General features: G+C 42.7%; 21 protein-coding genes across 29 annotated transcripts; 8 read left to right on the top strand and 13 right to left on the bottom strand.

Annotated features, from left to right (window-relative positions):
- Window positions 1-91,696: 91,696 nt before the first annotated feature.
- On the bottom strand, window positions 91,697-94,415 carry bloc1s2 (biogenesis of lysosomal organelles complex-1, subunit 2). The gene is made up of 5 exons (XM_085773388.1): window positions 94,176-94,415; window positions 93,846-93,962; window positions 93,578-93,697; window positions 93,392-93,496; window positions 91,697-92,488 (listed from the first exon to the last, which is right to left on the bottom strand). The coding sequence occupies exons 1-5, from the start codon at window positions 94,339-94,341 to the stop codon at window positions 92,457-92,459; spliced, it is 540 nt and encodes a 179-aa protein (XP_085629514.1). The 5' UTR covers window positions 94,342-94,415; the 3' UTR covers window positions 91,697-92,456.
- A 940-nt stretch (window positions 94,416-95,355) lies between these two features.
- usp24 (ubiquitin specific peptidase 24) lies at window positions 95,356-128,259 on the top strand. 4 transcript variants are annotated; one of them, XM_085773390.1, is made up of 67 exons: window positions 95,444-95,918; window positions 99,020-99,188; window positions 100,201-100,268; window positions 100,372-100,515; window positions 100,844-100,969; window positions 101,365-101,400; window positions 101,497-101,562; window positions 102,599-102,664; window positions 102,953-103,027; window positions 104,148-104,306; window positions 104,424-104,538; window positions 104,637-104,740; window positions 104,847-104,954; window positions 105,399-105,494; window positions 105,583-105,744; window positions 107,136-107,228; window positions 108,228-108,335; window positions 108,441-108,590; window positions 108,748-108,879; window positions 109,330-109,441; window positions 109,526-109,602; window positions 109,724-109,864; window positions 110,119-110,172; window positions 110,266-110,381; window positions 110,529-110,595; window positions 110,997-111,107; window positions 111,193-111,291; window positions 111,623-111,796; window positions 111,895-111,980; window positions 112,868-112,976; window positions 113,103-113,258; window positions 113,698-113,795; window positions 113,946-114,041; window positions 114,128-114,350; window positions 114,476-114,638; window positions 114,883-115,044; window positions 115,242-115,312; window positions 115,809-115,969; window positions 116,050-116,111; window positions 116,252-116,443; window positions 116,676-116,790; window positions 116,910-117,054; window positions 117,144-117,263; window positions 117,363-117,488; window positions 118,099-118,197; window positions 118,310-118,392; window positions 118,478-118,619; window positions 118,697-118,816; window positions 118,939-119,153; window positions 120,780-120,904; window positions 121,043-121,184; window positions 121,363-121,513; window positions 121,638-121,733; window positions 122,043-122,146; window positions 122,887-123,000; window positions 124,040-124,247; window positions 124,515-124,604; window positions 125,171-125,273; window positions 125,358-125,476; window positions 125,619-125,732; window positions 125,848-125,913; window positions 126,011-126,077; window positions 126,331-126,409; window positions 126,523-126,598; window positions 127,165-127,251; window positions 127,370-127,480; window positions 127,908-128,259. In XM_085773390.1, exons 1-67 carry the CDS (start codon window positions 95,640-95,642, stop codon window positions 127,968-127,970), a joined length of 7,866 nt encoding a protein of 2,621 aa, XP_085629516.1. In that variant the 5' UTR covers window positions 95,444-95,639; the 3' UTR covers window positions 127,971-128,259. The 4 variants fall into 4 exon arrangements, with proteins under 4 accessions (XP_085629518.1, XP_085629516.1, XP_085629515.1 ...); XM_085773389.1 differs by having other exon boundaries at window positions 95,494-95,918; window positions 110,266-110,399; XM_085773392.1 differs by lacking the exon at window positions 107,136-107,228 and having other exon boundaries at window positions 95,356-95,918.
- A 4,234-nt stretch (window positions 128,260-132,493) lies between these two features.
- On the bottom strand, window positions 132,494-141,422 carry pcsk9 (proprotein convertase subtilisin/kexin type 9). The gene is made up of 12 exons (XM_085773387.1): window positions 141,175-141,422; window positions 140,544-140,735; window positions 139,180-139,312; window positions 138,956-139,089; window positions 138,717-138,858; window positions 137,624-137,820; window positions 137,327-137,510; window positions 135,318-135,488; window positions 135,087-135,235; window positions 134,367-134,532; window positions 132,961-133,127; window positions 132,494-132,841 (listed from the first exon to the last, which is right to left on the bottom strand). Exons 1-12 carry the CDS (start codon window positions 141,355-141,357, stop codon window positions 132,638-132,640), a joined length of 2,022 nt encoding a protein of 673 aa, XP_085629513.1. The 5' UTR covers window positions 141,358-141,422; the 3' UTR covers window positions 132,494-132,637.
- Window positions 141,423-143,020: 1,598 nt separating this feature from the next.
- Window positions 143,021-146,464, bottom strand: bsnd (barttin CLCNK type accessory subunit beta). The gene is made up of 3 exons (XM_085773385.1): window positions 145,291-146,464; window positions 143,834-143,910; window positions 143,021-143,217 (listed from the first exon to the last, which is right to left on the bottom strand). Exons 1-3 carry the CDS (start codon window positions 145,465-145,467, stop codon window positions 143,103-143,105), a joined length of 369 nt encoding a protein of 122 aa, XP_085629511.1. The 5' UTR covers window positions 145,468-146,464; the 3' UTR covers window positions 143,021-143,102.
- Window positions 146,465-146,488: 24 nt separating this feature from the next.
- LOC146988249 (uncharacterized) lies at window positions 146,489-151,313 on the bottom strand. The gene is made up of 3 exons (XM_085773384.1): window positions 151,101-151,313; window positions 149,861-150,167; window positions 146,489-146,685 (listed from the first exon to the last, which is right to left on the bottom strand). Exons 2-3 carry the CDS (start codon window positions 150,124-150,126, stop codon window positions 146,526-146,528), a joined length of 426 nt encoding a protein of 141 aa, XP_085629510.1. The 5' UTR covers window positions 150,127-150,167; window positions 151,101-151,313; the 3' UTR covers window positions 146,489-146,525.
- Window positions 151,314-156,153: 4,840 nt separating this feature from the next.
- On the bottom strand, window positions 156,154-158,954 carry LOC146988248 (uncharacterized). Its single transcript, XM_085775380.1, has 2 exons — window positions 158,041-158,954; window positions 156,154-156,814 (listed from the first exon to the last, which is right to left on the bottom strand). Exons 1-2 carry the CDS (start codon window positions 158,352-158,354, stop codon window positions 156,580-156,582), a joined length of 549 nt encoding a protein of 182 aa, XP_085631506.1. The 5' UTR covers window positions 158,355-158,954; the 3' UTR covers window positions 156,154-156,579.
- A 1,660-nt stretch (window positions 158,955-160,614) lies between these two features.
- On the top strand, window positions 160,615-169,674 carry dhcr24 (24-dehydrocholesterol reductase). Its single transcript, XM_085773380.1, has 9 exons — window positions 160,615-160,999; window positions 162,014-162,169; window positions 164,864-164,969; window positions 165,451-165,569; window positions 166,818-167,081; window positions 167,167-167,310; window positions 168,845-169,042; window positions 169,124-169,302; window positions 169,423-169,674. Exons 1-9 carry the CDS (start codon window positions 160,769-160,771, stop codon window positions 169,574-169,576), a joined length of 1,551 nt encoding a protein of 516 aa, XP_085629506.1. The 5' UTR covers window positions 160,615-160,768; the 3' UTR covers window positions 169,577-169,674.
- A 1,338-nt stretch (window positions 169,675-171,012) lies between these two features.
- Window positions 171,013-176,632, top strand: LOC146988246 (transmembrane protein 205). The gene is made up of 4 exons (XM_085773379.1): window positions 171,013-171,144; window positions 171,928-172,158; window positions 173,979-174,142; window positions 174,234-176,632. Exons 2-4 carry the CDS (start codon window positions 172,056-172,058, stop codon window positions 174,534-174,536), a joined length of 570 nt encoding a protein of 189 aa, XP_085629505.1. The 5' UTR covers window positions 171,013-171,144; window positions 171,928-172,055; the 3' UTR covers window positions 174,537-176,632.
- Window positions 176,633-177,388: 756 nt separating this feature from the next.
- Window positions 177,389-185,459, bottom strand: slc35d1a (solute carrier family 35 member D1a). The gene is made up of 12 exons (XM_085773378.1): window positions 185,283-185,459; window positions 184,940-184,973; window positions 184,752-184,838; window positions 184,441-184,508; window positions 184,277-184,348; window positions 184,015-184,083; window positions 183,725-183,827; window positions 182,976-183,068; window positions 182,201-182,268; window positions 181,864-181,942; window positions 181,690-181,772; window positions 177,389-178,755 (listed from the first exon to the last, which is right to left on the bottom strand). Exons 1-12 carry the CDS (start codon window positions 185,390-185,392, stop codon window positions 178,650-178,652), a joined length of 972 nt encoding a protein of 323 aa, XP_085629504.1. The 5' UTR covers window positions 185,393-185,459; the 3' UTR covers window positions 177,389-178,649.
- Window positions 185,460-186,915: 1,456 nt separating this feature from the next.
- On the top strand, window positions 186,916-188,666 carry aqp12 (aquaporin 12). Its single transcript, XM_085773376.1, has 3 exons — window positions 186,916-187,609; window positions 188,193-188,309; window positions 188,408-188,666. Exons 1-3 carry the CDS (start codon window positions 187,015-187,017, stop codon window positions 188,533-188,535), a joined length of 840 nt encoding a protein of 279 aa, XP_085629502.1. The 5' UTR covers window positions 186,916-187,014; the 3' UTR covers window positions 188,536-188,666.
- Window positions 188,667-188,715: 49 nt separating this feature from the next.
- Window positions 188,716-190,948, bottom strand: rpp21 (ribonuclease P subunit p21). The gene is made up of 5 exons (XM_085773377.1): window positions 190,777-190,948; window positions 190,545-190,645; window positions 189,633-189,715; window positions 189,319-189,453; window positions 188,716-189,112 (listed from the first exon to the last, which is right to left on the bottom strand). Exons 1-5 carry the CDS (start codon window positions 190,831-190,833, stop codon window positions 188,997-188,999), a joined length of 492 nt encoding a protein of 163 aa, XP_085629503.1. The 5' UTR covers window positions 190,834-190,948; the 3' UTR covers window positions 188,716-188,996.
- A 300-nt stretch (window positions 190,949-191,248) lies between these two features.
- Window positions 191,249-201,969, bottom strand: pak2b (p21 protein (Cdc42/Rac)-activated kinase 2b). Of its 2 annotated transcripts, none has more exons than XM_085773382.1 (15): window positions 201,721-201,969; window positions 199,921-200,300; window positions 199,734-199,840; window positions 199,447-199,597; window positions 197,208-197,239; window positions 197,006-197,119; window positions 196,048-196,180; window positions 195,873-195,936; window positions 195,025-195,073; window positions 194,222-194,334; window positions 193,980-194,097; window positions 193,781-193,880; window positions 193,485-193,681; window positions 192,485-192,622; window positions 191,249-192,363 (listed from the first exon to the last, which is right to left on the bottom strand). In XM_085773382.1, the coding sequence occupies exons 2-15, from the start codon at window positions 200,108-200,110 to the stop codon at window positions 192,277-192,279; spliced, it is 1,593 nt and encodes a 530-aa protein (XP_085629508.1). In that variant the 5' UTR covers window positions 200,111-200,300; window positions 201,721-201,969; the 3' UTR covers window positions 191,249-192,276. The 2 variants fall into 2 exon arrangements, with proteins under 2 accessions (XP_085629508.1, XP_085629509.1); XM_085773383.1 differs by lacking the exon at window positions 201,721-201,969 and adding an exon at window positions 201,402-201,456.
- Window positions 201,970-203,215: 1,246 nt separating this feature from the next.
- On the bottom strand, window positions 203,216-205,224 carry pigx (phosphatidylinositol glycan anchor biosynthesis, class X). The gene is made up of 6 exons (XM_085773381.1): window positions 205,045-205,224; window positions 204,618-204,708; window positions 204,390-204,525; window positions 204,056-204,269; window positions 203,606-203,706; window positions 203,216-203,499 (listed from the first exon to the last, which is right to left on the bottom strand). Exons 1-6 carry the CDS (start codon window positions 205,106-205,108, stop codon window positions 203,362-203,364), a joined length of 744 nt encoding a protein of 247 aa, XP_085629507.1. The 5' UTR covers window positions 205,109-205,224; the 3' UTR covers window positions 203,216-203,361.
- A 182-nt stretch (window positions 205,225-205,406) lies between these two features.
- Window positions 205,407-206,769, top strand: cep19 (centrosomal protein 19). Its single transcript, XM_085773374.1, has 2 exons — window positions 205,407-205,725; window positions 206,009-206,769. The coding sequence occupies exons 1-2, from the start codon at window positions 205,596-205,598 to the stop codon at window positions 206,353-206,355; spliced, it is 477 nt and encodes a 158-aa protein (XP_085629500.1). The 5' UTR covers window positions 205,407-205,595; the 3' UTR covers window positions 206,356-206,769.
- Window positions 206,770-207,193: 424 nt separating this feature from the next.
- On the bottom strand, window positions 207,194-216,989 carry ing5a (inhibitor of growth family, member 5a). Its single transcript, XM_085773372.1, has 8 exons — window positions 216,704-216,989; window positions 210,304-210,375; window positions 209,599-209,765; window positions 209,345-209,456; window positions 209,154-209,253; window positions 208,834-208,969; window positions 208,659-208,720; window positions 207,194-207,885 (listed from the first exon to the last, which is right to left on the bottom strand). Exons 1-8 carry the CDS (start codon window positions 216,738-216,740, stop codon window positions 207,846-207,848), a joined length of 726 nt encoding a protein of 241 aa, XP_085629498.1. The 5' UTR covers window positions 216,741-216,989; the 3' UTR covers window positions 207,194-207,845.
- A 553-nt stretch (window positions 216,990-217,542) lies between these two features.
- On the top strand, window positions 217,543-222,392 carry plekhb2 (pleckstrin homology domain containing B2). The gene is made up of 8 exons (XM_085773373.1): window positions 217,543-217,649; window positions 218,418-218,468; window positions 218,970-219,122; window positions 219,234-219,336; window positions 219,472-219,511; window positions 219,835-219,921; window positions 221,573-221,687; window positions 222,034-222,392. The coding sequence occupies exons 2-8, from the start codon at window positions 218,432-218,434 to the stop codon at window positions 222,168-222,170; spliced, it is 672 nt and encodes a 223-aa protein (XP_085629499.1). The 5' UTR covers window positions 217,543-217,649; window positions 218,418-218,431; the 3' UTR covers window positions 222,171-222,392.
- Window positions 222,393-224,605: 2,213 nt separating this feature from the next.
- Window positions 224,606-236,298, bottom strand: LOC146988237 (vacuolar protein sorting-associated protein 4B-like). Of its 3 annotated transcripts, none has more exons than XM_085773395.1 (11): window positions 236,126-236,298; window positions 234,724-234,835; window positions 234,392-234,542; window positions 234,089-234,144; window positions 227,720-227,827; window positions 227,396-227,552; window positions 226,586-226,719; window positions 226,415-226,496; window positions 226,095-226,314; window positions 224,859-224,999; window positions 224,606-224,774 (listed from the first exon to the last, which is right to left on the bottom strand). In XM_085773395.1, exons 1-11 carry the CDS (start codon window positions 236,144-236,146, stop codon window positions 224,673-224,675), a joined length of 1,284 nt encoding a protein of 427 aa, XP_085629521.1. In that variant the 5' UTR covers window positions 236,147-236,298; the 3' UTR covers window positions 224,606-224,672. The 3 variants fall into 3 exon arrangements, with proteins under 3 accessions (XP_085629521.1, XP_085629520.1, XP_085629519.1); XM_085773394.1 differs by lacking the exons at window positions 226,586-226,719; window positions 227,396-227,552; window positions 227,720-227,827 and adding exons at window positions 232,915-233,063; window positions 233,148-233,304; window positions 233,388-233,507 and having other exon boundaries at window positions 224,616-224,774; XM_085773393.1 differs by lacking the exons at window positions 224,606-224,774; window positions 224,859-224,999; window positions 226,095-226,314; ... (2 more) ...; window positions 227,396-227,552; window positions 227,720-227,827 and adding exons at window positions 230,062-230,350; window positions 230,437-230,577; window positions 231,089-231,308; ... (2 more) ...; window positions 233,148-233,304; window positions 233,388-233,507.
- Window positions 236,299-237,337: 1,039 nt separating this feature from the next.
- ankrd29 (ankyrin repeat domain 29) lies at window positions 237,338-243,102 on the bottom strand. 2 transcript variants are annotated; one of them, XM_085773370.1, is made up of 10 exons: window positions 242,877-243,102; window positions 242,185-242,295; window positions 241,815-241,913; window positions 240,870-240,968; window positions 240,595-240,693; window positions 240,226-240,324; window positions 239,967-240,065; window positions 238,808-238,903; window positions 237,854-237,952; window positions 237,338-237,766 (listed from the first exon to the last, which is right to left on the bottom strand). In XM_085773370.1, exons 1-10 carry the CDS (start codon window positions 242,886-242,888, stop codon window positions 237,683-237,685), a joined length of 897 nt encoding a protein of 298 aa, XP_085629496.1. In that variant the 5' UTR covers window positions 242,889-243,102; the 3' UTR covers window positions 237,338-237,682. The 2 variants fall into 2 exon arrangements, with proteins under 2 accessions (XP_085629496.1, XP_085629497.1); XM_085773371.1 differs by having other exon boundaries at window positions 242,125-242,295; window positions 242,877-243,049.
- A 2,131-nt stretch (window positions 243,103-245,233) lies between these two features.
- Window positions 245,234-248,360, top strand: cts12 (cathepsin 12). Its single transcript, XM_085775378.1, has 8 exons — window positions 245,234-245,294; window positions 245,770-245,915; window positions 246,005-246,124; window positions 246,320-246,484; window positions 246,577-246,798; window positions 246,920-247,088; window positions 247,529-247,634; window positions 248,056-248,360. Exons 1-8 carry the CDS (start codon window positions 245,264-245,266, stop codon window positions 248,153-248,155), a joined length of 1,059 nt encoding a protein of 352 aa, XP_085631504.1. The 5' UTR covers window positions 245,234-245,263; the 3' UTR covers window positions 248,156-248,360.
- Window positions 248,361-253,529: 5,169 nt separating this feature from the next.
- LOC146988234 (protein HEXIM1-like) lies at window positions 253,530-254,234 on the top strand. The gene has a single exon (XM_085775311.1). The coding sequence runs from the start codon at window positions 253,530-253,532 to the stop codon at window positions 254,232-254,234; it is 705 nt and encodes a 234-aa protein (XP_085631437.1).
- A 906-nt stretch (window positions 254,235-255,140) lies between these two features.
- trappc8 (trafficking protein particle complex subunit 8) lies at window positions 255,141-282,240 on the bottom strand. 2 transcript variants are annotated; one of them, XM_085773367.1, is made up of 30 exons: window positions 281,931-282,240; window positions 279,162-279,371; window positions 276,722-276,805; window positions 275,384-275,473; window positions 274,114-274,288; window positions 272,937-273,090; window positions 272,299-272,389; window positions 271,349-271,611; window positions 270,026-270,141; window positions 269,756-269,906; window positions 269,318-269,418; window positions 268,841-268,946; window positions 267,909-268,040; window positions 267,212-267,436; window positions 266,841-266,946; window positions 265,849-266,043; window positions 265,492-265,664; window positions 265,314-265,388; window positions 264,066-264,171; window positions 263,577-263,734; window positions 262,787-263,220; window positions 261,589-261,745; window positions 261,398-261,494; window positions 259,767-259,835; window positions 259,620-259,678; window positions 259,306-259,512; window positions 258,335-258,436; window positions 258,096-258,235; window positions 257,152-257,241; window positions 255,141-256,385 (listed from the first exon to the last, which is right to left on the bottom strand). In XM_085773367.1, the coding sequence occupies exons 1-30, from the start codon at window positions 282,085-282,087 to the stop codon at window positions 256,151-256,153; spliced, it is 4,458 nt and encodes a 1,485-aa protein (XP_085629493.1). In that variant the 5' UTR covers window positions 282,088-282,240; the 3' UTR covers window positions 255,141-256,150. The 2 variants fall into 2 exon arrangements, with proteins under 2 accessions (XP_085629493.1, XP_085629494.1); XM_085773368.1 differs by lacking the exon at window positions 276,722-276,805.
- Between the last annotated feature and the right edge of the window lie 517 nt (window positions 282,241-282,757).

The raw sequence follows: 282,757 nt of genomic DNA, 5'->3' as shown, positions 1-282,757 counted from the left end.
CTGAATTATAGTTGGTATGAGAGTAGCATGTTGCAAAATCATTGCAAATGATTAATAGAATTACAACTGATGCTAAATAAATCATTTCAGTGTGCAAATTAAATTCTTTTAACCACAGAATGTGTGTGTCATAAGTGTTTGGTTGTCTGGTGTGTGTATATGTATATGTTGCTTAGTGTCTGGTGGCGTTTTACATGTTGCTCAGTGTTGGTTGTATTCATGTGGCTCAGTGTGTTGTATGTTGATCAGTGACAGAGTGTGAAGATGAATTTCCCTATGGGACAATAAAGGCATTCTATTCTATTCTAGTCATTCTATTCTATTCTAATGGTCATGCAAGCATAGCATACATACATGTTTTCTACAGAAACACTTGTTTATTGCTCAAAATAAACTATATCAAAATGTATTAATCAATGTACAGCTTTACAGTACATGACTGTAAAGGTGTTATTTCCTGCCTCTGTGTAAATACATGTATTGCATGTGCATGTGATATTACACCAAGAAGAGCACCTGGTACCAGGTTAAGCTGCTAAATAAAAATTGTGCTCCATGGTGCCAGTGTCAGGCAAGGACAACACAAGCTAACGTGCAGAATGAGACTCTGTTAAGACTCTGATGTTCAGACAAAACAAGTAGGGTAATTCATATGTGCACAAACAAATTAAAAAAAAAAAAAAAAGATGATCACATCAGGATTAACAATGGTTCCTGTTGCCTGCGGCCTATCAGCCCACATCTGGCAGGTCACACCTGGCAAACCCAACATTACGATGATTTCATGAGCTCATTAGCTCCTTTCAGACTCCTCTCTCCTCTCTCCAGGCCCACTGGGTGAGGGATTATCTGCCCCCCACAGGCACAAATACTGCACCAATCTGCACAATTACATTAAAAAAATGACACACATGCAAAACACATCAACTAAAACGAACCAATAATGCAACAAAAAAGATGAGAATTAGTCCTGTTTGTACTTAATAGCGTGTCAAACCCGTTTTCATGCAGCAGATAGTGTTTTGACAATGAGCTCGTCACATGTGTGCCCATCTGTAACTGACACATGAAACCACTCTGCTGTAAGCATTTCGTACACTAAGTGTTTCCTGTCTGAATAGCGGCTTGCCGCAAAGCAGCCGGAGAATGTGCGGACAGAGACTGAGGTTTACTCTTAATTGGCTCTGGTAATCCCTCTGTTTACGGCCTTATTACAGTAGGAGGGGCCAGTCCGTTCGCATTCCTCTCAACTGTGTGAGGCTGTTGTATTAGAGACTGAGATGTTAAGATGCTGCCTTGGTGCATTCTTGTAATTAGTCCATTAAGAGGTTACTTGATGGTTTCTGCTGATATGTGCACTCAACGGCTTTTCTTATCTGCCACTCAGCAGGACATCACATCACTCAGGCTTCAGATGAAGCTACAGTCCCAGAGTCCAAACCCCATGAATTCACCACCCCAGTGACCAAAGCTATAGTCCAAATAGCATGTGAACCCCAGTCCTCTGCTGAATGTATTGCATGCCTGTGTGTATGACAGAGACCAGAACGTTTTTTCTTCTGGGACTTTGGAGCCTGGGAAAACCATGTTCGTGTTCACCCCACTGTGAAACCTTCACTTTACTGCACTGTCTTTTTGTGTTATGTGAAGTTTTCACTCTAATTTTCACACACTTGCCTCACTGCTCCCTCTGAGCAATGCGAAACTCGCTCAGTGGTAAATTAAAACTGGCACAAACGGGCTCTCCCAGCACTGAACCTTAACTCAGGTGGCCTTTTGCATAGTTACGAGGCAGAGAGAGAATAGAGGAGAGGGGAAACACAGAGACATGGTTCTCCAGTTTCAGAGACGTGTCTGTTGTTATTAATGACGAGGAGAAGATGAGCTCCTCCGAGAGCTGACGGAGGTCGGAGGGCAGAGAGGGGTCTCTGGTCGGGCTCCAACACACACAGTGTCACACAGATGTCAGCTATTCCCAGTTTACTTACAGCTCTCCTAGCTTTGTCTAGATCACAACAAAGTAATGAGCAGTACAGGCCAAAGTGAGTACATCCTAATGAGGACCAGACAAGACATAGGATACCCTGAAATGAACTCAGGACTGCAACAACAGCAGCTCTGTCCTGGGCATCCTGCAAACACGAGGTCAACATCAGGAGGTAAAATAAGGCCAGGGATGTTTAGCTGAGGTTAAAAACATGAACAGAAAAACATAAATCTCTTTTCTGGACTAAAGAGTTTGCCTGACTGATGAAGGTCGTCCAAGAAACAGAGGGATTGTAATTATCAGGCGTGTTTTCATCATCGACTGACATAATTCAGCCTTCTGCTCGCACTCAGGGTTTTCCAGCTAATGTCATCATGCTGACATGTTTTGCCCTGTACCGCGTTAGAGCAGTTCGTCATCACTCTGGGCTAGAAAAGAGGCAGATGTGAGGAGGAGTGCAGCGGACGGAGAGCAGGATTCCAGCTGCATGACTGGGAAATTTCAAGAAAGCCGTCACTTGCAGAGAAATGCCTGCTGATGTTTTTGTCCTCACTCATTCTGAAAGTGTATCAGCAGACCAGACCACTCTCTCTTTCAGTCTCTGTCTCCCACATCGGAATGTCATTGACAGAAAAGTATAGCTTAAATGAAAACAGAACTGTTCGGTGTCTGATTCACACATAACTGTTCTGTAGTTTTCATCCAGATGGACCACAGGTGGTGCAAAGTAACCACATTTATTAATGCAACAAGTGTACTTTAATGTCTGTAGTTTATACCCCCCTCCCTTTTTTAAATTTGAGCTGTTGATCCAGAAGGAGATACATTTTTTTGTATCAAAAACCATCTCAGTGTAGTTTCATATTGCCAATCTCAGGCTTCTCCCTAGAGCTGTAGTAACAACAAGTCAGTGTAAGCCAATCAGAAGAGAGGAGCCCCTGAGTCTTTTTTTCTGATAAAGTAAAAATCCAATTTAGACAGACTACATCAGATTTCAGGTAAATGTTCAAATCTAAATGCTGTGGGGTTGGTTGGTGCGTTCAGGTGGGTGGAGCTTGGGTCGTGGGCTGTGGCTGACATGAGTAGGCTACTTCTATGCAACTTTAGATTTCTATTTCGTTACACTTCTTTGTGTATAGTTCACTCCACTAGGTGCTTGTACTATTTATTGTAAAAGGTGAGGTGACCTCCTGCCACTCTCCATCCACCCACCAGATGTCCTCACTCTTTCCAACCTATCCAAATCACCTGTAGTAGTAACCCATTTCCTGCATCTCCATCCACCCTTCTGTAAACCTTCACCCCTTCCCTGCTCTTGGCTGCTCCCTACCTGTGCCGCTATACCACCAGCCTGACAAAGACTCATTTACAGATACTGTACCATCGGTAAGTTTTTCTCTGCTGATCAAACATGGTTTGGAGTGGGTTGAGATGATTGTCAAAGCCAAACAAAGTGTAGGACATGCACATCCAAGAAAAACTGGATCAAAAGTGAAATTCGAAGCAAAAGGATCAGCACGCCAAATGAAACTCCCAGTTATGTAACAAACACAACATTTCCTTCGTCAGGCATTAAAAGAAGCTCACATTGGATAAGTGCCCTTACAGGTGGTTGTAATCAACATGATTGAGGGTCACCCTGTTGCAAGTCAATCAGGCAAAAGCTACATGACTCAGCCTGAAATTCCTTACAGGGCACCAAGCCAGGAGCAATGATGGTGATTGTCAACCATTTTATTGTGTTACAAGACAAAATGTTATAATTTTCCCTGAGCATCTCTTCATCTTCAGGAGGCATTGGAGGCTACAATATGACAAAGTGAAGAGACAGACCAGGACTAGCTGGTTAGCATGATAACCTCAGTCTTTTCATTATAATGAAGGACTTGACCAGCACAAACATACAAATACAAGTTTTCGTCCAATCGTTCTCGTTCAAATGCAAAAACAGAACAACCCCTCAGCTACTGTAACATTACATTCAATAAGCCTCCTGTGTGTTTCACGCTGTGGTGAAAGAGCCATGCCCCTCTCCTGACCTTGTCCAGTATCAAACTACCAGGAAAACTCTGTGGAATCATTCAGAGTCCAGATTTGCTAAACTGCTATACCACAGTGTGTTAGAGTCATCTACGACGACTGAGAGCAGCACACGGCCAGTGTTTTATGACAGCGCGCTGTTAATGCCATCTGCAAAGTCAGTTTTTAAAGCTCCTGCCATCGTCCACCTGCATGTTTCCTGCCTTCACTGGAGACAGGAGGGTTTGAGGGCTAACAGTCCTGTACGGTTGTGACTGGTTATTTTCTGGATCAGTGGAGATGTTGAATTGCAATTAAATGGTTTTCCAATTAAAGGGATACTTCACTAATAATAATAATTCACTAATTTTCTACTCACTGTCACCCAAAACACACACTATGAAACATCCAGATACCTCCATACTGCTTGTCTGTACTGACCCAAGTGTCCTGAAGCCACAACATGAAAAAGTTGTTAGGAAAAAAATAATGTGATCTCTGTTTTTATCCTTGTTGTAGCAGTAGCTCCCAGTGGCTCTGTTGATGTTTGTGCGCATGCGCGAGATTTGCTGCGAGATGTTCGTTCGTCGTTGTAAACCAATGGATGTTTGATGTAAACACGGAAGAACATCTCACAGCAAATCTCGTGCATGCACACAAACCACTGGGAGCTACAGAACACTTGGCTCAGTACAGACGAGCAGTACGGAGGTATTTGGATGTTTCATAGTGTGTGTTTTGGACGATTCAAAAGTGAGCTCTATCCCCCACCATTATATGAAAGTCCGTTGCCAGCCGGACCCCCCCCCTGGAACTCCAAAAGCGTTTTGATAACTCTGAAAGTTCTCCAAAACCTTTCTTGGCATGACGATGAGTAGAAAATTGTTGAATTATCCATTTTGGGTGAAGTATCCCTTTAAGTTTAAATTTTAAAACCCAGAGTTGTGAATGATAATTCTGAGGTTTATGATCATAGGATGAGTTGTGGTCAGCTCACAGTTAAGGCTTGTTTTGTTTGCTCGGCCAGTCTTTATGATTTGTCTCTCTATCTGTGTGACCTTTCACCTCACTTGGGTCAAAGGTCACAACCAAAGGGTTAAAGGAGATCACATTAGTGTCCTCTTTCAACCTGAATAAGTTGTGTACATAAAATGCATCTCATGTGGTATTGTAGTTGCTGTAGGCCTATGTGTTTTTGCAGCAGGACCTGTATCTGTGTGTGTGTGTGAGAATGAAAGCAGGAAGTGGAGATACTGTATCTCGAAAAACAAACCCTGTCTACATCTCACAGAGGGAGAAAACCTAAAACGGCTCTGGAACTCCTGCTGGGACTTTATGAGCACAAACGCACACACATCAGACACCTTCACACACCATCTCACTCCTGTCCATGTACGGGTAAAATATGTGAGGTGTGTTTTGGAGGTGACTGATAATTTATCAGAAACACATGCTGCGCTCCTCTACCGCTTTGATGATTTTTGGTCTCATTTATTCTTTTGCCCCTCTTTCTTTCAATTTTTATTTGCCCTGCTGCCAAATTCAGCAGCTATTTCCCTTTCTTCCTCTGTCATCCCCCTCCTTTAGTTTCCCTCTCTCAGCCTGGGACTGCAAGGCCTGCACGGGAAGCCTACATCCACCTCCTGCCTCATGTCCATCTGTAAGATCCTAAAAAGATCAACTCACATTTTAAAGCATTCTTACAATCAGTAAACCAAACATCATTATGCACTCCTCCTTAGCATTCTCCTCCTCTTTATCTCACTCCAAATCTCTCTCTTCCTCAAACCCTGTTCCTAGTTATCTTCCTATAAATCAAAAGCACATAATTTCTCAATTTTAATTTGATTCTGGGGATGAAATACGTGCAATAGAACACATTCCCTGAGGTTACTGTGGCCTCTGGAGAGGTTATTCATGGCGAAAAAAAAAAAAATCCAGTGATCCTGTTACACGTCTCCTGCCAGATACGCACATGAGAATTTGATGGCATGGAGGTAGAGGGATGTAAAAGTAGGTTACGTGCGTGATGGTCGTTGGATCGGGGAGAGAGGTCATGCAGGATGTGTGCGTGGTGGTGGCAGCAGCGTTATTTTTTACCACCTCTCCCCTCCCTGGCCTGCTCTCCTAAGCACAGCAGGAATATTACACACCCCGTCTTCTGAGCCACATATCACACATTCCTGTGTGAATAAAGAGAGAGAGGGGTGGGATGGAACGGGGGAGCAAAGACAAGGAGAGAGAGGGGAAGAATGAGGGAGGCAGGAACGCACAATTCAGCAACACACACACAAAACACACACACATGATGTGGTCCAAGAGTCCAAATTCTGTTTGCATGTGTTCCCATATTTAGAGCTGTGCATGTGTGTGTGTCTGTATTACAGTTGGTGAAATGAATTCTGGACATGCAACCTCACAAATGAGTTCACTTGGACATAAGCTTGAATGTCTCGCACATCCTTAATCACAGACACACTCACGTTACACACTTCACAGGCCTGTTGATTACAGAACACGGCAATGCTCGGTCTTATTCTACCTCATCACCCCATTCATTTTTCATTTTTCATTTCTTGTTGCATGTTTATCCTGACCCTGTGATACGGTACAGAGGAGTGTACTGGCAGCAGGCGTAAGGGCCCTTCATCATCAATGTTACAATAATAAACACACAGTGTAGGTCACAGTTTAAGTTAATTCACTTGCTGTAAAGGTCAAGAGACAGTCCTGGATTAAAAACAACAATGACTTTTGGTTTCAAATGTGAAATGAACAGGAGTCACTCGTCCAACTACTGTAGGCGTAACAAAGCTCTTTAATTGGACATATTTTCCCAAACTCCTACAGTAGTTACTCTCTTATGGTGCAGCTGCACAACAGTGTAACAACAGTGAAAACAGATGCTCTGAAAGCTAACAATAAAGGGATATTCAAACTGGTGAGAGGCCATCAACTGCTCAAAATCTCATAAATTCATGAAACCCTATTATGTTGTCAGCACTCTCCATTTTTATCTTTTTTAATTAGCTGCCAAGATTCAAAGTGTAATGTCAAAGTTCACTCCCCTCCTTCAGTTTCTCACAAAAGACCACTGAGCAAGATGGAAAATTCCCATGAGTTATTATTTATGAAGAAATGACTTTTTGGTCATAGAGGAAAATTACCTCTGGTATTTCATATGTGCCTCCTGGAAATTACAGAGATGATGTGAGTGGGGGAGGTAAGATGAAGGTAGGTGAGTGATGAGAGGATATGAGGCAAGGAGAGATAAATTCAGAGAGAGTTGTTGTAGTAAGATCATCCACGCTGAGCAGAGCGTCCAGCGGAGATCAGAAGGGCATCAGCGGGAGGGAGAGGGAGAGTGCGTCCAATCTGTCGGTCTCCGGTCATTAAAAAAGTTTGGTTTGAGACATTGCAGCTTGACGTTATCAGAGGCAGACGCGAGAATAAATGAGAGGAATAGCTCAGTCTGACCTGTGACCTCACCTCTGGCTGAGTGCAGGGGCGCTGTCAGGAAAAGGAGCTCCCCGTGTGCGTCAGACCTTTTCATGAAAACCCACTCATCCCATCCACTCTGCTTATCAGCCCTGCTACCAACTGATCCCATTTCCACAGGAAAAGAAGGAGACAGAGCGAGAGAGATGTGGGGCGTGGTGACTCCCATGAACTCACAGAGCTTCAAACCTGTGAGCGTTGGTCCTTTTTTTTAAAAAAAATTCCACACCGGGGGAACTGTAATAGACGAGCGGAAGGAATTGGGAAGAGTGGAGGCGGGAGGCGGGGGGGGGGGGGTCAGTTTTGCTAAATGAGAAGATGAGTGGGATTTAAACAGATTATAGGAGTTTCATTTTCTCTACAGTACAGAACTGGGTGGATGCCAGTGTCGTGGAGCTGAGGATCATGAGGGTGTGTGGGTGGAGGTGAAATAATGAATTGATTACTCAAAACTAGTAATAATCTCATCCTGAGGGGAGGGGGCAGGGGGGGGCACACTCGACATTTCCTGTTTACCTTGTGAAATCAAAATTAAATCCCGGCAAAAGACACTGAAACGACAGGATTATGGAACAGATAGAGCACTGTGTTTGACTCCGGTTCACGGCATTTGGTTTTCAAGTCACAGCAAAGCCGGAGATAGACACACATATGAAAAGAAAACAAGAAACACACATAGTTTTTTTTTTGGACATGCTCACATCATCCAAACACTCATGGATTGGGCACTCCAAGTGGAATGAAGGCCATCACGCTCTCTTCCTGTCATGAACTTCCTGTTTCCTGTGCTCGAGGAAATGAAATGCACATGGGTTATATTTATCTATTAGAGAACATCTATTAGAGTTACAAATGGTTTGAAATTAATAATGCCCACGGCTAATAGCTGGACAAGTTTCAACTTTTTATTCATGAACAGTATGGTATCAGACAGGATATGAATCCATCAGTGACTCACTGATCAGTAAAAGTCTGTGGACTCCGTCAGTCTGAACGTGGTTATGACTAAGAACAACACTGTCCTTAGTGTGGATGCTTTCATTATGATATCTGCCTCACACATGTTGCAAACCGTCACGATTTCCTCTTCACTCCGGAGCGTGGCATGGTGTTGTATTAATAACAGGCCGTTAACGTTCACACATTCTCCCCGGCTGGTTTGGACTTTGATCATCTGATCGCACAAACACATATAAATAGATGTGGTCTGATGTTTCTAAACACGGATAGAGTTTCCACTGGCAGGTGGGTCTTAACGCTCTGGGACAAAATTGCATCAACTCCTGGTGTAGCAATAGACAAGTTTTGGTTTTGATATCCATAAACAGATGTTGATTGGACATTGAAAATAACTGCTGAATCTACAGCTAACAAAAGAAAAAAAAAAAAACATGGTGTCAGAGAACTCAAGTGAAGACAGTCCTTGGATAGTCATTCACTGAATGGAGATTTGGGATTCAAAACCAACATTCAGTGGGCGTTATCTGTTGGCTGTTTTATACCTGGCTGTTTATTAATACCACCAGGTTTTACTCTGCCTTTACAGCGCTGACATTTTGTGTTTCTTGCTCAGCTGGGATTCTTACAGCTGTTTCTTCAATTGGACAGGAAGCAGGCTGATAGTGATAGCCATGTTGCCAAGGCATATAAAATCATGACAAAAACAAGGCCATGGGTCATCTGCACAGCAGGTTATTATGACCCGTAGGTCCGTAGTGACTGTAGTGATTATGACAGGAGCAAAGGGAAAAGTGCAGTGAGGTAGTAGCCTACAAAGAGAGAGGTCAGTCCAGTCCACACCAGGAGGAGGATGTGGTGGATAGATGGGTCAACAAAACATACAGAAGACAGACTGCGGTGTTCAATTCCCATATGAAACCAGCAGTTTATGTTGCTTCTATCATCCATGACTGTTCAACAAGTTTAACCAATTTTCTTAAACCTATAGTCATGACTTTTACAATAGTGACCATGGTGATGAAGGTGGGTCCATCACTCTTGGTAAAAGCCACATTTATTACTATAACTAAACTATAACAACCAGGCCCTTTGCCTGCACTCCTGTCAGTAGTACTAGGCGGCTGACACACAGGGGCAGGTCTTCCATGGTGGCATAGGGGGGCACATGCCCCCCCCCCCCTACAATCTAATTGGCCACACTGTGTGCCCCCCCAATGGTCATTGACCTGTGGTAATGTGGATCACTGTGTAAAGCTCTTTAACACTGCTATATTTACTGTAGGGTTAATCAACTCTGTACAGCAAACATCCTATAGTGTTCTCTATAGTAAATATAGAAAATGGTGTAAGATTGTTATTGTTCTCAATTTGACCATTTGAGTGATGCTTGTTCTGGCTTTTTCTACATACACTGACCAACTGTTACACAAAAACACTGAGATGATGATTTTAATAATAAAAGGTCACAGGCATTTTCCTTACAAGGTGAAAGAATCAATGTGGCCAGTGGCAGCCTTCATTTTTGTAACTTTTGCCCCCCCCACCCAGATTCACTGTTGTTACCCCCTGTTCCCCCTACCAGAAAATACTCTGGACCCGCCCCTGCTGACACATAGTTCAAGTGGTGTTAATTCTTTCATTAATTGTGATCGTTTCATGTCCTACGATATTTTTACATGAACAGTGGACTCGTACCAGCAGAACAGACCCTGAGGCCAGAGTTATGTATTTTCTATCTTGTTGCAGAAGATGATACTCACTCCCCAAGTGGCCAAATAAAATAAAATAAAATAAAATAAAAAATCAATGAATGTGAGTTGGGGGAGTTCATAGCAGTATTTCAAAGCAGTGTAAAACATTTTGACACTTTCCTCATCTTGCCTCATTTGATGCAACTGTTCTCATGACATCATTAGATTCTGGGTACACCATGTTTTATGGCCCCAAACTGAGGCCCCAGAAGGGAGGAAACAGGGTTTTTGAGGGATGGACTCAAATTAAAGTCATCAGAGAAAACTGTGTTGGAGATGAGTTAGGATCTTCAGTTTAGTTGTGGTGGCCAAAAGCCTCATGACTCCAAGACTGTCAATATAAATACCACTGATTGATAGAGAAAATTGGAGCCACTGCACTGCCATAAACACAATAAACCCCGAGCCATGAGCTCGCTGTCACACACAAACACACACCATACTGTACTGTACATGCAGCCCTGGTGACGATAATGGAAAAGTCCTGCACATTGTACACAGTATACATACAGCCCTGCAATTAGGCACTGTGACTCACAAATATATACACACATCACACATGGTAAAGCCACCTAAATACACACACATACACATGCTGAGACTGTATAAACACAAGCATGCTTCCACTGTGTTCTCTGACAGTGGAACGTCTCATGGTTTTTTATTTGGCAGGATTCTGGTTCCCACAAGTCAGCCTCATCCCAGCCTCCATCCGCATACCGTGTGGAGTCAAGAGGAGACAGACTGAAGCTCTTAAGAGTGTTTAAGAACCTCTAAGGCCCCTGACTTTGGTTGGACCAGGGTCTCCATCTCCATACAAAACACAAACAACAACATAAGTAGATCTGAGTAAATCAGAGCAGGCATATGAAACAGGGTTCAATCACAGTTCCTCCGAGCGGAGACAGAAGGATGGAGTGGGAGGAGCCGAGTGGGGTGGGTGAGTGGAATTATAATAAATGTGGCAGTAATTTAGATTCCTCATAATGTTGTCGGATTCACCACAAAACACTTCCAGCTCCAGAGAAAATGCACTTTACAGCAGTCAGACAATGTCAGTGTGAGGGCAGGTCTCACTGCTTATACATTAGTGTCCCATCACTGCTAAAAGCTAAACTTCCAAACCCCCTATCATATAGTTAGTCCACCACCACTAAAACACTCCCATACAATCTGAGCACAGTGCACAGAGGCTGCAGGGCCACAACACCCCATCTAGTGGAGGTCAGTATAATTACATCAAGCAACAAGCCTTTGAGCTGCTGGCACTGTATGGATAAAGGAAACTAATTAGTGCAAAGAGAGACTCAGCGCTCAATAATATCTAGGAAACAGCCATTACATTCTTCCGGTCTACTCTTTCTAAAGAACCCTGAACAAACTTAATGGAGGACCTGTTTTTCCAGGCCTGCCATTAAGACAAATGGGAAAACAAAGCCTGCAAACTCAGCACCGCTCATTGAGAAACAACAAGCACAAGGATGTATACATCTGGCAATTGTGCAAGCAGAGAGAGACGGAGCTGTGTGTTGTAAAGCTGAAGAGGTTCCAGTAAGAGCTCTGTGTTATGACAGCTCTCATTTGTGCAATAAACAACTCAATGTAACATCATCCACCTGATCCCTGCTAGAAGCATCCTGTCAAGCAGACTGTGTCCCCCTGTCCCGTCCAGTCCCGCACTGCTTCCCAAACCCTCTGCATCACAAAAATACTGAGACACACTTCCAGGCTCCCACCTACAGGGCAGACACACTGTCGCTCCCACTGCACAAACACATAGCCAGTCAATGAGGTGAAAGTATGGTCTTCCCTTCGTAGCAGTGGGGGGGCATGGGAAGGTGCTTCCAGGAACAATAGACTCATAGACGAGGGTATTTATAGTGAAGGGGGATATGGCGAAGAGATGACCAGTACAGGCTATCACATAGTTCCTGGCACTGGGCTCAGGTTTGATGGCTGTGCCAGGTGACTGGCGGGGGTCACTGGAAACATCCTCTTCCTCTTCTCTCTCCCTTGATGGTTGACGGCTTCCTCCACACATCTCCTTGAGTTTTTTCCTGCCAAAGTGTTTAGTGAGTCATGCTTGTTGTGTGGTTTGGGTACATCTGTAGCTGCCACATAAATCACGTTGTTGTCTGGGATACATCTCTGTGCCTTCATGCCTCTGTCTGTTTGAGTGTGTGAATTTCCTATGGTTCTTTGCAGCGTACACTGTGTTCTGTAATCAGGGTTGGAATATCAGCAAAAGCTCCTGTCAAACCTCTGAAAGTGAACTTTTCAACTTAAGAGAGAGATGATAAATAAATAAAATCAACTTTCAGTCTCCTACCAACTGCACGTACAGTATACAGTGGATGGGTGTGTTTTTTCTGAGGAATGCAAAAAACAAAACTAAATACAAACAGACTTTCCGCTTAGCTTCAGTGTTAGTTTTCTTTTATTTTTTAAATTAATATTAATTTGGTAACACTTTATTTGATGCTTATCTCTATAACGCATTACTTATAATGAGTTATAATGCAGTTATAGCACTGTATAACTATAGTTATAAACACTCATAAATGATCATAAGACTTTATAACAATAAGCATAACACTTCATAGAGCATTTTATAATGGCTTATGAGGTCAAGTACTATAATAGAGTTATAATGCTCTATAATGTGTTATGCTAATTGTTATAAAGTCTTATGATAATTTATGAGTGTTTATTAGGGGTGTCAGGAGATCTCGTGCCACAACTCGGCGATATTTCTCGTCGTGTTAAAAATCTGTCTCGCAAGATTATTTTTTTTAATGTTAAAATTAAAGCAGGGTTTCCACTACCAGTTACCATTACTTTGCACCCCTTTCCACTACTAACATTTATAACGTATTATAAAACCTGACCTCACAAGTCATGAAAAAATGCTTTATGGTTTTGATAAAGCATTATGATCCTTTATGAGTGTTTATAACTATAGTTACACAGTGCTATAACTGCATTATAACTCATTATAAGTATGGTTATAGAGATAGGCGTCAAACATTAATTCCATGTGTTAATTTCAATACAACAGGTGAAGCTGCCTGGCCCAACAATAACAAAGGATTAACTGCAAAATAATGTCAGCAAACAGAAAACCTGAGGCCTTTACCTTTGAGTGAAACTATTCATCTCAGTTCATCAGTTAACAGTAAGACTGCTGAAACAATGACCCATAAAACGCCAAGTTATTGTGGAAAAAGGTTTCGTCTTGTAAAAGCTGCCAAGCCGCGAGAGCAAGAAAATCATCTGTTGGCCAGGCTGCCTCATTCTGGTTCAGCCTTCTTTGTCAAAACATGCCACCTAATTATCCAAGGTAAACTACCTCTGATTGATGATATGAGGGTGTGAGCTGACTTAGCTGACATCACTTAAGGCAGCTAATTACATTTTGCACAAACTATAAAGAAACCATGATCCTCCAGAGAGGTTGGACGCACATTGGGTCAGAACCTCCTGGGGCAAATCCAAGTCCACTCACAAGTAAATAATGTAAACAATGCAATAATAGAATTTGAATTAGTCCAATTCTGGCAGGAGAAGTTTTTATTTGTTCATGGTTCTGAGAGTTCACCCATTTAAACCTGGCTGCTTGGGCTGTGATGTCTCAAGTAATTTATGTCTTGCAGCATTCAAGTTCAAGTTCAGTCTCAAGACTCCAATTCAATTTTCTTCATACATTGCCAAATCATGACATATATTATCTCACTGCTCTAAGCAGAGTAAGGTCAAGCCCGTATAGTGTTATAAAGAGAAACCCTACAGTTTTCACACAGCCCAAGCACATGACATGCTACATAGCCAAGTGCAGTATGTTATATTATTGTCTCAAGTCCAAATTCTACAGCGCTGATATCAGCATAGACATAACAGAAAAGTAGGACGTGTGAGTTGAGGGTCAAATGTGGTTTTTGCTTAGGGTTCATACAGCAGGATATCGATCCTCCTCATCTTCCTCTAGCACCGTGCCACTCAGCCATACAGGTCATTGAATCGGTATCAAGACTCATCATATGACACTCGCAAAGTGAGAGTGGAAAGATCTTCATCAAGTTCAAAATAGTGAAGCTGGGAAACTTGAAATTTATCACCACTGAGTCAGGTGTCTTTGTGACCTGCCAGCACTCAAGACCAGACAGTTTCCATTTCTCACAGAGACACAGTCAGACAGAGAGCTTTATCATGTCTGTCGGAGGACCCAAAGGAGACAGTGTACTGGGTTACACCGTGGTCACCTGCTGTATTTCACTCAGTACTTCTGGCAGTCCGATATATACAGTAATACGGGGTGTATGCTCCAGGAACATGGAGGTCCGAGCAGGGACTGTCTGAGCTCGACCTGAGGTGTGAAAATCAGTCTGAGCTTGTCCATGCGGGTCACATTTGGTGTCCTGGCAGAGAGGACACAGCGGTGGGTGGTCCTGTGTGGGTGTGTGACACTCCCTCTGTTTACCACCAGGAACATAACTCTACTGAGGATAAACCACAGCGTCCCTCTGGCCCCGTCCACACTGACTCAGACCGGTCACACCACACTCCAGCTGATGTACTGCTGCTCGGTATCAGTGTGTCAGATATATACAATATTTATGCAAATGTCCGTGTGTGGGTGTGTGTGTGTATACTACGGAAGTGCATTATGTGCTTATCTTGATGTTGTTGACTTAGCTATTGTTTTGCAGGATTCCTCTACAGCCACAGACTTGCATCACTCCGCTCCCTCATTTTGTTTGTTGTAGTTTTCTTTGCAGATGTCTCAGATCATTGTCTCCTCGTTTTCTGTGCTGTAGTGGATTTGTCCCAGCGCAGATGCTGCTTTGTTTTCTCTGCTGCTCTGGCCTTGCTGGGTTCTCAATCGCGGAGGCCAGAGGCTCCTTGAGCATTTGGGTAATATTTCTGCACCCCAGAGCGGTGACCATTTGGACAACATCTGATATGGTCGTATCAGTCTTCAAGTCCTGCTCTTGCGCAAACCTGAAAAATGATGTTAGGTGATTGGACGGTATTGACATGCTTCACCATGTAGGGTTTGTGACTTGTTTGTCTTCCACTAAAATCATTTTACTGTAGAGCCAAATAAAAAAAAAGAAGAAAAACAAATCTTCAATCCTTCAAAAAATACTGGCTGCCACCTCAGAGCATAAACAATGTTTGTTCAGCCAAAACATCTCGAATCCTTAGGGAGCACTGGCATGCTGGAGCACATGTGTGTTGGTTATCTGTGTGTGTGTATGCGCCGTTCTGCTTTCTGTTTTTGCGGTGTCTGTTTGCTGGGTCCAGAGGGGTTTTCCTAGAAGTGCAGACCTCCCTAAAGGAGTCAAAGTTCGAGTCCTGGGAGAGAAGTAGAGAAGTGAAAGAGGGGCAGAGAGGGGCTCTGAGAGGAGGATGGAGATTGAATAAACAGAGGTGGTGATGGCTGCCTGTCATAACCACCCATCTAATCTCTCAGGTATATGTGGCGAGCACCATCACACACGAGTGATAGTGGGGAGTGCTAATGGAAGTGATGGTGTGTAAGTGAAGGAGAAGACTGGGAGGAAGAGGAGTGAGGCGTTTGGTTTGTGTGTGTGAGTGGTTGATTAAAGTTAATGATGCAGAGCGTAGCTGCTGATGATGTGCAGTCTGACGAAATGGCAGAGGACATGCATGCTGCATGACTTGTCTCTGAGAGGGCTCTCACCCCGCAAACATCTTGTAGAGATTACTCACACGGTGTCAGGCACAGATTATACAGACGCATGGTGATGAATGTGTTACACACAAGAGCTCCGCATACTTGTCCTCACAGCAGCGTGCTCTGTAAATCTGGATAGCCAATTTGATTAGTCAACGTGGACCTCTTGAAACAGCCACAGGGAGAGAGAGGGATGGGGGTGGGGGGAGCTTTTGCTTTTGTAATATTTCTTTTTCTACAGTCATGAACAGATAATGCACAGCTCAAACTAACCTCACCTCCGTTTTTAGGAACGTTTTTAGATCTGACGTTAACTTCATATTTAGATTGTGTGAAGATGAAAAAAAAAATTATATATATATATATATATATATATATTTATATATATTTCCATCTTCCATGTGAAGAGTCAGTGTCACATGAACACAGTCTTGGTCCAGCCTCTGCAGAGGTAAGAAAAAACTACAGCAATCCCAACAGCTGGGGCGGCTATAGTTACGCTACAGTGAGTCAACATGAGCAGAATGCATTTTTTCTGGATGAAACAACCAATGCTATAAAGAAAGGAATTTACTGTACAGCACGTATATAGTTGTGTTGGCTAACATTAGTTTTCCCACTGATAATTACACGCTGAGTTCTGCTGTAGCCTTCTGACTGTTTCTAATTCATTGTGTCTGCTGTTTCTATTAATAATGTGTGGAGCAAAAGCATAGCTGAAATCTGAGAGGGAGAAAAATGATTTTGTCAAGTTTATTGGAAGATGAAAAGTTAATACACAGATGTGAAGGCAGGAGCCTACTGCATAGCTGTGTGATATGTGAATGTTAAAGGGGCAGTTCAACATTTTGGCAAATTGGCCATTGCTATAAGCCCCTATAGATTTAGGAGTAGGTCTGTTATCTTTGATTTTTAGAACGGTGGAGCAGAGCGGTGAGCTGTTCAGAGCTACGCTATGGGAGGCTCATGGGATTTCTTGGTTTCCCTCATCATACTCATCTTGTTCCATTATTATCTCATAGCGTGGTGAATATGCAGGTCACAACTTGTCCACAAGAGCGTTCTGGAGTTGTTGGATTGTGTATTGTGAGCCTCCGTAGTATAGCTCTGAGCAACTCGCAGCTCTGCTCCAGTGTTCTAAAATCAGCTTGCACCAACAATTAATGGTAACCAACCTACTCCACTCTACTAAAACTATAGGGATTATGGCAACATTGGGCCAATTTGCCAAAATGTTGAACTATCCCTTTAATCAGCATGAAGAAATACTCACTAAGTCTTATATATCAGCTAGTCCAAATTTGGCCTCAGAGTTTAAGATAATCTGAATTTTCATTTCCATTTAATAACATTTGCTGCCTGTTCTTCCATTGGTAAAACTGAAGCTATAATAACAAACACATGACAACATTTGAACAAAAATGCATATGCATCGTGTGGTTTACATTAGATTTCACTTTATATTTAAATACACATTACAGATTAGATAACAAGTCATACCATCATGTTTTATTACACTCCTCAATGAAACTCTTTCTCTGACAAAAATCTTTCCTTTCATTGTTGCTGTTTCAAATCTGGGCTCATCACTCCCTCAGGTGGTGTAGTGACTTTTGTTTTGTGATTCTTTCACTCATGTCTTGTCCTGCCACTGTAATTTCTGCAAGTACTAAAACCAACCCCTTTATGTTTAACATATTTTCAGTCCTGAAAAGTTTCTTTTATCTCCCTTGTCAGTTCTTATTGTGTCCTCCATCTCCCAATACCCGCCATCAATTTGCTCTTTTATGTGGAAAAATCAAACTGACATGATGTGTCAGTGACCTCAAAGAAGAACAATAACTACTGAGCCATTTGGTGCTAATTTACCTCACAACTGTAGGACTGGAAACAGAAAAAGGTTGAGTCCACTCCACTGTAGATATAAATCTTTTGTTAAGTGAGGGGCTCCAGTATGTCTTTGTTCTGTTTGGGCACACTAACAAGAGGTAACTGTAATCAGCTGTACAGTGTAAGACTAATGTACCACGGCTGTACACATGTGTCCTGTTCAAAGGGACGTGTTACACACTTTTGGCTGGAAGCTATATATTGTTTCAATTGTGTCGGGAAGTCTTTAATTCAAACCAGGAACAAAACCAAAATGAGGCGCACACACACACACACACACACACACACACACACACACACACACACACACACACAGGCCGTAGTAGCACTCACACATTTCTCATTGACTCATCCTGTGTGTTAATGGACATGGAATCACTCAGACCGTGGGGAGCAGCTGAAACTTAAAGAACAGTGGTGTGCGTGCTTCTGATGCGGTTAACTCTCACTCTGCATGGGTTAAGGAAGGAGGGAGAATGGATGAGACGGGGGAAGAGGCCTCATGGGTAGTTTTGTACATGATCATAAACAAGACAGTATATTTCAAATTTGGTTGAATTTTATAGTCATATTGGACCAATCAATGACATTGTTGAGTCAGTCCAAATAAAAAACACATCTTTCTAGGGGCTCAATCAGGAAAATAAGGTTCAACCAAGTCAAGCACAGCGGAAATAATAATTTAAAAAAAATCATCCATCATCCCAATCCCAGTTGAGGGTGAGGGTGATACAACCTGGACAGGTCACCAGTCCACCACAGGGCTGACATACGGCACACTCACTGATATTTGTGAGTGTGTGCATTTTGGAGTCACCAGTCAAACTACTGTGCATGTCGTTGGACTGTCGGAGGAACCCAGAATCGAACCCAGAACGTTCTTGCTGTGAGACAACTGTGTTAACCACGCAAACCAGTATTGAACTTTCCATTGAACTTGTATGTCGTCTCATGACCTTTTATCAGCTGGACAGGAACCTGCTTCAGCTGCTCATGGCCCCGTGGCGGCAGACACAGACAGTGACCACCACATATGGGTATAAGCCCATAGCTGATGATTAAGCAGGATTTCTTTTCTATATTTTCTTTTTTCCGAAAATCCTAAGGACTCTACCTTTAATTGTAGATGTCACTGACTGACTGACTGAACCAAATGCCGCATGACTAAGTCGGAGTTTCTCGATTGGCCCTTGCGCTTCCAAAGTGAGTTGGCGTAAACAGGATCTCAAAGAGGGGAGGTGGGCCTTCACGGCCTGCTGTGTTGCCAACTTGGCTCATGTGTCAGTAGATTCAGAGACTTTTTTCCAAACAAGACTGGGTGTATATAGGTGCCAACCATGGGCCTAGCACTACGCCTCATGTTACAGGCACCAAGAAGCTCTGGGAACTGCAGAATCGTGGAGGAGTGTTAACACAGTGAGCCCAAACTCCATTATATATCATTACCTCTAAAGGAGACAGAGGAACAACTAAACACAAGAGACACTGAGAAAAGTGAGTGGGAGAGAGAGAGGCAGAGAAAGTCATCAGTTACTCCTGTGCTAAACAAAAATGAGTGAAGATGAATTTCTGTCTCTAACATGCTCTCTGAGAAATACTTTTACTTTAAAGGGATATTTAAACATTTTGGCAAATAGGCCCAATGCCATAATCCCTATACTTTTAGGAGTAGGTTTGTTACCTTTAATTGTCGGTGCAAGCTATTTTTAGAACGGCAGAGCAGAGTTGTTTTCGAGGTAAATTCGTGCAAAACCGCTGATGCGCGTTCCCGTCGGGGACAGTTTTTCAGCAAGTAGTCTCTGCATTTGCCTCAAAAACAACTCTGTCTCATAACGTTCTATTATTATCTCATAGCGTGGTGAATGTGCAGGTCACAACTTGTCCACCAGAGCGTTTTGGAGTTGTTGGATTGTGTATTTGATGAGTTTGATGAGGGAAACCAGGAAATTCCATAAGCCTCAATAGCGTAGCTCTGAGCAGCTCGTGGCTCTTCTCCACCATTCTAAAAATAGCTTGCACCGACAATTAAAGGTAACGAACCTACTCCTAAAACTATAGGGATTATAGCAATGGGCCAATTTGCCAAAATGTTGAACTATCCCTTTAAATCCAGCAGAAATCACAGCTCAGATGTGCTGTGTTTCAGTCACTATTTCAAATGTGCTGAGGAGAGAAACAAACAGATAAAGGACAGGAACCAGCTCACATGCTTAATGCAAATATATGCCATAGCCTACCATCAATTGTTTACAGCTAATCCACAAGAGTTTTCAACTACTATTGTATATGTGGTCCAGCCATTGTCTATATATACTGGTCAGCAGAGGATGTATATCTGTGTCCCACATAAGGAGTCTCTTACAGTCTGCTATCGTTTAGCAGCGTGTTTCACAGCCGCAGCTCCAGCATCTCCTGTCAGAGCTGTAGTAGTAACAAATCTATTTACTGTAACTCTAGCCTGTCATAGGATTGTTTTCTCTTTCTCACTGTCAGCAAAACCAGCATGTGCAATTAGCTTGATGGAAGGTCAACACTTGAAAATGAGAAACATTTGTGTGGCTCTCAGGTACAGAGGGAGGAAGACTTGGATCAGCGATGGGCTGTGGTTGGTGAACAATAGAGAGTGGGGGGGGGGGGGGGGGGGGTTGGGGGTTGAATGGATGAGGTGAGGAGACAGAAAGCAGAGACCCCCAGGCGATGCAGGCTTGGTGCCATGTTGATGTAAAGGTAAAGTACCGACTGGTGGGAGTTACCAAGGTTACTGAGCCCTGAGAGGCCTAGCATGTATAACAGCCAGAGATGCTGGAGCCAGACATGTTGTAGGATCCCTCGGTTAAACATATGGTGGCAATCTTTACAGAAAGTGAAGAGGGAAGGGGGGTTGGGGGGGGTGATGGAAGTGAAAGGACTGTGGATTTGGGAGAAGAAAGAGGTTCAGGGGGGGTAAAAGGATACCAGGGGGGGTTGGATGGAGGAGAAAATGGGGAAAAGGGCGTAGAAGATAATTCACTTCCAAGAAATCTGTTTTCTATCCAAATAGAAGTTTGTTTTGAATTTAACAGCAGCTTTAAGATGAGCCCTATAAAACATTTTTGTGGCATAAATCATGCATCTGAAAAATCCCCCATCTGAGCGTCACAACTCTTTATTGGGTTAGTTTACTCACGCTTTCTATTCTGTCCTCAAATGATGCACTGCCACACCGATCTCCACCATTAACGCCAATCGTGGGCTGCACGTCGCCGTATACGGTGACATGTTGCAGTGACGTGGACTCATGAGAGAGAGCCGTGCAGCGCTGGTCTGCCCACCACACCCAGCGCTGCTTGGCTCTCACACATGAAAACAGTCGTCAAGCTGTCACATCAGTGAACACACTGCATAGTTTAGCCCATATTAATTAGGTGATGTAATGTACTGCATAGGAACCTCGAGCCTTGAACCATTAAGCTGCACTTAAACCATTCAGACTATATAATTTGATGTAATTCATCTTCCTCCATTGGGCTCTGCTATTTGAGCAAAGGTCATATGGATCCTCTGTGTGAGTAAGGAGAAAAAAATCTACCTGTGTTGTTAACTGTTGATTTATGTCTCATGTTTAATCAATAAAACTGGATTAAAGCTAATAAAGATGATAAATATATACACTGATTTTACGAGAGAAAATAAAAGCAACATGATGTAGAGCTGTTACGTGAACTTATATGATGTGTTCTCACTTCACTGGAATTCATTTTGGTGTTGTACACTACATGTGTGAGTGAAATGCTCATATACTTTATAGCAGGATTATGCAGAGCTGCAGACTGATGTTGTAAGCTCTTGCAGGGTTGTAAAAACACGAAGCAGAGTGCTGCTCTGGGTTCTGTCTGCATGTATGTTCCCCGTGAGCTGCGACAACACGCACATCAAAGACCAACACTCCTGGGAGGATGAATGGTTGCTGTTCTGTGGTTTTGCTGTTTGGTTTGATGTTGGAGAGTCAGCTGCCAGGTAGCCAAAATGGGAGGGTGTGTGTGTGTGTGTGTGTGTGTGTGAGAGAGAGAGTGTGTGTGTAGTTGGAGAAGGAGAAAAATTTAGTCCAACAAACTTAAGATGACAAGAGTTCATAAGTTCACTTTAGGCTGAGAAATCACTGTTGACTTTTCAGATACTTCTTCAGATATGTGTCCAACGTTATGTTAATGCTGCTGGGTTCAGAACCAGGCTACACTGCTCCTGAGGACTTTAACACTCCAGAGACCAAAGTCAGAAATGTTCCATTCAAGCATAAAATTGTGTTTTGACCTTTAAATGTTGGTATTTATTATCTTAAAGAGTAGGCATGGTGTAAAGACATACAGCTACAGTGGCGTACAACATTTTGGCACCCCTGGTCAAAATTTCTATTAATGTGAACAGTTCAGCAAGTGGAAGATGAAATTATCTCCACAAGGCATCAAGTTAAACATGAAACACTCCTTATTCTAAGCAATACCAGTGTGTTGTTTTTCCCCCCTACAATTTTAGAGTGAAAAAGGGAAACAAAGCAGCAGCCTGCAAAAGAATGGGAAACCCAGGAGACTTGAGCTCTCAGATAACATTGACCAAAGTATCAGACAAGCTGCTATTTACACGCTGTGATAGGTACGAGGGTGCCCAAACCTTCGCTGTCGGCCCTTTTCCTTTTCTGTCATTTTGAAAATGTAAAAGATGACAGAAAAATATGTATATTGTTTAAAATGGAGATCATTTCATCTTCCACTTGCTTAACTGTTCATATTAACAGAAATTTAGACCAGGGGTGCCCAAACTTTTGTATACCACTGTATTTGTAAGTTGGGTTGCTGTTTACTTGCTGGTCTTGCCAAGCACTGTACCCACATTGTATTTGTAAGAGGCTATAATGAAATAAACAGTCTAAACAGTTTTTTAGTTTTTGGGCATGTATAGCCTATGTGTGGCAGGATGAAGGAGGGGCGCGGGCGGGGTTTGAACCCCAGTCTCCCGGGTAAGAGGCATGCGCGCTGACCATTCGACCAAAAGGTTATATCTGTGGCCAAGGAGCCAGGGCACATGATCAATTGAAGGTATAGTGACAGGACAGTCAACTGTCACTATGTATACTCAGTATCAGTCAATGGTTCACTCTAGCTCTGACTGGATTAAAGCAGCCTGCCCCCAGAGCGGATGTCTCCTTTCCAGGTTAGCTGGAAATGAAAACATCTACTATCACAACCAGCTGAAATTTTCATTATAAAGGCTTGAGGAGAGCAGTGTTGTGGTTTACCACATACACACACACACACACACACACACACACACATGGAACCGAGATCCAGCTCCTTCATCCACCTCTGAGCTCCTGTGTAATCAGGCCTCCCAGGCAGAGGCTTTGTGGACAGGAGGGAGACCAATGCTGGTTGGAGAACTGGAATCAGAAAGACGCTTCCAAGAGACGTCCTCAGGGTTCAGGCCTGGGGGTCCTCACTGGGGGTACGCACCTGTACATGTGTCAGAGGCAGACAGCTGCTGCTGCCCTGAGTGATAGAGTGATTTCTGTGAACCACAGGAGGAAATTGCCTCCAGGATCCAGCAGAGTTTCGAAGGAGGCTGCGTGGGGCTGCTTTTTGTGTGTGTGTACCATTATTTCAAGTGTTTCTCTGAAAGGCAGCCTCGCTCGGTTTCTCTTTCTCCTTCCCCCTCACACTCCTGATACTCTCAATAGTCCAGGCAGCAGGGTGTCCTCCAAAGCCCTGACTCTATCCAGGAGGAATGCATGCTGGACACTGACACACTCATAGACAAAAGTACATGAACAAATGCACTCAAGCAATCTTGAATAGATAAGGTCAAACAAACACACACACACACACACACACACACACACACACACACACACACACACACACACACACATAGACACATATGCACACAGCTGTCTCTGGAGGTGGATATCTGGCAGCAGCAGGTGGTTTCAGCACACTTACCGGAATCACAGTTGTTCCCACATCCACAGCGCTGACAAACTCAGGTCACTTATGTTTGTGAATATTAGATCACAGTATTAAGTTCTGAGAAAAGCAACTGCACACAGCCTGGTTTAACCTTTCGTCTCTAGCCTTGAGGGGGGGCCCTTCATTCACACCGACGGGAAATTTCAGCGCTCTTCCAGCTCATTGCACCCACATTTAAGAGGAAATCATAGTTCCTGGAGGAGACCCACGCAAACGCAGTGTGATTTCACAAGCACACTGCACACAGAGAGGCTGACTGGGTTCGTATGTGTGTTCATCCCTGTAACGTACCCTTTGCACCCAGTCTGCCACCTTATTCATGCTAGGATTGGCCGACCCTGAACAGCATAGGTGGGTATTAAATAAAGGACGGATGAATGGATGGGCCGGACTCAGATGAACAACACAGACACAGTGATATTCGTGATGACTGAACTGAAATCTATCCACATGCTGGATTCAGACCTGGACCCTTTCATGCCAGAGGAATTTAGGCATGACTTCGCTTGGCTTCAGGGAAGTAGTTGGCTTCTTTGTCCGTCCCCTCCTCATTGTGTAGAACTGGGTCATGGACTTCTCACCTTCGCGTGTTTTTAAAATAAAAATAATGGGGATAAAAATGAGCTTTTGCTCTCTCGCAGACTTTGGATTGTTTTACTGTAACTCTTCCTTTACCAGAAAGAAATGCAGATAAATAGCCTTCAGGGTGTCCAGGTATGTTCAACAAAATCACAAGGGCATTTTGGATACTGGAGAATATACTTGGAGCGTCTTGGCCAGGTCACTCTTGGAAAAGAGGTTTTAAATCTCACTGAGTTTTTTTTACCTGGTTAAATAAAGGATATTGATATTGATTGATTGAGCTCCAGTCTGACCGCAACGCTGACTGGCTTAAATAAGATATTACATGGCTGTGCATAATCTGTGTAATATATGTGTTCTTTTTCCTTGTTATGTTTTTTATGGCTATTTTTTACACTTTTATTCATTTTAAAGGTCCCATTTTCCTTTTTGTCAATCCCTAAACAAATATTTGTGGTTTTAAGAACATCTCAGAGTAGTTTTTCATCTCCTCTCTCAGGCCCTCTTCTGGATTTCCCACAGGATCAATAAAGTATCAATCACATGGTGTTAATAACCCCCTGGATATTGAGATACTGAGTGGGGAGGGGGGATCATGTCCTTATTGAAGAGGACTTCCTGCTTCACACCTATGGACCTTTGATGGATGTACAGAACTAACAACATTACTTTATTTCCACTCCTTGTGAGCAATTTAAAAAGAGGAGTTGTTCGAGGAACTATAAGGTGCCAGTCAGAGCCAGTCTGTTCATTACTATGTCTGACCCATGTTTAAAACACAAGAGGACTCGGAGTCTTTCTTGTGATTTTCCCTCTGAATTCACAGACAGAGGTGACTGCTTACTTGTGACATCACAAAGTCACATAAGTCAGTACGGTGATGGCAGTACGGTGGCACAGTGGTTAGCACTGTTGCCTCACAGCAAGAAGGTCCTGGGTTCGAATCCCGGGCCGCCCAGGGCCTTTCTGTGTGGAGTTTGCATGTTCTCCCCGTGTCTGCGTGGGTTTCCTCCGGGTGCTCCGGTTTCCCCCACCACTAAAAACATGTCAGCTAGGTTAATCCTCCAGTCAGTGCCCCTGACCAAAGGCACTGGCTCATAATCTGGAGTTGGTCCCCGGGCGCTGCACCGCGGCTGCCCACTGCTCCTCAGGGATGGGTTAAATGCAGAGAAAGAATTTCACTGTACTAGCTGTATATGTGACTAATAAAGTACCTTTACCTTTACCTTTACCTTTACCTTACCTTAAGTCTTGATTGGTGGTTTTAAGGCTCAGTTTCTGAATACATGTGCATGTCTCTGTAGACTGAGGCTTTGGTACTTTCACAGTGATACTGTAGAACCTAGAGTTGATTTATAATCAAACTACACAACATTTACCTTGGTACTGTCTGGGACCTTTAATCACACTGTACCTTTGTATGAATTAGTTTTGCATTTGAATTTGCCATGGGTTATTACTCAGTTTTATATCCAGTCACACACTATTTAATTTTGTTCCCTGATATCAATATGAAAATTCAAAATGTTCCTCAAATGATCCCTCCTGAAAGAAACACATACTGTAGGTAACTGCAAAAAATACAAATACAGTAAGGCGTAGAGGTAGAAGACATGCAGTACCTGTAGGCCTGCTGTCCTACATGCACCTATTATATTGCCCTCTGAAAATCCAAACCTCTCAGTTTTCATCCACACAACTTCAGTCTATCCCTCTGTAAAAATAGATCCTACCAAGTTTGGCCCTTTAGTGGTTAACCACACTGCTGCAGGCATTATCCTCTTTCAGTCAATGAGCAGAGAGACAGGTGTGTGGTGATACTGTACTGTAGTTGTACCTGCTAGCACTGGGGGGTTGGCAGGATTTTGAGAACTCGTCACCATCATTTATAGCAACCCGTACTTGAGCATCAAAGCATTGCCTGCGTGGTTGAACCTGGGCCCAGCGGTAAGTGGAGAAGGTGTGCATGCCTGGCACACGCAGCCAAACTATCCTGGAGCTGGAGTACTGTCTCTGCTGTCAGATTCAATCCACCTGGATACAATATCACACCAGCCACACCGGATCTAAAGTCAGCCTCTGAATACCAGCCACTGATCCTCTCATGTGTCGGGGAGGTGTGCAACACAGATGCTTGTAATGTATTCAGACAAAACTGTTTATTATTATTTATTTATTTTCACGGGCTGACTCAGAGAGAAGTGAAAACAGTCCTGTTCCTGTAGGCCTGATCCCCAAGTCCATCACCCCTCCACCCATTCAGGCACACATTGTTACCATTACACTCATGACACACAGGGAGCAGATGAGGGAAATGGGTGTGTCTGACGCTATTCACTACGCAAGCATGGACCCTGGATTCCCCTCAGTGACGGGGGGATTTGTGATTATTGATGACCCACTTCCACCCGGGTCAGAGTGGGGTTTGGTGGTTTATCTGACTAAAGACCCAGGGGAGAGCGATCCAAGAGTGACTTGGAGTCCTAGAATGCCTTCGCTGAGCCTGTTTGCCTGAAGACCATGTTGAGTGACATGCATCTGCTTTAGGGCCAGTCTGCAACAGCTGAGCGCTTGCTGCATCAGTCAAGCTAAGTGTGTAGTGTGTGTGCATGTGTGTGTGTGTGTGTGTGTGCACCTGTCACTGAGCACAGGAAGCAGCATTAGTGAAACGAGTCTGAGCGGCGTCTGCTTAAAACAAGTGCGGTTTGTGCTGCGTCCTCTTAAATACGTATTAGGCTTCTAAATATATGTATCAATAAGTTTCTTACATCAAACCAAAATGCATCTGGCACGGCTGCATCTGCAGATTGGAAGTTATTGTTTTAATGTTTAAATGATCCATGACTCCCTCAGCTTAAACTTTTCTCAACATTTTTTTCCCGATCTGCCATCTGGCGTCAATGAATTATATAGATTTAAGAGTAGTAACATATTTTAAGAAGGATTCTGGAGCCACATGAAAGGACTAGAGTCATAAATGTTTCACAAACACGAACAATTTACAGGCACATCTGAAACTTACTTAAACTCTGTTCCGATAATATTCTGTTTCTATATCTCTGGCATATGTTGAATATGGTTCATGTTTAATAAGACTGGTGCAGAGGAAAGCAATGTGTGCCCACATCTAAACAGGCATGCTTATTTATCTATGGTAAGTCACATTGATGCATTCTTTAGTTTTGAGGCCATTGTAAATGGGATGACTAATCCTAACACATGCATTCTCTCGGATACATGGATCACCCAGGGTCACCTCAAAAAGCCCCCCACTCGCCTCTGGACCCTGATGCAGAAATGTTGTGATCAAGTCGACACTAATTTGGCTCGATCAGTTTTTTTCCTGGTATTTCAAGGCTTTGGTGTCAAGACTATGTGCAGAATGTTTCACAATGACTCAATGACTTTTCCTGGAGGATCGTGCAGCAATTCCAGCCACTGGTCAAGAAATCCATCACTGTTGTTGCAAAACATCTCAGGACATTTGGCAACAGCAGCACAGCGAAAGGAGAATGTGCAATTAAACAACCTACACTGGAATGTCTCATTTGTGTCTTAAGACTTCCTCACTGAGGTTTTGTGTTATCCTTTTTTCCCAGTGACTCACGCTAAACAAAAACAAATATTCCCCTTGATTTCCCAACACAAAGAACACAGAGTATATAAACTGAATCAAAGCAGGGGAACTCATGCATGCTCACTGGATGTTCAGTTTGTATGTGATGATGGGACAGGGGTCTGCTCATCGTCAGCTCTACTCTGCTGCTGCCAAATGAGCTCTTAAGTGCAAGTTTCAGGTTCTGCAGCACTGCAACTGTGCAGTTTATTTTAACAAGAGCTGGGCCTGGTTGCGTCAATGCATTTAGCTCTGAAGAAGTTTAGCACACCAAGCCACTAATCCTGGATCGTAGGCTCCTTCAAAGTAAGATTTTAATTTGATAAACATACCTTAGACAAATTCTAGTTCTAGGAAATCACAGTGAGAAACATGAATATGCGCAGTTAGGAATCATGACCATGCCGAGCAGCTACAACTGCTCTGAATCTGCACCTTGACCTTGTTTCCTCCTGTGGGGAGAAAATGCTGACAAAGTAGGAGAGAAGCGCACATCTCTCCCTGTCGTGATGACAAGGGAATACTAGGCTACATATACACAAATGCACACACATGAACAAATGCACTCAACACTTGATTCTCAGTCTGTTTGTCAAGTAAGGACTCCAGGTTAAAAGCATAAACAGAATAGTCACTTTTCAGCAAATCCCCACAAACAATACACTGAAAGTCCCTTGCAAGTGAATTATGGATTTTATGGCAATGAGAAACAGATCATGAGCTCAGCGTTTTGTGAATAAATGCATTTCTGTCTCACTTCTTTGGGCTCTCTTCTGATCAAATTATAGTTCTGCACAGATGAACATAGTGTTGCTGTGGGGCTGCAATGAGAAAGATGAGTCACAGAGGACCCAGTGAACTACTGTACCATGTTTAAACAGAACAGTGTTTTAAAATGAAAACCATCTCTCCATCCAGATGACCATTTCAGCACCCCACTAGACAATCTCTCATCACCGTTTATGCACAATGAGCATGCACGCGCAGACCTGGAGATCAGTAGCACAAAATACAGCTAACAGGGAACAGGAAAGAGTAATGCAGAATCAGACTGGTAGCTGCTACCAAACACAACAAAACTGTACTTCATTATCCTTGCAGCCTCCAGCACTGGAACATGTAGCCTAAGACTTCTAAGCTTAAAATATATTATTATATTATATAAATAATAAATAATAGTATAGTATTTTGCTATAGAAAACATTTTTGCTGTGATAAAAATATCATGTTCATGGATAAAAATGTTGAAAATTGTTTTTTTTTTTAAAGAAAAAAGAAAAGAAAATGAAAAAGGTCAAATTGCAAAAGCATTGTTAAGTTGATGTGTATGCACACTTTTTTTTCCTCCTTCTATGAACTTTAATGTGTATGCGCCTCTACAGTCTATGCGCACACAGGCGGTTGTTGGGATAACTGAGTGACGTGTTCGGGAGGGGAGGGGGGAATGAGCAGAGCAGGTTAATGAGGCTAGCAGTGCTAACGACCTATGGTTAGCAGAGAAAGCGTCTTCATTTATATCGTGCACACAGAGTGTAGCTTATCTGGACTGGTACCTGTTGGATGACCACATGACCAGGACAAGGTACTAACTCCTCCCATGCTTGTTGTTTTATTGCTGGACATAGAGTGAATTGACAACTAAGTTGTACATCCCAACATTTATAACATCATATTTAGTATTTGATACAGTGTGACATCAAATAGGCCTAGTTATTTACTGTAGCCTACTGTTAAAGACAAATATTGAAGTTACAAATGCAGGCTCACTATCTACATAGATATAGATGGGGTATCATCATTTCCAGACTAAAACCTAACCCTTAATTTTTTTTAAATAAGAGATGTCCAGCAACAAGTCTCAGTGTGAGGTTCTGAATAACTCAGAGCAGTGAGGACAGCAGAGGTAAACTTAGCAAAGAGATCCTTTGTAAAAGGTTAAACATAGTACTGTGGACTTAGCCTAAGTCTTAACGATATGATGTTCAGGCCTATTTGCCAATATGATTGGTTGATCCGCCTCCTACCAGAAAGAACAAAAAAGAGAGATTAAGCAATGAATGTCTGTCCTTTTCACACACTCATGTGTTAACAGGAAGTCACTCAGCCTGGCAGCGTTTCCCACTGCATAGTTTGTGACCTCATCAACTTTCACCTCTGACCTAAAAGCCCTTTCAGCATCAGGATATGAAGTCGGCATGAGAGTGAAACACGTGAGCGAATGCATGGCATTATATACATTTACCACTTGGCACATAGTAAACAGGCGGAAACAGTGAGTAGGCTACATCATCATCACAGAATAAAGATAACAACGATTTAATTAGAGCAATGTCAGAGACTTTGTTGCCTGGCAACACTTCAATGCTGGCAAATTAAGGGACTCACTTTCAGACTTGGCAAGAAAAAAAAAGCCATGTCTGTTGTAGACACCCAAGAGAGTGGACCAGGCTGTGTCTTAGCTCAGGACGGCTCTGCTTTGGTTCATGTCCAGAACCATTTAGAGAGGGATGGTAGCAAAGACTGGAGTGATTTTTAATTGAACACAGCTTTTGTTTCATCTCACAAAGCCCCCACTGTGCCATCTCCATCCACGCTCTCGTTCTTGGAGCTCCCCTCTGGCCTATCACAGGTCCAAGCTGCCCACAAAGCCAGAGGTCAGTGGTTAATGGCTCAATAATGTGTGGATTGTTGTGGTGGTGGCGGTGGCGAGCGGCGGGGGAGGCATGGGGCCCCGAGCCAGTGGGAATGCAGTGATCACTCTCTGAAGAGTGATACAAACAGGATCTTTGTGAGGACAGAGAGAGGAGGAGAGGAGAAAATATTTTCTGAAGATCATACCTAGGATGGTTTTATGAGGCCTGGTCCGGCTCCATTGTTCCAGCGCTCGGCGGACTGGACGTTCTACACATGTCGGGTTACTGAGGGCCGTTATGCAAGAAGGAGAGTCTGTTTTGCTACTCTGCTCCCGAGGATTGTTATCTTTCCAATTATTCAGACTTGTGAATCTGTGTGTCTCAGTTTGGGTGTGTGTCCATGGGCGTGTGTGTGGGTAATATATACATAATAACAAGAGCAGGTCAGTCCGTGTCTAATGCTCCTTCCTGCACATCGCTCATAACACAGGGTCAGGATGAGAGTGTGGGACTGAAGCTGGGAAGACTGCTGAGTAAGTCGTTTCCCTTACACCCTGAAGCTATGTGTTTATCCTCCAATAGTTCTCACTCTGTTACACACACACACACACACACACACACACACACACACACACACACACACAATCTACTACGCATCTTTTGCCCATAGCCTTTGAAGAAATACCTCTGCAAACCCTGTGGAAAAAAGTCTCACATCTTCATCACCTTTAAAGGGATAGTTCAACATTTTGGCAAATTGGCCCATTGCCATATTCCCTATAGTCTTAGCAGTAGGTTCGTTACCTTTAATTGTCGGTGCAAGCTATTTTTAGAAGGAGGAGCAGAGCCGTGAGCTGCTCAGAGCTACGCTACGGAGGCTAATGGGATTTCTTGGTTTCCCTCATCAAACTCATCAAATACACAATCCAACAACTCCAAAACGCTCTGGTGGACAACTTGTGACCTGCACATTCACCACGCTATAAGATAATAACAGAACGTTACGAGACGGAGTTGTTTTCGAGGTAAATGCAGAGACTGCTTGCTGAAAAACTGTCCCTGATGGAAACGCACATCAGCGGTTTTTCATGAATTTACCTTGAAAACAACTCTGTCTCGTAACGCTCTGTTATTATCTCATAACGTGGTGAATGTGCAGGTTACAACTTGTCCACGAGAGCGTTTTGGAGTTTTTGGGTTGTGTATTTGATGAGTTTGATGAGGAAAGGCAAAAAAGTCTGAAGAAGAGCATGTGCGCTCGAAACGTTACTGTTTATTGTTGATGTGCTAATAAATCTGCACATAGGGAGCTGAAGTGTGCGGCCTCCTTTTTTGCCTTTCCTGTCTACATTTGTGTTTGAGGCCAGCACCTTTTTTAAAACTGGATGTGCGCGACCGTGTCTACTCTTTGTAATGAGTTTGATGAGGGAAACCAAGAAATCCCATGAGCCTCCATAGCGTAGCTCTGAGCAGTTCGCGGCTCTGCTCCGGCGTTCTAAAACAACTTGTACCGACAATTAAAGGTAACAAACCTAACCTAACCTAACAAACCAATTTGCCAAAATGTTGAACTATCTCTTTAAGGTGGAGGAGAGAGAGAGAGAGCTGATATTTCCTCGGTGGGCTTGACTTTACACAGTGACCATATGTGATGACTTCAATGCTTTGTCGGAAAAGATACACACACATGCACACATTCACACACGCACGCACACGCACACACACACACACACACACACACACACACACACACACACACACACAATAAACCAACCAGACTACTTAGTGCATGAAAACTTAGGTTTGATTCCTTTGAAAATATTTTGCCAAGCTGTAACTCAGAGCTGTGGATACTGGAAGAAAAAGAGAGGATGGAGGGAGGGGGCTGGGAGAGGGGGAACAAGTTGGACTTCCCCTAACTCCCGCTGAAAAGCAATGACACTCTGCTTCATGTGATTCTTCTACTTATAACCACACTTGACTCACTGCATAACACATTCATAGCACATTTTGGCACGTCCCATGATGCACATTAACCATTAACTCTAAATCACATTTCCTAAGGTATGTCTGAGCAGGAATATAACTGCTCCTCTGTGACTGTGTGACCGGGGTGGTCATGAGTTATGATTTTACTAAGCCCTCTCCTCTCCAGCGCTGGACATTAACTACGCTGCTTTCAAAACAGAGCCGGGTATTCTTGTCTAAATTGTTTGGAGTGACTGGACCAGACAGGTATTTATCCTTGGAGGACCCTGAGCTATTTTGTGCGTGTTCACGTGTGCGTTACATTTAGGGTCAGTCACAGTCGCTTAATTAAGGGTGTTATGTGGAGCAGTCATTGAGGCAGCGAATGTGGCGAATTAACACAGCTCCAGTACATATCGGTTAGAGGATGGCCCTAGCTCAGACCTCAGTTATCCAGAAATTGTAAATTCAAGCCAAGAGTGTTGTTTACTCTCCGCGCTCTGACATTATGTCCAAACACATTTCCTCCAAACCGGGAGAACAGGAGAGGAATTGAGGAGGGGAAAGTAACAGAAGATGCCATGTGTTGATTCAATCCACAGGGAAAATATAAAAATCCTCAGTGTAAACCTGCTATGAAGGAGTGTAAATGTGAGAGTTAGATGTGATTTCAAATATACTGTACACACAGGGAGACCTGTGGAAATAGAAGGAGACAGCGAAGCATTTTAGGGGTGGGTAGCAGTTTTTTGGAAAAGGTGGGCCAAAGAAATTCTTGGCCAAATCAATGAAGCAACCCAAGGAGAGAGATTTCAGAGGGGGCTTTAGTGCAGTTGGAGTGTTATTTATTGTGAGAGCACTGGTCAGTCATAAAAAAGACTCCTCCTCCAGGAGCACAATTTCTTGAAGGAAATGAGAAATATCAAAGCAATAACAGGACATTTTGGAAATCCCACGTTGGCAAGAAAACTAAAATGGCTCAAAAGTAAAGTTAAAATAAATTAACAAAATAAGGTTCAGTATAGTACAGTACAGGCAATATGTATGTGTCAGGGGAGGTCAAGTCATGTCAAGCCAGTTTTTATTCATCTGGTGCCAAATCACAACAGAAATTATCTCAAAGCACTTTTTCTAATAGAGCAAGTCTGTCCTTGATCTTTACGATAGCGATCACAAAGGCTCAACCATGAGCAAACACTTAGTGACGGAGGTGAGGAAAACTGGAAGCAGAACTGGACTCAAGGCGGGCAGCCATCTGCTTAAACAGGTTGGGTTCAGAGAGATAGTGCAGAGAGGAGGACCGCCATGAATTGATGATGATGATAAATAAAGCTTGTGGAGTCGAGGTGCTGGCAGGAGGCCGGATTAAGTAGATCCGCATAGTCAGAAACACAGGACACAAGTCAGTGTTTCCTCTACATTCATTTAGGGGTGGTGGGAAAAGGTAGACTTATTACCCTAAGATAAGATTTTTTTTAGATGTTAAAACAATGTAAAGCAGGGTTTCCACTACCGGTTATCAACCATTACTTCGCACCCCTTTCCACTACACAGTTACAGCTCCAAACTCACTCGTCTGCACCTTGTTAACTCAGATGAAAGAATAACAACAGTCTCAGATCAGTGGGCGCTGCTGCTATGTTTTTAAACTTAACGGGTTTGATTCTTGTCGGACGTCATGCTTGAGTGCAAGTGGAAAAGTAAAAAAGCAAAAGTAGAACCATGTCGAGCCGTGTTGCGCTAGTGGAAAAGGACCATAAATATTAACCCCCCTAAAGTGTCTCAATCCGCTCTGTTTATCAATAAACATATATAACGGGGAGGATTGCCACCAGCAATGGGGTGGACCTTACCGCCACTACTTCAAAAAATCCTAGTGGAAACACTGCGAGTACAATTTCCTGCACAGGCTGTGAGGCAACAGGCGCATTTCTGATGATGCAGCAGTAGAGAACATGCACCGTACAAGACAACATACCATTATGTGCCTGAGTCAAACTTGAGCTCCTCCAGCGGCTGTAATAGTATAAAATAATACAGCGAGTTCTGGTCATGTTTGGCAGGACGCTGAGCAGCCAAGTTTAACCAGCAGCAGGTGGCCTTCTCATTGAGACAACTCGGTGGTTTGATTACCAAACTGCTAAATCAGGATCTCAGCCGCATTGCACTCAGGCTGAGCAAGACAGCAGCACTTGCCACAGTAATTATGGGCATCCCAAGAATTTGCAGCTACAGTGTGCGTACTGTACGCCAGGCATGGAGTCAAGGAACCGCAGTGACATGGAGTCAACTGTTCGCCATCACAGTTATTTCTAAGTAGGTCAGGGTGCTTTTATCAGGCCATCCAGGAGACAGAGCTGGATCAGTCCGGAGCTGGAGTGGAAAATACCTGCAAGTCTCTCCACAACAAAAAGAAGCCAGTTCCCATTTTTGGACTGGTTTGAAACACTGTGTGTGTGTGTGTGTGTGTGTGTGTGTGTGTGTGTGTGTGTGTGTGTGTGTGTGTGTGTGTGTGTGTGCGTGTGTGTGTGTGTGTGTGTGTGTGTGTGTGTGTGGTGAGAGAGCACCTTATATCATGAAACACAAACACACATGCACTACCACTTAAAACACAAATGATGGATTTACCATGTCCCTGTAAGCTCCTCCAAACTCATCCCCCAGCACACATTTCTCTTACTTTATGTATGCATGTGTGCATGTGTGTGAGTTTGTGTGTATGCACCAAAGATGATGGAAAGAATGTGGCAAACTCTGGCCTAAATAACAATGAATACACACACACACACACACACACACACACACACATAGAAACACAGACCTTGGTCCCAGTGGTGCAGAGTGTGGAGCCAGAGCCCCATCTGACTGTGTGTGTGTGTGCATGGAGGGGGAACATGGCTCCTAGCACAGTCATATTGATGCAGGTATAATATACTGTAAGGCCCGGGGCTCCTCCTCCGAGGGGGACTGTGGATTAGTGGAGGACCTGGGACCAGAGGAACAGCTGGTGATTCAGCACCAGGTCTGAGGGGATGAAATTTTAATTGATTAAATGACTTGACTCATTTAATCAACTGATCTCAGTCTTCAGAGAGTTGATTGGTTAAACTGTGTGCTCTTGGTTAGTTGGAACAAAAACCAGCAGCCACACGGACACGGCCCTTTGAGGAATAATTTGGATATGCCTGGTTTAGGTGGTCTCACAGTGATAACAAGACAAGGCAGCACAATGCTTTTGATATGGATGAAACCTACAGGATCATTGATGAGCTGTAGCTCTGGCGCTGGCAGGTGGGTGGGGTCTCTCACCTTCAGACAGACCCAGTCTCCACGCTTGACTGAGCTCAATATGTAAATAAATATTGAAACTAAAGTGAGGTAAAAAAAATAAATAAATAAATAACCAAGTTTAGCATTGCAAAAGGACTGGGTCTGGATGTGTATGAAGGTAACAAAACACCTAGAGATGACTCCTTAGCTCACAAAGCAAAGAAAGTCACAGTCAATATATGGTCCCACACATATATACTAACCCAAATTTTGGTTGACAGGTGGATTTTGTCACCTTTGGACCAAGCTGTTCCCCCATGGGCCCAGTCTCTATCCTAGGCTAAGCTAGTATAATAAATATAAACTGAAGCCAGCAAATGTTTAGTTTATCTTAACTTTAAACTGGAAAGGCTGGCTGTGTTAGTGTCGGCAGGTGGATTTTGTCATCTCTGGACAGAGCCAAGCTAGCTGTTCTCATCTGTGTCCAGTGACAGTCTCTATGTTAGGCTAAGCTAACTGGTTGCCACCTGTAGGTTTATAGAAACTATAAGACTGGCATCAAGCATATCTTTAGCAGCATATAAGGCACTCTTCTCTGGTGTCTGAAGTACATTTGTGGATTTATGTAGAAAGGTGAGTGAACTAGAATAACATTAATATTTGTTGTGCTTTGCAGGCAATCAGTTTTGTTATCTGGTCCTTCCATTTACACATAAAATTTAATGCTGGAGGGTTTTAACATACCTTTTTTGTTACTACATTGTTTCTATGGAGTCACAACAACATTGTCGATGTGTGTAACTGTATGATGTCATCTAAACACACAGTTGGAACGTCAACCATGTGTGAGACTACGGGGAATATCAGGGAGCCAACAGTGAGTCCTGCCATGGGACAGCGTGGAAGCTGGTCATCATCATGAGCTGACGTTGATTTACCCTGAATCACCCCCACGGACCTGGAACAGTTAAGATGGCTTTGCAGTTTGCAGTGTGTGTGTGTGTGTGTGTGTGTGTTGAACCATAGCTTTCACGGAAAAGATCCAAATCAGAGCCAGGTTTTATTTTAGTTTTTCGGTTGCTTAAACATCCCAGTTTGACACAGCAGGGTCGGATTACGCTCCTTTCTAAAGCGGCCTGTCTACACCCAGAATGGCATCACCACCTACCACCACCACCCAACACACTCTGACAGCTCAGGACATACTGACACAATGTGCTCTGACAGTCTCTCACTCAGGTCAAGCTTACAACACACTGGCCGCAGCGGTTTAGGCTTAGTCGAATGTTAGATGATGATTTGGTAACTTTGGCCTATTCTCTTTTCTTTGTTTTTTTGGACGTCTCGTAACTTTTCTTCTCTTTTTGCAGCGCATTAAGTTTGTCAAATTGATTATATGTTTTTCTGAGTTTATTTGTGTCTTGGCATGTGTTTTCCAAAGTTGCGGTGTGTTGCGCTATCAGGGCCACCGTAGTTCTCTTCCTCCGTCCAAGACCAAGTTGCTGCGTAGATTGTTACACCCGAGGGACAGCACCTCCACACCGTGTCCCCTGGACTACCTTTTCTTTTGACTTCTTCACTTCTGTCACACTGCTGCTGTGATGACACACCATTGCCCTGAGCTGAACAAGCATAAAGAACACTAAATATAACTTAAAATACACACATGTGAACAGGTGACAATCTGAGACAAACACTTTAAACAAGTTGTCATTATTAACAAGACCAGACACCATCCTTCATTATAAAGCAGAAATGACCTCATCTGCTTTTTACTGCACAGTTTTTTTTTACCAAACCCAATCTTGGTTTTATTGATTCGGTTTAAATTCTGCTTTTTGTTTAAAAAAAAATAATAAATAAATTCCTAACTAAATATACAGTGGCCACTTCATAGATGCACCTGTGCAATCTAATACAAATCAATTAAATCGTTCTGTCATTAAGTTTGTCTTTATCATATTCTTTCTTTCCATACTGACTTATGTATGGGCTTTAGTGGGCCTGTTAAACTGGACTACATATTACATGGTCTCACTACATATACTACATGTACTGTATGGTAAGTCATAAGGTGTTATGTAAGAACAAAGTGGCTAATGGGAGACTGAGCCGCATGTTGTTAGACTGGTGCTGCGTTGCCTCTGGGCTTTAGCTGCTCTGTGAGTGTGCTGCCCACAGGAAGTTCCCACTGCTCTGGCTATCAGGGCGGAAAATGAGTGTTTGTCACCCACTTTAGTCACAACTCTCTCTCTCTCTCTGTCGCTCACACACGCTACACACACACACACTCACACACAGACCATGGATCACCGCCTCACATCCCTTTTCCCACATAGCAGCAGCAGCAGACTAAAAGGGATCTAACTGTTCAATTGAGCCTGAGTTGTTGTAGTTTTAGGAAGTGGGCTCCAACACACAAATTATTTCATGAGAAAGTTTGTCTTGTCATCAGTTTGACATCTGAGCCATTTGGTAGTTGACTTTAACCATAACTGTGTCAGATGGTGAAAACGGCTTTTGAATGAATGGGCCGTAAACACTGAGACTGTGTGTGGACAGGATGATTGTTCTCTATGCTCTCTGCACCTGCTGTGATACAGATGTACACATCTATGGCATTGTGTAAGTCAGAAATGTGTCTGGCTCTGTATACATTTATATATATAGGTGCACTGTTGCCCATAAAGTTGGAATCATTGTTTTTTTTATTCCAATTTAGACACACCAGCAATCACCTTTGATAAATAAATAAATGTGATCTACTCTTGATAGATAAAGTAAAAGTAAAAGGAAAGGGAAAAAAATATCATATTCCAACTTTATGGGCAACGCGACTGTGACTATATACATATATATATATACAGTATATATTTCATATGTGTGTGTGTGTGTTTACAAGTGTAGTTTTATTTCTCCTGTGGAACTTTCTTGGTTCTCACAGTGAAAAAAAGAAGACAGAGCTTATTTTGTTTGAGTATTTAAGTGTGTCAAGCCAGATTTGGTGGTGATGGTTGAATGTGTGTGTGTGTAGTGGGTTTTAGTTGCTAAAACTTTAGAGAAATGGTTCCGCTGAAGGTCCACCATGGGCCAAGATTGTGTGAACCATGGGAAAAACAACAAAGTTGAATCTGACTTTTTAATACCTGTTCTCATGAATCAGTGTGGACCTGGCAGCGTTAGCACACCCTCAGAGAGCTAGCGGGTCTGGATCCACTGGATGCAGGGTGGAGCTGATTTGAGATGACAGCATCTGAAGTAAGGAGGCAAAGATCTGCTTCAGTTTATGTAGAAATGAGCTGTGTCTCTGTGTGTGGGAACAGCATCACTTTGTTGTTAGTGCTCACTTTATTTTTCCCTAATCTGTTACAAATTTAAACTTAAGGTTTTCTTACTTATTCTCTTTCAATTGAAGTATGCTTTCTGTAAATTAGATTAGGAAACTATCTTAAAAACAATGCCACACACTTTGCAACATGACATTTTGAAAGAGCGTTATTAAGCTGCGCAAAGTATTTTACTGTACAAGGTACAAAAACGCACACAATGCCTGATGTGTCATTATCTTTTTTTGTCAGTTGTCAGTTTTGTCGTCGGTTTCTCAAATATTTACATTAGTGGGATCGTTGTCCCCTGCAGGTTCATGTGATTCATGGGAGACTGAGAACGGGACTCTTTCCAGTGTGATCACTGCGGACTGGGCTTTGATCAGACAGCAGGCGCACAGCCTGAAGCTACAAAAACTGCTGGCAGGACACAGCTGGCAAGAAGGAGGTAATGCTAACTCCACGCCCACTGTGGCACAACAAGAAACACAACAGTAAACACTGTGAGAATCAAACTGTTGATCTCTCTCCTAAAAATATCAGACTCTCAGATCATAGAACACAGTGAAAATACGTCTGTAGATATGTTCATGACGTCAAAGTGACAGAAAGTCATTTATCATTATGATTGAGTGGTGTGGCCAGGACACTTACTGTAATGACTTATAACAGTGGTTCTCAAACTTTTTACACCAAGTACCACCCCAGGAAATACTTGGCTGTCCAAGTGTGACCGATGTTGTTCTGTGGGCCTGCCCTGAGCGGGTTTCGAACCCCGGTCTCCCGCACCACCGTCGACGATGCTAATCATTTCGCCAAGAGCTCAATGACCACTTGGCAAGTTGGTTAGCACGTCTACCGATAACCGCCACACACTGTCACTTCTCCTTACTGGTACCTCGCGACTGTGACTATACCCGCAGACCTCCGCTACACAAGTACCACCATAATGACCATATTCCATTATTCATACAGAAGGGGTGGGGGTGGGGGGCATGTTTGTTCTGATGATACAAGTCAGCAGATGTGGGACATTGAATCATCCATGGACATGAGTGATACACATTAATTTCCTATCTCCTTTCATTTTCTTGCCATCGGTTGATCAGGTATTTATTCTAATATGTTTGATAGTATTTCATGTTTTAAATTTGGGATGCACCAAAATTAAAATTTTTGGTTGGAAATTGGCCGAAAAAGAATTTATTATGCCAATTTTAGCATTTATGGCTATATAAATAACACTTCTTTTAAAAACTTAAGTGCAGCCACGGTGTGTGTTTTCACACATACTGGCGGAATACAGTGATACGCTGTGTTTCCATGACGACTGACCGGAAAAGACGAGTGGTATGTCATGTTTACATATACAATAAAACTCTGAGAAGTAACGCTAAACGTTAACATCAGAGACACACGTAAACAGTACAAAAGTATGCAGGTTATTTGCAGCTGTTCATTTCTTTTTATAATCGGACTGCTCCAGTACGACTGTAGCCGAGCTAATGGAGTCAACAGGTAAACAGATACACGTGGTATAGATAGATAGATTTATTTGTCCTTTTCAGGAAAATTGTTTCCACCTTCCATACAGCCTCGAGAGTACAAACTTGTACTCATGTACTCAACATATGTAAATGTACATATGTGATACATAGGCTATTCTGATGGATGCCTAGCCTCCAGTACTTGCTGGTAGCGATGGTAGCATTTTCGCCAGGTTTTTGCTTGCGTCATCACAACATCCTGCAGATTTTCGTCCGAAAATATTCGGTGACAGAATTTTCGGTGCATCTCTGAAATGTAGCTATTTTATTTTATTCATATTTATTTCAATGATTCTTTTGTGTACCACTACAGGGAGCCCGCTCCGTGGCTCCGCAGTACCACAGTTTGAGAATCACTGACTTATAACATGGTTTGGCAGCAACCCATCAGAATCAGGGAAGTGCCTGTTCTACTCTCTAAACTTTGGATCCCATCAAACATTTGTTCCCCAAAACAATGGATGGGTTTTATTTATATTCCAGTTCTTTTTAAAAATGATCAATGGACAAAGGTGTCTGATGCTGTAGGGGTTTCAGGTGAGTCGGTGAAGAGCGACCTATTGTGATTTGCACAATAAGTACCACCATAGCATGCAAAACCATGTTTGTTGGCCCTTGAGGCCAACCACTTGGTGATGTTAACGTTTCTAATTTAAAAGTGGTTAAATGTGGCTCAGGTTTTTTTTTAGTGTCAGCTGGCACAAAGATACTGACTGACATGTCTGTTTCCTTTGTGGGGATTTAAATACAGCTCGTAAGACCGGACGAATAAATCATCAGTCATCATCTCATGTCACAGCGTCCACAAACTTGTGCACAGTGAGCTTCATGTTGCCTTTTATTAAGAGAAGCTTTATTATTCCCCAGATACTCTACCTCTGTCCTCCCTCGGTTTCTTTCCACTCTGTGTTTCTGGAGTTCTTGTGCATCCAGAGGGTTTGATGTCCCACAGCTGCAGTGTGTCATTGCCTCACTACCTCACCTCTCCACAGAATTATTTTTCACGACTGGGTTACGACCGCTCTGGACCTGAGGTACTTCAGCTCAGATACATCCACAGTTTCATCAGGAACTGGCTGCTTCAGGGGGTTTTAAAGGGGTTGTGAGCGATCACCGTCATTTTCAGGCAACTTGGGTTCCAAGGTTTGTCACCGACAAAACATCCTGTTCTGGATGGTTAAAGTCTGTCAGTTGTGTTTTTCTGTGTTGACGGGACTGAGAGGAAATAAATGCTCCAAATGTAGTTTTCGCAACATAAAAAATGCACTGTGGTGTCCCCACCCCCACAGCAAAGACCCTTCATCCAGACCCAAGCAAAGGCACTAAATTTGATTTAACTTTGAAAATTTACCAAACTGACAGATTAGAGTTCATACACACTGCTCATGTTTCATACTCAACCTCAAGGGCAAAATATGGTCCTTATTTTTGTGTTCCCTCTGGACTTGACTTCCCTTGTTGACTTATTTTATTAGGTTTTCCTATTTAGAGGGAATTTTAGAGGAGAGAGAGAAACCAAATTTCTTCCCATATAAAGTTTGCCCTCCCACAAAAAATAGCTTAAATATTAATGGAATAGAGTGTTTGAGTTGGGTCAACACAGAGTTCACCTGCACACGCTTTCACTATGACTGTGTTATTACTTTTACTTTAATTTCCAGGAAAGCCACACAATGTTAGTGAAATAGCACTTGAGGATAATTTGATTTGGCCTTACAAATGGGTGGGATACACATTGAATGACTAAATCACAAATTCCAGTGCATTTAAAGAGCCACTGGAATGTATTTAAGTTTCCAGTCAAATATATGTTACTGTGATTGACCACTGGCACCTGAGCAGAGCCGCTGCTGCCGCCGCCGAGCAATAAACCCCACTGATTTAGACCGGTAAAAGAGGGGGCCAAGAGGCATTGGGCAGTGTTACCGGAAAGCAGCTTTAGCCATGTCAGGAATGTGCAACATGTAGAGATCAGGGTTTGTGCGCCTCAGTCTGACAAAAAGAAAAAGGAAAAAAGAAACTCAGTTAAATACACAAATGCTCACAGTGAAGTGAGGCTCAGAAATCACATCCTGTTGGTGGAGGAGTGAGGAGTGTCAGAGCTGGTGGGGAGCATCAGGAACGTTGTTGTCCCGTTCAGATTGACTTCCCTGTCCACACAGCGTAGACACAGACAACAGGGACGACATGTGAAGAGTGGTGAACAAAACAATGAAGAGAATATGTGACGCAAGCAGAGAGATGAAGATCACTGATGAAACCAAGACCACGGGAAACTGTTTTTTATTTTAAGGTTCATAATACACCTGTCACCGATCAGACTAACATTCTGAGCAGTGACAGGTGAAGTGACAGTGAATAACACTTCATCATGGCACCTGTTAGTGGGTGGGATATATTAGGCAGCAGGTGAACATGTTGTCCTCAGAGTTGATGTGTTAGAATAATAATAATAATACATTTTATTTGTAAGTGCTTTTACAGATGCTCAAAGATACGAGTACGAGATACGGAGTATTAGGGTCACATTGACAAATAAAAAAATCACAAACTTCGAGAACAAAGTTGTACATTTACGACTTTATTCTAGTGATGTTATGACTTTTCTCGTAGGAAATGTACGACTATATTCTCTTAAATTTACGACTTTATTCTTGTAAATTTATGACTTTATTCTCGAGGTCTGTGTTTTGTTTGTTTTTCTCAACGTGGCCCTAATACTCCGTCGTACAAAGACACTTTACACTTAAAAATCATAAAATAGAGCGGTGAGGGGCGGAGACGGGCAATGTTTTTGAGGTGGAAGAAGGCGGTCCTGGTGATGTGGTTGATGTGGTGGTCAAACCTTACAGTAGCTTACTGTCAAAGATGATTCCAAGGCTGCGGGTGTGTGATGAGGGAGACAGAGTGCAGTTTTCAAGGCCGTTGCTAGGAATTCTGGGCCCCCTGAAAGAATACTAAAGTGGGCCCCTACCCCCTGACTTTTCCACTTTTTTTTCTTAGACTACGAATGTATTATCATTTTTATTTAGCCTACTTTGTTTTGATGCTAATGCAGCATTACTATGAGTATTAGTCAGGGTCTTATGCAGAATAATTCAGTCATACAAAGATTAGACTACTGGGGGTTTACTGGGCGCTGGGCCCCCTAGAATTATCATCACCTTTCTCCCCTTTACAACGGCCCTGCCAGTTATCGAAGGTGAGGCAGAAGTTGTGGGTGGCTTTGGTGCGGGATGTGGGGTCAATGATGTTTATGTCCGATTTGTCACTGTTCAGTTGAAGATAGTTTGTTTGCATCCATGATTTGATTTCAGTGAGACAGTTGCTGAGTGTGGAGTGGGTGGTGTTGGTGATGGTTTTGGTGGAGATGTATAGTTGGAAGCAGGAAAATGGGCAGAGTAAGGATCTGATCCAGTTTGATCCAGGACGACTGGGTCTCTCATGTGAAAAGCTGCAGCTCTTGTGGGCTGTTCCCGGTCTGCAGTGGTCAGAATCTATCAGAAGTTGGTCCAAGGAAGGAAGGAACAGTGGTGAAGTGGCCACAGGCTCATTGATACACGTGAGGAGAGAAGGCTGCATGGCCAGTGTGCTCCCATCCAACAGACCAGCTACTGTTGCTCGAACTGCTGAACAAGTTCATGCTGGTTGTGATACTGTAGAAAGGTGTCACAATACACAGTGCATTGCAGTTTGTTGTGTATTGGGTTGTATTTGTCATGATTCCCACTCTGATGCCTTTTTATATGATGTTCAGTCCATTTACAAAGCATCAGATTTAGCTTGAACCCAAAACAAACTAATTAGCAGAGGGCTGCTGAATACATCAACAACTGTTCATGTAATAATGTGTATTGTTTCATTATTGAACACATTACTGGTTTGGTTGCCTGCTGATTGGAACTTAAGCAGAGGATAATGCGACACAGGCAATGAAAATTAAATCCGAACGCGATGAAACAACTGAACAGAAACTGAATATGATGGATTGTATCTGATCTTGGAATCTGTGCACATGAATTAATGCCCAAATAATTTCCTCTGAAGGAAAAATATTTCTGTGACTGATTGTGTGCAGGCGCAGTGAAGATCACATGGCGGGAAGACATCCAGTACTATTCTTCCACTTCTCAGTAGGAAGTTAAAGAACATATCAAATTGCTTCATATCTGCACTAAATTTAAAATCTACCTAACTTCATCTACTACTGTTGTGTGACCAGAACGGGTTGTTTTGTGAAGATAAAAACAGCTGCTAATTCTCCAGTCAGTTCCATTATAAACACTGCAGAAGATGAGGGCGTAACCAATTTGACTCATTTTTTAGTTTAGTTCATTTTAGTCCAAATTATAAATGATGTTTTCTCTGGGTGCTCTGTGGGTGACTGGTTGAGTTTGGAGAGAAAGAAATTACAAGATGATGTAAATACTAAAAAGAGCATTCAAATCTCAAATGGAAAGAACATAGTAAAAAGTCACGTTTATTTCATTTGTTGATTTAACAAATGTCAGACAGATTTTCATCTCTTCATCATTTACTCACTAGGTCTGTTTACATTGGTCTCCTTTAAATTGCATTGATATACCAACTATTCCACCTCCGACAAGCGTGAAAACCTTTTACACAACATTTCCTGCATTTTCACTGCAAATTGAAAATGTGCATAAAACTGCTGGATGGAAACTATGTGAGTGTGATTTGTTGTTACAGACAGTAATATACAGTAAGCAAGTAAAGAGGCTTTATTGTCTTTGGAACATTTTTGTCACAGCCAAATTCTAGTGCAGTCCCGTAGTGGTGTGACATAAAAACAGCATGAACATGTGAACAAGACAAGATAAAAGATGATGGAGCATAAAAGTATTCACTATATTGCACTAATTAAAATCTATTGCACAGTTCTTTCAGTTCTTGTTCAGCTCCTTGATGCCACAAGGGATCAGAAGACTGGAAGTGTGGGCCCTCAAGCATCTGTACTGAGGTCAACAGGGTGAAGAGCATGAGTCTTTTATTATGTTGTTGGCGCGTTGTAAGCTTCAGGACCTGTAGATGTCTTCAAGGGGAGGGGTGTGTGTGTTGGTAAAGTCCTGTGCTGTGTATAGTGGGGAAAAAGAGCTCAGCACTTTTATTGTGTACAGTATGTGGTGCTATGCAATAGCTCTGCACAGATGTCCAAGTGTAGTCAATCAGAACTGAACACAGTTTGAGCGTGACAATGGATGATGAACGATGATAATGAATTCATATGCAGAACAGACACAGAGATATTACACTGGCAAAGTATCAGCATTAAGATGCAGCTTCAAGGCTTCAAAAACACTGCTTCTGTGTCAGCTACATTAGCATTCCAGCTACAGATGCTCTTTAGTAGCATTACAGCTAGGGATGCATCCGATCTGATATTAAGCTTGGGTAGGCCAAGATATTGCCTAAATAGCTACATAGGGTATCAGATAATGGGGCTGTGCCATGGCGCTGATCTATTTACTTCAATTCTATGTTTGTGAGGCGTGCTGCTACATCACGAGTCGGCAGCATGTGCAGCAACAGACACAGAGCACATATGTTTTACAAAGTTAGGAAAATAATGATAATGTTAGTCTGATTCCTTTCCTCTCTTCCACATGGCAAGGTTTACAGTTAATTGACTCAACAGTGGTATCAGAGCACAGGTATCGGTATCGGCATTTGGACTGAAAAAGCCGGATTGGTGCATCCAATCCGCAATCACAGAAATTATTTGACTGAGGGGTTGAATACTTTCCTAAAACCAGAACAAAAGTTAAACAACTAGATCAAAACTTAGTGGAGCGACAAAAAGGTGCAGCAGTGGAGCAGCTGCTGATCTCTAGCAGTCTCTCCAGTTCACATTTCATCAACACATACCAGTTCCCAATGGCAGGTGTCACTTGACAGTGGTCGGCCAGTGTAACAAAGCCAGTTCAAGTTCATGTCTTTTTTGAAAAGAAAAGCACTGGGTGAGCCACAGGCTCATCACTTTTTTTGTATATGTCACCTGGAAACACTTGGCATGTCTGTGACTTGCAGCACTTTTGTGCATGTGCTTGTGTTGTGAGTATTCGCAGCACATGTGTTGTCAGACTGATGAAGCCGTGTCTGAATGTGTTTTGTTTTTTGTCTATTTGCATGTGTTCTATTTGTAACTCAGTCCTTTAAGGAATAGTTCAACATTTGGCAAATTCTCCTATTCTCCTATTGCCATAATCCATATAGTCATAGGAGTAGGTTAATTACCTGTAATTATCATTGCATGTTGTTTAGAGATCCACGGAGCAGAGATGTGAATGGTACAGGTCCCCTGTCCCTTAAAACTCCGCAAATACACAATCCAACAACACTCTAGTGGAGAAGTTTGACCTGCACATTCACCACGCTATGAGATAATCATAAATGTATAATTATGTAACATTATGACACATAAAGCAAATACTCGTAACTACTTGCGCTTTTGAAATCACTTCGCCCAGCAGCCATGTCTGCCTGGGATGTAGTTCCAGCTGCATTTGCCTTGAAAACAACTCTGTCTGGTATGTTACAATATTATTACATACAGTAGCGTTGGGAATGTGCAGGTCACAGCTTGTCCACAAGAGCGTTTTGGAGTTGCTGGATTGTGTATTTGATGAGTTTGATGTAGGACAGAGGACCAGAACCTCCATTGTGTTCGCTGAACAACTTCTGTGTCTCTGCCCCGCTGATCTCAAAACAACATGCACCAATAACTAACCTACCCCTATGACTATAGGCCAGTTTGCCTACATTATGCCAGCCGTTTAATGGAACATTATTAAATTTAGTGCAACTTTCCATCTGCCCACAGGTTCATATACACGTACACACTGACATATGCAAACAAAGGGACAGTAGGGTTGTTGTTGTTTTTCAGTAGATATGACCAGTATCAAGAGACAGAATTTAGATGGTGAATCACACTGGTGGAAACCATTTCCCTGGGGTTTTACTGGTGCCTACCTGCTTCGTGTGTGATCACCATATAGAGGCCCAGCTCAAATTCATTTTATGGCTGAACCACTAAGTGGCTAAATTGAACACTCGTGCTTCAGCTAACTCATAAACACATTAGCATTCAGGACAAACAAAAACATGTTAACATTGAATCAGGGGAGACTTAACAGAGCATTTAGATGAATGTAATTAGGCCTGTTCAGAAATAGACGCTGCAGTGAAATGAGGAAGATAAAAGCTGTTTAAGGGAAGTCATGGTCCAGGTTTTATGTATGTATACTGCAGGGTGCTGTGTATGTTCTACAGATGTTTCATGTTATTCTACAGCACTTTGATATCTTGCTCAGCATTGTAATGAAAGCCACAGAATGGAAAACATTATTGGAAGATATTTGTCAGAGAAACAGGATCCACATGAAACCTGGATTCAATCAGAGTCAAACTGTTGTTTGTTTGTTCACCAAGAGAGAGAGAGAGAGCGAATCAAACCCCCATCTGATCGATTATTAATAGACTCAGTCATGTGTTCAGAGCGAGTGTGTGTGGGTGTGTGTGTGCAGTCTATATGGACATGTATGGGTTTATGTGAGTGCTATCCTTGTAGAGACAAAGATTTCACAAACATAAACAAATACTGGGGGGGGGGGGGCGGGGGGGACCACCCACACCATCACCATCACCATCACCAGAGCTGCACCCACTCGTCTCACTCTCATTTCAACTCTTGATGTAGTAATGAATGTTTCCCTAATTGAACACAGATTGAGCAATGTGACATACGTAACTTCGATTTTTTTTTTTTACACTAAGCGTGTGTGTGTGTGTGTGTGTGTGTGTGTGTGTGTGTGTGGATAATGTGGTCCGAGGGGTTGTTTGTCTGACTTCACTCTATCATGACTCTGACCCAAAATGTAATTTAATTCAAAACATTCAATCATTTCAGGACACAAATATGGCTCCAATGAAACCTAAATCTCTGGTCCCTACGGTAACGGTACAGCTGAGCCCAACTTTCGACACACACACACACACACACACACACACACACACACACACACACACACACACACACACACACACACACACACACACACACACACACACATACATACGTGTACATGGGTGTAGAAGATTACAGTGCAGACTTGCTGGAGCTTTTTCTGCTCGTCATGTAACTGTCAAAAAGCATCAGTCAGCAGGAACTTTAATGTAGTTGAACTGTGCTGTTGCACAATCATGGATCCTACTGTAGTTACGGGCAGAGTGCACGGTGGACTGCCAAGGCTAGTATCTCTGTTACTGCAGTAGTGACTCCACAGCAACATACTTCATCGTTGGTTGAGCAACTGTTTATTTCACTTAGCCATATCCCATGATCCAAAGCACACATGGCTACAGGATTTTTGTGACCAGACTGAGAGCACTTACCAAGAAGTGTTTGTGTGGTTGATACTTAATCATACTGATAAGGGGAAGTTCCACTGAATTGGACTTCACATTGCAAGTCTTAAGCAACAAGAAATTAAACAACTAGAATAGAATGTAGGAATGGTTACTGGAAAAACTCGGATACAACGATATGACAAGTTTGACAGATAACAGAGTCGTAGGAGCATCTGAAGGGCGGCTCAGGGAGTGGAGCATCTCATCCACAAATCAGAAGGCCAGTGGTTCTGTCCTTGACACCTTCAGTCCGTGGGCTCTACTTTCGTGGCACAGCCCGCGCATTGGTATTTTAATCCGGCACAACACCGTGCGCGGCGAATTTGACAATTTGGTAGACCGAGGTGCGCCGAGATGGGTGTGGCGGCGCGGCAGGGGGAGGTGTCGACAGATTCAGCTTGGCGCAGTGACAATTTTGTACCAAGAGGCTGCGCCGAAGGTGCGCTGAAAGCTCGCCAGCTCCAACCTGGTCTACTCTGGGCGCAAGGGGAAGCGCAGCCGGAGGTAATTTGGCTGACTGACACACCAAAACCTCACAGGCAGGTTTCCATCATGTCAGGCACATTTCAATGGTTCCATTCCGAAGGGCCGCCATTCTGAACGTTTACTCTCATGTTCCGGAATGCCGGCCCATTTTGAAAAACCTGAAAAAAGGTCTGCCGTTTCAAAAAGTTGTGCTGTCGCATAAAACACATGAATTGACTGCTGTGGTAGTACAGTGGGTAGAGCAGTTGCCTGTTACATAGGTGACCGGGGACTGAATCCTGGGAGGGGTGTGCTTTGGTATCCTTTTTGTCTTGTATATTAGCCCACTGTACATTATTAGCCGGCTGGGGGCACACCGGCCCTTCAAAATAAAACACCGCAATTGACACCTTCAGAATGGCAGCCCCTCGGAAATTCGGAATGACGGACCCCCCCCCCCCCCCATTTCAATGCAATAAATAATCACACCAACCACTATAATGTAACTAATGGAATCAACATGTGAATTTATATCTGTGTCGATTGTCCCGTCACATCTGACATCAAATCAAAGGCGTTTGTCACGTAATGGAACCACAACCTGACTGAATTAACACAGCTGAAACTGATGCGAACTAATGAAAAACTAAACACAAACAAACTATCATCTCTCTCAGCCAACCACAAACAGCTTCAGCATCAGTGAGTACAGTATATATTCGGCATCTCTCATCTCAGAAAATTCAAAAGAAAAGAGAAAAAGAGGCTCAGCAATGTGTCCTTTATGCTTCTGATTTCATCCCTGTTACGCATGGTATTTGTTTATGTTGTGATCTGTGCACACTACCTCTGATCTTTGTTAAATATTTAATATGCTGTATGTCTTTATTAGTGGAAAAGGGGCCGGGGTGTGTTTTTCTCACTGGGCAACGGTTTTCTTGGACCTCCCGGACCAAAACATCAGTTTCCTCATGGAAAATGTTTGGCAGTCTGGCATCGCCGTCTTCCAATTGCTGCAGTGCATTTAAAGGTGAGGAGAGGAGCTCATTTGATTGGTGAAGCTCTGACTCGGCTGTGTTAAACCCACTCACGCCTTCTCTCTTCCCTCTTTGCCACTTGCGCTGGTGGGAGGGACGGAGGCGGGACAGAGCAGTACTTGCGCCGTGCACAAAATTTGCAAAATGCGCCTGGACACACCCCGTTGGCGCGGCGCACATGTGCTGTGCCAACGGGGTGTGTCCAGGCACGCGTGGTCTACGAAATTAGAGCCCCATATGTCAAAGTGTCCTAAGCTAACACACTGAACCTAAAACTCGCCACCAATATATCATCAGTATGTGTGTGTATGTACATGATATGGAGGCATTATATATAGAGAGAAACCCCTATGCAGCATATAAGCAGCTATAAGTGTATATCAACCATATCACATCTGTAATCATGCTGGCTGCTCTTAGCAGTGTGTGGGGCTATATGTTGGTGCACATGTAGTACTTTTGTAGTAATAATAGATTGGTACCAGAAGTAGGCCTACAAAGTACAACAGAAGCAGATGAGAAGTACTTAAGCCTATGTCATACACTTGCATTGTTTAACTTGTTGATGGTGTTTGATGAAAAGTTACTATGTGATAAGAGAACTTGTGACTATGATTCATACAATGTTTGGCTTTTGTTTAATTCCTCCAAATTTCACCAAATTGTTCAGGATGATATTTTTTGAGACTTGATTCAATAGTTGATTATGAACCTGCTGTAGGAGGACAGACATCAAGAAATCAAAATATCATCAAAGTCACTGGGATCCATCCTGCTGGCACTGTCAATGTCTCGCATCTATTGCTGTGTATCAAATTCACTGCAAGCCTTTTGGGAATTAGTATGGATCTATTGTACCATGGCAATAAAAATGCTGGAGTAGAAAAAAGCTTCAATGCCAGGGTAATACCATGCATGCATAATGTCTGATATGGATCATTTCAGGAAATTAATGTCACCACATAACCAACTTTTTTCACATCCCATATGTGATGTGCATGCATGTGCCTCCACATGTGGGTTTGTGTTTAGATGTTTGTGCCTATGTGTGTTATGTTGGTTTGAAACAGGAAACTAAGGGGGGGAAAAAACCCTACTTTAGTGGATGGTGTGTGAGGAGGCCACTGACCACAGACCGACCACTGAGTGAGAGGAGCTGCACCACAGCCTGCACAGACAAACAGGAGAGGTCTGAGTTGACCGGGCACCCAGCGGCCACCAGCTTTGTAGCAAAAGATCTGTGGAGAAAAGATGGATAGGGCAGGGCATATACACACATACACACTCATCCATGCATGCATGCAGGCGCACGTCCACCGCTCTCATCTGGTTGGCATATGTCCTCTTGTTTGCACACAATCAATCACAGCAGCCTGCATGCTAAATGGATGCAAAGTCCATGTAAGTGCACATTTTACCCTGTTTTTCATTTGCTCCCATACAGATAAAACCAGGATTGAGATGCTACATAAGCCAATAAGCACCTCTGCTCTCCCAGAGAGCATACAACTCAGCGGAGGGGGCAATAATTCAGGGATTACCCAACTTTTTCTGTTCTATTAATCTCTAGCAATAAAACATGATGCACTGCCATGAGTCATGTATTACTTTATCAGCTCCAATCATCGGGGGCTTGCAGGGGAGAAAGGGAGGGTGACAGAAAAAATAATAGCGAGCAATCGTGAGGTGAGGGATAAGAGGGAAAGCACAGTTCCCAGGAAATGAAGCTACGGCCAGAAGAGGCCTGTGGAGAAAGAGAAAGAGGAGGATGATGGAGAAAGGGGATTGAATCTAAGGAGAAGGGAGGGGGGGCTAAATCAAAACCATATGCAGGCTGAATCTCCAGTATTGTTCCCAACTCAAACCAGCTGGCCGCTCTTGGCTTATCCATCAAAATAAACATTTTCTCGATGGCCACGAGCTACGCAGGCCTGTTAGTCATTAAAGTAGCTTTCTTACACCCTGCAGCCTCGCTGACTCGATCGCAGTGCACAGCAACAAACTCAGAGCTATATAAATATCATTTCACGTAGAAGGCACTCTGAGACTATTTTGTCAAATGCAGCCTCACATCTTGCAGTCAGGATCGTTTCTGTATGGCATGCTGTATGTCTGTTACCTTTGTTTGTTTGCTCCACAGAGACCTTGCCCATTTTACAGCCATTCAACCTGAGTTTTACTGGCTCAAGGACGAACCATTCTGAAACAATTACTTTAGAGCCCTTGAAGATGAATCACACATTTGTTTTTTGCTCTCTGCTGGCTTCACTGCTGCCATTAAGGTTTTCATCAATTCGCAAACCACAGTGAGCACTTCAAAGGCTTCCTTCAGCTGGATATGTCTGTGTTGAAGGTCTGCATCCACTCTGGATGCCAAGTAACCTGTAGCGAGTGAAGTCAGTGTGTTTCAAGGCTCAGTCAGGTACAGTAGCTTCTAATGTGCAGGATCTCTGTGGACAGATAAAGCAGAGGAAGTGAACTATTAATTGTGGAAGCCGCATTCGTGTCCTGTTGCATTTGTTTTAATCAGCTCACTAAACACTTGTTAACACACTCACACACAGTTTGACAGTTTAGAGCACCAGGTTGGAGCAGAAGCTGAAGCTAAAATAAGTACATATGTGCTCCTCATGGCCAAATGAACACATGAAAGACAGGTCATGTCATATTCATTCATTCATTCACCGCTCTTCACTTGTACGTTGCGCTCTGCGAGTCTGCAATGTGCTGTGATGCTGCCAGACGTTAACAAAACCAGGCACCGTTCAGACCATGATAGTTGATGTTAGCTCAAAAACAATTGCTAGCTTACCATATTTTTATTGTATTGTGTGATTTTTGTGTTTATTATAAGGTATATAAATAATTTATATAAAGAAAGCACAAAAATGCAGGTAACTGATTAGTTAAGCTTTTGGTGATTAATGAATTATCACTGAGGCTTAAACCAGAATTTAAGTCTGAGGTTCTTTAACCTGTTTGCATTGTGAGAAGTTTACACCCAGAGAATCTGCAAGGCAAGCTAAGCTAAAGGGCTGAGTGATGAATAGTACGGTCGACCTTATGTCAATATGACGACTCTGACCATCCCAAACACTGAGCCCATTTCAAATTTTAACTTGAACTTGTGGCCAGTCCAACAAGGTGCCATCTCTCAGCCTTGTGAGCTTAATGCCAGCTCTGTATTCAGACTGCAAAATATGAATTGATTTTTTGGAATTAAACAATCAGTAGTATTGTTTTTTCAAGGTTTCTTAAAAAGTAGCCTACCAGATGGTAAATTTGTTGTGCAGATCAGAACTCAGCAATCCCAATATAAAAAGATATCAGACATAATGACAGACAAATCACACAATAGAAGAACAATACAATCATCCCAAAAAATGAATATAGTCATAGAAAACTGCTTTAACATCTCTCTGGATCTAACTAAAGTTCAATATGAACAAGGTTACCTTGTGGCCTTACTATTCAGCATTGTAATTGCTGTGGGTATGAAGCTACTTCTGCACTGTTTTGTCCTAGCCTTGGGGACCACAAAACGACAGCAAGAACAAAGAAGCTGGAACTCACCATGCAACGGATGTGGGGAGTCATTAAGAATGAGTCATTTTTGTCACTTGAATATAGAAGAACATGCTTAAGGCACAACAGTGATGGCTGTCAAAGGCTGGCCCATTTACACCGCCGTACATTCTTAGCATCACTTGGAGTTTTGTCTCTGGTTGGGTCTCCACCAGCTGCTAGGGGAAAGCTTAATGCTCCACTATGTTCACCAGCCTAAATTTGGACATCATCACACATTCAGCACTTAAATTTCATTAGCCCATGTGTCAGTGTTACTTGAAAAATGGCAGTTACTGATTACACCAGCGGTTCCCATCCTGTGGGCTGGTATCCACCAGTCTACCGACAAATGATTTGTAAAATATTGTGGCTTTCAGTTTTGTGATTAACGTCCGCACATATTAAACAAGGTCTTGATGCTGAGACGTGAAACAATGGTTATGTCTCATTAACAAAAGCTTCTCAACACTCCATCTTGGGGTAAAAACCATAACACATTCTGTCTCAAATGCAAAAAATAGTCAAAGACATCATGTCTGGCTCACTTGGTAGACAGAGAGGCAGTGTAAGTCATCCTCCTGTAACAATGAATGTCTGTACCAAATTTTATTCCAACCCAACCAGAAAATGATGAGACAGAAAATGTAGAAGAAATGTTGACCTCCTGTTTGCACTGCAGCAAAACCAATTAAACCACTGAGAACCCCGAACGTCTTGTTTTGTGTAAATCCATCTAACAGCCATTGAGAAATATTAATCTGGACAGAGGTGGCTTAGAAACCCAGACAACGAAAACTCCTCTTATCCAGTAACAATGTCACCAATACTGTGGATAATCAGAGGCCGCAGACAACCCTCACTTTCAACAGTTTTCTTTGGCGGTGCTTTCAAAGAAGTGGTTCCTAAGAAAACTGTGGGGAGTGAGGTCTGTGGTTTATCCTCGGAGTGACTGGGACTTTCTATCTGGTTGTTGTTCTGTTGTTTCGTCCAAACGTTTCAATTATCTTGAGCAGCGAAAAGTGAAGAGGCTCTCTGGGTAACAGATGTTCTGAAAATGAAAAGGTAAAATTAAAGTGAAAATATCTGTTTGAACTGACCCCACAGGAAGGACTCACATTCCTGAAGTTTGAACACACAATCTGCTACATGGTGATACACAAACACTTCAATAAACACTACTCACAAAAGGTTAGGCATACTTGACGTTTATGGGAAATGCAAAAGGTTCATGCTACAGTGATATTCCTGAAAGAAGGGGCATTTAAGTAGAAGCATGGAATGGTCATTTCTTCATCTCCAACAAAGTATTGAAACAAAATCTAACAAGAGTGGTGGATATACCACAACAAAACTGTCTCAGTAAGTTGTCATGTGACAGAAGGACATCTACTTCTCTGTCTTTCTGTGACTCTTCCAGTCTCTCAATGTCTCTGTCCAACCTGCTGATGACACTCTGTGACACTATAAGCTCAGTGGACACTTCCCTCTGACAACATCCCATCATCTGAAGCCTCCACATGTCCAGGTGCTGTTGATGGACTGTTATACAGGTGTGGTCTTGGTCTCATGATGTCAGAGTGTGGACAGCAGGATGAAAAGGACTGTTTTAATACAAATTGTCATTGAAGCAGAACATTCAGTGGTTGATTCATGGATCAGACATTTAATGATTCACCTTCTTAGAGAACAGCATGTTGTGTTATACAGTAAGTACTGAAACATTGAACAGTTGGACAAGAAAGGGGTAGGTTGAGCCACCCAATTGAGCAGGTGACCAAATATTTAGGAGGAAGGCAACATGTCATGGAGCCTGTGAAGGTAGCCTAAGAATCACATGGGTAAAGTGGTTAGACATTTTTATCCCAAAAAACATTTTTCACTCTCAAAAATGAATTCAGTCAATCATATGTTTCATGAGAATTGTGTTCAGACCAAAAGAGGTAGATTGTTTAAAACATCACTTGTGGTATCTATGAGCTCCAACAAGAGGTAGTAAACCTTGCATGAAAGTGCACCATTTTAGGAGTGGGGACTAATAAAGTCGATATGGTAGCTGTGGGGTAAGTTGAGCCACCTGCCCATACACTTAATGAGTGTATTTTGGCTGTATGTCCTAATTATCAAATCAAGATTCTGAATTTCTATGATAACAGTAAGTAAGTTCATGAGAAGAGGTAGCCTACAGCTGTTTATGGTAAGCCAAGCATTACTTTAAAGGGGACGTATTATGGAAATATCACTTTTTGGGGGCTCTTTGTATATTTGGATGTTTGTCTTGCATTCCGGCCCCCAAAATGTGAGAATTGATAAAACAATCTGTAATTTTCAGGCTCCCTAGGTTGAAATCCATGTTGTTTCACGAGCTGTTCCCTCTGTCGTCTGGCAATGATGTGCATGTGAATATTGTCAACATGGTTATGTTTACGCTCATTCTGTTTGTTTGTAGGGATGCACAACATCCTGAAATATATGCAGATATATTAGTTAGCAACAAAACTATAATTGCCTTGATGTAGTGATTCTGAATATGAAAAGTGGCTCAACTTACCTGGTCTCCCCTGAAGGTTATATTGCATTTTAGGTGCATTCTGAAATTTCATCCAAAAACCCAACATCCCTAACTTGTTGTGACTAGTGTATATTAAGATCAAAAAATTCCAGTAAACACATCTCATTCCTCTATACTCCCCCTTCACCCAGAGTTACTGACCTGACAAATCTCCCAAAACACTCACAACACTATATATTTGAAGCATATCATAATAGATGAGTAAACTGTTGCTACATACCACAACACTGTGTACATCCTAATGCTGATAATATATGAAGCATTGCAACAGTATATCTGTATCAGAAGCTAATCCAACACATGTTGCCTGTAACGGCAGCGCAGCACATACGCACACACTGACATGCACACAGTTAACCAATGTCAACGGCAATAAATAAGTCTGACAGCGCTAATAACAGAAACACAAGACACACACATTCTGTGGTTTTCAGATGATCAGGGAGGAGAGGCTCTGACGCTCTCACACATCTGGCATCCATAGATAAACTCACACAACTTCAGTCAGAGATACACAGTGCCGTGCACAGCAGGCACAACGGAGGACCGAGGGGCTGCTAAAGAAAGTGAGCGAGTTCAGTTTATTTGTACAGCACCTTATACAGACATGAAGCCCAAATACAGATGAGCAAGTAGGTCAGTAAAAGGCAGTGGAGTGAAATGGAGCAGCGTTTTAGACAGGCCATCGGAGTAGCTTCAATACCAGTCACAGTTTTCACTCAGATTTTTACTTGAGTTGAAGTAGCCTACTAATGCTGCTTATCCACTACACAGTCACGGCACAACACGGTATGGCTCGGCACGGCTCGGTTTAGGTGCTTTTCCATCACAGCTGAGTTCTTCATAGTTCCTCCCCAGCGGGGGCGGGGTCATCATATCACGGCGGTCGCCATCGCATCATCTCACTCGATCCTTTCGTCAGCTCTAAACTCACTTGTCTGCACCTTGATTACGGACCACAGCGTGGTTTTCCACACAGCAGACATTTAACTCACAGAATAACAACAGTCTCAGCACAGATGGAGCTGTTGTTGGTGTGTTTTTAAAGTTTGCGGATTTGATTCTTGTGTCGGAAGTCGCACTCGCAACTCTTCCAGCAGTGACGATGCTCTTTCCGATCAGTGGATGGCGGTCGGCTGACGTCGCCTTTAGTCTAGCTTCGGAACCAGGGCTGAGGCGTTACCAAAAAAGTACCAGGTACCAGGTACTAGTGGAGAAGCAAAAAAAAGGAGTAGAGCTGTGCCGTGCTGCGCTAGAGGAAAAGCGCCATTAGATACCTGCTTTTAAAAATACTTTACTATTCTAAAATAATGAGGTCAACACATTGTTGTATTGTCCCACATTTACAGATTCTAATGACACTGAGACAATCTCCTGACTGAATGACAACAACTGAACTGTAGAATGAATAGACTCAAATTTACTGTAATACAAATGATCATGAAAACACAACTGAATCAGCAGAAGAAGCCACTGTCATTCTCTTATTTGGCTTTTTTTGGTAGGCAGTGATGAATTCTGGTCATGATGAAACACACCAAACATAAGGATCCCTTTTTTTTCCCCAAAAAATGTTTCAAACACTTCAGATCAGATCATGGTCTCTGGTGAGGAATACGTGCCTTATCTTTATTTCATGAAGTGCTGTTAGGACACTGACAGGTTCAAACATGACTGACGGTCGAGGGGTTCACTCAGGTTTTTCTCCTGTATGAACACAGTGTCTAAAAGCTACTTCAAAGTAACTAAGAATATTAAAATATGTTGTTTTGTAAATACGGTGAAAAAAGTTTTCTAAAAATCTAATATACAAGTACAGATGATACTCATACTTTTATACTTTTATTATACATTCACAGCGATGAAGTAACTGTGGCCGCACTGCCCACCGCTGGTTGCTGAGATTGCAAAACAGTCACCACAATTTTATGATGAACTAGAAAATTTCCTCTCGGGAAATTTTGAATGGGCCACGGGAGCTACTGTGGGTTGTGCCATCTCTGTCAACATGGGAATCAAACCCACGATCTTAAGGTCAAGACAGAGCTGATCAGACAGACACATGATCATCTTTCTATAAGCACTGATATGGAGGAGCTGTAACCACATTAGGTTAACTGTGTGTGTGTGTGTGTGTGTGTGTGTGTGTGTGTGTGTGTGTGTGTGTGTGTGTGTGTGTGTGTGTGTGTGTCTGTGTGTCTGTGTGTGTGTGTGTGACACCAACAAGGTTTAACTTTAAAACCAGATTAAATCATGGTTTAAGTTTAAATTCTGTTGCACGTTAACTGTGTTTTAATCACATGAAGGTGTGTGTGTGTGTGTGTGTGTGTGTGTGACTGTAATCACATGAAGCTGGCTCTAGAGTCTGTGTGTGTGTGTGTGTGTGTGTGTGTGTGTGTGTGTGACTGACTTGACACATAGTTAGTTAGTAGCTGCATCCTGTGTCAGTCTGATTTAGCTGTGTCTGTGTTTATAAACATTTAAACGAGCGCCAGGTGGATTGTTTATGAAGTTAACGAGCTCTGGCCTGAGGATCAAAGAGGTTACCACGGCGATAGGGGCCCCCGCAGGCTGAGACAGACAGAAACGTGGAGAAAAAGAGCCATTTTCTGCCTCTAAACCGGTCTCACAATTAGGCTTAGCATGACAAAACGGTAACTCCTATCAGAACAAAACACAGATCAACGTTGCTCTAAGGACTTACTGAAAATTTCGGTACGATTTGGTGTTTCTACAGTAAATATTTTGGCGACGCTGGCAGTTTTAAAACATCAGGCCGTTCTGCTCCTCTCAGAAAATATTTGTATTGGACTCAATGAGGAGCAGAGACAGACGTGGCCGCACTCAGAGGCTGATTCTGTAAGTTCTGTAAGTCTCTCTGATATTTTGAGCACATGACATGAGAGATAACAAGTTTGTCTTACAAATTCTGAAAAAATTATGTCTGTAGAGTGTAAATTGTGGCCGTGCTCACAGTTTATCCAGAAAAAATACAGAATGTTTCTTCACTCTCTCCCACTCTAACCGATGATGTCACGCACTCTGACACGAACATTCTATGCAATACACACCCATTATAAACTCATAATTTCTCCAAAAATGATCATGGTCATTGATCAGGGATTGATCAAAAACTATATGACCTATCAAAACGTGGAGTAATGCGACAATACACAAGACTTGTGTCTACTGTTTAAAGTTTAAATGGAGTCTCTAGGTGAAAGTATGCCTGAGCAGTAGACTTTTGTTAAACTCCAATGATTGGTCTTTTTCGGTCTTTTTTTTTCGCCCGTCCCATTGACTTACATGCAAAATTTTTGCGCAGTTTTTCGCGACTACGTCGCGAAAAATTCGTAGACTGTTGAGAAAAGTAATAGCACACCGATCCCGATCAAGCCGCACATTTTGATATATAATTTGTCCTGCAACTCTTCGAGTTGCAGGACTAGTAGCGCATCGAAAATCGGCCGGAAGTGGAAAAATAATAATAACTAGAAAAAGATAGCATTTCCTGCAGAAAATGCGTGTGAATGCTGAAAGCAGCTGAACGCTGTTGCTGAAGCAATGCTGAATGAGCTGAAGAAATTGTTGAATCAATGCTAAATTAGTTGACGAAACTGCTAAAGCAATGTTGAAAAGACTAATGCTAGAGTAGAGTAGAGTAGAGTAGAGTAGAGTAGAGTAGAGTAGAGTAGAGAGTAGAGGAATACTTTATTCATCCCTAGGAGGGAAAAAGCTGAAACATATAACTTGTAGTGTGAGATGAATGCCTTTTTAAAGGTAAAAAGCAGTAGAAATGCTAAAGGGAGAAGAAAACATTGAAATTCTGCATGTTTAAATGTAATGGTTAAATAGTTGAAATCTGTAGCTAACCTGACAGGAAGGACAACTGATGAACCAGCACTAACATAGCTGAAGCAATGGCTGAGAATATATTTAAAAGTAGAAGATGTGAGACTTTGTATGAAATGGCTGGAAATTACTTGAATTGTCAAAGAAGAGTTTGAAAAATTCCTGAATTAGGAAAAAAGTTAATGCCTACTGAAATACATTGTAAACTGACAGCAGAAGAACATTGTTGAAGAATATAGATGGAGCATTAGCTGAGGAGTAGAACATGTAAACAGCGGGTTTAATGGTGTGAAATGGTTGAGAAGAGCCTCAGTAGTTTAGGATACGTGTAAAACAATGTGTTCAACATGACCAAAATGGGGAAATGTGTATTTTCAGTTTAAATAGCTAAAGAACAAAATTAACAGCAACGAGTCCATTAACTACAACAGGAAGATAGAGAGGTACATACAAAACAGTCAGACAACTGTAGGAAAAGTGTGTGTGTGTGTGTGTGTGTGTGTGTGTGTGTGTGTGAGAGAGAGAGAGAGTGAGGAAGATATACAAAAGTGTGTGTGTGTGTGTGTGTGTGTGTGTGTGTGTGTGAGTGAGGAAGATATACAAAAAGTTCTGGCCTGACAACTGTATGAAATGTGTGTGTGTTGGACGTGTGTGTCTGTTTGTGTATGGTTAGTGTGTGTCCATTTGTGTGTGTGTTTGTTGTGTGTGCATGTGTGTCTGTTTGTGTGTAATTGTGTAAATTGTGTATGTGTTTGGTAAGTGGTTGTATGTTTGTTGGGTGTGTGCGTGTGTGTGTGTGTGTGTGTGTGTGTGTGTGTGTGGTAGTTAGTGTGTGTCCATTTGTGTGTGTGTGTGTGTGTGTGTGTGTGTTGGATGTGTGTGTATGGTGAGTGTGTGTGTGTGTGTGTGTGTGTGTTTGTGTGTGTGTGTGGTAGTTAGTGTGTGTCCATTTGTGTGTGTGTGTGTGTGTGTGTGTGTTGGATGTGTGTGTATGGTGAGTGTGTGTCCATTTGTGTGCGTGTGTGTTGGATGTGTGTGTATGGTGTGTGTGTGTGTGTGTGTGTGTGTGTAGTAGTTAGTGTGTGTCCATTTGTGTGTGTGTGTTGGATGTGTATGCATGGTGAGTGTGTGTCCATTTGTGTGTGTGTGTGTGTGTGTGTGTGTGTGTGTTGGATGTGTGTGTATGGTGAGTGTGTGTCCATTTGTGTGTGTGTGTGTGTGTGTGTGTGTGGTAGTTAGTGTGTGTCCATTTGTGTGTGTGTGTGTGTGTATGACCGACAGACAGTCAGACAGAGAGAATGTGTGCGTTGCCATGGTGACGTTGCCATGGTGAGGTTACCATGGTGAGGTTGCCATGGTGAGGTTACCATGTTGAGGTTACCATGTAACTGTTGGCTGGTGGCTTTAAGGTATGGTGGCAGCTTTAACCATAGGCTTTAACTGCTCTGTGACACCCTCAAACAGATCTAATGTACGACAAATCTGTACTTAGTACGAGCAAAAGGTTTACATTTTCCGAACCATAAGACCTTGCTGAACACGTCCATGTCACTTTGGTGTTTCTAGAGTAAAAATTGTTGATTGTGTCGCAGGTTGGAAACTTTGGGACGTTTAGAAAATCAGCGCCTACTTTTGAATGGGAGTCAATGGGAGGAGAGAGGGAACTGGCTGCACTCGGAGGCTCTTAGTTTAAATTGTGTTCGTCTCTCTGGTTTTCTGAGCACATGAAGAGATCAAGGATGAGCTTGTCTACAAGCATGCCCGAAATTATGTGTGTAGAGTGTAATCTGTGGCCGTGCTGGCAGGATAGAGAGAAAAATGTGAGAGGATTTTTAGACCCTCTGTCACTCTACCAACTGCCAACGTCCGAACATTCCGTCCCATTGACTTTCATGTTAAATCTGAATTTTGTCAGAAATTTTAATGATTTTAAAACTATACATATATCTGAAACTGTTGAAGATATCAATAAGCTGAGATATAGCTGAATAGTTGAAAGGTTTGTGAACAGTTTAAAAGTTGAATGAAGTCTGTAGCTGAAAGTATGCTGAAGCTATTAGAGGCTGAATGAAGCAGAAGATTTGAAGAGTTTGAAGACTGTTTCAATGTATTCCTATGGGAAAAAAATTGCACAAAAAGTTAAATATTTTAAAAAGTATAAATAGTATGAAAGAGAAAAATAATAGCATAAATGTCCTGAAAAAGCTGCACGTTTTGATATATGAATTGTTGAAATAGCACAAAGTATGAAGAAGGAGTTAAACGCAGAAAAAGGGAAGAAGACTCAGAATAATAATAATAATAAGTTTAAAGAAACAAAATGGCCGAACAGAATAACAATACTGTGAATGCTTCCAGCATTCACACTAATAAGAAAAAATCCACACAATAACAGTAGTGCCCGGGCTTCGCCCGGGCACTGGTCCCTGCAGCTATTTCATAGCTGTTGGGACCAGTGCCCGGTGCGATTGCCCGTGGCCCTAATTAGAGGAACAGCCAATTTCTGTCCTGCAGAGAGGTAGGAGGCACAAAGCAAAACATAAAAACTGGTGACTGGAGAAAGGAAGGTGCATAAAGTGTACAGAATATGTGAGATCAACAATAATGAATGAATGTTGAGAGTAAAAATACTGGTATAATATATAGGCTACATATAGGAGGAATGGGGAGTGTAACAAAAGAGGAAACTGAGAGGATTTTCTGCCTTTTTTTTCCTCATGCAAGCAGAAAGAGAAGATTTTGTTTGCCACTGTCTATTGTCCTACTGTCCATATGTTTCCTACCATCAAGCAGTTATCTGTCAGACAGAGCTGTGCTAATGGGACTGGGATTAACCTCCGCCAACAGACAAGGGCACATACAGTCCGCACAGTCTGGGTGGCCTTGTACAGTCGCTGCGCAGTATCCTTCCTCCTCGTACTCAACCCACACATTAGCCGCTGTGTCTCATTCTATTTCAGTGTCTCAGAGATGAAGATGGATTGAGAAGTGTGTGTGTGTGTGTGTGTCTCTGTGTGTTTGGTACTACTCTGTTTGACCACTGAGCTGCTGCAGATCCCCCAGCAGGCTTTGCTGTGTCCACTGCCAGGAAAAACAGCACAGGCTTTAGACCTGGAGAGGCCATATCCTGCTGCCTCATAGGCCCGGACGTGTGTGTCTGTTTGTGCGTGTGTGTGTTGAAGGCAGATGAGTGCATTCGAGTCTGTGCTGATGCACCTTTACGTGTATGTGTTTGTGATGAGACAAACAAAGAGAGGCAAAAAGAAAAGAGTGAGTCTGGATGCACATGTGCGCAACAGAGTCAGGGTAAAAGACATAGTGCACGTGTGTTAACGTTTTATGGAGCCGTTCCAGGCGACAGGCTGTTTCTTAACTGTACCGTACATTCCCAGGTTCAGGCCAGGATAACAGTGCAGCAGTAATGACCTCATCGTGCTCCTCTGGACAGACCCCCTGCTGCACATGACTAAGACCTAAGTTGTGAGTAGTGTCCAAGGCTGTTGGACTTTCACACATAAATCACATCACATGCACACACACGCGCACACACACACACACACACACACACACACACATAAACATCCGGCAGTATGAATGCATTTCTCTGGGTGTGAAAGTCAACCCCAGTGTAACCCCAAGAGCAATAACACAGCAGCTACTGTTTGGACCTGCCCATAGTATATAGCTCATTATGTAACCTTCAACAGAGACGGTGTATGTTCTACTGCTGGAGTTAATAGCTCCTTATGGAATGAAGCATTTAATACTGTATCATCTGCCTGACCTCATACTGCACCATTAGTTACAGCTATGGATTCATGTTATCACTCAACTCTGTTAATGTCACCGATTTTATTGCTCTGACATTTTTAGAATAGAAAATCCACAACACATTCATTTATCCCCCAGAACAAATTTGTCTTATTCAACCAGACACCAAAATAAAGTTGTTTTCTCCATCTTTTCATCTCAAGTGTGTCGATCGCTGCGATGTGAAGCTATAATGTGACGTGATAAGAGGACAGACCTTACCCAATGTGCTGCTGAGCATGAAACAACTGAGATTTAAAGGATAACTACAGTTTTTTTACATTCTGGACCTTATTTCTAGCATAAAATACAATCATTTACTCACCCAGATAACTTCGGTGTCATTACAAATCGTTCTGGCGAAATTAGATCCAGAGAGCCGCGTATATCCGTATAATGCGAGAACACGGGGCAGCGGAATGCAGCCTCTAAATAACACATTATCTGCAGAGAAACTCGTTCATTTCACCAATATTTTGTTATGATAGCTAGTGCTATTCCCCTCTGAGTCCGGGGTTAGCTGTCATCAACATCCGGGGTCTGTAGGTTGACCTACTGACCTCTGACCTGGATGACATCATCTCTGAACGCCGCGTGGTGCAGCTTTTTGCTACTGCTAATGCTACGGTTCGTTTCTGCGTGTTTCTGATTTGTCAGAACAAAATGAGCAGCTGGATGAAGTTCAGCTTCCCCAGGCTTCCCCTCCGCAGCCTGGACTCACTAAAGCTCCGGCTAGTTGCACTAAAAATGGACCAGAATGCCAAAGCAGAATGATTATTATCAGAATGAGCCGGGCAGCGGTCGGAGATGACATCATCCAGGTCAGAGGTCATAGGTCAACCTATAGACTCTGGATGTTGATAACAGCTAACTCCGGACTCAGAGGGGAATAGCACTAGCGTAGCATAACAAAATATTGGTGAAATGAACAAGTTTCTCTGCAGATAATGTGTTATTTAGAGGCTGCATTGCGCTGCCTGATAGACTCGCATTATGGATACGCGGCACTCGGCTGGATCTAATTTCGTCGGTACGACTTGTAATGACACCAAAGTTATCCAGGTGAGTAAATGATTTTGATTGATTGATCAGATTGTTATCCTTTAAGGGGAAAACTGTAAGAATTTGCATGTCATTCTGCAAATAGCAAAGTCCCCCGATGTTAAAGGTCTGTCAGCTTTTGCAGCAACAGGGGAGTGCACGTATCCTCTCCCTCTGAGGGGTACAGAGAGAGGGAGAGGAAAGGACTCGCCATTGATTCTCAACACAAACTGCTGACTGTTCTCTCTTGGTGGGTTAAACTCTCTCCCACTCTCATGTTGCCTTCCTGTTGTTAAAATACAAGATGTGACAGTTTTACTCAGGATGCAAAGTTCACTGGCAGGTCTCTCCTGCTGCCTCTTTTTACCCTTCAAAGTAAGTGAACTGCCATGTTGCAGCCTTTCAAACTCAAAGATCAGTCGACTGTCTCTATAGCGGGGACATTCCTCCATCAGTAGGAGCATTTCTCAATGGTAGAAACATTTCTGTGGATGAATTCAAAGGTCTCTTTTTCATTTTTTTAGGGTAGTAGTACAAATGTTTCATGTGAGTTTCCTGCTGTTCTTCAAAGTTTAACTTGTGGTTAAAGAAATATGTTCAGGTAAGAACTACAGCTGGAGAAGTGGACCTGTCCCCCCCCACACACCCTCGGTCCGCCTCCCTCTGTGTGGCAGAGACCAATGCAACCTCTTCATTCATCTTTATTTAGCGCCGTTTGCCAGACTGGAACATGAAACAAGCTCTTTGCAGCTGCAGATGTGAACACTGATGAAAACAGGTGAGGGCTTTCAAAAAGACTGGGCACTTTCAACTGAACTTTTTGGACTGAAAACATTTTGTCGAAGCAATAAAAATAAAGAAGGCCTTCCACCTCAGAGCAGTTCAACATTTTGTTAAAGATTAGTTTATGAGATGATTAATGAGACTTTCATGGCATTAAATAGCTTAGCATGAGTCTGAAAACAACAAACTAAAAAGGAAACAGCTGCTCTGCCTTAATCCACAGGTAACATGAAAAGTTCCTCTGAGTAATCTTATTACAGCCTAATTCATTCAGATTCATCTCTCAGACCCCAGTGGAGGCCACAGACCCCAGGTTGGAAACAATTTCAAAGTCAGCAGTATACCTGCATCAAAGGAACATGGTGGAGGAAGTGAGTTGATGTAATTACGGATGTTCAGAGGTTCATAAAAGTCATTTTTACCCAAACTACATCCATCTATCCATCCATCTTCTTTCGCTTATCCAGGGTCTAAGCAGGGACGCCCAGACTTCCCTCTCCCCGGACACTTCCTCCAGCTCTTCCAGGAGGATCCAGGCGTACCCAGGCCAGAAGAGTTAGTTAGTTAGTTAGTTTGTCTTTATTGTCTCCCTTGGGAGAAATTCGTACTGGACAGACCAGAGACTCCAGGCGCCATGAACACAATACATCTAAGACCATAAACAAACACATCATCATATCCCCCAGCTCCTTGCACGCCCCCCCACAATGTCCTGAAATCACCTATACATATAAAATAAAAAGACAATAGTAATAATAACATGATGCCCATCTGACCCCTTGCTACAGCAACATTATTGCACATTCCTCTTTGCATTCAGCAGCACACTCATTATTGCACATAACTCTATACATACAGCAGCACACTCATTATTGCACGTTACTCTTTACATACCACAACATGCTCATTGTCTCTCACCCCCCCATATCCCACCTCACCCTTTCCCACACACACACACACACACAACTCATTTCCTGTTATTAAGTAGCTTAATTGATAATGGAATAAATGAGAATTTGTATCTATTGAGCTTACAGCTTGGTAATCTGTACCTTCTGAAGGCATCAACTCATACTCCCTGTGGAGGATGTGATTTGGGTCTGAGGTGATTTTTTGACCTTGCTTCATAACTGTTTGTTCGAATATCTCCTGAAGAGATGATGGAGGCAGCATGCCAAGTATTTTTCCTGCCCTTTTGATCAGGTTTTGGAGTTGTTTTGGAGTTGACATAGACACTCCAGCGTGTCCTGGGTCTTCCTCCTGGTGGGGCATGTCTGGAACACCTCACCCCAACGGTGGCGTCCGATACAGATGGCTGAGCCACCTCAGCTGGCTCCTTTCGATGTGGAGGAGCAGCGGCTCTACTCCGAGCTCCTCCCGGGTGACAGAGCTCCTCACCCTGTCTCTAAGGGAGTGCCCCACCACCCTGCGGAGGAATCTCATTTCAGCCGCTTGTATCCGAGATCTAGCTCTTTCGGTCATGACCCAAAGTTCATGACCATAGGTGAGGGAAGGAACGTAGATTGACCGGTAAATCAAGAGCGTCGTCTTTTGGCTCAGCTCCTTTTGTGCCATGTCTAGTTCTGCCTACCCTATCAAGCTGCCGTCTCTCTCCCTCTGATGAGTCTTCACCTACATCCTCCTAGTAGGAGTGTGGCTTTTCCGCAAAAGCCACACTCCAGTCTGATGGCATTGTAGCTCTGGCGATGCTGGGTGTTGGGTGTCTTCACCTACATTGGAACCACCGTAGAACCACCTACGGAAAGGTAAGGGGGGGCTTCAGAGAGAAGTCTGAGGAAAGAGACTGGGACTTTTTACTTGACAAAATGTGGCCCATTTTTTCAGAATCTCCAACCCTACCTTTAAGCCCTCAACAACATAGCTCGGGTCATTCGGGTACCCAAACCCCTCCACCAAGATAAGGTGGTGGTTCAAGGAGAGGACCCAAACTACAGTGTTATCCTAACCTCAACAAAGTGTTTAGTTGAACCCCAGCTATGACCATTCCTAAAACCAACCTTAACCAGAGTGTTTCTACATAATAAAATATGTAGATTTCCTTCTTTAACAATGATTGGTTACTGTTTGGAAAAAGTTGTCCTGATAAAAGGTGCATCACATCAAATAGTGCTTCTGTTTGTTCTCCTGCAGACGTGTTCTCAGACTTTATCACATTAACGACCCCTAAAAAGTTAAACCGCAGACCACATAAAACCTTTTTCTTTAGAAATACCAAAATACTCACACATTCTGACTGCAATTGACTGCACCCCCCCCCCCCCCCCTTCAACGACCCCTGGGGGTCCCCAGACCCCACTTTGAGAACCACCGGTCCAGAGGAAGTAGCCAAATGACCTGGTTTGTTGTTTAATCCGTTGACGAGTTGGAGCAGTTTAAAGGGGAACGGTAATTAGAGTGTGGTACATTACTTTGTACGTGACTGGACCGGTGGTGCTGCCATCATGGGGCTGGCATGTTTACAAAATATGTGCATCACAACCATAATCAGATGTGGCCGTTCATAATGATGCCCTGGAATTTTTAACACCACCATGACACATGATGACAGGCCAGACACTTCAACACAAAACCACTATTGCACAAAATCACATTCAGATGTAAACACACAAACTCTCAGCCCTTATCTTCTCACACACTGAGGCTGTTAAAACTAATGGGCCTGTTTAACGTAAAGCAAACTGGACGTTACCTTTTTCTCAGCCTCCTCCCACAGAGCTGGTGCACTGAGTGATAAAACACTTGTCAGCCTGGGAGTAAGGATGAGCTCATGTGTTGTTCTATAGTCTTTTCTCCCTATCTCCAGGAGACACACACACATGCACGCACACACATACGCACACACAGGGCTTTAGCACTTTTTGATTTCTCAACAGCGAGGTCCCAGTGGAGGTGTCAGCCAGTCCCATGTTAACACTGTGAGTGATGTAAGGGCTTTGTTGGTCATATAGTTTGCCAAAGTGTGCTAATCACACAGATACACTGCTTTGTAATGTAAACACACCTGTGTCCTGTGCGAACGCTGAGCGCCGCTCCTCCTCAACCTCGTCTCCACTCAACATGCACCTCCTCCTGTCCTCCCCTGTTTTTATTTTTATTCATTTTTCCATTCCTAACATCCCTCCTCTGTGATTTTCTCCAGTTCTGATGGAATAAACTTCCCTGTCTCATCCATCTTGAACCTCCTTACCCTCTCCCCGCCTCCTCTGAAATGGGCCATGTACACACAAACACATATGATACACATTAAGCACTCACAGATGTATTGGCAAGTTTATGAATCATGAAAAATATATCTGTATTAAGTATAAGATTAGTGTGTGTGTGTGTATGTGCATGTGTGTGTGTGTGAGAGAGAGAGGGAGAGAGTCTGTAAAATCCCTGCTGTCATGCAAAGCTCACATCTGCCATTGATTTACCTTACACTCATCTTCCATGTACGCATCCATCCACTGTTCGTTCACACACACACACACGCACACACACACACACACACACACACACACACACACACACACACACAGACTATGATTTTTATTTTTTTATTTTATTTGTATATATTTTGATTCTGTTAAATGAATTTGTTTTGTTCCATTGATTTTTGATGCTTTGGCAACATAGTTCTCATTACATTCATGCCAATAAAGCAAATTTGAATTGAATTGAATTGAAAATTGATTTGAGAGAGAGAGAGAGAGGGAGAGGGAGAGATATTTGTTTTTATTGGTGGGTACTTAATGCTAACCCAAAAAGTATTAAAGTAGGGCATAACATGTCCATATACACACACACATGCACACAAATCATATGTGGTTCCTCCATTGTGGTCTTAGTAACATAACCCTGTCATGTAATAATGCCTGCAGGTGACTGATAAATGTAAAACGATGAGAACCTATAAACATAGATAAGCCCCTCCATCATGGGGAGGCCTGAGGTCAGAGTGGGGGCTCAGCAGAACCCCTGGATGAGGTTGGGATGAGGTCAGGATAATTTGGACCGGACATGGGATCCAGCTGGAGGTCAAAGGTTAGTGGGTCAGTGTGTCAGGACGGTTACATGTCTGTATGTTTTCATGTTTGATGTTTCTCATCTGCTGGACTTAACACTGGTCTCAGCGCTAGAAAAGTGTAGTCAGTAACCTGAGTAAGTCATTGCATCACTTTACAAGTTACCCAACAGCTAAAGTAATTAATTACATGTGTACTGCATGTAACATGTGTTATGTATTAGCTTATTTTCTGTTGCTCAGCATAAACTGAATTTTAAAAAAAAGTGTCTTCTAAAACAATAAATATAAAAAAAAATAATAAAAAAAAGTCTTCTACGGCTTCACAGCTACGGGAGCCGTGTCTGCATTTAATACAAGAATTAGACATTTATAAGAAAATGAAACATTTAACAAGAAGCTGAGTAGAATACTGGAAGACATAAAGCTACACAACATGAAGATAACACAACTTTTGAGTTAATACACCAAGCTCAGTTATGCCAAAGAGGGGCTAAACTGTGTAATGTGTTGACCACATTGACCACATTAGAAGTTAAGGGTGTTTATAATTGTTCTGAATGGCCGTGAGTAGATGTAATATCAATGGTGCACAGCTTTAAACTGTACACTGGGAAGTATTTACTTGTTTGGGCACATGAAAGGTGCTCCAAATAGTTATGCAAGGAATGAAAAAGAGACAAATAGTCACATCTGGCTAAGTCAGTGTTGGATAGTTGTTGTTTTTTTAAACTGTGAAATTGATAACAAAGAGCTCTTTCAGCCCCTGCCATCAAAGCAAACCAGACAACCTCAAAAATGTGAAAGCAATGGAGCAGTGATGAGATTAGGAAATGTATTTTCACTCTACAAGGTATTGTAAAAAGTGCAGTCTGAATGACACAGCTGCAACAAAAAGGAGTTCTAAACAACCTACGTTTACCTGGTGAATACCATGCTAATCCCTGGCGCATGGCGTCTGTCCAGCCTTCTCTTTCTCCGACCATACATTTCTATATTTTTGCGTCTATTAGTCCGACCTCCCATTTCTCTGACTTGGGTAACCATAACCATAATCATAACCCTCTAGAATAAGTCGGAGAAATGGGCGGTCGGACTGAAGTATTCTCCTCGCTAATCCCATGTAATAGCATTATTTGCTACTGTATTCAGTGCTTGTGGTTCTGAGACAGCTTCAGTGTCACAAACTGCTCAGTTGTGGCCAAACTACTTCGTTCAGCCCAGTCAGCATAGGAGGGAAGAACAACTGGGACACAACAAAGTAACCGCTACTATAACAGTATTCATTAATATCAGAACTGGAGTGTATTTCTATCCAAAAAGAAGAGAAAGAATGTCACTGAAGGGTTTTCTCAATGTGTTTACTCTCCTCTTGACTAGTTTCATAAGACTGATGGACCAGCTGTTGGCTCTGCTGGGAAAAGTTAGCCCATGGTGCATGTTGATGGACAAATGGGCCACACAATCACCTACCAAGTATATCTTGAAAGCACCTGCCCTTTTTCCATGTAGTCATCAAGAAAGCAACAACAGATGGTTCAACATCAGGTTACAAACCAGCCTTCCCGGGTCGTATGTTGTCAGTGCCTGAAATAACAGTTAACTTCATTGTCTTTAAAGGGACAACGAGGAGTTTTGGAAAGCGAAGTGTTTTCATACTACATTTACCATGAGCCTCCGTGCGCACGGTGAAATTCTTGGACCGGCGCAATACGGCCGTCTTGTCAAGAATGTTTTCATTCATCAAGAATTAAAGTCAGAGGTTCGAAGACGATCAGATACCGTCGTAGTTCCGACCATAAACAGCGATTCGGCGGCGTTATTCCCATGACCCACCGGGCAGCGTCCACGAAACCGAAAGTAAGGAAACGCTGGTCGGCACGCCCAGCACTTCCACCATTAATTAAAATAACAAAATAACGATAGAGACAAAACGATATATTTATTGAAAATGGAGCCATTAACAAGTGTGGGTAGCGGAGATTCATCCACATTAATATGAGACTTTTTTATAACCAAATACAAACTCCTCGTTGTCCCTTTAAGCAATATTCAAGTGGATTGGGTTTATTTATACAGTTGTTTACATGCAAAATGAAAGCACTCACACATCTGTGATGGAAGTAGTTTGGCCTCATCTGACTTCACAATTTCAAAACTGAACTTACTCTCAACCTACGACTGTCTTGCTAAGTGTGTGTGGCCCCTCGGGATTAAACACAAACAGACTTCTCATTAGCATTACAGTATCTTGAAAAATCTCCGTGCCCTAATGACAGGGCTCCAAGGGAGCCAAGTCAGTGATTGAGTTCAGCAGAGTTGTGTTGCTGTCATTGGGTTTTACACAAGACCTGATTAATTGAAGAGACCATGGGGATTGATCCCAAAACCCTGCTGACTGGAGTTGAATTACATTTTATAATACACAGACAAAAAAAGAAGAAGAATTACACGTGTGTGCCGGGAGAGGGAGAGGACTAAAACAATAGCAGTTACATAACCTTATACACAAAGAAATGTGAAATGGTGCTTTCTTTATGAGGTCACACTGACAAGAGCTAATCCGCCCGGCCTGAGCTGTGTAACCTGAAACATCCCTCAGTAATCGGGGGGATGGAAAAGGCCCAGCCAGACTTCTCTAAGACAGAAACGGAGCAGGCCGACGTCCTGCAGCCAGGACATTTTTCAACTGATGAAAAAAAAAAAAAAGAAAGAAAGAAAACCTTTAACAAGTAAAATACAACAAACTGGAACCAAAACACAAAGACATGAACGCCAACTCTTATTTTCTCTTCCACGTCATGTGTGATCACAATTGCCAGTACATGTTATAGTTTTGAACGCCAACAGGGAACAACTGATGCCCAGTCCAACAGGAAGAAGTCAAAGCCAACAGTTAAGTCACCAGGGAGGAGAAGTACGACACACTGTACTGCAATATTTCCACGAATAAGCGCTCTGCCCCCTCCCTCAGCTGGAGATCTCTTATCAGCTGATGATAGGAGAGGTTCAGTAATAAATACATGCTGAGACACAGCCAAATGAGTCCTGTCAATCAAAAGAGAGGCCTTAGAATAACTGCTGTGAGGTCCCGCGTGTGTGTGTTTTCTTTGAGGTATCAGCCCTGCACTATCTGCGCCTGCCTGCTGTATGACCTATGAAATGATCCATCTATGACTCACCTCCGACCCCGACAAAACTAAACCAGGTGTGTGTGGCGTGAGCGCACAAGGGAGGTGAGGCACGGACGTGTTTGTGTGCACGGAGAGCCCCTGCCTGCGCTGAGTGACAGCTCTGAACTGCTCCTGGTACCGCAGGGCTGACGTCGGGGTGCCGAGCCTGATGTTCTCGGTTCTCTCTCACATGCAGGTCCATGTGTTTGCATCCAGACCCCCAGACCTCACATTTAATTACGGGGACAGTGATATTAAGACAAGTGTTCTGGGCTTCAGCAGCACAGAGGCCGTTACAGTAGCACAGAGAGAAAGCTGTGTTTAGATTCATGACTAGGAGCTAGTACATCATCCAGTGGCTCCTCATCCTGGAGAGACAGAGGGGACAAACGCAGAGCAGGTGGCCCGGAGACGGGGTGATCGTTGCCAGGGGTCACGCTCTGGTCTCACCCCACTTGGAGGAGGGGGGGGGGGGCTGCCAGGTAAACAACCTGCTGAGAGGAAATCCTGTCTGTCAGAGACCAACAAGACAGTGACGTCAGACTCCTGACCTTAGAGTCAGCGGCTCCCCCCTCTCACCCCACCCATCACACAGAGTGACACATTCATGCACACACACACACACAGCGTGCAAACACACAAGCACATTTTCCTTTTATATCTTGGTCATTTATTGTGCGAACCCAAATCTAAAATTGAAGTGATTGAAGATGTTTTACTGCCTGGTTGTTTTCACCTTTGTATTTGGAAACAATGACAAATTTTAGTCGTCAAACATCTGGATCTTAAGTTATTAGATAGGAAAAAAACTGAGTTAATGTTAGGCTGTTCAGTGATCAGCCAGTGGCATCAGCCAATCACAGATTTTTAAAATTAAACTACTTTTTTTTTCTTTTCTTTTTTCTTTTTTTTTTTTTTTTTTTTTTACTTTACTTTGCTTTTAATCCCCTGGTGCAGAGAGTAGGACACCTCTAAATTGCCTTTAAACTTCTAAATGCCTGCCGAATGCCTAGATCACAAGTTATTAAAGGGATAGTTCAACATTTTGGCAAATTGTATTTGATGAGTTTGATAAGGGAAACCAAGAAATTACATTAGCCTCCTCCATAGCGTAGCTCTGAGCAGCTAGCGGCTCTGCTCCACTGTTCTTAAAATTGCTTGCACCGACAATTAAAGGTAACAAACCTACTCCTAAAACTATAGGGATTATGGCAATGGGCCAATTTGCCAAAATGTTGAACTATCCCTTTAAAGAAACAATCAGAACAGGCAATCTCAGCTCTCCACTCTCCATTCAGCATGTCTCGTGTCTGCTGATCGGTGTCGGTGACATCCAGCTCCAGGTAAAAAAAAAAAACTCTCGAACGACTGACACTGAAGAATTGAAACCAGAAGACCCCAGAGCCATCTTCTGTTATTGTTTTGTTTGAGAGACCCTTAGCAGCAGAAGTCAAGGGTTCACTGAAGTGATTTTAATGGATCCTGCGGGGCATATGAATGTTTGTACCAAATTTTATGGTCATCCATCAAACAGGCAAAGACTGTTCACAAAAACAAAAAATAAATAAATAAGCACAAATATCAGGAGGATAGCCACAACAAGAAGTGTCTCCGCGAAGATTTGTGTCAATCCATCAAGCTGCTGTTGATATACAGTATTGGAGGGAATAAGTGAATACGGTGTCCCACTGGTGATGCTGTAGTGAGGATCAGATGATCACCAAAGTCACTATTGCAAGTGGGGGACAAGTGGGTTGTGTGTCCCCCTCCTCCAAACAGCACAATGATCAGCAGAACCTGGAAAACAATATAAAAGAGTGAGAAAAAGTCTTTAACGCATGTTTCTGTTGTTAAGTCATTAGTCAGTCTTTTGTTGGCCAAGAATGATCAAAGCCCAGGGGCCCTGTGTATTTATGAGGGGTGGTGGTATGGTAGCCAGTTGTGAGCCTTGTGTGTATGTGTGTGCAAATGTGTGTGTGTGTGTGTGTGTGTGTGTGTGTCCTCCTTTTTTGTGTGTGTGTGTCGCTGGGTTCAGGCCCAGTGTTATCACACTGCTGTAGATGGATGGACTTGACTCAATGCTCCCACAGGATGCAGTTTTTTTTTCCCCAAAGGTTTGTGTTAGTGCTGCAGCGCTGATGTCCTCTGATCCACAGCCAGGCACACAAACAAGCAGAGCATGTGTGTGTGTGTATGACTGAATAGCATAATGGTGCATGTGCTTGCTTGTGCATATGTGTGTGCAGGGTCCTGCTTTTGAAATGTGTTTAGTTTGGACTTAAGGGTGAAGCAGCACATTGCCAAGGAATAAAACAGACCTATCTGGCTGGAGGAGGCCTAGCGGGGGTCTCAAGTAACTGATCTGAGTGCAGTGGGTGGTAGCATATGGTTTGATCAAGAAGTCCGTTTGCTGCTCGGGGCTCCTCAGGCCTCTAACTATTAGATTCGGCATTTTATTTAAATGCCAAGTGCAGCACGGCCTCGGCAATGCGTCAGATTGTCTTTCTAAACAGATCCTCAAACAACAAACACACACAGAATGAGACCGTTTCCTTTTTGGTGTTTCCCTTTATCTGTGCTCCAAACCCCCCTGAGGAGTCCCTTCAAAGCGGGCCTAAGACTTCTGATCGTCCACCTCACAAAGGCTCCACACAGCAAAAAGAGCTTTTCTCGCCGTTTAGCTCTCCTTTCACTTCCCTTCAGTTTCAACTTCCTCCTCCTCTTCCTCTCCCACTGTCTCTATCCCACCTCCTTCCTCTCATCCCCTACTTCTGAGCATATGGAAATCTCGTTCTGTGTGATAGTCATTTCGTGGGACCGTCCCTCGCCGTAGAGGTGGACATCCGTGTGAGAGCGCAGTCTGGTGCCTCCCTGACTGCTGGCACTCTCTTTGAAAGAACTATTTCAGAGCTGTGATACCGGAAAACACACTCACAGGCCTGTAAATAGAGCAATGCGCTGCGATGCCCTTTAAGAAGCCGCGAGGCGGGGATAGAGTTTCCACATGAGATCCAAGACAGGATCTCTAATTGAGTTTATGGAAATGGCTGGATGAAGAGGTAGAGGAAGCAGGAACCAGCGGACAGGAGATATCACAGTATCTTAAGAAATACTGCAGAGTCTGCATGTTCTATTTTTATTTTGATGTTTTTTATTATTGTCTCAAAGGCAGAAGATGTAGAATTGATTCAAATGCTTGAAACGATCCTAAATTCATTTTCCCCGACTAACAACCCTGACTGGACACGTGGTGTGGACAGACGCAGCGTGGCATTGTAGCAATGCAAAACTGTCTAGGAGGGGAGGCCTGTCTTCATGTGCCATTTGATGCTGGGATGGTCGAAGCATTAAAGTGAGCTGAAAGACTCTAAAATATGTCACTATGAGCAACATCTTTGTATAAAATATCTTATATATTCTGTTGTCATTAATTCATTGTTAAAAAAAACTGGACTAGATCAAAACCATCTGGACGACCAACGGTCAAACCCCAATTTTGACGGACAGGCTTTTATTAGAGGCAGGATTTTGTAAATGTAATATAATGGAATTACGTCTAATGTATTGTGGCAAGGTGAAGAGGGCCCGGGCGGGGATTGAACCCACACCTCCTGGGTAACAGTCATGCACGCTTGCCAGTCACCCAAAGGGACATCCCTTTGGCCAAGTAGCCAGGGCACATGATCAATTGGAGGCATAGTGACAGGACCACCACTGTCACAGTATGTTGATATATACTTGACCATCTGACCATTTAAGAATTATGTAAAAGCTACATTGTAGAGGTACTGTTACCTGGGCTTGTACTGCTATGCTGTAGTAAGCATAAAACAGATTATGATGGGGGTTATCATTATGTTTGCTATATAGACATCAGCATCAAGAGCTGTTTACTAAGCAATCAAAATTGTGGCCTGTATGTGACAAGAGGTCTTAGAGGAGGTATAAGAAAATATACACAGTTGCCTATAAAGTTGGAATAAAATATATTTTTTAACTCTTCTCATGAAATGATTGTGACCATGTGATTTATTCTTTATCGATAAAGTGTTTATCTCCTCAGAACTGGAAACTGGTACTCAGTATGTAATCATTGCACCTGGTCAAAGGAGATTACTGATGTGTATAAATAGGAATAAAAAGAGGAATGTGTCTGAAAACAAAATTATTCCAACTTTATAGGCAACATTGTATAAGAGGTAAAACAAGAGGGGGCATTTCTAACCCTGAGGACAGTTTCTTGGTGAGTAAAGCCTGATGCTAAACTCACACTTCCTCTTCAGCTGTAATGCTGTGCTGGTTATGTAACAATAGCAAAACTTAACTATAGCCCTCCTGTAATAAATGGATTATATGTACACACCTATATGCATACCCCAGACATGCAGCTACACACAAGGTACGCCGTCTGTTTTCATAATCATCACCGTGCTCTTCCCTTCATGGTTGCCGTCAGACGGGCAGTGGTAGGGCAGGGCTCGGCTTAGCTCGGCCCCGGGCTGGTGCTGGTGCTGGTCCCCTGAGGTCAGCTTATCAGCTCTCCCACCCGGTGCATCCTACACTTCGGCCTCTGAATAGCCACTACAGATTCTTATTGTTGTACCGCTGCGGCGGCGGGGAAAGCTTTGGAAGTGCTGGAAGTTTGGAAGTGACTTATTTACCTGGACAAAAGCCACTTTTCAATGAGGAGAAAAGCATGTGTGCTTCTCTTTGACTTCAAGTACAGTAAGCACGTGTGTGTGTGTGTGTGTGTGTGTGTGTGTGTGTGTGTGTGTGTGTGTGTGTGTTTGTGTTAACTTTCAGGATCTATGTGGGGCCAGTCTCCGGGTGTCAGTACACGCTGAACAGCCCTAAGCAATGAAATCCCATTGTCTTATAACTCTATTACACAGTGTTCTTTCTCCAGCACCTCAACACAGCCATGGTGACCCAAAGAGAACATTACATCATGCCTGTCAGAATATAATTGGCAGGTCTTAAAGAGCCTCAGGAGACAGTTTGTGTCCCAACAACACCGCTGTGGTCAGGACTGAGGTCACTCTGTGCAGGGGTGAATCCTACTGCATGGGAGGTACATTATGTTTGAGAGTGTGCATGTCACTTCAAATAAAGTGTGTGCTGACATGCAGGTCCCCACCATGTGCACCTCACCACATCCAGAGTGTGTTATGAAACAGGATCCTTGGCTGTATATAGGTACAGACGGGAGAGGAAAATACACACCCTTCAGCATCCTCATCTGCATCTCAACAGTTCCTGTTTTTTTGGGGACCAACTATATAGAGTATCGCTAATGTACAAATACACACAGACACACACAGCACACACACAGCACACACGGCACTGCCAAGCAAAGGAGGAAGGAGGGCTGTTGAGAAGCTTTAAACAAAAAGACATTTTTAGAAAGGTCCTCTTGAGCGGGGAAACAAAGGAGGGAAGTGACATGACGTCGCACAGGAGGGAATCTGAGGGTCACCGGTGGCATGACAGACACGCCTATGGAGCAGTCGCACACAGAGGCTGACACATTCTCATTTCACACACACACACAGAGTCAAGAAATAAACAGTCAAGGTCTGTTGCGCTGCTCTCAGAATAGCCGTTTCCTTGCCTCCGCATACTTATTTGCTGATATTAGAGTCATAAGGATGTTTTGTATCCACATTTTCTTTCCCTCATCACAATCTACAAGCAATCCACTGTGTTTCGCCAAGGGATGTTTTGATTATCTGCCCTGATCCACCTGTAAACCTGTAATAGACCATGATGTAACACGGAGGGAACATTATGTAAATTCCCTCCCAGCAGACGCAGCTCAGCAACGTGGCATGGCAGCTTTATCGCTGGCAGATATTAACCTGGAAATTGTTATAATGCTGCCTGGTTTCTCACATGAGCCGCACACTAATTACAACATGATTCACTCTGAATGGGATGCAGTCGTGTTTTCAGGAAGTGTTTAGTAAACAACCAGCCCACTTCCTTTGCATCTAAACATAGAGCTAGACAGCACTCGCGGCCACAAATAGAATAGAATAGAATGGAAATTGAATAAATGGTCTGAAATCATACCTGTCAAACTAGCTGGAAGGTAGAATGATATATATGCACATGCACATGCACGCACATGCACACCAATTAAAGGAACAGTCCAGTGTTATGGGAAACATGTTTATTTGCTTTCAAGTGTTACAGTAGAGGGTTAGGGTTAGTCACTCTCATATACGCTAAATAGCTAAATATGTCAGTTTAGCAGCATATTAGCTTAGCACGTTGGGATCAAATCCAAAATCCCAAAAAAGTGGGTAGCCTTTATTTCAGAGACAGGACTTTAGTTGAATGAATGAATGAATGAATGAATGAATGAATGAATGAATGAATGAATGAATGAATGAATGAATGAACAGAATGAAAGTTTATTTGAACACAGAATAAAAGAAGAAGAAAGATAAAAACAAACAAATAACAGTCACAACAGTAAATACAAGACAACAATGCAAAATAAAATAACAACAAAACATAACAATTATTTACGTTCAAAAGGAGTGAGAAGAAGCCGAAGCTTATTAAATCCTATCCCTTCTCCCTGATAATTCCCATATATACTATAATAAGTTATAAAAATGTAACAGTAGTATGATAATATATGTATGTGTATGTATACACATACATAAATACACATACACACATTATAGTCACAATCTGACATAAAAGAACAGAAAATTAGTCACGTAGAAGTCCCACAGTGACTTGACACTTGAGACTCATTCTCATGAGACTTGGGAGTCACCTCAGATTTATCATGGGAACAATCTTTACTCATTACTTCCACCAAGGAGGTTATGTCTTTATTTATGTATTTCAATTAATCAGCAGGATTATGCAATAAGCACTAAGATGAATGGCACTGAACTTGTTGGAAAGATGAGACCTCTGGAGAAGTTGCCCCGAGAACACTTGAGATTTAACATTGATGTGTAATATTTGCATCTTTGGGGGGGCATCCAGATCATTTACATCAACTATTTTCAATTACAGTAGGTTTAGTGTAAGTCAGGCAAGGAGTCACAAATCAGAAGAAATAGGGCGATTTGTGGTGGGGAGCTGGTTGTTGAGCTTGAGAAAGATGGCTCTGTGTGTGGAGCTGTGTCGAGGCCATCCTCCTTCTGTGAGGCTATTATCACATCTGCCTTACAGCAGCATGCCTTCCAGGTGTTCCTGTCCTTTCCCTGTCCCATCTCCTCCGTAGCTCCATTCACCCTGTTCTTGATTACTCCAATAAGATGGTCCTGACCCGGGAAGAAGAGGTTCATCAGAAAGGGAGAGGTTTTTGATTAATGCTGGTTTCCCTGCTTCTCAGCCTGCTCTTATTTTTTTTAAAAGGTGTGTTGGAGGTCTGATTTGGGTCACTGCAAAGTGTATTGAGCCCAACGGGGTGTGTTCGGTTCAGTTATACACAGCAACACACAGGAGCAGAGCAGCAGGGTGTGGGAAGTGAAAAATAAATTACAGTTTCATGTGCTATTTTATAAATTGTTCTGCAAATCATCATAATTAATTCATCCTCTGTTAACAACATAATTCTTTTTTACAGCCTGACACAAGCTGTAGCCAATGTGATGGTGTCTCCAGACAGGTTTTGGTGGGTTAGTCCAAGTCAAAACTCCCCAGGCCAATTTTTTATTCTCACTCCTTCTTTGGTGTTTTTTTGAAACTGAGCTTGGTGGAGTTTTTTTTTTTTTTTTAATGTTCTTGGAGCATGAACATGAAGGAGCTGAATATCATTTCCTGCCTTATTATCATACCTAACTTTCAAGGATAAAGGAGTGATGATAATGGCCTGCAACAGATGATTGAACCAAATTACAATTAGACTTGGACTTTCCCTACAAAGATGTAAGACTTGACATTGACTTGAAAAAAAAAATAGTGTGCATCCTTGATATTTTCCAAATGTACTGTCTTTTCAATCCAAAATTCCCTTTTCAGTAAACATATGGATACATGACTACAGGACTTAAAAAATGCAAGACTATACCTTAATGTTAGTGTGATGCTTGACCTATCAATGAGGACCTGGTTGTGGCAGCCCAGTCTTTCTCTTTCTCTGATATATGTACATACACATACACACACCTCACACATCTGGTGTAGGTTAGATCTGTTACAGAGTGTATGAATCTCAGAACCAGAGGGGGTAAAGCCATCAATCACGTCCCCCCCACCACCACCACCACCACTACCACCCCCCTTTAGTCTTTCCATCTCTTCATGGTGCTTGGGGCTACGAGGGGGGGATACATTATTTGTGTGTACTGTTACAGTAGAGGAAAAGCTGGTGTTTTTTCCTGTTTTAACTCAAAATAGAACAAACAGGGTCGCTACATGCTGGTTAGGTCTAAGACCGTCACCGTCAACAGGATAACCTGAGGTAATCAGGGTAAGATGGTTTCTAATCTGACGGGTAAATAAGGAGATTCAGTTACATATGATTTGCAAAGGGCAATAAAAACTGCTTCTGGGGAAAACGTGTAGCTGCTGCACTACCTCTCTCACACACACATACACGCACACACACACACATCAAGTGCCACAGAGCTAACAGCATTTTCTCATTGATCCAGTTCTACAGCCATACTCTTCCTAATTCAATATATGGACAGTTCCTCTATGTAATGGTAGACACAGCTTTGATGGGATAATAAGGACCTGGAGACAGGGGGAGGAGGAGGGGGGAGAGAGGGGTGTATATAAATATAACAAACAGCTACACACTGGAGAAACACAAGGATTCACACTTCTGACCGATCTGTGATGATGGAGAGAAGAACTCACCATCATCAACTCAGCAATGTCAAAGCCATGCCACTGTCATGTCCTTCCATTGTTGTTAGAGGCCTTTAATGACTGACAGAAGTCTCTCTGTTGTGACTGGCTATTTTCAAAAATAACATTACTACTCGCATCCACAATAATATCATCAGGTTGGGACTGATAAAGCAGGTTAAAAAAAAAATTCACATATCTATTGTGTAGACAGGTGGGCATGAACAGGATTGGTGGATTATGATACAGTGGGAGTTCACTACCCAGAATGTGAAATAATAATAATAAATGTGAAAATAATAAGAAATTATCTTCCATCTCCTATTGGTTTCTTATGTGAGTTGTAGGCTCAGTTTCCTGTTCTCAGCTGTAGCACTTCTTCTCGTGTTAAACCTCCATTGTAATGAGAGATTATTTGCGTTACTCTTGCCGCCTTTTTTCCTTTTCCATTCTCTGCAAACTCTAAAGGTGGTTGTGTGTTATGAGCAGTGTCTGAAATACTCAGACCAACAACCATGCCACATTTGAAGTCACTCAATTCACCTTTCTGTTATTTTCTGATGATCAGCCTTCTACATATCTACAGGCCTGAATGCAGTAAGTTGCTGCCATGCAATTGTCCTATATTAGTTTCAGTGATATTTTAGTTTTTTTCTGATTGTCAGAGCTGGAAAACATGTACAGCCTTGCCACTTGTTATGTTTGATATTGTTTAATGTTTGTGCTCCAAACCATGTATGTGGTCGTGAGTTAAATGAAAGTGAAGTTTAATTTATTTCGTTTATTAAGGGACAGTGTGCAATGACATAAATCATTTGCAGAAAATGAAGAGATGGTTGCACCAGATTTAGCTCACAGCTAATTTCCATCTGCAGTCCCAACATATAACATATAAAATACACAGAAAACACAGACCACAAACTACTATACAAGGGAAAGCACAGAGACAATACAAAAACACAGTTTCCACATCTTAAAAGACCCGGTCAAGTGCAATACATTTGAGAAAGGTGTACCCTATCCTATGGTCAATGGAAAGAATAGTTAAGTCATGATACAAAATACGATAAAACATTTTAAAATTCTAACTTTGGTTATCCAGTAGCCATTGTTTTAAATTATAAGAGAAATTTTAAAAGTTTATTCTGCTTTTCAGGCAGCTTGTTCCATTCTTTGATGGCTGTCCATGAAAAGGCAGATTGCACAAATGAGGAGTGTCGCATGGGAATAATGCAGTCACCCCTGGAAACCAATCATGAGACTCTTGTTGTCAACGCGGAACAGAAAGGGAAGTGAAAAAGTCAATACATTTGTGTTAACAAGCAGCTGAACAGGTGTACCTAATAAAATGGCCAGTGAAGGTATATGGCACATCACGCTGGGAAGCTGTATGAGAAGGTGACATATCATGACATATTAATACCTCACTTCTATAATGCTTACTCGGCTTTTACACATGTGTCTTTTGTGTATGTTGATGACACACATGACATTTGAACCTACATCTGAACACACCTCCATTCGATGACGAAACGACTTGAAAGCTGGTTCAAGCTGGTTAAAATGACAATGACTCACATCCAGGCAGATTCATATTCATTCATTTTATTTATTTTATTGTGGTCATGTTATCCCACCTCGACCACTGCTACGAGATGTTGACTCTTCAGTTTCAAAATCATTAAAAACACATTGAGAAAGCTGGTGTGGGAGACCACGAAGAGACAAAAGAATCACCTGATATCTTTGGCAGACCGAGAGCGACCTCGCCGTGACCTGAGCGCACAGTTACTGTAGCACCACCAGCTACAGACTAACACTCACAGCAGAACCGACCAGGTAGCCCAGCTGAGCCAGGTGCAGTTATGTTTATGTTCTGTGAGTAATTATGTCAAATATTATTGCAGCCTGCTGCCCTTGACTCTGCTCTGCTGGTGCACTTGGCCTGGACAACTGGCCGGAGCCTATTCACACAGAGTGGGACCAGTTGAGAAAGAGAAGGAGAGAGGGATCACATCAGTTCCAGATGATTTGGTCCAGATCATTCAAATGCACAATCAATTATGTTGTTATAAAGTATAAAACAAAACATTCAATGGACTTAGCTGCTCACTTGATTCAATTATTCAATCTATAATACATATATTTTAAAAGCCCCTCCTCAAAGCCTCTGTACCTCGTTTGTCCCTTGGCTTTCTCCAACCCTCTCTGGCCATGTTGCTCATACGCAGAGGGAAATAAAAGCATGTCTAATTCAATGTTCTGTTGAATTTCTCTCACACAGTGCTTGCATGCACTCACGGATAACGCAAAGCAGAACGTTTTCATGTCCTCAGTTGTTGTCTCAGTTTCAGTGTTACACAGAGACGGTTTTAAGCTGGTTCCATTCCCAATGAAAAGGTAAACATGATGTTTAAAAGTGTTGTTATAATGTGTTTAGAGAAGAAATTCTTCTCTCTTTTTTTTTTTCAAAAAATTTAGTGAAAATATGAGAGAAACAGATGCAGCCAGGATGAAGAAATGGGCACATACCAGCAAAATTATAATATTGGAATATTCAAATGAAAACAGGTCTGTGGCCAAAGTGCTAACATGGAGGAGCAGTAATAGCAAATCCTCCTTTGTTTTCAGTCTTGACCTTGGGAAAGTGAGCACTCGATGTGAAGACCTGAGGCTCTTCCCTGAGGTTAGTGAGGACGACATTGAATAACAATGTAATGTGTTTTCATTAATAATCATCTAAAAACATTTCTATGAGAGGGTAAGCTTTAGGTAGGATCGAGAAATGAGCCCTGGGGCTCAACATACATCAAAGGGGCAGAAGTGGAAAAACAATTCACAAGTCCAAAGGGACGTAGCCTACGTAGCATCTTGTTTCCAGAGCTCTGAGTCACTGCAAACATGTCAAAAGGTAACTTCCAAACTGTTCTATACACACAAATACATGCCTGGTATCCAGGAGAAGAAGAGTGAAGCAGTCACATGCATTTAGTAGGCCTAATAGGTATTTTATGACACTGACAAGTGCCTGTGGTGAGAGCTCTTTCAAGAGTCGATTGGAATAAATCAAAAATATTGTTTTACAGTCCAGAGGGATTTTTGGTTAGGGAATGGATGGTAGGTCTGTGAGGAGGAGAGGGATATAGGGCGAGTGTACCTATTAAGCCCACGTACCATATAAGCCCACTTGTGACTTCTGAGTCAAATTTTAAAAAAACTACATCACCATTTTTGCTGGTTCATGGTTCTTCCAATGAAGCAGCTTGTTACATAAATTATACTTTTTATTCTAAGCAAATCAGATTTGTCAATCTTGAGTTATCGAAGCATATGTGTGACATGTGCCTGCTGCTCCCGAAGAAGTTGCAAAAAAACTTCAGTGATTTTGATGCCCTGAAAAAACAATATTTATTCCATATTTCTACTCCGACTTTAGCTAAGAACTCATTTGTTACCAAAATTTAAGAGATTAGTGCTTTAAATAAAACATGTGTTAGAATTTTTCTAGAATTAGAAATAGTTTTTCTTTTGAATTCAAAATATGCATTTTAGCATGCTAGCAAACAGCCCACATGCTGCATCAATACAGCCACTGCATAGCATTGTTCATTGCCATGACATAAAGCATGATAAACATGGATAGTTTACATTTTTGTATGCAGAATATCCTATTTTATTGTTAAATTGATAATACATATGAATATTTATCTTTATTTATTTTTTAATTAACATTTTTACCAAGTGGGCTTAAAGGGGACAGTAGCAAAAAAATTTATTTATTCATTTATTTTATATTATATTACATTATTTTTTAATATATTAGGGTTGTTTGTAGAATAGTGTAGATAGGGGCAATCATTTTCATGTCAATAAGAAACTATAATAGGTGAAAATGGGTTCACTTGTGACAGTTTTGGGATGGATGGTTAAACTGGCCCAGAACAGTCACCATTTTCTGAATATTAGATTGTTATTATTATGGACTAACAAAAGCAATTTTGTGGTTTACCAGCCTATCAACTGTTTACCAAGCAGTGAGTTTAAAGAAATAATCAGCTGTGGTAATACAGGCAGAAAGCATGAACAACTTTTGGCCATCGAGGCTTGTCCTGCCTGCAGTCAGGATTCACTGAGACTAACACGATTCTGTGCTGTGGTGAGTTATTTTCTGGCTCTGAGTGTCTTGTCTCGTTCTGGGACATCCAGGGCCCCATACCGAGATGAGTCAACTCTGTCCTTTTATGGCTTCCGGACACTTATTACTCATTTTGGATGAGCTAATGCACACATGCTGAAAAGGAAAACACAAACACGCACACACACACACACTGACACATTCACACACACCAGGCATCGCTCAAAAGGCCTTTTTGAGAAAATTCTAAATTGTGAGCTGTGAACTACTGACATTTTATTCCTGATAAACAGGATGTGACTTGTTAAGAAAGCCACGGTCCACACCATAAATCCCCTTTATTACTCCAACATGGTGGTCCAAATGTCTCAGTCAATATGATGATGGACATGAAAAGGTTAAGTGTGTGTATGTTACACTGACATTATTTGACTTCTAGCAGTCCCCACTCAGTGAGATAGCATTGTTTCTACAAAAAGAAGATGGGTCACTTGGAAGCAGCCTTAATTTGTTTTCCCATCACTTAGGGGCTGTAGGACATGCTCTTCACACAACTTTGATTTATAACTTAAGAAACATGCTAACACACAAATCTAATTGAATACCAAGGAGACATTAGCATCCACTCTGATAAGCAGAGGACAAGTATACATAGATCCTGGTATTCACTTGGCTTTTAGCTCTGTTTTGGTCTCCACCAGCTCCTATATCTTTCACATCTAAATGCCCCGTTGTGTTATCTGTTATCTGATAGAACAGGAACAGTAAAGTTGCACATAAAACAAAAAAATGAACTGAAAGATGCTGATTATGCCTGTGCAACTTTTAAATACATTTCCTCGTATTTGTTGTAAGAATAAACAGAAGAAAAGTCTGCACATTTCAGCTCCCTTTTCAGTGCATTTATTTAGCACATCCAACAAGCTACGTTTCGAGCCACATGCTCTTCTTCAGGCTTAAGACATGCCTATGACAGACACTCTCTTTTTCTATCTGCCCCGAGGGGTCACATGATAGGTCACATAATTGGAGAAAGTTTTCTAATTATAAATATACAAATAACAACAAAATAATTCAGTGAACATCCATATAAAGTACCCATGATAATAATAATAATTTTAAAAAAGCAAATACTAGAACAGAAAAATCTTCTATACTAGACATTTGAAGAACATCAGGTTGTATGGCTGTCATACTTTCAATTAGATAGAGATGCCTCCATGAGGATTTTAGTCAGGTTTAGAAAGAAGACCAAGGTCATAATAGTTTTTGTATTAATTATTCACAGAGTTAAATATAAAGTATTTATTATAGTTAAAATTAAATAAGATTTTTTTTTTTTTTTTTTGCATTTCAACAGCTCATCTTCTCGAACCTCATCCCTAAGATATGTCTTTGAAATATCAAAATAAAAGTCCTCCTCTGTTCAAGTGTGGGATACAGTTATGACATTGTACACAATTGGTCGAGAGATTTGAAGTGTTTTGTGTATGAAATGTCCTCCCAGCTGCGGTCAGTGTCACTGTGTGTGTGCTGCACACAGATGAAAGGACACTGATGACTTTGGTGCCAAAGAGTCTGAGTGGGGTTGTAATGGGGGAGCAGAGGGTCTGAGAGATGATGAGTCCATTTAGACATGGTGCTAGACACACAGCACATGAAAGCAAGACTCTTCAGAGAAAGTCAAAATGGGAATACAAACAACAGCATCACACAGGGAGACCGGGACTAAACCAATATTACATTTGAAGCAGGATTGCACAGGACAGTTCTCAGGTGTCGCTGCTTATGACTTCCTGCAGAGAGAGTATCCTCAGTCCTTCATTCAACCCCAGGAGTAGAACTGGATCTGAGACTGGAGCCAGAGTCTGACACCGTGACTCTCCCACCTGCTGAGACCGACTGGGCTCTGTCTCACATCCAAAATAACTCTGCACCTACAGTTTGGTGTCACAAGCCCATCTGGTCTCATTTTACATTTGTAATAATGGAGTGACAGTGTGGACGTTTTTGCCATAATCAAAATGGATTGCATTCATCCAGCATTGCTCAAAAGTTTTCCAAGAACCACATACCTGATAGACGCAGGCTTTGGAGTTCAAGTTTCAAAGGGGGTCAGATGTGACTTGTAGGTTTTGTTCATGTCCTTGCGTTTTCACATGTGCGCACAGTGCATGATGAAGGTGTGAGAAGCAGAGTGAAGTGAAGGATTGTGGTGCCAAAAGTTGACCTCATGTGGCTTTCCATGCCCTGCTCGTAGAAGGCATTTGAAGTTTGACTCAGGCCTTCAGATCTCACATGTGGCTTATATTTGCACTGAAATACCTCCCAGATCTATTGGCTGCTTTGAAATGGATGTAAACATGAACCTCTTTGCCATTCATCCCAGTCCATTTGGCTGTCTTTATAGTGTCCGTGCTTTACTGGGGCAAAAGAGGGTATTAAAACGGCCCAGAGTGCAGTTATCCAGGGCTGTTTATCCCATCACGGCCTTTGTGTGAAAGTGAGTGAAACACAAAGAGTTGAAGAAAGATTTCACAATACTACTAAATTCGTTGACATTGCCAAATTAAGTGAAATGCCAACTTTGAGCAAGGCTGAGAAACACAGAACAAATGTGGTTAGAAAACGACTTCTTGAGTGTCCTTGTTCGCTCTCATTCATGAACACGGGCGAAATTTTCCCAAACTTTGTGCTTACTTGTCAGTTACACAACACTGTGGTGTGGCATGCTGCCTTGTTATTGTTAACTGGCCCAGTCTCCACTTTAGACCTATGGGGAAAACAGCTCTTTTACTGCACCCGATGATGGACATGTGTTTGATAGTTTCTCAGTCACAATTCTGGGAATCTCCTGAGGTCTGTCAGAGCAAATCAAATCGAGGCCGTATCATTTCAAAAGATCACAATTGAAACAATTCTTTTGTTGCATTAGGTCTCTTTGGTCCATTTTGCGTAATCGGTATTTTAAGTTGATTACATCTGTAAGTGGAAGCCACAGTGTATGTAATTCAATCAGAGTCATCCCCGTGTAACCGATATTTAACCTGGCATTGTATGTGACATATGTTAAGACATCTCTAATGCATTGTCTCAGCCTTCATGTATGTGTGAGTGTGTGCAAGTGTAGTAATGCATGCTGGAAAGGGGCTGAGGTTTGCAAGATCATTTTATATTTGCAGGGGACTCATTGTCTGTGCGAGTCCCCTGCTGTTTGTGGTGTATTGTGGTGTATTTAAACCCTGGGAACCAGCATGTACATTGTGGATAGGAATCAGAAAGACAAGTGGGAATGAAAAGAGAGACATATTCTAAGGAGCAAAGGGAAATGTTTTTTTTTTTTACATTACAGTAATGAGCTGAGAAAATGGCTACTTGATCAGTAAGCACAGTTAAGACAGGGTCAAACATGATTGTATAACATTACTGACAGCAGTCAAGTCAACTTGACTGCTGAGAAACACGACAAAGACTAAACTAATAATAAAACAGACAGTGGCTGGTTGTCTGGGGTTCTCACATCTCCTTTCTCCAGTTAAACCTAAAATAAAACAACAATAAACAAAATGTTTCACATAGATATCATGGACATAACACAGGAAAATAATCCTAATCACTGGACTTAACAGTTTAACAGTTCGTCCCACACTGAGTTGCAAGGTCCCATGTTTTCCTCTTCTTCTGTATTTTTATTTGAAATGTTGATCCATAAGAAGATATATTTGTGGGTTTGAGAACCAAAAACCATCTGTGTTGTTGTATATCTCCCCTTTCAGCTTCTCTCTGGAGCTCTAGTAACAACATGTCGGTGAGCCAATCAGAGAAGAGGAGGCTCTCTTCTGACTGGCCAAATGTTCTCTGAGTGATCCCTTAAAAAAGTGCAGATTTCAGGTAAAACACAAAGAGAAATCAAATCCTGCAAGGTTGGATGGTGGATCCAGGCGGGCGGGGCTTGGTGACTGCTTTGTTGTGACATCACAAAATTGTATACACCCTCATAACTGGTTTAAGGCCAGGTTTTTTTTTTAATACAGGCTGTGTGTATTTCTTTGCTTTTTTGCTTTGAATGTATTAATATAGAACCTAGACCTGGTTTATATAATCAAATTAAACATGTACATCTGTCTTTACAGAGTATGGGACCTTTAAATCTCCACACGGACACACATTTCCTCTTAGCTGAAAATGGAAGAAGAGGATAAATAATATGACGATCATTCTTACCTAATCCCATCTAATTGTAAATACATTAAACCCAACGAGCTACGTCATTTTGATGTATATGTCTTTTGTTTCGCTGCTTCCCTTTCTATATAGGCAACACCTTAGAATAACAGGCCTTTCTTTTAAAAAATATGAATCATTGGTGGTAGGGAGTGGAGAGGCTGTAGAATTGGGATGGCCAGTTTACATGGGTTTTCTTAATTTCTTTGCAGTATCAGTGGTGTTACAATTACAAATCCTGTCTTTACTTTCCATCCCACATTCAGAGCAAAATATAAAAGGTTTCCACAGCTACAGCATGGTCCTCCTGTTTTGTAATACTCCCCAAACTGAAAAATATGAGAACGCTTTACCTATGATTACTATGTTACCTTTTCCTCCATGCTTGACTGCCTCCTGGCACTCAAATTTAGCTTTACAAAAACAACCCAAAATCATTTAATAGGCCTGATTTTAGAGCCTTTGGGAGCGGAATTTATGCCCCAGGGCCCTGGAACAAGGCAGGGAAAGAGAGAGATGGAAGGATCACAGTGCAACAGTAAATAATGTTACAGTATGAATAATGAGCTCCCTCTGTGCCGGGGCCTCAACTGGACTAATGACAGAGACCTGTTTTAGATTAGCTTTTACACAAACACACATACATAGACAAGCGTGCATGTGGTTGAACTAACACAGAGTAACCCATGCACACACACTCAGGAGAGTAGTCCTATCAGTTTAGATAATCTATTGCTGATGGCAAGAAGAGCTCTGGATCAGCCAATATAGAGGAGGAAACAAAAGAGGCAGGGGGCAGCACATACACCACTGGCAATGCATTAACCTTTTGTTTTTAATTGCTATGTGTCTCAGCTTTTTCTCCCTCTTACTTTTTCCTTTCAGAGGGATGAAACAGAAATCTTTCAGTGGGTCAGAGACATACAATATAGACATCATCTTCTCCTTTATGATGGTGCAGGTCTGCCATCTGCTGTCAGTGGTGGGTTCATTTTAAGGAAACAGTCGTACCATGATGTGCAAATCAACATTTATTCTGAACAACCTCAAGTCGTCAGAGTCAATATCTAAAAATACATATCATCATCCATCCATATTTAACATTAATCTTTTAAAATTACAAACATAAAACTCACTATACAAAGCTAGTGTGACTTTGAGATGTGCTATAGCCTTTAACGTAACAAACTCATTAACTTTTAACAGAATGTGCTGCTGTTCACACTGCCCAGGAAAACAAATCTGTAGCAATAAAAAATACAGTTTCCCAAAGTAGATGTCATGCTACTATTATTAACTCAAATTCCAGCTTTCAGGAAGTTGGTTGCCTGTAATGCTCAGTGAGGGCTAGGACAGTAGTACAACAAATCTATGAGCATGCTTCATCATGTATATTATACCTACATAGTACTGGCACACTCTGATTCCACCATTCAGTTGGGATATGCAGGTCATTAGGCAGATTTATTTAATATAAAGTGTATCTGCAAAAGAACATGGATATACACTGCACACTTGGCTGCACGACTGCTGCCAAAAACTGTTAACCGGGGGTAAAACCTAAGCCAAGCACTGCAGTACTAATTCATGTGCCTTCAGCTGCTTCCTCCTTGGTCGATTCTAAGTGTCAATGTGGCTCGGACTGTTTGTTGTTTCAGTCTCAGTTCACATCCTGCCCGCAGCTCCTGGCTCCGCTGGCAAGGAGAGAGTAAGGCAAGGCAGGGTGAAAGAAGGGTAGAAGGCACCGTAACTCTCAGTCTGCCTTTCCATCCATCATCGCTTCTCGAGTTTTTTGAATCTGGCCTCTGTGAAGATGAAGAGAGTAAGGTTCTTAATCACTCTTTAATTGAAGTCCAAATGCAACACAAACAGGTCATGTTTAGCTGCCTTTGTAGCCTGAAATGTAAAGAATTATCTGTTGCACTGCAGCGCCATCTGCTGGCAGACTCTATAATGCTTTGCAATTAGATCTGATAAATGTGGCCGAACCATTATTGGATTGGAGCTCACATTCCAAAATCAATAGCCAGCACACAAATAATGAGACCATGATGTTTCCACTGTCAAGCACAAATTTTCTTCAGTGACAGAGAAACACGAGACGATACAGGAGACATACTGTGGAATTCCAGTTATACTAAAAGTAGATTCATAAGACATTTATTTAAAGGGACAACAAGGAGTTTTGGAAAGCGAAGTGTTCTCATACTACATTTACCATGAGCCTCCACGCGCACGGTGAAATTCTTGGACCGGCGCAAGACGGACATCTTGCCAAGAATGTTTTCATTCATCAACAATGAAAGTCGGAGGTTCGAAGACAATCACATACCGTCGTAGTTCCGACCATAAACGGCGATTCGGCGGCGTTATTCTCATGACCCGCCGGGCAGCGTCCGCGAAACCGAAAGTAAGGAAACACTGGTCGGCACGCCCAGCGTTACCGCCACTAATTAAAATAACAAAATAACGATAGAGACAAAACGATATATTTATCGAAAATGGAGCCATTAACAAGTGTGGGTAGCGTAGATTCATCCACATTAACGTGAGACTTTTTTATAACCAAATAGAAACTCCTCGTTGTCCCTTTAATGTAAATTTAAGCTTACTAATACCAGTGAATGCTGAACTTCAAAAGGGTCAGCCTCAGGAACGGTAGCCTTTGTTAGATCTCGCTCTGCACTTCTGTGTATTACATGTCTTACCCAGCTTCTTGGAGTATCCATCCAGTTTGTAAGCAGCTTGTTCCAGTGCAGACACTTGCTCCTCAATCTGATTTATCTGATCCAGGTAGGGCTGTAGGCTGGCATCTACAGCAACACACAGGAGTCAATGGCACAGTAATAGAAATAATATAGAATTTTTGTACAGACGCAAGATATCCTACTCACACTTGTTGTTGAGGTCCTGCAGGTTACGGCTAATGTTGATGCTGATGTCTTTCATTTCCATGTATTTCAGGCTGGTTAGCTTGTTCATGTTCTCCAACAGACGATAATCCTCGCATGTGGCTGAGATGCAAAGATGAAAAGAAACCAGAAGAAAAGAAAGGAAAAGGATGAGTTAACAAGCATCAGAAATGACTCATCTAGGAGATATTTCTGTGTGAGTGGGGGGGGAAAGAACAATAAAGAACAATAAACAAATGAGGCAAGAGACCTGTGAGTTCTCCTTGCAGGAATATGGCCATTTTTTCAAACATATCAGTGCACAACTCGTTGATGTCAGGCTCTGCAGGCTCCACAGCCTCCTCTGCTGTCTCCACTCCTCCATCACCTGAAGGAGGGTAAATACAACACAGGTCGCTGCTGGTTAACCCAGGTCAACACCTAATGCAACCACAACGCTAAAACCTACAAAGCCAAGTTTAAAAAAATATTTAAGGAAACTGTCGCACAATGTAATCCACGATTTGAGGTGATAATTGACTGGTTGTTGTGTGCTACTAGCATTAGCAGGCTACGGAAGCTGCATGGAAACACATCTCACTGCTGGTGTGGGGCTTCCTGGGGACGGCCGCGGGGCTGTCCGCTGCGTCCTCCGGGCCTTCGGGGAGACCGCTGCAGCTCGGGGCCGGGTTCGAGGCCGCTGCGGCGGTCGGAGGTGCCCTGGAGATGCTGTCCATTGCAGTGGCGTCGTCTCCAGTCGCAGCCATTTTGTTCCTGTTTCGGGTCTCCTCGGTCACATGAGCTGAGTGTTCACGTGACGCTCACCCGCCACCACCACAGACCAGCAGCCCTACTCGCGCGCATTGCCACGCCCTTATGTTGTCTGAGATTGTGGCCGTATAAAAACTTTATTAACAATGCCGGGTAAATTACATTCAATTATGACATTAACCGAGAAAAGTAAGAAAAGGGGGGAAATGGGTTGTAAAAAATAAATAAATAAGCAAAATTAAAACCAAAATCACCTGGAAATAGCCACATCAGCTTCACTGAGGTTACAATAAAAAACAAATCTGACATTTCTTTCTGCAATAGGGGGCACGAGCTTGTTTCAGTAAAATAGTGCAAAAAGTCTATAAAATAAATGTTTATAAACTGTTGTTTATATTTATATTTGTAACACACTGTAATAATTTATTGTATTTTTAACCAGTTATTGCTGAAAATAGAAATATTTAATACAAATGCTACAGGTAAACTGCAAGCTACGACCAGGTAGGAGGGGTGTTGTTAAATCATGGGGGGTGGGGTCCTTATTCCCAATTTTAGCCATAAATGTTGTTGTACCTGAACATCATTTATTTAAAAGGTGATTAATATTAGCTTTAAAAACGCAATTCGCCAAAGTTAGAACGTTACAGAATTTATAATTTACACATTTCACTGCAATACTGGCATTATTATCCTCATTCAACCCACCTCATCTAGTAGAGTTTTAACTCCACAAGTTAAAACTCTACTTTGGTTTGTCAGGTTGAAATGTCACACCTCCTAGCATAGGCTACAGACATCATGACTGCAGTGGTGCATTTTTTTTAACCATTTACAGCGTTTTCCAACAAGGGAAAAAGACTAAGGGATTGGCCATAATACAAATATTAAGATTAATGCTTCGCGGATCAACATTTTGAGATTAGGCTACATAATTTTGATTTAGTGTCTGCATAACTTCTCATTTGTTTTATCTTGTCCTTTGAAAAGAAAAGACCATTTATGCGTTGATATTTAATGATCAAGAAAAACAGGTGACACAGCTGTTAAACAGTGATTAACCTTTGAAATTAAACCACATCTGTAACTTTTCGCTGTGCGCGCTCCCGAAGTGAGCATCTGCTCATGGCAGCACAACTCGCCATAACACCTGTGTCGGCGCTGTGGAGGAGAAGCGGCGGCCAGATCGTGACAGGCTAGCAGCGGAGGACTGTAAACATGGCGGCGTGCACAGCTACAGGGCTGTGCCGAACACCCCGTTACTATTAGTCTGAGAGACGGAGACACCCCGAAAATGGAGACCGAAGAGGAGCAGCACATAACGACGCTCCTCTGCATGGGCTTCCCGGACCCCGACGTGATAAGGAAGGCGCTCCGGCTGGCGAAGAACGACATCAACGAGGCAGTGGCGCTCCTGACCAACGAAAGCCCCGGACTCGGTTATGGATACGAGCCGATGGAGAGCGGGCCTGCGCCCGGCTTGGGCTCCAGCGGAGAGGGGGAAAACAGCGGGCGGACCGGGACTGGGGGGTTTGACCCTCCGCCCGCATACCACGATGTGGTAGATAGCGAGGTAAGAGCCAGCATCGAGCAGGGGAGCGAGGGAGGTGAACAAGGCTGATGGTAACTTAGTGAAAGAGAGTGGGCTCGCCCATTTAACTAGCTTAACTTAGCAGCCTCAGCGCTGCCTGCAGCGAGCACAACGTGAGCTGTCAGAGCAGCCGCAGAAATACCCCCAGTCCCCACGGAACAGGGCATGTCACCGGCTCACGGTGGCTGGAGGACTGTCCGCTAACGTGAGGCTCAGCTGCTCAAATAACGGGGATAGATAAATTGCATTTCTAAACTTAAAGGCTAACCTAGCTAGCTGCTAGCTTGGTTAGCTAGCGTAAGTTGGGAGTTGAACCCGCCAGTGACCGGGGCAGGAGGAGCAGCGCCGGGGCATCACTCTGCAGGCTGCAGTCGCAGGTTTATCTGGGTGAGCTGTGATAGCGGGGAGATCGGTTCGCCTGCAGACAGCCGGCTGGCTCGGTTAGCCCACGTTAGCTGGCAGCATCACCGTGCTCAGAGCCGAGGCTGCAGTCGGCTCGGACCTGACTCAGAGGTGGTTTCGCAATTTCCTCACTGTACCGGGGCACTCTGGTTTTTCTCCTGGCCACAGTCTCTCGGCTGTCTAAAAGTCTCTGTGTCTGACTGATTGTCGGTATTAGGTACCTGTAGGCCAGTCGCCGGTCCCTCGACAGTCATTTGACAGATGTCAGGGTGTGCAGGTCCTATCTCTTCGTCCCTAGTTTACTGTGTTCATGTGTTGTTTTTACACCAAACTCCATGGCCAGTCACAAACACCGCTACAGACAGGACATGGCCGGATTGTTTTGACCGACAGCACTCCAGCAACATGACCTCAAACCTGTTGCTCTCCCACATCCCATGAATCCTGCAGGTGCTATCAACAGTGACTTCCTGGAGAGCCACAAGTCATTTGTGTGACTGCTGATCATAAAATTCAGACTTTTCAGCCACATGCTGCAGCGCTTGTTCAGCTCAGCAGGTTCACACAAACCACCATGGCCTTGATGCCTGTTGGCCACTTCCTTTTAACCCTTTTACCAGCCTGTAATTGTGCATGTAGAGTGACCACCATTGACATTTTCTGTATAAAAACAGAAAATGGCACACACTTGCAGCTTATTACAGCCAATACGCCCATTTTTGATGATATCCTAATAATGGTGTTGTTATAGGCTAATCAAGCTCAAAGCAACTCACTCTCAGTCCATTGAGTGTGGTTAAAATACAATATACCATATTTTCTCCTATATGTTCAAATGCTACAGATGTTTAATTTGAACCTGTTTTTTTTTTATCTAAACCTGCCTGTCAAATGAATAGCAAGTATTTTAGTGTAATGACTTTATCCTCTCATGCATGTTTTTTAAACATTTGCAGAGATCATATTAAAAAGTTTCACTCTCACAAAGCAGTGTAAGTTCTGAAACATACAGTATATGGAATACGTTTGGATGAAAGTGTTTTAATTCCTCCTTTTTCCACCTCTGTCTGTTGTATTTGTCCTTAAGAGGCATGTCACAGGCCTTTGGCCTCATGTTATGCTCCTAAATATAGCGCCAGTAGTCTCTCTGACACACACAAACACATTGCAGTTTTTGCAGGGGGTTCCAGTGGGGTTGCAGGGTGCATGGTAACAGAGTGGCGCTGAGTTACCTCATGGTCCTGCGCAACCACACACGTGCATACTGAGCATTTTTAGACTTATACGTTTCCCCTAAAGGCTTTGGATCTAGAGACACGTAGAGCTTCGCTGCTTATCTGCATGTTTGATGGTGATTTGTGAAATATTCAGTTGGTGCTCAATTAAGAGTGAACTGTCTCAGCAATGTCATGTTTCTTAATCCTTTTTTCCAAGACCTCTGTTAGATCAGATTCTTTCTCTCTCTTGCTCCTTCTCTCTTTCTTCCACTCTCTCTCTCTCTCTCGCTCTCTCTCTCTCTCTCTCTCTCTCTCTCTCTCTCTCCTTCTCTCATCCATCTAGCTGTCATTTCTGATTTTCTTAGAAAGGGAAAGAATGAAATATGATGCTTCTCTGTTGCTTCCTCCCCCTCTTCCTTCCCTCCTGTTCTTAATGTCCAGTCCATCAATTTATATTGTATCAGTATGCGCTGCAGTGAAACATGCACTAAACACACTGACCATTATGTATGCTAATGTGTGTAGATGTATTCAAAATGGTAAGACTTGACCTAACTACACTTTGCTATATTAATATTTATTCTGCATTGTGGCTGCCGGCAAAATGGTCAAATGAATTGTAATAGTTTTGATGATTTATGATCAGCTCTCAGCCATAGTTAAAGATGTTTCTTTATGTAAGACAGCATGTCAGCCCTCCATTGACTATTATGTATAGTATCATAAGTAGCATTATTATGGTACCCTTACAGTCCTCAGTATGTTGCAAGGACATGTTTTTGTGTGCTGAGCCGTTTCACTGGGCAGCGTTATTTCAGAGGGAGGTTCTGTTGTTTGGTCATGAATATTCAGACGACTTCATGAATATGTGCACAACTTTATGATGTAAATAATTCAAAAATCCTTTGTCTGCTGTTGCTCTCACCACACATAGTCACAGACATTAGTGCCACTGGCCATTTTGTTTTCACAGCAGCAGCAGAATGCCAAACCCCAGCGAAGTATGTTGGATCATAAATGTAAAAGATATCAAAGCTCAGACTGAGTTGAATTTTAACCTGTTCACATATAACAGCAGAAAAAAAGTCCTACACCGTCAGTCAGGTCATATAGCTGGGTGTTCGTCACACTTGACTTTGGCTCTTTTGATGCAATCGCACAGTAATGTACTCGAAAAACAAGCACCTGTCTGGATCTGAAAGCTGCTTGAGAGGGGATAGAGAAGGGACGCAGGGATGAAGGGCAGATCGGAGAGGAGAGGGCACAGTTTCCAAATGATGGCTATCACTCCCCTCCCAGAGGGAGGAAACAAATCAAGCATCACCCTGTCTGACTTCATCAACGCCGGAGGCCGTTTTAGATTATCCCAGAATGACAGAGCGGACATTTGCGGTGTCATTGTAAAACAGCGAGACCAGCTGTGCTCAATAAAGTCACTCACTATTTGTAATTTTTGTGTTGCAGAGGAGCAACGACGAGAATGGGAACTGCTCTGGGGGAAGCATGGAGTTTCCCACCACCAACCTGTACGAGCTGGAGAGCCGCGTCTTCACCGATCACTGGTCGATACCCTACAAGAGAGAGGAGTCCCTGGGCAAGTGCCTCATCGCGTCCACCTGCCTAGCCCGGCACGGTAAGTTAAAGTATACTTTATTGTCCCATGAAGGGAAACTCGTCTTGGGCGGCAGGCCACTGCATTGCACATAGGGTTGGAAACTTTCCATGGGAATTAACGGGAATATACTGTATGGGAATAAATCCGAAATTTACAAAATTGAAGGTTGGCCCTGAACAGGGAACTTAAATATAGTTGGGGAAAATATATTGTAGCATAATCTTGGCTAAAACAACCAGATTTAATGCAAGAACACTATACAATATCTATGCTATTCCTCAATCACATGCACACTTGATAAAGTTCTACTCACAAATAAATCTGTTGAAATGTTATGTTTTTTTAATTGTATTGTTTTGCATGGATGTCTGCTTATGACAAAACAAAATATTTACATTTATGTTTGTATGTGATACAGTTTGTTTAAATTACCTCCAATTTCCAGTTTATTCCCATAAATTCCCAAATATTCCCATAATTCCCATGGAAAGTTTCTAAAACTTTACTGGAAGTTTTCCGCCCCTTTGCAACCCTAATTGCACACGTCCATCGCAGTTAGAATACAGTTAAAAACCATCGTAGCGAGTAGGTAGAGAAACTCATGGCGAGGGAATCATAAATTGCTATTGCTTTTGTTTCTGTTCAATAACTTAATGGAGATGGGAATAAATGAGTTTTTGTACTGATTTAATTTGCGTCTAGGTGTTCTGAGCCGTCGGCCTGAGGGCAGGCTCTCAGACTCTGGGGTCAGAATGTGTGTGGGATCATCCAGAATCTTCGGGGCCTCCCTGAGGAAGACGATCTGTGTGTGTGTGTGAGAGAGTGTGTGATTGGTGTCTCAGGTCCGCATTAAGCTAAATGCTCCATCTGTGTTACCGTGTGGGTGGCAGGTTGCAGGTTTTGTTTGGAGCGTTGGGTGTTTTTTTCACATGTTGTTATTTTGAACGCTCGTGTTACTTGGCTCAGTCTGTACCTGCTTTAATCAACGCTACCCCCCCCTTCAAGTTTATGCAAATCTTAACGTCACCAGGCCTCGCCGACGCCGATGAGAACTGCAAGCGCTTCATGGATCGCTGCATGCCGGAGGCCTTTAAGAAGGTGAGCGACAAACAAACGCAGCTCTAAGCGACTGCGTACTAGCACCTGATTAATTGACGTGTGTATTTTCACCGACTCCGTCCCATCTGTTCACCGCCTACAGCTGCTGACGAGCAGCGCCGTGCACAAGTGGGGCACAGAGATCCACGAGGGGATCTACAACATGCTCATGTTGCTGGTGGAGCTGGTTGCAGAGAGGGTGAAGCAAGACCCCGTACCTGTCAACCTGATGGGAGTCCTCACTATGGTGTGTCCTCACTCACTCTGTCTGTTTGTCCTTTTTTAATCCCCTTCCATTTGTCAATATTTTTAACTTCTCATCAAGTTAATTGTCATTGAAAACAATAGAACACTTAGGAAACAAATATCTATCAAACCCTCTAATGATTTAATAAGTTATTTATGGTGGATGATCACAACAAAAAATTAATCTCTTGCCTCTCTGTGCATGAAAATTCATGTCGGTGTGCAAAAGGTTTAAACAAATACTGTTTGTTTTCTCTCACATGGAAATAACATATGTGACATTATGTATAACTGTGTATTTATGCTGTGTGTGTGTCTGTCGTGTCCAGGCCTTCAACCCTGATAACGAGTACCATTTTAAGAATCGGATGAAGGCTTGTCAGAGGAACTGGGCCGAAGTGTTTGGAGAAGAGGCCAACATGTTCGCTGTCTCTCCCAGCAACACCTATCAGAAAGTACGGGACTCTTCTCCTCCTTCTCCTCCTCCTTTTGCTTTATTTCTGTGAAGTGTCTTTGGAGTGTGCGGGCGCCAGTTTATTAAGATACACACTTGGCCATCCTGGTATTTATACACACATTTCCTTATTAGCTTTTGTTTACGGTTCCTAGTCATGTTGGAGGGCCGTTGTGTAACTGAGCCACAGGCGCTCGGCAGAACATGTGTGACTGACACACAACAGCTGTCAAAAAACTTGGTGTGTGTGTGCATGCTTTTGTGTGGCTATGTTTTTTTTGTTTTTTTTATCAATGAGTGTTTCACACAACAATAGTGAAATGTCTGTGAGTAATTTTGCAGTTTAAATACACTGCTGTGTCTAAACCCACTGAAAACATGATTATGTGTTTTTAGGAGCCTCATGGCTGGCTGGTTGATTTGGTGAATCGAGTGAGTAACAAGTTATTATCCACGCATGGTCTCCATATACATATAATCCCAGTTGTTTAAGTTGAATCTAATGTTTCCTTTGCTTATTTTTTAAAGTTTGGAGAGCTGGGAGGATTCACCGCCATCCAGACTAAGCTCAACACCGAGGAAATCGAGATCGCTGTAAGACTAATCTTCCTCACATTTAGCTTTTGGTCCTCTTGACAAATGGCCCAGAGGATCTGAAGAGTGGTGAAATCGTTCCCACCCCGGTGATGCATTGAGAGACAGTCTATACAGGCAAAAGGTCACCATGTTTACCCCCATGGCTCTCAGCTGCAGGGTGCTGAATGCCTCTCCCTCAGTAATACGCACTTACACAGAAACACACTCTCATCCTCCCGCTGTGTGATGCTTGAAATGCTCTGTTGTGTTACGTGTTCTGAGGCATCCTTGTACTGATGCCTCCTTCTGGGAACCTGGCCGGAAACCACGGCAGTACATAGCCATTGATTCAGCATGTGCGCGCACACACACACACATGCCTCCCCTTTAACCATTAGCATATTAATAGGGTGGGGGGGGGCGTTGCTACACTGCTGTTGTGCTCGTCGGTGGCAGGGAGAGCTCGGCGGAGTGTGTAAGATGTCAGATAACCGGCGCACTCCAAGCACAGGAGAGAGGGAATGTGAAAGTGAAAGAACAAAAGATAATGGGAGGAGTGCTTCCCTCCTCTGCTGACTCCCAGGGGCGAGCCGTTCATTAGGCTGCCTGGAGCAGGAAGTGGAGTGCAAAGGGAGGGTTTTCTGAGTTAATAAAGGAGGAAGGTGAAGGAGCTGCTCTCAGAAGCAGAGATGGAAGATAGAAAAAAACACGGCAGGAACATGAGAAGTATTCAACAAGCCGCTGCGGTGCTGCACTGAATGACAAACGACAGCTGGGCGCCGGTGTTGGAAAATTCACCCACACATCTGATTACATGTCCCTATCTTTTGCTCACATGCAGCAGTGAAAACACAGTATCGGTTTAAACACAATTTGTTCCCTGGTGGAAACATTTTCATGTGAGAGCAGTGGTAGTTTGTTGGTTTGTTGTTGTGTATGTTTTCTATAATGAGCCATACAGACTGTGCTACTATAGATCCATATTTATTAGAGTTTAGTTTGTGTCATGTCATCATACCTGAGTTGCTCTGTTTCCCTTCATCTGTCTGCACAGTGTGTATCAGCTCTGGTCCAGCCTCTTGGAGTTTGTGCAGAATACCTAAACTCCAGCCTCGTCCAGGTGAGCTCACACACACACACACACTGAGTGGTACCATCCTGAGCCTCATTTGATTTCATGTCCTTCCTTTGTTCCCCCTGTATTTGTCGGCCTCTCAGTGTGAAGTCCTTCTTCTCTGACCCGCTCCGGTGTTGAAATGATCGGTTCTGTTTGTTTACGCGACCCCTGTGCTCCATTCTTATTTATACTCTATTTTTATTCACCGTATCCTCTTATTGTTTCGCCGCTGCAGTTGCCAACTTTTCCCCCACAGGTCTCAACAAAGTTTCATGTTGTTTTTCTCCTCAGCCCATGCTTGATCCGGTCATCCACAAGATGATCACATATGTGCAGAACCTGGAGGAGAAGGATCTTAAAGACAAGGTAGGTTTTGCACATTAGTTTCCCTGCTGTTAGAGTTTTTTTTTAAAGTCACCTGAGCGACATATTTATGGTTGTGGATTGACAGTCGGTGATGTTTTGTGTCAGAAGCCAGAGAGGGAATTTGTTCACATTGCTGTTTGGTCAGTTTCACTTGAGGTGTGGGATAGAACCAAGCTTTCTTTGAGAAGCGTAACACAGGGGCACAGGTAGTTACAATAGCAGTTTGAATCACGTCCCTTAGATCTGCTTCTGATATCAACAGTATGCACAGTTGGACTGTCAATCCCCCCCCCAAATCAGATTCAATTTCAAATGCTTCTTATGTTAAATATTCAAATTATATTCAAATTTTTAATATGTGTTTTTTTTTAGCTCATTATATGCACCTACCAGCTTATTATTACGTCCCGTGTCCATTAAAGGGCATTCCAACCAAATCTGTTATGTGACACACTTAAGTTTTACTAACTCAATATAAAACTTAAAGAAGGGAAATCATAATATTATAAGTAGTGGTGCAACGGATCAAAGTTGATCTGTGATCGGCACATAAGTGGTCTGCGGATCGATTGATAAAAAGAAAAACACATAGACCACCGCCCCAGCTGAATAAACAGGCAATTAAAAAAAACTCTGCTCGTTAATTTGAAGCTGCAGCTCTACGTTGTGCACAACAACTAAATTGTTTGTTTTATCAACATGTTTACTACCCCGAACATTGCAACGCACTATGTTAATTTGCGTCGTTGTGGAAGGCACATGTTCGAACGTCAGTTTTCACCTTCAAATGTTCTCATTTTGAAAATAGTTCAAACTCTGTTCGAAAAGCGAAGTTTGATCTGACAGCCTTAATGCACAGTAATTCTTCATCTATGAGATAAAGTATGTCATGATGCTATGTAATTTAAACTGAATGTACAGTGTGTTATAGAGCTGTAGGAAGTTATGACACTGTAGAAAACACTGCACCTAACTTACCCACGCAGATAGGTTAGGAAGATGAGGATGCGCTGGGCATATAGGAAGGTATTTAAACACTTAACGCAGGATTAAGAAGAGCTTGTGTTTGTTGACTGCGAAGTTATCGCTTAGTCACTCTTTGTTTGCCTCGTAACCCTAGCGTCTGGTAAGCATCCCGGACCTGCTGTCGGCCATCAAGCTGTTGTGCATGAGGTTCCAGAGGGAGCTGGTTGCCGTGGTGGACGATCTGCGGCTAGACACATTGCTGCGGATGCTCAAGACCCCCCACTTCTCCACCAAGATGAACTCTCTCAAAGAGGTCTGCTTGTCATTGCGTCAGATCACGTTTTTTTCTTTTTTCTTTTCAAATCTTTCCAGTGTTTCAACCTGTGTTTGATCTAATTTCCCACTGTTTTCACATGTATTTCTCTCTCAGGTGACAAAGTTGATAGAAGAGAGCACGGTGTCGAAGACGGTGAAAAACGCCATCGACACAGATAAGCTGCTGGACTGGTTGGTAGAGAATTCAGTCCTATCAATAGCACTGGAGGGTAAGAGAAGACACCGAGTGTTTACAAAGCACCAGGACAAACAATTCACATACTTTGATTGGAATAATAAAATTGCATTAAATGTGTCCCTGCATCAGGAAACATCGATCAAGCTCAGTACTGTGAGAGGATTAAGGGAATCATCGAGCTGCTGGGGAGTAAACTGTCTCTGGACGAGCTCTCTAAGATCTGGAGAATACAGGTCAGCACCAGTGTCTGTTGTGATGCTTCTGTGATATTTATAATTTTCATCGAGCTCATGAAACAGGTTTAATTGTGGTAACTGTTTGATGTGTGGGCATTTCCAGGCGGGACAGTCGTCAACTGTGATAGAAAACATTCACACGATCATCGCCGCTGCTGCTGTGAAGTTCAGCTTTGATCAGCTCACCCACCTCTTCGTGCTCATACAGAAGGTCAGTGCTGCGGAGAATATAGAACAATGACCATTATTGAGCATGTGTTAAAGGGATAGTTCAACATTTTGTCAAATTGGCCCATTGCCATAATCCCTATAGTTTTAGCAGTAGGTTTGTTACCTTTAATTGTCGATGCAAGCTATTTTTAGAACGGCGGAGCAGAGCTGCGAGCTGTGCAGGTCACAACTTGTCCACAAGAGCATTTTGGAGTTGTTGGATTGTGTATTTGATGAGTTTGATGAGGGAAACCAAGAAATCCTGTTACCCTCCCTAGCGTAGCTCTGAGCAGCTCGCGGCTCTGCTCTGCCGTTCTAAAAATAGCTTGCACCGACAATTAAAGGCAACAAACCTACTGCTAAAACTATAAGGATTATGGCAGAGGCCAATTTGCCAAAATGTTGAACTATACCTTTAATGATAATGTGTCTACATGGGATTTAGAGCTGGGAGATCGAGAGCGACCGTGTGAGGCAGAAGCTGCTCAGTCTGATCGGACGCATCGGCAGGGAGGCTCGCTCTGAGACTACAACTGGAAAGGTGCGTTGGTTTATCTCAAAGCAGGAGCGGAGATCTACAGCATCACTCTGCACAGCCTCGAGTCTGTAGCTTCTTTGTGTCTGTTCAGGTGCTGGAGGTGCTGTGGGAGCTGGCTCATCTCCCCACCCTGCCCACCAGTCTAGTTCAGCAGGCGTTGGAGGAGCACCTGGGGATCCTGAGCGATGCCTATGCTGTCAAGGAGACGGTGAAACGCGGTTACATCATTAAATGTATCGAGGACATTAAGAAGGTGAGGCAGACACGCACCAGACACTGGGATGGAATAAATTGTAGTCAGTGCTTCATTGGCCAACAGCTCTGCATATTTATTTTCTGAGAACACAGAAGCGTGGGGACTGTTTTGTGCAGCTCAACAAGTTTAAAGCAGGCACTGCATTAGGCCCCAACATTTTTCTGTGTGCTCTGACAGTTTTGGTCTAAAGTTAGCGTGTCCTTGTCAGTGCTGCATATTAACCTCCAGCTTCAGCTTGTTTACCTCTGTCACCTGACTCCAGCATCCTTAAAGCAGCAGTGGGGTTGTGGGTTCTTGGCTGTCCTCCGGCTCCATTGTCTGTCAGGAGTTAATCGTGTATTGTTTTTATTTTTTTTGAAAGACAAGAAAAAGTCATAATTTCCTCTCCTGGCTCGTTCAGTCCCTCAGGCCAGAGACTTGTTCTCTCTCCTTCTTCCGTCTTCCTGTTCCACAGTTCTGCCTCAGTCGTTACTTGAGTCAGCCAAACTCACTTATCAAGATGTGCTGAAACGTACTTTCCATAATCCCTTCATATTCATATTTGCACAAAGATAGGATGAATCAAATCAGGATGAAATATACCAGAACAAACATATTGATAATGGGGTTTATTTAAGCAATATATCACGACAGGCCGTGGTATATGCTCATTATACCACGGCTAAGGGGCGTTGTTCGGCCCGACGCGAAGCAGAGGGACGACAACCCCGCGGAACTGACGCGGAGTGATAGCTTACGCTGTGATAAGGCTTTAGAATAGTAGCCGTGGTATATGCTCAATATACCACGGTTAACAACCAATCAGATCGCCGGATTTCACCTTTCCGTTTTATAAAACTAATTAGAATATAGTTGTAAGCAGGTTCAGGTGTTAATTAATGTGTTTGTTAACAACTCCATTTCTTCTTTTCAGTATAACATAAGTAACATCATAAATCAGTAGTAGTGATATATAGGATATAAGATATGTCTGTTACAGCTGACAAATATTTAAATGTGCCCTCTTATCTTCTTATATTACATATTAAATATTTAATACACACTATTTATAAATGATAAACAGGCGGACTTGATGTGCTACCACTAATCTTGATTGATTTACGGATACTGAAATTATTAAAAGGTCTATGAAGGATATTAATGTTGAGGTAAAAGTTTGAAATCAATTTATCTCAGGGGCAGCTCTCTGCTGTGACCAACTGGCACAACTAAATACCACAGAGCTGTCAGAAATCTGAACAATCTTATTTGCTGAGTGTTTCCTGCTTCATCCAAATATCCGCCATGAAAACTGCTGTTGTGTTTTTGCCTGTAGCAACACGTGCTGAACTGACTTTCCTTCCCAGCCTCACAGTCTGTCCCACCTCACATAAAACATATGTCTCTAGACTCACGCTCAGGAGGACAGTAAAGGCAGCGACACTCAAAGCTCATTTCTGTCTGGCACTTGGGGCAAGAAGAAAGCTAACTCTATGGTCAAAGTAAGACAAGAAGCTCAGACGATCTGTTTTCTCCACTGACCAACCAATCTGTGTCCAATCTCGCTGCTTCACGCCTGCCAACCAATTGTGGAGGAGGGCTTCGCCCACAAAGGGGGGTGTCATTTGGTCAGAGGTTGATAATCACACTTGATTCTAACACAAGGTAGTTTAACCAGGTGCAAGTTAATCTTCTGCTTTGGCACTGATGGATGATTCACACAGTGGTGTTGATCCTGTCCTGGGTGAGAGCTGGCTGAATTCAACCAGTGATTTTAAGCTGCTGGATGAGGGCTCGGTTCTGGTGGAAGTGCTCGTACGACTACTTAAAGGGATACTTCAACATTTCGGCAAGTTGGCCCATTGCCACAATCCCCATAGTCTTAGGAGTAGGTTTGTTACCTTTAATTGTCGGTGCTCCGTCTCGTAACGTTCCGTTATTATCTCATAGCGTGGTGAATGTGCAGGTCACAACTTGTCCACGAGAGCTTTTTGGAGTTGTTGGATTGTGTATTTGTTGAGTTTGATGAGGGAAACCAAAAAATCCCATTAGCCTAGCGTAGCTCTGAGCAGCTCACAGCTCTGCTCCGCCGTTCTAAAAATAGCTTGCACTGACAATTAAAGGTAACAAACCTACTCCTAAAACTGTAGGGATTATAGCAATGGGCCAATTTGTCAAAATGTTTAACTATCCCTTTAAGCAAAGAGGAATCTAATCAGAGCCAGGGATATCCAGAGCTTTACAGAGGAAGTAGATGTTTGATAGTAGATTCACACAGTTGTGCAAACAGATTAAGTCTAAAGTTAAGCGAACACATCCCTGTCTCTGATTTTATTCTAATATTTTCCTAAAGCTTTTACTACAAAAATGGTGCATCTGTGATGACAAAATATTGACAATGAAATCTGATCAGTAATGACCATCGCAGACCTCTGTTTTTGTAGCATGTACATCTGCGCTGGTTCTGCTTTAATGGATATTGTGTGTGTGTGTCACAACAGGCCTCTCAGCAGAGCAGTCCTCAGGCTGTCTGGGTCGTCCCTGCTCTCCGTCAGCTGCACGAGATCACCCGCTCCTTCATCAAGCAGACGTATCAAAAACAAGACAAGGTAATGCAAACACGCCAGCAGTCGGCAATCTGTTCTCTGATCAGTGGAGTTTTGTTATTGTAACCCCCCCCCCTCCTCCTCTTCCCCTCCCGTGCCCCCTCACAGAGCATCATCCAGGACCTGAAGAAGAACTTTGAGATCGTCAAACTCATCACAGGATCCCTCGTGTGCTGCCACAGACTCGCCATCACTGCCGCCGGAAATAATGGACTCTCAGGCTCGACCATGGTGGACGGACGGTACACCTACCAGGAGGTTTGTTTTTCTTACTTTCATTGATTATCTTTTCTGCTCAGTGGAGCTGCAAGACAGCTCATAGAAATGATTTACAGCACAGGTTAGAATTTAACATCAATATGAGCAATTCTGTCTGAGCTGCACAGATGACGGTGTGTGTTCTCTATTTGTTTAGTATCTGGACAGCCACCTGCGCTTCCTGGCCTTCTTCCTCCAAGAGGCCAGCCTCTACCTGGTCTGGAACCGAGCCAAGGAACTGTGGGAGTGCCTGGTGTCGGGGCCGGACGTCTGTGAACTTGACCGTGAGGTATGGAGACGGTTCTGCAAACACAACCTATGCTCTTGGTCATTTGTTTGTCATTGTGGTTGGCTGTCTCTGGGTGACCGCACTAGAGGAACATAAGCAGAAAGACAGAGGAAACATAAAACACTTGTTTAATTGTCTTCCTCTTTTTAGGAAAAGCAAACAAAACAAAAATATGTGTGATAACATGCCTTCATGTGGTAAGATTATGACGCATTTTAGAGAAGCGTGTACAGGTTTTTAGGTTTGGCTCACTGTTTTGAGAAAAACACACAGATGGTGTGTAATTTTGTGTCACTCTTGATGTGATAATTAGAATTGTTACACTGACTCTGAGCACATCCAAAACTGCTCTTTGTTAACCAAAGGAACATGGACAGACCCCCTAACGCTAACTCAGTTCAAACCATACTGCATCCACATTTACATTCATTGTTGTGTTTCAATGTGCAGATGTGTTTCGAGTGGTTCACCAAAGGACAACATGACCTCGAGAGCGACGTTCAGCAGCAGCTCTTCAAGGAGAAGATTTTAAAACTTGAGCCCTATGAGATCACTATGAATGGTGAGAGTCTTTGCAACACTATTGACCAACAAACACTCTGTTTACAAACAATTATCTGACATTTATGTTTTATGTGTCTTTCAGGTTTTAATCTGTTTAAGACTTTCTTTGAGAATGTTAATCTGTGTGACCATCGACTGAAACGCCAAGGAACTCAGCTGGTCAGTCCTGACTCCTGTTCATCCACATGTCGTTTTTTAACAAAGTTAAAGTTTTGTTCATTAGCAGCTTCGATACTTGGAGTCTTCGTGTAGCGTGAATCATCATATTGTCTGATTTTAGTGTGTGGAGCGCCTCGACCTGGCAGGGATGGATTTTATCTGGCGCATTGCGATGGAAACCCCTGATGAAGAGATAGCCAATGAAGCAATCCAGCTCATTATTACTTACAGCTACACCAACCTCAATCCCAAGATGAAGAAGGTGTGTGTCTATGTGTGTTTGTGTGTATGTGAGCGTGCTTTTGTTTCTCACTGTCTGAGAACAACAGTGTCACTGAAAAAAAACAAAGTTACAGACAGGTTGTTTGATAAAGAGTATATTGTATATTGTGTATATAGTATATTGTGAAGCTTGAAAACAGGAAGTACATACAGTATTATCATATCAGTGAATCAGTCTCTTTTGAAACTTGACATAAACAACATTAACTTACATTAACTCTTGACCCTCTGCAGGATTCTGTGACTTTACACAAGAAGTTCATTGCTGATTGTTACAAGAGACTAGAGGTGAGTTATTGAATCTGTTTCTGTCAAAAGTCATCGTGCTGTTTCATTGCACTCAGTACTTGAGAGCACATCCCCGTTCACTTTCATTTTCAGGCGGCGAGTTCTGCCCTGGGCGGTCCTACTTTGACACATGCCGTTACTAGGGCAACCAAAATGCTGACGGCCACCGCCATGCCGACTGTGGCCACATCTGTACAATCACCATCCAGGTACAGAGGGGGGTTTGGGTAAGAACATGGTTACTAAACCTATTGAACCGTGTGTGTGGAGTCATTTTTTTTACTGTTTTGTGTATGAAACCTTTTTTTTTCTTTTGAGTCTTATTAAATTCCTGTTCGTTTTCTGACCATCTCCAGATCCACTAAGCTTGTAATAATCGAAAGACTGCTGCTACTGGCTGAACGCTACGTGATCACTATAGAGGTAGGATATACTGTATGATCTTAACCCTCTGTGAATATGACATTAGGTTTGTATGGGAAACATTAATTGTCATATAGATTAAATTGTGCAACAAATAATGAGATATTTTCAGCATTAATCTGAGGTTTCACATCATGTAAAACTTAGTATTTACTATAATATTCACATGTTTGTAACATCTAGCTTGAAAGGAAAAGTATGACCTGCACAGTGCTTTTGCTCAGCATCACAGTTTATCAATCATCCTAACATTTCACTCTCTTTAGACCTTTGTCACAAGTATTTTTAACACTTCTTACAGCAATGTTCTTGGATAGACTTAGAGTTACCTTTGTGCAAATGTCTACATTTGAAAAAAAAATGCATGTTTGTTGCTGAATGTTTTGTGTGTTTCTCTGTAGGACATGTACTCAGTTCCTCGCACTATTCTACCTCACGGGGCCTCGTTCAATGGACACCCTGTCACTCTTCATATCACCTACGAGTCAACCAAAGACACTTTCACCTTAGAGGTATTTTAAGACTTCTCTGAGAAATCTTTAGCACATTAACTATGTAGAGATTCTCACTCTGTGTGTGTGTGTGTGTGGCCTGCAGACCCACAGTAATGAAACAGTAGGAAGTATCCGGTGGAAGATATCCGAGCACTTGAGCTGTCCCGTGGACAATGTCCAGATCTTTGCCAACGACAGTGTGGTAAGTGTTTCTGACTCTGTAAGTGACCTGGGCTCAGTTTAACTATTATTTTATAAATTCTACTTAATCTGTCATTCCCTCATCAAAGTATTTTACTCCTCCCCCAATAATGTGTTTCCCCTGAAGCCAGTACACACCACAAATTACAAATCAGTGTGCACTTAATTCTTCTAGGCAGGGTGCCACCTCCTCTCTGTCGGCTGGTGGTTTGGCTCACTGCACTCTATTGTGTGGCAGGGGAAACACAACCTTCAACAACCTTCTTCCCTTTTTTTTTTCCTCTCGCCCCCTCCCTCCACTGCCCCTCCACCATTCCCTCATCGTCCTTTAGTTGACCATGAATCGCGACCAGAAGCTGCTGTCCCAGCTCGGCTTCAACGACGAGCAGAGCCTGACTGTGAAGAGCTCAGGCACCGGCACTCCCTCCGGCAGCTCCGAGTCCTCAGCGTCGGCATCGAGCAGCTCCAGCTCCGCCGTTTTCAACTCTGCCTACGCCCTGGAGCAGGTACCATCCTAGATGTGACTTAAGGCTGAAGAAAAGTGGACACCGTGGGATGTTTACATTGGTTCTCATGTTCTGTGCCCATGTTTTCCCATCTGCAGGAGAAGTCCCTGCCCGGCGTGGTGATGGCTTTGGTGTGTAATGTGTTTGAGATGCTTTACCAGCTGGCTAACCTTGATGAGTCCAGGTGAGGCGTTATTTCCACAGGAACTACGACAATGGTCTTCATGCTCTGATTAGATTCCTCTTTGCTTAAAGGGATAGTTCAACATTTTAGCACATTAGCCCATTGCCATAATCCCTATAGTTTCAGGAGTAGGTTTGTTACCTTTAATTGTCGGTGCAAGCTGTTTTTAGAACGGCGGAGCAGAGCCGCGAGCTGCTCAGAGCTACAGTGCGGAGGCTCATGGGATTTCTTGGTTTCCCTCATCAAACTCATCAAATACACAATCCAACAACTCCAAAACGCTCTCGTGGACAAGTTGTGACCTGCACATTCACCACGCTGTGAGATAATGACGGAACGTTACGAGACAGAGTTGTTTTCGAGGCAAATGCAGAGACTGCTTGCTTAAAAACCGCCCCCAACGGGAATGTGCATCAGCGGTTTTGCATGAATTTACCTCGAAAACAACTCTCGTCTCGTACCACTCTGTTATTACCTCATAGCGTGGTGAATGTGCAGGTCATAACTTGTCCACAAGAGTTTTTGGAGTTGTTGGATTGTGTGTTTGATGAGTTTGATGAGGGAAACCAAGAAATTCCATTAGCCTCCGTAGCGTAGCTCTGAGCAGCTCACGGTTCTGGGTTCTGCTCCGCTGTTCTAAAAATATCTTGCACCGAGCCACCGACAATTAATGGTAACGAACATACTCCTAATACTATAGGGATTATGGCAATGGGCCAATTTGCCAAACTGTTGAACTATCCCTTTAAGGCTGTAACTGTGTTTAGTAGGATTCAAGTTACCAAGCTGTGATTTAAAAAATATTTTGACAGCTATATTCATGTATTAGCCAATGTCCATAGTAAAGACAGGTTGGTTCATGCTGTCTGTGTTTTTGCTCCCCTCAGGATCACCATTCGTGTGAGGAAGCTGCTGCTGCTGATCCCGACCGACCCTGAAGTACAGGACGCTCTCGACAACTTTGTCCCCAAAGAATCCAGCGTCTGGAGCCACCAGGTACAAACTCGCAAGCTAGCAGCCGCAGTGGCAGATCCCGTTGCATTACAACCTTTTTTTGTTCTTTCATGACGCCTTTCTGTCTCTGCTCTTCCCTTTCTTCCCTCATCTGCCTCCTCTCTGTAGAAGACGCTGTTCACCCTCGGTCAGGGCAGCGGCTCTCGCTCTCCTTCTTTGGCCTCCAAGCAGCAACACCAGCCCAGTGCCGCTTCCATCCTGGAGTCTCTGTTCAGATCCTCAGCTCCGGGCATGTCCACCTTCAGAGTGCTGTACAACCTAGAGGTAGGTGTAGATGTGAACACACACCCCATTAAAGGGATAATTCAACATTTTGGCAAAACAGAGTTGTTTTCAAGGTAAATGCAAAGACTGCTTGCCAAAAAACTGCCCCCGACGGGAACGCACATCAGCGGTTTTGTATGAATTTACCTAAAACAACTAAAACAACAGTCTCGTAACGTTCCGTTATTATCTCATAGCGTGGTGAATGTGCAGCTCGTGGCTCTGCTCCGCCGTTCTAAAAATAGCCTGCACCGACAATTAAATGTAATGAACCTACTCCTAAGACTATAGGGATTATGGCAATTGGCCAATTTGCCAAAATGTTGAACTATCCCTTTAAGAACAGAACAGAACATCAATGTGTGGCACCTATTTTCAGATTTTGAATACACATCTGTGACTTTGACACCAATGTCTCTCATTCCCATCTGTGTGCCAGGTGTTGAGTTCAAAGCTCATGCCCACATCTGATGATGAGATGGCCAAGACCAGCAGCAAGTCCTTCTGTGAGAACTTCCTCAAAGCTGGAGGTCTCAGGTAAATCCACAAAACACAGCCTTTTTTTAAAGAAAAGTGTCATCGCCATCACACATTTGCCACTGTGCAGATGCTTTTATCTAAAATGCCCCACAGTTTGTTTTCATTCTGATGTCGTGACAGTTAAGTTTCTCTGTGTGTCCTCTGCAGTCTGGTGGTGAATGTTATGCAGAGAGATTCCATCCCATCAGAGGTGGACTACGAGACCCGACAAGGAGTCTACTCCATCTGTCTCCAGTTGGCCAGGTGAAAAACACACACACACACACAGAGGTGAATATTCTGGACCATGTGCCAAATCAGACCTGATGCTCAATTGGCTACATTTGCAGGTTCCTTCTGGTTGGTCAGAGCATGCCCGCATCATTGGATGACGATGTCATCAGAGATGGTGACGCCCTGTCGTCCCGTCCGTTCCGTAACGCGGGACGGGCGGGACGGCAGCTGTCTCTGTGTGGAACCCCAGAGAAGTCTTCCTACAGACAGATGTCTCTGTCAGAGCGCTCGTCCATAAGAGTGGAGGAGATCATCCCTGCTGCTCGTGTCGCTATTCAGGTACTGGACTAACACAGACACACACTGTCACTCACAAGGTCAACTTGTTTCCATGGTAACTCCTCTGAAGTCTTGTCTTGTAAGTACAGAATATATTCATACCGTGTTTGTTCTCTCCTCTCTAGACCATGGAGGTGGGCGACTTCACCTCCACTGTGGCCTGTTTCATGCGCCTGACCTGGGCGGCTGCCGCAGGCCGATTGGATCTGGTCGGCAGCCCACAGCCAATCAGAGAGACCCACAGTTCACTTCTGCCGCAGGGAGTCCGCACCAGAGTCAGCAGCACAGGTGAGACAGAAAACTGGAGGCTTTTCATTTTGATGCCAGCTCTTTACATTCTCCATGACATTCCTACACGTCAGCTGAAAACATGTTGTGGCATCTCCTCCATGATAATCATCATGTACGACTTCATTCCTCAAGCGTTTGTTTAAAGTTTTGTCACAAGCAGCTTGTGCTTAAGGAATTCTCAGTGTTGTGTACACAAGCTAAAGAAATGAAAGTAAAACAAATGTTGTGTATGTGTTTACAGGAAGTAACTGCAGCTCCAGCAGTGAGGGCGAGAGCATACCAACGGCGTTGCATGCAGGGATATGTGTCAGACAGCTGAGCGTCTCCATCAAAGACGCCATTATAGCCCGAGAGGCCCTGTCACTGTTGGTTACCTGCCTCCAGCTCCGCTGTCAGCAGCTATGTAAGACCCCACAGGAGAACTAACACTGCAAGGATACACTCACTGCTCTGTGTCACATTTTATGAGATAATTACTGTACCCTAGACATTAGTGCTGTTTGTAATGTCATAATACCAATAGTACATTTTCTGTAGTACACAGCTCTTTTGTCAGACCTCTAGAGTGACACTAAATCTCCTGCTTTGTTTCTCTCTCAGGTTCTTTTTATAACCTTCCATCCGTCAACGATTTCATCATTGATATTCTGCTAGGATCTCCCAGTGGAGAGGTAAACAACAGCCTTTTCTTTGCTCAATAGACTGCACAGAAGAAATACACCATATCCCTAAAGTGCCTTTTACACCGGTCAAAAGGCCCGCTGCAAACATCGAGCTTTTGTTGCAAATGGAAAAAAATATAATTGGCATTTTCTCTTGGGTCAAATGATTCTGCTGTATTTACCAGCCAGAAACACCACGGCTGCACCACAGGGTGAGCTGCTGCCCAGAAATAAGTTTTTAAAAAACACAATCACTGACCAAAGTGTTTAAAATGCTAACAGGAGCACCGGCCCAGGGTTGAGATGTTACAGATCTGTTTGCACAGTGGCTAAGGGCTCACTCTTTCTCTGTGTGTGTGTGTGTCTTAGAAATGCTAGAATGCCTGCAGTGTAAAATGAGTCAGTTGCTTTACTAAGGGATGTTTCTATGTGCTAATACTGATGTAACAAGGTATAACATTGCAGTGTGTGCTCATTCACACTTTCTCTGTCACTTCTCGCTCAGATCCGCCGTGTGGCTTGTGATCAGCTCTACACGCTCAGCCAGTCGGACACCTCAGCCTTCCCCGATGTCCAGAAACCCAACCTGTTCCTCCTCTCTGTCATTCTCACCGCTCAGCTGCCGCTATGGAGCCCCACATCTGTCATGAGAGGAGTCAACCAGAGGTATTCAAGCAGGAAGCATGAGATGTACATCACTGAAACTTTTACAGGCCCTTTGTGCTCACAGAGACTTTTCTCCTCAGGTTACTGTCCCAGTGCACCGAGTACTTCGACTTGAGATGTCAACTCCTCGATGACCTAACCAGTAAGCTCATACATATTTTTTTCAGTCACTCCTATCACAACCTAGATGTGAAGAATTGTTATAACACAGGGCCTATAACTAAACATTGTCTTTCTCCTGCTTTCTTTTTTCTCTTTGCTCACCCGCCCGACCTGCTGCAGCGTCAGAGATGGAGGTGTTAAAAGTGAGTGCAGCCACCATGCTAGAGGACGAGATCTCCTGGCTGGACAACTTTGAGCCCAGCTGGAGCTCAGAGATGGAGACCAGCGAGGCCGACAACATCCTCCTGGCCGGACACCTCCGACTCATCAAAACCCTGCTGTCGCTCTGTGGTAATGAGAAGGAGCACCTCGGTGAGCAAACACACAGATACATGCATGTGTAGATTATCACAACATATACTACTTCTAGCACACGTGTTTTTAATGTAACTCAGTATTTAGTGTGATTTGATGTTGCAGATTGAGAATTTCTTTTTACAGCACGACTGTTTTCTGTTTTTACGACAATATCAGATTTTTTTTTTTTTGCAAGTTGAGAGCTGAGATGCATAATGTGACAATGTGTAAATTTTCTTTCTTCCAGGTGCATCTCTGATCCAGCAGATGTTGGATGACTTCCTGTTTCGAGCCTCACGCATCATCATTAACAGCTCCAATCCCACACCCTCCCCCACTCCTAGCCACGACTTCCATCCCAAGTATGTCACATTAATCCTCTCTATGAGCGACATTTTAGTTTTGTTGTGAAATTTGCTGTTGTTTTCTTTGGATATAACACCAGTGTGATAATCGTGTGTGTGTGTGTGTGTTTGTTCAGATGCAGCACAGCCAGCAGCAGACTGGCAGCCTATGAGGTGCTAGTGATGCTGGCAGACAGCTCTCTGTCAAACCTCCGACTCATCACCAAAGAGTTACTGTCCATGCACCACCAGTCTGATCCCTCCCTCTGCAAGGAGTTTGATGTAAGACACTGATGGAAATGCATTCCTTACCATAATATTTGTTGTTCAGTATTATGTGTGAAACTAACCTCTAACTCCCTCTCTGTCAGTATCTGCCCCCGGTGGAGAGCAGATCAGTCTCAGGTTTTGTTGGACTGAAGAACGGAGGAGCCACATGTTACATGAACGCTGTCTTCCAGCAGCTCTACATGCAGCCAGGCCTGCCAGAGGTGCACATCTGCTGTTCTGCACTCGCCATACAGCATCTGGTCCACACCCAGTTTCACACAGTGAATCTAATATCAGCGGCTGTGTGTTTTTGATTTCAGGCTTTCCTGTCCATCGAGGATGACACAGACCAACCAGAGGAGAGTGTCTTCTACCAGGTCCAGTCTTTGTTTGGACATCTGATGGAGAGCAAGCTGCAGTACTACGTACCGGAGAACTTCTGGAAGGTAACAGACCATTCAGTTTTTCTGGTGACAAGAGATGGAGGTCACCAGTGTGCCATGATTTTACAGACTGACTGATGAGCATAGGTTTGATGATTACATACAACATAATGATGTTATGTTGTCTGTTCACATTATTATTAAGTCCTCACTGCAAATTCATAAAACTTCCTGGCTCTAGCTTTTCCTTTTCTCTCTTAAGTGATTGAATAATAACACAAACATCACCCATATTTTACACTAATCCTGTGTGTATTGATCTATAGTCATCAGTCTTTTTTCTGATTGGCTGACTGTTTTCTGAGTGATCCGATAAAAAAAGAAAAAAAAAACTGATTTCAGCCAGGTGGGTGTGGGTGGGCATGGCTTAGGGCATGGTTAAAACTGCTTTGTTGTGACATCACAGAGTCACAGAAATCCTAACGGCTGGTTTTGAGGCTGAGTTTCTGAAAACAGGCTGTGTGCATATTTCTGTAAACTGAGGCTTTGATACTTTCACACTATTAATATAGAACCTAAACCTGATCGATAATCAAACAACACACAGAATTCTACCTTTACACTATCTAGGACCTTTATTTGATCACCCTCTTGTAATTTTTTTCTGTTGCAGATCTTCAAGATGTGGAACAAGGAGTTGTATGTGCGAGAACAGCAGGACGCTTATGAGTTCTTCACAAGCCTGGTGGACCAGCTCGATGAACATCTCAAGGTAGAAGTCACAGACAACATGCCACAAAAATTCATTACCTGCCTCAGCTGAGCAGTTTTATTGTGAAATTGTTTACGATGGTTTGATTGTTGATATAATCTCTCTCCGCCAGAAAATGGGCCGAGAACAGATCTTCAAAAACACATTTCAGGGAATCTTCTCTGACCAGAAGATTTGTAAAGACTGTCCCCACAGGTCAGCAAGTCACCATTATTACCTCACACTTACTGTTTCTTTATGGGACACATCCCAGATGATCACATGACCTCTCATTTTGCAGGTATGAGCGAGAGGAAACGTTCATGGCGTTGAACCTGGGAGTGACCTCCTGTCAGAGCTTGGAGATCTCATTAGACCAGTTTGTTAGAGGGGAGGTCCTGGAGGGCAGCAATGCCTACTACTGTGAGAAATGCAAGGAGAAGGTGTGTACGCTGCTCTACATGGTTTTTATTCTGCTACGCTGATGTCGCGTGTGTTTAACAAGTGTGTTTCTGCGCAGAGAACCACTGTGAAAAGGACATGCATCAAATCCCTGCCTAGCGTTCTCTGTATCCACCTCATGCGCTTCGGCTTCGACTGGGAAAGTGGACGCTCCATCAAATATGACGAACAGATCAGGGTACAGAGGATTTCATATACTTCTACGACTACTTTTACTGAAATATATTTCCTGCTTTTGTTGCGCCAGCCCCAAACCCAGCATCGGAAAATAAGTGTGTGTGATTTGTTGTTGGCGCGCAGTTCCCCTGGGTGTTGAACATGGAGCCGTACACAGTCTCTGGAATGGCTCGTCAGGACTGCAGCGGAGAGGCCGGTGAGGGGCGGGGCGACGGGACGTCCGGAGGCTCCCCCAGGAAGAAGGTCACCATTTCTGAGAACTATGAACTGGTGGGCGTTGTGGTCCACAGCGGCCAGGCTCACGCCGGACACTACTACTCCTTCATTAAAGATCGCCGGTAAGAGACGCCGTCTTCAGAAGCTCCTTAGTTAAAGAGTTAAAGTCCTCTGAAAATCACAAACTTTTCTCATGTGTTTGATGGAGCTTCTCCTCAGACTGTATTTTCCAGCTCCTGCTTTACGCAAGAAGCACATTACCAGTGATTAGTGGAACACATTAATCTGTAGCTCTAGTTTTCCAGGCTTTAGGGGGGATTCCTCGGGGCACATAAGCGCAACATCAGACTCTGTGTGGGCTCCTGATTCAGTGTGTAAGCATCTCCAGATGTCTGGCTCTGGAAGGCCTGGATGCTCAGTGGAGAAGTGGAATGTAGAGGCCACAGGAGCTGATATTTGGCACCCAGCTCTCACTCACTGGTTCGCTCCTATTCCCACTTTAGATCATAGCTAAGAAAGTTTGTTCTTGGGGAATTAGACACATTTTCGAGATGGTTACATCTATGTAGGTTGAGAGCAGAGGAGTCAAACGTGTTACACTCAGAGAAACTTTGACAACGGAAACGTGGCTGAGATCTGTGTCTTTTATGACTGGTCACATTTATTCACATGTCGTATGAACACGGTAACACTTTATAATATGTACACACTATTAAGCATTAATAAATACTGAATTCTTCATTTATAACGCATGAATACTCATTAGTATGTAGTTGATAAATACAGTTAGTGCTTATCATGACGAGTAAAACATGTTTAAGTGTGTTTATAAACTACATACTAATGAGTATTCATGTGTTATAAATGACGAATTCAGTATTTAATGCTTAACTAATGCTAATTAGTGTGTACTTATTATAAAGTGTTAGCAAAAACACTTGAACTGATCTGCAGAACAAATCAAATGAATACAAAAATTAAGAGAAAGAAGAAGCTCTACATAATAAACTGTAACTTCAAACATAATTCAGTTCACTTCATTTTAAAAACACAGGCCTAAGCCCACAGTTTAACTCTCTTTATCTATGGCAACATATTTCCTGATTGTCGGCAAAGTTGAGTTTATTTCTGTTCTGTTATCAGAAGAGTTTACGTCACTGTCGCCTGATGTAACCAAACCTGACCGTCTCATTTGACTAATACTGACAGATAGTGATTCAGGATGGGGGTGTATTTCCTTTAATTGCATTTGGAGTGCATTTACTGAGTAAAGGTGTGTTGCTTTGTTTGTTCAATGCATCCATGGTTTGTATAGACTCTATTCTCTGAAGCTTTGTCCAGGCCACTCGAAACCAAGAGGAGAGCTACTGGTTGACCCTGGTTTAGACATTCAAACAAGACAACCTGCACTGCAGTATTTTTTTTATCAGGTGTACAGTCTGCTGTAACCCAGTATGGTGCTGTACCATCTAATCTGTCATATTCCACTGCAAACTGCTAAGCAAAGCAGAAATGTCTAAACCTTGTGAGAGAAAGGACTCAAATCTTTCTGTCTGCAACAAAGTCAGGACATATAAATGGTTTTGTAGTTTTTATTTTTGGTTACTGTATGTGCTGAGCTTCCACTTCAGAGGAACCACAAACAGTGATGGAATTGAATCTAAACCGGATGTTCTCCTTTTCTCTCTCTGACCTCCCTCTTCGCCCTCCTCTCCTCCTCCTCCTCCTCCTCCTCCTCCTCCTCCTAGCGGTAGCGCCAGGGGACGTTGGTACAAGTTCAACGACAACGTGGTGGAGGAGTTCGACATGAACGATGAAACTCTGGAGTACGAGTGCTTTGGAGGAGAGTACCGCCCCAAAGTCTACGACCAGTGTGAGTAACCTGCAGAAAACTGTGTAACAGTGTTTGTTCCATCGCTAAGATAAAGATGTGTTAAACTAGACACAGGCACACAAGCTGCATTCCCATGAGGCATAAACAGATGAAGTAAGTAAGTGTGTGTGTGTGCAGCCAACCCTTACCCTGATGTGCGAAGGAGATACTGGAACGCCTACATGTTGTTCTATCAGAAGATCAGCGACCAGAACTCGCCCGTCCTGCCCAAGAAAAGCAGAGTCAGCATCATGAGGCAGGAAGCTGAAGACCTGACACTGTGAGTCACAATCTCCACCTCATGACATCGTCAGAGCGTCATAGATTGTTTATCATTCTCCAATGTGCATCAGTCAGCAAACTAACAGAGCTGTTGATCACCAGCCTGTCGCTGCCTGGAGAAACACCGCTCCTGCTATTATCGTTATATAGTATGTGTTGGTTTTTATGTTTCCCAGGTCTGCCCCATCCTCTCCTGATGTTTCCCCACAATCCTCTCCTCGCCCCCCAAGGGCCAACAACGACCGCCTCACCCTCCTCACGCGTCTGGTTCGCAAGGGAGAGAAGAAGGGCCTGTTTGTGGAGAAGATGCCTGCCAGCATCTATCAGGTAAAGAAGCCTCTGTCTATACACACAACCCCTCAACATCTGTCCTGCTGCGCGAGAGAGACGTGATCATCTCATGTCAGACATTCCCTCATCATGTGACCTCTCCTCTCGTCTTCTTCTGCAGATGGTGCGAGACGAGAATCTGAAGTTCATGAGGAACAGGGACGTCTACAACAGCGACTACTTCAACTTCACCCTCTCTCTGGCCTCTGTCAATGCGGTACGTGTCTGCGTGTTTGTCTGTGTCGAAATAGAAAGACATAGTTATCACATAGTCTCATTAATAAGGAGCCATCAATGTTCACCTTTGTAATGTTTCACACCTAAACTACCAGGTATTTCTGTTTACAATGAAACAACAAATGTCAATCATTAAAATTAATGAAATTAATTTAAATGAAAACTCAAGAAAGAGACTCCTTACAGTGTGAGAGCAATATTAAACTATGTAATAATAGCAGCTGTAAATCAGACACAGTAGCAGTTATCAGTTTGACTGATGAAGATGTCTTTAAAAACTGTGTTCCAGACAAAACTGAAGCATCCAGACTACCAGCCTATGGCCAAAGAGAGTCTCGAGCTGGCCGTTCACTTTCTCTTCCATACCTACCTGCACACCAAAAAGAAACTGCGGTACGTACACACAAGCATTGATCTACACCAGGGATTCCCAAACTGTGATGCACAAGCTGCCGCTAGGAGCTAGGTGCTGAATTTTACTATTTACATTGTGAAAACGTTATTTAAAATGTATGTATTTATTCATTTATTAGTAAAGTAATTTGTAAACTTTAATTTCAAAATTTTAATATATCATTTTAGTAAAAGAATAAAAATATGAATCCAAAATGCACTTGACTTCCTGCCAGCTGCAGCCTAACTACTGGGCGCAAACTGCAAGTAGATTGTCAGGACAGCTTGCACGCAAATATGCCAAAATACAGAACTGGTTAAAAACAGGGGAACTGTCATTATCATTTGATCTTTGTGTGGTGGAGCATTTTGTTGCAATTTGATTAAAATGACTGGTGTGATATTTTCCTTTAATAGTAACTTCTGCTCGATGATCGGTATCCTGTAGGCTGATTCGTTGTGGGCTCGTTTATATATTGTCTGTTATTCTCCCCACTTTTTCGAATGTGAGGGCTCAATAGGCCTGTTATTGCACATTTTGTTATCTGTTCTTATTATTTGATGCCTTAAATGTAGCTATAGACAATGCCTCTTTTTTTTAATGTGTCGGGCGTTGGGGGACGGGAAGTAGAAGGGGGTTCAAGGCCTTAAAAGTTTGGGAACCACTGATCTACACAATCTGGTATCAAACCCTCAGAAGCAGCAGAGTTATATCTGCAGTGCACGTGTCTCTCCTGCAGGGTGGACACTGAGGAGTGGATGACCACAGTGGAGGTGCTGCTGACTAAGAGCAGCGAGGCATGCCAGTGGATGGTGCAGTACCTGGTCGGACCAGAGGGACGAGAAATCACCAGGTCAGTGCTTCATGATTCTTACATGCGACCGTATGAACGAGATATGCTGCAGGTAAGCTGAAATGTTCAAAAGCACCCGTTGAGCTACAGAAAGGGGTTCTGTCAAAAAAAAAAAAAAAACCCAAGGAACAATGGCGTGTTTCTCTGACCTGCTTTTTGCTGCTGCTCACACAGCAGGAGCATCGGAGCACAATCACTTCAGCTTCATGCAAGCTCCTGAAAAGTCGAGCGCAGTGTGAACCGTGTGTTTGGAGAGTTATTTTTGTTTAATGGGCCTTGGCCTGCTGTAATCACTGCAGCATTTTTGTAGCTGTCCTAGTGAAATGTGAAACCACAGTCTTGGCATCACTCTTTCATTCTAATCAATACTCATTGAACTCTCTGGCCTGTTGATGCTGCTGCAGCCACGGAGGCTTCACTCTCACACACACGCGCGTACTTACATTTCTGAGCTTAACCTCAGAATGTTACAGTGTCTTTTTCTGCTAGCTCTCTGCCACACACACACACACACCATGTGGGCCTCTGGGCTGCTCTTGACAACTGTACGTGCACTGACAGCAGTGGTAGTAAAAACACCTGTGTGCATGTTGCTCTCTGGATGCTAATTGGCTGAAAAAGCAGCAAAAGCAGGTCAGCCTGTGGAATGTAAGCATGTAGAGTCAGAGGAGAGTTTCCCAAAGTGTGTGCGTGTGTGTTGGTGAGGAAGGTGTTGTCCCACATGCCTCTCTGCTCAGGCATGGCGTGATCATATGGTCCCAAGACACGATTGGTTGTCAAACATCAGACGTTTTGGGCAGCAGCCCCCCCCCCCTCCACATACCACACCATCCTTCCCACAGGAATCAGATACACACTGTGTCACACACTCAGTGCTGTGTCTCAAGGCCAAAGCCACAAGTGTTTTTCTCCACATTATCTCCTGCTCTCTGAAAAAACATTTCCACTCATTAGTATCACACGCCGATGTTTCCGTCACCCTCCTCCTCCTCCTCCTCATCATCCACTCATAACAATGTCCTCTATCCACCATCCGTAGGGTCTGTCTGCTGGAGTGCAGTGTGAGGGAGGTGAGGGTGGTGGTCGCATCCATCCTCGAAAAAACCCTGGAGAGCGCGCTCCACTTCGGGGACCCGGGACTGGACGGTCTGATGGACGCCCTGCTCTCCTTATTGGACAAAGATGTCCCTGAGAATGTGAAAAACTGCGCGCAGTACTTCAGCCTCTTCAGTAACTTCTCTCAGAGGGTAATACATGAAAATCTAATAATAATAATGTTTAAATACCTGGGTTTCTGGCATTAGTCTCAGAACTGAAGAAGCCTCTTGGATGAGGGGTGAAACGTCTTCAAGCAAGAAAAGAAGTCCAGTTGCTTTTTACTACAACTCCACAAGAATAATAATAATGACAAAAAACAGATTTAACCTTTTTCCACTTGTTCCTGTTCCAGATATATAAGTGTGAGATGAAATCACAGTTTCTGACTCTGTGTTTTGTCTCTCTCACTCTCTCAGGGTTGTGGTCCTTGTCAGTTGTTGTTAAAACACTCAGCTTATCGCCGGATGCTCATCTTCCTGTTGGGACCCAACAGGCAGAATAACCAGGTAGAGCTGCATCATCTATAATAATAATAATAATAATAATAATATCTGACACACACACTATAGTTTTTCACTTCTTCTTCTTCTTAACCTTAAAGAGGAACTATGCAAGTCTGGTCACTTTTCCGCTGTTTTGCTAACCCTCCACCTGACCATGTGCATTTGTTTACAACAAAGCCGTTGAAAAATCAATACATGGAGCAACGATATGTAACGTATACGATGTTACGACGTGCATATTTGAGTAGTCTTAACTGTCATAGACAAAACGAGAGCTGGGACACCGGGGCAGCGACCGAGTAACTACACTGATGTTGCATGGTTGGTTTTCAGCCGTGAGACATCAGGTGGAAGACAGAGAGCCTCCGTTCTCACTCGTAACAAGTTACAAGTCACAAGTCATGTAGTTAACTATCACAATTGCTCCAGAGCTTTTTAATTAAGAAAAAAATGTAGCATAGCCACGGGAAAATCCTGCTTAGTTCCTCTTTAAATACCTTTCGATTGTGTGTCACTTAAATGTTACTGACGTTACCTAAATGAAACTTTGTGTCTGTGTGTTTGTACAGAACCGGCGGTGGAGTCCGGCCCAGGCCCGGGAGTTCCTCCACCTCCACAGCACCCTGGCCCTCATCACCCTGCACTCTGACATCGGCCCACAGCGGACACACGGTGAGACACTCAAACATTATTTGGCACGGTTGGTGATTTTTCTGCCGCCCGGCTCTGAGTCTGACTCACTGTCGTCCTCTGTAGCTCCAGGAGGGTTTAAGCTGCGCGCCAACAACGTCCCGTCCTCCACCCCGCTCCTCCCCCTCCACACGGACATCATGACCTCACTCTTCACTCCAGAGGGACAGCCTTACCTTCTCGAGGTAACACGGAAACCAACTACAAAAAATGTCTATAGATTTCCTTCCACTAAAGGAAGAAAGAATCTGTTAAACAGAACTGTCAGTCAATCAAACATCAGAAGACTCAGACTCTGACTGACTCTCTCTGTGTCTTTCCCACCAGGTGATGTTTGCCATGCGTGAGCTGTCAGGCCCTATGGCTCTGCTGATAGAGATGGTGACCTACTGCTCGTACTGTAATGAGCCCTTCTCCCTGGGTTTGCTGCAGTTACTCAAGGTGAAAATCAAAAGATTTGAGAACCTCGGAGAAGCAGCCAATAGACGTGGAGAACATTTAGTCAATAACGACCGTTCCGTGTCTTTAAATCTCGTGTGTCCTCTCTGTCCTCTAGACCCAGCTGGAGACGGCTCCACCTCATGAGCTGAAGAACATTTTCCTGATGCTGCAGGAGATACTGGTGAGTGGCAGACACCAGTCAGCCCTTCACCTGTTGGTCTTTTGACGTCTGTGTGATCAGCGTCGCTAACCCGAGCCACTCCTCCTTCTTCCTTCAGGTCATGGAGGATCCTCTGCAGTCCCAGAGACTCAAGTATGCCTTTGAGTCAGACAAAGGCCTGTTAGGTAGGTCACTGTCGTCGCCTACAGCTGGCACAGCCGGAGCTGAGGCACACGGCAAACTGTCCTGAATCCTCTTCACAGTCATCAACACAATGTTTTTCCTATTAACACTGCTGGTCCACTGCCACGTCACTTGGCAACGTCCTCAGTTTTCATGTGTATTAAAAGGATTTAATGAAAATATGACTGAACACCCTCTCCCTCCCTCCCTTCCTCCCTCCCTCTCTCTCTCTCTCTCTCTCTCTCTCCCTCTCAGCCTTGATGCACCAGAGCAACAACATGGACAGCAGACGGTGTTACCAATGTGTGAAGTTCCTGGTCACATTAGCCCAGAAGTGAGTACACCCGGGGGTCAGAGGTCGGGGCTGTCCAGGAATAAGAGCTCTCATGTCTCTGACAGTTTGACTGGCCAACATAACTCTGAGCCTCCTTTTCATTTCCTCACCAGGTGTACTCCAGCCAAGGATTACTTCAAGGACTTGTCTGGTCACTGGAGCTGGGCCGTGCAGTGGCTACAGAAAAAGGCAAGCAGCAAATACACTGTCGCTGCATATTATCATTGTGTGTGTGCGCTGTTTGATTCATCTTTGTGTAGATGCACTGAAACCCACACCAGTGATTCTCACTGAATGATTTTGAATCTTACAGATCAGCTACAGTTCACAGCGTTGTAAAATAACAGCGTTGTAAATATCATTGTAAAATAACATCATTGTAAGATAACAAAGTTGTAAACATCATTGTAAAATAACATAATTACTAACAGCACTACTTTTTCCAGTAATGAGTAATCAAAAAAGTTACTGTTTCCCCCCTATAATAATGCTGTTACCGTTACTGACAATAAAATGCACCGTTACTTGACTCAAGAAGTCCCATCACAAAATAATAATACACCCGTTAAAGTGTATGTTGACATATTTGAGCATTTTATTTTTGCAAAGTAACGCAATAGTAACTTTTCCTGGTAATTAGATACTTTTGTAATGTAGTAATTCAGTTACTAACTCAGTTACTTTTTGGGGAAAGTAAACGGTAACTATAACTAATTACTTTTTAAAAGTAACGTGTCCAACTGCTTCTCCCTCAGATGACAGAACACTACTGGACTCCACAGAGCAACGTGTCCAATGAGACATCCACCAACAAAACCTTCCAGCGCACAATCTCTGCACAGGTACACACACATCACACACACTCAGAATTACATAAGTAATACTGTGAATCTGACCCTTTAAACCCAGCTGTCAGACACAACTCACTCTGTCTGTCTGTGTGTGTCTCTCTCTCTGCAGGACACGCTGGCCTACGCCACAGCACTGTTAAATGAGAAGGAGCAGTCTGGCAGCAGTAACGGCTCTGATGGCAGTCCGGCCAACGAAAACGCTGACCGCAGCCTCCGACAGGTAGGCCCCCTCGCCCCGCTCGCCACTGCTCGCTCGACAGAGTGGCTTTCTCCCATGAATCAGTGCGTTACGGCAGCGCAGGCTCGATCCACGCAGTCTAAACAGAGAAGAATGGAACAAAAATGGGACACGTCTCTTGTCACTGTCAAGAGCCGTGAAGGTTTGTTACCTCCCACGGCTGCTCCATTCTTCTCTGCCTCCTGCTGCGCCTGTCAGGAAGCCCACGCCGCACAACATTGTCAGAGTTGTTCTGGCGCCGGCTCCAACGCTGCAGATAATGAGCGTGTTGTATTGAAAATGTAATCAGCCGTCAGCGCCCGGGCTCACAGATGTGTCACCTTTTTTTGTTCCTTTGTCTCACAAAGACAGGGGCAAACATCCTCTCAATCCTCCCGCTGAACGTTGCAACTTGTTGTCTCTTTCCCAGGGGTCAGAATCTCCCATGATGCTCGGCGACTCCAAGAGCGATCTAGAAGACGTTGACCCCTAGCTCCTCCCAACCAGCAGGACCGCTCCGAAGGAGAGGCGGCACAGCTTCGGGCAGCCAGGCGGAGAGAAGAAAAAAAGAAAAAAAAAAAGGGCTGCACTTTGCCTCTGATTGGTCGGGACATTTTGGACTCCACAACAAGCCAATCAGAACACTTATTCTCTCGGTTGCTACGGCAACAAAGGAGCTATGAATAAATCATAAATTACTTCCTTTCAGAGCAGCCAAGGCGATGATGGAGATGCATTATCATTAAGGGCAGCAGAGTTGATCACGGTGGGAAGTGCAAAAACCTAACTCAATCACGGATGACTTCAGTTTATCCTTTTATTCATTCATTCACTCAGAATGACAGCAAGGTGGAGGATGGGTTTGGGTTGTGTTTTAACAATTTTCTGCTCATATTTGCCAATGTATCTACATAGACATATTCATATTGTAAAGATTTGTTCCATAGATGTAATTTCCAGTGTAAGATAATATTTTAAAGTCTCCTGTGCTCTTCTTCACAGCCATGCGAATAGCAAGAGGTCACGTTAGCCGCTCTAGAGGAACTTGCAGACACACACACACACACAAACACACGTGCACTTGTACAGGAACACCTCCACACAGGAGCACTACGGAGCGGGTGGAGTTCAGCATGCACTTTATAGTCCAGCCCAGGCTATTGTGACGTAGAGCAGCGCTGGTCAGTTCCTCTAGAGCCTCCTCACGCTCATGTCCACCTCTTCTTTTTTGCTTTTAACAACTTCTGTTTTCAGTGCCACTGAAAAAAAAAAAGAAAACACAAACACGCAGAAGCCCTGATAGCAAAGCCACTCTGCCTGTGACTTAACTTTTTGACCCCTGGTAACCACGGTGTAGCCACGGGGACGCATTTAACAGGGACAGATACAGGCCCCTCAGCAAAATCTGAAACTAGCAGTGCCACGGTCAGCACTGTCCCCTCGACCGACGGGCAGCCCCGCGCTGGATTTTATTCTCCTCATTGCTGTGTTTTATTTCTCTTTGCCACTTTACTTTGACTCTGGATGAATTGAATAACAGAGAGGATGTTTAGGGACTCAAGCCTTATGCAAGAAGAGCTGACCTGGAAGGGCACAGATCAGCCGTGGTGGGCCATCAGTGCCAACTTGAGGGGGAGCTCAGGAGCGTGTTTTATTTTTAGGTGCCAAGGTTACACACACACACAGAGACATACATAAAGATTAATACACCGTGATAGAACTTTGTGTCAGTCATTCACTTTGCTCAGAAACACAAGGAACAGGTCCTCCTCGCCTCACTGTTACCTCTGCTTTATCAGGTTTCATTTGTTTTGCTTTGCCTTTTTTTTTTTTTTTTCGCTTTTGTCTTCCTTTGGAAACACACACACAGAGGAGCTGAACCCAAATGTAGCTCTAGTTTCACTCAAACCACAACCTGCGTATCCATCCTCCCCGCACCAGTCATCGGGAGACTTTAAGTGCCTTAACCTCCCGATTTCTCTCTCTCTTTCTCTCTCTCTGTCTCTGTCTCTCTCCCCCCCCCTCCTGTCCCACACTTATCTCTGCTCCACCCGTCCTCACCTTGACACCAAATAGTCTGGCTGTAGGAGTGCAACAGGGCTTCTCCATCCCCATTAGACCCCAAAATAATACAGGGACGATTTTCCTCTGTGTGTTGTGACAAAGGTTCGTAGGAATGTATCTGTTGGTTGTTGATTCTGTGTGTGTATGGGTGGGGGGGTGGGGGGTGGGGGGTTGGCCCTTAATAAACAGGGTTTAGGTGACAGGACAGAGTTTTGGTGACGGTCAAATGCTGCTTCTTTTTCACTCCGCGCTCAGGCGGAGACACTTTGTAGATAACTGATTTACGCTTAGGTAGTTTTCAAGGAAGCCACACTTTGACTGAAGACATGAGCCGACACTATGTTCGCAGATTAGCTCTCAGCTTTAACAGGTCAATGTTTACAGTGTGAGGACCTATGAAGTTTTTTGTTTTTCTGTTTTTGTTTTCTGCTGGGAGTCTATGTGATCACACTGAGGCTCCTCTAAGTCCTCAGAGCCTGAGGTGAGGGAAGACACTGTTTTAGCCCTTCCGCACACATACACACACACACACACACACATTTACACACGCCACCCCCCCCCCCCCCCCCCCCCCCCCAACTTCCCATTTTCCCATTTTCCCTCTATCTCACTAGATGTGAATGTCACGTCGTGCTCTGCGGCACGTTTGCATGTGTGGCAGTAAGTGGTGGTGAAGTCTGTCTTTTCTGTGTGACGGAGAAAGATTAAAGAGAAAAAAGAAAAAAAAACAGCCCCTGCCCCCTCCAAACCCCCCCCCCCCTCCCCACCACCACCACCACCCTCATCCTCCTGTGTTGTTTGCTGTGTAATTTGGTCATGAGCACTTCCTGTCACCAACACACCCTTTCTCTGTGGCTGGTTCTGTGCTGTCTGAGGGAGCTGCATGCAGTCTGTGCCAAGTGATACATGGCCCACATGAGTCGCATTCAGCTGAGAGTCTCTCCTATGCCCCGCCCCCTCCACCCCCACCATCCCCCTCCCCCCTCACACAGCTGCTCCATCACCACAACAACTTAGAAAAAGAGAAAAAAAAAAAACTTCAAAACAATCGTTTGTTTTAATCCTGGGGTGCAGGGAGGGACGGGTCAGTGCGTGGGTAGGGATTGGCATCTATACGGGTTTTTACTGTCATTCAACTTTGAAAATTCACTTCTGCCATCGCAGGATTCTGTAATGCATGTTAAAACTCAGTTTTAATTTGTACATCAGAGTTTGATTAAGGGGAAATTTGATATAAAATAAACTGGAATGCACAACCTTTTGTAAACATTGTTTTTATGTATGTTTACAGACTGTCACATTATTCACTGCTTTACTTCATACCACCTCCAATGTAAGCGTGCACATTCATTTTCCATATGTCGACTGCTCTTAGATTTTCCCTCATACATTTTTTTAGATTTAGCTTCATCCCACGTCATGGTGCAGTCAGTGAAGGGAGCAGAGAGAAGACGCAGCCAGCTCCACCTGATGTCATCATCAACCTGTTCAGTGATATCAGGTTTCCTGTTGCAGTCACCCGGGCACCACAGCAGCGTTGGATGATGGATACTCCCCACACTCCAGTCATCCATCTGCAGCGCAGCATGCACACTTGGTTCTTCTGACCAGGAACCAAGCAACACGTCAATGCAGCTCACGTCTCAGGACAGAAACACGCTTTATTCCAGCAGGAAGTTTCAGCTTTTTAACGTGTAACTCACATAAACAGTGTCCCAATTCTTCAAAACTATTTTAACAGCTCTTTAAAGAAATATAGGTTTTATAGGTACATAGGTACATTTATCTATTCAGACTAAGAAACAGATGGTTAAATCAAATAAATCAGGGGTGTCAAACCTATGGCCCACAGCCCCAGTAAAAGAACAGTTAATTAACTGTTAAGATCTTAATACTGTAATGTAGGCCAGTGGGGGCTGGGGTTGCTAGGGGGTCCTCAGCAAATTGGAGTGAAGATGAGAAAAAATGCAAATAACAAAATAAACTCAAGTGGGTAACACTTTATTTTAAGGGGTCCTTGTTCCTGTGTATCTACCTAATTAATTACAGTGTAATTACCTATGTAACTGTATGTAATAACATGTACTTACATTGTAAATACATAGTGTATTTTGGTGTACTCACAGGTCCTTGTTACACTTGTAATAAGAAATGCTTGTGCAGAGAGAGAGGCCACTTTGGCATTTCTTATTACAAGTGTAACAAGGACCTGTAAGTACACGAAAATACACTATGTATTTACAATGTAAGTACATGTTATTACATACGGTTACATAGGTAATTAATTAGGTAGATACACAGGAACAAGGACCCCTTAAAATAAAGTGTTACCCTCAAGGGATTATATTGTGAGAATTATTATGAAATATAATTTATGGTAATGACATATTGAAACCTTATTTGCCATCATGCTCATCTGCCAGTCAAAATACCATTCATGACATCATAAACTGTGTTGACCTGGCAGTTTGTGCCTGACATCAACCTCAATCTGGGTGGGTTTGCAGAAGGGGTCCCAGGGCCAGAAGCTGATGCTGTTTGGGGGGCCTTGGCATGGAAAAGTTTGAGAAGCCCTGATGTAGGCTACTGACTACTTGTACTTCTTTGCACTAAAGCAAAGGGAAGAATTTTGAGTTCTCATTCATAGATTATATCGAAATTATTTTACTTGTCTGGTCCATTTGAGATTGCACTGTATGTGGCCCCTGAACTAAAATGAGTTTGACCCCCCTGAAATAAATGCAACTGGACATTATTAAAAAGAAAAAAAAAAACATCTTCTGATCAGGAAAGCTCTTTATTATTCTTGGCCTATAAAAAGATACTAGAAAAATATTTGGTTACATTTAACACGGTGTGTGTGTGTGATGCATGGTTTCAAAGTTACAAGTTACACTGGACGAGGCGACATTTGTGAGACATTTATGCAACATGTGCACTGCAGCTTACTTTGAGCTAATCCACAGCTTCACAGACGGGCTCTCACATTAACACCGTGGTGTGTTCAGGGGCCTGCGGGACGTCAGAGCTGAAGACACAAACACACCAACACTACAGGAGAAAATATGGACGGTGTTTCCAGAGTGCGGGAGCGGATCACTGAGGAGGCGCGGCGTGCTGCTGCTGCTGCTCTGGTGGCCTGGTGCGACAGCAGACGCCGATGCCTGCCACCCCATCAGCTGAAGTGGCACCGTGGACATGGCAACTGTTACCCTTAGCAACAGACCACAAAGGAGCAGAACCCAGAGAGACGGCGTTACAGTCTGTCAGAGTCCAGCCGGAGGGACAAGACACCTTGACCTGTGAGGGAGCAGCGGCCGTCTTTCAATCAGATGTGATCATACAAGTCTTTCATGTCTCTGCTGAATGAATGAATGAATGAATGAATGAATGAATGAATGAATGAATGTATGTCTCACCTGGTCTCCATCTACTGACGTGTTCTCCAACAGGTGGCACTCCAGAGATGGAGCATGGCAGCACACGGCATGCGACGTGACCCCGTCCCTCACCACACAACCCCTCCGGTCGCCCAGGTGTGGACGGGAGCCGGACCAGACCTCGGCCATCGACCAGGACGTGCAACCTACAGAGAAAGGTGCATGATTACAACTACAGGACATACTGTTGACTAGAGCAGTGGTTCCCAACCTTTCTTCCTTGAAGCCCCCCCTCCACAACCCCTGCCTGCACAGACGTATCAAAAGAATAAGGTGATAGAAACTTTCATTTACAAAAATAAACAGCTGATAAAAAATGGTGCCCTGCCATGGGTATGGTGTTACAATGAGGAGCCCCATAAACATTTTGAATCCATTCTGAATTATTAATCTGATTCTTTTTATTCTATTTATTTATTTTTTTTAATAAAATTACTTTCTGTCCATTTTTCTTTGTTTTATTTGTTAGGATCCCCATTAGCTGTGCTCTAGAGCACCACTAGTCTTCCTGGGGTCCACATTTAAAACCAGTACATTTACAATCGCAACACGAAAAAGACAGGACAAGTCAACAAAAATGTACATTAAATCTGTACAATCAGATTGTCATCTACATCAAAGAACGTATGTAAGATAATCCAATGCACAGTGGTTATGAAATAAAATAAAGGGGTAAAACAAATCAAAAGGACAACAACAAGAAAACCTAGGTGGTTTTTGTTCCTATTGTCTTTGTTTATACATGACTTTGATTATCCAATCGGGTGTGTTAATGGGATTTAAAATTTTCAATATGCACAAATATAATTTTGATAAACTCACAACCTCAGAACAGACAAAGCATGTGGACCCCCTGAGGGGGGCCCGGACCCCAGGTTGGGAACCAATGGACTAGAGAGTCAAGGCACTGATCCTGCCTCCGCACACAGGAGCCAAGTGATGATGAACGTAATGCAAAACAGCAACCATGAAAGTTCACTGTATGAACCTGATCTTTGCTCTATATGTAGCTGGTATTTATACTGGTAGGGAGTACATTGCCCTCTCACGGTGATTGCCATGGTAACTGGTATAATTTGCCATGATGTTCTAAATGGAACTTGTACATTGTTTTCAAAAAGCAGTTGAGATATAAATGTGGATCACTTCAACTCTGCATTACAACATGAAAGATGACTCTTTCATTAAATGTGAAGCTGAAGGCGGTCTGAGACAGTCTGAGACAGTTAGGGGCCTGAACAGCCGGTCAGGCTCTGTCCAAAGGAAAGAAAAGGTCTATAACAACAAATGTGACTCTTCCCCTCTGAGGCTGCACAGCGGTCACTCAGACAGATGTGACCAAAGTCCTTCTAGGCTCATATTAGAACGTCTCTGATGTGACTCACCGGTCAGCTGGTGCTGTGGACCCACACACTCAGCGCCTCGTCCCGGCTCAGGACTGGCGTGGGCCTGACACCGCAGGCCGCTGATCACACAGCAGCGAGCCACAGCGTACACACCTTTACCCCCAGCACCGTTATGTGCAACACACTCCATCTGTCCACCGTTCATCTGAAACACAGAGTGAGAGAGTTTCTTTCTTTCTTTTATTTATTTTTTGGGGGGGGGGGTGGTTATTGATTTTTGATTACTTGAATAGACAACAAACTAACAAACTCAGTAACACAATATTCCCTCCCTTTCACAAACAACATTATTGGCAGGCAAAGAATAAAAATAAATAAAATACAAAATTATAATAATGATAATAATATTAATTAATAGATAAATAGAAATACATTAAATAATGAATTATCATTATTAGTTTGCACAAATACAAACTTATACACAGAGAAATGATATGTGTACGTAGGCCTATATATAACCGACACATACACATCATCTTCTTTCCTCTCTTTTCCACCATAGCGCTCCTGCTGTGATACAAATTACAAGCCATTTTGGGCTGATCCTGGTACAGGCTCCCGTCTCTATCTAATTCTAATCCCTGGCATTTATATTCAGGTTGTTCATGAAATGAAAGAAAAAAAGCGTCCACATCTCTTAACAACCTGTAGCGTTTGCAGACTTTAGAGCAGTTGTGTGGCGATAACAGCAGGACTCACAGTGATGGTCTCTCCCACGTGGACACCGTCATGGGCGTAGCTGCTGCAGCCCATCATCTCCTCCCCATGACGACAGCGACTGGCGGCCCTGTCGGCGCTGGCGACCCCTGACCTCTCTGACCACACGGAGCGACACAGAAGATCCCCATCTGGGCACACATTCGAGAAATGAAATAAGTACGGAAGTGTTTTTGTGCGTCTCTTCTGTGCGTTTGCTTGTGAGTCACTGACATGTGCTGTTGGCAGGAGGCATGGCTGCTACCAGGCTGGGAGTGGCGAGATGATGTGGCTCAGACAGAGAGAGGAGGTTGATGGTGTCGCTGGTGGAGAAGTGCAGCAACGTCTGCAGGAGCTGCACTGGTGACATGCTCTGCTCCGACGACAGGATCACAGCTGCTACACCTGCACAGGTACCAACCAAAACACAAGGCTCATCATCCAGATACCCAGAGCTGTCGCTTTGTTTGTTCTTAGATCAGGAGTGGTTAGGAACAAAGTATATTGACTTGAGTAATGTACTTAAAGATATTAAAGGGATAGTTCAACATTTTGGCAAATTGGCCCATTGCCATTAGCTGCTCAGAGCTACGCTACGGAGGCTAATGGGATTTCTTGGTTTCCCTCATCAAACTCATCAAATAAACAATCCAACAACTCCAAAACGCTCTGGTGGACAAGTTGTGACCTGCACATTCACCACGCTATGAGATAATAACGGCACGTTATGAGACAGAGTTGTTTTCGAGGTAAATTCGTGCAAAACTGCTGATGCACGTTCCTGTCGAGGACAGTTTTTCAGCAAGCAGTCTCTGCATTTGCCTCAGAAACAACTCAGTCTGGTAACGTTCTGTTATTATCTCATAGTGTGGTGAATGTGCAGGTCACAACCACCACCAGAGCGTTTTGGAGTTGTTGGATTGTGTATTTGATGGGTTTGATGAGGGAAACCAAGAAATTCCATCAGCTTCCGTAGCGTAGCTCTGAGCAGCTTGCGGCCCTGCTCCGTCATTCTAAAAACAGCTTGCACCAACAATTAAAGGTAACAAATCTACTCCTAATACTATAGGGATTATGGCAATGGGCCAATTTGCCAAAATGTTGAACTATCCCTTTAATACTTATGACTTTTACTCAGCTGCGCTTATTTAGACAAATATTTTCTTTTGTTCTGAAAAAGTGTGATCATACTGTCAAACTCATTTTAGTTCAGGGGCGACATATAGCATAATTGGATCTCAAGTGGGCCGGACCAGTAAAATTATAGCATTATAACCTATGAATAACGAGAACTCAAAATTTTTCCCTTTGTTTTAGTGCAAAGACGTACAGGTACATTATTCAGATGTTTGTATTTATCCTTTTACAAAACATTATGAACAACCTGAAATTTCTCAAGAAAAATATATGCAATTTCAATAATATTATCTACTGTATGTAATTTTAACACTTGGCAAATGTGGGCTGGAGTGGACTCTCTGGCAGGTTGGTTTTGGCCTGCAGGCCATATGTTTGACACACCTGGTTTAAAGGGTTATAAAGAGAGAATTTCATCACTGCCTTTGTAGTATATTGTGCAGGAGACAATAATCAGGCCAGGGATGCACTTCAGAATGTGTCTTTACTTGGCAACTTAAAGGGATACTTCACCCAAAATCAAGTTACTACTACAAAAAGGCTAAAAACAGAGATCAAGTTAATTTTTTCCAAACAACTTTTTCATGTGGCGGCTTCAGGACACTTGGGTCAGTACAGACGAGCTGTATGGAGGTATTTGGATTTTTCAATGTGTGTGTTTTGGAAGATTCAAAAGTGAACTCTATCCACCGCCATTGAAAATCTGTTGCCGGCCGGACCCCCACCCCCCCAGAACTCCAAAAGCGTTTTGATGACTCCGAAAGTTCTCCAGTCCCTTCCTTGGCATGACGGTGAGTAGAAAATTGGTGAAGTATCCCTTTAAGGAAACAAAGTAACGCACCAGGTGACAGGTCCAACTGCAAAAAACATAACTCTATTACAGCCTTAAAAAACAAGTTTGGAAACGACCGTGACTCCTTTTGACAAGTCCTTGAGCTCTAGACAAATCTGACTGCGCAACTTTCACTTGTATTGGAGTCATATTTGCCCAGGAGGCTCAATACTCCGACTCCAGTGATGAAGTTTGTACTTTGTCCACCTCTGCTTGTAGTGTGTGTGTGTGTGTGTGTGTGTGTGTGTGTGTGTGTGTGTGTGTGTGTGTGTACCTGCAACATGAGCAGCAGCTTGTGAGGTTCCACTTCTGGTGGTGAAACAGGTGCTGCAGTCACTGCTGGCACTAACGATGTCATCACCTGGAGCAAACAGATCAACACAGCGGCCGACGTTGGTGCCACCTGCTCCCTGGGACATGAGCTGGTCCTCTGCATTAACAGCCCCGACCGTGATGACCTGCGCACACACACACACACACACACACACACACACACACACACAAGGTTAAAAGGTTAGGATGTTATCTGTCGGTAGATTTCACCACTGGGTTCTTTGAAGTGTTCTGTAACCTCAGGCTCCGAAGCAGGCGAGTAGAGGCAGGCGTCGTCTCTGTAGTTCCCCGCTGCGGCGATGACCACAGCTCCGTTAGCCACCATGTCCCTGCAGGCTGCGTTCAATGACCGGCTGAAGCCACCGACGAAAGGCAGCAGAACCACCACTGCTTCTGCCTGACGGGCCTGTAAAGTGGCCTGGATGTACTCCATACCTGAGCGGGACAGGAGAGGGGTGCTGAGTGACCGCCCCGCCCTGTACAACAGCAGCTCCACTTTCACACCAGCTTTTCATGTTAAATGACCCCTGTGAATTGGTTAAAGGTACATTGTGTAGGAATTACTCCCATCTAGCGTTGCGGTTGTATATCGCAAGCAACTCAATCGTATTTTTCATGCTGCATTCACGTGAAATTGGGCAGGCGGCAGACGGACGACAGCCGCTGCAGTAACGGCATAAACAAGCCTCTATGTAAACAAGTGGTCCGTCAGCACGAGGCAAAACAATACATGTGACAATATGTTGTCATGGCGATGTCGTATTGTTTACTTGACCCACGTTTTACCGGCTTTCTCTGGACTTCTGTGACTAAAATGACATCTGGTTTGTTACCGACGGCCGTCTGCCCGACGGCAGGTGAATGCAGCATCAGTGTAACGCTCCATTCCTCCTCACTGCGTTACCGCGGTGACTTTTCACAGACGCCACCTCGACCTGAGCCGACAGCTCCGGTGTCTCCGCTGAGTTTCCGTGGTTTCCTACCGTCACGCTGCCACTGAACGTAAAAACATGGCGACACCACATGGCAGCCAGCACCGAGCTTACCCGCTCCATGAAGATATGAATGATATGAACGGCTAATTCAGAGCTGAAAGGAACACTTCAGTTTGTTGATGGGGGGGATTACTGATTAATAAAAACATACTTTTGAACCAAATAATCGATTTTCGTGAATAGATAACAGGAGAAGTTACACAATGTCCCTTTAACTCATGAATTCAGAACAGCAGCTGGGCCGGCTGTAGGCATGAATAACAGATCAGATCAGATGTGCCAGGAGTCACAGCAGGTCATGATGTGTGTGATACATGAGTTCAGAGGGAGTTCTACCTGCCAGAGCTGCTGAAACAGTTCCTTTCCCCTGACAGTTGAGCACACGGACCAGGTTAACACCCGCACCACGAGCAACACCCGAGTCCGACCCGCTCACAACCCCAGCAATGTGTGTGCCGTGACTGTCACACTGACTGGCCTGTGGAGGAGAGAGGGATGGACAGTGAGCAGATCTACGTGTGTGAAGTGTGAGTGGTCCCTTGGTGTGTGTGTGTGTGTGTGTGTGTGTGTGTAACCTGTCTATGAACTCTGACTCCGTCCTCCTCTGGGATGTTGTTGAAGTCCGTGATGAGCACTCGGCCTTCAACCTCTCTGTGAGAACTCTGAACGCTGCCATCCATCAGATACACCTCTGCCATCCCTCCATCATCTGCAGACGACAGAGCATGCACATAATGTGTGTGTGTTATAATTACTTCAGGTGTGTGTCAGAGTCAGGCGGATGTGGAGATGAACTCACTGGGAGGTTGATATGTTCCGTTTTCTGAGGCGCCACCATGAGGCTGCAGTAACCTCTGGAGGTTCCAGGGGGCGCTTTGAGCAAAGATGGAGGAGTCCTCCTCTATGTAGTGGACATGAGGGAGCTTCACCGCCTGCACAGAAAACTCATCATTTAACATGTACCTGTCCATGCAGCTTTTGTAACCCCATGAATGCATCACATTTAAAGGGATAGTTCAACATTTTGGCAAATTGGCCCATCGCCATAATCCCTATAGTCTTGGGAGTAGGTTTCGTTACCTTTAATTGTTAGTGCAAGCTATTTTTAGAACTGCAGAGCAGAGCCATGAGCTGCTCAGATCTACACTACGGAGGCTCATGGGATTTATTGGTTTCTCTCATCAAACTCATCTAATACACAATCCAACAACTCCAAAACGCTCTGGTGGACAAGTTGTGACCTGCACATTCACCACGCTATGAGATAATAACAGAACGTTATGAGACAGAGTTGTTTTAGACGCAAATGCAGAGACTGCTTGCTGAAAAACTGCCGCCGACAGAAACGCGCATCAGCGGTTTTGCATGAATTTACCTCGAAAACAACTCTGTCTCATAACGTTCTGTTATTATCTCATAGCGTGGTGAATGTGCAGGTCACAACTTGTCCACCAGAGCATTTTGGAGTTGTTGGATGAGTTTTTTAAGAGGGAGGGAAACCAAGAAAGCCCATTAGCCTCCGTAGCGTAGCTCTGAGCAGCTTGTGGCTCTGCTCTGCCGTTCTAAAAATAGCTTGCACTGACAATTAAAAGTGACAAACCTATAGGGATTATTTACATTATGGCAATGTGCCAATTTGCCAAAATGTTGAACTATCCCTTTAATTTCAGCTCCAACCACACTGGATGTAATCAGGGTGACGAGTGAATGCACTGACTGGTGTAACAGGTTGGTATCACTCTCTCTCCATGTGGGATTCCCCAGGGATCCATCTTAGCTCCTCTGTTATTCAACATTGACATGCTACCACTATATGTCTAGCTTTTACAAACTCATTCAAATTATGTATTTAAATCCTTACAGTTGAATGACACCTAATGGCAGCTCCTCATAATTACACCTAATTGTAGTTCAGTAGCTAGCACATCTAAGTGTTAGACCTCAAGCTTTCAGCTTTTAGCTGTCATGTTATTCTCAGTTGACTTAAATTCTGCCGTTTTTTTCCACCACAGAAACATCTGCTGCCCTATAGAAAAGGTCATCCATGTCTTTATCTCCTCTAAACGTGATAGATTTTATTTTTATCTCAGCAGATAAAGTATCCACAGACTCCAGACCAGCACCAGCACACTGCCAACTACATCACTGAGGTGAAGCAGTTACCAGCTGAAGGACGTCACTGCTCATCTTGACCAGGAAGCCGCGCAGAGCTCCAGAGTAGGTCTGCAGGATCTCCAGCAGGTAGCCTCTCCTGGCCGCCTTGGCCCTCAGCCTCCTGATGCTCCTCTGGACGTGAGACTCGTGCGTCCCTGGCCGCAGTATGACCAGGTACTGACCGGGCACGCGCCATGCTGGCTGAAGCACAGAGAACAGACAATAGGCTACAGGTGCTCAGTCAGTGCCAGCGCGTGATCAGGAGAAATGAGGCGCTCATAAGGTTAGAGACCTCAACATGCCGTTAACCAGCCTGATGATAATATATATAATATATATACTAAGGATGATTAATACACAACAATACATTTGTCACATTTAAATATAGCTTCATGTCAAACACATAACTTTTTCTGCAGAGTATTAGTTCAACCAACGGCTGGAAAAGCATCAAGACAATAAGCCATCTTCATAATTACACACTCAGTGATCATTAGAGGAAGATGGCCGTTTAATAATAAGAGTGAAATTTGTACAATACACAGATGAAGACTTGTCTGTTGCTCAAACTCAGCTGGAACAGGCGCAAACAGGCTGCTGGCGCTCCGGAGAAAGATGCGCCTCGGTGCGTCTTCCTTACCTTGTTGCACCTGAGGAACTCTGCAGCGGGCTCGGCTCCGGGCTCAGGCACGGTGGTCCTGTCCTCGCGGATCAGATCCAGTATTGAGTCGTCGTCGCCCTCGGGGTAATCCTGCGCGCTCGCGGACAAAGATGCGCACAAGCCCAGCAGCGCCCAGCCAATCCAGGCTGAGGTGCGACGCATTCTTCACACCTCTTGGACCGTCTCCAGTGAAATGATCAGGATCAGTGTGAAGTGACACTGATTCACTGATTGGAGTTTTTTATTATTATTATTATTATTATTATGTCAGTCTGAGTTGTCCAGATGTTTTTAATGTGTCCGGCAGCTGCGCGTCCTTGTGCGTCTGGCAGCCAAATGATCCTCCAAACATCTGGTTTTGGGGGAGAGAAAAAAATCGAACAATTGATTCTTATAATTCGAGGCGGGGACTGGTGACGTCTCCCGGGCTCACGCCACCGCTTTTGTATCGAATGATTGTCCTCCGTTAAAAACACCTCTTAACACACTGTGGAGGAGTCATGTTTCACGCTCCCCCCAAACCTCCTTGTAATTATTGCATGTCAATGGGAGAAAACACTTCCTTCGCTTCAAGTTGATGCGTTGATGCTGTTTTAAGTCGCACTTCATGAGAACAGGGAGAATTATGTAAGTTCAAGTCGGCTGCTTCTTAATCGCTGTGCCGCGAGCTTGTGCGCAGATGGCTGACCACATTGTATCTGGCTTATCAATAATCAATATTTAATTGAAAATCTTCTATGTGGGTGTTGAGGTGCGCTCAGAGGAGCAGAGGGCGCCCAAAGACCCCTGAATACCAAACTCTGATACACGCACATTTCTCTCTCTCTGTGCGTGTGTGCGCGCGTGCGTCCTTAATTAGGCTAATTTCAAACTACTGTGCGCGTGCTTCATGTAGTTAGGTTTCAACTTAGGAGCGATGAAGACGCGCAATGAGACTTTAAGGGGCTCTCCCCCTGTCATTCAGGTCACTGGTCCTCGGGTGTCTCATCCTGAGACATCAGGGGCATCATGTCCTCGTGACCGGGTCGGTCAGGTCAGAGAAAATAACCCGGATGACGTCATCAGGGTTAGATTGGGCTCTAGAGAGTGGGGAATGTGCACTATGGATACACACACACTACTGCTGAGTTGCATTATGGGAATTGTAGGAATTAGGTATTTCTGAAGCTTGACTCTCACAGCCTATGACATTGTGAAGATGTGTGCAGGTTTATCTCTGTGTGTGTGTGTGTGTGTGTGTGTGTGTGTGTGTGTGTGTGTGTGTGTGTGTGTGTGTGTGTGTGTGTGTGTGTGTGTGTGTGTGTGTCCCTCTTTCATATAATAAATAGTGCCATCTTCTGGAAATACCATGCCACTTTGTTTACAACCCCCTCTGCTGAAAAATGTGTTCTGCTTCTTGTTACTGGACTGGTGCTGCTTCATGTGCAGGATGATGGATGTGAATAGTTTCACATTCATCTGCTGGATTGTCTGAGTTTTATTAAAATATGACTTCTTCTAAGACATCTTCATCTGAGCAGAGACTATAGTTTGGAGCCAATCATAGAGTGTAACCGTGCAATGTGGGAATCTAAAACCTCCAGCACACACACACACACACACACATAAACACACAGTACATGTTTTGTGTGAGAAGGTTCAACTTTGAAAATAAAAAACATTTTCAAAGTCATAGATTCAGAATGTTTAGGTGAGGACGAAGGAGCAGAATTTTAATCGTATAAAACTTCTTTTCTGAAATACAAGACGGTTAAAGAAAAGGCCTGAGGGGAACCATTAAGCACTCTGTGACACAAAGTTGTGTAAAACTGCTGATTTAGAATCCGTGATGTTGTTGTTCAGGAACAGGTTGTTTAGAGGAGGAGCTCTGTCTCTGTCCTGAGCGCAGCCTGGTGTCCTGCAGAGCCTCAGACCAGGTGCAGCGTGGGACAGCTGTGGCGCCGGCTCCCCGGGGCCTCAGGGAGAAGTCTGCTGCTGCTTCTCGACTTTTGGCCACAGAAACCTGGCAGAGCCTCGGGGTGCCTAAAATTAAATCAGAGGAATCGCAGTGGGGAGTGAGACGGAAATAGAAGTCTAGTTCCAGCATTTTGTCCTCATTTTCTTACTTTTTTAATTTTTTTTTTTTTTTTAATCTGGGGCGGAGTTTTGCTGAGTGTGCTCGTCTTTATCTGGCTGCTCAACACTCGTGTAATTACAAACACTCACACGCAGGAGCTGCGTCGACCAAACCTCCTGTTCCAACCACCGGCCGCTGCACTGACTGAGGCTTAAGTGCTTTAATCAAAGGAACATTAATGGTCCTTGTTGAGGCAGGAGGGGCTGGAGGGGTGGGGGGGGGGGGGGGCTTTACTTACTCACTGTCTCTGCTCTTACTTTTCTACCGCTCTCAGCTACATTTCTGTAGACACTTCCCTTCCTCATCACTCTCATTTATCTCCTTCCTCTGCCGCCATTACATCATCATCCATTTTCCTGTAAAGATAATAAAATCAGTATCTACAGTGTATTAGCACAGAGCCCCTCCAGCTCCACTGAGAGATACACCACACACAGACCACAGGGGATAATTAAGGCTTTAATGACCACTCGTTTGTCTGTGGGCCATTAGGACAATGTGTGTGTGTTTCAGTGACAGTACCGTTGCTCTTTTCCACCAGCTGATGTGCAGACCAGATCCTCTTCACTCTTCTCCTGAATCTGAGCCGTCAAAGTGACCTGGAAAAACACACACACACACACACACACATACACACACTCCATCAGCAAATCCATTCTCACACGACAGCAGTTGCACTAATTATTTCCTGTCCTTTCTTCTTCACACACACACACACACACACACGTTTGTATGGCTATATTTGTGAGGACACCAAGGGGGGAGTTGTGGGTTCTACAAGTGAAAAGCTGCAGTTCTCCGGTGGCCTCTGGGGGCTGGGACCAGAAGTGAGCAACTCTCCATTGACCTCCATGTTAAAATACTCACTTTACAGCTTAAAAAAACATATTTACAGCCTGGTACATTTTATTTTTTTGGTCTCTACCGATAGTTTCCACCTCCGTGAACACTGTGGTGGGTGGGTGGGTGGGTGGGGGGGGGGGGAGATTTTTTTGTACCACAACCGTTTTAGTGTTGTTTGGCTTCATAAATGGGGGCGTGGTTATGTTGAATGACAGGTTTGCAGACAGTTACCGGCCGTTAATTGGTTGCTCCGAGTTCAGTGGGCGGGTTCTCGGCCGGCAAACCGCCGCACCTTTCCAAATATGGAAAGTAGACTCCCACTAAAATCCAAGATGGCGCAGTTCAAATGCCCGTAGTAGGATCACAAAACAAACAGACTCCCCCACACCAATGGGTGACGTCCAAGGGGACAGTTGTCGGTCTGAGAAGTGAAGCTCACCCCGCGTTCAAAAACTGTAATCCCCTCGGCTGTCGCTGGGGGCTGGTGCCAGAAGGGAGCAACTCTCCATAGACCCCCATGTTAAAATCGCCGATTTTACATCCTCAATAAACATGTTAAAAGCCTGGTACCATTACGTTTTTGGTCGCAACCGATAGTTTCTACCCCCGCACACACTCTGAGGGGGGTGAATTTTTTCTCTCTACCGTTTTACTATTATTAGGTTTAAAATTCTGGCCAATTAGGGCACGGAAACGTTGAGTGACAGGTCCGGAGACCGCTGCTACGAGGCCAGTGGCGGGTCCTCGGCCGGTAAATCCAACATGGCGCTGTTCAGGCCGCCATATTTGAGTCACAAAAACGACTCCCCAAAACCAATGGGTGACGTCACGGATGCTGCGTCCATATTTTTTACAGGCTATGGAGGACACTCATTGACATAATGTATCCCCTAATCTCTTACCCTAACCTTAACCATCCAAAACAAATGCCTAACCTTAACCTAACATAAACCTAATTATAATGACCTAGTTATTATAAAGTCTTAATCCTTGGAAGGGGTCTGAGAAAGTGAGGACCGGCCAAAATGTCCTCACATTCCCAAAAGGTCCTCACTCTGATGGTTTAAATTCAAACTGGTCCTCACATGTATAGCTGTAAAAGTACACACACACACACACACACACACTGTATCTACCTTAGGATAGCACTGGCACAGGCTCCACACAGTCCCAACACACACCATGCTGACGCCCAGAACGCACATGGTTGCGTAAATGTGCGGTCGCTCCTGAGTCATGATGAAGAGGCCGAGCGCTGCCACACACAGGCCGGCTGCTATCAGCCCGTACCGATACGGCTTCCCCTCCACCATGGCTACAACCGCTGCTGGCTGACCGAGCTCTTATTTGTGTAAAAACAAAAAAAAAAAGATTTGGGTGGGTTGTTCATGTGTCAGGGTTTGAAGGTGAGGGTGGAGAAAACTCAGTCAGGGTTCCACTCTGCTGCTTATTACAGCCTGCAGACAGCCTGGTTAGGTCAGGTATAAAATTGCAGGTGTGTGTGTTCCTGGTAGGTCACCTTGCCTTGAGCTGCTGGCAAAAAACAAAGGAGACTGGCAACTCAGCTTCTGAACAGCGCTGAGTTGAGAGTGTTTATGTTTGCTCGGTTTGGACTTGATTTTAAAGAGTCAGGCATTTCCCTTCCCCGCCTTTCTGGGGCTTCCCTCTTTTAAATAAACAATCTATTATTTCTAAGAGCATTAACTCCCACAGAGAGCTCTGTAGCTGTTTATTTACTCAAGTTTATAGGAACATCACAACACAGAACCAACAGTGGACATTCTGCAAACACTGGGATACAAAGCTGAAAGAGGAATAATAACACTGTGCTGTCGACATTCTGCCGTCATTGGTTAAGGCACTTTGCGTTTGGAGTCAGCTGTCAATGATTGTTGTGCAAAGTTATGGGGAAAGTGTGCAGATGCAAGGAGGAGCCTGGGAGAAAGTTCTTATGGCGTCTGGAGGAGAGCGCTGTGCAGCCACAGTAGTAGGTCACATTCATTCAAGCAGGCCAATAAAATATCCTCATTCAGTGTCGACAGGAGGCTCGCAGCCAATCTGTCGACGGGATTGTCTTAAGTTTGTTACCGCTGAGCTCCAGAAAAGGCCATTAGTGTAGAGAACAGGAGCCGTCCGTTTCCTTTTCAAAAATCAGTCACAACCGGGGCTCAGTCTGCGAGTCCATCACCGGCTGCAGCCTCTTCCTGCTCCTTGGGTTTTGTGTTGGGGATCAGGGCGACTGAGCGGCCCCCCCCCACCCCACCCCACCCACATCCCCCTGCTCGCCGATAGCACCGACCGTCTGTTGAGGGGTCCTCTGTGAGAAACAAGGCACCGACACAAAGTAGTGAAGAAGACGTCCGCCCGGAGACTACAGCTGCTCACTGTGCTCCTGGCTTTTCATCACCGTGTCATAGGATGGAGGCGGCTCCATGGTCCAGGGCGGCGGGGTGGACGGGAGGGAGGGTTCGGGCTCCGGCCTCTGGCTGACCGAGTCTGCCGACATCTCCCGACGGATTCGGTCCAGCCTCCTGCAGAGAGAGACCAAGAGGAGTGTGTAGTTGAGTTTAGTTCACACCTGTCAACACTTCAACACCCTTCAAGGATGTATTTGATCCCCTGCTGAGTTTTGCCCTTATTTCACTTGATCAAATGAAAATTAATTTATAACCTTTTTATGATTATATTATTTCTGGATTTTTTTTGTAGGGCCCACAAAACCCCCCCAGGAGACTGATTTTTTTTTTGTAACTAAATTCCTCTAATACACAGTCAATCAAAAAAGTGGCAATGAAAAGTCAGGGGGTGGGGGCCCATTTCAGTATTTTTTTAGGGGGCCCAGAATTCCTAGCAACGGCCCTGGCAGTAATATTCTGTCTCTCTCTGTTAAAATAAACTTACTATAAAAACTATAGACCGTCCATTTCTTTGTGAGGGAGCAAACTTACAAAATCAGTAGGGGATCAAATACTTATTTTCCTCCTCTGTATAATTCAACATATTTCAATGATAACACTTACACTTCAACATCTTTTAGAGATAACACACTCACACTTCAACACCTCTCAGTAATGACACCTACACATCAACACTTCAGATAACAATCATTTTTGCTCTCTGACTTTTTTTCAAACACACTGCGACTGTTTTTTATGTTTGAACCTTTTAGTGATAACACTTTAACGTACACATCAACTCCTTTTAGTTCTAATGGCGGGTCTCCTTTCAGGAATTTTTGCCCAGACAGTTTCTTTCAGTGATTTTAATTCAGTTAACACACTAATAGTTTCATTCTTGCCCCTGAATCGATAATTACCTTTTAGAGATGACACTTTATGTTACACCTCAGCTTCTTTCAGCAATACTTCAACTGATTATCAGTCTCTCCGTGACTAAAACACCAGTTCCTTTCAGTGCCTACTCGACTGCACTGTATCTTACACTTGAACTCCTTTCAGTAAACATCAGCTGATTGTTAACTCCTACAGTATATACAGTTTAATTACACCTCAGCTTCTTTTAATGCTTACTTCTGCATGCTTACTAATGCTTTAAATCTGGGTGGGGGTTACAGAGGGGGAGGGTTAGCTACACCCTGGAACGGTCATCAATCTATTTCAGGGCGGTCATGATTTCAGTTAAAGCAGAAGTAAGCGATCCGGTCGTTTTGGCTAATGCTGCGTTCGAGGCAGGCTTTTGAAACCGTAAATTACAGCTTCAAGTCACAACTTACGACTTTGTAGCGTTCCAGGCAACCCACTCGTGTTTTTCCGACCTGTTTTACCGGTGAAAGTCACTATAACGGCCACTCGTAACTTCCGACCCGTGAACTCGTACCAGATCGAACTGGGGTATGACTTCACAGGTCGGAAAAACACGAGTTACGAGTTGCCTTGAACGCACCATAACAGTCCTCGTCCCTACGTCGCCACATTCACTGCGTTCCTTGGCTGCACACACAGCCCTGCATGCCGTTCTCTCTCCTCATTGGATAAAAACTGTAGGATACGATAAATGTTTTCTCCTCGGCTCAGAGCAGAGCAGAGTGACTGACAGACCCGTGTTTCGGTCCAAACACTCTATGTAAGTGATTGCTGTCGGAAGATATAACTATTTAAGACTTATATGAACACAAATATATCACTTACTTCTGCTTTAAATGATTTAAAAAAAAAAAAACAGAGCAATAGAGTCCAGTGACAAGTGTAATAAATGTAGTGGCACTTGTTGCTGGGCACTACACGTGTCCTGTTTATTGTCAGTGAACCAAGAAAAATAGTAGGCCTAATATAAAAATGATGATACATGTTTATGAGACATAATAGTCCAAATACAGAAATAATAACTATATTTCTTTGATCTATCTGAAACAAAACTTCATCTTACTTCAGAGCTTTCTCATTTTTCTTCTATCCCTCCTGTATTTCTAAAGTCCTCACTCCTTCACCGTCAGAGAATGTGTTCTCCCGTTTGCAAAATGTATTCCCCTGGTGATGATTTTTCTCATCGCTCTGATTCCCAAAACAAACACTGAAGCTGTCTGAGTCTCAGATTGAACAGATCAGGTTTGGTAGTGAGATCAGGTTGAGAAATACTGATCGTTCTTTGTGCGCTCAGTGTGTGGAGGTAGGAAAAGCCTTGATGATGGAAACAGTGCTGCTGGCATCTCCAGCACGGGGCTGGACAATGAGCAGAGCACGTCTTGTTTAAATTCACATGCAGGCTATCGTAGATTACCTCAGACAATGCCGGGGGGTGGGGGGGTGTCAGCCACATGCATGTGTGTCAGCTTTTCTCTCCATGACCTACTTCTGTAATCAATCCATAATCAGAAAATCTGTTATTCTCCCTTTTCGAGTGTCACTGCGTTTTTTTCAAGCTGCTCAGACGCACTCCGCCGCTCTGAGCCAAACTTTGCACCAGAACTAATAAATGATGATGTGTCCAAGACATCGGTTCAACAACAGCAGGTCATCTCTCTGGATGGCGTGCTCTGGCATTTGTCTGTATTCATGTTTATTTAACTTGAACAACAGAAGGGAAGCCTGAACACTTATTGGTTTTGAATGTTTAAAAGGAGGCAGGGTTGTTTTCCCAACTATAACAAGGGGGTTTTCTGAGTCTATGGTCCTCTGTGCCGGGGTTTTCCAACCTTTTTTCATGCCTCTATTGTATATCTTGTTCTGTCATCAGATCAAAACTTGATTTTTTTCAAACACCTGTAACCCCTAATGTCATTACAACTGATTGTACATTAGTTGTGCACTGTTTAGTACCAATAACCAGCGAATGTGTTAGCATGCTGACACACAAAACAAAGTTAAGCGTTAGGTTAAGTTACACAAGCAATCAGCATCTTCTAATGTTTGTTTGTCATTGTAGGCACGCTTAGAATTTAGCTCAAAGCAAGCATAGCTCTGGACTCCTCAGGGAATTACGTTTCCACATGTTGTTGATTTGAAAACTTACTTGCAATGTGAAAGTCTGAAGTCTTTCATAAGACTGGTGTCAAAAAGTTAAAATGTCGATAAAATAGTGCAGCAGAAGAATAACTTTGACATCCTGTTATTTCTGCCTCACTTATCCTGTGACATCACCCCAGAACCACTGCTCCAACACTTCTCAGTGAACACTAGTATTACTAACTACTGAACAACTGTAACATTGTCTATCTTTGTCATGTTAAACAGTGCAGGTGTTCCTGACCTTTGTATGGCCAGGGCCTGCTGGGGGCTGAAGCGTGTGCCCGTGCGGGGGTGCAGCAGGAAGTGTCCGGGCACCGCCACCTGGAGATTCTTCATGGCCATGCAGAGTCCGATGACCAGCAGGGCTATGCCAGCCAGACCCAGGAACACCCCCAGCACAACCAGCGGGGAAGACTGAGAGGGGAACCCCAGGCACATGACCATGACCACCCCGACGGTCACCAGCAGAATGCCCAGGCAGAGCAGCAGCCCTTTGGGGGGCGGCATCCTCCAGCTACAGCTGCACCTCCACCTCAGCAACAGTCAGTCTGCAGGAGAGAGACAACACATACAGTATCCATGGGTGCAGAATAAAAATACCCCAAATTATTCAAAATTGAACAAATGTATTTTCAGACTTAACATTCTTCACATTTTAGATTCACATCTAAAAAGAAATGATTGAAATGGTGGAACATAAGGTTTGACAAATGTATTTTTGACTCCACATCCCATCTCTGGTCTCCTCTTCTACGATGCAAATGAACGGGTAGTTTCTTACACAGATGCTGATGACATCAGCAGGCTGTAAAAAACAACTCCCTCAATCTTAGGGCTTCATCTTTTGATATTCATCCATATCAATTAATCATGTATAAAGTAGTTCCATACACTGGAAGAAAAGGAAGATGGTGAGAAGAATTGGGGATCTGGGAGGGTCGGTGGGAGGCGAAAGATAAGAACATGAGTAGTAGATATTACATACCCGAGACCCTTAAAATTATGATTTACTAATATAATAGCAGTGATATACGCACTGTTGGCTGTTTAGGACAGATAAACAAGAAAGGTAAGCACAATAAATGATTCCCCGTGCATATGGCGAGCCTCTACCAAGTTGTGATTTATGGTGGCATGGTATGAGTTGCATACAGGCAAAAAAATAATAAAAATCACTTTGTGCCCCCCCCCCCAGTCCTGACATCGGATCAGCACCCTGACTGCATCCAACACTTCTAGTGTGTGTGTGTGTGTGTGTGTGTGTGTGTGTGTGTGTGTGTGTGTGTGTGTGGGTGGGTGTGTGGGTGTGTGGGTAAGCAGGCGATAGAAAGAGGAAGAGTACAGGCCACAAGCAGAATGTAAAGTGACTTCTGAGGAAACAACATGCAAACGCTACATGCAAATCTGTTTGTTTGTGCGCGCGCGTGCGTGTGTGTGTGCGTCTCTGTGCGCGACACCAATAAATATCGATCCTCTCATACCTGATAGGAAGTGGCGGTGAGGAGCTGCTCCGCGGATGAGTGTGCTGAAAGCTTTAACCATCTCTGCTCTCCTTCTCCTTCTCATCAACTTCTCTCTCTCTCCTCATGATGCCCGTGTGTCTCAGCCAGCGGAGCTCCTTTTAGGAAAACTCCGGGAAACACAAGTCTCCGCTTCGGCTCCGCGTATCCTGCGACTCCGCCGCGCCTCTCTCATGATCCGCGGCTCTCCCTCCCCGAGGGAAGAGCATATCCGGTTATTTTGGAGTGACCGTGGTACCAAAAAAAAAAAAAAAAAAAAAAAATCAGCAGGAGAGGAGTTGATGTCGCATGTGGGCCGGGCACTGTTGGGTTTTCATGTGGCCACAGCGGGAGCAGCGGTGGTGGATCTGTGCGATGTGAGGAAGTGTTGTTTTTCTTTTCTTTTCTTTTTTTTTTCATGGGGAAGGTTTTCAGTGACGAGGAATGGAGGGCAGGGCGGGCGCACGGTCTGAGCACTGTCACTTAGCCTCTGTTTGGCCAAGATGTTTGGACAAGAGCAGATTCATAGTCCCGCTCACACACGGACCGATAAGCTCTGAAAAAGCTGCAGTTTGCCTGAGGCTGAGCCCTGCTGGGGGTGGAGCGCTCCTCACTGGCCTACATTCTGGGGAGGAGGGGGCTGCGAGAGGAAATGACTGAATATTACTCTATTGATTATAAAGTGGAGAGGCGGATCTACAGAGTCTTCATAAATATGTTATCTTAATTGGGCAGCTAATGATCTCTCCATTTCTGATATGCATTCAGTCTGACTATAACTTGTTGCCTTCACTGATGAATTCATCCCTTGAATATGCTCCAAAAGGTTTCCTGTGTGCCCTTTTATTATAAATCAGGTATAAAAAATATTATAGCCTAAATCAGATATTCAGATAGGCTATCAAATATTATAAATCAGGTATAAGTTCTATATTGATACTGTAAAAGTATTCTAACCTCAGTTCACAGAGAAATGCCTAAGACCAGTTTCTGTGACTATGTGATGTCACAACTAAGCAGTTTTTGCCATACTCTTAGCCCCACCCACTGGCACACATGTTGTAGATTTGGGCCTTGTCCACACGGAAACTGCATGAGCTTCTTCTTGTTCATTTTGAAAAAAATAACTGTAAACGCAGCATTGTTCCATGAAATATCTGCGTACACTTCATCTTATTTCAGTGTGTGTGGAGCATGTGTGGCCTATAACGCTGCCACATGTACATATGTATGTACCACCCTATGTCATCGTTGCTACGTTACATCTAGTGATGTGGCTGAGATTACAGGTTAGAGCAGTGGGGGGTATGACATGATCGTTTCACAAAAGATCTGTTTTGGGTGTCTACACAAAAACGCTGGGGCAGCATTTTCTGATTTTCCCACTCTGAGACCCGTTTCCAAAAAATACCGTTTCAACCTCCCAGAACGCTGTTTCTGTTTGGACGAAATGCTGAAACGATAAAAAAAAAAAAAAAAAAAAACTCATCGGTGTGGATGGGCTCTTGGTTTTCTCTGAGTGTTTTACCTGAAATCTGCAGTTGTTTTACTTGATTATCTGAAAAGCAGTCAGCCAATCACAAGAGAGTCTCAGAGCCTCCTCTCTTCTGATTGGCTGACACCAACCTGTGGTTATTAGAGTTTCTGAGAAAAACCCAAGAGAGGAGATGGAAAACTACCCTCAGATGGGGTTTTTTTTTTATTCTTCAAACCACAAATAGGCCTTTATCCTCTAATGGAACAATATGGACACAATTGAACAATTCTCCGAGTCACACAGAGAGCATGTGCCATCCTTGCTTTTAGTTTAATAGTTTTTTTTGGGGGGGCTTTTTTACTAAAATATATCGATCATGGCTCAATCTTCAATTTTGGGTTTCTCATCCTCTGTGTGTGTGAAACAGATTCATGTGTTTCTGCCCCCAAGGTTCAAGGTTTTATTTGTGTCCCCGAAACACAACATTATAGCCACTTCTGCTTTCATTCATCAGAAACGTAATCAAACATTATGACATGGAAACACTGGAATATGTAGGAATGAGAGTGTGAGGATCAACAAGCAAATATGTAAGGGGATCATGATTTAGAGAGAAAATCTTTCTACACAGTTAAATTGTGTTAGTGTGTGAGCTGCAAAGTGTGGTCTCATTGGAAACAGAAGTTGTGAAAACAAGCTCATATTTTCCGTCTGTTCTGGAGCTTTTAATCATATCACATGATTTTCATCAGCAATAGGATTCAGAAAAAAAAGATAGAATACATTTCCATGATAACTGGGCATACTTCAGGTGCTGATGAATATCATGTGACATGCTCAAAAGCACCAGAACAGGTTCTAAAGTGATCTCAGTCTGAGCGGCCTACTGAAACCAAGACACAGTTTATGGCTGTAGCTACTATTCTCTCAGATGGAAATATTCAAAAATGATTTATGCACCATTTTTATCAACTTTTTCCAAAAAATCTGTTCATTTCAGTAAATCTTGGCAGCTTTTCTAATACACCAATAGATTTAAGGATTGAATCACATACGCATGCAGCCGAAGGTGGTATGAACCTAGTGCAGATTTGCAACAATCCTTTGCCAATTAATGAGACAACAAAGTGCCTGATGGTGTGTCCTTCATCACTGTTTTATTAAATAAAGGTAAATATACATATACTCACAGAGATCGCAAATGAGTTGCCTTTGTCAAGAAGAAAGTGTATCAGTCATAGGAGCATGCATATTTAGACGTATCAAGGTGAATTGTTGGGGATTATGATTCCTATCAGCTCCTCTGTGTGTGTTTGTGTGTGCGCACAGCTCCATCTCAGGCATGGCAGTCGTCCTTGTGCTGTCAAACATCACAACCATGTATTTGTGGTCATCAGTTCAGCATAGTGCAGCATCTTATTTTAGACATCATGAAGGCTACACATTCAATAACAGGATCTCTGCAGGTTGATTTATATATTGCATTGACATGTATGGACGCCATCAGGCATTTGCAAGGGAAGAAACCTCTAATAATAGGAAAAATACAGATGTGAGCCTTTAAACCAGAACAGAGAGAATCTATGATTACAATAGGTCAAGTTGTAATTCTCAGTGGTCTAGCAAGCAGTGGAAAAACATATGGTGAGATGAGTCATCGTTCCCCTGCTTTCAACAAGCTGATGAGTACATGTGTGCCACACAAACTAAAAGACCACGAAGGGCCTGGGTGCCAGTTTCCCAACATGAATTATCACATCCATCCTGTGGTGGAGCGTGTTAATCCTGATGGGGAAAACATTTTTTCAGAGTGACGCTTTTTTGCTTTCCTTTAAAAAACAGAAAATGATCCTCACCAGGGGAGGAGGATCATCCACTTACCCAAATGGACTGCACTTATATAGCGCTTTTCTAGTCTCATTGACCTTTCAAAGTGCTTTACAATGAATGTCACATTCACACACACCTACGCATATAATGCTTTTCTACCACAAATGTGGCAATGACACATCAATTCTGTGTAATATGCTCCAGAAAACATCAAAATGTGGGCTGAGCGGCTGAGAATTGGACCACCAATGTGCTGATCAGTAGAAAATACATTCTGAATCACTGAAATTTAAGGAAATCCTGGATTTCCTGTGTGCTTCTTTTGCCATGGCAGCTGAACTATCCTGTATACATCCCATTAACATGTGGCTTCATATTTAGCATACAGACATAGAAGTACAGTATCAATCTTTTTTTTTTTAATGTGTGAAACTGAAGATGTTGTTCAAAACCATTGTAGAATTGATATAACCATGTCACCATTGCATCATATTTACATTCTATTTTAAAGGTCCTATATAGTGTAGAAGTAGATGTCCCTGTGTTCTTTCATTTTAAATCATGTCCAGGTTCAAAGGAATGAAAGCCTCAGTCTATCAATGAGTATCAAAGCCTCAATCCACAGATAAAAACCCAAAGCCTGTATTCAGAAACTGAATCTCAAAACCAGCCGTCTGGACTTCTGTAACTTTGTGATGTCACAACAAGCCATGCCCAACTAACCTCTCAGTCGTCAAATGCAGTACACAACACCTACTTTAACTCCCTAATCTTCACCCTGTAACATCTTTTAGACACAGACTTTTGATCACACCTGTCACCTCTGCAGCAGGGTGCAGTTAAACCAGAAACTCTGTGGCTACACTGCACACAAGGATGAAATTACTTTTAAAACCCAACAGCTACTCAGAGGCTCCAACACGTCTTCAGGAGCCACAACCAGGGATAAGATGTGACAGATCCCTTTTACCATTTTGCATGGTGGCTAGCAGCTCTCTCTCTCCACCATGTGTGTGCTCTGCTCCTTGCAGGTGTGTGTCCTGAATCTGAAAAGATGCCTCGGCTGACAGTGGAAAAGGGGTCACCTGGCTTTTATTAGCAGGTTTACCCATATTTAAGAAAGCTGCTTATACCTGCTAATTTTGTTGAAAAAAGGGCATGGGAGTTGAGATGAAAAACTAGATGTTATTATAATGCATCAACACTTGAATTAAGACAACAAAAATGTTTAAAACATGGAACCTTTAGTCATGTACATTTTACTCTTCTGTATTCAGGCAACAGAACAAGTTTGAAGTAATGAGTGAAAATGGTCCATTTAGACTACATTATCATTAACTCCTGAGCCAAAATGTCCAAGCTGCTGATTAAGTACTGATTTTATGATGTATTCAAAATATCCTTACTCATAAAGTAATCGATAAAATAAATCCCTGAAGCACTCTGTTTTACTCATATTGTCTCTCACAATGTAGGCTACAGCCTCTTAGCTAGTCTAGTCTAGCTAGATTAGTCCAGCTTTTTTAATCCTTACCCCTAACCCTATTTTAACCCTTTTAGGTCTCTAAACATAGGGACTGTGCAGCAGTCCATAGAGGAACTCCAAAGTCAGCTGACCAATGGTGCAATGTGTTCCCTTTAACTCTATCACTCACTCACTCATTCAGTCAGTCACAGACGTTTTTAGATTAAAGGGCCCTGCAGTTGCAGTCCAGCCAAAATTGGCTATTTCTCAACAATCACAAACTAACTTCCTGTCTGGAATAAAAGCTTGATCTTGACCAAACTTAATATTTGTGCATGATAGAGGACTTTTGTCCCCTCAAGAGAGTTTAGAACATCAAAACACAGTGAAATGGTGGCTTGTAGTGGCCACACGCTTCATAAATACAAAGTATTTAGGTGCTTCATTTTGGTCTGATAAGGCTACATTTGGCTTGTTTCATTGTTGATACTGTATAGTTGAGTATGTGCTAACACCTCCATTGTAATGACAAAAACCATGCTAGGACTCAAGAAAGGAGCATGCTTCAAGTGTTTTTTTGTAGTTTGTTGCTGCCAAAAGACGGCTACTGTCTGAGTGAGCCCCAGTCTTCAGTGTTTAAATCTGGTGGTCTGATGTAGAGAGGCGGGGGGCGTCCACATCAGCCAGGGTCACACCTCAAAGCTAATCTCTCTGGACTGTCCAAACAGGGGCTCTGACGCCAGGTGCGTGTCTGAGTATGCACGCCGCAGATGTGTGGAGCTGCACGTGGTCTTGATGGCAACCTCGTAAGGAGGCGGTGGTCCCAGCCAGGGGGGCGGGTGAGGTGTTGGGCTGAAACCACCAGAGTCCATGGGAGGGTAGTCAAAATCCTCCGCACGAGCGCCTTGCCTGTGGCGTTCCATCCTGCACTCGAGAAAACAGGGGCAGTAAAACATCAGGTGACAACAAACATAAACATAAAAACTGATATGTCTGGTGCAGCGGTGAGGTGACAGCAGAGATCAGATACTGAGCAGCAGGTGTAGTCGTGTTCTGCTGGCAGTGGAGTTTCCTGCCAAACACAGTAATTAGGTTTCACAAAGGTACAATGGACATCCTGGCTGTCAGGCATGATAAGAGTTTTCAAATTACAGCTGTAGTTTGAGTGAGCCATGTGGTGTCTTTCCAGATACAGCCTATTAGTTTACTGTATTTCACTAATTAGCAGACAATCCAACAGGAGCAAAATTAGCTGGCCGATCAGCTGATTGGTTTGTTGAAAGTGTCTTTGGATCACATGGTGTGGCTGGAAAATGACCTTTTTTGTCAAGAATGTTCGATTATCATTATCATGCCTGTGCAAAAATTAGTAAATGTGTAAATATGAACAGCAGCTGTGTGCTTCTTAGCCTAGCCAGGAAAAAAAGGCAAAACAGGTGGCCTTGCTCTGTCCAAAAGTAATGAAACCTGCTGCTAAAAACATGTACTTTTCTCTTTTTAGTCTTTTGTTTTCTTGCTGATGGGCTGAGATGCTTTTCATCAACATTAAAAGAGCTGCAGATGGAACTAGGCTAGCTCTGTTTCTGGTCTTAATTCTGAGATTAACTCCTTTTCGGGCTGTGCCCATCCAGTGCTCAGGAGTTTAAAGGGACATGCGCATATTTGGCAAAATGAATATGACATATATGAAAATATATGAGAATATGAAAATATTTTAACGGAAGAAAAAATATATACATCTGTACAAAATGTTTAAGTTGTTGTGGTCTGTGTGCAACACCCTGGTGCAGTTATTGTGTGGATGCAGCTCTATCCCAGAGAGACCCTGAAAACTGTTATATGAACCCTTGATGTGATCCAATATTGAGCAACAACAGGAAGAATGAATTGGATAACATAGGAGAGTAGACAGCATCTTTGATTTGCATCCAAACTACGTTATGTTTCAGGATCTTAGATAGATCCCTTATCTTAACTGGTTTATTTTCTAATATTATAAACATAGCTATATGTTATTCTCAAACATACGTAGGCTATATCATTTTCCTGACTCAGGATAAAATTCAATTTTCATACAAATAGCCTACAGCTTGAATTCTACAAAACAGCAATACACACAATCTGAAATGTTTATTTTTTCCTTGACCCACCTGGGCAGAAACACAGACTGGGACTCTGGGAAGCGGTTCCCGGGGGGTGTGAAGATGGCATGGCTGCCGAAGTTGGGGTAGTCATACGGATAATGTGGGCACTCTGGGTCGAACTCTCTGTGGTTGTAGTTTGCGGCACTTTTGCTGTTCATTGCCCAAAAAAGCCCCAGGATGAGCATGACCACCCCCAGCACCACACAGCAGAGGGAGAAAGCCTGCAGGCGGCTCTGGTACGAGGCCAGGAAGGCTGTGGACCCCCCGGTCACGATGAGGAAGGCTCCGACGAAGATAGCTCCGTGGTGCAGGGAAGGCATCCTCCTCCAGGACCGTAAACTGTCTCTGAGGTTACTGTGCAGGCTGTGAGCAGCTGGATAGTGTCACTCACTCACCAATAATCCCACAGAGTGTGCTCCCCATGCGTTCTGGCACTGATCGGACATCCAAATGATTTTTTTTTTTCCAACAGTTACAGAAATCCTGTCATCACAAGTAAAAGCTGACTTACTTATTTGTTCTTCTCAGTTCCATTTCCCATACTGATCAAAACTGATGATCACTTGGTCCATGTGCCAGTCCTTACTCTGTAAATATCCAGCTCCAGTGGAAAATTGTTAAAATTGATGGTATTTCGGAAAGTAGTGGAAAATAAAACAGTGAAGGCTTTGATGCGCATCAGGCTAATGTGGAGAAGCTGTGTGTTTATCATCGGGGCAGATGGACGAAAGGACGGCAGAGCCCATTAAGAAATCTTTACTGGTGCCCCACCCTCCCTCTGTCTAATGTGTCTGAAGGGTACCACTTTAGCCCTGTGTCTCTCTGTGTGTGTGTGTGTGTGTGTGTGTGTGTGTGTGTGTGTGTGTGTGTGTGTGTGTGTGTGTGTGTGTGTGTGTGTGTGTGTGTGTGTGTGTGTGTGTGTGTCATCTGTAACAGATCAGGACCTTGCAGTTTCCTTAAACATAAAATGTCATATTGAACAAGAGATGGAGTGAAATTTAAGCCTGCATACTTTCATATAAGACTGTTCTGTAATTGTGTTAGGTTACTGAATTCAAATGAAGAGCTGAGTATTCAGCTTTTTTGCCTTAAAGGCCACATTATGAAAGAACCTGCTCCGCAACCTCAGAGCCTTGATAAGATCAAGTGACTTGAAGAAGTCTTGGCTGTCAACAGTTACATGATCCTTACACTGTTATTCAATACAGTTTGTTCCTTTAATGCTGATTCATTATTGTCTGATGAATGACTGATAGACTTTATTAAAGGGTTCATTAGTATTTCATTAACTGTTAACTGTTTTTAGTGTTGAAGGTCTGACACTACTGGGCCCTTTGACATGCCCTTGGCAACTATTATAGCCTAAGCAGGATCACTGGACACTGACTGAAGTCCTCCGTAGTTATTAAGTATAGGCTACCGGTAGGTAGATGTTGACTTTGTAGTTTTAGAAACGTTTTTGTCACTTTTATTTTAAAGGGATAGTTCAACATTTTGGCAAATTGGCCCATTGCCATAATCCCTATAGTTTTAGGAGTAGGTTACCTTTAATTGTCGATGCAAGCTATTTTTAGAACGGCAGAACAGAGCTGCGAGCTACTCAGAGCTACACTACGGAGGCTAACCTGCACATTCACCACGCTATGAGATAATAACGGAACATTATGAGACAGAGTTGTTTTCTAAGTAAATTCATGCAATACCGCTGATGCACGTTCCTGACGGGGGCAGTTTTTCGGCATGCATCGAAAACAACTGTTTCGTAACGTTCCGTTCTTATCTCATAGCGTGGTGAATGTGCAGGTCACAACTTGTCCACCAGAGCGTTTTGGAGTTGTTGGATTGTGTATTTGATGAGTTTGATGAGGGAAACCAAGAAATCCCATGAGCCTCCGTAGCGTAGCTCTGAGCAGCTCACAGCTCGGTTCCACCGCTCTAAAAATAGCTTGCGCCAACAATTAAAGGTAATGAACCTACTCCTAAAACTACAGGGATTATGGCAATGGGCCATTTTGCCAAAATGTTGAACTATCCCAGCTGAGATGTGTTATTCTTACCATGCTTACCACTGGAGTTGCTAAATGCCATTAAACACCAGAAGGGCTACACTTGAGGGTGGTGGATGGTGGACTGCAGGTACTGGGGCATCAACTGTTAAATGAATTTAACATTCACCTTTAATGTGAGTCAGGGGGGTTGTGATGTGTTAGATGTAGTCCATCCAAATCCAAAAGACATCCAACCACAGAGCTAGGCTGTGTGTGTCACTCATGATGCACAGCTGCTTCAGAGGACACAGTTAAAGTTATCAGGGCTCCCTCTCTCCTCTACTCTTTCTCAATGGCTGATACGGACACAGTGTTATAACAGAGTGAGCAAGAGAGCACATGGTGTGACAGCCTCTCTGCTGTCTGATTGGTCAACATCCGAGAGGCTAGTCCTCGAGGACTCCCGGCAGTCACAAGCTTACCCTATCAGCATGAGTCTTCGCACCCTGATCCCGCCCCTTTGGCAATTGTGACCAATCAGCGCGGAGCAGGGCAGAGGCCGACTGATTACCTAGCGCCGCTCACCTATCGCAGTCAAGGGGTGATCGGGTTTTGGGGGTTGGGATAATCAATGTGCGGTTGACCCACGGGGCAGAAACCAGAAGGAGGTTCAACTAAACAAAAAGTGAAGCAGGTTCTTTTAGTTTAGAGTCGGAGCACATTGAGAGCGGGGCTGCACAGACACGATGGGTCCGCTGCTGTATCTGGGAGGTCTGCTCGTCCTGTTCCTGCTGTGGATCAGAGTCAAAGGTCTAGATTACGTGATCGTTCACCAGAGGTGGATATTTGTCTGCTTGTTCCTGCTGCCGCTCTCCGTCATATTCGATGTGTATTACTCTGTGAGAGCATGGCTCATATTCAAGATGTGCTCTGCGCCCAAACTGCACGACCAGCGCGTGCGAGACATCCAGCGACAGGTGAGCGCACCATCCTCTGACAGTGTGTGTCTGCGCGCGTACAGGTGTGTGTGCAGTGCGTGGCAGTCAGCACACTGATCTTCAGCAGCTGTGCTACAGCTAACATGTAATGAATGGGGTAATTTTTATATCATAGCCTTTATTATATCTTATCTAGGCCTATCAGTTCTATGACAGTCAGGATAGGTTACATAATTACTCTTATCATGGGGTAAAATGAGAACACAGATTTTAGCAAAAGTTACATATAAATTTGGCTAATAAAAGATTAGTGTGTTATGTAATTTACTAAATTATTATAGTAATTGCACCCTCTAAGTTATGTCATTATTCACCTCAACTTGTTGTCTTGTCAGTGGTACAGTTCCCTCTGAAGGAAGTTGTCTCAATGAAAACTTTAAATTCCAATCCCAGAAAGATATGTCTCATGCCATCTGAGCTCCCAGTCTGAGTTCCTGACTTTCTCTGAAACAAAATCAAAGTAAGGCTTTAGCTTGCTGACAGTTTGGCTTGTAGCTCTGTCTCTGTTTGGTGAAGAGCTACTGTCATTTTTCTGTATGATAATATATCTGTGTAAGAAAAAGGCCTATTTGCAGTGGTGGGAGATACCTCTGCAGGAGAGCATCCTGAGTCAGACACCTGATACATTTGCTCCTAAAAGAAATTGGTCAGGAGGCATGTGACATGAATTAGAGGTGAATACATCTAAGTACAGGCCTGAGAGAACTTTAGGTCTTCAGATTTCATTACGTGGAGTATAAGGGTATACTGAAGTAAAAACGCAGACCATCCACAGTGGGATGAATGAAAAGTTTACTAGCTTTCTAGTCTATGAACAGTTCAAATTAGATGTTGAGGCTTTGACTTGAGTCTTCTACACCAGGAAGGTTTTGTCAGCTCCCTTTACAGCTGGCTGAGCAGAACAGGTGAAGAGTCAGGTATGCCATCTATTGTCTGTCCTTTAATAAATAAATAATATGCTTTTCCCTGTATCATGTGTCTGACACATTTCAGGTGCGTGAGTGGAGGAAGGAGGGGGCTAAGACTCACATGTGCACTGGACGACCCGGCTGGCTCACTGTGTCTCTCCGAGTGGGCAAATACAAGAAAACTCACAAAAACATCATGATCAATATGATGGATATTCTGGAGGTGGACACAGACAGGCAGGTAGGAGGACCAGTTGTCTTACCAGAACATTTGCTCACTTGTGCAGTGCATTTTCCCAATAGTGCAAATATTTATCAGTCTGTAGATTTAACGAAAAGGTCATCCTTTCCATATTTTGGATATTGGTCACAATATTGATCCAGTCTCAGTCTGCTGGAGGTGTGGTCTGCAGCCAGCTTCGAGTTACGATTTTCTTAGCTGCTAATAATATTTTTAAAAGATATTTGTCTCGCCCCAATATATGAGGTGCAATATTACCCAGGTAGATTGTAGAAAAAGAGCTATTAATTTCATCACCAAACATGTTTTGTACTACTTGTGTAATATTTTGCCAATATGGCTGAATAGCTGGGGTAGCCAGATTGATTAATAACACTGGTGCATTATCTGCTGTAACAAGTTGTAGAAAGTTGTACTTCAACAAAATGAGCTTCATATCATTAAAAGACTGATTTTGATTTAATACAGTGATCTTATTTTTATGCTGGCTACAAGTGCAGGATTCAGAAAATCTGATTTTATGCTTTTGTGTGTGTGTGTGTGTGTGTGTGTGTGTGTGTGTGTGTGTGTGTGTGTGTGTGTGTGTGTGTGTGTGTGTGTGTGTGTGTGTGTGTGTGTGTGTGTGTGTGTGTGTGTGTGTGTGTGTGTGTGTGTGTGTGTGTGTGTGTGTGTGTGTGTGTGTGTGTGTGTGTGTGTGTGTGTGTGTGTGTGTGTGTGTGTGTTCTTGCTCAAGCCATGGAGGTTTTTCTGGGCAGACACCCACAGTCACGGTGCCATCTGACTGACAAGCCAAACTAATGTCAGGAAAAATATGACCTGGCATCATTACAACACAGACAAATACATTTCAATATATATTAAATACATTTTTATTTTGGACCATTCTTTTAATTTATGAATTGATTTTTAATCTGTAGACATAAAATTGTGATTATGATGAGAATCAGTGTTTTTGCACAGCTGTAAAGCTAGTGGTAAAAATCTATGGATGGCACGGCAGCATGATTTGGTCCACACTGAAATATCTCAACAACCATCAGGTGGATTGCCATCAAACTGTGCAGACAGTCATGGTCCCCATAGAAGGAATTCCCTGAACTTTGGCTTTTCTCTCTATAAAATAAATTGGAACAAATATACATGGTTAACAGAGGATGTATTTTTAAAAGGGCTTCGTGAGCTATGGGACTTACACTATTTCTACCTAGCCAATATTAGCATTAGCTCTGTTTACTTACCACTGAGGAAATATTATGAGTTAAACATCAAACTTAATTCCCTGCACCTGCAGCACCCATACTCACCAAGAGATGTTAGCAGACATGGAAACTAATCCTCTTATTTGCTTAGTTCTATCACTTCTTTCCCCTACTAAAGTCAGCATGCTAACCAGCCTAGCTCCAGGCAGGCCATACTTTTGAATAACGATTTGAACTGTAAAAACTGATGGCTGAAGCTCCTGGCAAGACTGGTCAGTAATGCTACTTCTTAGTTATGTAGTAGTTGCAAAAGTTACAAACAGCTCCTTTAATGACTCAGGTGATACCTTGACTTTTCAAATTTTCCTCTTTAAAGCAGAAGTAAGTGATATATTTGTGTTAATATAAGTCTTAAATAGTTATATCTTCCGACAGCAATCACTTACATAGAGTGTTTGGACCGAAACACGGGTCTGTCAGTCACTCTGCTCTGCTCTGAGCCCAGGAGAAAACATTTATCGTATCCTACAGTTTTTATCCAATGAGGAGAGAGAACGGCATGCAGGGCTGTGTGTGCAGCCAAGGGACGCCGTGAATGTGGCGACGTAGGGACGAGGACTGTTATGGTGCGTTCAAGGAAACTCGTATTTTTCCGACCGTGAAGTGGTACCAGTTCGATCTGGTACGAGTTCACCGGTCGGAAGTTACGAGTGGCCGTTATAGTGACTTTCACCGGTAAAACAGGTCAGAAAAACACGAGTGGGTTGCCTGAAACGCTACAAAGTCGTAAGTTGTGACTTGAAGCTGTAATTTACGATTTCAAAAGCCTGCCTGGAACGCAGCATTAGCGAAAACGACCGGACCACTTACTTCTGCTTTAATAAGCCCGATAACTTCGATCTGTGACCGAAAACATGCAAAACAAATCACATTCTCATCACCAGCAGCTGGTCTCTGTGTTCAGTCCGATGTTGGCAAGGCATTCTAAAATAAGGCTTGATACATTTAATTACTTTTAATTACTAAACATGGTTGTGGTAACCTTGTCTTATAAGTGCATAATTACCATGCTGATGGTAGTATTTAGCTTAAATAATTGCTGTGGCTGCAGCCTTGCAGAGCTGCTAGCATGGATGGAGGCTTGTTGTAGTTAAGTTGATTATTTAGGCTACTTTCCTCATGATAACGATATTCATCAATATAACTACAGACATGTGGAAACGCAGGGACACTGCTTCAACAGGACAATAGAGACAAAGAGACAGAGGATGAGAGAGACAGTATGTCAACAAGTCAATAGTCTAAACCAGTTTTTTATTTGATGAGGCACTTTGATCAATAATTAAATCATTCATTTATTGCTTCATGGATAAACCAGGGGGGTTATTTACTTTCTATGTGAGCAGCTGACTGCCTGTGTTTCTGCCCAGATCGACCGTCTTTTTAGAGAAGCTGCTGTGTTCTGAGTTCTCAGCTTTTAACCTTTGTATTTTAGGTGGTGAGAGTTGAGCCGCTGGCAAACATGGGTCAGGTGACAGCTCTCCTCAACTCCATTGGCTGGACACTGCCGGTGCTGCCTGAGCTGGATGATCTCACTGTGGGTACGTTGTCCGTATAACAATCAATGTGGGAAATTATCCTAGAGCGGTATCGTCTGGTTTCTAGAAATAGAGAGGTGCGCTGATGATTTCCACAGCTCGTTGTTCAGTGATGTAGATCCTGCATTCGCTCCATGAATCACTGCATCCTGTTTAGAGTCTCAGCGACTTCTCTAATTGTGTTAGAAGATTGATGTTGCAGCTCCAAAGATGAAACTGGGAGGAAATGGCTGCAGTGTTGGAAGCACCCCTGGATCGGGTTTCATAATGGATTTCCTGATGTCATAAACTGCGCATCAACAATCTAATGTTTTCCCATCAGGCCCTGGTACATTCATTTATTCTGACGTCCATGCAGGCACAGATACACACACTCCCAGCAGGCAAACACTCCTTTCTGCTCATCTGTTTGTGCTTTGTTGGTCTCACATGGAAAGAAATTGAATTACTAAGAACAGATCTTTTATTCTCACTCCTCTCCCAGGTGGTTTGGTGATGGGTACAGGCATCGAGTCGTCCTCTCATATTTATGGCCTGTTCCAGCATATCTGTGTCGCATATGAGCTGGTCCTAGCTGATGGCAGTTTAGTTCGCTGCACCGAGGTAAGAAGTGAGTGTGTGTTTGCACACATTTATAACGAAGTGAGATTAATTTGTTTCCAGCTATCTGCTTCTTACTATGTGCTTTCAGTGCACTTCTTTACCTGAACTCCTTGTATTTATTGAACAGATGTAGTAGTTATTATTCACACCAAGGTCTCCTACTACACTGAAGCATTAGTGATGTCCTTCAAGGTCCCTTTGGATAAAAGTATCTAACAAATGCATATGACAGAACACATTTTTGCAGACCATGCTGCTTGAAAAAGAAGCATGTTTTTTTTTCTGACTACGCCCCTTTCACTGTCCCCACCAGTAATTTTTTTTAAACAAGCTTAAAGGGATAGTTCAACATTTTTGGCAAATTGGCCCATTGCTATAATCCCTATAGTTTCAGGAGTAGGTTTGTAGGAGTAGGTTTTTAGAATGGTGGAGCAGAGCTGCTCAGAGCTATGCTACTGAGGCTAATGGGATTTCTTGGTTTCCCTCATCAAACTCATCAAATACACAATCCAACAACTCCAAAACACTCTGGTGGACAAGTTGTGACCTGCACATTCACCACGCTATGAGATAATAACGGAACGTTACAAGACAGAGTTGTTTTGCTGAAAAACTGCTTCCAACGGGAACGTGCATCAGTGGTTTTGCATGAATTTACCTCTAAAACAACTCTGTCTCATAACGTTCTGTTACTATCTCATAGCGTGGTGAATGTGCAGGTCACAACTTGTCCACCACAGCGTTTTGGAGTTGTTGCATTGTGTATTTGATGAGTTTGATGAGGGAAACCAAGAAATCCCATTAGCCTCCGTAGTGTAGCTCTGAGCAGCTCGTGGCTCTGCTCCACCGTTCTAAAAACAGCTTGTACCAACAATTAAAGGTAACAAATCTACTCATAAAACTATACTATTGGGATTATGAAAATGTTCCAATTTGCCAAAATGTTGAACTATCCCTTTAACAAGCTTAACTCCTTATACAGGCCTCTGAGCTGCAGAGGCTGCAGGTTTGCAGCAGCAACATCCGGTTGTCTCACCAAATGCAATAACAGGAGTGGCTTTCTTGTGAGAAGACAAAGTGATTGATGCCATGGGATGATTTAATGGTTCAGTTAAGAAGCCAACATGCAGGAGAGACTACAGCTTAACATCAGACATCCCTAAAGACTCAGCACATTCATCACCACCAGGGCTCTGCAGACCTGTTTGCTCTTGTACAAACAACAGACACATGTTCTCTGTCACATAGGAGGAAAACTCAGACCTGTTCCACGCCGTCCCGTGGTCCTGTGGCACTCTGGGATTCCTGGTCGCAGCTGAGATTAAAATAGTCCCCGCCAAGCAGTGGGTGAAGCTGCGCTACGAGCCGGTCAGAGGGCTGGAGAAGATCTGCAAACGCTTCACTGAAGCATCGGAGAACAAGCAGAACACATTTGTCGAGGGCATCCAGTACACTCTCGACACCGCTGTCATCATGACGGGAACCATGACTGACCACGCAGAGCCTGATAAGGTATGGTGTGTGTGATTTGGTTTCATGTGTTTTAAATGTTGAAAGGTTTACATAACAATTTCAACTTTTTCCTCCCTGACATCAGATCAACAGAATCGGCCTGCACTTCAAACCCTGGTTCTTTAAACATGTGGAGGGCTACCTGAAAGGAGATCACACTGGAGTGGAGTACATCCCACTGAGACAGTACTACCACAGACACACACGCAGCATCTTCTGGGAGCTTCAGGTACTTATGAAACACAAACACACTCTTAGACAGGCTGTTTCCACGAGCTTTAGGCTCACATTAAAGGAAGGCGTCTATCTGCCAGATTCTCGCTCGTCATCATCTTACCAACTGCTTGCTCACTGCTCTTTATTACACTCTAATGCCCGTACTCTCTCTCTCTCTCTTACACACATACACACACCACTAGCCATTAGTAAGAGGGGCATGGCATCCTTTATTTTCCGTTACAGTAAATGGTGTAATGAATTATGCATAGTATTGGTTTGACAGATACGTAAAGAAGCTCAGAGCTTTTTGGTGTTCTCTTTGCGTTTTCAAAGGATTTTCTATTTGTGGAAAGTGCAGAAAGAAGTTGGGCTGACTGATGTGTAATTAAATTGTTCATCAACAACTTGTCATTGACATCACTGGTGTGTTGCTGATGGTGCCATTGGCACTGATGGATGAGTTGTGACTGCCCTCTGGTGGAATTTAAAATGAGTGATAGTGAATTGGTTTCTCTTATACAATAAGCTCAAAGATAAAATCACAAATTCTATCTTCTGTTATCATTAATGTAACTGTAACATTTAATGTAACTAAGTTACATTTTTAAATGATTTCATCAGATTGCCTGTTTATTAAAGTGCCAGTGTGGCTGACAAAAGAGAGATTAAAAAATGTGGTTTCCTTTTCTTTAGGTATCAAATGAAAAAAGTTCATGAAATTCATTCTCTCAAATTTTGATCATAACATTCAGACCAAAGTTTAGTTCAGGATTAAAATTTCAAACTTAATCAAACTTAAACATTACAACTGTCACATGATTCAAGATCAGAGGATCAGCTTGAAAACCCCTCCTATTCCTATTTCTATTTATTTGTAAACACATTTTTGAAATCCCACCATGTGAAAGTGTCTTATTGAAAATCTGAATTAAAGCCACATAAATCCTAAAGTAACTACACTGTTGCCAATAAAGTTGGAATAAAATATTCTTTTTACCTCTTCTCAAGAAATGAGTGTGACAATGTGATTCATTTTGATAGATAAAGTGTATATCTTCTCAGAGTTGGTAACTGGGACTCAGTATGTAATCATAGCACCTGGTCAAGGGTGATTACTGATCTCCAATTTACTGATAAAAATTGGAATAAAAAGAGGAATGAGTCTGAAAATATTTTAGTCCAACTTTATGGGCATGTATTATGACTGTGATAGGCTTTTGTACACACATTTTTTATCTGTTTCAGCTAACAGGTCTGCCATTATATTTTATTAAAAAATTTAAGGGAAATTGACAATATGTCAATCACAGGTTCATAGAGACCTATGTGACATATCAACATGACTCCTGTTCTCCAAATCCTAATTATATTAGATTTTCAATTATGGAAAAAACAGAAAAGAAGCAGCTTCCCTCATTTCAGATGCTGAAAGTAATTACCAGTACTATAATTTTTCCACTAACTGATCATTTGTTTAAGCCACTTGAGGATCCTCTTTTACATGTCTGTGTAACTGACTGTGTCTATCTGTGTCTTTTCTTCAGGACATCATCCCATTCGGCAACAACCCTGTGTTCCGCTGGCTTTTTGGATGGATGGTTCCTCCTAAGATCTCTCTGCTGAAGCTCACACAGGGAGAGACCATCAGACGGCTTTACGAACAGCACCACGTGGTCCAGGACATGCTGGTCCCCATGAAGCAGCTGCACGCTGCAATAACACGCTTTCACCAGGACATTGATGTAAGACTTTGTGTGACTTAGTACTCACTGTTTACAGCACAAAGTGATTGTTGATTCTTCAACTGTCATTTATTTTTTCAGGTTTACCCTCTGTGGCTCTGTCCATTCCTGTTGCCACCGGGCAGAGGAATGGTTCATCCCAAAGGCCAAGAGGAGGAGCTGTACGTGGACATCGGGGCGTACGGAGAGCCCAGAGTCAAACACTTTGAAGCTAAAGCATCAACACGTCAGCTGGAGAAGTTCGTCAGAGACGTGCACGGGTAAGTCTCAAATGTTTTAGCACCTTAACTAACCTGTCTGCCTCTGACAACCACTGTGCATCCTCCCTTTCTGTATGTACACCCTGTACCATTGACACAGCTACTCTCCGTTATCCACAGCTTCCAGATGCTGTATGCAGATGTGTACATGGACCGAGAGGAATTCTGGGAGATGTTTGATGGACAGCTGTATCACAGACTGAGAAAGGAACTGGGCTGCAAAGAGGCCTTCCCTGAGGTTTATGACAAAATTTGCAAATCTGCTCGACACTGACCCCATCACTGGTACCTGACCTCAGCCCGGCCTGGGTCACAGATACACAGCAATGCACGTCTGGTGACTGATTACTAGTTTTGGGATGTTTTAAACAAACAAACAAACAAAGTTTCACACAAAGATTCATCTCAGAATTTTCTATTAAGTAATAAAACGCTGCGCACACTTAAATAAGCTAAACAAAAGCAACCAGACAGTGTCTTAAGACAACCTTCCAGCAGCAAATGTTCTTGTTCAGTTTGACCTTATGTATGTAACATGTGCCTGTTAAAAGATGATTGTTGTTGTTTTTTAAACGTGTTAAGCAACTTTTCCCTCTTTAACTACCTAACTACCAAAGTGCCATACACTTTGGACATGATCTCCAAATTAGGATCACATTTTAAAATACTTTTGAAAGAAAAAAAAATCATACAAAACATAAAAACATGCTGATATTATTTTGATATTCAAATTAGAAAATATCACTGGCATTGTGTAAGGATTGGATGGCTCTACGAAACACTCTATTAAAAACTGTTTTACAATAAATATCGGCTTCTTGTTTTTTTTTTAATACTATTTAGTTGGTGGGAGATTAAACACCATGCTGCACACACAGGTCAATGTGAATGTACTGTGTTTGTTCAATCCAGATTTATTTGGCTATGAATATACGCACAATGCAAACCTAATATTGTTTCTTTTGTTTCTTTCTTTGTCAAATATGTGCTCAAAGCAAACTGGTTTGCTCTGAACACATACCATCACAGTATTTGAAGGACTCCACAGTGTTAACCTATGTTTGGCCCTGTCCGACTAAGACAGCTGAATGTTACATAAAACCTGTAATTGTCTGTAATCAGATTTACTTCTACTCCACTTCATTTTGGAGGAAAATATTGTCCATTTATTTCACAGCTTTAGTTATGAATTACCTGGTATAGTTGGGTTAAGAACAGAAAGGTCAAATAAGAGCATTGTTGGATTAAGCACAGTACATGAGTTAAAATCCACCTTTATCAGCTGCAACACCAGTCACTAATTCAATTATATTATAAACAGTATTATACTTAAATGGCTAACTTCTGTCACATGCACGACTATATTGTTGTGATACTTTAAGTACAGTTTTGAATGCAGGACTTCTACTTACAGAGTATTCCCACGGTGTGATATATTGTTACTTTTGCTTACAGTGTGAAAACACACTTGGCCTGCATGTTGACCTCCCGCAGCACTAACGTTACACCTCCCCCACAAACACACACACACACACACACACACACACACACACACACACACACACACACACACACACACACACACACACACCCCGGGCTGTCTCTCTCCTTACACACAGGCCGGAGGGGAGGGTTCACCTGAGAGTCGTCGGGGGGAACCAGTCGTGTGCGGGGGAAATGTTTCCAGGACACATCCTGACACTGGCTGTTCCGCCTTCTTCTCTCTTGACTTGTAAACCGAGCTAACCGCGCAGCTGCTGCACGGCCACACACCTGGAACTAACGTAACTTACCTGGCCGGACCTTTAGCCACCACGGGCTCAGTACTCCGGGCCGTCTCAGGTAAAGTCATTTTGTTAGGTGTGTGGTGTGGCTGTGGCTTTTACCGGAGACCGCTGCTGCTGCTGACCCAGAGGGCAGTCAGGAGAAAGCCCATGCAGGGACACTTTTCTTAGTGCAGCTAACTTTACGCTAAGTTAACTTTAGCTCTGTCTGTGTACACAACTACACACAGACACACAAGTTACTACAGGCAGGCTACGTTAAGTTAACAGCCGGTGACTGACGCCCTGCCTGCCTGTCAGTCGGTAGTTAGCTGCTGTCAGTGTTGTCGGAGTGAAGTCATTGAGTTTTTCTGCTGTGTGTCATTAGCCTGCTCACAGAGGGTTAGCTCCACTGGTTAGCTCACAGACAGCAGCCGTTTGACAGACCATAGTGGGTCCGTGGGGTGTGAGGTCGTGGTGCACGTTAACCTCTTCCTGTGGGCTGACACATAGATATATATATACTGTTACTGACTGACAGAGGTCCACTCGTGTGTCTGTTTACGGTCCACTCCTCTGGTCCACTCCCTCGGGTCAGGTCCGGACAGCAGCCCGGTCTCCTTGACAACAGGACGGAAGTTTCTGGGAGTATTCTATTCTGCGTACATTGTGTCCCGCACTGATTTTAACGCAGACTCAAATAGCAGCCTTTAGGTTGTTTTATTGGGAAAAGTGTCAGAAATCTGCAAAGTTGAATAACAGCTGAAAAATAGATGTACAACAACTTCAGCTTTTAGGTAGCCTATCATGTGTTGCATATTGTGATCATATCCTTATTATGGTGTTTTGATTATGTTTACAGAAGCTGTCAAGTGAAGAAGCATCAAGTGCCCTCCAGGCAAAAAAAAAAAAAAGGAGGAAGACTTTTCCAGATTACTGGCATTCCCAGACGATCCTGACTGAGCAGAGCGGAGAGGCTGCAGAGGAAACATGCCCACTGACCAGGAGGACCCCACCTTCACAGTGAAGCTGCTGCAGTTGTTGCTGCTCTCCACTTACTGGGGAATGCAAATCTGGGTCACCTTCATATCAAGTTGGTAACATGCACACACTATAAAAGAATGCAGAAAAGTTGGTTGGGTTGACAAGACAGAGAAGGGGAGGCAGGGAACTTATTTAACACACACACACAGGGCATGTAGGAGGTTTGTTGTGCAGTACATTCCCCAGCTACCACTTAAAGGTCCAGTGTGTGAAATGAGGGGAAAACAGTGACATCTAGCATTCTGATTCTATTATTTATCTATTAAATAATTCTATTGTTTATGAACGTGAAACTCTTGAAACGCGCTCTCTGGTTGGCTGGATTTTCCATTCCGTACAAACATGGCGGCGCAAGATGGCAACACTCTCTAAGCAAGACCCTTGCTATATGTATATATAAAAGAAGAATTATAAGGCTATGAAAACCAAAGAGATTTTATTTTATAGCAATTATACACTTGTACAAATATATTCATTGGTAGTATATCAGATTTTGCAGATGAACCTCCACAAATATTACACACTGGACCTTTAATGTGTTTTAAGTTATTATCTCACAGTGTGAGGTAGTGTGTAGTGTGAGTGTCCTTGTACTCAAAACTGTATTTAGAATTGCCATCTTATGATTACATGCACCGTTGTGTCATCGCAGATTACTTTCTTCATGGCCACCTCTACTCCTACATCCAGACTTGTATTTGCTTTTGTTGTAACTCAGTGACTGTGCTCCTGCAGAATCCAAGGTGTGCCTTAAGGAGCTGTGTCATTCACACTATTGTCCGCATGCTGTGCAGCAGTTATAAAATTAGCAGCCAGTATTCAACCACAACCCTGTCATGCTGGCACTGTGGTATACCACTGTGTTGTACTGATGCAAACACATTTATATAAATCAGTCTCTGTGCAGCCGTAGAGGGGAAAGGCAATGTACTGTATAACTTGCCTTGCACCGAGCTGTTTTTATTATATGCCTCTCAAATGTTTGAGGAAATGGTAATCATATTGTGATTAATATGCATACTGAGTAAGGTTTGAGTACTTGTTGGAATGTACTAGAGTATGCAGGTGTGATGTAATTCAGCTGGCAGCCGTCAGAAATTGGCAACTTAATCTTGGTCTTTTCAGAATATTGTTGGTTATACAAATGTAGTGACTGTTAGACCTTGAATGGATAGTTCAACATTTTGGCAAATCCGCCTATTGCCATAATCCCTATAGTCATAGGAGTAGGTTCATTACCTTTAATCGGTGCATGTTGTTTTGAGATACACAGGGCAGAGACACGAGCTGCTCAGCGAACACAATGGAGGTGAACGGTGCAGGTCCTCTGTCCCTCAAAACTCATCAAATACACAATCCAACAACTCCAAAACGCTCTTGTGGACAAGTTGTGACCTGCACATTCGCCACACTATGAAATAATCATGTATAATTATCTAACATTACGACACATGAAGCAAATACTCAAAACTACTTGAGTTAACGGGAGTAGCTGCTCTAAATGTGCACTTGTGAAATCACTCCGCCCAGTAGCCATGTGTGGAATGTAGTTCCGGCTATGCATTTGCTTCGAAAACAACTCAATGTTACATTATTATTTCATAGTGTGGTGAATGTGCCGGTCACAACTTGTCCACATGAGCGTTTTGGAGTTGTTGGATTGTGTTTTTGATGAGTTTAATGAACCTGAACCATTCACCTCCATTGTGTTCGCTAAGCAGCTCACATCTCCGCCCCGCTGATCTCAAAACAACATGGAAGGAAGTATGGCAATAGGCAATTTTGCCAAAATGCTGAACTATCCCTTTAATGAATTAGTGTTTCTGTGAGAAAAGATTGTGCTATTAGGTTGTTTCTCTCTCTGCACAGGCTTTGTGATGGACAGCCACCTGAACAGACACACATATGGGTTTATTCAGAGTCGTCTTGTCCCGTTCTACCTCCACCTGGGCTCAGCCTGTGCCTTCTTTAACCTCACCATCTACGCTGTGTATCATCCCAGTGACATGCTGGATGACAGAGAAGCCTTCCAGGTGTGTTGTTACTCCCACATCATCACATTGTAATAAAAACCTGTTATGGATTATTACCTTAATCTCTGCCTCTGCTTCTCCCCCCCACCAGATCTTCATCTTCTTTGTGTCGGTGACGGTCGCGGCCGTCAATGCGCAGTGGTTCGGCCAAATGACATCGGAGATCATGGCAGACATGCACCTCATCGAGCAGGCGTGCGGACTGGGTCAGGATATCGGCCTGTCGTCTAACCGTGAGGCTTACGCCAAACTGTGTGAGACAGATGTCAAATACAGACACCTGAGCAGTCGCCTGTGGCTGTACAGACTGCTGTCCTCTCTCAGTAACCTCTGCTGCATAGGCTGCAATTTCTACAGCCTCTGTTACATGGCTGAGAACCTCGTAGCGCTGTGAAAGTAACACGAAGCAGCTGGACTGTAAAAAATCTTTCAACATAGTCAGTCCTTTATAAATCATCATCAATTTTTTAATATCAAATCAGTAAGTTATATATTTAATGTGTCTTTCTTTCTGCAGTTGCCTTCAGTAGAAATTAGGTCAGATGGTGCTCTTTTGGGGGGAATAATGATAGGACATGTATATTCTTTCCAGCCCCTGGTTCGCGGGCAGTAAAGCTGAGTATCTCTTTGAAATGTTCCAAGGAGACAAATCAGTTCCTGCACTGTGAGTAATGCCTCACCTTTCACCCAGTGTGGCCGAGGCCGGCAGCTGCCTCACGTTGGTGCCTTGATACTTCCCTTTACTGTTACCTTTACTCACGGTACTTCACAGGGCTCTAAAACATATACAATGTTTTTTTTAAATCATGCACTGCAGTTGTTGTTTTTAAGCGACAGGTGGAACTTTTAGTAACTGTTTTCCTTGCCGCTCAGTCCTGTTCGTTCTGTTTGGGTGGAGCTTGTTGACAGTGTGGTGCCACAGGTTTGTCTGGCTTTACTTATGTTACCTTAAAGGCACCTGTAGGGCTGTGCTCCACTTCCTGTCAGTAAAGAGTAAAAGGTTGTGCTATCATTGTTGTTTTTTTTCCTGGCTGCTGCTGGTGTGGAAACAAATCAGTTTCTGCTTTTAGTCCAATTAAAACACAGCTGCACTACTGTCATTGTTGCTGTTCCAGTGTGCTGACATGTAAATGAGTTGACATGAGATTTGTTGTTAGACAGCAGGTTGCTGGGTCTTCTAATAGATGGACCTTTGCTTCAGGAGACACAGTTACTTATGTGGAGATGAGGCTGAACCTGTGCTGGTGACAGGGGTCAGAGGAACTGATTCTGCTCATTGCCTATTGTTGTTGTAATATTGAAGTGGATGGTGTAATAGTCCAAAGTGCTTTCCAGACTTACTGAGTTAATGTGGGTCTATTTTAACTAAATGTCAGAGCCCCAGAAAATGTTCTTCCTAACTTCCTAACTTCTACATTATAGGCAACAATTCACGGTCTTTCACCGTACATGGACAGTAGCCTGGATTGGAGTTATGGACTAGCTCTATGTGAACATCAACCACTCTTCACATCTCCTTATACAGTATATTAACATTAGCAACATGAAGCATCATTAAGCCACAGTTGTTTCACCCCTGCACTTCTATCAGATATGACATGTCTACATGGGTAGCTTCATACTAACCATAACAACCAAAAGTATACATTAAAAAAAACCTCCTCCTCTCTATCTGAAGACTTGAATGACACCTCTACACTTGACATCCCACAATGATCTCCATATACACTGCGTTATGTGCTATGCAGGAGAATCACATCAGATCTTGTATATATTGTAGAGGGATTTTAAAAAGCCATCAGGTCTGTAGCTTGAATTCCTCAAGCATTGTGTACTTTATTTTATAAAACCTCCACATCAGTCCGGATGTGTTTGGACATGATGATCAGGCTGTGTAGGGAAAATAAAACATGGCCGTGATTAGAATTGAAGCAGAAATATATTTTTGTTTTGAACTTCTTTTGGTCGTAATACGTTGTTGAATCTGTGGTTTGTAATATGTTCTGTTGTCTTTTTGCTTGTTTAAATCTCTGTTAATTCACCACTCCATGCTTTCTGTGTATTTGTCAACAGCATGTTTCAGAGCAGTAGCAGCTGTTCTGAATCTGACCTTTCCTCTCTGTAATTATTTGTTCTCTAACTGGATTGATGAAGGTGTTTTATCTTGAGCCTCCTACTGGCAAAAACAATGCAATATTACTTGGTGGTTGATTTCTCTATGATATTGCCTGTTAGCTCGACCAATGAAGTTCTGTAAAATTTGAATGCAAACCATGTGACAGTTTTATAATTAACATAAAAGCTGTATTTGGATATGGAAGTTTAGCAGGCATTTTTACATTGATTTGTTTCTCTATGATATGATTATAATCATAACATTAAGAACAAGAAGATCAGAGGTCATGAGCTGTTTATGGTAGTGGGTTTGTATCAAAGATATTTTGATGTGTGGTCTATTTTTTGTATTAAAACATGTCTTGTCAATTTCTACTCGATTTCCAGCCTGTTTAATTTCATTTTGATCACCATGCAGTTGTTATTTCATGACGGGTACATTTTTACAGTGCAGTCTGTCCCCTGTTGTTTTGGCTTTGTAAATTTAACAGGACAACAGGCTTTTAGCTTCAGCTACAGTGTAAAGTCAATATACTATAGGCCAATCCTTTACTCAAAGTGCCTATGTTTGCTTGTATAGAGAGTCAGGAACATACATAAGAAGACAATCCTGAATGAAAAAGGTGTGATCTGTTCACTCTCCCTGATGAAGAAAATGTTTGATTTTAATGACTCCTAGTGGTGGAAATAGGAAAAATGAATGAACTGAAAGGCAACCAATTTTCCCTTGTTACGTTCGAGTACTTACTTGGATGTTTCAAAAATCTGTCAGAGCAGCGGAGAACCGGTTGAACAGTGTCTATCCAAGTGTGCATATAATCTCAGAAGCCAAAAATGTAATTCAACCCTGTGGTTCCTGTGGGATGTCACATTATACCAGGGATGACTGAAGCAGAACCACTGACCTACTGTAGTTAAAGATCAGGGGCCAGATTCACAAAACCTTATTAAGAAAATATTGAGGAATTGTACTTAAGAACTTTCTTATGAACTTATTAATTTTAGATCTTAAGACATTTCTTTAAATCTTTCTTAAGAACATATTGGTGAATCCGGACCCAGCTCTGTTACAGAATAAACATAATAAAAACACTCATCATAACACCTCATCAACAAATCCCAAGGGATCCATCATGTCAACAGACTTTAATGTAAAAATACATCATTGAGTTTCAGCTACAAATCCTGACTGCTCCAGATGAGATCAGCATCAACAACGTACCACCCACTCCATCTACAAAACCAACATTAGTCTAGAAAAGTAATAAATATAAAACGATGTAGATAAAAATGTAAAAAAAAAGAAAAAAGAAAAAGAAAGAAGAACAAAAAGTCAACACACGTACCTGACTAATAAAGTTTAGGTAACCAGGTTTCTCTTGTAATACTTGCAAAACCTCAAATTTATGTTTCAGGAAGGTACAAATAATCTCATTCAACACATGAATGTAACAGGAGGTGAGGCAATTTCAGTTTCACCTTTTTGCAGTTCCTGCCTCGGTTAAAAGTGCGATTACATTGTGTGAAAACAAATGGGTCCCCTTGTTTGTTAATCCTGCATAGAGAGAACCAGCTACAGCCTTGGAGTGTCCACAACCCACATTCTGTAATACTGTGAGCTAAATGTAAACTGTTAACTTTAAATTATCTCCCAAAAGGAGGCAGCGACATCATTTAAAGCCACAATCCTCTCTGGGGATCGACAGCCCACTGCCCGTCCACTTTGGTTGTTTAAAGGATGAGGTTAGATCACTGTCATTACCGTCCGTCTGTAACAAGCTTATAACAGTGTCTGCGCAAAAAAACAAAACGATATGTACTGAAGAGTGAAACAGATAATGACAGTGTCAGTGCATCTCACTGTGCTTAGAAGGCATCTAAAGTTACATTCCTTGTAAACAGCAAAACAGAAAAGGCATTAAAAAGTAAGGATTGTGCCTTTAAAACGACCATGACGTAGTATTCCCATGATTCATCAGTACACGCACGACCGTTAAAACAACTGATCATCCCGGCCTTTCGCTCCTGTGTCCAGGAAACATGACGCCATCCCAACATTAAACACTCAGTTTGTCTACGTACCAGGAAATGTTGTAATATAAATAACACTGCTTCCATGTTTCCCTTCGCAATACTCACATGTACAGTATCAAAATACAAATATTTTAAAAAACACACCATCTAAAAGGTCAACCCACAATCCCAGTGGGGAAGGGGGGTTTCGTAACCATGGCAGCAAAAGAAGAGTCGCGGTGCAGGCGTGGTTTTCACCACAACGCCACTCCCCACAATTCCTTGCCTTTGCCTAAAATACTCCATAAATAAAAAGTTGTACTAAAAATAGAGTTTTTCCTGTTCATCAGCATAAAAATACTTAAATCCAGTGTCTCTGTCATACGACCACCTTGCCCTTGATGTCCAGCTTGTTGTTGTCATTTGTTTTGATGCACTGCTCCTCTGTGAAAGTGATGTAGGAGTAGATCAGGCTGCCGGCAATACTGCAACACACAGAGACAAAAAAACTATCAGCAAGACGGACCGAGCAAAATGTAAATAAACAGTAGTATTTTATCATATAACCATCTGATAGAATGGCAGGATAATAAAGCTTTGCCCCGATAGTATCGCCTTTGCTTCTTTATTAGCACGTAGAAGAATTTTATTGGAATGGAAGTCACCAGTTGCCCCAAAGCTTCCCTGTGGCTTAAGGACCTCATGCTGTACTTAGACCTGGAAAAAATTAAATACAATCTGAGGGGCACACCTGGAAAATTTGATTCGGTTTGGGGCTGCATGATTAGTTACATAGCTAAATTAAAGACACTACAGGACAAATGAAATGTTCACTTCAGACAATTGACTTTTGACTATATTTCTTTTTCATCCCTGCCTCATCTTAATCCATTGAAAATACTACTTTTCTGTTTTGTTTTGTTGTGTCTTTTTTTTTCTTCTTCTTTCTCTTTTAATTTCCTGTGTATATGCTTGTCTGTTTATGGTAAGAAGGAAGGATGTGTGTTATTACTGATCTGTAACAAAATGATGTAGGACTGGGAGGGGTTGGGGGTGGGAGGGAATAAGTGGTTGTTGTTTTTGAAAAAGGAAAAAGGCCTTATTTCTCGTTGTACTTGTGCCTGTCAAATGAATAATAAAAACATTAATTAAAAAAATAAAATAGAGCTTTGCCCCCTTAAAACACTGAACGATATGAGATGGAGCTATATTATAGAAACCTCATTCCTGAAACCATGGTAATTATGGTTGACGCCTCATATAGGAAACTTCATCATCATTTTGACTTTTATTGTCCCCGAGGCGAAAAAAAAAAAAAAAAGCAAAGCAAAAAAACATTTCCGATCCACCCTCACACATAAAACTCAGCGGGGTGTGTTGTTGAGTGATGTAATGGCTGAGGGGGTCAGACCCTCCTGCACCTCAGAGCCCTGAGGGTGATGGGGCTAAGTCTTCATTGAGTGGGTGTGTTTCTATTGAAAGTGTGATGTGATGACCCTGTTATTGAGGTCAACAAGGTTGGGTGTGGGAAGACCTATTCTATTCTGCAGCAGTGTTGGCCACCTTTGTGAGTTTGGTCCAATTAAATCATCTGAATGATGCTTTGATACATTAGCAGTAGTAGACTGGGAGCAACATGAAGCCCACTTAATGCTACTGTGGCTGACTTGTTTCTTCAGTGTAGTTTGATTGCTTTAACACAACCAGCGAACAATGGTGGACCCTAATGACATGTTAATGACAAAACACTTACTAGTATGGCCACACCAGACCATGATCCCACAGTTAACTAAGCAGCTATGACTCTTTTTTTTTTTTTTTGCTAAAGTGTCTATTTTTTCTTTGTCTCAACCAGAATCTCATTGATGATAAAGTTTCCTCAGGGAGAGGGGATGACAAAAATAGCATCAGTTCTAAGAGGTAGCAGGGCCAAGTAAGAAAAGGCAGAATTCCAAAAATTCGCTAAGACCTGCCTCCGTGATATCAAATTGCTAAGTGACATCCTATACATTTCCTAACTTAACTCAAGGCTTAAGATGAGGAATTTCTTTAGCACAAACCCTTGCTTTCAAAATCTGGTGTTGAGTTAATGATGGGAAGAAAACTTGTTTGCCTGTTAAAGGCAAAGTAAGAATTGAAAAGCATGTTGTCATTTGTCAAATCAGTGTGGGAGGAACATGTTGCAGCACATGACTGATCATAAGAGCGCCAATTTCCCAAGCCATCCAGTTTCAACACGTAGATCTGGATTCCTGTGGTTGTGTGACACATTAATGTCAGATCTACAGTATCTGTGTCAGCATCGATCTTTTCCTTTCTCACCAGTAACAAATATTAGCAGATATGAGTGCATCTGCAGATGCGATTAGTTTGCAAAACTGATTGGTTTCACAGGGATTAGGTCGCAAACCAAGGTGCAGGACAAATTAAATCAATGTCATGAGCGTCACTAGAGGAAGAGTCGGGGGATCAGACTGGTCCTCTGGGAAACATCCACATCTGTCCCTGAAGGAATCCAATAGCTGAGATAACCTAGCCGTACCCAAGTCACATTACTATAATATAGAGAAACAGCACTGTATAATACTGTATATTATACTTTCCCTTAAAGGGTTACTTCACCAATTTTTTTACTCACCACCATGTCAAGGAAGGGTTTGGAGAACTTTCAGAGTTATCAAAACGCTTTTGTAGTTCCAGGGGGGGTCCGGCTGGCAACGGATTTTCATATAATGGTGGTGGATAGAGTTCACTTTTGAATCGTCCAAAACACACACTATGAAACATCCAAATACCTCCATACTGCTCGTCTGTACTGAGCCAAGTGTCCTGAAGCCGCCACATGAAAAAGTTGTTCGGAAAAAATTAATTTGATTAATTAATTCGTTTTTAGCCTCGTTGTAGTACCAGCTCTGTTGAACATCATACATCCAATGGTTTTACAACGACGAACGAACATTGCGCACCCAATCTTGCGCATGTGCACAAACATCAACAGAGCCAATGGGAGCTACTGCTGCAACAAGGCTAAAAACAGACAAGCAGTATGGAGGTATTTGGATGTTTCATAGTGTGTGTTTTGGACGATTCAAAAGTGAACTCTATCCGCCGACATTATATGAAAATCTGTTGCGAGCCGGACCCCCCCTGGAACTACAAAAGAGTTTTGATAACCCCAAAAGTTCTCTGAACCCTTCCTTGGCATGACGGCGAGTAGAAAATTGGTGAATTATCGAAGTATCCCTTTAAGTTTGTTTTTTTAAGTGACTCTTGTGCAACACCAAAACACTAAAATGTAGATGTTGGAAAGCCAGATGAATGAGGAGCTCTGTTGGGGAAATTTCTGCTTAGGGCCAAAAAACAAAACAAAACAAAAAAAAAAACCTACATTTGAATACACATTAGAAAATAAACTTTACCTGATATTCAAACCTATGAAGTTAGTCCAAGAGAAAATGTAGTCTCCACTGAACACCATCCCAATGTATGTTACCAGGACATTCTACAAAATGGAAATGGAAAAAATATCAATTAGTCTCTTGTGCTTCAGTGTGTTTAATTATAACTTCACTTCACACACGTGCGCCGCTCACCTTGATGCAGCCCACGATGGTAGTTGTTAAAGCAGAGTTGTACTGCGTACACAGCACGGTGGAATACATCAGAACAAACCTGCACAACGGAGCCTCACATTACCAATAACTCGAAACTTGTTCAAACATGAAATCAGGTTTCACAACGTTAATGCAACAAAAAGGAGCCTTTCAGTCGAGCGCTGGCACCGAGTGGAGATCTCAGCGGCTGATGTCATAGCTGTGCCCCTGGACCTTAGTATAATCCAGATGTTTTAACTCTGGCACAAAATACAATCCTGTTTACTTTAAGACGAGCATGCACGTCACACATATATGTCATGAGCTTCTGTCTTACCCCATGATACATGAGAGGATGAACTGGCTGAGGAAAATCATGTCAGACCATCCCTCATATTCCACCGCCTGGACAGAGACGTGAGAACAACAAAAAGCAGCCAATGAAAACAAGCGCACATCAAGCACAGAGAGAAAAAACAAACAAACAAACAGATTATAAATTCAAATTAGTGGTCGTGTCTGTTCCTCCTTTCAGTGGAGGAAAGAAATTCAGTATCGCCTGAGCTATGACGAGTTGATCACATTTTAAGCATCTGACAATAACAGTATGGTTCATGGGGGAAGACTTTTGAGCCACATTTACTACACGTTACAAATTACAACTTAAAAATACCAACTTCCAATAGCCTTTTAAAAAGGTCCTAGTCTGTATCTGTACTGTGGTTAATCCACGGAGGGGAGTTGTAGACGCTGCTGTAATAACTCCACTAGGTGCATAATAGCAGCTTTGTGCCTCTCCGGTTGCTGGGCCCCAGCTGGGCCAACCAGAAGGTCTCTGCCAACACTGACCAACAAACAGACTGCTCATATTTACAGCATACGCCCATGGCTTCACATATGTGCAGTCCCTTCAAATTAGGGTTCAATCCTGCAATAACTGACCACTACTTTAGTCATTATCTCACTATAATGACTTCATTTCAGCCACTGTTCAACTTTTTTTTTTTAAATGACACCTATAAATTATGACTTTTTTTAATGAAGCTAATTAGGAATAGCTATTACAGAGGGGACAGACCTAAGGAGCAGAGGAGTAAAATAAAATGCCTTACCTTCTGCATGTCTCCAGTCATATGAGCCAACACCAGCGTGGGAATGATCATAAATAATGCATTATAATACAATAATCCATATTTCCCCAGCTCCTGCGAGAGAGAGAGAGCACAGGAACAGATGGGCAGGGAGCAACAGCAACACATAAAATAAGCAGAGCCAGAACAGAGAGGGTTATTCACAAGTCCTTCAGCGCATTCCTCACTAACTAGCATACAGATGTCATGCATGGCCAGCCCACTGCACTGCACAGCCGAGAACCGCTTGTCGGCGGCGATCCCACTCCGTTTGACATGTCTCCATCTTTTCATTCCCTCACAATATGAGTCCGACACAGCGCACGTGGTTTCTCTGCAGACATCGGACTAAATCTGGCCCCCGTTCTGCCTCAGCTGTAATGTGAGAGCTGAGCTGTCTGCTCGTGGTGGGACGTAATAAAAACTGACTACAAGCCATTACTGGCTGGACAGGCAAACGGTTATTAACCAGACTGGCTGCTTGGGAAATAATTAAAGGAAGTGTTTGGAATGAGTAAGACACAGCAGCACACAACTGTAGAGATGGTTTAACCAGCTATAAACAAATCCACTCGGTGGGGAGTGAAAGGAAACGACTCAACGTGTTTTCCTTTTGAGCCAGACGCTGAAGGACAGTTTGGGTTCTTTAAAATCCACCGGCATCAGCTCAAGGCCAAAAACAGCTCCTACCCAACAATGGCAACTATTCATCCGGTGGAGCGGGCACATACCTTTGCATCTAATTTTTGTTTAACATAGGCTCCGTTGGCTGCAGTCAACACGTCGTTGAAGAGAATGAACACGTAGCCTTCTAGGTCAAAAGACAAGTCAGCGCTGCGAAAAGAGACAAAATGAAACCGCTCTGTCACTCTTTCAACTAAAGATATACAACATGTGTCTAATGACCCTGATGGCTGTATCAGTTAAGTGGACACATATTTCAGGACCACACCAGCCTTTGTAGTGAAGGTAATTCTGCTGTTGTTAACAGCGGGGGACACCTGGATGCAGCAGGACTCACCTTGCAGCTATGAACGCCCCAAGGATCATTGTAAATACTGTCAGTTGGACCGGCCTGGAGAACTTCTTCCTGCCAAAGGTCAAAGAATAGCAGGGCAATGAAATTCAATCCGAGTGCTGGGAGCTGCAAATGAAAGCCGCCGATATAGTACAAAGAGAAAAGGCTCAGGTTTTCTCCTATTGGAGCCGTTCCCTACCGAGTTCAAAGACCAATCAATCGGCAGGAAAAGTGGGTTATCCATCATGTGTGTGTGTGATCTTACTTGAGCAGAAGTCCCTCAGCCAGCATGGTGAATAAAATGGAGAACCTCCTGAGGACAGTGAACATGGGCAGACTGGGAGGGAGAGGACAGAAAGTGAAATGAGTTCATGATGACACTGAATGAACTTCCCTTTTAACGATCAGGATCATTCAGTCTGGACTTACTTGAGCCTTTTGGTTCCAAACAGACCAGTGATTTGATTTCCCACATACAGGAGAGGTAGAGGAAACGTCTACAACACAAGGCAAAACAAATGTAGGCATTGTTATAAAAATCACAGATGAAGATTAAAAAGCACAGACAGAAAACTGATCTGAGAAATCACGTTAAAATATCTTTTAAAACAGTTCTGTTGCTCATGTGTTTATATAAAATGACAGTTAAACTGAATCTTCTGAATCTCCTCCAGCAAAGCAAGACTGACTGTGTCCATTCTTCATTCAGTAACCAGGACTTATTAGTTAGATGGTCTCACCTTGCGAGGTATGGTCTCATCGAAGTCCGGGAAGCTGATCACCCTCGCAGCCTTGCCCACCCACAGCACAAGCACAGTGGCCAACATCTGCACACGCACACACACACACGCACACATACACAATCAGTTGAAGATGCCTGCCTGCTCTCGGGGTGGTGTTAGAAAACATCAGTGTTGATCCAACTTACTTGTCCGATGCCGACACATATTGAAGAGGGGAACCTGAAAGAGCAGAGTGGCGCCGTTAGTCCAGGTGAAGGGAACAGGCTGAGCATTTAGCCCTGGCCGGCTAAATATAACACAGTTGCTACATGCTAACGTGAAGTGAAGCTCCTCTCTCTGTGGACACGAGCTGTCCGTGCTAACCCCGTACTGTGTCGTTAGTTATAGCCTGCTGTGGCTCCTCGGTGCTCTCCTCTCCTCCTCCTCCTCTGCTCCTCTGCCCCGGCCAACACAACTTCGCAGCGGCTACGGCGGCTAACACGTTAGCTGCTCCGCTCGAGCACAAACCGTTACCTGTTACTTAGTTACCTGTAGTTGGTGAGGACGCTCTTGTTCACCACGACGATGAGAAACGAGCTCACACCGTAAAACCCGGCGGCGAACAGCTTCACAAACACCGTCAGAGGTTTGTCCGCCATCCCCGACAACTTCTCACTCCTCTCTGAGCGCTGGTGTCGGCTCGAGCCCAGCCATCGCTGCTCCGCTGCTCTCCCTCCCTCCCCCTCTCGCTTCCTCCCTCCCACTCACTCACTCACACACACACAGCCGCCGCCACAGGACATCACTGAGCATTCAACATGTTTTTTTGTCTGGATTGTCTCTGACTCTCTAAACCACATCCATGCTATAAACACACGTATTTGTTTTATATTTATTTTTTTCTTTCCATAACAGAAACACGAGGTCATAGCCCACATTCAGTCACATTGAATGATACACAGAAAAGTCACAGGATGAGGATGTATAGGCTACATTTCCTTTCATTTATCATGTTTTGGAAATTTGATGCTGATGGACCTGTTGATCTTTTCTTTAGTTTCAGCTCACATGTTCATCCAAGTCATTTTGCCAACGTCATAACTACTGACTGTGTTTGATCTATAGCCTATGTGAGTCCAAGAGACCAATTAATAATAAGCTGTTTTAGACTTTTAACCCTTCATTTGAGAACTAATTTGGGTAAATGCAACTTAAGCCTTTAGAAATGTTGTGTTCATTAATTCATCATATTGAAAAATAAAGCAGTTCTATATTGTTACATTATGTTCAACTGCAAGATGGTGACAAAACACTTGATTAAGGATGGCACCACTGTCAATTTTTGTTGTTGTATATATGTATATAGACACAGTATTGGGGTCTTTGAAGTGAAGATGATCCCTCAGGCTTGGAAAGAAGTCAGTTTGTGCCTTAGTGGCTGTTTTCACATTTTAATAAGATATGCTCATGTTTTAAGTCTCATTGTAAAAGTATTTGCATACACAGCAACATTCACCTTCTGTTGCTTATTTATTGCACCTTCATTGTATTGTAGCTTTTACTTTCAGTGGCCAGGCTGGTGTCATTTTGGGCAACCAACCAAACAGACCACATGACAAGTGAAAACGTGTTTTCAGATTTTTTTTTCTTTTTGAAAATGTAGAACCTCCTTCTGCAGCAGTTCCAACTCTGAGCCTCTGTGGTAAATCTCCACCTGCTGGCAGTTAACCCCAGTCACCACCTCACCACTGTAAAGGCCATGTGCAATGTTGTGTTTATTAGTTTAAATAAGTATTAACAACATTGTTATATGCTTGCCATTTATAGTTTATAGTTTTTATAGTTATATGAGATTTAACATGAGTATACAATAGTAATAAGGCCAGCACTATTTATTATTAAAAAAACATGCTTACACCTCCTTACACTATGAAGGTTCAACATGCATTTTTCTTCTTTTTTTTTACCATTAACTGAACTATCAACCCCTCATTTATGAATCAAATAGGGGCATAGTCATTTGCAGTGGCAGGTAGGGTTGGGTTGGGCTTTGATCTAATTATAAATGATCAGTCAGTGAAGGCCAGCTTCCTGACCTGACCTTGCAGAGACCCATGTGTATTTTGGCAGGTGGCTGTGGGATAACAACCTGACGTGTCTCTGATAAGAAATGTGTCCCTGCATGTGCCACGTTGTCAAACAGAAAGTGCAGATGTTGAATCAAATTCGCATTTGTTTCTTTTTGGAACAGCGAACGGCAGGGGACCACCTGATCTGAGCCATGTCTGGACTCAACGCATCCCTTGGTTACTTTGTGGCTGCTGTGATTTTTGCAGCCTTAGTTCGAACGCTTGTTAAAAAATGGTCTCGTCTTAGCTTCATTTTGGAGTTTGCCTCCTCTTTCATGCTGGTGGCATGTTGGCTGGAGGTGCAGACCATTGTGGAGGTGGGTGAGTGGGCCGGGGGCCTGGGCCCCGATGTGACCCTGACCATGCTGTTTGTGGTGCTGCTGACCCACGGTGTGGTCTGTGGCGCTGCGTCAGGGAATCCCAACCTGGCCGTGCAGAGGTTCCTGCAGCTGGAGGCCAACACCTGGCCCACTCTGCTCGCTGTTGTGGCCCAGTTTGCCGGGGCCCACCTGGCCCTGCTGGCCGCCGTGTTCTACTGGGGCCTGGAGCTGACAGACATGCACATGATCAAGAATCTGATGGCTCGAGAATGCAGCACATCTCTGCAGGTCTCTTTGCTCCAGGGTTTTTTCACAGAGTGCGTTTGTGCGCTCATCTTTCACCTGGTCCATTTGAGCCTGCGACGTAGGTCTGCTCTGATCCGGGTTCCTCTCATCGCCGTCCTCCTCACATTCCTGTCCCACACAGGTAAGTCTGAGTTGAACCTTAACCCATTTTTTTCATCACTGCTTCAAAATTTCCTCTAGCAACAAAACTTTCTAAGTATATGGAAATGAGGGCAGGAAAAATACCAAAAGAACTGAATGTTTGAAAAGTTTGAAATGCAACAAAATATGATGAAAACACAGGGACCAACTGGGAAATCACTGTAACAAACACACACTGGCTCAGTGTATTATTTATTCACCCACAATATTACACAGAGAATTCAAACATTTTAAACCAAACCAGTTATTGTCTGTTTACACAACAACCTTAATCAGCTATTTTCACTCTCTAGTTCAGAAACCAATCCTGAGTCAAGCCAGATCTGGGCTGGCTCCCAGTTTATGTAATATACACCTCTGTTTATAAACCAAGTTTCTTGAGCTCCATCTTAATACAAGTCATGCATATAATCATCTGCTTCCTGTTGGACCCCATATTTACATGCAACCGAAGTTATTTGTCATACAGAGATTTTCTCTTAGTTCAGTTTTTATTGTAAATGTTTCACAGGACAACACAGTGGCATTTAAGACATTTTTGTATCTGCTGTTCTATTCTCCAGCCAGGAGCTACACCTCAGCTTACATGAATCCATCTCTGGCCTACGGCCTCACCTTCCACTGCCCTGGATTCACCACCACAGAGTATGCAATGGTCTACTGGCTGGGCTCTTTCACTGGTAAACTATTAAATAAATTCAATGTACATGCATTAGCTATTGGCTCTTTGAAAAGGAGAACACACTATTCAAAGTGACTGTCTGTTTTTTTTTTCCAGGCATGACTCTGGCTCTTCTCTTGTATATGGGCCACATCCCAAGGATTTTTGCCAAGAACCTGTTTTATTTCCAGAAGACACGTTTCAGAGTGCCAAAAGGAGACAAAGCAGAAAAGAAGAAACAGTAAAGGAAATTACTACAGTCTTCCCTTTAACAAAGAACTTGACAGCAAAGGCTCTGGAGATGCATACTTCAACTGAAGAACAAGCCTGGGTGCACAAACTAAAATATTTCACTAAAATAAAATAACTAACTGGACTTCTTTCAGCCTTGTCTGCTGTTTTCAATTAAGACTGTGTGTCAATAAAGTTTTTCCCTTTGTAACAAGCCCAGTTTTGCTGATGTGAGGGTCATCTGCTGGTGTCTCTAAGAATGACACCAGGACAGACAGCAGAAAAAATCTATTAGATAAACAAAATGAAATTAATGAAATACAGGAGTGAAGCATTTAGCCATGATCCTCCCACTCTGTCTGATTGTGCAAGTATCTGTCACAGTACAGCAGCACATATTAAAAACAAAAAATTAAATATTATAAAGAGAAACACATGTCATGAATATTCAGAAGTCAACAGACATGAGCTGCTGCTACGTGCCGGTGCTGCTACTCTGGGCAGCGCTGGGGTTAGAAGACTGGGAGCCCCCTGGCTCTGGCTTGTTTTGCTTCTTCTGTGTAGGCTGGTTTTTAGCGGCCTCCTCTGGGTCTGTGGACAAGAATGAATAAAAATAATAAATATTAATTTGAAGTAAAAGTGTTGGCACTTAATTCTAATTTAACAACAACTTTACACAATCGTATTGCTATTTAAAATTAAGTGTTTTAATGCTACATTTATATTAGAGAGATTGTAGCAGTTTCACACCACATACTTCTGTCTCTGCAGTGTAATGTTAATGTGAGGTTTGTCACCTGGTTTCTTTTGAGGCTTCTGCTGTGCCTCAGGGCGATCTGCCCATAAGCAATAATCTGGATTATTCAGCAGTGACTTGCTCTGCCCACAGCTGAGACACTTCATCACAGTGAAGCGGGTCTTCCTCTTTTTTCCTGAGAGGGAAAATCCAACACAAAGAAGGCTGATGATTAGTGATTCAAACTGGGACAATGCTTATCCATCATACTTAAATTAACTTTATATCCCTGTAGAATACCTGATGACATCAGCATGCAATGCAAGGTAATATAGGAAATGTAAACAGCAGTGTCCCTCTCAATCACACACTTACGCCGTTGTCTTGTTGCAGCAGTCACACCAGGGATGAGCAATGTGCAGCACTTCTTGCATAATGTTCTCTTCACTGATGGGTCTCTGCAATAAAATTAACCATTAACTGATATTAAAGACCACATTTATACCTGGAGAAGTGTGATTTCACTCAAGGATAAGGCTAACAACGTCCTAAATTCATCTCGCAGTAAATAATTCCCCTGAAAAGACCAAAACCTGTCATCCTGAAGTATCCATTGGTTCCTACTTAAGATGGGAATCATTTAAAATTAGTCAGAAATACATAGTTTTAGTCCAATGGGAGATGTGGTATGTTTAATAGAAGCTGGACAGTTTTAAGAAAAGTTACACCAGCACAAATGAATATTTATTTGGAACTATTTTCAAGAGTGGATTTATACATAATTGGTGCTCCAAATGTGTAAACAGCAGAGGATGGTGTATGTAAGACTGACACAAATAGGCCTACATACAGCTTTGGAAAAAATTAAGAGACCACTTCAAAATGGTTAGTTTCTGATCAGTAAATGAACATGTTTGTTTAATTCAGTTTAATTAAGAGTTCAGAAATCAACACTGGTGAAATAACCCAAATGGTTTTTATACTCTTCCTCGTTAAATATGATTTGGTTCAGGTGATGATGATGGACCTAATCAGTGCCTCATTCAGTGGAATGATGTGTGCTTCTGTTGAAATTCAATAGATACTGGGGTGATTGGCTGTCAAACATGTAGATATGCTGATCTAAGAATATATTTGGAGTGGCCCCTTAATTTTTTTTGTTTATATAAAAATAAACTGTTATTTAATGAAAAAATGTGATGAATGTAAGGACTTTGGTGTGAAGCAAATGACCTAACCTGGCTCTTCAAAGTAAAGCTGCAAACAGCCATCACCACCTATACTTACTGTCTGAGGACTAAACGTCTCGCAACAGTCTTCTGTGTGGAACAGTAGAAACGAGCCAGCTCCACATTTTCCGGGTTTTCGGATAAAACACAATGCGCAGCCTGTGGAGGAATAAAACCAGGGAGGTCAACAAGTTACTTCATCAACTCTGCTGCTGAGAGGCGGCTGCTCGCTAGCTGCATGTCGGCCACGTGACTCGCTGTTAGCATTAAGAGAACTGTCCACTGCCTACCTGGTATAAAAAGTTGAGTCTCTGATAAGCTTCCTTGTCTTTCAGTAGGTGCGTCATTACACGGCGAGGTCGGGACAAACGGACTCTCCGCTTCGTCCCGTCGGTGGGTGAGCTAAACTTTGAGCTACAGCAGGCTGGGCTCCGCCGGTATCAACATCCGGGTCACTTCCGGGATGTTCCTCCACAATAAAAGCACACATCAAACTCTCCGACTTAAAAAAAAAAGAAAAGAAAAAAGAATGCTTTTGATACACGATTACAAAATAAAGATACTTGACCCGTCATACACACTCAATATAGATAATGCAGTTTTCTTATATAGAACTAACACTGAAAATGAATAAAGGCTGATACCGGTAGGTAACATACCAGTATGCAGGCTCTCAACTGCACTGCACTACTGATGCTCAACCACTAGTTGTAATGGTTTCCCTGGTGATATCACTGCACATGAATCACTTTCACACCCAAATCACAAAAGCAAGAACAGTTGCATTTATTTCGAGTGCACAGACAAGGTTGTTAGTCATCCAGAAAAGAACAAGAAACAGTCAACAAATTGTCTTTACCAGCCTTCGACAGCTAACCAGTATGATATGGCCACTTCTTTTTTTGTCACACTAATTATTAAGTACATAATATACACATGGGAAAAGCGCATTTGTTTAGTCCAGAAGAACACAAAGGACAGATTTTCAACATACAATACTCATTTTTAATAACAATAGAGAAGAAAGTATAAACCCTGTCAATCTAACAACTTAATTTGCCTGTAAGGTGCACCTCTGGTAACCGGAGTCTAATGAAACAGGGGAAGAACTGGTACAGTAGGTCTGTCATGCATGGTAACTACAAAATCACAGCACATGTTCATGATGACAAATGCAATGAAATGTTTCCTATAAAAATCAGTGAGAGAAAACGTCCATAAAACACAGAGTCGATGTGGAAATAGCAAAGAGTGTTCACTGAATGAGACCCATTACATAACAAGAAGGGGAACAAATATGAAATTCAAGTATCAAAATAACTAAGACACTGACGAGCTGAAAAGGTAAATTACAAAGGTAGTAAAAATCATGGGAAAGGAGACATTGACACAATCAACAATACATTAGGCAACATTTTGCATTTGTTTAAGGCAGTTGATTAAAAAACACTAAACAGAACTAGGCATCTTCTTCATTCCAAGTTAAATACAAGCCTAGCCCTAACTTGTCACCAGGAGATCTGTTGTACAAAACAACTACGACTGACTCTGAAACTAAGCACTTTAGTTTGACTTGTCTTCTGACGTCTGAGTGAGAGTAGAGTTCATGGACAGCGGTGGGGTTGTGCTCTATATTTTTGGTCTTCTTCACAGTGAGGTTTGTCAGGGCTTATAAGGCTGGTGCATTAAGAGTGGCAAGTCACTCTCAGCCTATTGTCTGGCACGAAATCTAAATCATTGGCACATATCTGTGCACAGCATGGGAAGGCATGGGTAGCGAGTTTCATCGGCTAACGATTGCCCTTCATGGCCTCCTTGGCTGCCAGGATGAGAGGTGTGAGGCTGGAGAGCGGCTTCGCCAGCTTCAGGAACGGATGCTGCACAACAGGATTAAAAAAATCAACAAAGAGAAGAAGAGTTAAAGTGTGTCAGGTTAATTCAAATCAGTTAACAGTTCAATGAAGAAAAAATAATATAAGAACAGGAAAATAAATTAACCTGCAGCAGCTCTTTGCCTCCACCTCTTTTCTCTACATCCATTTCCAGACAACGGTTCAGGAAATCTCTGAAAACTGGAGACAGCTTCTCAGGATTCTGAAGCTCAGGTGTGCCGTTGGTGGCAATCAGGTATAATGCCTACCACAGAGGACGACATGAGAGAGAGAGAAACACAATGGCATGAGAACAAGGTAGTCATCACAGAGTTCATCAGGTTCATCTGATTCAATACACGTTTACATTTCTTCTAACCCATCATTCACACACATCCTTAGGCCTTTTCCTATTCTACAGAGCTCAATACCAGCCAAGTCTTCTGACTTCACAAAAGCCAATAACGTACTCTAACAGGTTTCTATACAGGATTTAACAGCCTCCAGGACATGTGCGTCACTGTTACATCACTGCCTTCTATTTTATTTGCATGTGTGTATGTACACATGTATAAGAAAGACTAAGTAAATCAAATGTAAGAACTTGAAAAGTTCTAAGGGCATTTTGGTGAAAACTGAATTCAGTGCTTTTACAGGCATGAGACACACACACACACACACACACACACACACACATGAAACTGAATATTTGTGTCTGGGCAAATTCAGACTGGTTAACTCTTTAGTGACTGGCTCATTCCATGGATCAGGACAAACTCTTTAGACACAGGAGTGATTGTCCCACTTATGTGATGACTCATGAAGAGTGTAATGGCCGCAGTTGTTCAGCAACTATTCTGAAGTCAGACACAAACAAATCATTGATCAGAGAGTCGCTTATTATTTTTGCTTCTTGACATTAAATCACACTCCAAAACAATTGTATTGTTAGACTTCTGCTTCAGCTTCTGGACCTTTGAACCTCATTTCAGACCAGATGATTTAACTGTGAGAGGCTCAGTCAAATTAGGTGACAAACAACCACATAACTAGACTGAAATGTCTACAACACATCCTGGCAGCTACATCCTTCTTCACTGAGAAGACTGAACATGCTTTTTACTCACTCGTAGTGGGTTCTCGTTCAGGTACGGAGGCTCTCCTTCAACCATCTCAATGGCCATGATACCCAGTGACCAAATGTCTACTTTGGGCCCGTAAGCCTTCCTGGTCACCACTTCAGGAGCCATCCAGTAAGGCGTGCCCACCATGGTGCTACGTTTGCTCTGCTCTGGGGTGATCTGGGCACAGAAGCCAAAATCGGCTGTAGAGAACATGGAGAAGAGTAAATACATGATAACAACAAAACACCGCAGTCATCTACATTTATCGGGCAGCTGATAGCCGCCACACAGGGACTTACTCAGCTTAACGGAGCCATCCATCCCGAGTAACACGTTGTCACTTTTGATGTCTCTGTGGATGACTTGGTTCGCATGCAGGAATTCCAATGCTTGTAAACACTGTGGAGATAAATGGGAAGAAAAAAGGGAAAAGTTGATGAGTATTTTTTTAGGTTATTATTTCTTTTACATGACCTGTGATGCGAGTGTGGAGTTCACCTCTCGGCAGACAGCAGCTATCTGGGCCTCATCCATACAGGTCTCTGTAACCACATCTGTCAGCGAGCCACCGGCCAGGTACTCCATCACCACAAACAGCTCCTCCCCCATCAGGAAACTGACACGTGCAATGTGTAATACACGGGATGGTTACAGAAGAGGACACTCCACATCAAATCCCAGCAGGATTTTGTGATTATTTATTATATGCTGTCAGACTGCAGGTCTACTTTCACTCCTACCTGTCTAAAAAGTTGACAATGTTGGGGTTCTTTAACTCCTTCATCACTAGGATCTCGTTGATGATCAACTCCTTCTTCGGCTGCTTTTGTAGGTTGATCTGTTTAATGGCAACCTGTAGAAAGGCAGCAAGAAACCACATATTCACAATTACTGCAATTCTTAAACATTACCATAATTCATTTTTAATCTGCTTTCTGTGATTCTTCCTCAACTGTGTGGTAAATTAAAGGTCCAGTTTGTAAAATGACAGAAAAACTGTGACATCTAGCATTCAGATTCTGCGATGAGATGAAGATCTAAACCATATTACGATACAGACGCCTACAGACGCCTTCTTCTTCGTTGGTTTATTTATGCAAACCATAAATATACCGACTAAACCTGAACTGCTGGATTTTCCCTTCGGGCTGCCGTACAAACATGGCGGCGCAAGACGGCGACACTATCTAAAGCAAAACCCTTGCTATATGTATACATAAGAGAATAATTGTAAGGCTACGAAAACCAAATGAATTTTATTCTATAGTAGTTATACACAAATATATTCATGGGTAGTATATTTAGATTTTGCCAATAAACCTTGCCAAATATTACACACTGGACCTTTAAGTTTATTACATGCAGATTGTTTTTGAGTTCATAATAAAGCTTGTATGATTTATTTTGTCCCAAATTAAACTGTCCTTCAGATACAAATATTAGACGCTGCAGTATTTCAGTGTGAATTACAATATGTCTGCAACTCCACCGTGTCACTGCTTTGTGTTACAGTCTCCACATCCCCTTCTCACCCCTCACTCACCTCTTGTCCTGTGGCGACATCGATGGCTGTGAACACGGTTCCTGATGCCCTGTCCAGACAATAAGACCAGTTTACTTTAATGCACATTTAAACTGACAGTCCAGACAAAGTAGAGACCATGTTGCAAAGGCATTACACCAGCCGTGATGTTCAAACTCTTAAATGCTCAGTACTCATTATCATGGGTTGGATGACAGCCGTGCTCAGACTTAGTCTTCATTTTGATCTCAACTTCACACCTATTAAGTTTCACGGCTGTTCTTGGGGGATGTGTCGCCATCATGGTGACAAGATCTGTCCACATACAGACATATAAAGACTGACAAGGCACTCAAAGCCTCCTCTGTGGTAGTTCCTGTTACAGCAGCTGTCATCCAGTGGAGGTGTGACATAACACTGTTTCTGTGCAGTAAACCAAAACACCAAATGCAACTGTGGATAACATCATATGATTGAGCCTAACAATGCCTGCTGAAAAGCACCTTGACGCTACACAACACTACGAAAAATGTTGTGTGCACTGATGAACTCAAGGCTTACTGTTTGCACAACAACATGATATCATGTTCACCTGCTTCAGCAGAAGCTGGGTGATATGGACCAAAACTTCAACATAAATCTACAGTCAAACTTGTTTCCCAGTCAGAGCCCAGAGCCAATCCAAGTACTGAAGAACATGTCTGAGCTGAAGCGGCTCTAAAGGAAAGAACAGTTCAAACAATGAGCAGCTCTGATCAGCAGCTACTGAAGCTGGTTTCAGGTTAGAGGAGGTTCAACCAGCTATTAAATCAAAGGGTCCGCTTACTGTTTCCACTCAGTCTACAGACAAATGATGGATCTTCACTCACCCCTGACCAATTTTTTCATATCGAGTGTACTTCTTCTTGGGATCTCCAATGCTGACGATGGTTCCTGTAAGCCACAAACCACCACGAGGAGTATGAGGAAATACCAAATGTAAGAGGCAGAAGTCATATAATGAGCTGAGATCTATAAGATTAATGAACGTGATGAATTATTTACTCAGTTTGTCCATGATCTCCTCATCAGACATCTTGCCCTTCTTTTTCTGTCTGTCTGCAGCCTTGGAGGCAGTATCTCCGTCAGGACACGTGCTTGGAGCGGGGATGGGGTCGATGACAGAGCGAGTATACACCTGTGCATCGTGTCAAAACAATAACCAAAGACATGTTAAAACAAAATCAATATAAGATAATAGGGTTGTGCCGATTGGCGATCCAATCGTCTATCGGCGATTGGAAGGACGATCGGCGATGTTTTGTTTTCTTGCCGATTTTACACACACACACAAACGCTACTTTTTTATTGATCTAATGCGCAATCTGTTTGTTTTGTTTTAATGAAGCCGCTTCTCTGGCTGCTTCCAACAGATACTCTGTCACATGACAGTGTTTCACCAATCAAATGCAGCTACTGGCGACGTCCAATCAGACGGAGCCAGGTAGTCATATGACCGCACACAAAATCTCTGTGGTTAACAGGGTGGCCACTCCGCCTCACATTTGAGGAAACACGTTTAGCTGGTGGTGTGGCTGTGACTAGGCTGCCGACGCCAGCCCTGTAACTGTATGTCACAGCCCGACGAGGTGTTCACTAATGCCACAAATAAATTACGTCCGCCATGAATAGATTTTTTGGCTTTCGGCAACGCAATAGCGTTCCGTTCATTGATCATAGTGCTCTTTCTCCGTTATTAGCCCTCACACACACAGAGAGAGAGAAGCGCGCATGCATGACAGCAGGGCACGGTAAAAGCGCTACTCATACAAACGAACACGTGGAACCCCCCCCCCCGGACCCCGGCGATAGATAGGTCTATCGGCGATCTCCAGGGAGGGCGATTGGGACGATCTGAGAATGTCAAAATCGCCCAACACTATAAGATAATCACACAGGAAGTGGAATCTCAACATTTTACAAACATAATTATGATGATGTCGACTTGTAGTGGGTCTCTTACACTCTTTGTGTGTTCTGGTCGTGGTGCCACAATAGGAGGAGGGGCTTCATCATCGTCGTCATCATCAATGTCTTTGATATTTGGAGATGAGGGTTCGGTGCCTTTTTTGGCAGGCTAATTCATAAGGAAAAAAACAGTTACTACGGTACAAGCAGTTTGTTAGGCAATTGAAATGTTTCTCTTAAGTCTGAAAAGTACTTACAGACTGAGGCCCTGGAGTGAATGCATCTTTTTCTGAGAATGAAAAAACAAAAGAGGAATAGTTTATTTAAAAAAACACAGTCACTAGTCATGGGCCAGTGTGAGATTGTGACGGTATGATAACATATATGTATTGCGATGCTGGATTTATCGCTCTGTACTACTACTATCAATAATAATTTTTTAAAATGCTGTTATATTACTGATCCTGATATTCAAATGTTGATGGACAAAGTAGAGAGAGTGCAAGTGAGTCCCACACACAAAGAAAAAATGTAATTGTAACAATTAGCTGACACACACACAGAGCGAGGGCAGGGATTCCACAGACTATACGCAGAGTTAGGGGAAAATACATAATTTTTAATATTGAGGAGCAGAGATCTTCTCTCAACACAAACTGATTAACTCTCTAACTCTGACCCCTTTGTGTTAAAAATTTGTTTCGCTGACAGACACAATACATCACACAACTATGAAATCCTTGAACCAGCCAGTGACTACTGGTCACAGATTAAAGCAAGTATTCTCAAAGGGGTTAATTTGAGGGCTAACACATGAGGTAATAATTAACCTACATCTATAATAATGGTGAAGTTCTTTATTTTCACTTTTTCTGACACAACCTATCAAATTAAATTTTTTATACGCACATCAGGCTGTCTTGAGATGATTATAGATAGATTGAGAAGATTATATACACAGTTTTTATTCTTTCTCTCATGATGATGATTTTTTTTTTACTACAAATGGGTTCCCACTGATCATATATGTGATTGTGTGTTAACCCTTAGCCCAATTGTCGAATGATAGTGTATGGTGTTGTTTTCTATATTTGAAAACATTTTCTACATTTAAGAATTGTTGAACTTTTCCACTGGTTAACACAGTGAGACGATCAACAGACCTGTGACCCATGTGGTCCTTGTTCCTCCTCTATATATAGATGTGAGCGTTTTTTTGTTCTGTTAGCACCTGAAGAAGACCACACGGTCGAAAACGTTAGTGTGCAAATAAAGTCATATGTGTGATATCCTACTACCAGAGTGTGCAGGCATACCTTCTCTTTTTTTCTACAACTTATCAAATTAACACCACTTTAAAGAGACCCAGAGGAGTTTGCTTTTGGTTATAAAAGAGTCTCATATAAATGTGGATGAATCTACGTTACCCACACTTGTTAATGGGTCCATTTTCAATAAATACTGTATATCGTTTTGTCTTTGTATTCGTTTTGATATTATTATTTAGTGGTCGACTTGCCCAGCATTTTCTACTTTTAGTTTCCCAGACGCTGCCCGGCAGGTCATGGGAATAACGCCGCCAAATCGCTGGTTGGCATCGTTTATGGTCGGAACTACGACCGACTTTCATTTTTGATTAATGAAAACACTTTTGTCCGCCTTGCACCAGTCCAAGAATTTCACCATGTGTGCAGACGCTCATGGGAAATGTAGTGTTTCCAGAACTCCTCATAGTCCCTTTAAGCCAGGAACACACCGGCCCGACCGTCGGGTGTCGGGTCACGTCGGGGAGAGTTGGACGACGTCGGGTACGTGTCTGTTTGGTGTGTTCAGCTTTCTGGTCCCGTCGGGCCCAATTCAACATGCACAGTCGGGGAGCGTCGGACGTTGGGAGAGTAGACTCGTCAGGTACTCAGATTGGCTGTGTGCTAGCTATGGCTATTCTGATTGGCGGTGCCCTAGCGAATCAGTGCGGTGTGTGGGAGGGGCGGAAGTGACCATAGTAAACAAACGGTGCGGTCTTGTGCGATGTCTTCGGGCAATAACGAGCCCAAGAGCAGACAACGCGACCATCAGCTCAGCCGGAGCGATCATTTTACTGCCAAGCTTTGTTTTCTAAAACGTCCAAAACGTCTTCTCAAAACTAATAACAAGCTAATGTTGTGTGCACTTTGTTTTTAATCTCCATGGTTTCTTCTGTGGTTTCTCCGTTACGGCATTTCCAGTTTTCATGTTTGGGATTACTGGCACGAGACTAGTGCTGCCCGCTGTTAGGGAGACTTTGCATCTCGCGCAAGTGCAGAACGTACAGGCTGCTGTGTAGCCGGCAGTAGTTGGGGCGGTGTGTTTCACTGCTTCCTCTCTCCCGACTGTGTCCGACCAGAGGCGACAGACTCGTCGGACCAAAGTGTCATCGGGGTCGGGTCGCGTCGCGTCGGGGCAGTGTGTGGGGGCCTTTAAAGAGAATCTCAATCCACTGTCTAACTAGTGTCTGACCTGAAGATGAGAAGCTGAGGTACTTCTGACGACCGTTGCCCGTGGAGTCGTAGAACTTGAGAACGTCTAGCACGGCCTGTGGGTTTTTCTTCTGCTCTGACTTGGTGATGTTTGAGGTCTGGAGTAGTCGAGCCCATTGCTCTGGCATACCCTGTGTATGACAGACATTTCACAGAATGGTGCAAAGTAAGATGTACGTGTGTCAAACAGTCAAAAGACAAATGTAAACCACACATGTACAAGTGTCAAAACATAATCCGTGAGAATGACAGAGAGTGAGAACTCACAGTGAATTCCCCTGTGACAGCATCAAAACCAACGTGTATGGTGTGTTCAAAGTCTGAAGGTGGTGAGATTTCTGGTCGCTCTTTGTCTTTGTCTTTCTTTCTGCCCCCTGAGAGTAAACACATCATTACTGAAATGATCCCAACACTTCTATAAACAAGTTCAAAGTCAAAATATTCTTTATCTTACCTTTTTCAGCCCCGGAGAAGATAGAGATGATCTTGTTGCGAGGTTTCTTCTCTTCAGGAACAGAGGGCAGTGGTTTGGAGCTGTGGTTGGCTGAGAGCGAGTCTTTACCAGAGCTGGTGCTGAAGATGGTACTGCTAATTCTGACCGGAGGGGCAGGGGGTTTATCCTCAGGGTCTCCGTTATCACACATTGCCTATAATGTTTTTGGGAGACTGGCAGGGCTAACGGGGTCAGGGGAACAACGACGGGTGATGTCGCAGAGGGTGGAAAACAGACAGGGAGCGAGGCAGCGCTCACATCAGCATGAAGCACAGGTGCGCTCATGCACTGCAATACTGCTGAAGATGACACCAGAGGAGACGGGCAGCACCAGGCCGTACCTGAAAGACACCAGACATTAGTGTTGTAGTACTCGAGACCGGTCTTGAGACCACATTTTTAAAGTCTTGGTCTTGTCTCGGTTGGATTTTTTTCTCAAGACCAGTCAAGACCACAGCTGCAGTGACACGTCACTTGCTCACTTTGTAATGTAATCCAGTAACTTTAATTTTTTTTTTTTTTTTAAGTATCTGCTTGTGTGTAACCATCTGAAAAACCTGGACCAGTGTCAAAAGGGTCAGTCTTCAGCAGGTTCTGTGCTATGTTACTCTGTGTGTTCAATCCAAACTTTGTTTCAATGAAATATGTAATAGATTTTATATATAAAATGATCTTTTCCTTTTAACTGAGGAATAATGTAAATATCAAACAACAATTATTATGAGTAGCCTACTGGTACTGAATACAGTAATGGTCTTGAAAAGGGTTTCGCATTGGTTTGGTCTCAGACTTGATCTTGCCCCCCCTTGGTCTTGGTCTTGGTCTTGGTCTTGACAACCTCAAAGTCTTGGTCTGCTCTGGTCTTGGCCTTGATTTAGTCTCGGGTAAGGTGGTCTTGACTACAACACCACCAGACATTGATTAGACCAAAAACATAGTCACAATAACAGCAGGGTGAGAAATAATCAGTAGCTAGTTACCTCCTAACAAAAACAACATGTTGACATGTAAAACACAGCAGACACTGAAATGTTTCTATCTCCCACAAACTGGGATCAACATTAAGAAATCTGTACACGGGGTTGAACTGAAGCACAGTGGAAATGACTGTACACACAAACACATTATGATAATATCAACCTCATAAAGGGGACGAGAGCTGGAACTAAAACGTTTAAGCAACAAAGAGGTTTCCTCAGAGACTGTGGTGACAGTCTGTAAAGTGCTGACAGTCCTTTCTGCGGCGTAGTTTCTTTTACAGTCTGAGGACTAAAAGTGGACTCGAGATGAGGCACAAGAATAATGCAAGTTGCTTTTCTCCCGGTGCACTTGATACATACACGAAAAGCTGACACCGCGTTGCTTCTTGCTAAAATCAAACATATCAATGTCAAGTTTAGCCCATTATATTTCGCGTACTTCGGTATTTAAAGCCACAATACCTGTTGAAAAGTGTCCTTCAGATATGTAACAACCGGGGCGGCTAGCAGGCTAACGCTAGCGCCGACTACTTGGCCAACAAGTGTTAGCAAGCTACATGCTACCGTTAGCACGATATGCTAACGTTACACTTCACGTTTACAGCCCCAACAGATGAGCGCTAAGCGTCCAGCTAACACTAACTAGCCTACGGCCGAAGTTATGTGGTTCCCCTCGGGTTAACTAGTCCAACTGAGACACGGCTCGGACACAATTTAGAGGCTGTAAAGTATCAAAGCATTAGGTGCAGATGTGTTTTATGTGCAGGCTAACGGAGCTCACCGGAGAGTCCACAGCAGCTCAACTTGATGAGGACTTGACTCCTGGACGATCCTCGACGGTCTCAAGAAATGTCTGTAAATCCCGTCAAAAGTACTTCCTCGGGGACATGGGGCCTTAATGGTTCACGTCGCGTACATATAACTTAGTGGAAATGTGAAGACCGCTATTTACAATTCAACTTTTCTTCTTCTATCCTCTCAGCCCCTGGATAATTCCGCTATGGCGAAGGGGAAGCGGAACTACCGACCCAACCCTTTGCCTATTCACTAATGTTTCAAATGAATGGTGTGTGAAGTTTGTCTGCTGTCTGAGAGAGATGAGCTATTACAGCCCGTGTTTAAAACTCCCCCTTTAACGATAGAAAAACGGAATAGTAAATTAAATGTAATGTTGCCCAACATTAAGATAGTTCAGCATCCATAGTAAAGAGGAGGCTCATTAGTATACACTTAATAGGAGAAACAGAGTATAAACCCAGGCACTGCTGAATAACCTTTGAAAATATTATGTGACTGTGATGTTTGGACTGGGAATAGTTTCAATTCAATTAAGACAGTCCTGCTTTTTAATAATTCACAATTATCTCATAAAAAAAAGTGAGATCTCTGAAAAATAAAGGCCGCTCAGAGGGTTTTCAGCCTTCCACCTATATCAATGTGGTAACAGGTTAATATGTGGGTTGCATTGCCCATATAGACACTCAAATGGGTCATATATTTAATTATGTGGACTATAACGGAAAGACTTACAAATTATACCAGAAGCTCAAATGAAAGTATTTTGACTTATACAGTTTTATGACACAAATATAATTTATATTTTAATGATGAACATTTAAATGACCTTTATAAAAAATGTCAACATACAGGAAGATGGGAAATTGTATATTGACAAAGGCAGTCAAGGTGTGAAGGCTGATGCACACCTAAAAAAATCTTGAAAGACAGGTGCGTTGGAGCATAGGTAAGGAGTGAACAAAAGCAAAAAGGGTCTCCCGCACACTGTCAAGTCACTTGCAAAAGACTTTAATAAAACAAACAAACAACGTTTCGGTCCACAGGACCTTTTTCAAGCAGAGATATTGTTGTTATATTAACAAAGGCAAAAAGTAATCACAGAGTAAACATTTAGTTCAATGTTTTTTTATTGTTTGGAGTGTAAAATATTTTTTGCAGTTGAGATAGAGCTTCCCTCAAATCAAAGGTAAATTGTTTTAAACTGAGTATGTACAAAAATATCATCTTCCAGTAAGCCCTGACCTCTGTTCCTATTTCTGAGCCACAATAACAGTAGAATAAAATATCACACAAGACTCATGTTTACTTACAGTAAAAGGGATCTGTTTGAAAAGCAGCATTGCATTAAAAAACACGACAAAACCTGTTCTCTGGTCGTGTCTACTCCAGTGTTAAGATGTTCAATACAAAATAAATTATTTCTGTACACCTTCTCTATCTTGTCAATCTATATAATAATGTCTGTATAGTTTTGTTTTTTGAAACTGTATGATAAAATTCTTGGATAATTGTGATACTTGACGGATCCTGGTATCAAACAAAACTTTACAGTTATACGGTCAAAAATAATTTAGCTCAAGGTATAAAATTATAAATCAATTAGCATATGGTATGCTGACCATGGCTAAATAATTTGATGTTTCCACATGTACTTGGACAGTGCCACACAGCAGATCATTGTGACGAGAAGAGTTCCGCCGCATACAGGTGTCACCAAAGACCCATCACCCACTGGGAGCTGTAAAGTCAAGGGGCCATTCTCCTGCAGGACACAGGACATTTTTGATCAGAACAGATAATTAGTATTACAAAACAAACATTTCAGATTTTTCCCACTCAAAAATTTGAGAAAATGTACTGAGAGACACCTGCTGCTGCTTCATCTTAACCCATGGACATGTGCTTGAATTGTGGACAGTGCAGGGGGCATCTACCACAGTGTGGGGCTCTAAGTTGTTGAGCTGCATACCTGGAGAGAAGGAAGAATTTCAGATTAAAGGCATACAGATCGTCAGTTTCTCTCTCCATCAACTACATGTTTGTTTGCAGTGTTTCTAACAACTAACATGAAGGGCCTTTAACTGATAAATATCTGTAATGATCCTGATTAGATGGACCATCAGGTACTGTAGGTCTTTCTGCCCTGTTATCAGAAACTCCATACTTCTGCATCAATCACGGCTGACACAAGCATCACAATACATTGTGAGAGTGCAAAAATACTGGTTTCCCAGCTCAACACCAAGGAGTTATATAATAAACATTTTTGGTTGCTTGTTCCAGGGGGACATACCACGATGTTAAGATGAGCCACTTACATTTTTCAGTCTGCACCAGCAGCTCTGGAGATTGTATGTCAACAGATGTAAATGGTTCCCCAACAGAAGAGGGCTCATGGTAGCGGCCGTGTATTGGAATAGTTACTTTGAGGAATCTGAGAGTTGGGTCAGCAGGGCTGGGATACACATAGCTGACAAATCCTGAAGTCTTGTGAGCAGGCATCTCCAGGTCGATGGTTGAATCTATTAATATCTAACAAAGATACATATACACATAATCAAATGCATACGGTGGAGGAGGTCAGTCATGTTTATTCAAACAAACACACTTTGTAATGTTAGCTTTTCTGTTTTTTGAATATGTCAGCGTCACCTGCCAATCACGTTGATCTTTTAAGGATGCCAGTTGGTACGGATCAATGTAGACTCCTCTGGGCCAGCGATAAACCAGCAAAACTCTGACACCGCTGAGCACATCGGGGCTGAGGTCGACAGTGGTTATCAGCTCCCTACAACATAAAAAAATAAAATAATTTTCTCATATCAAATTCTAGAAGCCACGAAGCTTGTTCAACCAATAGTACAACTATTCAGACAGTACCTGTGAAAACCCTTTTTACTGATCTCTACTGACACCGATGTGGTTTCCAGCCAGTTCTTCAGGAGACCACAGTGGTTTTCATTCTTCTCATCTGTAAAATGTGCAGCATGTATTAATCAGGACCAGAAGACAAGGGACAAAACTGTAATAATGCATACTATGCTGTATGACTGAAAATCCAAACAAAGATATCAGGGTCAAGATGGTCAATTACTGGAATAATTAATTTGTTTGATTCAACAGCAAAGCCACATTTTTTTAATTCAAGAGACTGCTACACACCTATCTTCAAACATAATCCTAAATGCTACTGTGTTTTTCTTTCTTTATGCAAAGTACTGATGCTGACTCCCCTTCATCACTGTAACCTGCCAGCTGCCAGAAACTCGACTCGGTTTTAACAAGGAAGTACAGCGAGGCCTCTTACCCTGTTCGACCAGGCAGTGACATGTTAATAGACAGGTCAACACAGACAATAATGTAAAATACATCAAAAAGATAGTGTCGTGCTTCAATCCCTTTACAACCCAGTAATAGTATTTCTGTAGCTACAACTACAACCGTAACTACGATACACTCCTTCAGTGTTTACGGAACAGGATCAGTGAGGACCCCTGCTCGAGGGCAGCTGCAGCTGTGCCTGACTAAAAATAAAAACAACAATACCGGTTAAAAATACTTTGAAGCGTGCAATTAAGCATAAATGTGCTTAACAGGAAAACTGGTGATCGGTAGTAACAGTCACTGTGAGTAAAAGAAGACTGTCTTAAATTATTTAGTCCAAATGCAGTCAGGCTTCGGCGAGGACTACAGGGCTTAACGTTAACCGCCAACTGCGGATCATTTCTCACTTTAAATGTACGGGTTAGGTCTTCATATGAACTGGTACTTGTTTATATGAATTAAAATGTTATAATGCTCTATTTTTGAACCGCAACCCTCGGTTTAAAGTAGCTTTTCTGGAGACAGAACGCGAAGATGCGTTTCGCGGCGAAGCGGTGCGGAGTGCGGTTCTCTCCTCCCGCCATCATTTTAGTTTACCAACACACCGACACCAACAAGGTGCGAAAGAGAGTAATACCAGTACGGAACTTCTCTAAGTATTCAGGTAAGAAGAGATATTTGTTTTATACTTAATAAGCCACAAACAACAGCGGTGTCACAGTCCCATGTCATATTTAAGGAGCTATTAAAGGACACCACTGGTCTGGAAGGCTTCCAGAATACATGTACTTGGTTTCCTAGCAGCTTGGAGGAAAAACAATGAGCTTGCCCAGGAAGCTGTGTGGCAACAGAATCTGTTCATATTATGAATGAAAGTCTCAGATGTGTTCAATCCTGTTATAATTTTCCTTTCAATGCCCTCATACAATCTTCTCTTTGACCTGCAGACTGCAGCACAGCAGCTGAGAGGCTGAAGAACAACTCCAGACACAGGGACTACTTGGAGGGTGTGTCTCAGAGCCAGCTGGAGAAGCTTCACATCATCCTGCGGGATCACTTGCAGGGTTTCAGCCTGGAGCACAGCTTGGCCTCTTTCCACGTGGACCCAGATGAAGACCTGAACAAACTGGATGATGAGGAGCTGTCTCGCAAAAAGGGCCAAATGGACAAAGTGTTTGAGAAGAACCGCAAGCACAAAGATGATCCAGACTTTGTTTATGACCTGGAAGTGGACTTTAGCAAGCCCACCCAGGAAAAGGGCAGTTGGGATGAAGAGTCTGATGATGAATTTTAATTGTCACTCTATCTGTCCAACATGTTTCCTCTTACTGGTTTGGGTTTCAATCCCAAAACAATGGAATTGGATGGATGGTACAAACAAGGGACTCAGTGAGTTATTCTTCATTATCCACATACCTTGTTCTCAGTGACAACATTAGGACTTGGAAAAGTGAAATCAGCGTCATGTTGAGCTGTTTACATACCGTGGGAAAAATGGAAAAATGTGTTGGGAAAAAAAGTGTGGAAATTCTTCATGTGTAATTTGTTCATGCTGTGAATGAATACCACAAAGCTAATACTCCAATGTTTATACATGCTCTGAGGTCAGTTTACACATGTTCCATTTTGTACTGGAAAGAAAGACAAGAATGAAACAGTTCATGATTAATAGTGAATATTTATTTGGTATAAAATACTGAATTTTACAAAATACAAAGACTTTGGCTCTTTTATTTGTGGTTTACACCTAAATGAGTGACATTCACAGTAGAATATGAAATAAGATGCTAAAATCCTATTAAATAAAATTTGAGTGTTCACCAATATGTAATATGTAAGCAATACAACAAATATATCTTTGGAAAAAAATTGTCAACAAAATATTATTTCATACAAAATATATATATATATATTTATATATGGTTTGAAGCAATGTACTATGGCCAAGTTTTAGATGAGATAAACTATATTATAAAACCAAGCCTGCAGTATCAAACCTCTTTTGGGGAAAATTTCATTCAAAGTGCTTAAATACCTCATTCAGTTGACAAGAGACACTGACTGACTGACTGACCATTAGTACCACAATACATTCAAAGATGTCGCAGGTTTTCTTTGAAGAAAAAAAAAAAAACATCCGTCAAGAATTAATTTACATTGCTTTGCGTGTTTGGTTTAAGCTAATCAAAACACAAATTATAACATTGGTATCAATTGCAGTCAATTATGCAGTGCTGATGTATTAAGGAGGTAGTAACAGAAAATCTGACACAATTCCTTTTACCACCGTTATTTGGGTGGCTTTAGGTGAAATAGTTTTCTCAGCAGGCTGTTAATTTGTTTAAAAATAGTTCTTTACAAAATTGATATTTCAAGTATACTTAAGCCACAATCCTGGATTTCTGAGTATGTTATTTAGGACAATATACACAAATATGTGACTAGAGGTGAAGGACTTTCTGATTGGCAATTATTTGTGCAATTTAAACTACACTACACAGGCCAATTTACCCAGAGTAGACAAATAATATATGGTGAAATAATTATTATTTGAAAGGTAATGGAGAGAGAGTGATCTCAAAATCCAATAGCACATATTAAGTCAAAGGCAGAAGAGGGGAGGATAATGTAGCCACAAGTGTAGCTATTCTCCAAATCCAGATTAGGCCTGTATGACCAATCCTTTCTACAGAGTGATAAGAACTGAAATACATACATGTTACACCATTGGACTACACCAAAATATGCACATTATTAGTTACGCGTTTCTGGAAATAAGAAATCTCATTTTTTCTTCCTGTCTTGGGTGCATCTTGGACAAAACCTGAGAGATTTGAGAGAGAGGGAAATACATGTAAAGACAGAGAACAATCAGGAGTAATCTGCATTAAAGGGATAGTTCATCTTTTTTGAAGTGGGGTTGTATGAACTACACATGCCCATTCATTACCCTAGATGCAGTAGAAAGGTCTCTGCTTTCCCCCACTGAGAAACGCAGACGCATCGCACTGAACCGAACACTGATGTCAATGAGGGACGATTAATCAGCGTTACTTTCTCCGACTACGAGAAGTCCCGTCTCAAAATAATACACCAGTTCAGGAGTACGATCTAAAGTAAAAATTTACAATGCATCAGCTGGTCAGAAAAAAGTTTTTTAGAACTAGCTAACTCACTCAGTTCTCCTCCGCACAGGCAGGCTCCGCAATGTGTTGTATCACTCTGCCTCTTCACACCGCAGATCCAAACAGCTGAACAGCGGAGTGATACAGCACGTCGCAGAGCCTGCCTGTGCGGAGGAGTACCGAGGAGTACTGAGTGAGTTAGCTAGTTCCAGATAAAAATGCATTGTAAATTTTTATTTTAGATCATACTTGAACTGCTATATTATTTTGACATTTCGCCGGTGGTTCTCAGTCAGGGAAAGCAGAGATCTTTCTACTGCATCAAGTGTACATAATGGGCATTTGTAGCTCATACAACCCCACTTTGAAAAAAAACAAACTATCCCTTTAAAACGACAAAGTGATGCATTACTATTTCTTTGTATGAACAACTGTACATTGACGTAATTTGAATAGTGAAAAGGATTCATACCATTTTCCTTTGGGTTTTGTGGCGAGATCGACACAAGCAAAGTGAAACCACTCAATGGGACACTGAACACAGATGAAAAACAATGTCAGCAACTTGAATCTCTAGGAGATCCAACAGGTTTGATAGTGCAGCAGAAACATTTCAGATTTGATTTTAGAAAAACAATGAAACCTACATCTGGGTTATCACATCCAATCATCTCCCCATACGAGACCTGATGACACAAGCAGTACGTAGGCTCGTTGGGATCGACTGGCATGTCCAAAACATCTGATGGCTGCATGGGCAGGAGAGCGTCACTCAAGTCTGGACTGGAGGACCAACAGAAAACATAGAGCTTGATTAGTAAACATGACTGAACTAAAGCTGAAATGGGTGAGTCACCAGCAGCCTGAATAATACAAGGTTTTCAGGTCTGACAAAATGCATGGTGCAGATGTGGAAACTAATATGTAGTTAAGCCCTGGTCTGACTGAGCCATCGGTACCATGTTACCTGTTTTTCATCTTTTTCTTTTTGGGAGACTCTTCATCAGAACCTTTCCTTCCTCTTCCCCTGGATCCACGTTTCTCTCTCAGCCCCCGAGAGTCGCCTTCTGTGAAAAATATTTGCATGTATAGATGTGCACAGTCACACATCTGTTTTGCAGTGTGTTATGATGAAATCCTGTCAGCTCCCTCACTTACTTTTCAGTGCTCTTCCATCTGTACTTTCGTAGCCGCTAACCTCCAGTTTCTCCTTCAGCTCATTCTCAAACCGTGCCAGATCCGCATCCAGTCTGCGGATATGTTTGTCCACCTACATTGAAGGATTTTAATGTAGATTAGACTCTGACTGTGAATATGGCTTCATTTGCTATTAATTTTTTTTAAATGGTCAAATGTGTCACTTAAAAAGCACAATGTAAATTAGGATTTATCTTTAACATATTCAGACTGACCATTTCATATGTCTGCATTGCAAGCTGGACTTTGTCGTCACTGAACTCTTTGCACTTGCTGTAGGCATTTTGGATCTTCTGTAGATGTTCCACTCTCTGTTCTGACGCCAAGTTCTTCACATTTGCTATGTACTCCTCGGCCAGTTTGTCGATCTCTCCTTTCTTTTCTGCACAACAACACAGTGATTACAGTGGCAGGAAAACAGTATTTAAGTAAAGACAAATGCAAATCTAGCTGTTTACTTGTGAGATATGTTAACTGTAAAAAGTTACAAAACAAGAATATCATAACCAAAGACACTGTAAACCCCACATCTGTACGGATACTTTGAGTTATTGTATCAAATAGTGTTTTCTTCTGCAGCAGATGGTCTGACGTGTAAAAACAGGAAATACACTGGCCAAATTAATAACAGTTTAGTTGTGCCCGGTCCAGGGACCTGATAGTAAACATTGTGATCACTGGTTTATCATCACAGTTACATGAACAAACCCAAACCTTTGCTATTGTTTCAATTACATCTCAAAATCTGCCAAAGCTACTTTTTTTTTTCTACTACAGTAGTCAAAATCATGAGAGTCAAGATTCCAAACAAACTCAGTCTGCCCACACCGCTAACACCTGTTCAAGATGAAGATGTGTGTGAAGAGCTTCAAGCCAAGATAGCATTTGATGATAACAGCTTTTTGATATCAAATTATTACCTTCAGTCCTGTTGTCCAGGTCCCTCATTAAAGTAAAGTTTCTCTGTAGTTCACATGGTAGGTTTTCAATACCTACGGAAGAGACAGACATTATGATCAATGGAGACATACATTACATTTAGTTTTACAAAGTAATGTGGTGTCACTTAACATGTCACAACTACAGTTATTTTAAGGATTTTAAGGTTAAACCTGCAATAATCAATTATTTATTGGAAAATTAAGTGTGAACAAGACCACCTTCTTCGGTGTTTTTATCTTAGGGTTGTACACTGCAGCGCATAAACACAGACACAAATAGATGAGCAAAAACACACTAAGAGAACATGGCTAATTACCGTAGCTGTCACGCAATGTAGTGTTGTGATTATAGTGAATAGATTATGCAAACAAAAGAAATGATTATTACAAGAAAATAAACAGCGACTTCATATTGTATAACATGTATCACATTAGGAGAGGTGTTTGAGCCGAAACACAGCACAGGAGCAGTCAGGTCCCTCTGTCAGTTTGTGTGCTCGCATGTGACGCACTTCAAACACCCCGCCCCGGCGCGTAAATGGCTGGAGGAGAGCAGTAGGACCAAGATGGCGGCGTAAACGGTTTAAAGTTTTCGAGCTCTCAGCACCAAACTTAGTTAAGTTTTTTTTCTTGACCGTTGCTCTTTGTGAAAGCAGCTGGCACTTTCACCGTGACTTTATACAGCTACTTTCAGTGCAAAAGTAAGGCTAAACTGAACAGAATGTCAACTAAAACCGGGCAAAAGCGACACAACACGTCGAGCAAGGAGGCTAGCACTGGCTCCGCAGCTAGCGAGCATGACTACGACAGCGGCATGGATTGCTACCTGCAGTCGCATTATGAGGAAGAATTCCCGCGCTTGCCGATTACTCCAAGTAAGCCCCCACTCCCGAAGAAGCCGACCCTAATCCCTCCGCGTAAACAAGACGGGCTCGGGTCTGATGAAGCCGTTCGTTCCCTGGCTGAGCTCATCAACAGCAGAAGCGACAAGTTGGAAAAGATGATGGAATCTGTCCGCGGCGAAATTAAAGCCCTGGACGAGAAGGTGGCTCATATCGAAAGGAGGATGGAAAAAACAGAAGACTCCGGCGTGAGGACCACGAGCCGGGTCGCCGAATTGGAGAGATACAGTCGCCGGTGGAATCTGCGGCTCCACGGCCTGCCCGAGACCAGGGGGGAGGATGTCCGAGCGCAGATGATCGACATATGCCAGAAGATCCTACCGGAGGAGAGGATGAAGCTGGCTGACGCCGTTGATGTAGCACACCGAGTAGGAAAACCGCGTCAAGACAACATGAATCCCCGAGGGGTAATCATGAGATTCACCTCCAGAAGATTGAGAGATGCTGTCTGGAAGGGAGCAAAGAACAGCTCCTTTCTCAAAAACAAGGGCCTGCGCTTCGCGGAAGATTTAACTCAAGAGGACAGAGAGAACAGACAAAAGCTATGGCCTTCCATAAAGAAAGCTCGGGATGAAGGAAAAACAGCTTACTTTGTAGGAGGTAAAGGCTATGTCAACGGAGCAGAAATCCCTCCGTGATCTATCAAGGTTAAGAAAGATTAATTAAGTGCCTTCTTCTTAGTTCACGTAAAAGCAGGGTTGTTTATTTGTCATAAACGAGATGTTTACAAATTCTCAAGTTCTTTGACATTCCCTGTGGCACAAATTTCAAGTAATATGCCCACTGGTCCTAAAAGGGCTCAGTCTTTTTTAGGTTATCTACCTACCTCTGATTTCAATTTGAAATTTGCACTTTTATGAATATTTTTGTCTCATTTTAGACAAAGAGGTAATGCTGCTTTCCAAATTACTAATAATAATTGCTCAAATTATTATGCTTTGTTATAAAGCGAATATGGTGCTGACCTCGGCAGCTCTTAGACACTTTTCACTTTTACACACTATTCTGTAACACTTAACCAAGACATATTCAAGTTTTGGTTACATTCTTTCTGTTATATATTGTTCTTTTTGTTCATTCATGTTCTCACTTGTTTCACTAAACGCCAGGGGGTTACGTAATAACATTAAGAGAAAAGCATTATTTCTTTTTGCTAAACAGTTCAAATCAGATTTATTCTTCTTTCAAGAATCACACTCTACTGTGGACTGTATAAACTTCTGGAGAGCGCAATGGGGTAACACTATATGGCTCTCCCATGGAACAGAGCGTTCTGCTGGGGTAGCCACATTAAATGACAGATTTCAAGGTAATGTTCTGATCACAGAAGCTGATCTTAACGGTCACTTCATTTGTCAAACTATCAAACATAATGAATCAATCTACATTATTTCCAATATTTATGGTTACAACACAAAAAAAGAAAATGAAGCTCTGATGCTAGCGATAGATCACATTCTTACGAGTTGGCTGGTTAGATTCCCGAATGCATTTTTAATATTAGGTGGGGATTTCAATAATATTTTGGATGACTCTTTAGACAAAATACCACCTTCTCAACAAATTAGAGCAGATCCAAAGCTAATTAACTTCATAGAAAGGTTCAATCTAGTTGACATATGGAGAGAGAAGAACCCTAATAATAGAGTATACACCTGGAGTAATAAATCGGGCTCTAGACAGTCCCGTTTAGACTATTGGCTTGTATCTGACAGCTTAGACAAAAATAATATTGATGTCCGCATCTGCCCAACACCCTTGACTGACCATAAAGCGATACACATCTCTATTAACACCTCCAGTGGTTCAACACCTGTCAATCGTTCTAGTTACTGGAAACTTAACAGCTCTATACTACAAAATGTTGAAAATAAAAAAAAGATAAGGGATTTGATCTCATTTTACTGGTCCAAAGCAAATAATGAAAACACTTTTGGGACTAATTGGGATCTCCTGAAATATGAGATAGGTAAATTATTAAGAAAATACAGTGCACACGCTGTCAAAGCCAGGAGAGCAGAAGAATTGAAAATTGTTTCATGCATAACTAACCTATCTAGCAAAGACCCAGACTCTTTAACAGAGGAAGAAAAAGGAGAGCTAGCTTTCTCGCAAACTAGACTTGATGAATTATATCGCCAAAAAGCAAAGGGTGCTTTTGTCAGGTCTCGCTCTAAATGGTTAGAAGAAGGGGAGCAAAATACCCACTACTTCTTTAATCTTGAAAAACATCATTACACAAATAATAACATTAGCAAATTAAACATTAATGGAGCTGTTACTGAAGACTATCATGAAATAGCTGACTTTTGTTCTAATTTTTATAAAGACTTGTATAGTTCTAAATTCTGCCAAACTGCAGCTGATAATTTTCTTAATCCACTATCAGTTAAAACTATAGGTGAAGCAGATAAAGAGTCCTGTGACAGGCCTATATCTCCTCAAGAAGTACAGCAAGCTATAACTCAACTCAAAAACAATAAGTCTCCTGGGTCTGATGGACTAACAGCTGAGTTTTACAAATCCTTTATTGAGGAACTGACTCCCTTCTTACATAAAGTCTTTATTGAATGTATTAATAACGAATCTCTTCCCACTACCTTGACCCAAGGTATTACGGTCTTAATACCTAAACCGAAAAAAGACAGTCTGCTCCTAGACAATTGGCGTCCGATTTGCCTACTAAATAATGATTACAAAATTTTAGCTCACTTACTGGCATCAAGATTAAGATCAGTTTTAGATTATATCATCGAGGAAACACAATCAGGCTTTATGAACAAGAGGCATATCGCAAATAATATTAGGTTAGTTCTAGACATTTTGGATTATCCAGAGTTGGTAGAGAATGATGGATTTATACTGTTTGTAGATTTCTACAAAGCGTTTGATACCGTTGAACATCCATTCATTCTACAATCCCTTAAGAAATTTGGCTTCGGTAACTATTTTTTCTCAGCTATCAAAACTCTGTACCACAAAAGTAACAGCTCTATTAAACTAACGGGTGGCATGTCTCCCAGATTCAATATCTCTAGAGGCATTAGGCAAGGGTGCCCTGCTTCTCCATACCTGTTTTTACTGGTGGCTCAGCTTCTGGCAGACCACATTAAATCAAGTGAGATAAATGGCATTAATATTATAGGCAGAAAACTTACCATAACCCAACTGGCAGATGACACCACCCTCTTTCTTAGGGATGAAAATCAAATCTCCACTGCAATAAACACAATTACAGAATTCTCCAAGGCCTCTGGCTTAAGTCTCAACATTAATAAATGTGAGATTATATCCATTAAAGATTGTTCAAAATCATCCATCTGTGGAATCCCAGTCAAAGATGAGGTTGTGTATTTAGGTATCACAATTACCAAGGACCAACAAAAAAGAACTTCAGTGAATTTTAATCCTATAATACAAAGAACTCAGAAAAAGTTGAACCAGTGGCTTTTACGAGATCTATCCCTTAGAGGCAGAGTTTTACTATCTAAGGCAGAAGGAATGTCACGCTTAATATATGCATCTTTATCTCTATATGTGAACTGTAAGAGTATTACTCAGATTGACAAACTGCTTCTCAACTTCCTGTGGAAAAATAGAACACACCACGTGAAGAAATCTGTTTTAATGAATGACTATGAAAATGGTGGGCTCAATTATTTAGATTTCTGCACCTTAAACAATACTTTTAAGATAAACTGGCTCAAACAATTTTTTAGGAACCCCAATGCGATCTGGAACATTATTCCCTTTCATATTCTGTCAAAACTGGGTGGATTAAATTTTTTCTTAGTATGTAACTACAATATTGACAAAATTCCAGTTAAAATGTCAGCCTTTCACCGGCAGGCCTTTCTCTCCTGGTCACTTATCTTCAAGCATAATTTTTCACCTCATAACTATTATATATGGAACAACAAGGACATTTTATTTAAACATAAATCCCTTTTTATTGAGTATTGGTTTAATAATAACATTGTACATGTGGCTCAATTATTCAACAGGAATGGTCTCCTCTATTCGTATAATGAGTTTTTATCTGAATATAATATTCCTGTATCACCTGCAGATTTTGCCAGAGTTTTTGGAGCAATCCCATCTGGAGTTTGCATGCTATTTAAATCTCAACCAAGAATGGAAACAAGCCAGCTCTCCCTGTTATCCTTGTCAGACACCCCAATAGGTAAAGCTTGTCTGGCCGGCAACCATGGGAAAAACAATAAATTAATAAGACTCCTGTTTAAAAGGGATGCCACCACAGTTCCATACGTGATCTCATACTGGAACAATTTTATGGAGGACACCGACTGGAAGAAGATTTGGCTCTTACCCAACCGATACCTGTTAACTAATAAAGTGAGAGAAATTTCATTTAAGATTATTCATAAATGTTATCCATCCAATGACCACATTGTAAAAAGATTTAAAAAAGACATTGATGTGAATTGTACTTTCTGTTCTGTACATGCTGAAACTGTGACCCATTTGTTTTGGCTCTGCCCTATTGTGCAAAAACTATGGAGTGATATTTGTAATTTTGTTGCTATCAATGTTGATGGTGATTTTATTTTGTTTTGGAGGAATGTTCTGTTTGGGCTCCCTGACCTGAAAAAAAACAAGGAAAAAGCTAATATAACTTTTATTATCAACCTTATTATTTTAATGGCAAAATTTCATATTCACAAATGTAAGTTCATTAAAAAAAAACCTTCCTTTACTGCTTTTAACAGTGAGCTCAAGCAATACATAACCTCCATCAAATTTTCAAACAACCAGAAAGCGATTAAGACTATCAATATATGTGAAAACTTGAAAATTTTGTTGTAAACTTATAAATTCCCCCTGGCGTATAATTTAAATGTGCTTTAGTAATTGCATGTTACCATGAAAAACTATTTTTGTACTGTGAAACAAAGTTTTGAATTAAAAAAAAAAAAAAAAAAAAAAAAAAAAAAAAAAAAAAAAAAAAAATGGCTGGAGGAAACGCGGTTACCAACAGGTTGCAAACCAAATGCAATGTGTTTGCTATCCTAAAGCAAACACAAACAATGACTAAAACGGACACGGTTGTATATTTTGGGAAGACAACACATCGTTTATCAACCTTGTATAGCCACTTCTAGTTACCTAACCTCTAGCTGTATCTATGTGACAGAACACCCGACAGACACCAACCACTTTATAAAGACAAATACCTACCTCCGTAATGTAAGACACTAGTCCAGCTAGCGGTTGTGTTGGCATCTGATTAAATTTAACACTGTACTCGGAGTTTTACTAACTTTGTAACACCGAGTCTGTAGCACCATGCTAATGAGTTAGCTGCCGAGCTAACGCTGGTGACCTAACAGCTACTTGCTAACAGTCAGTCACCCGCCCAGCGAAAAGTCTTCGATACGATACAAACTAAACAAACCTCAAACCAAAAAAACGTGGGGAAATGTTGATGTTAGTACAGTGTGCCACCCGATACTCACTGTCAAGATAATGTTCCAAGTATATTGCCGTCGCCATTTCAGGTTAGCTATGTAGCTTCTGCGTTACTCTGGTTAGCTCTGAAACTGTTGGCCGGACAGCGGATGGGCTTGTTTTGCAGCCCCGGGTCGCCCGGCGTCGATCAGTGGCTTGAAGTTACTCGAGTGTGTCTGCAGCGCTCGGCTTCTCCGGGTGGGAATGAAACGGCGCTCACTACTGCAGACACACACGCATCGGTTTCCCTCCAGCACACATGCACTCAAACCCCACAGGATACCACTTATCTGCGTGTGACTCGCATGCGCACCGCACAGCCCTGGCTGTCCCCAGCAGCTGCTGTGTGAGGGTCTCATCCAACTTCTCGCAGAGTTTTTGTTTTTTGTAGGTGCTTTTCACTCCATAGTCTCTCTATCACATCTTAGTCGCTTACATTGCGTCCACCCATCTAGACGTGTACTTCACTCAGCTGAGACAACATCTTATTTACGAGAGTTTCACAAGCCCAGCACAAGCGTGTGTACATCGTTTGATGTCTGAGGACTGCCCTCGGTCAGTGGTACAGACACCGGTGGGCTGGTGCTCGCTCCGGACCCGCCCACCGGGGGAGGCCCACGGTTCGAACGGAGCTTGAAGCGAGCGCGCCCACGTCGCGTTTGCTAGCACCTTCCAACGCCGTCAGCTGATAAGTCACGTCATCCAAAACAAACGCCCCGTCCCCTCCAAAGAGACTGAACGGCCGTGAAGATGCTCCGCGGGCGGGGCTAGCGGACACTGTGGACGGGAGCGTGGGGCGGTGCAGTGCGCGGCGGACGGGCCAGGGTCCTTCCTGTTGACCGGACAGGCTTTTTAGCTCCGAGGAGGACGTCGTGTTTTGTTTACATCTAACTTCCGCGTCCGCTGCATCTTCACGAAAGGTTTCAGTTTTTCTCCAAATACATAAATAATCAAGTAAGTAACCTACACACAGTCTTCCTTTACGTATTTACGAACTGTTGTCATCGGATATAAGGGATAGTTTTCGTATTTCAGCTGACTATAAACACTGAACCACCAGGTTTACTCGACAGACATTTCTTTTCCCCAAACACCGTTAGCTAACTTTGATTAATGCTATGTTTTGTTTTACACGCAGCCAGACAACAAAACACAAGCTGAAGTTGCTCACTGTGCTTACATTATTAGCCATTTGTCGCTCTAAGTTAACCACTCTGTGTGTTGTTTAATTAATAAGAAATGAGGTAACCAATACACAAATGGCCTGTCGTTACTGGGAGCTAATGTCCGACACCGTTACAGTAGGTTGGCTAGCCACCGCTCTGTGACACTTCAGTAACTGGTCAGCTACCAAGTGATCAGATGACAGATCGATGTTACAGTAAAGATCCATCACTGACAGTTATCGTCACTTGGCTTTTTTCAGTTTCGTGACAAACAACCATATGGTGTCACCGTGTCTGTTCACTATCTTGTATTGAGTTAGATAAAAGAAACCTCCTGACAAGCCAGGGGAGCAGCATGCAAACACTGGTTAGTTTTAACTCATTCAAGTCACAATATAACTATCTAAATACACATATTGACCTGGGGAGAGCCTTGTGGATGTGTGCTAATGGTGTTAGCAGTCACGAGGCTGTGGGTCACGCGCGGTCACCAGCTGTCAGTTTGTTTCATTATTAAACACACTGTGTCTTATGTTTACATATTCTGTTGTTATAGGTGTTGCCTAAAAGATGGCTATGGTGAAGAGTGGCTGGCTCCACCGACAGAGTGAGTGGTCACACACACACACACACACACACACACACACACACACACACACACACACACACACACACACACACACACACTACATCTAACAGCATTTAAAGCAGAAGTAAGCAGAATATTTGTCTTAATATAAGTCTTAAATAGTTATATCTTCCGACGGCAATCACTTATATAGAGTGTTTGGTCTGAAACACGGGTCTGTCAGTCACTCTGCTCTGCTGTAAGCCGAGGAGAAAACTTTCCTTGTATCCTACAACCTTTATCCAATGAGGAGAGAGAACGGCATAAAGGGGCGGTCCTCTCTGTGTGTGCAGCCAAGGGATGCGCGTGAATGTGGTGACGTAGGGACGAGGGCGGGGGCTGCTAACTCCATCGGCTGACAGGAAGTTAGCCAAAACGACCAGATCGCTTACTTCTGCTTTAATGAATACTGCCTGAATAGATGGTTAAGATGTTATTTAAGTTTGAAGTGAACCCGACAAATACATTTTTACATCACAGGTACCATTCTGCGAAGGTGGAAAAGGAACTGGTTTGACCTGTGGTCTGATGGGCGACTCGTTTTCTACAATGATCAACAACGCCATGACATGGAGGATGATATTCACATGAGGGTCGACTGCATTAACATTCGTAGCTCTGCTGCTTGTCAAGGTACTCATCATCTGTTGCCCGGTGATGTCACTGTCTTAACCTTGCCGTATAATCCAACGCTCGCTTTTAGCCCTGCTCACTTCCTCTCTGTCCTTCTGTTCTGCCTCTCAGAGCTGAACCCACCAGAAGGGAGGATGCGTGATGCCTTGCTCCAGATAGTGTGCCGAGATGGACGGGTCATCAGCCTGTGTGCGGACAGTGCGGATGATGCTCTGTAAGACAACACACGTACATGCTGAGTCACTATCGGTTTGGATTGTTTTGATCACTCTACTTTTGTTTCCATGTTGATGGAGGTGAATCATTACGTTGAAGTAATCTGTGTTTGTATTTCTACTTTTTGTTGCAGAGCATGGACCATGGCACTTCAGGATGCCAGAATTAATGCAGTGAGTTTTCTGCTATATTTGAAACCATTTGGGTTTGGTTTTGTTTGCCAAAATAAGAACAGGAAGTTGTCCGTCCTTCAGATCTGACTTGAATAGTAAGTCTATGATCTGAGACAGACTGAGAACATCAGACTGGAGGTCAGAGATATTTTTCTCACTTGTGTCTTGCTGTGTGAGATAACACTCACAATCTGTTTTCATTGTCTTTATGATAGTTTTCTCAATAAGAGTTGTCATTGTCCTGATGTCACATCACTCTGTTTTGTTGCTGTACACACTGAGCATTCAGAAGCTGTGGCCTTATTTGTGTTTTATATTTTTAGGTTGTCGCTACCCCACAGATTGGTTTTGCACAGGAAGTGATGGCCTCTGCTCCTCCTCCCTACTCAGAATATGCCCCACCACCTCAGGTAAAAGTCCTAAACAATATACCTGGATTTCAGGCTCTTTTATTACTCTATGAAGGGTTATTTCCAATATTTTTTAGGTACTATATGTTTTAATAATGAGTCATCTTAAAGCAGAAGTAAGCTGAATGTTTGTGTTAATATAAGTCTTAAATAGTTATAACTTCCGACAGTAATCACTTACATAGAGTGTTTGGTCCGAAACACGGGTCTGTCAGTCACTCTGCTCTGCTGTAAGCCGAGGAGAAAACGTTTTGTATACTTCCTCGTATCCTACAACTTTTATCCAATGAGGAGAGAGAACGGCATAAAGGGGCGGTCCTCTCTGTGTGTGCAGCCAAGGGATGCGCGTGAATGTTAGCCAGGCTAGCGCCGCCTACTGGTTCCGGCTAATTTCATTTGCCTCAAACATGTAGTCAGGAAACTAGTAACATGTTTTCGTTTGCTCCATCCGCTCTGGTGGACGGACCAATCAGCAAACAGATGGGGAACTGAAGGCGAAGCCGTTGAACTCAAGCGCTCAAGCTAACCTATGAGCTTAACCGGTGTATAGCACACGTGACCACCAAGCAGCAGCGATTAGTTGAAGCAAACGTAAGCAACCGCCTCCCGGAAGCAAACAAATCCCTATGGCTCGTGTTCAGACGCTATATGAAATGTAATGAAAGCGGCTGATGCATCAGGCTACGTGAATGTGGTGACGAGGACCAATAGATCCATGACGAGGGCGGGGGCTGCTAACTCCATCGGCTGACAAAAAGTTAGGCAAAACGACCGGATCGCTTACTTCTGCTTTAATGACTCTTTATTAAAACTATATTATAACTATATTATAACAGCAGACAAGCACACATGCACAAAATTGAAAATTTGTGACCGTATGATGGGTACAGAAATCTCAGGTAAATGAGATATGTCATTAATAATTAGTGTAACTTTATTTTAAAGTGTTCGCAATTTAAAAATATAGTACAGTGTGATTGTTATGCATTTACTCCTTATACTACAGTCCATCAGCTTGGTTTGACATGATCCTTCTTAGGTGAAAACAAGTTACAGAGCTGGGTAAAACCACAAGACAGCTACTTCACACCAGACAGTGTTGTATCCTGCTGCCATCTACTGGTCTGTCAATAGAAGCCTGTAAAAGCACCAGTTAATCCGTATATACGGTTTTATCCTTAATGGGTTGTTGGGGGAACTCCTAGCTTAGCTTCTTGGTTTCCCTCATCAAACTCATCAAATACACAATCCAACAACTCCACAACGCTCTGGTGGACAAGTTGTGACCTGTACATTCACCACGCTTGAGATAATAACGGAACATTACGAGACAGAGTTGTTTTCGAGGTAAATTCATGCAAAACCGCTGATGCGCGTTCCCGTTGGGGGCAGTTTTTCGGCAAGAAGTCTCTGCATTTACCTCGAAAACAACTCTGTCTCGTAACGTTCTGTTTTTATCTCATAGCGTGGTTCCTTGAGCCTCCATCGCGTAGCTCTGAGCAGCGGCTCTGCTCTGCCGTTCTAAAAATAGCCTGCACCGCCAATTAAAGGTAACGAACCTACTGCTAAAACTATAGGGATTATGGCAATGGGCCAATTTGCCAAAATGTTGAACTATTCCTTTAATATCTTGTCTTTTTTTTTTCACCAGGCCTATGCCCCAGGCCCTTATGGAGACTATACGGCACCACCCCCGCATGCCACTCAGATTGTATACTCTGCTGATGGGCAGCCTTATGCTGTTGCATATCCTTATCAGTATCAAGGTAAAACATTTCTGTGCAGACGTTAATCATCACACTGTGTAATTTTTTTTTAGTTTTACAAAAATGTAACCGGCCTCTAAAGTTGAACTGATGCTCTGATAAACCTTTTTATTATTAATTTTGCCCTGACTGTGCAAGTGATTATAGTTTTTCTTTTTGTTGGTTCGGAGCTGACATCTAAGCATCTCATACACACCTAGTGGCTGTTGAGACATTTCAGTTTAGACAGAAGCTGTGTTCCTACCATAGACTGTAAAAATATTGAGTTATCGAAGAGTTATTTTACATTATATGTGATCATTACAAACTTAAACAACACCTAATTTGTCCGATTGTCTCCGTCCAGGCGGGTACTCTGCTCCTGGGGTCAACCACGTCATCGTCCGCGAGCGCCAGCGGGACGACGGAGGAGACGTAGCTCTGGGCATGCTGGCTGGAGCAGCCACTGGTCTGGCACTGGGCTCCCTCTTCTCTGTCTTTTAGTGTCTCGATTGATGCACATGTAGTAGTAGCACACTGCCCCCCAACCCCACCCCACCCCCCACCCCCGTCTCCACAGCATTCAGCTTCTTCTTGGTGCCGTCACATGAGTCGGAGTGAGATGTGTCCGTTGGGCTCCTTCCATCAATGAAGCATGATTGTGATGGGCAGACGTACCGCTCCCTCTGTGTCCTGTACATGAAGTAAATACTGTTAGCACTTTCTCATACGCCCCCTCCCCGTCGCAGTTTCCCTTTGTGTCGTCTGAATATGAATGTTCATAACCAAAAATACAACTGTTATTCACTTTGAAGAGTTATTTAAATGATATGGAGGATGTGGCTCCTTATATGTACACTTCAGGTCCTCTCGGCTAACATCTAAGTCAGGTGTTTCTGTTTCATGGACACATTTGTCCTTTTTATATTTGAACTATTGTTGTGATTGTCATGAGTTTGTGTTTGTTTTTTGTTCCTGTTTACCCTTTTTGGCTTTATTTTGCACGTTTTACTTCTCTGTTCCGGTCGTTAAAATGCAGTGTTTCCTCGGCTCCTGGTCTTATTTGTGGCGGCAGCAGGCTGGGGTGAGAGTTGTGTAAATAGGAACGAGCACACGCAGAAGCAATATTCATTTCATTATAGCGTTTTGAAGAACCTTTTTTGATGGAACCCGGTTGTGATGGGAGTCTGGTGCTGCCTCCACCACAAATAAGCCTCTGAATGAGGAAACAGAGGCATTTACATGATGTTCTCCGACGTGAAAAGGGACATCACTCCTCTTGACTGACGCATATAATTGCATGCATTATTTTTGGTCCTTTTTCTTTTCATTGGCAGCTGTTGAGTCACACTTCCAGTTTCTTTTCCAGTGTCTTTGAATCAGTGTTCATTAGGTTTTTATTTTAGCATGCACAAAACTCTGATCAGGTTAATCTCCTGAGATTTTGCTCCACTTCAATTGGCCATTGCTGAGTGATCTGAATATTAACCTCCATAGTTCGTCTTTATTACAGATTCACCTCCAAATAGCAACTCCTGCCAGACGGAAAACATTTAAGACTGATTTTCAAACAAAGATACTTGTATCCTCATCATGATACTGTCTGAAGGGATGTATACGACTCTTCACACTCCGTTTCAGTTTTGCAATTTATCAGTTTGTAAGCAGCTTAACACTGATGTAATTTTTCTACAGATCTTAAATCGATGTGACATTAGTTGTATCTTTCTCTTATCAAGTGTACTAATTAAACTAGAGACCATCTATGATGGGATTAACCAGCCATGACGCCTGTCAACACGTTGATGTTCTGACCCATGAGCACTCGGCAGCCATGGTGACCTCAGTGCTCATGGGCGGGGCCACACTCATCCTTAAACTCAGCCTTGATGTTGATGTTCACTATACACCTGTTAAGTTTTGTGCCTGTACCTAGCACAGTTCCTGCTACACTTAAACTGACACACACACACACACACAAAACAACAATATTACTGCTGTCATGGCTGGTACTTCATGATTTACTCTGCAGTTAATTATAAAATGTATGACCCTTAACTAAGAGATGTATTTTAACTATTAAATACTGTATATTCACAAAGGTTACAATGACTCCTGTTTGGTTTCTTGCTGTTTATTTAACCCTGAGACATTAGTTCATAGAACATGTCACATAAGATACAAAAAAAGTGCAAAAAGCCACCCTACCTCAGTAAACCCCCATAATATTCTTTGAAATAAAGGCAGCACAGTTTGAGTGTACTATATCTATAAATAGCTCAGAACACAACTGACTATTAGTGATCAAAGTCACTATATATTAGGGGTGTGCCAAAAAAATTGATTCACATAAGAATCGCAATTCTCATTTAATACGATTCAGAATCGAAATTCAGAATATAAATTGTCCCAAAATCGATTTTAAGAAATAAAAAATGAAACAACTCTGCTGGCTGTCGGCCTCCATTTCCTTAGAATTTAAAAGGCAGCATGTTTAACTGCACTATTCTTTTTAATAAAGAGGCACTTTTAATTTTGTTACTTATGTGATATAATATATATTTGATATTGCTTTTATGCAACAGTTTCAACAATTCCATCTAAGCATGGATAAATGTTTAAAAGACACTGTAGTCATTCTGTCTTGCAAAGCAGACTGGAGTAGATCATGAGGATCCTTTGCACACCGATAGACTGAAGCAGAAATCATTATGAATCAAATTGTTTTGAATCAAAAATCGATTTTGAATCAAATTGTTTTGAATCAAAAATCGATTTTGAATCGAATCATAGCCCCAAAAATCAGAATCGAATCGAATTGTGAGATAGTAAAAGATTCCCACCCCTAGTATACACATCACTATAATAGAAGGTAGCCTACTGTATGTAGTGTTGGGAAGGTGCATTTACCCACTGTACATCTAGAGACAGTTTTCTGGTTGTAACTTTGGTTCAATAGAAAAAAAAAATCAACAAGTACATAAAGAAATAAAAAACCTTACAGTGCTAGTCCTCTTGTCCAAAATCCTTAGTAAACTTCTGCAGCTTGTCCAGGTCCTCTGCGTTCACTGAGGGCTTGATCTCTGACAGGGACTTCTTCATGTCGGCCTGTACAGAGGAACACATGCTGATCACTCTGCTCAGCTCAGTAAACTCTGGTAAAAAATTAAAAGTACAAATGAACTTTCTTACCATGGACACAATGGGCTCGAGAAGTTTGTCCCCAGGTACGTCCATCCATGTCATCTCTATGGCGTTGGGGTCTCCTGGTGAGCATGGAGTCAGGAGGTCTTCCACCACTACACCTGGGTTGTTGGACGTTGACCCCCGCACCTGAATTTGTGAGTGTTTGTGTGTGTGTGTGTGTGTGGACACAGAAAAAAGGAAAACGTTACAGTAAACGTAATAATAAACCAGTGTAATACACGTTTAGTTAATCACCGAAACAAAAAAGGATGAAGAGTCAACATCTAACACTACAAACTAAACAATTGGAAGTAATAAATGCATAGTAAATGCAGCCAGCAAGATCATCAGTGTGGAGAGAACCCCTCACGTTCTCTCTTCACCCCCCTGCCCCTGGACCCTCCTGTTGTCCTCCTGGATCAAGGAAGAAAGGAAGGAATGACGAAGGGAAAGATGGGAGGAAAGAAGGAAAGCTCGAAGGAGGGAGGGAACAGATTGGGTCAAAAAGGAAAGAAGAAGTGGACTACAGGGACTACAGGCGGAAATTAGCAATTGTTGCTATAACCTGGCTCAGAGCATCTCTTCTTGTTTTACAAGATTCGTGTTTTTTGTGCATTGTCCCTGTTTTAAGTAAATTCATTCATTCATTCAAGTAAGGATGAAGGGAAGGAAGGAAGGGGAAAAGGATTGTGGAAAGAAGGATGGGAAAGGGGAAGGAAAGAAAGATGGAGGGATAGGGAACAGATCAGGTCAATTGGATCAAAAGAGGAAGGAAGAAGAAGTAAGGACAAAGGGAATAAAGGAAGGAAAGAAGGAAGGGAGAAAGGAAGGAATGAAGGAAGGATGGAGGAAGGGAACAGATTGGGTCAATTTGACCCAGAAGGACGACAGGAGGGTTAACACTGGCTACATTAAGGAACGATACTTTGCACTACAACCACTGATGTACATTATTTTCCACAGCATTTTATTTATATCTATCATATCTAATTTAGGTGAGAGAGAAACGACTTTTCGAGTCTTAGACATATAGAGAACTGACAATAAAAATGTTTGAATCTTTGAAGTAGGTTAATGCGGGATCAGTTTGCGGAGACTGGGATGGTTGAATGAGAATAGCAACAGCCAACTGCAAAAAATGAATGATATACAGTGAAGGCAATCTGTCTTATTTTGGAGCATCTTGAGGTTTGAGGACAGGTAGGACAACAAGCCCAGGTGAACTGTCCCCTGTGTTTTTACCTTTTTGAAGTGAGTGGCTGACTGAACTCTCCTGACAGGCTGCATGAGGGCGTCCCTGACGATGATGCTGATGTCGGCCCCGGAGTAGCCCACCGTCTCCTTGCCCAGAGTGACAAAGTCTGCCTCCGACAGGTCGTTGGGTGTGGATCCCAGCTGCAGTTTGAACATGAAGGAGCGGGCGTTGTCTTCGGGCAGAGGAATGTAGATCCGCTTTTCAAAACTAAAACACAGAGAAAAGATTCAGTGGGACATATGAAGCATTTAACTTCTCTATCCTGGACCACATGTGAGAGGTAGAGATTGTTTTTATGGTTAATAACCTCCTCCTGATGGCAGAGTCCAATGTCCATGGTATATTTGTGGCTCCCAGGACCAGGATTCCCTCATTATCATTTCCAACACCTGAGAAGAGAATGACATAGAAACCATTAGACACAAGGTGCTAGTTTCTAGATCTGAGCTCATTGGTCCGGTGTCTCTCCTTGCTTCACCTTGCATCTGAACCAGGAACTCTGTCCTGGCCCGGCGTGTTGCCTCGCCCTCGTAACAGAGGAGGTCGATGTCATCCATGAAAATGATGGACGGCTTGTGTTCTCGGGCCGCACTGAACAGGTCCTTCACCAACCTGCAGAAACACAGAGGTGGAGAAGTGATGAGTACTTTGTTTCTCATACAGTGCTGCTTGAAAGTTTGTAAACCCACTGAGTGGTTTAGATTTTTCTGTTGTTTTTTATACCATGACTTTCTTTTTTTAACTATTTATTTATACCATGACCTTCTTATTATTATCACTAGTTTTTATATATAAAAAGTCAGGTTTATGTTCATCAATTCCATATCCTTGTTTTGTGTGAGTAGCCAGCAGAGTATGTGAAGCATGGAATCAGACTATGTGCTACATAGATACTCAGCATCACTGCAACTCTGCCCTCAAAACTTCCACCAAGAAGCACCAGACGAAGAATAACTCGGGTGAAGGCCGACACACACATCAGCTCCAGAGAGCTGCAGACCTCTCTGGCAGCATCTGGGAGAAATGTATGTGTCTACAATCAGACAATGAATTCAATAGACATGGTATTAATGGGAGAGTTGATAGAAGGAAGCATGAAGCCTGTTTAAACTTTGACCAGTGATCACTTAGACAAACCAGAGACCTTCTGGGCGTCCATTCTCTGTACAGATGGGTCCAAAATTGAATTATCTGGCCACAATCACATGTTTGGAGGGTTCACACACTTTCAAGCAGCACTGTCTGTCCATCATGTCAGCACCGTGTAGAGGGCGATCCCTGGCCTCACTTTTCATTTTCCCCCAACCACTTGGACACGAGATCGGAGGAGGAGATGGAGAAGAAGGTGGAGTTGTTGGCTTCCGTGGCCACAGCTTTGGCCAGGTAGGACTTCCCTGTTCCTGGGGGGCCGAAGAGAAGGATCCCCCGCCACGGTGTCCGCTTTTCTGCACAAACAGTCATAGATGGATATGGATGGATGGATGGATGGATGGATGGATAGATGTACTTTATTGATCCCAAGCTGGGAAATTACAGTATTGTGTTATCACTATCAGATCCTGTTCACACCAACACACTCATACAAAAGGGATTCAGCTGCAGGTTTACACACCTGTACATTGGATTGGCAGGATGACAGCCTCCTTTAGGGCTTCTTTGGCTCCTTCTAGTCCAGCGACATCATCCCACTTAATGTTTGGCTTTTCCATGACGGTGGCACCTGTGATGGGCGAGTGACACAAAAACTTTATACACTGAAACTCTTTGTACTTTCTGTTAAGTTAGACTGTGATACATTGTTCACCGGCTCTGTCTGGTAAACAAGCCCTATGGTGCAGTTCCGCATGGTTACGTATTTCCGGTATAAAAAAAAAAACATGGATTGATTGATGTCTACAGGAGCCAATCGCGTTGAACGTAAGAGAACCATCAACTCTGGGACTGTTGCAGCTGTGGAGGAAAAACCAGTCCACGGCGTCACGTTATTTTATACTGGATGACTAAAGTGCTAAAGTCGTAATTTACGAGAATAAAGTCGTAAATTTACGAGAATAAGTTTGGCTACGACTAATAACTTTTTCATTTCAAAATTCATGGATCATGTGGACAGCTCTTGTGTTTTTTGTGGGCATAGCCTGATGAAACTTTTGAATGTAGCAATTTTGGTTGGACTTGTGTTCTCATATCTTCCCCCATGTTAACAGGTCATAGCCTACTGTTTTTCCCTGAAAGATGATATATGTTATTATGAAAATAAGAAGAACAAGTGCCTAGATGAACAACACAGCAGACACACAAGACATACAATAATTTATAAAACTACATAGGCTATTTGATATCAAAAATTGAAATATGTCCCAATTTAAGATCTGTAATTTTAAAGCTGGAAAAGGAGGGGATTTTCTTTAGCCAAATTGTTTTGTGTAAATCTTGCTAAAATTATTTTCAAATTTACTATGTATTTTTCCATTAGAGGATAAATCTGGGTTGGTGATAAGATCTTACTTCTGTGGAGGACTTCTCCACATAGACTGGACACCTCGGTGATGAGATGAGTGGAGGTGAAATGGGGACAAAACGATGGAAACAGTTTGGACTGAGACCATGTCGTAGAGTGTTTGAGCCAAGAGCTGAAGTAGCTGCTGTGCTAGAATTGTAGTCAAGACCTCTTAACCCGAGACCAGAGCATACCTAGACCAAACCAATACGAGACCATTTTCAAGACCATGAAGTATTATGTTCTCATAATAATCATGACTGAGGCTTTAATATTTACACTATTCCTCAGCTAAAAAGAAAATATGATTTTGATATAAAATCTAAACTATTATTATACTAGTGATTGAATAAACCAAAGTGAGCAAGTGGCAGAGACATTTGCGGTTAGAAAAAATGTCACTGCAGCTGTGGTCTTGACTGGTCTTGAGACTTTCATGATTTACCCTGCAATCAAATAAAAAATGTATGACACATAACTAAGACATGTATTTTAACTATTAGATACTGTATATTCACAAAGGTTACAATGACTCTGTTTGGTTTCTTGTTGTTTATTTAACCCTGAGACATTAGTTCACAGAACATGTCATATAAGATACAACAAAAGTGCAAACAGCCACCGTACCTTTTACTCATGTAACCTCAGTAAACCCCATAATATTCTTTTAAATAAAGGCAGCACAGTCTGGGTGTACTGTATCTATTAAGAGCTCAGAACACAACTGACTATTTAAGTCTGAAAGTTAAAAGTAGAACCTGTATAAGTGAGACACAGCAGATCAATATTCATGCAGATAGATTCAACATTACTGCTTTTAAAGGCAGCGTTGCACAATATGATGGTAAGATTCAGTGACCATAGAAACCCAGAAACCTCTCTTTGAAGCTGCTAATTAAAGGTTTGTGTGTAGTCCATGTTTTGTTTTGTTTTACTGATGCAGCTTTTTAAAAGAGCCTCACACCAACATGTGATGATAACTTCATATTTCACCCCTTCAGTTTTGTATGTGTGCAATAAAAATCAGTAAAATGTTGTCACATGTTTAAAATGTTATAGTACAACTTCAAACAAGCTGTGCTCCTTATATCACTATAATAGGAGGTATATAGTGTTGAAAGGTGCATTTACCCACTGTCCATTTACAGACAGATAGTTTTCTTTTTTTTAAAAAGAGTTCAATAGAAAAAAATCAACAAGTACGTAAAGAAAAAAAAACAAAAAAAACATACAAATGTGTAAACATGAACCAAAGTGGATTGACATGTTAGTGACAAAAAAAGTGTTGAAATCATTGATTAATAGTTTAGTTATCAGAAAACAAGAGTGATTGATTAAGATTTAGATCGGTGATTAATCATTTTAAGTTGTAATAAAGCCCTAATTGTAGTAAACCACTGATAATATATATATATATATATATATATATATATATATATATATATGATACAGTTTACATTATATATATATATATATGATACAGTTTACATTTTTCCCACTGCGACATGTACTCTGGTCATTTTTGACAATCAGACTAAGAAACGTTGGACTACAGTAACAGACCAAAAGTTTCACTGATTCATTTAAAACCCATAACCGATAGTAAAAAGAACTGTAGTCTGACTCAGCGTGTGTTTAACAGTGCTAGCCCTCTTGTCCAAAATCCTCAGTAAACTTCTGCAGCTTGTCCAGGTCCTCTGAGTTCACTGAGGGCTTGGTCTTTGTCAGGGACCTCTTCATGTCGGCCTGTACAGAGGAACACATGCTGATCACTCCGGGTTTATTAACACACATCAAAACTTTTGTCGAAGTTTAAAAGAGTCTTTTCTTACCATGGACACAATGGGCTCGAGAAGTTTGTCCCCAGGTACGTCCATCCATGTCATCTCTATGGCGTTGGGGTCTCCTGGTGAGCATGGAGTCAGGAGGTCTTCCACCACTACACCTGGGTTGTTGGACGTTGACCCCCGCACCTGAATTTGTGAGTGTGTGTGTGTGTGTGTGGACACAGAAAAAAAGAAACATGAGACAGACAGACCAGTTTAATACGCAAAAACAGTTTCTGCCTCCCAGTTCCACTTGTATGCATAAAGGTTCTGTGTACATGTCGTAATGTGGACGGAAAAAATGTCTTAACAGCTACAAATATTTATTGGTGAATCTGTAGCTATTGTATTGCCCATACAGCAGAAATGAGCTGTGAATAACATTACTAAATATGTTTCCATAAAGTTGCTTATTTACACCTCCAGCTCTGATGTTGGGCTCCCACGCCCACCACTGCTGAAAAATGGGTTTTAAGAGCTTTTCATCTCTAACAAACTGCAGCTGCAACCAAATGCCAACACCAAGAAAGATTAAGGGTCAAGGTCTAAAACTAAAAACCAAAACATCGTAAATAAAAGTTGGTTCATGGGGGATTAGTTAGTGGAGACTGGGATGGGTGAATGAAAATGGCGACACTAACTGTCCCTGTGTTTTTACCTTTTTGAAGTGAGTGGCTGACTGAACTCTCCTGACAGGCTGCATGAGGGCGTCCCTGACGATGATGCTGATGTCGGCCCCGGAGTAGCCCACCGTCTCTTTGCCCAGAGTGACAAAGTCTGCCTCCGACAGGTCGTTGGGTGTGGATCCCAGGTGCAGTTTGAACATGAAGGAGCGGGCGTTGTCTTCGGGCAGAGGAATGTAGATCCGCTTTTCAAATCTAAGACATAGAGAAAAGATTCAGTTGGATATATGAGGTATTAAAAGAGATAGTTCAACATTTTGGCATTGCCATAATCCCTAGTTTTAGCAATAGGTTTGTTACCTTTATTTGTCGGTGCAAGCTCTTTTTAGAACGGCGGAGCAGAGCCGCAAGCTGCTCAGAGCTACGCTACGGAGGCTAATGGGATTTCTTGGTTTCCCTCATCAAACTCATCAAATACACAATCCAACAACTCCAAAACAGTCTGGTGGACAAGTTGTGAGCTGCACATTCACCACGCTATGAGTTAATAACGGAACGTTACGAGACGGAGTTGTTTTTGAGGCAAACGCAGAGACTTCTTGCCGAAAAACTGTCCTCAACAGGAACGTACATCAGTGGTTTTGCATGAATTTACCTCTAAAACAACTCTGTCTCGTAACATTCCATTATTATCTCATAGTGTGGTGAATGTGCAGCTCACAACTTGTCCACAAGTTGGAGTTGTTGGATTGTGTATTTGATGAGTTTGATGAGGGAAACCAAGAAATCCCATTAGCCTCCGTAGCGTAGCTCTGAACAGCTCACGGCTCTGCTCCGCCGTTCTAAAAATAGCTTGCACCAATAAGCCTACTGCTATGACTATAGGGATTATGGCAATGGACCAATTTGCCAAAATGTTGAACTATGCCTATAACTTCTTAATCCTGGACCACATGTGAAAGGTGATCAGGTAGAGATTATTTATATGATTAATAACCTCCTCCTGATGGCAGAGTCCAATGTCCATGGTATATTTGTGGCTCCCAAGACCAGGATTCCCTCATTATCATTTCCAACACCTGAGAAGAGAATGACATTGTAATATAACAGTAAGTTTTACCCTCCTCATCTTTGTGTTATCCTATCTTCCTTGCAATATCCCCACTGTTGTTTTCCCATGGGAACCCACCGGAGTTTCAACTCTCGCAGGACAAGACAAATGAGAAAACAGTAGAACTAGGGAGATGTCAGTTTCTGTAAGGTGTGAAAGACAGAGCCCCTACTAGACCAAAAGGCCATTTGAAGACCCCTGAGAGGTGGTACCTAAAGTATAAATGTAGACGTTTCTCTGTGCTCTGGGTCTTTCCTTCATAATCACCGCATGCAAGGAAATAAAAACTTGTCAGCTGGCAGAAGTCTCTGTCATTATTCACCAGCAACAGAGAATTTCCACAATATCCACCTTTTTCCGAACGTCAAAAACGTAAGCCGGTTTTGCTATTCCGGTGGAATTTTATGTTTACGTTTCCATGGTTTCGGCAGTCGAGGTAAATGCATGGATTTTTTTTTTTTCAATGAAAATCAGAAATGCATGGATCATCACACCAGCTATTAACAATGGATATCACACAAATTGACATCTGTGTTAAAAAGCCAGCATTAATAGATCCATGCGTGAACCACAACTATGACAATGACTGAAAACCATGGAAAAGTAAACGTACAATTCCACAGGAAATGCAAAACCGGCTTCCGGTTTTGACCATAGATGACGTTTGGAAACTTGTGAATAGAAAGCATTAGAAACATGATGTTAGCTTCCCGATCGAAGCTCAGGTGTCAGCTGTCTCTCCTTGCTCACCTTGCATCTGAACCAGGAACTCTGTTTTGATCCGGCGTGCTGCCTCGCTCTCGTTCTCACTCCTGGAGCCACAGAGGGAGTCGATCTCATCAATGAAAATGATGGATGGCTTCTGTTCTCGAGCCATACTGAACAGGCTCTTCACCAACCTGCAGAAACACAGAGGTGGAGAAGTGATGAATATTTTACTTCCATCACGTCAGCACCGTGTAGAGGACGATCCCTGGCCTCACTTTTCACTTTCCCCCAGCCACTTGGACACGAGATCGGAGGAGGAGATGGAGAAGAAGGTGGAGTTGTTGGCTTCCGTGGCCACAGCTTTGGCCAGGTAGGACTTCCCTGTTCCTGGGGGGCCGAAGAGAAGGATCCCCCGCCACGGTGTCCGCTTTCCTGCACAAACAGTTATTGTGTTATCACATCCTGTTCACACCAACACACTCACACAAAAGGGATTCAGCTGCAGGTTTACACACCTGTGAAGAGATGAGGGAATTTGATTGGCAGGATGACAGCCTCCTTTAGGGCTTCTTTGGCTCCTTCAAGTCCAGCGACATCATCCCACTTAATGTTTGGCTTTTCTATGACGATGGCACCTGTGATGGGCGAGTGACATAAAAACTTAATATATGAAGGACTTTCTGTCACATACACTGGACACCAAGGTGATGAGTGGAGGTGAAACACTTGCCCCCCACACACACACATACACTACAATGGGTATAGACTGTAATTTTAATATTAATTATAATTTTGAGCTCTACATTTGCACTTTAACTTATTTTATGGTATGTCCTTGTGTTGTCTATGCTCTGTGTTGGTTTGTGCTCTTGTGGATGGAAGTGCGGCTGTTCTCTGTTATTTATGAGCTACCTGACATTTGAATTTCCTTTCGGGGATGAATAAAGTTCACTCTACTCTACTCTAAACGATGGAAACAGTTTGTTATGTTTGGGGTCACAGATAAGAGGAGACGTCATATCTTTCAGGCACTTTACTCACAGGACTGTAACTCAGTGTACACAGACTGTCTTCTCTCTACTCATTGTCCTCTTTCTTCTGCTCTCCTACCCGTACTCACTCACACAGCCCCACCTATGGTGTGGAGGTCTCTCATTACCACAGCAGTTCACTGCAAGCTTGGTCTTTAAGATTAAACAAATGCTGTGTCACTTACCTGAGAGTTGGTTTGAGAACTTCTTCTTCTCTTTGCCCTCCTCATCACTTTCACTCCTGAAGTTCAATAAAAACAGATCAGATCATGGTCAATTCACACGTGCACACAGGATTGGTGGATGGTGGCGTATATCTATTTAAGACCATGGCTGTGAGAACTGAAAACACTTCTGAGGTCTCTCTGCAGTGACATTTTGGGATGATCTGTGTGTGTAAGCAGTGTGAGATGTTCTTCTCCAACACGCCTGCACCTCACACATTTGGATGGTTTGGATGGTATAAATGTCTTACTCATCAGTCTCACCCTTTGTCATCAGCCTGGGACTCTTTGACGGGTTTGGCTGGAGGAGCGTTCTCTTTTTTCTTCAGGTAGCTCTTCAGCTGCTCGGCTCTTTCCAGGTAATCGCCACACTTGGCCCTGATGCTCTGCTTTGCCTTCTCCCCCTGGGCATCATCTGCAGAAACAACAACACCATAAACCTTTTTTTTTCCCGCTGTCCACACCAGTGAAATTGAACTCAGCTGCTCTGGTCCTAAGTGACTTAGATTATGGAGATAGAAAGAAAAGAAGTGAAGTGTAACAGTAAATAGCTATTATAACAAGAATGCTGTGAAACTCAGGGTCGGGTTCCTCACACTTTATGACGTGAATGAAGTACTGTATTGCATGTTGATAACATCTGAGGGCCTCCTCGTAGTTCTTGGCTTTGTCCTCCTCTGAAGCTTTGTTGGCCAGATCGATCGCTTTCTGTGAACGACACACAGCATGGAAGGGAAAACGTCAGGGTACAGCGTTCTAGTTAACAACACTGGGATCAATGGTTTATAATGTACTGTTACTAATGATACAAACAATAAATACATTCCCTGTAATGTCTGGCGAAGCAGATCATTCAGGAAAGGAATAACTGAGACAGAGCCTGACGCCAAACCTGCTGCAGCCATGCTCAAGGATACCTATGCTGTGCTTCAGCTTGCAATGCTTACTCTCACTTAATTATTTGTTCTAATTTCAGAACTGTCTGACTGAACTGTGATTATGATTCCTATCTGATAATAACATTGTTATAAATGGTCTGATGGTTTGAACCCCACAGATCAGGCATCCTCCAAAAGGTCACAAGAAACATCTGAAGGGTTGTGAGAAGATAAATGAACAAGTAAAGAAAAAGACTTACTATAACATAAATTTACATTTGTATTCTGGACTGAACAAATGATGTGTGATTTGAACCACAAAGCAATCTGAGAGAATTAAATCAGTCTTTGCCCTCTGGGACATCTGACACATTACATATAGCCTATTGAATGACACATTCAATACATGTCTAGCCCATACAAATAAGAATGTTTATGTCTGTGTGTATATATATATTTATTACCATAGACAAATGTTACATAAATAGCCTATATAGCCTATCCATTTAAAGCCCATGTAAACAGAGTTCAAAGATCTGAGATCAAGTTAATGTAAACAACATAAACTTTCCAATAAACTTAGATCTGGTTGCAACATGATATAGAAATCCATATTTCATAAATGTTACTTTAATGATGGATTCTATTTGTGATAATAACACATCTGCTTCTGGTGACATGCAGCATTTAGCAGCACCACTCATGATACAGGAACGTAGCCTGTCACATCTTTGACGGGAACCAGGAACAAAGTGTGTAACTTAGGAGGAACATAGTTCCCACAGAACTGTTGTGAAGCAGAAAATGAAAAGGCTGTAGGCTACTTTTACTTTAGTCCACTACATGAGTAGCCTACATGTACTCAGATGCTTTTCAAAAGAAAAGAACAACTAAGAATTTTTCGCAATTGGCAATAAAAATATAGCTAACTTAGTTCTTAGAACTTGCCCTTAATAATAATAAAAAAAAAACATTAAACATAATTCATTACATACAAATAAGCAGCTGGGAAAGAGGTTTACACGTAGGAAGGTGGTCGGTGTTGACTAATTTAAAGCGAGTGAAACTATTTGAGACACAATGTTATGTAACAGCAGCTTTGACAGGAACTGTCACTCACCTGTAAATTCCCTCCAGCCATGGTAGGCTGCCGTGAGTCCCACAAGTTGTAGATAAAACTGTAAACAAACGGTCTCTGCTCTTTTCTCCGTCACCTGTTAGTTAAACGTCATTCTGTAAGAACTTTAGTCGGAAAACATCGTGAATGTTTGTTTCTCTTCCGCTTCAGGAAAAAGTCTGACGGTCACTTCCGCGGTGGTCACGTGACACCGTTGTCAAAACAACTGCTGTGTTTTTATTCGAAGTTTCATCAACATTCTGAAGGCAACTGAAACGACTCGAGGAGTTCTAGACAAATGGAAACTTTTTACTTTTACTTTTCAAAAAGAGTCGGAAATAACTTCAACCAGTCTACAGGTGAGTTACACCTGAGTAGACCTGTGTACCAGTAGCCTACTGACCTCTAGTGAATACTAGTGGAACTACAGCAAGTTGTCACTGCTGTACATATATGTCACCTATGTATGTCACCCATAGACTGTAAAAGATGTCACCCGTGTCTACTTTTGTTTTTTTAGCCACTTATTCCCCCCATTATTGAAAAAGACAAAAACACAAACACTAATAACTATAGGCCTACAAGTAGCCTAAAACAGGAAATAACAGGTGGGCCAGAGGTAACCTTACATTACATAAAAGGTTTATATGGGTACAGATATTTAATGTTTTTATAGCCTTTTGATTAGTTAAAATTTAACTAATCAAAAGGCTATAAAAACATTAGGCCTTAAATGATCAAGTAACTTAAAATAAAGCTCAATTTCTTTCAAAAACAATGGGTTTTCTTTCTAAATTTACTGCTGGGTATAAAGAATTTTGCCAAAAAATAGGATAAACAGGATAATCATGGAAACCTAAAACAACATTTTCCTTTAGTAGAAAGAAATCTTTGGTGAGATGATCAATAATTAATCTGCTGAGGTCTCTGCCCATAGTTTTTTGGTGTAAGGACAGTAATACAATAGAACAGTTTCTGTAGATTGCAAAAGAGCAATTTGTGTTAATGTCTTTTTTTAATTTCTGCATATGGTTGGCAGGGTAGTATTTGTGGATAATTTTGGACGATACCTCCCTAACCTAATTTACAATTAAAAATTTATAGGGGAACATCCAAACTTTCTTCCAATCAATGTTATTAATCTGTGTCTGCATGTTGTTGTCTACCTCAATCCTCATCCAGTGAACAAATACACACACTGCCAGTCCTGCATTCATTAACAAACTTACACTTTATTACATTTATTAAAAAGGCAAATAATTAGTGTGCAAAATATCTAGAAATCTTACAACACCTGGGGGTAAACAAAAATAATTTACTGTGGAACACCAGTTTAAAGGAGACATAGATAGATGAGGAGGACAGATGCAGTTTGGTTGCACATAGTGTTGCTGAGTATTTAGTCGAGGTTTATTCAGCATATGACAGCAATCAGAAGCAAGCACCACGTACAGTACAGGTTGTGTTTGAGTAGAGCTGACAGTGTGTTGTTGCTTTATTTTTCCCCTCACATCAGTGCAGTACAGGCAGGCAGGAAGAAGACGGGGGCATGGGTTGTCATCAGCTGTCTCCGTTCAAGAGTTTTGGACGTAAAACTTTTAGGATGCGTTCGCTCTTAGTTAGATCTGCAGGGAGTTCATTATTCTGTAAAACACACGTGAGAAAAAGTGAATGAGCTGAAGTTTCTCACTCTTGTCTGTCTATCGTCTGTCAGATCTAAGTGTGCCGTACCCTGTTTGGTTGCATGGGGTCGGCGTTGGCCCCGAGCAGCAGCACTATAGTTCGCTGATCTCCACCCATGACTGCAGCATGAAGGGCAGTGGAGCCGTTCTGGAGACATCACATAAACACATGTTCACAAGTCTTATTGTAAAAAGTGTACCCCCCAAAACTCCCCTGTTCAGTCCCTCCCCTTTTGTCTGACATGTGAACCCCATCCCCTCAGTCTGAAAATAATGCAATAGTGCTGAATTCTCTGTTTACTAATAAATCTTCTCGAAATCTAGCACTGCAGGATTAGGATTGGGCTGAACCATATCCAACAATTGGAAAGGTAGTTTTTGCTTTTTCAAATTTTCACTGAAAAAAAGAAAGAAAATATTTTTATTAGTTACCAGACTCAGACTAGGTTTATATCAGCTCCTAAAATACTGAAGGCGCTACTGTGTCCCCCTGGCCAAAGGTGCTTTCAAAACGTTTTTTGTCCCAAATGCCATCAACATCCTCAACTTAAAGAAGTGACCAACCCAGAGACATTTGTGGAACTGCTCTGCTTCCTTTTCTTATTTCCTACTGTAATCCCCACTGTTATTTGACCTTATTTTAACCCAGTGTACTGTTGTTGTGGTTTTTAGATTTTGTTCTTCAGTGTAATTCATGCTGTTTTGTTTTGCTTGGTGAGCCGAAGGCAATTTTCCACCCCAGGTGGACAATAAAGATTTATTCAATTTATTCCGGGTCTTGTACCAAACAAACATGTCCCTTTATGTCTGGAGAATATTTGTAGACTGGGATGACTCTATAGCACCAGATGCTATTTCAATAGTCAAGTTATAATATATAGATTTACAAAATATGTATTCTCCAGACATGACAGTGATATGATGCTTTTCATCCAACTCCTGGCTAAAAAGCAACTACAGTCATTTGGACAGACAGTCCACAGAAAGTGATGGTGTCCTCTACCTTGAGAAGGCCGAGCGAGGGAGAAAATTTGAGGAGCTCCTCGATGACACTGTTATGTCCCTTCAGAGCTGCTTTGAACAGCGCTGTGGATCCATCCTCAAGAGTCACAGAAGAAAACATTGCTGTTATTCTTCAATGATCTGCATAATCTGTACTGAAGTTATTTCTTGTTTGTTTTATTTGTATTGTCCTTTAGTCGTTGTTTTTTGTTTGTTTGTTGGTTTCTTAATTGTTACTCCTTATTGTTATTGATATATTTTGATTATTATTCTTTTTGTGTAATATTTTCTTTTATCTAAATATTTTTCTGATTGCTCATTTGTATATTTTGTTTTCTTAAGTATGATATAATATTTTATTGTTAGGTGGAGGCATGTGATAAGCTCTTCGAGTTTTCGCCTCTTCCTGCACTTCAAATTGTTATAATTGTTACTTTTACTTGTGTAATTTTTTTTAACTGTGCAAACAAATAAAACTCTAATAAAACTCTACTGTCCACTCTTACATACTACCTGATGAATATCTAGCTCTAATTTTGTTTCTACCAAGTCATGAAGGAAATATCTGGGTCTTTAGCAGCTGAATGATCTGCAGGTCACTGGTGAACAGCTCCATCACAACAACAGATAAAGCCTGTGTATCAGTAAATGAACTGGCCTTAGAGTTATAGTTCTGGTTATTTCATCATGTGTGTGTAGTAAATACAGTAACTCTACGGTTGTGTATGTATATGTATGTCCAAAGTACAGCCCTCTTCTTTGAACACACATGTACATTTGACAATAACATACAATATTGGGAATACTGACGATACATTGTACATTTCAACTGATATTAGCTTCTGTCAGTGGGCGTTTTGTGAAAGTGCCTAAAACATGTTTTTGTGGATGAGCTCATCCATAGCAGCAGACGTTGCTCCTGCTGTTTCTCTAAAGTGAGAGGGCGCCGATCCAAAGCTACAGCAGGCAAGACACTGTCTACTCACACAACCCCACCTCAATAAGCTCAACTATCATTTAAAGTAGAGATTGTTACAGTTATTTAACATTACATATTCAAACCTTTTGTGTTAATTTGGGACAAGGTGACTAATGATATTGATAAATAAACCCTAAATGTGCATTTTATGTACTTGAATGACTGTAAATTAACAATGTACTTGTCTGTCAGCATCCCGATCAGCACCACGTAAGAGCAGCACCTTCACCACCTCACTGTGACCCATCTGAGCTGCCATCCACAGGGGGGCAGTGCCATCCTGGAGGATGAGGAGGGGGTAAGAACAAGGACGTGAATGGAAACAAAGTCCCAGGGTGGATGCAGGCGTGAGATGGAGACCCAGGGGATGTGAGAGAGGAGAGTGTGTAACTTTCTCTTTCAAATCCTTCAATATGCACAAGAGGCCAGGAGGACCTTACCTCCCTCCCCTGGTTAACCTTGGCCCCCGATGCAAGCAGCTGACGAATCACAGTCACATGACCCTCCTGTGCAGCAAGAAACAGAGCGGTGGCGCCATCCTGAAATATAAAAGAATCATCTCTACACTTTAATACGTGTTCACACTTTGTGTTTTTATAACAAATTACTATATTGCTGCTAATTGACTAATGTAGGTTTTTGCTGTCCGGATGTTTTCCCACACTAAGGTGGGTCATTCATCCTGCTAAGTGTCAGACACGTCTGACTCAGCGGGCTGCAGAAACCGGAGAGGCTGGATTCCAGCTGCTGGGACTATTGTGTGTCAGGGGAGAGGGAGGATGGGTGGGGGTGGGGGGGTGAAGACTCACATTCAGCTGGTCGTGAACATTGGCTCCATTTTTCAGCAGGGCGTCCACCACCTTGGAGTGTCCATACTGAGACGCGACGGTGAGAGCTGTGCCGCCGTCCTGCCACGAAAACACGTGAAGACACACAGGAGAAATGACATGTGCATTCATCAGCTGAAGAACAACAATGCTGAAAGTCAACACTGAGCAACAAACCCTGCTGTGCATCATTTTTTTTTGTCTTTGTCTCTTTACCTCCAGTGATGCATGTCATGGTGCCCTGCACTGCAGCATACCTTTGTCTGCAAATCAGTGGAGGCACCGAATTCAAAGAGGAGCTTCACCACGTCATGGTGTCCCTGCTGGGAGGCGAAGAACAGGGCAGTGGAACCAGTCTGGAGGGAAAGTTAAAAAAAGATCCTGCTTGAACAATGTCGGAAACACAGTTTGACCTAGAAAAAAATGAAAGCCTCGTTCTCATTGATCTCATTGAGCTGGTTATGTAAAAAAAACTTACTTTCAACACAAGGGTGTTTTCTATGGTGCTTCTACAGTCAAACGACTTCCCTAATTAAAGGGATAGTTCGATTTTTTTCTTAATTTCAACACAAGGGTGTTTTCTATGGTGTTTCTACAGCCAAACAACTTCCCTAATTAAAGGGATAGTTCGATTTTTTTTAAAGTATATTTTTTGGCTTTTCATGCCTTTATTAGATCGTACAGTTGAGAGAGACAGGAAATGGGGAGTCAGAGAGAGGCGGAACGATCAGGAAAGGGCCGCCAGATGTGGGACTCGAACCGGGGCCTACAGTATATTGCCAGCATGAGGGGCCATCGTGGACCCCTGGGCGCCCCCTCAAACATTTGACTGACTTTCCCTCTCCTGACAGAGCGCTTTTGAATACCACTCTAATATCTGTGAAATATGAAGCCACAACCAGTTAGCTTAGCTTTGCACAAACACAAACACAGGAACCTTAGTCAGCACAAGTGTAAAACCACTTTGCTGGGGTTGGACCACTGCTCGGACCTTTATTACTTATTTTGGCCAGGAGCCTGGAGAGTTTGTGAGCTGGTTCTGTAAGAAGGTGAGACACATCCACCTCCCAGCGTGTTAAGATCACTGATTAACACATGATATCTAAGGCTACAGGTTTAATTCCCTGTCAACACAGTCTGGTAACTTTGGTGACATTGGTTACATTGTTTCTGTGGAGTCGCCAGGTACTTTCCCATCATACCTCTCTCTGGTAGTTGATGTCTGCTCCTTGCATGATGAGTTCTTTGACACAATCATAATGGCCGCTGTAGGACGCCACCATCAGCGCTGTTGTTCCATACTGAAAAGAAATGTCAGTAATGTAACATCAGGATGAGTTCCTGCTTGATGCAGCTACTAAATAATGCAGATTTTCCATCTTATCAGTTGAAACCCTCATCTTTTCATATGATGACACAAAAAACACAATATGGATGTGAAATTGTGATGCACACACACATTAGGCACATACACACACACACACACATGCACCACACCGACTGTCTCCCTACCACAGCTGGGTTTATGGTTAAAGCGTGCAGCTGAGCAGCCAGGACATGCAGCGTTCATACACTGTCTCTGCAGTCTGCGTCCACGCGGCCGCTGTTGAGCAGCAGCTGAAGTAGAGCCAAGTTCCCCTTCCTCGCTGCCCAAAACACAGCATTAGCCAGGGGTGTTTCCTTCTGGAGAGTAAATACACACAACAACCGCTGACCTTAAACCACCATTATAGTATTAAACAACACTGACAGTGGAGCAGAGACAGGGAAAACAGTGAGAGGAGAGAGCAAAGGTTTGAGGTGTCTGGTACTGAATGACAGGTAAGGCATCAATCAGGTGTGTCTCCCTCTCTCTTTCACACACACACACACACACACACACACACACACACACACACACACACACACACACACACACACACACACACACACACACTCCACAGAATACACAGAAGGGATTTGAATTTACTTAGCCTACTGTTATATCTACCCCAAATACAGACATGCACGTTTACAGGTTAATGTATGAAATCCAAGTACCATAGGCCATATGATACTCAATTATACAGAGAGAGAGAGAGAGAGAGAGATAGACTTATGACTCCATCACAGTAAACACTTAAACTTAACACTTAACACTTAAACGCAGCTCATCGTTAGATAAACCCTGCGGATGAACAAGTGTGCTCTGACAGGAAGCAGGTGTGATGTCTGCGGGCCTCTGGCCGCCTGCCGAGCATGATGGATGCAAAAAGCCGCCTTACCTTAAAAGACATGGTGCAGACCTCATTAGTGACTCATGTTTCTTCCAACGCACTCGTTCATTAGAGACGATGCTGAGCCGAGCGCCTCTCTCCTGTTTGCCGCACTGTGTTTGGGTGTTGGCGGCAGCCGTCCGTCCGGGGACATAATAACAGGCAGCCGGTCAGCTGAGCTCATCCTCCGCAGCGCAGTCACTGCTGCACCGAGGTTCTGGGCCGGCCACCGGGGGCGCTGCCGAGCACACACACACACACACACACAGACCGACTCCTGTGTGAGAGAGGAGCCTGGTGGATGGATGGATGGATGGATGGATGGATGGATGGATGGATGGATGGCTGGATGGATGGATGGATGGATGGCTGGATGGATGGATGGATGGATGGATGGATGGATGGATGGATGGATGGATGGATGGATGGCTGGATGGATGGATGGATGGATGGATGGATGGATGGATGGATGTTTGGATGGATGGATGGATGGATGGATGGATGGATGGATGTTTGGATGGATGGATGGATGGATGGATGTTTGGATGGAGGGATGGATGGAGGGATGGAGGGAGGGATGGATGGATGGATGGATGGCTGGATGGATGTTTGGATGGATGGATGGATGGATGGCTGGATGGATGGATGGATGGATGGATGGATGGATGGATGGATGGATGGATGTTTGGATGGATGGATGGATGGATGTTTGGATGGAGGGATGGATGGAGGGATGGAGGGAGGGATGGATGGATGGATGGATGGCTGGATGGATGTTTGGATGGATGGATGGATGGATGGCTGGATGGATGGATGGATGGATGGATGGATGGATGGATGGATGGATGGATGGATGGATGGATGGATGGATGGATGGATGGATGGATGGATGTTTGGATGGATGGATGGATGGATGGATGGATGTTTGGATGGATGGATGGATGGATGGATGTTTGGATGGAGGGATGGAGGGAGGGATGGATGGATGGATGGATGGACGGATGGATGGAGGGATGGAGTGGGGTTCAAGCACCCTGCCTAGGTTTACATCTTAAGCTACATGATTCGTCTACTATGGTGCATTATTATAAATCTGCACTTCTCATCATTTGTTTCAGTTGTAGTTTTAGTGTTACCAAAGATTTTCACCATTAAAAAAATGCAAAAACATTGGAAAACAGATAAACTTTTTTATTTATTTTTTCATGTCACCTTTATTTTTTTATTTTTTTTATTGTATAGTATTTTGGGGGGGCTTTTTCGCCTTTAATGGACAGGGACAGGAGAGTTGAGAGAGAGACAGGAAATGGGAGGCAGAGAGGTGGGGAATGACACAAAGGATAGGGCCGCTCGACGCGGGATTCGAACCCGGGGCCGCCTGCAGTGAGGACTATAGCCTCAACATATGGGTCGGGTGCTCTACCAACTGAGCTGAACACAGCCCCATATCACCTTTATTTTAAAGGAACCAAGAAAATGACATATTGGGATTAAAAATCTATTTCTGCAAGAGTGTCCTGGCCAAGACAGCAGCAGCACAGTAAACAAAAAAGATTTCACATTCACACTAAACACATGCATGTAAATCATAGTGAAAGAAGCAAGAAAAGGCACACAACAACTAAGCGCCAAAAACATGTTAGTCAAAGCATCTGCATCCTGATTTACCTCTGGACCATTTAAAATGTCTTTAAAAGCATAGAGAGAGACCAGCTCCTTCAATCCCAGGGTCTTTTGCAAGTCATTCAGCTGGATTAGTGTATTTAAAAGCCTTTTTTCTAGCTCAGTTCAACATCAAGAAGTCTGTATAAACTATTTAATTGGACTGCATAAGAAATTAACCCTTCACAACTTCTTATTTCACATTACATAGTTAGGCCTTTCAATCTAATCTTTTTGTTCATTTCTCCTCCTTGCCTTCAGTTTATCTTGTGGACCACTGGACAAAAACTGTGCGTTAAGAAGTTAAACCAGTTGCAGCTAACAATTATTTCAAACCCAGCAATTCCATCTCAGAAGGACTGTTATGCACAAGTTTTACTTATAATGGAATATTTTTTTCATTGATCTACTGTAAAGGATTTGTGTACTTCTTCCACTGCTGGTTTTGGAAAGTTACATGTCAGGTGTTATGCTCGATTATAACCCAGCATTTGAGGGATTTATAAAATTGCAGCTTTCGCTCTCTCCAGATCATAACGAGGTATTACAGAGGAGGAGCAGCGAAAGCATCTTATTTTTGTTGACTTATATCCTTCTCAGGTGCTCATGCACTAACTGCTGATTTGGGGATTCACTAAAAGTAGAGTAGGAGCATGTACTTATTACAAAGCTATATAAGGAAGGTTGACAGTGAGAATGTAGCTACATCACTTGTCCAGAGCTGCTGTCAGACCATGGGAACAAAACAGACGAGCATCCAGGCAGGTAAGATGGCCAGGGCTTTTTATTTCAACTGACACTCTGTCATTTTAAAGACCAGTTGGACAATTATTTTAAATGTCACAATGTTTGACACAAAGTTTCCGTTTTAAGTTTTAAGAGTTGAATGTGTGCCAACATGTGATCTTCAACATAGATGTTTCACATATTTCTTGAGTTCATTTACATTTCACTGCATCTCAGTCGTGAGAATGACATTTGACACCCACACTTACAATGTGGATGGTTATAGAGCAACACAACCTTTATAAATGAATATAATGTTTTCCTAGTTGCTATAATCTGCAATCTAAAAAGTATAAAGCACAGTTAAACTGGCTGGAAAACATCATGTTCTCAAAGCAAGATCCTATGAATAAAGCAGTGATGTTTTGGCTCAGAAAACTTCTGTTGTGCTCTGATTTTACAGCATCACAATCTCTGAGGTTGCTTCAAGCTGTGATGCTCTTGTCTGTTACAGGGCGGCAGAGCAGCTTCCTGCTCAGAGCAGCTCTGCTCTGCGTCCTGCTGTGCGGCCCGTTGAACATAGCATCAGACTCAGATGAGGCGGTTCTGACTGAGTGGGAGATCTGGAAGAACATCAACGGCATCACTCATGAAGAGATGGTGAGAAAGACTCCTCCTCCTCCTCCTCCTCCTCACATGTGCTCTGACTCACCTTTGCTGATCTTGATGTGTTTGGTGTCGTCACGCAGGACGACCTGGAGAGGAGGGCCATCTGGGAGGGGAACATGCAGATGATTGAAGACAATAACCAAGGTTTTTTTAGGGGGATGAGGCCGTTCACCATGGCCATGAATAAATATGGAGACCTGGTGAGGACTTTTATTTCCCCCCCTGTGGTAAAAACATGACACTTCACAATTACAAACCAGAGGCAAAAGCATTCCTCACTGAAGCTCACTGTTGAACCTGTATGTCACAAATCAGTTCCCAGTCACTGCTAAGCTGCTGTAGGTATCACTATCATGAATGGTTAGGAAACAATCTCTCCTAATCTCTGCACATAGACAAGACAAGAATATCGAGTTTTGCAAGGTGCCACCATAGACGCCCAGTTCGCCAAGAGAGGGAGGACAGTCTCTCCCCGGAGGCTACGTGACAATGCCAGGAGGTTGGATGCTTGGTTTGTGGACTACAGGAACATGGGTTACGTCACCGAGGTGAAAGATCAGGTGAGACGCTCCCACTTTCCACCTGAGCCCTACGTCATCCAGGTTTCGATCACGACCACGTTCAAATCCCTGTTTGAAAATGATCTCCCCAGGGTTACTGTGGCTCATGCTGGGCCTTCAGCACTACAGGAGCCATTGAGGGACAAATTTACAAGAAGACGGGTCAGCTTGTGTCCCTGAGTGAGCAAAACCTGGTGGACTGCTCCAGGCCGTACGGTACCTACGGCTGCAGCGGGGCCTGGATGGCCAACGCCTACGACTATGTGGTGAACAATGGGCTTCAGGCGACAAGCACCTACCCATACACCTCGGCGGTGAGGCTGCTGCTGGCTCCCCCCCCCCCCCCAACACAACACAACACAACACAACACAACAGAGAAATCTAGTATTTCCAGCACTTTGTCAACATTTCCTTCTGATTGTCTCTCTCCACAGGACACCCAGCCCTGTTACTACAACAGTGCACTTGCGGTTGCTCATATTAAAGACTACAGGTTCATACCCAAAGGGGATGAGCAGGCCCTCGCTGATGCCGTGGCGACCATTGGACCAATCACAGTAGCCATTGATGCAGATCATTCAAGCTTCCTGTTCTACAGCTCAGGTTCACAGTCTTTAAATATTTCCCCTACAGTCGTCCTGTCAGCGATCCAAAGGAGATTATGCCGCAAAATAAAGTTTAAAAAAAAAGGAAAAAGAATAGAGAAGATTATGAAAAGTTTCTAGCTGCTATAATCAATACTTTATATCAGCTGAGTGTCAGTTACTACACATGGAAGGCGCTGCACTCGATAAAACCCACATCATTATAGTGTCTCTCTCTTTGCAGCTTTACACAAGTTGATTTGCTGTTTTGGTTCACAACCTCTGTCTTTGAAAACTTGACTAACACTCATCCGGTGACCATGAACACATCTCCAAATGAAAGATAAATGTTCCTGTGTATTGTTAATGTAAATACATACTGTCTTTCCAGGTTGTCTCTGCCGCCCTCATGTGGCTTTAAAAAAACAACCATTAATGCAGTTTGAACTGACTTTACAGGAATATATGATGAGCCCACCTGTAACCCCAACAACCTGAGTCACGCAGTGCTGCTGGTTGGCTACGGCTCTGAAGAAGGCCAAGACTACTGGATCATCAAAAACAGGTCAGAGCCACCTCGCTACAACGGATCCAGCACCATGTTTCCTATCATACAGGTGCATCTCAATGAATTAGAATAGCATGGAAAAGTTTATTTATGTCAGTAATTCAATTCAAGTGAAACTAATACATTACATAGATCCATTACACACAGAATGAAACATTTTGTGTCTTTATTTATTTATTTAATTTTCTTTTCAAACCCTCAATCTCAAAAAAAGCATTTTTAATATGGAAATGTTGGCCTTCTGAAAAGTATGTCTGCACTCAATACTTGGTTGGGGCGATTTGATGAAAACTGACTTTTCCATGATATTCTAATTCATTGAGATGCACCTTTATATCTATTATATAGTGTTTCTTTTTTATTATCTTTTTTTTTAGTGTGTTTGTTTAAATCTAAGCTTTTGCTCCTTTGTTTCCAGCTGGGGCTCCAGTTGGGGTGAAGGTGGCTACATGCGAATGGTCCGGGACGGCAGGAACACATGTGGCATTGCGAGCTACGCCTTGTACCCTACACTGTGATTCTGTTCAGATGCTTCAGAGTCTAAACTCTTCACTGGTCCCTCGGTGGATCAACATCAGTCAATGCTCATACAGCCTGTATCATCTCTAAAGCCCTGTCATGCATATTTACTCAACCCTCTGCTGCATCTGTCTGACACTGCAGATGTCCCACGTCAGCGTGTTACAGTGAGCACACAGCATCTCTCAGGAACAAAGTGCACACAAGATTCAATCACAGCCTTTGAAAAAAAAAAAAGAAAAAAAAAAGTCAAATATGGAAAATCTAATTGTTTCTTAAGCAAAATCTGGGCAACTTTGTACCATAGTGATGTAATGAAATGCCATATGAAGGTCTGGTCACACCAACATTAAAGCATGAACTTTAATGAAGACAGACAAAGGACCAACAGAGAGAATAAGGCGGCGTCTGTAATAGTCATGAAGCACTGCAGCATTCCTGACTAGATAACATGTTAGCTGTAACTCAAACAAACATTTTGTGATGATTCATCTGTCAAACTCACCTCTCACTGTCAGTGAGGACGATGTCAGCCTCTGCTTGTTTTTATCTTTCATGTTATATCTTCAGACTGCAAGAGTTCCTTTATTACACTCACACTTGTTTTACCTGGTAGAAATGACATGTGTAGAGATGGGGAGGGAAGGAGGGTTGGTTTGGTGGTGCTGGTTTTTCAATCTGCTGGTTTAAAGTGTGTTGAATCTATAGGACTTACAAAAAACTATTGTGTGTGTTTTTTTTGAGTGCAAGTAAATGTTTCATTTTTACCAAAACCATATTTTCTATCAGTTACTTAGTCGATCAGCTGAAGTGTTTTAACTGACTGATAATAAAGTGATAACCTTTCTCTTCTGTTTGTTGTTGCATTCTCTGCACATTAGCCCAACCTATAAACAACTAGCTAACCAACACTCACATTAAATTTTCTTAATAAAAGGTAAATGAGTCTCATTGGAGTCAGACAAGAATAAAATTGTCACATAGATTTGTTTGATATATTATATAATTTAAGGTTATTGATTTTCCTCGGCCATATAGTGTACACTGAATGTTTACATCTACATCTGTAGGGCCATTTTTATTCTTTGTGGCATAACAACAACATAATGAAACACAATCATGTGCCTTTCCACTGATTCATGTTGTCTCTGCTGTTGCACTCAAAACAAACTGAATCAAAAACTAACACGGTTTGGTTATTTGGGACAGCATGGATATTAAAAACAATCTGCACAATAGATGTGAGATTTTGGTACAATATTAAATTCTGTCTATAGTTATCTATCCATATCTATAGATAGATACAGTATCTCACAAAAGTGAGTACACCCCTCACATTTCAGCAGCCATTTTATTGTATCTTCTCATGGGACATTACTATAGAGATGAAACTTGGATATAATTTAGAGTCGTCCGTGAACAGCTTGTATAGCAGTATAGATTCGCTATCTACTGAGAATTACTCAACACACAGCCATGATTGTCTAAATGGCAACACAAGTGAGTACACCCCTCGGCCACAGCCAGGGCCGGCCCTACACTGTAAGAAAAAGCTGTGAATTTACAGCAGAATTCCAACAGTATTAACCTGTTATTTTCAAATACATCATTCTACTGTTAAAATAAACAAAAACTGTTAAATTTAGGTAATTTACTGTTCTTTTAACGGAACTATACTGTTTTCCTAATATACAGCACTTAACCGCTAATCTTTCATCTAAACCATCTAAGTCACGGTATCATGTTGTATTTTTTGCATTGTGGGAAATTTAACCGAAACTACACATGTGAAGCCGGATCTGTTCCTCTCTTTGTCGACCCTTCATCCACCCCCATCTAGCAAATTATTTGGTGAGTAGCAGTTTTATTTCATTTGTAAATTGGTACAAAGTAAATTGGCAGTGTTTTCAGTTTGTTTTCATCAGCCTATTGCAAATGTGCATGTCATGACAGAATGATTCGGTAGCTAGCTAAATTTTCACAGATGATAGATGAAGTGAATTCATGAAGCATTCATATAATGCCTTAATGGTGTAACACACCACAACATAAGAGGTCTGTTCATTCTGAGGTATTCCAGATTTTAAATTTTTAGCTCAGAAATTTAGTGCTTTTAGTACTTTTTTCTTCTAGTCAGTATAAGACCACTGTTGTTGCTGTTGTTGTTACCATGTTTGCCATTAATTAATGAATCTATGGGGGCTCATGATCCATAAGATGTTTGCTGAGTTCTTTTTGAGCGTCATTTACGGTACAGTTTTTTGACATATTCTTTGACATTACACATAAGCCTACTGAAGACTATTTGCTGCTGCGCTACTGATCACAGTAAGTATTTGTGAGTTGTTGTTCATATTGCACGGTGCTTCCTGTTTGTTGAATCATGGTCAAGTTTGCAATAATCTTTTCTTTGTCAGGTATATGCACCTCAGTTGCCTATGTGGGGTACATGAAAAGTCACAGCAATATTAGACCTGTAGTGTTGTCTGCCTGATTGCAAATTGCAAAAATGTGCAGGTGAAACAGTGAGCACATCTTAATTTACCAGGGCAATTCTTGGTCAAGTTTCAGGTAAAACAACAGGAAACTTTCAGCGCTGGATGATGGTCAGCATCGAGGGCCATGTGTATGTGAGGGAATCCAACCCACCTTATTTTCCACCTTCTATCTTCAACCAGGAAGATGCCTCCTGTGCCCTTGAATTCACCCAAATGTCAGGTATTTTCACTATAACATGTGTTTTTTTCATCTTTTCAATAGCATGCTATTCTAAATTAACATTTGCTGCTTTTTATTGTGTTGTTAATGAATATGTGCAATGATTTTCCCACTGTCTGATGAGACACTATTAATTGCAGGTGCTTCATAAACCCTGAGAGGCACCAAAGGCTGGATGGGCACCAGCACCACAAGCAAAAGGATGACAGCAGTCAAACCACATGTACTGTATCCACATGCTGAAAGACTCATGGAATTTATCAGCAGGACTTCATTTAGGTGAGATTATTCAAATCCCATAACACACACAGACCATCTTGTCTCATTGCTTTAATTCTTTCTCCCTCTCAATCTCACCCTCTTTCTCTCTCCTTTACAGAGTTGAAAGTCCCTTGCTGTTATTCTTGCCAAGTTATTTGTGTCTGTTTCTGAACATACAATTGTTTGAATGTTTCATTCTGGCATATTTTTGACTGTCTGAGGTCAGGACTTTTGGATATTTTATACTGGACTTGTGGCTTTTCTTTGATTTTTATGTTCATAGACCACATTACAATAGCAGATTACAAGAGGATACAAAGGGCAGACACATCTGAGAGCTTTGTAAATTTATGACTTATCTATTGCTCAATTGTCTGTAACGCCTTTTTTAAAGAAGGTGTCTGAATGTGTCTGAATGTGGAGATTCTAAATTCATGTTGAAATAAAAGTCAAAGTGTATTAAGAAGCTGTGCTTTTTTCATATTGCAATTACATGCTGCTCTGTTTCTATTTTGTTGTAGTTTGTAGATTTTGTGAAGACTGATAATGTATTTTTAAACAAATCAGTTAACTGTAAAGTATTGTTAAAGTAATCTTAAAAAAACAGTACACAGTGTAATTTTCAAATACAGTACAAAACTGTAGTTTTTAGTAACAGTAACAAATATGTAATTTTACAGTAGCATAATGGTAACCCAGCTGCCAGTTGTTTACTGTTTTTATAATAAAAAAACAGTCCCATACTGTTTTCTTCATTAACAGTAAAAAGCTGTAAATTTCCATGACAGTAAAAAACTGTAAATTTTACAGTATCATAATGGTAACCCAGCTGCCAGTTCTTTACTGTTATTTTACAGGAAAATTCTTAACAGTGTAGGATTTTGGTGGCCCTAAACAAGATTTTTGTTTGTGGCCCACTCTAAGCGCAAAACACCAAATCACTGGTTAAAACTGAATACAGACATGTTTATGCCCTCTGAGGTTTGAGGCCATTTTCTCGACTTTTACATATTTTCTTAAATTTATCTTTTTAAGATAAATAGAAGTGTTTTATGTCTAAATATTAGAACCTCCGCTGTAAGCACACTGAGGCCAATTTGTCCTAGAACACTGTATAAAGAAATAATTTAGGCCAAATGCTGGAAATTTGAGGTCTGCTTTTTGAAAAATTTCAAATCCCTTGTGAAAACACACCTTCAGTCATGAGAATGAACTGTTTTGGTGCTTGAAATAGGATATGAATACAGTAATCCTATATAAGTGTAGAAAACAAGTCTAAAATGAAATTTTGTAAGATTGCTTTTTGAGCACAAATGTTGTCATTATTTACCACGTTTACATGATCTTTTTAAAGCGGAATTAACTTTAATTCAGAATTAAATGATTTTAATTCGGAATTAACCCTCTCATGTAAACGGGGCAATTCTGCCATTCCATTTTCACCAAATGTCTCAAATGTGAGATAAAAGAAGCTGAATATTGACTTCAAATTACATATAAAGCTCATAGCGTGCACGTGCAGACCTCAGGATGTTTAAATGACTTGATGAACCCCAGTACCTTTCTGATCATGTGGCCCCCCACCTAACGGCTGTGGCCCTAAACAACAGCATAGAGTGTTTATGCCAGCAGCTGGGCCTGGCCACAGCACGATGGCCACAGTCATACAGCGGTTTTCCAACACAGGTTTCACATGGAACAGGCCTCGCTGGGGTCGACCAAAGAAGTTGAGTCCTTGTGCTCTACGTCATATCCAGAAGTTGGCTTCAAAAAACAGAGGCATGAGTTCTGCCAGCATTGCTGCAGCGGTTGAAGAAGTAGGAGGTCAGCCTGTCAGTGCTCAGAGCACACTGCACTAAGTCAGTCTGTACGTTCACTGTGAGGTGTACTCACTTGTGTTGCCACCCATTTAGATAATAATGACTGTGTGGTGAAATATCTTTAGTGGATAGTAAAGCTATACTGCTATACAGGATGTATACTGACGTAGTATTACGTAGTATTGTCCCATGAGAAGACGTAATAAAATGGTTCCTGAAATGTGAAGGGTGGATTCACTTTTCTGAGATACTGAGATAGATAGATAGATAGATAGATAGATAGATAGATAGATAGATAGATAGATAGATAGATAGATAGATAGATAGATAGATAGATAGATAGATAGATAGATAGATAGATAGATAGATAGATAGATAGATAGATAGATAGATAGATAGATAGATAGATAGATAGATAGATAGATAGATAGATAGATAGAACACTGGAGTGTCACAGTAACAGAACGTTCCATTTGGAAGTTTACTTTTGCTTTGTCTTTAAATGTAAACAGTCAAACTTCCTTTGGTTTCCAGTGCAGGGACATCGTGGCTATAATCAGAGCAGATCAGCAGGATGGCACATCACCTGGACACTTCAGAGAGACTGTCAGGTGGGAGCGGGGATCACCTCTCAATCAGCAGCCCACAGGAAGGCCTGGGTCAGCTGCAGCCCCGGGTGGACAACCGTGGACACGGGGACATGCGTCCTGTCTTAGCAGGACCAGGTCAACAAAGTTTGCCCATTGACTCCCACACTGGTTTGGGCACACATCTGGGTGGGAGGACGCACAGGCGCAAGAAAACCAAGAAGAGGCGCAACTGGAGGCCTTATCACCAGCTGTCCTGGGAGGAGAAGAGGGAGGTGGACGAGAGAGAGACGGTCCGGGCCGTCCACAGGAGAGAGGAGATGTTCGCCAGAGGACGCCCCATGGCTCCATACAACACTACACAGTACCTGATGGAGGTGCACTACGGTGGGGAGCCGGCCGGCCTCGGCCCCGGCCCCGGGGCCAGCAGCCGACCCTCAGGGGACAGCGACCGCATGGAGGTCAACGGACGCAAAGATGGCAGCAGGAGACCCAGGAACGCAAGAGAGATGTTTCTTCACAGAGACTTCTCCCCGGCCCGAGAACTGCGCCTCGTGGACGGCCTGCAGAGTTTGACCATGCGGGAGCTGGTGCAGAAATGTCGGGGGCTGCAGAGGCAGGTCTCCAGGCTGCAGGACCAGAACAACCGGCTGAGGCTGGCCGTGGCTCCGTGGGCGGTGTCAGAGAGCTGAGGGCCCCAGACAGCTGCTCCAAGGTCACTGTCAACAAGAGGGCACTTTATGAAATATATTAAAACAGAAGAAATGTCAGTATTTTAAGAACAAGACTCTGATTTTATGAAAAACAGTTCAATGTCTATTTAAATGTGTTTGTTATATCTGTTGATCTTAGGATTCAGGTCATGAGTTTGTTGTACTGTATATAATATCAGGCCTACACAATGATATAACAGTCTGAAGCATCAATCTAAACAGACTTTGCACCTGATCCTCATGTACCTTCACTTTAATTAGGAGCTTTATAATGGAGGGTTAGGGCTCTCACATTTTACTTACTACACTTTCAAGTATGGAGGCTGACTGAGTGGACTGGAGGTGACGATGTTCTGGAGACAGAGGTGTGAGATGGTATCTGGCAGATGAGGAGGCATTGTGGCCTCAGTGGTGGCCCTTAGATGGAGAAACACAGGGGCCCAGCATGGCCAGGCCGGCAGTGAGGTGGAGGACATGCGGATAAACCCAAGTGCAGGCTGTGCCCGCAAAGCCTGTGTTATTTTTCATTGGAGTAAATATGTTCCTAATTATTTACTGAAGAAGAAAAAGAGTTGCATGCTGGGAGTTTTCCCTCAGATGACAGATTGTATCTCACCTGTGAGTGCCTGACAAAAAAAAAAAAGCAGATTCATTTTCAAATAAGAAAACCATTCCTGCTTTGATCAGAGAGGAGGGATATACCAATCGACCAACCCAAAGTATAAATAGAGACGCTACTTGCTTACATTATTATTATTTTTTAATATGCAATTTGAATTTTATGATTACTGCTTAAGAAACTGTTTATTTTTTTAATCCCTTTAGTTTTTTTGGACGAATTACCCATCATGCTCATGCCTGAAACTGTCATAACATCATACTCTGTATGGATAAATGTCAATTTATTTTTTTCTGTCCAGACATCAGTCTCTCACAATACTTACAGTATCATTAGTTACATTTTTTATTTTCTATTTACATCCACTTTGTTATATAAATATAATACATAATTTTCAGAAAAAGCTGTCCAGCCAATGCATACAGGAGCTCCATGACAATACAGACAGGTTAAACAGAGTGGGGGAGAGGGGACTGGCTGGAATTGAGAAAATCCGCCGTGTGCACACGAGGACACGGTGGTCTGCTGTCCTGACAGAGTGAGACGGGGGTTAAGTCGTCCATGTCCATCTTGTCCAGGAGGAGAGGAGGCCGGTGGTGGGATGGACAACACTCAGGATGTAAACAGCTTGTTAAGACGTCACACCCAGACACATTTCAAACTGATTTCTCTAGCGTTCAGTGGTTTTTTTTTTTGCAAATACAGTTTCCTCCCACAGAGTACACACCTCCAGGACAAACTGCCGCCTCAGGGTAAGACAACATGCACACACACGCACACACACACACACACAGTTTGTTTCTGTGACTTAGCTTGACAGGTTTAGTTTAGAGTCAACATCCTGGTCTTTGGATCTGTTCCGACCGTGAGTGTGTTGTTTGAGATGCTGGTGACGGGTGGGGACAGTGGAGGTATGGAGGGGTGGGTGGTGGTGGTGGTGGTGGGAGGAGGAGGAGGGTCGACCTGTGTGATGACGATCGGGCAGTGCACAGGAAAACTAACGTGCAAGTGAGAGAATCTTTGACTGTTATTGGATGAAACGTGATATTTCTTGACTGTCTGACCACTTCACCTGCACCATCAGCTCATCAGTCTCTACAAACTGTAGCTGTTTTTGTTTTTTTTAAATAAACATTTCTCTGTTATACTAATCCATACAAAAGCCCTGTCCACTTTTTATTGAAGAAGACCCCGTATGGTCGTGTAGAAAGTCGCTGGTGGACTCTGGTCATTGGTTTTCTGTGTCCGCAGGGTCCAGACCTTCCTATCTGCTTCCTCAGGCGTTGTTGATGATGATGAGGGCGGGGCTCGCCGTCTGCTGGCTCGTCTCGCACATGGTCCCCTGGTTGGCCGGCTTGGCGAAGACTCGCGGCGTGTTCAGGTTGTAGACTCCCGCCTGGAGGAAACAGGCTCGCAGGGACAGGCACAGCACCTCCTCCGGCTTCAGCTGCAGCTTGTGCTGGCTCTGGCCCACCCAGGTGAACGAGTTGTGGACCTCCAGAGACTCAGGGCTGAAAAAGTCATGGATGGACAGAGATGTAAAACTGCAAAAGAAATGTACATGAGAAGATGTAACCAAGTTTGTTCAGTGTGAAGTGAATATTTAGCTGCTGGTAACTGCTGTTGTTTGAGTCACACATTTGTACTACCAATCAGGATTTCAGCTTGTTGATCTAACTGTAGTATTAAAGGGATAGTTCAACATTTTGGCAAATTTGCCCATTGCCATAATCCCTATAGTTTTAGCAGTAGGTTTGTTACCTTTAATTGTCGGTGCAAGCTATTTTTAGAACGGTGGAGCAGAGCCGCGAGCTGCTCAGAGCTACGCTACGGAGGCTCATGGGATTTCTGGGTTTCCCTCATCAAACTCATCAAAAACACAATCCAACAACTCCAAAACGCTCTGGTGGACAAGTTGTGACCTGCACATTCACCACGCTATGAGATAATAACAGAACGTTACGAGACTGAGTTGTTTTTGGGGCAAATGCAGAGACTGCTTGCTGAAAAACTGCCCCCGATGGAAACGCACATCAGCGGTTTTGCATGAATTTACCTCGAAAACAACTCTGTCTGGTAACGTTCCATTATTATCTCATAGCGTGGTGAATGTGCAGGTCACAACTTGTCCACCAGAGTGTTTTGGATTATATAGATCTGACTTTGTAATTGATGTGTCTCGTGAACTACTGGCTGTAATCTAAATTGCCTCCCGGGGACAAGTTTTACCTCATCTTACCTTAAAATACACTGTGTATCAACAAACCAGAAACTCACCTTGTGCTTTTGTGCCGCAAGTCAATGATGACGTCCACATGAGCCATGGAGCAGTTGGACAGAGTCAGAGTAACCGGCACCAGACAGAGACTGGAACAAGACAGAAAACTGGAGTTACAGCCTCCTCTCTGGACATTCCTCACCTACTGCATCGACACAACCTGCAGTACTGGACCTTCAATGACATTTGTGCTAAATGTTTTCAGCAGTTCCCTGAAGGCACCACTGAGATATTGCTTTCAGATAAATGGGAGGGACAGACAGACTTAGGGTACAATTACCAGCACACTGTCATCAAGATGAATGTGGCTGATTTGATCAATCTTACACTGTATATATGTTAACTGTTTTTGCCCAAAGTGCTACAGCTGATATTCTTGTAGCACAAGAACCAAACTTGCGATGTGTCTATCACATGCATGTTAAGACTGTAGTTTTTCTGTTTTTTATTTTTATTTTACTGAAAATAAAGATCATAGTTCCTCTCAGAAATATGATATAAAACAATTATTAATGTTTTGTATTTGTATTTATTTGTTTATTTAGATGGGACATTGCACATTGATGAACATAGTACCGTATGTAAAAATGTCGGATTGTAGCTAAAATGCTAATTTCCATCTGCAAATTAGCATTTACAAGTAGAAGGAGAATAATAAATATGAGTATGAGGTGCTGCTCCTTGATGCAGTAATGAAGCAGCAGACCTCCGTGGGCCTGTTAGAGATTAATTCTAAACAAACTCAGTGATATCTTAATGGAAATCTAAATTACCAATGAATTGAATCATATTCCTCATAAAAAAATACTGAGTGAATTTCAGAAAGAATGTGGACTATCATGGTTCTCGATCTCTGCTCACTGTCCTGCTCTTGTGCTTGGACCTACTGCTGCTGCTGCTCATCTCAGTCAGCAGTGTGTGTTTGTATGTGTGTGTGTCTCACCTGTCCTGGACAAACGGATGTGTGTAGGTCTCGGGGTAGTGCAAGTTGGTTTTGATGAGTTGAGACAGCTCTGCTGACGGCACGACGACTGGAAGAGGCACCTCCGATTTAAACTTGAGCAGCACCATCTCCTGCGCTTCCTGAAACACAAACACACTCAAAGTGACTACTGTGCCTGTGTGTGTGTGTGTGTGTGTGTGTGTGCGTGTGCGTGCGTGCATGTGTGTGTGATAACTGACCTCTTTGGGAGTCAGAGAAGTGGCCTCCTTGCCGATGGTCTGCAGCGCCACGTGGAGCTGCCCCTCCAGGATCAGCTGTTTGTTGTCCTCCACCACATAAGCCTGCACAGACCCACAAACCACACACTGAGCTGCAGCACTGACGGCCCATTCCCAGTGTTGACAGGTCTCTTTGTCTTTTTTATGCATAAATAAAAACAGGAGATGACCAAGTAGGAGGAAAATGATAAATATGACTATGAGGTGCTGCTCCTTGATGAAACAGTTTGACCCTGGTGATGTCACAACATTAAGATCGGGTGAGATAATGTGGCAACTAGAAATCATTATTTCTGGCTCCTTCTCTCACAATAATACATTTAACATAATTAATCTCTTCATATTAAAGTCAAAATGTCCAAGGCAACCCACTCATTCCCATTATTTTTAATTGAATTAAAAATATATTTTGAGTCTCTGTCACACCTTGAATCCAACAAAAAATGCTTATCAGCTATTGAATTTTATTCAAACTACATTACAGTAAGTGAAGTTGTCTGTCATTTTAATTTGCCCTGTTTTTGTTGTTTAGTTTTTTATCTCCTTTCTTTCTTTTTATAAATGTTTCTATTTCTATTTATCTGTTTTATTTATTTACTCTTATTCACTTCTTTATTTTTTCATTCCTATATTATCTAAATAATTTGATCATCTCTGTCCTTATATCATTTCTGTTCGATTTGTGCCTTTGTCATGTCTTGGAATGTCTGTCGCTTTGTTTTTTGTTCTTTTTTCACTTGTTCATACTATTTTGATGATGTATTATCTAATGACAAATTAAGTAAAAAAAAAAATGTGGCAAGTAGAATGGGAAAGACAACTCAAAAACAATACGTCTCAACCTCTGACTGCTGTAGGTGCAGAGCATCTATTTATCAGTATCATCATATAAGCTGCCAGCTCAATCACCCGTCCTCTGTCTGTTCACAAACCTTCCAGATGACGATAATGTTGAGGTCCAGCTCGTTGCACTTCTTCACGATGTTGCTGATGTCGGACGCTCTGTCCTCAGAGGACATGGAGCCCTGACTCTTGCTGTTGGATGTCGTCCTAGACGATGCCACGTCCACTCGCTGAGGCTCCGAGGTCCGGCAGCAGCGGAAGAAGAAATCTCCGCAGGGTGTGGAGGAGCTGATGATCTGCACCGACGTTTGACAAATTAAACCGAAATCAGCATTTTGTTTTTACTGCGTGTTGCTGTTAGCAACGCCTCCTTCTCTAATATCAACGTGTGTGTTAAATTTACCCGTTCATTTCCCAGGTTCAGGTCTGCAAAGGTGTATTTCTGCACAGCGTCCGAGGTAGCTGGGGACAGACACATTAGTGATTACTGAGAACTGTCAGTGTGACCACAGCACAGTGATGGAGGTGGTGCTGACTCTGGGTCAGTTACCTTGGTGGGGTTTGCATCGTGTGGCTCTGAAACACAGCTTGGCTCTTTCTCTGCTGGTGAGTTTACAGTCTGGAGGTGAAGACAGAACATCACAGACTGATGTCAGTGTTGTGTTGATCATAGATATATAAACGTAGATGCCGCCTCTGACGCTGCTGCCCATTGGAACGGATTGTCGCTGCCGCCGCCATCTTGAGCAGGAGGTGTCTAACTTTTACTTACTGTATCTACAGAGGCAGAGGTCTATTACTGAATTTTCAACCGATTTTCAAGCCGTTTGTTTTAATATAAATACTACAATTCAGGTACACAACTCACGTTCGCAGTTAGGGTTAATGTAAGTGCCATAAAACTGATTTAATATGGCCTAGCACAATTATAGGTAGCCTACAGTGGTTTACACCCACTCGTCGGCCTCATCACCATGGCAACCACAAACTCACAGCCGGGGGAAACAGCTGATAAGCCTAGCGTACACATACAGGCAACAAAATAACAAACTATTAATATATTAACTACCGGTATATGCACTAAATGTAACACGTATCCACCCTATGATACGTTACGTTAGTTTCATTTATGTCAGATAACTTACCTACATCAAATTCAAGAAGTTCATAACAGTTATATAATATAAAACAACTTATTACTTGAGAAAAGTTATTCCATGTCTCTTCGTTTTGGCGTTTCTTTCATGGGAACATCCATACGCGGCACTAAAGTTTGGCATTTTGCCAGATTCACAGCTGTCAAACCCTCTGACTGTTGATTGCTTGTCAGGAGGAACTACTCCTCAAGATGGCGGCCGTGAGACATTCCAAACAAGCCCGAATGCGGCATCTACGTATATATATCTATGTGTGTTGATGACCAATAATGACCACTTGTTACCATGACACCTAAAGCTCCAACATGACACCTGACACCTTGTTCTATGTATTTATTTATCGATTAAGACCATGCGATTTGGCTGAAAGTTCAGATTTAAACCCACTTGTATATCATCAAACACACAATCCAACAACTCCACAACGCTCTCGTGGACGAGTTGTGACCTGCACATTCACCACTCTATGAGATAATAACGGAACATTACGAGACAAAGTTGTTTTCGAGGTAAATGCAGAGACTGCTTACCGAAAAACTGCCCTCGATGGAAACGCGCATCAGCAGTTTTGCATGAATTTACCTCGAAAACAACAAGTCTTGTAACAGTCCGTTATTATCTCATAGCGTGGTGAATGTGCAGGTCACAACTTGTCCACCTGAGTGTTTTGGAGTTGTTGGATTGTGTATTTGATGAGTTTGATGAGGGAAACCAAGAAATTCCATTAGCCTCTGTAGCGTAGCTCTGAGCAGCTCGCTGCTCTGCTCCGCCGTTCTAAAAACAGCTTGCACCGACAATTAAAGGCAACAAACCTACTCCTAAAACTCTAGGGATTATGGCAATGGGCCAATTTGCCAAAATGTTGAACTATCCCTTTAAAAAAAAAGCACACAGGGAAAGTCTTCTTTTCCCTGATGTTCACATACACGGACTGCAGTTTATTTGTACATGATTGATTTTTGTTTTTTATTGAAATGGAGCCCACAGCAGTTACACAATAGAGAATAAAAGGACTTGGACTCACCTTTATCCCTGGATGGGTTGATACACTTATGGAGGCGCCAGTTCTGGCTGCTGCTGGACACCTGGACGATGTGGAACTCACGTACACCGGACTCACTCTGAGAGCCGAGAGGAGACAAATTATAAAAAGTCTGAGCAGTGACGTGTTGGTTCAAGCGGGACGACGTGTGCGTGGCGCTCTGAGCATCTCACCGTGTTAATGTTCTCCACGTCAATAAAGACCAGCGTCCCGCCACTCCCTTTGTCGTCCAGGCTGTGATGTGGGGAGACGCTGCTGCGGGAGGCCGACGCCTGAACACTCAGAGAGCGACTGGCACAGATGAACACTGTGTGCCGCAACACCCGATGACTTCATGTGAGGAGAGAAAGACATGATGGAGGTGAGTTATCAGATCTAACTTTATATCACTAGTTATAATGTAATAAAACCGCCTCACTAAATTTATGGTAAAATATGAAAAACAAATATTGTAACGCCACTCATTGTACGGCACGAATAGAGTCAGAATAGAAAAATAAATAATACAAATTTTAAAAAAGTATCTCTAAATTAAAGGTACATTGTGTAGGAATTCCTCCCATCTAGCGTTGTGGTTGTATATCACAAGCAACTCAATCGTATTTTTCATGCTGCATTCACGTGGAATTGGGCAGACGGCAGACGGACGACAGCCGCTGCACATAACGGCATAAACAAGCCTCTATGTAAACAAGTGGTCTGTCAGCACGAGGCAAAACAATACACGTGACAATATGTTGTCATGGCGATGTCGTATTGTTTACCTGACCCACGTTTTACCGGCTTTCTCTCGACTTCTGTGACTAAAATGACATCTGGTTTGTTACCGACGGCCGTCTGCCCGACTGCAGGTGAATGCAGCATCAGTGTAACGCTCCATTCCTCCTCACTGCGTTACCACGGTGACTTTTCACAGACGCCACCTCGACCTGAGCCGACAGCTCCGGTGTCTCCGCTGAGTTTCCGTGGTTTCCTACCGTCACGCTGCCACTGAACGTAAAAACATGGCGACACCACATGGCAGCAGCACCGAGCTTACCCGCTCCATGTAGATATGAATGATATGAACGGCAAATTCAGAGCTGAAAGGAACACTTCAGTTTGTTGATGGGGGGGATTACTGATTAATGAAAAACAGACTTTTGAACCAAATAATCGATTTTCATGAATAGATAACAGGAGAAGTTACACAATGTCCCTTTAACTACTAGTACTAGTACTTTTGCTTGAAATGCCCATCCCTAGTAGAGAGATTTTCTCCTACTAGATTTATGAATGATATGAGCTTTAGCTTTGTGCTAAAAGCAGCATATGAGTGGTATACACCTATAATTAGGAATGCTTTCTAACTGACTCCACTCATATCTTTACCTGATTTTGAGTCCTTTCTCTATGCTCTCGTAGTAGAAGAGGAAGCTGATCTCATGCACTCCCTCCTGGTCTGGTCCTCTGAGCCACAGAGGCAGCTGGGTGGACTCCCCCGGCTGCAGCGTGCTGCCCTCTATGGGGATGTCCATCACACTGGACAGCTGGCTGAAATCCTCCGCTGAAACCAGCATCTCAGACGCCACCGAGCCCGGCTGGGGCATCGTGGCCAGAGTTTTGTACGCTGAGCAGCTCTCGGCTGAGTTTGGGCTGAGCGGCGTGTCGGGTGTCGTGGCCTGGCTGCCGAAGGTGAAGAAATCCGGGTGGGTGGACGCCACCCGCAGGCCACGCAACGCAACACTGCTGACGTTACAGAACTCGACGTAGGCCTTCCTGATCTCACCGCACAGCAGAGCGGTGGGAAACTGCAAAAAGAAGACCTGACACACACAAATAAACAGACAACACTGTAGTTAGTGCACAAAGATATGTAATCAGCTGACCACAAATACAATCTAAGCCTGTGATTCATAACACACCAAGAGGTGAGTACAGTTGGCTTTTACAGGACATTTTCAGGTGCTCTGATTGTATTTTTGGCTGTTACACACTGACTGTAACTTTCCAATCAATACAATAGTAAAACTGACACAAACACATTCTAAATGCACTTGTCCCATGTGCTTCAGACCACACACTCTGGAGTGATAAAACAGAGCCTTTAGTGTTTAGATAGGCCAGACTGCATTAGCACCGGGTGGGGTTAATGTCTCTACGGTCAGTGAGTCAGTGGTACCTCCATCAGGGGCATGGATGGTGTTATGATGGGGTCCAGGCGTCGGTCAGGACCATGTCGGACCACCATCTTGTCCTCTTTGGTCTGGTTGAGTCGTGGGCCTTGGATCTTCAGGTCCTGTTTTCCACGAACCACCATCAAACTGGTGGTCTGCTGGCCTGTAGGGGCAACAAGTTAACCAGTGTGGATTTGTGTTGGCATCACATCAGAAGCATAAAACGGCTGAATTATCCACCACTGGGTTTTCATTTTTTCTCTTAAATGTTGTAGCACAAAAAAGATGAAAATGTAAATAAGTCTAACTCTGACTAACACATAAGAATATGGGCAGTTACACATGTTGTGTACATGATATTAGATAGAAGGATGCTATATTTATGTGTGCATAGTAGCCAAGTCTGAGTTATATGAATCAATGGCTGTTTCTTTGTTGATATAAACACATATTAACATAACACTTGGATGTTTCTGTGTATGTGTGTGTGTTACCATCAGTGCCAGGAGCCGTGTCACCAGACGAGGTTTCAGCCAGGTTGTACACCACACCCACAATGTTCAGCTGTCCGGTTCTGTGTGGCAGCAGCCTGAGTCGTGCCTGGGGTCAAAGGTCAGAGTGACTGTTAGCAGCACAACATAACTCCAATTTTCCATGAACCAAAGAAGGTTCAGTTTCTGATGTTTATATCAGGGCTATCAAAGTTAACGCGTTAACGCATGTGATTAATCTGGAAACAATGACGCGTTAAAAAAAATTAACGCACGATTAATTTCGTCACGTGACTTAGGTAGTGCCCGTCTGTGTATTCAGTCTGTATCTGTGTTGCCACTGGGGTTTTCAACAGTCCGTTGAAATATGGTAACATCCCTTTTTTTTTTTTTTTTTCAAAGTATATTTTTTGCTTTGTTTGCCTTTATTTGATAGCACAGTGAGATAGACAGGAAAGGGGGAGGCAGAGAGAGGGCAAATGACATGCAGGAAAGGTCTGCCCGACGCGGGGAACCGGGGGCGCCTGCGTTGAGGACTGTAGCCTCTACATGGGGCGGCTGCTTTAACCACTGCGCCACGCAGCGCCTCAGTAACATCCCATATTTGAGGGTTCAATAGCACATCCTGTTTTGAATCACTACTGGACAGGGTTTGTCTCGTATTTCCGTCTGGAGTGCAGCATCATCCCACCGTATGTGAAGAGCTGTGATGGGGTAAAACTCACTGCCATCGGTGGTTTGATCACAGACAAACCCTCGTGGTTTGACAATGACAGTGATCAATCAGACGAGTTGTAAACTGTGTCTGTGAGACGGTGTCCTGTCACATGTACGGCAGCTTCAGGAGGACAAAGTTCTCCATTAACAAAACAAAACAAAACAAAAAAGTTCTCCATTCACATTGAAGCCTGTGATGTGATTTGTGTAGCTATTATGGTTGCAGTGTGCAAATCAAAATATAGTGATAATGTGAAAAACTAAGTAAGTAAGTAATATTAGTGTATATAATATTTAGTATTTTAATCGAGATTAATTGCGATTAATCTCAGAATTATAATGTGATTAATTGAGTTAATTTTTTTAAGCGTTTGACAGCCCTAGTTTATATTTATTCCTTAAGGACTTGAAATTTTTTTGTTTATTCTGTTGGCCTCTGTGCTCAGGTTCAGTGTCTGACATATGCAGAGTGCAGCAGCTTTAGCACACAGTCAGTGGAGTGATCAGGTTTACAGTCAGATTTCTGCACTTTACCGTTTTGGTCTCTTCTGGACCCATGTTAAAATCGAGGATGGTCTCAGTGGTGACAATGTCGTCTTTCTGAGCCACCTGCAAGAGGAAACAAGTGTTTCTTTCAATACATCCATCCATGAAATGTAATGAAAAGTACTAATAGCAGTAATCTGAGAAGAGGTTCTCTCAGGTGGCTCACCCCTCGAGCCAGGGTCTCCTCATTGGTGATGGTCTCTCCCTCCAATGCTTCGGCGGTCTTCTGGTTTGCTGGAGATGCGACGTCGGCTGTGAACCTCCAGAGGAGCGAGAGGTTGGACAGAGCCAGAGGAACCTTCAAGGGGTTCCTGAACGAGACCTCCACTATGATCGGCTCTGCAGAGACAGAGACAGACAGGGAGGGAGGGGGCTGTTACTGAGCAGTGGCAGGATGAAGAGGCTCCCTGGTCTGGTCAAACATTAAAGGTGCACACCGCATTAACACAGTTGGAGGTCAAAGAGAAACGGAACAGAGTCATTCCTGCTTCGCCGTCATGTCTGAATGCCTCGGACCACTCACCCTCCACTACAGCCAGTGGGTGGCGCAGGTTGTCCGTCTGGCTGTTGAGGCAGCACTGGGTGGGCTGGAAGGTTCCTGGGACAGTCCCTCTGTTGGCAGCAGCCACCAGCTGCTCCTCTAGGTGGCACCACATGGTCGCCAAGTCCTGGTCGTACTCCTGGTCCAGTGACACATGAGTGGCTGCCTGTTTTTCCCCTGTGCATATCAGATAATAGGAATAAAAGATTGATGGTTAGTCGTTCAGTATCACATCATATCATGTCTTTGCTCTGACACAGTCACACCGCGCAGCCCTGAGTTATAGAAACCTTTGCTTTGTCCATAAATAAGGTTGTTGGTCAGACATCATGCTACTTTTAAAAACCTACTAAGTAGTAGTGTTGTTTATTCACCACATTAAATTTATTACATACAAAGTTATGCCTGACTTTTTAAAATATCAATATCCAAACATTATTCCCTGAGGAACTGACAAAAATGTAAAAACAAGGTTAGGCTGGGATGATGGTCATTATTATTAACAGTGCATATGGACCAGCTGCATTGGTCAAAGGTCAAGTTCAGTGTGACCTCAAAGAACCCTATTCAGCCATGAGACAAGACTTTATGCAGCAATAAGTACATTTCATAAGCGTAAATATTTTATGTGACTCTGGATACCACTGGATCTAAAACTGTGAGTGTTAGACAACCACGAGAAAGTGATTCTAGTTTCTTCCATTTCTCTATTGTAAGAACCAGACAGGTGTGTGGGGGGCAGAGACAGAAATGGTGAAAGAGGAAGGAACCAGGCAGTAATTTATTTTGTCTTTCCTTTGTAAAAACCCACTGAGGACACTGTGGGCAAAGTGATGTGGAAATATTATATAAATTTGTAATCAGATAAACATGACTTCAACAAAACCTTAACAAAGCTGGTGATTCTTAACTTCTTAACTCTTCTGTTCAGATGAAGCTGAGCTTTGATCAGCAGTGACTCGTCAGCGTGTTACCTTCTGCCAGGCGGCGTTCATGTCCGAAGTAAACCCTTGTGGCAGAGCTGTGGATGCAGGGCAGAGGGAGCTGAGGGAGGTCCACTTCATTTCCCCCCATCACACTCTGAAAGACACAAACAAACGCACACAACATGGTTACTTGTCTATCAGCTGGGTTTCTTGCCTGTGAACCAATTTTAATTTTAATTTTAATGCTTTATTTTTCCAGATTGTACATGTTAGTCCTAACCAGGGGTGTTTCCCAGGGGTTTTACCTTTTGATAAAAAAGTAAAAAAGTACTTTCTTCAGTAGTTAGATTACACGTTTTTGTTATTTAGTAAGTTATAAGTTTCTTTACACTTTCCAACTGTGTCAGTACAGTGATCACCTTATAAACGTAGAGATACTCTCTGAGGAAGGCGGCCTGCTGCGTGGCCGTCTGCCTGCTGTCATTGGTCAGGATCTGTCTGAAGGCGACGACGGCATTCTCTGGTTGGCGGAGTGTGAAGGACTGACGGCCGATGGTGAAGTTGATATGGTCTTCGGCCAGAGACCAGCCCCTCTCCTTGTACACCTGCATGGCTTGGCAGTAGCAGCGCAGCGCGTGCCTCCGCTACATGAAGAGACAGCGGAGAGAGCAAGAGCCAGGAGAAACAAGAGCTCGTCAAAGTCCACAAGGCAGCCGACAGCAGCAGCAGTAGAGAATTAAAAAATAATTCAACATCACAGGCACATGAATACGATGACATCCCTTCGTCTTCGCTGACAAGAGTTAAACATGACACTTAATGAATTCTCTTGTGATGGAGACATGAGTTAACATTTGTGTTGTCTTTCAGGAACAAAGGATGAAGTCTGATATTGCATTCAGTGTTTCATTTGGACTGATCAGTAAACTACTGTTAGCCATGTAGCAAGACCTATAGCTCCTTTATTAACTCAAGAATTGAATTCATGAACAATAATTAATACACAAACAATTTGTTTTACTTTAACCTAGTACCAGCTTTGTCCAAAACAACAAAACCACAAGTGATGAGAAATCTGGTCAGAGCACACAGATCGGTGACGGATGAAAATCTCACCTGTCCTGCTTTGCTGAACCGGTGACCAGCCAGGATCATGTGGAAGGCAAACTTTCGCACCATGGGGTTGCGCATATTAATGAAGCAGTGGGCGGCCTGCTCCAACAGCAGAGCGCTGCGCAGGTCAGAGTCCTGGACACAAAGGTCAAAGAATGAGTCTGAATCATTTGACCTCTGAGAATGAATTAGTTACTCAGTTACTCCTGTGGGATCATTTGTGTTCACTATATACAGTATATACTGAATATAAATATAATCATCTCACATGGTCAGCACCAGGGTCATTACAGTTAACTAAAACTAGCTATGAAAAAACAATGTAATTAACTGAAATTTAAATAAAAATGCCTGTTTTTACACAAATAAAACTAAATAAAAACTACAATGAACAATGCTAAACTAATTTTAACTGAACTGAATTGCAGATCGAATGAGCTAAGTTTTTGTTTTTGTTTTTTTTTTAGAAATGGCTAAAGTTGCAGGAAGAAAACGCCACAGCTCAATATGTGACTGCAGCTGCATCTCAATGAATGAGAATTCACCTATCAGGTCAGCAGTCTTCCTCATGAACCAGACTGAGAGACCATTTAAAGGCTCAGGAAACCTTTGAAGGTGTTTGGAGTTAATCAGCTGATTAGAGTGTGACACCATTAGGTTACAATAGTGAACCTTTTTCACTATATTCTTATGTTTTGATTTACTGAATTTTGGGTTTTCATTGAATGTAAGCCATAATCAAGGCATTAAATATTTCAGTCCGTGTGTCATGAATCTATTTAATATGAGTTTCACTATTTAAATTGAACTACTGAAATAAATCAACAAAAAATACAATTTATCACAGTTCTACCTGTCTGTGAGAATTCCTGGCATATGATGTGAACATGAACATGTAACGTCCAGACACACAACAGTACTGATGCTTCTCTCACCTCACTGGTCATCTTGATGAGCAGAGTTGCAGCGTCCGAGTATTTTGCCTGACTCTTGAGAATCTCAGCGCTGAGTAAAGCACATCGCTCAGCCAGTACCATGTTCCTGTTGAGGGCAGAGGGAAGAGGTGCTGTTAACACACAAGACCACTTAAAACACACACACCAGTATTATCTAAAATGGACACATTTGGAAGTGTTGTTGCAGCCTGAAAACACCCTATATTTGTTTTGATCTCATACATTTTTGTAATAGTTTTAAAAATCTCAGATGGTATTTGTGAACTCCTAGCTGTATTTGACATCCAAGGTGAAATCTCAGTGGCTGGTGAGCCCTGAACACACACTCTGGATAACATTAAACATCCTGTGTTTACACCAAAGCTTCCAATGTGTTCCTGAATAACAAACCAGGAGACAAAACAGATCAAAACCAAAACCTGATCTAAACTATCAGCAAAAACCAAAGGAACATACTTGCAGACATCTCTGTACGTCTGTATTGCGGTGTCCATGTAGTGTGCTGGATAAGGCCTGGCTGCTCCAGCCTGCAGAAAGGCCGACACTGCTGCCATTTCCTAGAGAAGATGACGAGATGAATGGACAGAAAACATGGAGAGATGTTAGAACAGTGGAAAAGGGAAGAGAATAAAGGTCAAGATGCAGGAGGTTAAGTGGAGTTATTTGAAACAAACAAATTTTTTCATTGAACAGTTGAAAGTTGAATTTATGAGGAATCATCATCATCATCTAACAGCTGCTCAACATTGTGCTGCTACAGATTTGTCATTCCTCTGTTTTACACACAACGTCTCTGTACGGAGCTTTAAAAATCTGAGTTGTGAGTTACGGACATTGACACGAGGTCCTCATAGGGACAGACAGATGTGTGTATGTGACGGTGCCTGTTCTCACCAGCGCTCCTGCGGCATACAGCATGGCCTGGTCCGACAGGAAGTCTTTCTTGGCAGTGTGATAACAGCTGTAGGCCAGCTCGTAGTGCTGAACCAGGAAGCACAGGTCAGCCATCTTCCTGATCTGCAGCTCGGGGGCTTCTGGGGGATATCTGATATCAGAGACAAGAGACATGAAGCCACAATCACATGCAGTGGTCTATGTGTAAATGCACAGGAGCCATATTGAAGTGTCCTGAGGTGTGATGATGATGTGGGGGGCGGAGCTTACAGGAGGCCGCACGTGCTCTTTGGTTCACTGATGCTCTTCTCTGGACCTTTTCCTCCTCCGAACCACTTCTTGGTGGCAGTGAACAGCGAGCGGCTCAGACCTTTCCTGGAGACCAGCTGAGGACGGAGAGGAAGATCACATGTGTCAGTGCTGTGAGGATGATGGGGGGTGTCGGGTTAAAGAACGGCACATCCAGCTGAGTCCAGTCCATGGTGACATCACTGCTAGTATTCTCATTATTGCTCCACTGTGGTCTTTATACTGTTAAAGGTCCAATGTGTAAAATAAGGGGAAAGCAGTGACATCTAGCATTCTGATTCTATTATTTATCTATTAAATAATTCTATTTTTCATTTATGAACATGAAACTCTTGAAACGTGCTCTCTGGTTGGCTGGATTTTCCATTCCATACAAAAATGGCTTGTTTTATTTATATGTATATATAAAAGAAGAATTATAAGGCTATGAAAACCAAACAGATTTTATTTTATAGCAATTATACGAAATATATTCATTGGTAGTATATTCAGATTTTGTCAATAAACCTTGACAAATATTACACACTGGACCTTTAATTAACTATTATCTGAACTGAAGAGAGTATAGAAATCAGTGTTGGGCACATGACTTTAAAAAAGTAATAGTTACTAGTTACTTTCCTCAAAAGCGAGGAAAGAGTTAGTAGCTGAATTACTACATTATTAAAGTAACTAGTTACCAGGAAAAACAACTATTGTGTTTTATTAAAATGCTCAAATATGTCAAATTACTTGGACTCGCCCCCCTAACCACAATCCTAACCTGCTGTTTATCTGGAACTAACCAACCAACTCCTGACGCTGTGTTGTGGAGCCGGTCTGTGTGGAGGAATACTGAGTAAGTTAAACGGCTTTTTTTCTGACTAGTTGATGGACTGAAAAAAAGCCGTGTAGGCTATATAACGTACACCTAAACGGCTGTAGCTATTTTTTTGTGACAGGACATCTTGAGTCAATGGTGAGTAACGCCACATTTTATTGTCAGTAACAGTAACGGCGTTGTAATGGGGGAAACAGTAACTGTTTTGATTACTTGTTACTGAAAAAAATAGCGCTGCTAGTAACGCCGTGATTCCCATCACTGATAGAAATACACCACAAACTTCAGCTTCCAAAATAACCAAATTGTTTGATCCACACGTCACCTCTGAACATCACAGTCTGTCATAACTAGTTGCACTTGATGATGTTTTATTATTGCTCCGTGTCTAAATCTGAATCAGTTTGTAAATAAGTGAACATGTTTCAGGAGAGGAGGAGGGTTAGGAGGAGTCAGAGTTGTACCTGGTCATTGAGCTGTCTGATGTTCTTCTCTATGTGCGGCAGGAGGCCTCTGAAGGTAAACTCTTGGATGAACTGTCTGATGTGGTCGTGGTCATTGAGGGTGAGAAACGCTCCGTGGCTCCCTGCTCCTCCTGCTGTGCCCTCTGGATCTCTGGTACCTTTCTTCATGTCAGTGTTAACAGCACTGATGGTGTGCAGGCTCCCCGAGCCGCTCTCTGAGTCCAGCTGGAGAGGATGGCTCTCCAGACTGTTGGAAACTCCATCTGGTAGTTGATACACAACAGAGAGGCCTTTAGTCTTCACCTGTTTGGTCTGTTTGTCACAGTGATCAAACAACTCTGCTAAGGATTTGACACAAAACTTGACACCTTACTCAGCATTGTTATGGGGTTGTTGTTAATCCACCCTGTGCTAACTGTCAATAAAGCTGGAGTTTGCAGTTTTTCAGCAAGCAGTCTCTGCATTTGACTCGAAAACAACTCTGTCTCGTAACGTTACGTTATTATCTCATAGTTTGGTGAATGTGCAGGTCACAACTTGTCCACCAGAGCGTTTTGGAGTTGTTGGATTGTGTATTTGATGGGTTCAGGGGAAACCAAGAAATTCCATGAGCCTCCGTAGTGCAGCTCTGAGCAGCTCGTGGCTATGCGCCTACCTGCTCCTAAAACTATAGGGATTATTACAAAGGGCCAATTTGCCAAAATGTTGATCCCTTTAAGTCTGAACTATGGATCCTGGTCTATGGTTGTACAGACTACATTCTCTGAACCTTGGGCTGGCCACCTCACCCCAAAACATCAGGTCAATCAAAGACCAGTTAGTACAGCAGGACCGACCAACACTAAAACATTTTGGCTGACAGAGCCTTTGTTGTAGCGAGTGACGCTGGTGGTCCAGTGTGACACGTAGTGACAGAGACAACTGTTTGCAGAGCTGCTGAACCCACTGACCTTTCTCTGTGGGGTGAGGGAGGTCCACTTCAGCTGCACCGATGCTGTTCTCAGCAGCAGCACTGTTCACAGTTGGATCATCAAGCGTATCCTGCAGCAGAGGTCGCAGCGTTAACACAACAGGAAGCATCGAGTCTTTTGATGCTTTGACATGTATAAAAATACCACTTTAGCTCATCAATACACACTAATGACCTACAATGACAATATGAAAGCATCTCTATACAAGGTCACACAGTGCACAAGTTCACCATAGGACAAAACCCAAGCCAGTTTGACCAATGGACCTGTGGCATAGCACAAGGTATAAACCCATTTCTATTAATAATAATGAACTGAGGCAGATCTGTTTAAAATTACATCACTTGAACAAAACCTGATCCAGGAAACCAGACACGAGAGCAACAGTTCACATGTCGGCACAACGACTGAAGCACACAGCCAGGGCAACGCTGGAGCGGCTCTGAGTGTAGTGAGTTGAGACCACAGCTGGACAGACTGCCCAAATCCAGCTGTGCAGAGCTTGTGGATACTTCAAGAGGCCCTGAATGCTTTTAAAATCCACAGGTTTCAGCTACTGATTTTTAATACAAACATCCTCAACAGTCCCAGAGCGGACTGAAGGTGATGCCACCTACCTGGTTTTGTAGATTATTCCTGTGCAGGTACTGACTCCAGGGGTCTGGGATCTGTTCGTCTTCTTCAGGCGAGGAAGTACGAGAGTTCATTTTCAACAGATAGCAGCCCTGAGGACCGTACCGCTGTTTCATATCCTCATACACCGCATCGGCCCTGGAGAGGAAGCAGGGACATTGAACAAACACCTTCATCCACCGCTTTTTAAACATGAATAAAAAAACAGAGAAGAAATTGTAACACGTATTATATTTCAGTAATGCCACTCATTTGCACCAAGAACATACTGCCAATGTAACACAATTAGGGATGTCACGATTCGGCACAATTCATCGCGGTATTAAACGCCACAATTAATTAATCATAAACATTCCTCAATACTATCACTTTCCAAAAAAGATAATGTCAGAACCGTATCGGCAGATCAGCGCAACTCGCACGGAACGAAAACAAACGTAACATTGAATTGGTAGGAATTTCAATGTTAGCACGTCATTTGTAATTTAATAATAATAAAAAAAACGTAAACATTTGGCGTATGACAAATAATCACTAAAATAATTCAAACATTTCCCCTGGGGGATTAATAATTGGTCCAATATAAATAGATACTTACATTAAATATTTTGTGTATATAATTAGTAATGAAATTATTTTGACTAAATTTGATTAAAATATTTTTTTTCCGAACAGCTTTTTCATGTGGCGGCTTCAGGACACTTGGGTCAGTACAGACGAGCAGTATGGAGGTATTTGGATGTTTCATAGTGTGTGTTTTGGACGATTCAAAAGTGAACTCTATCCACCACCATTATAAAATCAAAATCGAAAATGAGATGATTCATCTCAAGGGGCTATCCTGAATAAATAAATTCAAATTCAAATTTTGTTGCCAGCCGGACCCCCCCTGGAACTACACAAGCGTTTTGATGACTCTGAAAGTTCTCCAAACCCTTCCTTGGCATGACGGTGAGTAGAAAATTGGTGAATTATCAATTTTGGGTGAAGTATCCCTTTAATTAATGCATAATAATTGTAATACCGTGATTATTTCCCTGACAATCGTCACATCCCTAAACACAATCTCATATAGTTTAATCCCATCTGAAACAAGACAACAAGACCACAACACAGACTAGTTGATGTGCAGAAATGTACACATGAAGCTTCCTTCAGTACCTCTGCTCGTCCCCCTCGCTCATGTCATGCAGTAAGACGTAGTACTTGAGCGTGTTGGGGATAAACCACTTGGGGTTGGTGTACTCTCCACTGTGCTGAACCCTGTGCTGCTCCTGGGACAGCTTGAGGAACTGCTCCACAGGGACCGCCTCGGTGGAGGACACCACCAGCAGGCCTGTCGCAAGCACCGGGTCAAGGACACAACAGGACATACACCACGTTTCACAAGTTATATTGTCTTTCTTTTGGCCACCATGTTGCACAGTAATGGCATTATCAATAGTGTAAAGTACATTATCGAATGATTATCAAGTACAATCATAATGTTTCAACAACTACAACTACATCTGCTCAGTTAAAATAATAACAGGCCACCTGACAACACTGATAATACTGTCAAAGTTTCTGCACCCCAGCAGCTGACTGAGCTAACGTTAGCATCACATGCTGCTTTACACTCCAGATTCAGACCCTTTAAAGATCCTGAATGTCTACTTTCTTACCGTGAGCTATAAGGTTGTAGATGAACAAACTATTATCTGCTCAAGTTTGAACAATTTTCAATATTCCTTGAGAGAGGAATTAATTATTATTATTATTACTTTATTTCTATTTCTTACAGTGTTTTCAGCTTTACATAGTGATTTGAAGTGAGGTTACATATTTCTGTGGATTAAGAAGCATCTGACATTTTGGATTGTCTGATTATTCAAATCTTGTTAAATGTAACATTCACTCAGTGTTCACTCATCTGAAACATGAATCATATCACACCAGGTCAGTGTTTGATGTAGCGTTTGGTCAGACCAGAGGCTTAGGAAACATGATAATGTTGGAGATGCAACAAATCACATATGTTCATTTGAATATAAAATAGAGCTTAATCTCTGGTTGGACGTGATCATGTTGTAGCACTAAGATACTAGAGAGACAGTTCTCAGGGTGAATTCAGGTAACCTAACCTCCAGGTCTGTGGCTCCTGGGCGAACCTGGCCTTGATGATGGGAACTGAACAGATAACAGAATGCATCTGTTTCAATGAAGCGAGAGAAGAGATGGCTCAGATGGCTTCTAATGAGTCCAGATGTATTCAGGAAGACATGGGGCTCGTCACCATCCCTTCTTCATGCATCATATAAATGTCTAAGCATGATAGAAGAAGATGACGTGCAATGTGGGAGTCTAATTGCTATTATTTATTCTTCGAATGTATTTATCATTCAACCCCAGCAGGTGGTAGGGTCAGGTCTGTGAGGTGTTGGAAGGATACAGGCGAGGTAGTGATTGAGGAACTCGTGCTCGGAGGCAGGCATTGTCTGCAGGAAGTTCTCCCTGTAGGCTTCGAACCAGGGCGTGGTTGCTAGACACACAAAGACAAAATGAGATCATCAGTCGTTGTTTAATGCTATACATTTGTCCTGTCTATGTGACCAGTATTAAAACCAATGCTTTTAATTAACAATTTTGTTTCCGTGTCTGACTGACACATGCTCGCCTGTAGCTGTGTCACGTTTCCATCAAGATAACACAGCAGTCTTTGTGTTGCTTTCAGCCCATTCATCCCATGTCCAAAGGATCAGAAGGGGGATTAACCAGCATGCATTGCTGTCTGGCACAGTGTCAGTCTTAACACTAACACAGGATGGTGCCATAGTAACACATTTTCAAATCCTTTAGATGCTGGTTTCATTGTATTTCCTGTCCTCTCTACTGTCTTATCTAATAATAAAAAGGTAAAGAGTAATGATGGAGGTTTTTGTTTGTTATTAACTCTTTTCATGGCTTCATGGCTTCATAAATAATACATGTATGTGATGCCCATACTGCACCAGCTTCATTGTGAGCTAGTAAAACACCACAAATGGCACAATGTTTTTTCTATATGACTATGGAACTGGGCATTCATGCACGAAACACATTTCCATTTTCAGTTCACTGGAATCAGACCCAACCTACATTTACAGATCAATACAGTTCTTTAGACCTGTCAATAAAAAAAAAAGTGCAGCTCAACGATTGTGTTGCATTGATGAGAATCTCCAACAGCACCAGAACAGCTGTCATCACACACAACAGCTGGGCATTACACGTAAAGAGTAGCTCTAACCCATCATCGTTATCATGATTAAACATCAGAAAAAAAGAATAAATGATGAAAATGATCACTCATAAACAACTCGGTTACATAGTTGTATAAACTGTTGAGTGGATAGAAAAACTAATACAGTCAGGGCAATCAGGAAAATCAGGAGAAATCAGGGAAAAATGAAGATCACCTTATGTTCAGTTTAGAACTGCAGGTATACGTGTACAGTAAACCTGGTCTGAAGACTTCATTAGATTTATACAGACTCTTCTTTTATAAATACCAGTCTCCTCTTTCTTTACATTTGTCTGCAGGTGTCAAATAACCTGTTCTACCTGCCAGCGTTTTCACAGCATATACATTATACATTATATAATAAAAGCACTAACTACCTAAAGAAGCCCGAGACGCCCGCAAAAAGATGGCAGCTACTGGAAACTAGAAGGGAAAAGAGTGGGGCAGGTGTGGAGCTGAGAGGACTACGACTATCCACACACGAGCCACAAGACGGGGGGGGGATACCTGAGCAGTGCTGAGAGGTGCTGACTTCCAACAGTGTTTCTCTCCAGGCACTGTACCATGGGAGGCTAGCTTTAAGAGAGTGATCTGACAGGTGGAAGCAGAGAGCCAAGGTCATGTTAGTAACGTGCTTGTTTCAAAGAGAAAATGTGAGTTGTTATTTCCTGCAAGGTCTCCTCACTCAGCGTGAGGATGCACAGATGATCAAGAGAAGGAGGAGAAGAAAGTGACTGCCAACAGTCATATTAGAGTGTAACTACTACAAATGTTAATTGTGTTGTTTTTAATTCAAAGCAGAGCGCAGAAAATGATCAGTGATTCTCTAACAAATTAATAGTTGTAGTTCAAATTTCACTTTACACTGACCGCTGTATTGTAAATGTAATGTGCTGGAGAACAGAAGATGTGTATCTGTGTCATTATAATTCATTCTGGTCTGGACAGTGTAAAAATAGTCCTTCACTCTACACTCTGGGCATTTTGCCTTTGCTCAGCTGCCTCATCACCAAGCGAGGCTGGTGGAGAGAGGCTGATGAGAAAGTGACATCACTGCATTTATTTCATTGCCATACTTCACTGACAGAGTGGAGCAAACTGGTTGGATGATACCATGTACACCGTATGAAGAGAGATCTGGACTGTGCTCTTTCATCCGAGTCATAGCTCCTCTTTCCTCCAGTCCTGATGGATCCCAGACTGAAACTTAGCAGTACAGTATCTCCTTTAGTGCCAGACATTCTGTCATCTTCATAGATCCTCCTTCTCTGTATTGAAAGCTGGGTACATCGCTTCCATCAGTTGATCCATCTACTGCTGTTAAGTCGATGCACGGTGTGCTCCTGACAGCAGCATCAGGCTGTAAATGCACATCCACTGCCAAACCTTCAGCTCCTCTTGCAGCTGTTGCAGGCAGATGGATCCACGATTTATGTTTTTCCAGTACATCCTCCTTTTGTTCAGTCTCACAGTGTTTCAGCAGCTGCTGTCATACACTCCTACACACATCCCGGTTCTCTAGAATCCATTGTATCTTCGGTGAATACTCAAATTGCCAGTTGTTGAAGTGATAGACAGAGCAAGGATTCTTATGCACAGGTCATACTGGAGTTACACTGGCCTCGCTGGGTTTGCTGTACACAGAATAAAGATCTACATGCTCAATTTTCACTGTCAACTTTTTGGAGTTTTGGGAAAAAAATTCTTTGTCCTCTGTTTATTTACCTGTAAAAAAAAAAAAAACTATGGACTTGGGCTCTACTGAGCTGGCCGCTGTTAATAATGGCACATATTATAATTTCATTGTTAAACTATTTGCAATCTTGATAATAGCCTCTTTGGGTCCAGACCCAGACCAGAACTAGTTAGCTGGTAACCATTTGGTTTCTCTCTACAGAAACCACAAATTATTAATTATTGTACAAATCCTAGGCATGTAGCAGGAGGGCTGTCCAACAGGCTGGTGAGGAAAACAGTGTTAGTATATTAGAGAAATTATTAGTGGCACTATTAGATGCACAGAAAGGTGGTGAAACAGAATTAGATTTTTTTTTTCCAACTGTCAAACTGTCATCCTAATAACGTGGGCTCAATTGATCTAGTCCTACTGCCCACAAACAGCCGAGAACCATCTCCACACCATCTCCATCACTGTATGAACTCAACTGAGCACTACCCAGAGAGAAAATAATGAGAGGAAGAAATGATTAAAGCCAGATTGTTCGATTTCTGTGTAGTATTTGATATAATTTAGTATCTTAAGATGTTATGAACACAATGAACTGCTGTGGCTTTGAATCATCTACACTGCATGGATCCAAAGTTTTCTGATGAACAGGAAACATATACTACATTTTAATAACTGTTATTCTAAAGTGTGGCGTGCATTAAAGAAAAAGGCTGTTTACGTTTAATATTTCCAGCAGTGCAACACACCCACATCTAGAGAACTGCCTATGACCGGACTGTGTGGGGGTTTGATTTAGGATTAAATTACTTGCTCCTTTTTTTGCGCATAGACATGAAGTTGGTGTCATGGCACAGTTAGGAGGTCCGTAGTCGTACAGCGCTGTGGAGTATTTCTCCTGCCAGTGTTGTCCACCGGTGTTTCTTTGTATAACACTGCTAGTGTCTGCTTTAGCTGTGCACCTTGCCAGTAAGTTCCTAGTAAACACCTGAACAGAGAGCTGAAAGTGTCAGAACCACTGACAGAAATTACGTTATATAATCTTTTTCCGCCAACTGATTTCAAAAGGACAATGGTCAAAGGGAAAAGTCCAACACTTGGCCAGGTAACCAATGGTGTAACTCCATCAGTCAATCATGGACGTTCATGTTTGTTTGTGTTGTATAATTTGGTTGAAATCTTAATATTTTTTGACTTTCTAAACCCTAAAATATAGAATCAGCCTTCCAGATCCCGTACCAGTCCGGTTCTGGCCCTTACCACTGAAGTTGAGGTCATAGTCTCCTGCTGTGATCACGCTGCTGGCGGCGCCCTCCTGAGGCTGACAGGACAACACCACCTCGTTGAGCAGCCGGCGCTGGGCGGGGCTAAGCGCGGCAGACGTCGTGCTCGGCGTCGTCACCACGTTGTTGACACAGATTCGCAGGTTTTTCACGACCTGCACCTGGTTGTTGGGGTCTCGGATGTGACCTGGAGACAAGACAACACAACACGTTGTTCAGTCATTCAGGTCAGTGAATCACTGCACAGTCACAAAGTGGGACGACATGGCTCAGGTCTGATCAGAAGTACTGCGTTCTAATGGCTATAGTTCCTCTGTGACCTCAGTGATGTGTTAAAAATAATGGACTGCTTTCAGAGCATGAAAGCAGCTTAAAGTTTAATATATAATCTGGGAGCTGGGTTAAATTAAAATCATTCTGTCTCTTCACACAGCAACAGCCCAGGCCAGGCCGGAGAAATTGTGTTTTTGGGTCGCATGTCCGTCACGTTTTTGTGAAAGCTAACAAAAGCTCAGTAAGGCTCAGTAAGGCTCTTCTTCTAATTTGACAGAAACATTTACTCAGACTCCGGGGTGAATTGATGAGGTCAAGGGTTTGGGGACCTCACAAAACACAATTTTGTCAGTCAGGCCTTGAAGAAGGAACCTCTTCAAATGTGGCATAAATGTCCACCTGGACTCAAGGATGTACAGGCTAGTCTTTGAAACTTATATTATTGCATTAAAGAGAACAAGTAAGAGCAAGCTGGTTAGTTGATTGATCAGTTTAATGAAGGTTTTGGTTCAATAATCTGGTTTGTTTGCGATTCCAGTTTAAAGAAATGTCCAACTCAAACGAGCCATGAGATCAGTGAGCACAGTGAGATTCAACGCTGCCTGCTCCAGTCAGACCTGGCAGGTTCAGATTAGTCTCTGTCAGCATTAACAACATCTAATTACACACAACATTGATTTCATCCCAAAATAAAATCATTGTTGAACAGGATTCTTGCACCCTCTTCCTGCAGTTGAATAGACGTCTGGTTTTTATTCAAATTCAAGCACTGAGCTTCAGTTGAACTGAATTTACCGATCCAGAACATTCAAATCCAAAACACCGTCCTGGGCGACGTTAGAGGACAAATCAAAGACAACTTTAAAATGACAGAATAAAAACTGATCATTTAGAGCAGGGGTGTGTCAAACTCTATTTAGTTCATGTGCCACAAACAGCACAATTTGATCTCACGTGGGACGGCCCAGTAAAACAATAGCATGATAATAATATATTTTAAAATTTGAATTTTTCCTCTGTTTTAGGACATTATTAATATGTTTGTGCAATTTCAAATATTCACACTTGGCAAATTCATCCTGAGGGCCGGATTGGACCCTCTGCTGGGCCGGTTTTGGCCCACGGGCCACATGCTTGACACCCCTGATGTAGAGACACTGTTTTTTGTGAGGGACTGGAGGGAGGACCTGAGCCATGGTCATCAAGTGAAAGTGAAACAATACGCTGCAACTCTGCAGCCGTTACATGACGCTGATAAATTATGGAGTTGAAAGTTTGATTGTGTCGAGGCTACATGTGTATTATGACAGTAATCTACCAGTTTGTATGTATGCTGTATTATGAAAACAGCAGATAAAAGGACTTAAAGTGGAAATGATAAAAGTAGCAAAGCAATTATGAAACTGAAAGAAACTAAATTTAACCAAACTGCTGTGTGGGTTTCTCCACAGTCCTTAGTCATCAGATAATCAGCACTAACTGACTGACTCTGACAAATGACAAAAATCTGTAAACAGAAGTAAAGATGATGTTTCAAGGGCAGCGAATGAGTGGGAGAGCTGGTGTCTAGTAGATGTGTTTGTATTTTTTAGTTTATATTTCACAGTTTTCTCCAGCACCCACACCCCCTGAGAAAGCAAAACAAGCAAATACCAGGGGAAGACGAGAGGTAAGGGTCCCCTGGTGGCCCCTCTGATAACAGCTATAAAGCACCTTCAGATACAGCCCCAAATGCTCTGATCATGAGTGTAGCAGCCTCTACCCACAGCCTGTGCGTGAGGCATTCAAGGGACACCTGTAAGTCGTGGCATTTAGAGACGTTGTGTCCTTGTAAGATGTTTAAGGGACATCTAAATGGCATCTTCTGTCAATAGTCTGTATCAAGGGAGTGGGTCCAGGGTCGCCACTGTTTACTAACGCACACTGACCCTGCTGTCAGAGGCACCCCTGATTTACTCAGAGGGGACAATGAGACTATTACAGAGGACCAGGATATTTCCTGAAAGCAGAGTAAATTATATTCATGACAAACCCGCAACAATGTTTGTAGAAAATATACAAGTACTCGTACAGTGAAGGCAGCTGGAAAATGTCTTAAATGGCTTCGTGTGCTGACTACACCTAAAGCGCATTAGCCACTTAGCTTCCTTTGCTGTTTCAGCTATGTGTTGTTGGGTCTGATAATCCAGCACCACGGGGCTGGTTCACCGGCTACTCGACTGTTTTCCCCAAAGAGAGCAGCTCTCAGCTTTGAGTGGTCAGGTGTCAGTCGGCCCCTCGTATCTCCTCCTGTCAGAGTCACAGCTGCTTAGTCACAGTCCGGGCTGCTAGCCGCCTGCTAGCCCACGGCTAATGTCAGCTGTGAACCAGAGCTAGAGACGGTAAGTTAGCTGCTGCCTGTGTGCGAGGCGCAGCGTGCGGCCGCTCCGAGGCTGGCAGGCGGCGGGCACGGTGGGCACAGAGCCGTCCTTACCTTCGGACGTCAGCCTGCAGAAAGGCCGCAGCAGCTCGGCGAAGTTGAGGTTGTTCTTGCGGGTCACTCTCTCCGCTTCTTCGCTACATAAGACGGCCACCATCGGGACGAAGGAGTCCTGGACGAACTCCTGCACGGACTGAACACACTGCGCCATGTCGGCGGCCAACAGTCAACACCAGCTAACACACGGAACAGAGTCACTTTGTCCTATAATTTAAGAAAGCCCGGTCTATTTCATTGCTTAAGACGAGCCCTTCTCTATTTGCAGACAACAGCCATGTTGAATTCGCCAACCCACTTCCTGTGTGGACTGAGGCGGTCAGGTGACGCCTGGCTGCGAGCGCCGGGGCTGATGGAGCAACACTTCCCTTTCCGCTCCGGTGTCGTCTGGAAACATGATGCCGCCCGCCCGGTGTCAGCAGCGGCAGAGGTCGGGTTAATGAACACTGGACCTGACCTCGACCTCCAGGGTCCCGCTGCTCCGAGCTGGCAAACTAAACTTTAGTTGATCAGTCTAAGTTCAATCAGCCATCATCAATGGAGCCACGATACTACGATTCTCCATGGCAACGGGTAAATATAATGAGCACAGCCTCCATTTTAATCCAGTGGAGCCACAAGTGTTCATGTGCAACATAAAGGAAACAATTGAAGAACAATACAGTGTAGTATTAATGCAAATTTATCTAAAAAAAAAAAAAAAGCAGGAGAAAATAGTTTTTTTTTTTTCCATCACAGAGATTGCCTCATTGTAATTTGGTAAATATCTGAGTGCACCTGACAGTTAACTTACTCTACACACAACATCCCATAATGAAGTGAAA

Source organism: Trachurus japonicus, chromosome 4, assembly GCF_045865225.1.
Source record: "Trachurus japonicus isolate A0001 chromosome 4, Traja_1.0".
Classification (NCBI taxonomy): Eukaryota; Metazoa; Chordata; class Actinopteri; order Carangiformes; family Carangidae; genus Trachurus; species Trachurus japonicus.
This window is presented reverse-complemented; position numbering and strand designations above follow the sequence as displayed.

Excerpts from the sequence above, each read along its gene's own strand:
- ankrd29 (XM_085773370.1), bottom strand. Across the intron at positions 238,904-239,966 it reads ATCGGGATGCTGACAGACAA|GATGGATCCACAGCGCTGTT; the intron begins GTACATTGTTAA and ends GTGACTCTTGAG. Across the intron at positions 237,953-238,807 it reads CCTCGCTCGGCCTTCTCAAG|AACGGCTCCACTGCCCTTCA; the intron begins GTAGAGGACACC and ends TGATGTCTCCAG.
- LOC146988249 (XM_085773384.1), bottom strand. The coding sequence starts at position 150,126 with ATGCCGCCCCCCAAAGGGCTGCTGCTCTGCCTGGGCATTCTGCTGGTG. Across the intron at positions 146,686-149,860 it reads CAGGCCCTGGCCATACAAAG|GAGGCTGGACCGAATCCGTC; the intron begins GTCAGGAACACC and ends CTCTCTCTGCAG.
- usp24 (XM_085773389.1), top strand. The coding sequence starts at position 95,640 with ATGGAGACCGAAGAGGAGCAGCACATAACGACGCTCCTCTGCATGGGC. Across the intron at positions 113,796-113,945 it reads CTCAAAGCTGGAGGTCTCAG|TCTGGTGGTGAATGTTATGC; the intron begins GTAAATCCACAA and ends TGTCCTCTGCAG. Across the intron at positions 122,147-122,886 it reads CACACCAAAAAGAAACTGCG|GGTGGACACTGAGGAGTGGA; the intron begins GTACGTACACAC and ends TCTCTCCTGCAG.
- ing5a (XM_085773372.1), bottom strand. The coding sequence starts at position 216,740 with ATGGCGACGGCAATATACTTGGAACATTATCTTGACA. Across the intron at positions 209,766-210,303 it reads CCTGGACAACAGGACTGAAG|AAAAGAAAGGAGAGATCGAC; the intron begins GTAATAATTTGA and ends GTTGTTGTGCAG. Across the intron at positions 208,721-208,833 it reads TTGGATGTGATAACCCAGAT|TGTCCCATTGAGTGGTTTCA; the intron begins GTAGGTTTCATT and ends ATCTGTGTTCAG.
- pcsk9 (XM_085773387.1), bottom strand. The coding sequence starts at position 141,357 with ATGCGTCGCACCTCAGCCTGGATTGGCTGGGCGCTGCTGGGCTTGTGC. Across the intron at positions 134,533-135,086 it reads ACGTGGGAGAGACCATCACT|ATGAACGGTGGACAGATGGA; the intron begins GTGAGTCCTGCT and ends TCTGTGTTTCAG. Across the intron at positions 132,842-132,960 it reads CGTCAGTAGATGGAGACCAG|GTCAAGGTGTCTTGTCCCTC; the intron begins GTGAGACATACA and ends GCTCCCTCACAG.
- bloc1s2 (XM_085773388.1), bottom strand. The coding sequence starts at position 94,341 with ATGGCTGCGACTGGAGACGACGCCACTGCAATGGACAGCATCTCCAGG. Across the intron at positions 93,698-93,845 it reads CCTGCAAGGAGAACTCACAG|CCACATGCGAGGATTATCGT; the intron begins GTCTCTTGCCTC and ends TTTGCATCTCAG. Across the intron at positions 92,489-93,391 it reads TGGATACTCCAAGAAGCTGG|AGGCCAGATTCAAAAAACTC; the intron begins GTAAGACATGTA and ends TCATCTTCACAG.
- cts12 (XM_085775378.1), top strand. The coding sequence starts at position 245,264 with ATGGGAACAAAACAGACGAGCATCCAGGCAG. Across the intron at positions 245,916-246,004 it reads GCATCACTCATGAAGAGATG|GACGACCTGGAGAGGAGGGC; the intron begins GTGAGAAAGACT and ends GTCGTCACGCAG. Across the intron at positions 247,089-247,528 it reads CTTCCTGTTCTACAGCTCAG|GAATATATGATGAGCCCACC; the intron begins GTTCACAGTCTT and ends CTGACTTTACAG.
- plekhb2 (XM_085773373.1), top strand. The coding sequence starts at position 218,432 with ATGGCTATGGTGAAGAGTGGCTGGCTCCACCGACAGA. Across the intron at positions 219,337-219,471 it reads GACAGTGCGGATGATGCTCT|AGCATGGACCATGGCACTTC; the intron begins GTAAGACAACAC and ends TTTTTGTTGCAG. Across the intron at positions 221,688-222,033 it reads ATATCCTTATCAGTATCAAG|GCGGGTACTCTGCTCCTGGG; the intron begins GTAAAACATTTC and ends GTCTCCGTCCAG.
- pigx (XM_085773381.1), bottom strand. The coding sequence starts at position 205,108 with ATGTATTTTACATTATTGTCTGTGTTGACCTGTCTATTAACATGTCAC. Across the intron at positions 203,707-204,055 it reads GCTGGTGCAGACTGAAAAAT|GTATGCAGCTCAACAACTTA; the intron begins GTAAGTGGCTCA and ends CCTTCTCTCCAG. Across the intron at positions 203,500-203,605 it reads TTAAGATGAAGCAGCAGCAG|GAGAATGGCCCCTTGACTTT; the intron begins GTGTCTCTCAGT and ends TGTGTCCTGCAG.
- trappc8 (XM_085773367.1), bottom strand. The coding sequence starts at position 282,087 with ATGGCGCAGTGTGTTCAGTCCGTGCAGGAGTTCGTCCAGGACTCCTTC. Across the intron at positions 273,091-274,113 it reads AGCGAGGGGGACGAGCAGAG|GGCCGATGCGGTGTATGAGG; the intron begins GTACTGAAGGAA and ends CTTCCTCTCCAG. Across the intron at positions 265,389-265,491 it reads AGGAGACCCTGGCTCGAGGG|GTGGCTCAGAAAGACGACAT; the intron begins GTGAGCCACCTG and ends TTCCTCTTGCAG.
- dhcr24 (XM_085773380.1), top strand. The coding sequence starts at position 160,769 with ATGGGTCCGCTGCTGTATCTGGGAGGTCTGCTCGTCCTGTTCCTGCTG. Across the intron at positions 169,043-169,123 it reads GCTTTCACCAGGACATTGAT|GTTTACCCTCTGTGGCTCTG; the intron begins GTAAGACTTTGT and ends TTATTTTTTCAG. Across the intron at positions 169,303-169,422 it reads TTCGTCAGAGACGTGCACGG|CTTCCAGATGCTGTATGCAG; the intron begins GTAAGTCTCAAA and ends CGTTATCCACAG.
- pak2b (XM_085773382.1), bottom strand. The coding sequence starts at position 200,110 with ATGTGTGATAACGGAGACCCTGAGGATAAACCCCCTGCCCCTCCGGTC. Across the intron at positions 194,098-194,221 it reads ATTGTCAACTTTTTAGACAG|TTTCCTGATGGGGGAGGAGC; the intron begins GTAGGAGTGAAA and ends TGCACGTGTCAG. Across the intron at positions 192,364-192,484 it reads GAGGCAAAGAGCTGCTGCAG|CATCCGTTCCTGAAGCTGGC; the intron begins GTTAATTTATTT and ends CCTGTTGTGCAG.
- LOC146988246 (XM_085773379.1), top strand. The coding sequence starts at position 172,056 with ATGCCCACTGACCAGGAGGACCCCACCTTCACAGTGAAGCTGCTGCAG. Across the intron at positions 172,159-173,978 it reads CTGGGTCACCTTCATATCAA|GCTTTGTGATGGACAGCCAC; the intron begins GTTGGTAACATG and ends CTCTCTGCACAG. Across the intron at positions 174,143-174,233 it reads ATGACAGAGAAGCCTTCCAG|ATCTTCATCTTCTTTGTGTC; the intron begins GTGTGTTGTTAC and ends CCCCCCCACCAG.
- cep19 (XM_085773374.1), top strand. The coding sequence starts at position 205,596 with ATGCGTTTCGCGGCGAAGCGGTGCGGAGTGCGGTTCTCTCCTCCCGCC. Across the intron at positions 205,726-206,008 it reads GAACTTCTCTAAGTATTCAG|ACTGCAGCACAGCAGCTGAG; the intron begins GTAAGAAGAGAT and ends TTTGACCTGCAG.
- aqp12 (XM_085773376.1), top strand. The coding sequence starts at position 187,015 with ATGTCTGGACTCAACGCATCCCTTGGTTACTTTGTGGCTGCTGTGATT. Across the intron at positions 187,610-188,192 it reads CACATTCCTGTCCCACACAG|CCAGGAGCTACACCTCAGCT; the intron begins GTAAGTCTGAGT and ends TCTATTCTCCAG. Across the intron at positions 188,310-188,407 it reads CTGGCTGGGCTCTTTCACTG|GCATGACTCTGGCTCTTCTC; the intron begins GTAAACTATTAA and ends TTTTTTTTCCAG.
- bsnd (XM_085773385.1), bottom strand. The coding sequence starts at position 145,467 with ATGGTGGAGGGGAAGCCGTATCGGTACGGGCTGATAGCAGCCGGCCTG. Across the intron at positions 143,911-145,290 it reads TGTGCCAGTGCTATCCTAAG|GTCACTTTGACGGCTCAGAT; the intron begins GTAGATACAGTG and ends GTGTTTTTCCAG. Across the intron at positions 143,218-143,833 it reads GCTGGTGGAAAAGAGCAACG|GCACCCCGAGGCTCTGCCAG; the intron begins GTACTGTCACTG and ends ATTTAATTTTAG.
- LOC146988237 (XM_085773394.1), bottom strand. The coding sequence starts at position 236,146 with ATGGCTGGAGGGAATTTACAG. Across the intron at positions 226,497-232,914 it reads GTTCCTGGTTCAGATGCAAG|GTGTTGGAAATGATAATGAG; the intron begins GTGAGCAAGGAG and ends TTCTCTTCTCAG. Across the intron at positions 224,775-224,858 it reads TCGAGCCCATTGTGTCCATG|GCCGACATGAAGAAGTCCCT; the intron begins GTAAGAAAGTTC and ends TCCTCTGTACAG.
- slc35d1a (XM_085773378.1), bottom strand. The coding sequence starts at position 185,392 with ATGGCGGACAAACCTCTGACGGTGTTTGTGAAGCTGTTCGCCGCCGGG. Across the intron at positions 184,349-184,440 it reads TTTGGAACCAAAAGGCTCAA|TCTGCCCATGTTCACTGTCC; the intron begins GTAAGTCCAGAC and ends TCTCCCTCCCAG. Across the intron at positions 181,943-182,200 it reads ATCCTCTCATGTATCATGGG|GTTTGTTCTGATGTATTCCA; the intron begins GTAAGACAGAAG and ends TCCGTTGTGCAG.
- LOC146988248 (XM_085775380.1), bottom strand. The coding sequence starts at position 158,354 with ATGCCTTCCCTGCACCACGGAGCTATCTTCGTCGGAGCCTTCCTCATC. Across the intron at positions 156,815-158,040 it reads CAGTCTGTGTTTCTGCCCAG|GATGGAACGCCACAGGCAAG; the intron begins GTGGGTCAAGGA and ends TCTCGAGTGCAG.
- rpp21 (XM_085773377.1), bottom strand. The coding sequence starts at position 190,833 with ATGACGCACCTACTGAAAGACAAGGAAGCTTATCAGAGACTCAACTTT. Across the intron at positions 190,646-190,776 it reads GACTCAACTTTTTATACCAG|GCTGCGCATTGTGTTTTATC; the intron begins GTAGGCAGTGGA and ends ATTCCTCCACAG. Across the intron at positions 189,454-189,632 it reads TGCTGCAACAAGACAACGGC|GAAAAAAGAGGAAGACCCGC; the intron begins GTAAGTGTGTGA and ends TTTCCCTCTCAG.
- LOC146988234 (XM_085775311.1), top strand. The coding sequence starts at position 253,530 with ATGGCACATCACCTGGACACTTCAGAGAGACTGTCAGGTGGGAGCGGG.